At 41.5% G+C, this 286,585-nt stretch overlaps 6 protein-coding genes and 1 long non-coding RNA gene across 42 annotated transcripts; 4 read left to right on the top strand and 3 right to left on the bottom strand.

The window, feature by feature from the left end:
* Positions 1-3,185: 3,185 nt before the first annotated feature.
* Positions 3,186-30,915, bottom strand: SUGT1 (SGT1 homolog, MIS12 kinetochore complex assembly cochaperone). The gene is made up of 13 exons (XM_035553433.2): positions 30,787-30,915; positions 30,666-30,711; positions 27,621-27,711; positions 26,916-26,985; positions 26,460-26,530; positions 21,710-21,763; positions 20,106-20,122; positions 19,052-19,086; positions 18,391-18,487; positions 17,305-17,412; positions 5,324-5,414; positions 4,309-4,490; positions 3,186-3,722 (listed from the first exon to the last, which is right to left on the bottom strand). Exons 1-13 carry the CDS (start codon positions 30,843-30,845, stop codon positions 3,621-3,623), a joined length of 1,023 nt encoding a protein of 340 aa, XP_035409326.1. The 5' UTR covers positions 30,846-30,915; the 3' UTR covers positions 3,186-3,620.
* Positions 30,650-33,869, top strand: LOC126913141 (uncharacterized). Its single transcript, XR_007707720.1, has 3 exons — positions 30,650-30,732; positions 32,133-32,298; positions 33,722-33,869. It is a non-coding gene; the product is annotated as an uncharacterized LOC126913141 (long non-coding RNA).
* Positions 32,264-120,844, bottom strand: ELF1 (E74 like ETS transcription factor 1). Of its 25 annotated transcripts, none has more exons than XM_050708171.1 (11): positions 120,605-120,650; positions 72,805-73,347; positions 72,669-72,730; positions 71,545-71,854; positions 63,890-64,064; positions 56,274-56,381; positions 55,351-55,515; positions 50,456-50,539; positions 46,941-47,133; positions 45,348-45,815; positions 32,264-34,178 (listed from the first exon to the last, which is right to left on the bottom strand). In XM_050708171.1, the coding sequence occupies exons 4-11, from the start codon at positions 71,614-71,616 to the stop codon at positions 33,560-33,562; spliced, it is 1,884 nt and encodes a 627-aa protein (XP_050564128.1). In that variant the 5' UTR covers positions 71,617-71,854; positions 72,669-72,730; positions 72,805-73,347; positions 120,605-120,650; the 3' UTR covers positions 32,264-33,559. The 25 variants fall into 25 exon arrangements, with proteins under 25 accessions (XP_050564128.1, XP_050564139.1, XP_050564131.1 ...); XM_050708182.1 differs by lacking the exon at positions 120,605-120,650 and adding an exon at positions 98,234-98,263; XM_050708174.1 differs by lacking the exons at positions 72,669-72,730; positions 72,805-73,347; positions 120,605-120,650 and adding exons at positions 90,286-90,484; positions 92,095-92,295; positions 93,891-94,127.
* Positions 120,664-144,685, top strand: WBP4 (WW domain binding protein 4). 2 transcript variants are annotated; one of them, XM_050708189.1, is made up of 10 exons: positions 120,664-120,813; positions 126,396-126,468; positions 127,953-128,015; positions 128,113-128,236; positions 129,140-129,361; positions 130,280-130,335; positions 133,583-133,649; positions 135,623-135,789; positions 136,641-136,849; positions 140,983-144,201. In XM_050708189.1, coding segments are annotated over exons 1-10 (1,041 nt in total). In that variant the 5' UTR covers positions 120,664-120,811; the 3' UTR covers positions 141,041-144,201. The 2 variants fall into 2 exon arrangements, with proteins under 2 accessions (XP_050564146.1, XP_035409325.1); XM_035553432.2 differs by having other exon boundaries at positions 120,673-120,813; positions 139,196-144,685.
* A 3,898-nt stretch (positions 144,686-148,583) lies between these two features.
* Positions 148,584-166,461, bottom strand: MTRF1 (mitochondrial translation release factor 1). 7 transcript variants are annotated; one of them, XM_050711616.1, is made up of 11 exons: positions 166,370-166,461; positions 165,573-165,733; positions 158,705-159,163; positions 155,991-156,082; positions 155,172-155,253; positions 154,834-154,941; positions 154,568-154,740; positions 153,277-153,394; positions 151,972-152,108; positions 150,175-150,273; positions 149,735-149,917 (listed from the first exon to the last, which is right to left on the bottom strand). In XM_050711616.1, the coding sequence occupies exons 3-11, from the start codon at positions 159,138-159,140 to the stop codon at positions 149,750-149,752; spliced, it is 1,413 nt and encodes a 470-aa protein (XP_050567573.1). In that variant the 5' UTR covers positions 159,141-159,163; positions 165,573-165,733; positions 166,370-166,461; the 3' UTR covers positions 149,735-149,749. The 7 variants fall into 7 exon arrangements, with proteins under 7 accessions (XP_035409215.1, XP_050567573.1, XP_050567572.1 ...); XM_050711615.1 differs by lacking the exon at positions 166,370-166,461 and adding an exon at positions 166,006-166,076; XM_035553322.2 differs by lacking the exons at positions 149,735-149,917; positions 166,370-166,461 and adding an exon at positions 148,584-148,803 and having other exon boundaries at positions 165,573-165,919.
* NAA16 (N-alpha-acetyltransferase 16, NatA auxiliary subunit) lies at positions 166,094-230,957 on the top strand. Of its 5 annotated transcripts, none has more exons than XM_050711587.1 (20): positions 166,094-166,424; positions 177,668-177,752; positions 179,908-180,012; positions 184,220-184,377; positions 185,913-186,047; positions 192,174-192,327; positions 193,496-193,615; positions 195,732-195,827; positions 198,821-198,927; positions 219,458-219,530; positions 219,763-219,932; positions 220,311-220,463; positions 221,412-221,540; positions 222,084-222,297; positions 224,620-224,822; positions 225,519-225,627; positions 226,131-226,229; positions 227,225-227,368; positions 229,993-230,090; positions 230,349-230,957. In XM_050711587.1, the coding sequence occupies exons 1-20, from the start codon at positions 166,371-166,373 to the stop codon at positions 230,547-230,549; spliced, it is 2,607 nt and encodes an 868-aa protein (XP_050567544.1). In that variant the 5' UTR covers positions 166,094-166,370; the 3' UTR covers positions 230,550-230,957. The 5 variants fall into 5 exon arrangements, with proteins under 5 accessions (XP_050567544.1, XP_035409209.1, XP_050567548.1 ...); XM_035553316.2 differs by having other exon boundaries at positions 224,620-224,813; XM_050711594.1 differs by lacking the exon at positions 166,094-166,424 and adding an exon at positions 175,223-175,570.
* A 16,197-nt stretch (positions 230,958-247,154) lies between these two features.
* RGCC (regulator of cell cycle) lies at positions 247,155-260,863 on the top strand. Its single transcript, XM_035553336.2, has 5 exons — positions 247,155-247,569; positions 247,665-247,853; positions 257,356-257,463; positions 258,922-258,984; positions 260,500-260,863. Exons 1-5 carry the CDS (start codon positions 247,155-247,157, stop codon positions 260,505-260,507), a joined length of 783 nt encoding a protein of 260 aa, XP_035409229.2. The 3' UTR covers positions 260,508-260,863.
* Positions 260,864-286,585: the final 25,722 nt, after the last annotated feature.

Genomic DNA, 286,585 nt, shown 5'->3' on the forward strand with positions numbered 1-286,585 from the left:
TACACAGCCATTTGCTTACTTGTTCAATACAGCTCAAAAAAGATGCAGAGAAGCATAAAACTACAGTTGGCAAAGACTGGATTGTTGATTTGCACGTCAGGGTGGACCGAACCTCTGCTCACACAAGGCAAAAGTTGGACTGAACCAGTGACACCACCACCGAGAGGCTCACCCCATCGTTTACCAGCACTGCACATATACCAAAGACAAGAAAGGCAGCCTGAAGCTACAACAGTCAGGCATTTTGGATGATCCCCGAAACAGCAGCACAGAGTAATCCCACCTGTGGTGAGGCTACTCTTACCTCTTGCTGTCCTGTTCCCATAGTATTTAGGACAGAACTCTGATTTGCAGTCAGAGTTCTGAGGTGAGCTCACCAGGTCTTCTAAAAAGTATATCTACAGTTGACCAAAAAGCTTGGGAAATATTTCAAAAAGAAGTCTGAACAAGTAAAACATCACCTGAAACAAATCAATAAAAAAAAACATGAACACTGACAGTGAGTTGGCTGCAGTGCTGAAACAGCTGCCTCATCCTGTCCGGTTCCAATGGAAATTCCCTTTGTCCCCAGTACCTTCAGCATCTCTACTCAACCTCCAAGCTCCCCGCCATCCTTCCGTTCACCAACAGCTTCTGGAACCCTTCTGTGCGTTTCTGTGCTTTGTCACTGTCCACAAAGCTCAAAGCACCTTCCTCATCCCCAACTGTACAAGAAACTTCTACCTATTCCTTTAACACATACACCCCCCCAGCCCTCCCCCAAAAAACAACTGCCCGTAACACAACAAAAGCTGCCACTACGGGTTCACCTGAGTTTTAAAGGAGGAACACACACATGCACAATATCTGTGTTCAGAAACATACCAGTTATTATGTTTAGACCTGCAAACTTGGCTCGCAGGATTGAGATGGACAGGGAGGTCTAGCACTTGATTGCTACAAGTTTTAGCCTGAAGCTAAAGCATTATATTTGCATTACATATGCCTCAAGAGTACATAAGTACCAATGCATTTCATTTTACTTTTTGCCTTAAGCTAAGCGAATTGAATGCCAAAGCAGTGAAACAGTACCCACTTAATACAATAATATAGTGTGCTTATCTGACAAAGTATTCCCATGGACTTCCTGCAAGTGAAAGTAGACAGAGGAACCCCCTGCTGTGTTCTCTACAGTAAGTAAAAACAACTTGATTGGCAGAAAACATCCTCAAATTACATTTTCCTTTCTATTTAAGAGATTTTTATCTAAGTTTTTCCCATAGCAAGTCTTTACTAAGCACTGTTAAGTGCTCTGAATGACATATATTAAGCACGGCTGGCCAGAAGACAAGAACCCAATTTTATGACAAAGTAAAGCTCAGACATTTGTCTTCCTTCTACATTAAGGAGGGAAGAGAGGCTTTCCAGAGCATAGCTAAAAAGTAGCAAGGCACTCATCTAGGAGAACCGGGTCCAAGCCTGTTCCAAACCAAGTCAATTTGAATGTTAGCACCATGTATAGACAGCAAATGCTCTAGATATTGGGCAACCAGTTACTCAGAATTCCCTGAGGGGCAAGCATCTCCCCACTGAAGCTAAAAATTCTTCACTGAAATATGCCACACACATGCCCTTTGAAAAACCCTTCCAAGACACAGATATTACCTAGTGAGTCAGGGGTAAGGCACACACAAAAGCCTTCCCAAATTCAATCCATCTCCCTTCTTCACATTCAAAGGATAACGTTCAGTTCTAAAGGTCATCAAATTCAAGCTTTGGAAAATATGATTCAATTCTTTGCTAAAAGTAGTTGGAAAAAAGTCACCGTCCAGCTTGCACTACAGGAGAAGCATGATCTGAGTGCATCAAGAAACTGCAGTTACGTCAAGGCTGTAGTCATAATCTACAGCTACCAGTTACAGCACTCTGAAGTTCTTAGCTATGGTATACATAGAAAACCAACCCCTCTTTGATGATTTGTGAGATTTTAAAATCTTGGTGCTATCCCCAAGGGCACAAGAGCAGTACTATAAAACAAAGCCACTACGCTTTCACAGAATCAATGCAAAAATCAAAATGCCTAGTTCTCAGGGAAAACAGAACACATCCTTTCTTCCTCCTACAACCTAAGTCAGTTGTGGATAAACTTTTACATACATTTATAACAGCTGTAGACTTAACTCATCCTATTAAAACAGCTGTTCTAATATCCCTTACATTTTAACAGGCTTATCCAATTCTCACAGCAGCAAAAGAACATACCAAATAAGGAAACAAGAAAAAGTAACAACCTAGAAAAGCCTATGTAATTAGGAATGCAAGAAAAAGAGCAGTGAATTTAAAAACAGCTTCAATGATTAGGAAGGAATGAAGTGGCTTTCAGGTGGCTGCCAGTATTTGCAAGTAGTCACAGCTTTTTCTAGAATCTTGCAATGTTCGGGCACTCCTGAATTCCCAGGAGACATCAGCACATAGAACACCTCAACCTTGCAAGTCCGTATCCCCTCACAGAATGACAGAAGGGCTAGGGTTGGACAGGACCTCTGGAGGTCACCTTGTCCAACCCCCTGTGCTCAGGCAGGGCCACCTAGAGCCAGCTGTCCAGGACCACGACCAGATGGCTTCCGAGTATCTCCAAGTCTGGTGACTGTGGGCCCTTGCAGATCTGTACCCAAGAGGTACAGGCATGGGAATTATTTAAGTTTCTCAGCATTTTTTTTGGAAACGTTATTTAAAATTTGTCCATGATGAAAAAGCTGCACTGATAAAAACAATGAAGAATGCACATGCTCCTCTCTAAAATATGAGGAGTTTCCAATATTTGGAAATAACAGGATTTAAAGCAACTGCATGCTATCTTCAACTTCAGGCAATTTACAATAGATCTGTCTTTTTTGAATACAGAAGGCAGACAGAGGATTTGTTCCCCTGTAGAAATTTCCAGCCATGACCGACTTTCATCACATACAGCTGCAGTTCAACCTATCACCAAGGTGGGAGGAATCCCTAAGTGGATTATTTTTTTTTCTATCTGCATCAATAGGGGCAATCTCACTCTTTGCAAAATGCAAGTTTTTCTCCTGTACAAGCCATCTCTTTTTTTAAGCAGTGTATTTACTACTTCAGCTGTATGCTTCAAGTAATTCCGCTCTATCAAAACCCAATAGTACTAAAAATGAAATGAAGAAACTTCTGTATAGAAAAAGTTATATTTACAATTTTATTTAGCAGAGTTAAAGAGCGAAGAATTTTAACACTGTTGTTGAAAAGTGTTTTTACCCAAAGTTGTCAAGATCTAATAAGTTATTGAACAGAAATAGCAGGCGTAAGGCAATGAACCTGAACAGCCCATTAGAGATTACCCCATCCCCAAAGAGCAGAGCTGATAAAGGTGGTAGAAAATTTAGACTGTTTGATTCAATCTCCAAAATTTAGACAAAGATGATGAAAACAGGGTTCCACTCCTGAATACATCTTTAACATCTGCAGGTGAAGGAATTTCTAAAGCACGCAAAATGTAAAGACAATTCCTGTTTCCAGGGGAGCATTCAGTGCTTTGAATCCAAGAACGCTATGTCCATACACAGTGGTCAGTACATGACTTATGGCAACACATAGATGGTAAGAGATTAAAAACAGGATTAGAATTTTTTCCATTCCATGTCATCAGGAGGATTTACTTCTACCTTCCTTTTACCAACATCTGACCAGTTGGTGCTCAGAACTGTGCCTCCAGACTCCATCTGCAATATAAGAAAAAGCTTGTTTAGTTTCCTAGAAGAATTATAGTAAATACAGCTAGTAATATAGAAGTCACATTTCTTACAACAGATTAATGAATTCTGGAAAACCTGACGAATTTAAACTTCACATAGAAGCAATTTACACAGGAATTTCGTGCATATGTTGAATAAAATTTGAAAAAGCCATCATTCCATGATCTTCAGCCTAGCAGTACTTGTTTTCCATACTGGACACTATGAGATGCTGATAACAAGAAGCTTTTAGAGGCTCAGTCATGTTGTTGCAAAGGAACTATACATAAAGTGTTAAGAGGAATTTGATCCTGTCATCCTGGGCAACAATTCCAAGCCTTATAGGAAGCAAAAACCGTATTCCCTTTGATAACACTAACTGAAACAAAGAAACCAGCAAAGCACAATCTTTCAACGAGACCTGTTATACCAACAACTCCCACTGAACAACTGCCATTTATCTGAGGCCCAAGATTTTGGTGGGTAGAAGCCTCCTGAGTTACACAAAGCTTAGTATAATGTGTCACTGTGCCAAAGCGACACCCGTCTTTAGAGACAAAGAGTAAAGACTTACGAACGATTTGTTCATGGCACGTTTCACTTCATCTGTACCATCTGAATAGATTTGCTGAAAGAGTTTATTTAAAGCAGCATCTCCTTCTAACTTTTCGTTCTTCTCCTCTTCTTTGATTTCAACTACCAGTTTGTCCCAGTTCCTTGTGTAGTGAGAGGAGGATGGATATAAGTGCTGGGTGTCTGAAAATGGAGATGTTAGTTAGCTAAGCATTTCCTCATGACTTTTAAAGCTGCAGTTTCCAGAACAGACATGTATGTATTTAATGAATCTGAAATAATGGAATATGAAACTGAAAATGTAAATGGATTCCTCCTTGCAGATATAAGCATCGCAATAAAAAAAAATATAAAGGGAACAGGGAAATGCTAGAGACCACATTGAGCAGCTGCAAAGTTTACTTTCAGGTAAATAATTACATAATTTAGCTACCCAACAAAGAAATTCTGGACAACAACAACAAAAATAATTGAAGTCAAAACGAGGCAGGAGATATTGGCTGACAGGAAGGAAAAACACCAAGAGCCTACAGCCATAGGAAAATTTGAGTTACACTGCAAAAATATCTGAAATTAGTAGATCAGGATGTCCACATTTTTCAAAGATGCCTTGTTAATCTGTCTTGAAACACTGCAAAAGCATTATTTTTCAAGAGGTGAAATACTTAATGATACTTAATTCTTTAAGTAACAATATACCCACAACAACGCAAAGAATTGCAAAACAGTGATTGAAATAAACAGCTGAACAGATAAAAGCCTAAAGGAATTAATGACAAGCATATATCCTCAACAGTTCATCAGATTAATAGAAGTTATGCCTAGCCTTACTAACTGAATTTTAGTAATGCCCTGCAGACCATTTCTGTCATTTTCTGGTATTAAAAAAGAGTAAGTCTTTTTATTGTAAATACAACACTGATTTTATTAACAGCTTTTAACATACCAATTATTATTAATATCTGCAAGTACTTTGCTAAAAATAAAGCACTTAACGCTTCCTTCAGATAACAAACCTGGTGTAAATTGCTTTAGCTTAGGAGAATCTCCCTGTCCCTCTAGCTTCTCCCATCTTACAGCTTCTGGCTTCTTCATTTTTATTTCAACCTACAAAACACAACACAAAGAACAAATTAATCCAGATGGCAAACAGTTCTGAGAAATAGGTTCAAATTAGTTGGATTCTGTAGCAGTAAGAAAATAATTAGGTTGGTTTTAGAGACTCTGTCTAACATGAAGCCTGCATTAGAACAAAATATACCTACCTTACACTATGAAGTTATAGTACTTAATGACACGTCAACTAAACTCTTATGTGGCTGCTCAGCTCTTGCATCAGTTTCATCCTTTTGTTTTAGTACCGCTTCCTTGTGCTTACTATTCACTTTCTGCAAATCATGGCATCCCAGAAGTAACAATCAGCTGCGAAGTCTACACTGTCAGGCACCAAGGTGCATCTTAAGCATCTGTTTCTTGTCAGTCAGCTCTAATAATTAAATAGTACCTCCGAATGACTGCAAAATCCAAGTGCTAGCTTTACATCCCATCCAACAAAACCTAACCTGTTTGATGTGTGCTATGTACAAACCAGAGTAGCATCCATGGACAGTGCTCATCTTCCCACTGGAGAAATTCAGAAGCTGTATTCACTTGGTTCAACGAACACACACTGCTACAGAGAAAACTGCCTAGTACTCATTGACAAAACTGGCAATTAAAAGGGGATATGGTTGCAATTATCATAGGAGAAACGAAATTGAGTTAGGCATGTCATGGCCCTATTCACAACTACCCGTAATCCCTTTAGACAGCCATACCGAAGTAGTTTTTCATAATTAACCTTATTCTTGGTCAGAGGATTACGAAGTTGCAAAACAAAGACTGCAAAACAAGGAGTGTCTAGTGTCACTTCTAGACGACAAACTCACTTCAGGAAGCATCACAAAATTCCTACGATGCTATCAATTGACTTAAACCTCTGCTTGCTAAACTTCAGCAGTTCCTTACTTGTGCACAGCTTCGCATAAGGGAGTTCTTAGTTCTACCTAAAGCCACTACGACCTTGGGATCCCTGCAGACCCGAGAACAAAGGCACCTCTGTAAAGCTAACCCCAGAGATCCCAGCAGCACGCTCCTTGCACAGCATCACGTTGATCTGAAATTTGAACTTTATTTATTCGATTCTTCAAATCTGTCACTGGTGAGTAACAGCCCAAGATGCCTTATAAAAATAAAGAAATGAGCTCATTTAAGTTTCAAAGCTGCCGTATTTGGAATCATGCTGCATTTTAAGAAACAGAATATTTAATTACCACTGCTCCATTTTTTCTTTCCTGGGGAAACTACCACTTCCCTTGACAAGTTTAAATATACATTTTCTACCACTAACTTGTACTGAGAACAACAAGTTTAAGACACGAGGCACAGAATGAATGCCCTTCAAGGCAGGATAGAGCTTCAGTCTTAATAAGCACAACAACTACATGGAGATGACTTCCCCACTTCCTATGTCTGCTGAATTTCCAATGTTTTTAGCACCCTTACAAGTCCCAAAGTGAGCATCATAGTATCAATTTTTCAAAATGTGGAAAGGTATCAGTCACAGAACAAAAATAGTCAAAGAAAAATAAAATACTGTATTATTCTAGTTGCTCAACCTACTGCCCCTAAAAAAATCCCTCATTCGAGTTTAATATTTTAATCTCTACGAACACAAATTTGTTTTAACTGTGCAGAAGCAGCATTCAAACTGTGCCAACGGTTATTACTCTTCAGCAACACTAGAGGAACCAGCAAGTCTTCCCTCACTGGACTCTTTTAAAATAGCTGCTGAAATTACAGGCACAAAGTTCATTTTATGAACGCTACACTCACAAATTGAATGTTTTGTGATGAGCATAAAGAAACTAAAATATTTTTACACAGCTACATATACAATAAATAAGTAGTTTCATGAGTGCCAGAACTGGCAGGTTGTTCTTTTTGTTTGTTTTGGTTTGTAGTTTTGTTTGAATGGATTTGGATCTCACAAGTCAAACATTTAAGTTAATTAGCCACTAACAAAGGCACTAATTAGCTAGAAGTAAAACACTGAGTCTTGATTTAAAACAACCTGTCTCTCCTTCACTTCCTACAGAACTCTTCTCAAGTTGTGGCAACTGTATTATCAACTCCAGTGTGTGTTTAAATCGAGGAGGCCTTAATTTCAAAATTTTTAATACTCTAATTAACAATGCATCCCCACCAAACAGCCTTAACAAAAAAAAACAAAAAACAGCAAATTCACAATGCTGAGATTGCTCAAATCTATACAACTTCAATCTTGTTTGTTTCTCCCTTTGCTATCTCCTCTTGCCCTCCTGCTCCAGATTTCCACCAATATCTTTAAGAATCTCACCCACAGACTTTCATCTGTACTGAAAAGAATGATCTCTAATGCAACATAACGTTTAATGTGAACTACCAAACACGGATGTTTTCTTCGCAGAATACAACCCTCCTCAAAGATCCCTTTGGCTGTTCAGACTGCTCTGCCCACACATTTAAGAAAAATCTTTCTACTTCTGCTGCTCCAATAATCCCCCTCTCCTTTTTTCCTCTGCTAGCTCTTACACTTTCCTCTGCAACTGGCCCTAAGCCGGTGCCGTATGACAAACATCCCCAAGGAAGAGGAAATGCTACAAACTAATTCCCAGCGTAAGATGCAGATTCCTTAAGTCTAAACATTTCAAACCAGAAGTATATACAGCTGAGGAATTGAGATAGAACACGTTTATGACATGATTAATCCTTTAGCCCATCTACTCCATCCACTTCAATTCAACTCACTCATTAGGCAAAGTTGCAGGCAGGAGCAAATCGAGCAAAATCATTAGCTGTGCACCATTATACAAGCACATCTCCAAAATATAAAGCTGTAAAATTCTGCTTGTGAAGACGCGTATTTCTTCAGCTTGAGAGCTTTATTTGATCTGAGAAACAACTCTGAGTCCCAATTATGTGCACAAATGGCAATAAACGCATTTTACATTACCTTGAACATTTTAAAGCAGACACGGATGGCTATCACACAGACAAGTGACACATCATTGATGTCACACCTAACACACAAGTACTGTTAGCTTTTTCCTCTCCTTGGAAAAAAATTCAGTACCCAAGCAAGAGAAATACATCTCAATGTTTTGCCAACTACTTTAATATAACATTTGTATTTCATTAAACGTATGCCTCATGCCAACTTTAGAATAAGACAGGAAAAATGATTGTAAATTAAATGCTTTGCATGCCAGTTTAAGAAGCTGCCTCTGGTCGTTATCCATTTAATCACATGCTACTTCAAGAACTTTGTTCTGTAACAAAATACTGCTAAAAAAAAAAAGGTTCAAAACCTTCAGGCACATGAAGCTTAAGTAAAAGGTAGATCCTGGTTATTCTACAAATTCACGTTCACTGTGTATTAACACTACAGTGCACTGTTGTACTGAGCCTGTGTCCCATTTCCACAGTTACTCCTTTCTGAAACAGCTAGTTACAGAATGCAACAAAAACAAAGAAGCACTGACACTGGCATTCATCACGAATAAGAAGTGAAGGACAGTAAGATTCCCAGAGGAATGCTGTTTTACACCCATGTGGTACCCACCGTCTCACTCCCTGTCACCATGTACCTCTGCGAAGAGCCTGGCTGGCTCCACCACCTCCTTTATCCCATCCCATTAGGTAGCTGCACACAAGTATGAAGATTTTTCCTCTTCAATAAAGATTTTCCTCTTCTAAAGGTTGAAGCAGCCCAATTCCTCAGCCTCTCCTTGCAGCTCATGCCCTCCAGCCTCCTGCCCATCTCGGTAGCCCTCCACTACACTGGTGTCTTCCTTGCACTGGGAAGCCCGAAATAGGACACAACGCTCCAGATTTGTAAAAAGTTCAAGTGCAGAAATAATCCACCTATTGTTATATTCTCCTGTTTTAAGTTCCCCAGATTTGGGGTTCAAAGTGAGTAAAGTAAAAAGGAAAAGACACATGGAAATTTGGCAGAGTAATTCAGGCAATACTTGTTTGAAATTCTGAGAAACCCACCCTGCTGAGATGAGTGTTAAATTGAGGAATCATCATCGAGAAGAGAACACATGAGCAGGGAAAGGATACAGGAGTTTCTACTCATAAAAGTAACATTCTTTAAAAAAAAAACACAACAGATTAAGACAAATTTGTTTGCATCTAAATCCAAGTGCTATGTATGGGAAAGATGCCAGAAAAGACCTCAGAAGCAATCTTAAATGTTTCATTGGTAGTACAAAGGCACCAAAAAAAAAAAAATCTTACTTCAAGAAGAGTGGAATAGAAGAGCATATAACCTAATTTTAAGAAAGAATTTATCCCCTTAGAGATAAATACAACACTAAGCTATCAACATTAAGATTCTAGGTAGAAGCCTACTGCTAAAAAAAAAACAACACCCAAACTTCTGACAAACTAGGTTCTGCGCGAACTCATGCTCTAAGACAGATCTCACCAGTTTGGCTGAGAAATATTTAAAGAATGTTGGTGGTCGTCTTTGAAAGAAAATCTGGTATACACTGACAAGTTATGAGAAAATTCTTTTAACTCCTAGTATATTTTATATTTCACAATTCACGCTAAGGGAAAGTTTACTTGACAAATTTGTGTTGAGCTCTCATCAAATAGATGAAGGGAATCGAAACTGGCAGAGCTTGAGCAGCAGCTCAGCCACTGATTTTAGGACGTGAAAAAAATACCCTTTAAAATTTGGATGTTTTGCTGTATTAAACACATGGAAACGTGAAATCAGGATTTCCAATCATCTCCTTAGTTATTTTACTGAATTGTTGACTATTACTGAACTGTTGACAGTTTTGTCCGAGGTGTAAATTCAAAATGTTGTTATTTTGTAATCACGGCATTTTTTTTAAACTAACTCTAAGGTGATGACCCATTATCACCATCTTCTAAAAAGGTATGACCTATTCAAACTTCTATCTAAAATCATATGCACACACAGTTTTGGTATCCCAGTTATTCAAAGATCTCTTATAAATTGCTTGTATTCTGAATTCCAGAATCTTTTGTCCATAACTTGAAACAAATTATACTGAGATTAGGATAACTTTCCAGTGTAACCACAAATTATTGATAATTAAAAAAAATGTTCTGTAGAGAAGGTGTCCTAATAGGAGGGATTTAGCATGCACCTTCCAATTTCTTTGCCAGCTACATACCATGGATAACAGTGTACAATGATCAAAGTTTCCACCTCGCTAACATTATATATCAACCACTTGTTAGAATTTGAGATTTTTTTTTTTTTTACAGAAGGAGCTAGCAATACAGACCAATTTGGTAGCCTAAAGCTCTTTGCCACCACATCCTTCCTGTAAAGCCAATTGTTCTCATATCCACCTTCTCTCAAGACAGAGAGAAAAACTCTTACAGTCTTCCTTTATAGTGTTACATAAAGCATGGGCATTGATTCACATGCTTATTTAAAATATATTTCTCAATATTAACAAGTTTAAATCTGCCCCATACCCACCTGCACTCACAAGGAACAAAAAAATTAAACTTATTCTGAGCCAAGTAATATCACACCAATCATCAGGAAGGTTTCTTTAAGGTCTCGCCAGGAAATTGTTCCATCTAGCCCTGCCTAAGAGATGCAAGAAAATTCAGAAAAGCATCCAACTCCTATCTTAAATATCGGTTTATAGTTTACAGAAAACACCCAGAAAGTTTAGGGAGATATGAATCTGCATGAAAGCCTCAAAGAGAAAAGAACTACAAGCGAGCAGGGAAGACTGCATTCAAGCCACTGCAAACAACTGGCTAAAAATAACCGAAATGAGAAAGTCTCTTCTAAGGGTATGATTGCGAGAACCGATTTCAGTTGAAATAAATCCATACCCTCTGTTCATCTATCTGTGTACACCTACCTCTGAGTAAAGACTCACACTTTTGAAACTATTTCAGTCTCAACCTTTCCCTTTACATTTAGCGACAGGCATCAGTGTGCTTTTCCAGTAAAGTTGCTCTGGGTGTTTCAGCGTTTGTAAAGCAAAATGTCGGTTTGAGGAGAAGAAACATTCCCCAGATGCACACCGACTACCATATTCTTGGCACGAAGCTGCTGGGAGTATGCTCCTACCTCAGATATCTCTATAACAAACGTCAACTGTGAAAAAACACTGAGGATTTCTAACACCTCCCTGTTCGCAGCACAACTTTGATATCTAATTCAAGGAAAGTTCCGGGGTCACAAAACTGCTCTTAGCCACTTTTTCAAATGGCTCTAAACCACCATTGTTTGCAAAAAGCCCAAACCACTACAAAAAGTGAAAACCCACAGTAATTGTCCCCAGACTATTTGCAGATGCAAGAGCAGAGTACAAGGAAAAGAGAAAGCACTAGGTCAGGTTTCCTTCAAGAGGATAAGGACACACAAAAAAGCTGATACTCATCCTCACTCTCCTCACCTAAGTCTAAGGAGAAATTCCTGAGCAGCATCACGAACATGAATGAAGACCCAGAGAAACTCTCACACAACACACGTTTCCGAGAGAACATAGCCAAATATTCCCCTGGAATCCCAACCGCACTGCTTGACAAATAGAACAGAAGAGGGAAAAGAAAGCGGGGCTGACTGTGCACTAAGAACTGTTTCAGAACATTAGAAATCCTTGCACTACTTGGCATTTCCATTCCCTGCTCTATCTGCTGGACAGAGCCAAGTCAGCTCCTCTGCCTTAAACGTATTTAGTCACTCATTTTAAGTTGGTATGCCTGTCATGGTTTTGGCTGAGATAGGAGTTAATTTTCTTCGTAGAGGTTTATATAATTGTGTTTTGGGTTTTTGATGAAGGTAGTGGTGATAAGACACTGTCTTTGGTTGTTGCAGAGGACTTTTCAGCCCCTTGTGCTGCCCTGCCAGTGAGCAGACTGGGGGTGCACCAGGAGCTGGGAGGGAACACAGCCCGTGAGAGCTGACCCCAAGTGGCCAAAGCGATGTCCCATGCCACGTGGTGTCATGCTCAGCAATAAGAGATGGGGGAAAGAAGAAGGAGGGGGGGATGTCTGGAGCGGTGGCATTTATATTCCCAAGAAACCACCATGTGTGCTGAGCCCTGCTGTCCTGGAAGTGCCTGAACACCTGCCTGCCGACGGGAAGCAGCAAATGGATTCCTTGTTTTGCTTTGCTGGAATGGTGGCTTTTGCTTTACCTGGTATCTGCCTTTCTCTCAACCGATGCATTCTCACACTTCTACCTTTCTGATTCTCTCCAAGTCCCACCTGGAGAGAGTGAGAGAGTGGCTGTGTGGGACTGAGCTGCCTGCCGGGGTTACACCACAGCAAGGCCTTTTTCCTGTTCTGATGGGAGCAGAAGGATAATTCCACACAGGCAACTTCCAAAGAGCGAACTCGTTCGAGCCTTTACATTTTGGCTCCCTCTGCTGGAAATAAATAAAAAAAACAAGTAGCACCACTAACAGGTACCTTCTGTTAACTGCTGAACACAACACGCAGTTTTCAGTGTGGTACACGTCTTCCCCACCCCACCCGACACCTGAACACAACTGGGGATGGCCACCAAAATACAACAAATCCTACCTACGTATGGTGTACAAAATGCCTTCTACTTTCAAAGACCAGACCAGCTTCTATTTATAAGACACAAATCTCTAGTTTATATGCAACTTTTGGAGCTGCTGCTACTTTTTGCTCTATCAGGTTAACATAGGAATGTTTTCTAAGCAGTCGGACACCTTTGACAGATTGGAAGTTAACCAACAATGTCAAAGAAACAACACCTAATGTATCAATTGCATTTTTTACTGTTGACATTCTCTGAAAGAACTAATGCCAGTCTTTAAGTTCTGTTTGCTGCTTGCAGTCACTTTAGAATCTGTAATTCTCCAAATAAAACTATGGCTATTTTCTCCTCCTGAATTTGCATCTTTACCTTTATTGTTTTGCATTTATCAAGTGACGCTGAATTTTAAGCAGTACTGAGAGATTCATCTCCAGCATCTCTTACTTACCAAAACATGCACAACTGCTTTATCATCTGCCAGTTCTCGTGTTTCAACCTCTATCCATTACATTTATTAGTTCTAAGAGGTTTATGTGAAACTCAAAGTCTATCCAGTGCAAAACCTGCCTTTCGTTGGAAAGAAAGACCAGATTGCTCACTGCCCAGTGAAGACTTACAATACGCTAATGGCAATGTGCCTCTCGTATTCAGTACAGCAATACGAAATAAAGCTGTGTGAACACACACAGGTGTCATCTGAAATGATTAATCCACAGGAAAACATCTGCTTCTACCCCATGGAAACACGGTTCCTTTAAAAGCTTCTAATCACTGGATGTAACTGGCATCTCACATGCTACAGACAAATCACAGGGCAAGACTTACTGTGGAGCAATCCTGCAACCCTTGTGCTGCAGAAATCCAGGCTGGGCTATCAGCTAAGCAGGAAGGAGCCACAGTCTACTCCAAGTGCACCGGATTCCTTCTGATGTAAAGCAGATCACAAAGGTACTCTGAGAAAGCTCTGGCAGGGTTAAGTTCATTGAAAAGGTGAAGCCAGCGACCACTGCGAGTCAGGGAACCATCCCAGCAGTCAGACCCTGGCTGGACCCAGTGGCTCCCAATAGTTCTGGGAGAACAAAAAAGCCACTGCTGGAAGCCAGCGAGCTCATCCCAGAGGCTGTGAACATGAGAATGATTTTTTCTAGCCATGTCCTAATCTCTTATCTGTACTTAACTTGCTAGCTCAAATACCCATATCTCAGGCACTGCTATCAGCAGCACTAAAAAAAAAACATCTCACCCTTCTCTAGTCCTTAGCTAAACAGCCTTCAAAAACCTTCCAACGCACAGCAAGATGAACAGACTTCACTAAGTTTGTCAGTGCCACAAAGACAAGGGTCCTCCCAAATTCAGCCTCCTGTCGCCACTCCTCTGAGTCTTTCAAATCCCATCTAGCTGTGATATGCACGTACACTCTGGGAACCTTTCCCCTCCCCTTGGCCCAGTCTGCAGACTGTTATCAGGGCTCTAGGTGGGTTTTTGTTTTGCTTTGGTGGTGGATTTTGCTTGTTTGTAATAAGGAAGAGAAGAGATGGGAGAGGTACTCCAAATAAACTGCCTGGCAGAGTATGGTTTTTGTTCCAACTGAGAACATGTTTTTGAAGCGAGTCTCCTTTCACATTGCATTCCTTTTTACTATCCTGGTTCACACTGGAAAACCATCTAAGAGCATGCGAACAGATTCCTCTCGGATGAAAGTAAACAAGACAATGCGTTCCAGGAGCACGCTTAACTTGCTCCCACTGCTAACAAGGCCTCAGACCACCAGACCAGACCAGAGCCTGTCTGAAGCTGAGGGATTCCTCAACTATACCCAAGGAAACGCATCAGTTGCTCATCTTCCCACACCAGGCTACGAATGAAGGCACGCATGGCCAAGGTGGCTGCAACAGATCCTATTGGATCTCAATACCTCTACTTGGAAGAATGAAGCACGTTTAAGAAGGAAGCACTTCAAACATCCACCTCAATTGCTGATAATTTTTCACGTCTAGCAAGCTTTCTTATCCCAACTGCTCAGAGGCTTGTCCAAATGCCAGGGACTCTGATGTCTCACAGGCCAACCTCCCATTCTCCATTGTAAAAGATTTAAAACTCTCAAGAACAGCGACAGCTTCAGATACACTAGTGACGCACAAGGACTCAAACATGCAAGATCAGCAACCTTCATGTATATTGGGGCTGTGGGGTCAACATCTCCAGTCTATTCACAACTTTGAGGAATAATATTCACTAACAAAGAACTTGATATAGTAAAATGTTTGTATAATTGGGAAGATGATAAAATTAAGTCTTCCTTTTCAAGTCCTTACAGAATAACTTCATGTAAATGACATTTCTTTGCAAAACATTTGAGAAGTAATAAGATGGTTTATTCAAAGTAATAACTATATATTTTCCATCTTGCTCGCATTTCTAGTATTCAAACACTGACACTACACCATGTCCTTTAAAGCGCTTAGTGTTTTTCAAAGTAAGATATTCTAAGTCTTTAAAGAACACTTTGCATGCTTAGCCATCCTTAATGCAGGCCTGCTATAAAATATTTTCTTCACTCAGACTCCATCTGCTGGTCAGTACTGGAATTAGCTGATGCATCATCCAAACTGTATTCCTTCACTGTGCTTTCACCAATGTCCCCCCTGTATTTCTCTTTCCTGCAAGAGGAAGTACGCACTGAAGTGCTGACTTCACCTGTTACAACTCCTCCTGTATTCTCTCTTATCCCGCCTTGCCTTAAAATTATTCTCTCAAAACTACATGGAAACTGTAATATTTGGAAATAAACGCAAAATACTTGCGCTTCACACACTGCTTGAACACAACTAAAGCTTTCGCACCACTTTAAGAATCTCAGCCTAAACCATGCTCCAGACTACTAGAGATCATTCAAATAATTAACCCAGGCTGCAGATGGTAGCATAGGAAGGCACAGGCATGATAATTTCGACAGTGCTGCAACACAGGCCTGATACTTCACAGAAGTATGGCAAATTTCAAGAGGTATGAGAAGTCTAACACTAGCTAGATAGGAATATAAAACAAACAGGACCTCACAGTTACTCATTTGGACAGGGCAGGGGTCCATTCTACTTCAGTTTATATATATAATAACAGAGTAGCAGACTTTGTACTTAATTCAAGCACTCTGTTCCATTACCACTTTGTAAGAACTATTTACCACGGAGTGTAGCGATACGACAAGGATGAATAGCTTTAAACTAAAAGAGGGTAGGTTTAGATTAGATAAAAGGAAGAAATTATTTACTGAGGGTGGTGAGGCTTTGGAACAGGCTTTCCAGAGAAGCTGTGGATGCCCCATCCCTGGAGGTGTTCAAGGCCAGGCTGGACGGGGCCTCGGGCAACCTGGTCTGGTGGGAGGTGTCCCTGCCTATGGCCGGGGGTTGGAATTAGATGATCTTTAAGGTCCCTTCCAGCCCAAGCATTCTATGATTCACGTGATTCTACCACAAAACCTGCCCAGTTTCCTTAGTGTGAGGAGTGGAAGAACAAGACCAACTTTGTGGAAATCTTCTCATGTCATCTTGAAGTTCCTTTTCCCTGAAAACATGCAGTAACTTCTATACGTACCTTTCTGAAGTTAACAGGTAAAGTGGAACATGAGATTTTTGTGGAACATGGAATTTTCAAAAGCTCTATAAAACCATTGTTGAAATAGAAGAATCAAAAACATTTACTCCTGCTTCAGAGGTAGGTTGTCCACAGAGCCAAGTCTGAACGTGTCTGTCTATGTATTATGCTACGATATGCTACACCAGACCACAGTCAGTTCCTTACTTTTCTGTACCTGTACTCTGGAAGACAAAATGTTGAGGTAAAAGCATTCTCTCTCATGCCACGCAACTTCCAAGTGTCTCCAAACAAGCATTATGAAAAGTCTTGTGAAAAGCCAAGAACAGGTAACTATGAGCAGCTTTTACCAGCAGGAAAAAGTCATGAAAGGGTCAAGAATTATTTCAACACTGAAATCCTACAGGTCTGACATTTATTTCTTAGGCACATAAAGATGACGATACTCCATGAGGCAGTATCGACTCCTAAAAGTCGAGTTAAAAAAAAATCATTCACGCTTTCCAAATACCCAAAATGGAAAAGTAAAGACCACAGTCATCTTTCAACAGCAACAGTTAAAAGCATCCTCAACGTAACTGTGATTTGCACTTCAGTAAGCAACGTATCACGTCACTATTTCTGAATTTTGCACAAGTTTAGAAAGCTTTCCACTGGCTGAAAGGTACCTTGAAGAAAGAAAAACATTTCTATATGAAAAGCAAGACATTATGACTGTGGTAATGAGACATGACAATAGAGCAGAAAAGTTTTCAACGTCAGAAACAGACAAAGAAATGATTTACACTAAGAAGATCTTACCTTTGTTGAAAGCACTTTAAATGTACTTTGCTCTGGCACTATAGAATGAAGAAGAACAAGCTTTAAGTTGTAGTCTTCACCTGATGGAAGTCTCACTGATGCACTCATCTGTTAACAGTCGAAAACACATCTCTGGTCATCTTTAAGAGAAGAAGTTTTCCATTTCCAAGTAAAGGATTGTCATTTGGCACCAAGATTAAGTGATTAAATTAACGAGCCTTCGCTAGGATACTTAAAACACCAGGCGTCAGAATTTCGGGTACCACCACTATGCTATTGCATTATTCAACAATTACAATACACTACAAAGATGAACAGGAGATTTCAATTCTTAGCCAGCATGCACTCAAAAAGCCTATTATCTTGTCAGCTTGATCTGCATTCTTTAGAGAAAAAATATGGCAAATGAAGTATCAACGCTTTTATAACGAACCATGAAAACAACTTGCAACTTCCCTTCTAATACATGCAAGCTATGTTCAACTCCTGTGAGCACTTGCCACAAGTTAAAGCATACAGTATCAGACACTTCTGCAGCTTGCCAAGTACCAACTTAGTTGAGGACCTACCTACTCAATATTCACCCTTAATTAAACGGTCGTCAGCACCGCGTATGGCATTACAACAGTGATTACAGTACTTCCTTGAAACACACCTTGTTGCCATTATCAATTGTAGTGAGACGAAAATCAAGATGAACTCACCCGTCGTTGTTTTTCCATAACTGTACTAAAGCAAGATATTACTTATTCATAACTATTTTGAGAGTACCTTGTTTCTGTCTGTTCACATTCCAGATGCATGCACACACAAACATTTTAACTTCAGATCACCTCCTCCCCCAACCCTCCAAACACCCAACCAGCTGAAGAGACAGCTGTTCCTTCTGCAGCATGCACAACATGCTTGTGTATAAATCCTACAGACCCTGCTGTGGCAATAGCTCCCTGTTCACTGTACATAAAGATGCTCAGGCAGAAGACCACTTCTGCCATTTTTTCCTGCTGTTCCAGCAAGCGGTGTTCACTTTTAATAACTGCACCTTCTGAAATCTAAGGATGCGTATCAATAACCAACATAAATCACCTCTTTCTCCAAGAATTGCACACGGACGTCATCCTTCTGCGCATTCTTGATCATTATAGTCACGATGACTTGAGATTCTGTTTGGTACCAGTCATACCTTCAGAAAAAGAAGCAGGAAAGTTATCTGCAAGGATATGTTTAAGAATAAAAAAAAACAAAACCCACAAAAGTTAGAACATTATTGTGTAGTTTAAGGGGAGGGATGGGAGAGATGTACAAAATTAGACTTCTTCCCCTTCCTTTAAGAACACAGTTGCAGACTTGACAAGTAGTTAAAGAACAGAGTATCTTTTTTTAAAAAATCAAGAAGTTTGTAAAAAGTGGGCCACATTCTTAACCAATTCATATTATTGTTTGACTTTCATAAATTAAATAGCTCGAAAAATTACCTATACCAGGCACTACGGGCAGGTCTTTGAATTAAGCTCAGCAAGAGGATCAGAAACAGAAGCTTGAATGCTCGCTCTCCCAGTGAAAGAGAATTACACCTTCAGTCTGAACAAAGACCATGACTCGGAGAAACATTTCACTTAGACTGCCACTTTCTTAAGTTTCTGCAGAATTTCTACAATCTTTATCTCGCATATCCAATCCCAAGTCAGCAAAGAACAGTTATATGCCAATTATTTTAATTCTCACAGCAAAACTGAAGTCAACTTACTTGATCTTTGATGACAGAGGTTGCTGTTGTGTATTCTAGTTGAAACACATTGCATTGGAAAGTCGTATCAGTAAGAGAAAATATAACAGACATATATAAGCATAAAGACACAAATCACTTCCATACTGATCACTTCTCTTTTCCTGACTTATGCACGTGCATTAACGTACAAAAGAAAGCTGAAACTCTTCACTCTTCTCCTAGCCATTTATGACAGACTTCAAACAATTTACCAATTTACAGACTGACAGTGCATATATTTAATGTATCTTACAATACAGGGGTCACACATTTGATAGATAGCAATTAAGTTCAGCTTCAACTCCTTTCCTTTCTGAATAAGAAGATCTGAAAGATGCATAGTGGCTGTGTTGCTCATCTTTAAGTCACAAAGAAAACTTGAAATAGGTCTGAGAACTTCAGGCACGATTTTCAAACATAAAAAATACTTTTAATGGTAAGATTTGTCTTTACATACACTCATCATTTCTGTACACTTTCCTCCTCTATCCTACTACTAAGGCATAAAAAATAGAAGTAACTATGAAAGAGGGAGCATAACACCCAGAGCAACTTCACATCTTGGTCTCCAAAAAAAATAACCAAACAAGAAGGGTCAGTTTTGATATTTCTTCTAATTTCCAATTAAAAAAAAGAGAAAGACTCTGCTGAATTACAAAACTAAACAAAGTCTGTAAAAAACGTGCAAGCTACTGGGGAAAGAGAAGCTATCTTCTAGCAATTACAAGTGAGTTGGCACTGATGAGATGAGCTGGTTAATTTGTTTAGAATTGGGCCGCAGACTGCAAGCAAGAAAGTTAAAAATGACTTCAATGATTACACAGTAATTTCCAGATTTGTTCACCACTCCTAAGTTTTCAGCATTCAAATTTTGCATCCCTGGTTGCAAAACAACGTGTTTAGATCCTTCAGAATTATATGCAACAGAAAAGATTATTTTAAAACATTTGGAAGTTTCAAGATGCCACAGAACTCTAAAAGCACATTAAAGACAAAATTCAAAGCAGTAAATATATTAAGGAAGACACCTTACCATTTCTGTCTGTGAGCCTGCAGGGAAAAAAAAAGTTGTACTTTCAGAAAAAAACATTTGACTTATATGACATCTACTCCATCTTTCTTCAGTTACTCTAGCCACTTTGCATTTATCCCATTCTCAACAGTTCAAAAGTTAAAGACACGACAATTCTACCTCTAGTCTTTTGCTTTAATGGGCCTTTACTTTTATTCAGGATTTCTTCATGCTACCCATTTCAATCACCAACTTCTGCAAAGAAACAACTAATACAAAACATGTTCTGATTAACAGAAGGAATAAGCTTCCAGTATTTTCCTTATCAGGAAACTACAGAAACCTTTTTTAATGAAATCAAAACCATGGCACAAAAAAAAAAATCACTTCCTACAAGTCTGTGCTAGGATGTCACGCATATATAGAAATAGGACCAAGTTCTCATCAAATTTGTATGTCATACTAGGCAACCACAGCTGGCGAGTGAGATAGAATCCTGACAGACAGTGTTTCAGATTAAATGTTTCAAAAGAAACCAACTTTTCCTTTGGTCCTTCATACTCTGTACTCCTAAAAAAGGTAAAAATAATGAAAAAATAATTTTAACTTGTAACGAAAAAAACTGTGTTTATTTTTGTTGTTGTTGTTGGAATACCAGAGAATTAAGAAAATAGCTCAAAAAAAGAAAAAGAGCCAAGATAAAATAGTGCAATTTCATTTCTCCAGACAAAACAAACTGGAAAAAGTAGTTATGACATTTGAGAAATGTGTATTACAAACTCTTTCTCTAAGAAGGCAGAGAAAGTTTTCACTCAAGATAACTCTCTGCAGGTAAGACAGTGCATGCCTATCACTTATATAGTTTCTTCAAACAAACCTAAACCTGGTAAAAAGTACCACCAGGCATAGATTTGTACATTCCTACGTAACACAAAAGGGTTCTCCTCTAATAATTTTTTAGTCAACAGGTTGACATGAGCTCTTGTATTGTTTCTACTGCCCCATTCTCCAATAAACACTGCAGGGGGCGGGGGGGGAGTTTAACAGGCAGAGGGAAAAAAAAGTCAGCTATTCTGATATACCTCATTAAAACCAGCAGGCAGTTTAAGCACTGTGGGTAAGTTCTTCCCTGGGGTATCAGGTTGTAGGAAGATACGAAAGGAAGCTGACTGCCACGGTAAGACACCAGAGCAGCAGTGAGTACCCAGCAAAGGCACCCTACTCTCCATGTAGAATAAAAGAGTAACGCCACCAAATTTCCACTGCTCTTTCCAACTTTATTTTCTGCAAGACTTGAGAACTTATTTTGATGTTGGTTTTAGACAGAAAGCTGACATGCTTCCACGCTTAAGATAGGCTTGAAAGCACATGAAAGAGCGTTGAAATGGTCTGAACTTGAAATAGGTACTCTTCTGTCACATATTATTATTAGATTAAAATCGTAATATTAAATTAACTCTGAGCTAAGGAAGAGTTCAGGACATATAATTGAGAGAAACAAGGGATAAGAAAGTGCAACTTTTTTAAAAACAAAAACTCCGTTTCAAGAAGCAAGCTATAAACAACACAGCTCCAAAGCACAGGTCACATCAAAACCTGCATCAAGTAAATGCTCTTTTTCTTACCGTTTAGTGTTTCCTCACATCTTTTAATCCAAATAGTAAAGGTATCATCTACATCTAGGAGAGATCAAACAGAGTAACATTAAGACACTTCAAGCACTACATGCATTGAATAAAGAACAATTCCATTCAACCACCAGCTGGAACAAATTCATCCGAATTTGCATCAATTTATTAAATTGTGATTATTATTTCCCAGTAACTTCTCGTATAACCTCTGCCATTTCCATTAAGCTTTAAACATTTTTATACAGCTCTACTATTTAACTCTGTTACGCTTAATTAACTGAAATTAATTTGTAGCACACAAATTTTTGTCTGAACTGACCCATTTATACTACTGCTTTCCAACCTGCTCAACCTTTATATGGCGGTTGGAAAGCAAGAAATACTGTTTCACACACTTCTCCATTATCCTTAAAATCCTTTTCCCAAACACTCAGACACATGCTGCCTCTCTAGAGAAGTATCAGAAAAAAAAAGTTTGTTCTGTGGACAATCCAAAGTGGTACAAGTTTTCACCAAGTATTTCCTTTTCTCCTGGTGGTTTCACACATACTTTACGTACACATCTACAGTTTCGGGTATGTTAGAGATATGTAGGTGCCAATTCCACTCTACAAATCAAAACCACAGAAAAACTTATTACGACATTTATAAGTCTAGGAAACAATCTCCACGAACAAATTCACTAGAAAACAGCTAAAAAGGTAGCGGTACAATGACAGAACAATCATCTCATTTCAGCAGAATTCCCAGAAAAACCCTTCACAGTCAGGAATGTTACAAAGAAAGCGGCAATATTACTGACCAACTACTAAGACTTGCTAAATTTATCTTTTTGCAGTAGCAGGAATTCACATTGAGGGAGTTCACACAGTAAAAATCCCCGCAGAGAGCTTGAGGAAGCTTAAAAAAGGAAAAACACCACACTGTTCCCAGCCAACATGCTCGTAACACTAAATGTGGCTCCACTGCAGTTCTGCAAAGTATTCACCTCGATCATTTCAGATAGGAAGTGTACACAAATGTTGAGGTGTGCCTTAAAATTGCTACCAGCTCCTCAGCACCATTTCTCTCTTTCCTTATCTTCTGCCATCCCCGCTAATCATCTTCAAAGTTGCTGAAATTTTAAGTTACATAACATTTATGTAACCTCTCAGATGCTGTTAGGAAAAACGCAAATAAGGATACGGCCGTCTTGACATTACAAGGTAATCGGTTTTTGATAAGTCTTTTTTATATTCCTAACAAATCCCGGAAATAAAATACCTGCTTTCAGATGGAAATCTCCAACATTAAGCAGAGGGTTCTGCTGGGGGACCAAAAGGCTGTGCTCAATTACCTACTGTATACCTAAGGCATACGGACAACTGACCTAGACCCTCCTCCAAGTACATAGGGAAAGGAAAGAGACCCAAGATGCAGCATATGAAGTTCTGATTAGATAAGGAAAATATTTTAATAAAAGGGCAGTACAACAGTAGAGCTGATTGCCTAAAGAGGCTGTGACATCTTCAGTCTCCGCTGTCAAAGAAGCTAAGCAAACACATGCAACTTCAAAGTTAATTTGGCCAGGGCATGGAGTTTCCTGAGCTCCAGAGCTTCCCTGAAACTTAAAATTATTCTGTAATTTTCAAAGCTTTACACCACAGCCCCCCAAAACAGCTCTCTGAATTTTTGCACCTGGGAACAAAGTTTATTAATTAAAACGGAAATGAAATGGAGTAGGTTCAAGGGCCTAAAGCAAAGGTAAACTGAGACAAGTCTATACTGATCCAACCTCAGATTTTCACCAGGAATTGATGAATTCTTTTTAACTACAGCCTATGACAAGATTGCCATGCAACACAAATTTTAATAGAAAGGTCCATTTTTTAGCCCTATTGCCCTAAAAGATCTCCTTGCCAACCACTGCCTCTTTTCCTGCACACCAGCACATCACAATTAGAGGCAAATTTCTTTATTACTCAGTAATTAAAGTATTCCCCCGCGGAACTTACCAACAACTCCTATTAATAACTTCCTAGTTCAGAAAGACTAACTGGGTCTTCACTTGCACCTACCAAGACATTTTCTTCACAAAGTTGGCAGAATTCACCTTTACTAAATCCATTAGGTGGTCACAGCAAAAAACAAGAACATTTCTCAATGTAATTGTCCTAAATCCCTGCGATGTACCGAAGAGTAGCAGATCACGCTGCTTTTTCAGTCTGAGGCAAATTAGTGAACTCCATATATTCACATGCGTCGTCACACGGCTGAGTGGAAGAAATCTTGCTTCATAAAGTTATGTTATAAAATAAAGAAACTCTGCACATTCAGTAATTCATCGTGCCAAGTCCTATTTAGCTATCGCTGTAGGTGGGTAATGGGAAGCTTGCTGTAGTTCCCTGGGCCTGTCAGCACTACCAGTAATGAGCACAAGCAGCAAGCCCATCTCCCTTAGCATTACAAAGATTTAAAACAGACCTTACACCAGCAAGGAACTTGTAACGGTGTACTTCTGCCCCCTTGCGTGGCAAAGAAAATAGCCTTGTCAGCAAAGAATTCCCTGCCACAGCAATTCCCTGTAAGGCAGCAACAGCTAACATCTCTTTATCACCTGCTTAGTGGTACATGGGTAATTTTCCCGTTGTGCTGTGTTCATTTTGCACTCGCTGTGCTTAACTGGAAGTTAACTGCTCTGCCAAAATGCTCGTGCTCACAATTATTTTCACTTGGGATCCAGCAAACATTCCACAGAACTGCAAATTCTGTCACTGGCATCAACTTGCCAGCAAGATGGGCAATATATTGAAGAGAATCACCTAAAAACCTGTGTATTTCAAGAAGCCTTCAGGAGACCCCTCATCTCACAACAGGCCATGGGATTTGTAATGACAAAGAACATTGGAAGCAAGCTTTGGATGAGAAGCAATCAGGAAGTACTGGGAACCTTCAGAAACATTTCAGCTGGGTCAACAGCAAAATTGACATATTAAAATCAAACAGGCAGAAGTCATGCAATACAGCACAGGAAAAGGTGATGCTGTAGTTCAGGGATTCTGAATTAAGAAGCATGCTGGTATTCACTGCCACAAAGGTATCTGCAGCTAAACGTGCTGCTCTACCCTACAACGTCAGTGGGATGCAAGGCTGAAGAGAATGAAAAAGTGATGCTCTGGCCTCAGAAGTTTTTGTGCATACCATGTATTTTGAACAACTCCAACTGACAAGAAAAGTGACAAAATCTATGCACACAGAAAGCTCAAATCGATAGCAATTACTTGCGGTGAAGATGAAAAAATATGGAGAATTTCTGGCCCTGTCAGCCACTAACACGAGATTAAAGTGACTACAGATTCAATTCAGGAGTTACTAGTTTTCAGAAATAAAACTTACCAACCAAGTAAGGAAAGCTACAGAAATCAGAAGAAGGAAGCACTCCCTTTCACAGGATGATCCAAGAAAACTTGTCTAGATTATGAAGACTCATCCATCCATCTTTCTAGCGCACCAAAAAGGGGAGACCACCCAGTTACCCAAGCTATCAAACCTGCAAGAACTTCAAGCAATTAAAGCTAATCCTTCAGCTCCTATTCCAGAGCACCCTGAACTGAAGATTACAGCTGCTGGAATTCCACCACATCACCTCACCACCATCACCATTTCAATTCTGCTGGATTCAGCACCCAGGCCCTTCAGAGGTCAGTTTCAACACATCAGTTCACAGGCATGTTTTTCTTTAAAAACAGCAGTTTTCTGCAGACTTAATGCATTGAAAGAAGAGGCTGAACAAGTGCAATAGTGGGAAGGGGCACAACCACTTGGCACAAAGAACTTTCATTAGCTTACACTCCCATCAAACCCACGTTTTAAATCAGAGGAACAGGTTACTTATTTGGGAACCACAAGCTAGAAACATTTTTAATAACGCTTCGGGCCCCTGCCATTGTTACAGATAACATACCGGGAAGATCTTAGATCACCACAACGCTTATCAGCTTAGAACACTTTGCTCTGTGTAACTTTTCAAGGTGCTTTTCTTACAATTTCTTCCTGCTGTTGAGAACAAGGTGAGTTGCATTTCAAATGGGGGATAGAAGAGAAAGGAGTTACAACCATCTTGCAATTACTTTGTCGTGTGCTTCCCGGCATCTTATACCGAAGCTTTCCTTTCCTGCTTCTAGAAGTTATTTTTAAAAGCTCTGATTCTCCCCAAAATAAAACATACACAGTTGGAGCTGGGAGGCCAACACTTTAAGAAAAAAAAAAGAATAAATATGCTTCTGTAATGAAGTGGTATCTAGCATGAGGTAAAAATCCACCATCAAGTTGCACGCTCTTTTTGAAGACCAGTCCACCAAATGGTTTAACAACTAAAAACCTCAGCTACATATAGGAAGCCTTTTCTGTGCAGAAACTTTTCTGTGACACTTACTGCCATATCAATACCACCATTTATCTGGAAGACCTCTGGGGAGCAGGGAAACACCCCCATTTCATAAGGCAAGAAAATCAGATTATTACTGGCTAACAGTTTTGATACACATTTTTACACAGTGTTATACTTTCAAGTAGGGATCGATCGAGCCTTCCCAAAAGCCAGATCCGTTCCAGATACCTCAAAAATCAGGCACCCAACTCATTGGCCTTTAAAAAAAAAAAAAAAACCAACAAACCACCAACTTGTTCTTCACTTTCTGCTAACACATCAGAGTATTTTGTTGACATTAGCGAAGGAGTGCCGTGCACACATTTTAATACTTACTGTCCAGCCTCTGTCCCTCTTTGAACGACTCTAAAGCAGATGCATAGTTTTTGATGTGATATTCTCCTAACCTGACGTGAACAAAGAAAAACACAAGGAAACAGTAATTACTTTTCAATCTAATCCACATCCTGAAGATAACAACATCCTTAGATCACACACGCTATCGGTTAAAAGTACACGTGTCAGAATTTAAATCGCGTACGAAATCTGTTTTTGAAACAGCTAAAATGTTAAGATAATCACCCCAAAAATCAAGGTCCATTTCTTAAAAAAAAAACATACTATTCCTTCTTATAATCACAGCTTTATTACAGATGGTTTAGAAGCACTGCGACATGGAATTTACTCATTCATGGGGTTGCAAAAAGCTTGTATGAAGTGATAATTCAAATGCTGCTATTGCCCTACAGATTAGCACAATTTTCTCGAAGCACAATATATGATGATACACACCCTTTCCTAAGAAGTGCTACAGCATTACTGGGGTTGAGTTCTAGGGACTTCTTTGCATCTGCAACTGCATCTGTTGAAAGTCAGTTTACAGGTGAAGAACATTATAACACGTTATGAAAAGCAGTGAACTTCAAGTCTTAGAGTACACCTTAAAAAATTCACTACTATTTTAGCTTTCTTAGCTTGCACATATCGCACTATTTAATTAAATTCAGGCAACTGCTATGGACAAAGCCTTCACTCAGCCACAGAGCTCCATGAAAGACAAAGCAGGACTTTTTTTTTTTAAATTAATTCCATTAATCTGTTTCCCAGGCATTATTCAGTTACCACCCTCCTACTACAACCATACTCAGCCCCTAACAAAGAAAAAAAAACACATAAGGATTGAAGGTGCTTAAAACACAAAGCTTAAAGCTTGCCCAAGAAGTATACTAAAAATAAAGCTGCCAAGATAGCAGTGTGCTAAAAACAAATGAAAAATTGGGCCCGCAGCCTACCCAATTCACTGGAAGCTTTGCAGGTACAAACCACTCAAAGATGAAGACAACTTTTAAAGTATGCCCTACTGTAGAAGTAGGGAACTAAGTTATCTATAAGGCTTTCTGTTATTATTAATTTGTCTGCACATTTATGACACCTGCTGTAAAGAATGTGTCATAATACACTTGTAAGAGGATTCTCAGTGTTGCCTGAAGATGTTACCAGCGTAATTCTGAAGAAGAATATGAGCATAAGCCCGCTGACAGTAACACTCGGCATCATCTGGATTCTTTTCCAAAGCTCTTGTCAGTTCCTGTAACGACACAGAAAAACATGAAATGGCACTTCAAAAGTCACCATGAAGATACAATACCAAGCTCTGTCAACTAAGATTTCGGGAAAAAAAATACCCTGAACTGGCATGAATGTTTACCTATTGATCAGTTTCCATCCAAAAAGCTCAAACATCAGAGCCTGAAACACAAGGAACCTGCCAATTATATCCAAGTCATGAAGTCTGTTTCTTACTGAGAAAACAAGACTTTCAAATGCCTCAAACATGAAGTCTAGCGCACAGGTGATCCCGTATGTTCCTATGATTCTCCTACAATTCTTGTATTTGTACACAGGTCTGCTGGATTTGAGGAAGCAGTGCTGTGTCACGAACTCAGAATGAATACACAAAGTGTCAAAATGCTTGTGGAGGAATAACAAGCTCAAAGCAGTGTAACACTGGCTGAAATTCTACCTTACATGATATTACTGAGCATGGGAGACTGTTCTGAAGCATGCTGAGCAAGAGAAGTAAGAGAACAAAAGACTCTGGCAGCACAGGGCTCACAGGAAACATTGCTGCACAATGGAAATAAGCATAAAGTAGTCCCTTGCTAGGGAAATCACTGAGTACACAGATCGCAATAACCGTGTTATACTCTGTGAGAAAAGATTATTATTTTTGCATAGCAATAAAATGGCAATGACTCAAAGCACACACCTGGAAAGAACATCTCCAACTCTCTCTTTATGAGGGAGAAAAGTTCTTGTCTTTGCTAGATGGCAAGTTTTCTGAAGCTAGTACAGTAGGTGACTACAGTACAGTAACTACGTCGCTAAGTTGACTGGATTTCCACTCACGCTTGCTTAATTCTGAAGGTGGCCAAGATACAGGCTTTAACTGGGCATAAATGCTAGTACAACAAAGCTGCCAGAACACAGTCCCATCAAGCCAGAGAAAAAAGGAAGAGCAGAAGGGCCTGCCTTAGTTTTAATTCAGATCAGTGCCCTCTTCTCTTTCACTGCTGTCACATGAACACTTATGCCAACTAGGAATGAAATGGCCGCAACAGCTATCAGCATAAGATAAACGAATGTATACATAAGCATGGTAAGTAAATCTAAAACCATGGAGGAATCTGAGGGAAAGGGATGCAGTAGACAGTCATAAAAAACCACTCGATCTCACTGTGTGGATGGCTTGTCAGCAAGTCATCACACCTCATTCAGCTACGCACGTGCACATCCCTCCCCAGAATGAATCCTATAGCACAGCTGCTTGAGAAGACAGCCAAGGGGCAGCTAGAAAATACCCGACTGCTACTACGAATTCCAGCTTATGGACATCAGCGACAGTTACTTAGAGCAAGCTTAGACCTTGCCCTCACAAGCACTCAAATGTACGCTTCCTGACTCGAAACTTCACTCCAGGCCCTCATCAGTGACCAAGCTGCAAATACATTTGCAGATTCACAGGGCTCTGACCACACTAAGTTTGTATGAATTAAAAATGCTTTCAGTCTTCCTGTCTCACCTGTGCCTGAATTTAAGGGAACACCAACCCTTCTTCCTCACTGGACAACACTTCAGCAAAACAATACGATGAGTGCTTGTTTCAAGTTACTTCTGACTCTCTCCTAAATCATCACCACTTACACTGCAAAACATTTTCTAAGGGAAAAGCAAATAGAAAACATCCTTATTCCACAGAGTGGACTACTTTTTCAACTTAAAATGACACAAGAAGCCATTAAAGACTTGGCAGCTTTATCATTCAGGCAGTATTTAAACACAGGGGACGACCTTCCAGTTGTATCAGATCCAGGTGGAGAAGCCAAAGCATGCGCTTCAGGAATTAAAGGAACCCAAAGTCCTGAGGACACAGTGCAGAAATGCCACTCTAAATCCTGTCAAGTGTGGAGACTCCACATGGCCCCATTTACAGCGCGTCACGTCCCAGATTACTAATATTAATTACATGAGCCAAAAAGCCACACCTAAGACCATGCAAGCACGGTACACCACGTGTAGATCCAAACTTCCAAGTCATCAAAACGCAACGCTGCACCATGGGACTTACCAGTTCAGAAATTACCAAGTACAATCTGCCTGCTCAAACCAGTACTTTTGGGTAAGTCCTGAAGTACACCAGTGACACGAGTATTACTGCAACATGTATTAAATAACAACTATATAATGTTAAACGAACACACAAAAAATTGAAATATGGACTAGACAAGTGAAGCACCTAGACTAATACAGAGAAAAACTGACACATTGTGATGGTACTCTTTAATACTTCCAAAGATCTTATGCTGTTTTTTGTTTTAAATTAATTTTTACTAGACCAAATATGTTTGGTTATTCCAAATCCCTTTTTATATGCCATTTATCTTCTGAAAAATTTTTGCAAGAAACAGAGCAAACTCCAGAGAAGTACAGGATTGAGCTGCACCTTTTCCTTAGGGAAAGGTAATTCCGTATTACCTTATGCTTCTACCACCTACTGTGCTTGAGCAGAACTGTGCATTTACATCCTCCTCCCTTCCAGGTATGTAAAGACCTACTGATCCGCCAGTTCTATCTTCCCTTTACCTCTGTTTTTTCAAGAAAAATAACCTTTGAGAACACATCAGCACGAGTTAAGAGGTAATACACAGAGAGAGGAGGAAAACAGAAGACAGGGAGATAAAAACTAATAAAGACTGAAAGCGTTTCTTCAGTAAGCTTCTTTTTCTAACTGTAGATAGCTTAGAAATTTGGACTACAGTCTAATTATATGGCACAGAAAGGGTTGTTTTTGCTTTTTTCCTGCATCCTCAGCTCATGCAGCACCAGGGCGCACCTCGGGGGGACCTGACGGGAAGGAGCCCTGCGGATCCCCAACTCGTCGAAAGGAGAAGGGAAGGGAGAAGGGAAAGCTGAGGGAAAGCCGGGGGAAAACCAGGGGAGAGCCACCTCACGCCCCCTTCCCCTCCTCTCCCCGCCTCTCACCCGCGCCGCTGCCGCCGGGTCGCGGTCGATGTCGCCGTCCGAGAACCTGCCGAGGAAACACAACGGCGTGAGAGGGCGAGGCGAGGCTGGGGAGGGCGGCGGGGGGCCGGGGGGCGCTCACCGCGGCGGCACAGGCAGCTGCGGCGCAGGGGGCCGAGCAGGAGGAGGCGCCGCCGCCATCTTGCCCCCAGGAAACTTCTCGAGAGGCCGCGGCCGCCGCGCCCCGAGGCCGCCCCACGCGCGAGGCCTGACGGGTAGCGCCCCCCCCCCCCCCCGCCCAGCAGGCTCCGCCTGCCCCGCCTGGCGCTTGGCAAGATGGCGGCGGCTTGGGCCCCGTTGACTTTCCCCCCACACCTTCCTTCTCCTCCTGCCACGCAGCCCCCTTGGTGCTTGCTCTCCCGCAGCCTCTGGTTTTAAATTTCTGAGCCGGTTTTGAGGCTGCATCTGTAGCCTGGCCGCTGCTGCGGCGCAGAGGAAGGCGGCTGCGGGAGGGGAGCTGCTCGAGCCCCCATTTTGTGGTCGGCTCCCGCTTCTGCCTTCCTTCCTCTCTTGGAGGTCTGGGGCACTGAGGAGACCCCAGGAGTATGGGTACACCAGGGTCACACACTGCAGCCTAAAGAATAAAAGCCTTCACTTACACATCAGAGGGCTGACAATAGATTCCTATTGTCTGTAGGAGGTTTCCTCCACTTCTCTATCTGACATAACTAAGCTGCCCATGTCATTTTTTTTCATGATAGTTACATCTATAGCAAGAGATACACACAAAGCTGTAACCTTGTGGTGTGGTTTTTCATTTATCTAGTAAACAGGTCAGCAAAACCACACTCTACTAAAAACACTGTAACGTCAGTTACCACCTCAGGTTTCCTAGTGTTAAGAAATATCCACCCTACAGGAGAAAGTCTTTATTCTGTAGTCTTAAGAGTAGCCTGCCTCTTCCAGAGTTTTGTCAATGTAAAACAGAAAGCCCTCAGGATGAGCTGTAGGAGATGTACTTCCACAATGCTCACAGTCCTAGTAATGCTGCCAGCAGTGCCCTGCCACACAAACCACCGCCACTTCGCTGGCGTCACTCGCTCTGGGTACGGCCAGCCTTCCTGAAAATGGGATCAGGGGTGCGGGTTTGTGGGTCGAACCCTAACTGCATGGGAGTCGGAGAGAAGAGAGCCACATGTTCAAGTGAACGAGGCAGTTTCAGCTGCCAAAGACCAGGGTAGCTCTGTCAGAGCACTGCTCGCTAGATAGTTTTATAATTCTATTTAACTAGAGCAAGAGATTCCTGTCAGTGTTCTTTCACCTTTAGTTTTTCTACTACTTGCATGTTTAAAATTAACCTTATGAATCAGTAAATCTATATAAATTTATAGAAAGACGTATTTCCTTGAATTTTTACATTCTACTCATCTCACTAGACATCATACTTATTTTTAATCCACCTCCTGTTGAAACATTGCAATTGGCTAGGTTGAGCCAACAGCCAGTAAGTACACAAGCCACAAGGACCTTTGTGATGGATGGCACGCCAAAATTACATGGAAAGTTTGGGGCTGTTTAGAACATATTGGGAAGCGACGGAAAAGACCACTTCTTGGACACAGCTCAACTTTCATTTGAGCTACAAAGCCATACAGTAAGTAGTGTTGTTTCACGGCATACCATGCCATCACATGCTCACAGTATGTAGGGTGTGTTCAAGTCTGTCCAGAAGCAATTAATCAATTTCTTATTTGCTCATGTCCCACCAGAGACCCACACTGATTAATCACGTTGTCCAGTGTGTTTTGGTTATTCACAGTGGTCGTCAAAACACTGTATTAATCTAAAAACGTTTCAGAGTAAATACAGAAAAATGTTTTTCCGCTTGATTTATTTTCATAATAAACCAATTAAAAATACAAAAGGCAAGGACCCAAGGTTCAGAGGGCTCCATCATTTAAAAATTTGTCTTTAAATACAAATTCACTCTGTAATATGAATACATATAACATTAGACCTCTAAACATAATGATCTTATTTGCATCTATCAAAAATTTGTATGGAAACAAATTAGCTGAAAAAACTTCCTTGTGACATTGAATGTACATTATTTACAATCAAAAAGAACTCTTAGAAGTATTAATCTCAGAACACCTGCATAAATTGTATATATTTCATTTCCCTCCCCCCTTACAAAACAATCTGAAGTAGAAAGCAAGATTGTTAAGCTTCATAGTCACAAAATGGCATGAAACATCTGCACCTGTAGTGATGCCGTTAGCTTCTGTAATTAAATATATCTGATGTTTTCGTATAAAATATAGACATGGCATTGTCCATTACTGGAATAAATGCTTTTTGTACTCTCAATAGGAGTGTATATTCAATTTTGCACACACAATAGCTTGTGCTGCAAAAAAAATGCAAGAGGATACCTGGTTATCAGAGCCTAAAACTGATGTAAATTCACTGATATGAAACAGATACTTGATCATAAAAATTCATACACATGGAATGAAAATGTCCCATTAAAAGTAACTGTTGCTTCAAAAGTTAAGTGATACATGTATAGATTAAACAGAAAAGGTTATAATAATGTTACTGCAATGTAAATCAGCAACAGGCTGAAAACGTACAGTAAGAAAGAAGTCTGAAACTTTTAGAAAGTCTTCATAGAAAAGCATGTTCCTTCATGCCTGTATTTTGAAACGAGTAATATATAATTTTATTTATATGATAACATTTAGCAATTAACAGAAAATCAAAATCCGTTCTAAAGCATGAATTCTAACAATTATCTGCAGAAATTAAGTAGCTTTATAACATCTTGCTTCTGAATCAAATCATATATACATAACTGAAAAGGTCCCATCACATTTATGAAAATAATCATCCACAGGGTCTTTTTTAAAAATTTATTGATATGAATTGGGTTCCAATGGCTCATCTTCTTGCTTCACTTGCACGTTAGATGGGAAACCATTTGAACTGGATACTACCATCACAAACGGTTGCTGCTGAAACCTCTGCTCCGACTGCTCAGTATCATCTAATTTGTCACTGTCTTCTTCTTTTAGCGCTCCTTGTACGCCGATCTGTTTCGTTTCTGGTGCTTTAATAACTGAGGTGATCACTGTGCCAGATGGATGAGCGACCACCTGTGAACTGCTGGGTGAAAAAGTTACCACTGGGGTAGTGGCAGTGAAGGAAGGAGATGAAGCCATGTTGACTGTTCCATTGCAAATTGTCTGCACACTGCTGGTGAGAACCTGCTGAACTTGTGCTGGGCTCAACACGATTGAGGAAGAAGGCGAGACTGGCTTCTGAGACTGTAGCATGACATTTTCTTTAAGAACTGTCATGGGCTGTGAAGTAGGAATGGCTTGTAAAATAAATTTTTGGGGTGTTGCTGATGAGGCTGGATCTGTGCTGGCTATCACCGTAGTAAGAGGCACCGTCTGGAGTGTTACAGTATGCAGCTGCTGATTTCCAGGAGAAACAACCACTGGAACTTGGGTTGGAGTCTGTAAAGTCCTATTAGGATTAGAAAAGATTACAGGGTCAGAACACTTCCATGCTGAGTATTTAAAAATAATTATAGATTTACTATTGAAAAATCACTTGGCGTCATGAACGTTTATCTAAAGACTGCAAAAGGGGAAGCAGTCACTTTCTTAACACAACAAAAACCGGGCCTGACCCCTGAATTCAGCAACACAGCTCCCAAGGTGAAGGTATTCTGTATGAGCAATACTACCATCGCCAAACTCAACAGCCTGCCTTTGGGACATTTGGTAGTTCATGAGAAAGCTTGGGAATTGCATCCGAGGCCTCCGTCTCAAGCATCAACAAACAGCATGAGCACGACCCGCTAGACCTCTGCCATCCATTTCACAAGGTCCCCAGCTCAAGTAAGTCACAAGCCAGCCCTCAGTTCTCCTAACATCCGTATGTCTTTACCTATATGCTAAAATATCTGCACTGTAACGGTGGATCGAGCCGGGACCTTCTCAGACAGCCAGGACACACAGCTCGCTGTCTGCCAGACTTGTACGCTCCTGGTAAGGCAGCTGAACAGAAATTGCTCCCAAAATGTAAGTTTAAATTAGGAATGATCCCATCAGTTTCAGGCTGGCAGACCTGGGTACCACATTACTTTCTGTATTTATGCTGAGGGCAAAGTTAGATGATGAACGGCCACATCACTGACGTATACAAACACAACAGTGGAAAATGGTGATTCAGAGATGTGGCTGAAACACACACAGCTCAGTCATGCAACATACCTCGGTTTAAAATATATATCTATCTAAAACCCACAACATGCTCACTGCAAAGCAAATGATTTCCATTGAAGGGAGGGAAAAAGGAAAGGAAGGGTTTAACTGCTTCAAAACCCTACCATAGCTTGTTCCAAACCAACACGCTGCCTCTAACAATCTTTTTCTTTCTTCTCATTTGTTCTGCAAAGTTCTCTCTAACATTCCTGCTTCTCTCCGATGTTTTCTCCTGCCCGTCCTCCTCCAATTTTCCAGTCTTAAGCTCTCACTTGTATTTTCTTGAACATATTTGATGCTGGATGGAAACAAAAATAACCATCTCCTCCTCCGCCTAGCTTATTTCTCTACCTCTGCTGAAATTACTTTAGACAGAAACCAACTTACCTTCCATATCTGTACTTTCAAGTCCACGCACGACATAACATGCTGTACGGATTGCATACATATATCTATCACAGAATGTCCTCCTTTCTGTAGTCCTTCTGCCCAGGTACTACCTCTTTTTCTACAGCTCTGTGAAATCCCTACTTTCCAGCGTTTGGCCACTGACCCGTCAGATCAGGCTCAGTGTATTCAAAACTTGAAGTAAGGGGGAAATGTGGCTGCAGATACTGCTGCTTGCTACTCCAACTACACAGGGAGCTGCACTCCCTCTTCCTTAGTGCAGCAGCAGAGACAAGTGAAGGAACATCTGCAGAGGATTTCCCAGCCCTCCCTCAGCTCAGTCCTCTGGGAAAGGCCTCCAGCTGAGCTCCACAGACTGCCCCAGCAAGAGCAACTCCAGAAACCCAGCTGGCACCAGGCTCGAAGCACTGAGCTCTTCCCTGAACAACCCCTAGCTGCCGGCCCCTGCTGCAGGCGAGCCTTTCCCCACCTCCCGGGTGGCTTGGTAGGAATAAAATCTGCATCTGTAGCTTTCGCTTTCTCTAGAAAGACAAGGAGGTCAGCGGTACCCAAGACTGATGCTGTAGCAAATCCAAATACTAGCCCATGAGGCTCCCATGCAGGTCTCATCACCCAGGCTATATAGCTGGGACACAAAATTTGATGCTACTGACACCAGAGTGCAGAGGGGCAGCTGCTAAGCTCAGTATTGAGCTCCTCTTTCATACAACTAGAGAGAGCCCAAGGAAGATGCTCATGGAAATGGGCTTGCAGGGAGACGAAGCACCAGCTGAAATGATCGCTTTGATCACTTCTTTTTTTTTTTTTTTTTTTTTCAAGTTCTGGAGAACTTTGTGCTGCACAAGTACACGCAATGGAGCTTAAAACACAAGGCTCAGAATGACACCACCAAGGTTCTCCAAGTCTGCTAAGGGTCACCAGTGCTAACTGCTTCTTTTCGAGTAATTCCCCTGGGAGCTTGACGGAACAATCACAAATATCCACGCCAGAACCAGTAACAGGAGGAGGGCATCCACTAGCTTTTTAAAAAACTATGTAAATTACCAACAGTTAAACAAACTTGCAGCAAAATCACAACGTCATGGAAATACAGCTCCATCCATCCAAGTCTACAGGAAGCAGCAACACAAGTGGAACAAGTAAGAAGGGAAGGACAACTGACACTTGCCATCAGAAAAACACTGAAAGTATCTGAGTAAGACAGTGGATACCAAGCCAGCTCCTCAATCCATGGTGCAACGTACTTGAGTCTGAAGGATTAAGATCAACTCGATAGTTTCAAGTTTGAAAAGCAGCAGCTGAAGCTGGTAGCCTGTGCTGGTATGCCATGCAAGTATGACTTGGAAGATACATTCTTGTTCTTTAGGTGTTTAGTTTTGAAATAAAATAGAAATAGAAGATTCTACCTGTTACATGGCTGCAAATGACGACCTCAAAACCTGCAAAATTCATCTACTCAATGCAGAGGGTATTCTGCAAAGTTCTAGGCGCTCTGAGGACTGAATCAAAGCATTTTTCTCAGCATACTGCAACTGTTTTTGTATTGATGTCAAGCCATTTTATATCTCATGAAAGTAGATCCCATGCCATAGCTAACAACTTATTCCAGACGCTCCATTTTCTCCAGTCAAGATACATATATTATATATACACACACATATATAAACGTGTATATGCACACACACACACACAAAGTGTGAACTTGCCAGAGGGAAGCACGTCCCAGATGTGCCTACAAGCTGAGGACTAAGCAGCACACTGCACCATAACTACTACGCCTTGTTATTTACAGTAAGGATGGCCAAGCCAAATTTTTGCCTTCAAAAATAGTACATAGTACAACTGTACCTGTTTACAAACCAAGATCTAGGTGCTCAGGCTATTTGCCTTGAACATCACTAGAAAAAAAATATATGTTTGGTTAAGCTTTTTGTCTGTTTTACCAAAAAAAAACCCAACCCACACTACTCAAGGTGATCCCTGGGCTATAAAACTTCGGGTGCTTTCAGCTGCGTTTTTTGCTATGTTGATGATGAATTTCACTGTCAACTTGCTAACACCCTTCCAACTCTAAGGTACAAATCTAGTGGGTCATTACTTTAAAAGTTCCTGCTGGGGTTACAGAAAGAACAAGAACATTGAGCAACAGTGATGAAAGGGAAATGTGGCCATAAAGCAGCCTGCTTTCTACTGAGAACAGAATGACAAAAATTCTGAAGCCATTCCAGCCTGGCAGAACGTGATAATGCACTCCTTGGTTCGTTTGGTGCTGTTAACAGTCTAGAATTGTGCAACATCACATTAGCTTACCAAGAAGTGAGGAGTGATAAAGCAAACACTAAGTGACAGGAAGGAGAAACAAGTTTATTCATGGCGATTCATGAAAAAATTAAGAAATAAGAGAAAGGAAGAACACACAAAACAGAACTGAAGCGACGAGCCAAGGTACATGAAGTATTTCACAGCACAACAACAACAAAGAAACAAGGCAATATGAAGAAATACACAGAGAGAAAGAAGTAAGAGAATTCCCTTCCAAGCATACACAACATTCAATCCACAGCTACTGGGGAAATAATGGCCTTGAGATGAACGGGCCAACTTCCAAGGACTTTCCCCGTTTGTTCAACTAGCTGGTTACAGACAGCTCATTCAATCAGCCTAGGAAGAGCGAGGGAGGCCAAGGGGTGGGGTGGGCTTGTCAGAACCACTTCAAATGCCTGAGTCAAGAGGCAATCTCCTCTGAGTGCATATAGCAAGGCCTGGCCAAACGCAACTCCACCATCAAATGCTTGGCCAAATGCTCTACCATCACTGCAAGCCCTTCCACAGCTGCAACCGTTGATATCATACTCTAAGAGTCATCAAAAGGCTTGTCAATACTTCATCCCCATGTACCCCAGACAGAGCCTGGCCTTCTTACAGTGCAAACCACACAGACGGGAGCTGCCAACCAGTCTGGGTGTAGATGTCCAAGAGATGTAGCACGGGACTTGATGCCTGAATGCAAAATCTTAACAGAACCTCCAACCAAGGGAGGGCAGAACTTGGCTGTTCTTCGTCTGGACAAGGTAATCTGTTATCATGAGGACAGAGGACTCAACTCTCAAGCCTAGTGTCCTTACAGCTCTCTTTTCAGAGCTTTTCAAAATCGCACACTCACCTGAATTAAAATTCAGGAACATTCCCACTAACAGAAACCCACAGAAACTCCACCTCTCTTGACAGCATCAAAAACATGTGAACTTGTATTCCTGCAGATAGCTTCCCACTGTGCAGAAGCAAAACGAATCTCTCCAGGTGACCTTAAAGTCCCTTCTGCCTTCAGCAGCCTTCTTCCTACCCTCCACAGAAACGGGCTTAAGAAAAACTCTTCTCAGCTGCAGAAATTCAACTCAAAATGGAAAGTTTTAACTGGAGGCTTTGCCTTGGCATAAGTTGGCCCTATCACAACAATGTTCTGAGAAACTCTAGCCTCTTGTGAGCTAAATGAGAGTTTCTTGTAGGCACTCAATCTAACTGCAAACAGGCAAAACGTGCTCTGATGCTGGCTGGTGAAAGAAAGGCCTCCCACACAATAGCCAGGAGATGTTTCTGAGCATCTAAGAGACCTCAGCAGGCATCCCATTCCCTCGGTCACGTTCCCATCCCAGAACCCCAGTGAGCTCTTTGCCAAGACTGCCACCTGTGACGGCTTTTATTCAGCAGATGGGCTACAACATCAGCTGACATTGGGTAAATTTGGATCACATTCTTATTCAGGGAAAAAGGACTGGATTTTGGAAAGCAGACGGTCAATGCAAAGTGTCAGTAGGACAGTGCCAGACTGTCTCTGTGTGTCTGTGTGGCCAGGCAAGCTCGAGCACAGCGACTGCAGACAGGGTGCAAAGTGCTTTTACAGAACACAACAGTGACGTTCGCTGCACAACTCACACAAGTTAACATCTCTACGTGACACACGATGAAGAAAATGTTTCCTTTGAAATAGCAGCTGTAATCACATTTTCAGTGTTCACAAATCCATGCTAAATGACCAGTCTGTGCATTTTTCAGCATCAGCATGGCTGCAGTCAGACCCCAAATAGCTAGTTTACAAATTAAGGAACAACAGCAGAAAGCCTATGTGTTTGCTTGGGGTAGACATGGCTTTCTAAGGTAATTCCCTCTGCTTGTCGGGACAATCCACCGTGCTGGCACATTGTTGGCTTTATCACCGTTCCTACACAGCATGCTCACAGCCAGAAAAAAACACGATTCACCTTCAGCTACTTTCTCCTCCTCTTGAATGAGGATCTCGCCACTGTGGTCCATATTGCGTCACCTCCAGGATGAATTCCTGCAACAGTTTCTACCCCAAAGGTTGCAAAAAGGCCAAGATGAAAGCTGTGGCTGAATCACGATGCAGTAGTTCTCCAATTCGGAAGTGAACACACAGAGCATATCCCACCGGTCCTCTGGGGTCTGTATTAGCTTTTCCCCAAGTTACAGAACAGAGTCTGGATACTCGTCTTCTAACATGCTCTGTCCAAGCTATCACAAAGACAACTTGAAAATACAGAGAAAAATAAATAAATAAAGAAATAAATAAACTGGATTTTTGAAGAAACGTTGTGTTTAGAGCCAGGAGCCTGCTCAAGCACTGCTCAGGATCTCTCTGCAGCCACCTAACTGGAGGTTTCTCGCTATATGGAGCTGTCAGCTAGAAAATTCAGCCATGTCCCACACAGTCAGTATGAAACAGTGACGCAACGTTTTAAATTAATCCAAATCCACAACCTCATCCTCTCTGAACTGCTAGTATTATGGGAGCCTCTCCTCACTACATAGAAGACATCCCATCTTGAACCACTGCTGCTCTTGATTACAGGTAAGTGGAAGTGCATCTCCCTGTGCCCGCAGCACTAGTCATTTGAGTGCAATCAGCTGCCCAAACCCAGGCACCTCAGAGCCCTGTAGGATATCCTAGGCTACCTAGACAAGGTAAGGCCTCAGCCTTACAGAAGAAATACACTTTACAGCAACAGGAGGGATACCCTTTACACTCAAAATGACCCAACGAACGTGGAGCTGAATCCCAAGACTACTTTAGTGCCTCCAAATTCCACAATTATTCCAATAAAACACCTGTGTAAACCAGATCACCTGCGTGAGTTACTCCGGTTTAAACTGAGTGATTTTACAAGTGCAAAATTCAAAGAGATTTTCCTTTAAAAAGCCAACTCACTGGGAAAATTTATAAATGGAATAGTCATCCAGAGAGGCATTTTATTTTTGTCTTATCACTGGAAACACGACGCCAAATTAAGCTCCCAGTCACACAACTGGAAATTTCAGCAGCTGCACTTGCAACCACCAAGCCAGAGCAGCAGCGGGTTTGCAATTCGGAGTATTCCCATCCAAGATGCTCAATGTTTTTCCTGGTCAGCAAAACCTGGTTTAAATGGCATGACCCTGCCCCATTTCCTAAGCTTGGCTTAGCACTACATCGTCGCCTTTCTGCTTAAGCTCTGGGACTGAAGAGCCATCTGCCCCGGGCCAGCAGTACTTCAGTCTCCTGCATACTGGAACTGGTATAAAAAGCTCCACAAAGCCACCTGTAAGACAAGAGCTTTCTTTAAACCACTCAGGCCTGTTTCTGCTTTGCTGTGAAGCATGACTATAGCAAAAACAGGCGACAGCAAGAACGAAGCTATAACTGAAGATAGGGTACATCTGCCCGGTGTTGCACGCTGCAGCACTTCGGAGTGGGTGTAGGACACTACCCTCCACACAAATTATTACACAAAACTCTGCAAGAGCTTCGGAACAGCTGTAAGCAAAGGCACTGCCTGTATCCTGCCAAGAGCCAGCCCCCACTTTTCACTGGCATTCCCATTTCTGTCAGAATCACAGAATCATTAGGGTTGAAAGAGACCTCCAAGATCACCTGGTCCAACCATCCCCCTACCACCAGTGTCACCCACTAAGCCATGTCCCTAAGCACCCTGTCCAGCCTTTCCTTGAACACCCCCAGGGACGGTGACACCACCACCTCCCTGGGCAACCCGGGGAACCAGTGCCCCACTCTCCCCGTGATGCTCTCAGGAGCGGACTTCACCAGGCAATGCCAGCCGGCACAGGGACAGGATGGCGACACAAACCCTGCGCAGCAGCCTTCAAATACGATTCTTTTAACAAGAGAAGATGCGTGTTCATGTCACTTACAGTTAAGTGTTAAGAAGCCAATTGTTTTAACCTCACCCTTCAGTATTTTCTCTGCAGTATGTGGTTAATCATTTTTTTTCTCCTCACAACACGACAGAAGCAAATAGCTGCAGAGAGAAGAACATTCATATGACGAAGAAAGAACACTCATATGAATAAAACTTTAGAAGCTACGTTACATGAGACAAATTATGTGGGTCCAAGATATTCATGCTTGAAGGCAGAGCCTGACCACTAGCCAGTATGTGCTGGAAAAACTTCTGGGGAACGCTCCCAAGCCCTGCTTGCTATTTCTCCCAAATGACCTCAATTAACCACATGCCTCAGCCTCCGAGCAGCAACTAGCAACGACTGGTGCTTTTTGTCCTCTTCCTTCCCTATAAAACTACTGAGAAGTGACTCCAAACGCAATCCTACAGGCTGTGCGTGCATCGCAAGGTTTGTCAGCCCCTGTCCTCGGCTGGCAATCACACATGCTGGGAATTTTTCAATTAGGTAGACCAGTCAGTTTGTCCCTCACGGTAGCTCCACTGAGGCACTTGGGAACACGTACACAACCACGTTCAACTGCTAGAGGTTTATGGCTGCTTGAACAAACAAAGCTAAAATCCAGTTGTTTTGTTTAAACGTTATTAAAAAACAAGACCTAACGCATATGCTCCAAAAGCGTTCACTAAGCCTTTCCTTCTCACCAAAAGGTTTGAAGTGTGCAGTTTGAAACTGAGCAAAAATTATGTCAAATTGTGTTTCTAGAGCCTGAAGCAATCAATGATTGCACAGAATTTGTCAGCACCTTGGCCCATCCTGTTTAAAAGCATGAAGACACATTTGCTTTTGTTTTTTTCCACTCTAACAGCTCAAACACCTTAGTACTTGCTTTCTTAATCAAGAATACTTCTACAACAGTCAGTAATTGAATTGCACTGGAAAGGTCCAACGCATTTTTTTCTTTTATTTTCATCTGAGATACTTGGTCATCATGGCTGGGAAACGTGCAATTGAAGTCTTCATGGAACATTGTTAAAGCTACACAGCAGAAAGGCAGAACTGAAGCAATACAGAATTGTGAGCTTTCTACAGCTTTTATTTCATCTGAACTTCACATGTGTATCAGCCCTACTACTTTCTCCCCAGCTTATTGCCCAAAGTCTAATTGTGAAATACCGTAATGCAATAGCAGGCCATAATGCCATTGTGCAGCTTTCCAAAGCTTAGGATGGACTGCTTGCCTTGCTGGGTCTAGCAGATACTCTCTTTGTTATTATCATTTTTATATCTGTCTGTATAACTAGATTTACGTATCTATACTGTTGATATTGGTCTTAATATATAATCTACTATAGATCTAGCCCACAGCTATTTAGTTCTGTAAATTGCTATACTCTCTCGCTATTTATGTTTAATGATATTTTTCTCCTGACTTAAATGGTACTGCACAGCTTCAGTTATGCCTGTACTCATTTCCTTTCACTATTATTAACCTAGTCACTTTTTTACAACTTGCAGGTAATTAAATCCTTCATCAAACCTGGAATTGTAGGACTGCACAGTACATACAGCTTCATTCCTAAAATACGAGCTTTAAAACCTTAAAAGACACATCAAACTGATACAGATTATTATTTTTCTAAATAAATTTCAAAACTAGTTCTTTTTTTTGTTTTGTCAAATTCCTCATAATCAGAGAATAACTTCTACATAAACTTCTGATGACATATAACCTTTCCCTCCCCTATGTACTTCTTGAGTTAATTCTAGTTCATTAGAATAATAAGCAAAACGATTTGATTTCAGCTTAGGCATTTACAATCGAAAGACGAATGAAAACAGGTATTCTCTGCTTAAAAATGGTAACTCCTTCCAGTTTGTTGTACAGCGCCTATCAGTAACCATGAAAAGGATTCTTGCTTTCTTGGCTCAATATATTTAATCCCTTGCAACCCTTATTAACCAGTGAGTTTCTCTTTTCAGTGTGATTTTCTTCACACTGCAACATGTATGAAAACCATTCCATCATTCTTATGGAAAAAAAACCAAACAGGATCCGAACTAGAAAGACCAGTGAAAATTTATTTTTTTTTATCCCAAAGAAAGAAGAGAGAATATATATATTTTGTTGATTGAAGCTGAAGTCTTGGTTTGTCATTTCCTTTATATAAATGGAAAATCTTCAGTTTCGTCAGCCACTTGGTTATCTCCTAAAATGTTTCATATTGATTCTATTATATCAGTCACTGAAAGCTGATATAGGCAGTTTTAGTTCTTCTCGCTGAACGAACTGTAATTACTATTCTGGATTTCCCTTAATCTATCTTCCTTTCATATATAAGTACAGTTTTAATAATTGACTGGCTTTTACAACAGCCCTCTAGTAGCAGAGGTGAGAGAGCAAAATTTATTCTTTAGAAACGAAGTAATTATTTGATCTCATTAATGCCATTACTTATTTCCATCTGACAACATTCCACCATTAACCTCAGATACTCAGTACCACTTCAGATCTACTGGTGGCTCTAGATGTAATTTTCCAAGGAGGGAACAGAGCAAGGGAGCAGGAAAAAACATTACTGACATTTTGCAGCATAACACAATAACCCTTCAAACAGTGACCTTAACAGAGCAAGTCCCAGGAAAAAAAAAAAAATGTTCCTGATTCATTAAGAATGTGCATCTCCTGAATTATACCACAGAATCACAGAATCATCTAGGTTGGAAGAGACCTCCAAGATCACCCAGTCCAACCTCTGACCTAACACTAACAAGTCCTCCACTAAACCATATCACTAAGCTCAACATCTAAACGTCTTTTAAAGACCTCCAGGGATGGTGACTCAACCACTTCCCTGGGCAGCCCATTCCAATGCCTAACAACCCTTTCGGTAAAGAAGTTCTTCCTAAAGCTTTTGTGAAACTGCTACGGTCCAGGTCCAGAATCACCATCTACAATTCTGACACTCCTGCGGAAGAGGGCCGAGATTATAAGAACATTTGTTTCAGGTCTTTTGCAGTCAGCGGAGATGAAGGAGCTCCCATCAGGGGACGCTTCAGGCTAAGGTAAAATAAGGCTTGAGTGATCGTTTCTAAAGCCTCTCCAATTTGGATGCTACTCACAATGTGCATGTAGGTGCAAAGGAGTGATGATGCTGAAATGCTGTGTACTATTAGCCAGTTTACTTACAAATGAAGCATGGAAGCATGACTTGTAACTGCAGACTACTTCAGGAGACAGACTCCCATGAGATTATTCTGTTAATTGTGTTCTAAAATCAAAGTAACATGCTCTTTTAACAGCAGCAAAATGCCTGAGTAGGTAACTGAGCTTTTCCCTGTTGTAACTGGGGACAATATAAGAGACGAAAGAGATGACAACTTTATAACAAAAAGAATTAAGCAAGAAGGTAAGTCTTTTTGATGGGATCTTCCAGACACACCATATATAATCCAAAAGCAAAGACACCAGTCTGTGAAAAAGCAGAGCCATGAAAATCCTGTCTCTGCTGCAGGACAGAACTGATGATACCAATTTTTTTTTAAAAAAGTAGTATATTCTTCCTTTCTAAAGGATTTGCATCAGGCCTAATCCTGCAGGAAAGATGTGCTTCCCTCCACCAAAACAGAGCATTTATGAGTGTGCATGTTGAAGTGTCCTGTAAAAAAAATAATTCCCAGGATCACCTGCACAGCATCTGTTTCACTTGAATCCAACTGCAAGACGAGTGATTTTTCTGAAGCGCAACAAACAAACTAGTCTACCTAGCCACCCTCCAGTGAATTTATTATTATTCATACGTTTGTGTTCTTGACATTTTCTTACCTTATATTCTGAACTGACGGATTTAACGTTTCATCTGCAACATTGCTGGTTACAGCCGCTTGTCCTTCTGTGATGGACTGCAATGGCTGCATTACATGAACTGTCCGAAAAAGCTGAGTGGGATGTACTGGCTGCGTAGACTGCATTGTCCTCAAAACTTCTGAAGTCAAGCCAGGTGTCTGCTGCTGTACAACTTCTACGTGCTCCTTAAGCTTAGCAGGCTTCGAATTTCCTGTTTTTAGAACTGTGGTGGATCCTCCCTTTGTTCCAGTGTTCGCAGACGCTCTAGATCTGCTCGACTGGTTTCTACTGGCCACAGGAGTTGAGAGCAAAGTTGAATCTGATGATTCAGTGCTAGGGCTTGCATCCTCATCATCTATATAGACGAGATCTTTTGGCATTTCTTTAAATTGATACACTAGGCGCTGACCTTCTACTTTGGCCAGTATTCCTCTTTGGTAATAATATCTGTTTAAAGCAAACATACATCAACAAGTTAGAGTGTTTTTGCAAAACCCCTAACTAAATAAAAAACACAGCAACAAAAAAGCAGTAAATAACACCAGCAGTAACAAGGAAGAAGGGGCTTAAGGTTTAATATTTTATCTGCCTGGTTTCTTGATTACAAAGGAGTGTCCAAATTAATAGCATATTTTTTCCTCAAATGACACTTTTTAATGGTATTTCTTGTAGCCTTTTAATTTCAACATCAGATAACACTGACGAGAAAGAAAAGAGCTCTGTGATTTGGCAGCTCTGCTATAAATGAATACTGCTTTAAAGTCCTATGAAACTTCTAATTCTCCTCAAGTCAGCCAATCCTTTAATTTACCTGAATTTGTGCTTACTCCCCAGTGAACACATACAGACATTTTAACTACAAGAAAGCAAAGACAACAGGACAGGAGAGTTCTACTTCAGTTATATTTGCAAATCAATATGACAATTTACAATCAGGCATACTGAGGTGAGGGATGAACGGAATTGAACAGAAATGTGGAGCTGTTCAGCCAATTATCAATCAGCAGATAAGACTGAAGCTTGCATCATCCACGTTCATGGGTGTCTGCTTATTTTGCAGTCTTTTTTGCACAAGACAAAAAAAAAACAACAATCCAATCTGCAAATGACATGATGTTTTAAAACTGCACACACAAGTCCATAGAAGTGCAAGCAAACCTGAATTATAAAACTGTTTTTTCCACTGGGAACTGGATCATTTGCCGTGGGGAGAAATCATTTCATTAACTCTAATATACCTAAATTTAGTTTTTTTTTTTGAGAGAGAGGAGATTAAAATTTTACATAAAAAGCTTGCCACACTCAGAATCTTCAGTCTGGTTTTGGGGCTGATTGTAAAGATGTATGCTTGTCAGCAGCACTGAAAATGTCCAAGCTGAAACTGCAGGTGACTGATTTGGGGTTTAGGTTAGTAAGGGTTACTTTTTGCTTATTTATTTTGCTGAAATAACTTCTTTATTTCCCGAGCTGACAGAACAGTAATTTATTATTGTTGTTACACAAATGAGATATGACATTCAATGCATGCAAACACTATGGCAACAAAGACAGTATTATTAAAAATGCACATACCTGAGAGCTCTACCCATTGTTTCGTAATTCATGTCAGGTTTGTTTTTGTGTTTTCCCCACAACCTGGAAACAGCCTTGGAATCGACTAGTTTGAAAATGCCCTTCTCTCTTTGAGTCCATTTGATATATTTAGGACATGTAGCTTTGTCCTGGAGCAGTGCTAGTAAAAACTCCCAGAGATAAATTGTATTTCCTAAAATAAAGGTATTTCAGGAAACAGAAAAAAATGTTAGCTGACCATATTTTATTAATGAGTTAAATATCCTAAAAATTAAGAAGCTGGTATGTTTATGAATGCACTGTAATAAATCATTAACACTAGGAAATAGTGACAGAGGGGCATGGGAAGAAATTCTTGTTAGTTATTTTAATCTGGGTGCCTGAACACCCTGCCTGTAACCTACAGAGCTGGGTGTCAGTCAAGCTAAGACATCCCATTCCAATCACAGAATCGTCTAGGTTGGAAGAGACCTCCAAGATCACCCAGTCCAACCTCTGACCTAACACTAACAAGTCCTCCACTAAACCACATCACTAAGCTCTACATCTAAACGTCTCTTAAAGACCTCCAGGGATGGTGACTCAACCACTTCCCTGGGCAGCCCATTCCAATGCCTAACAACCCTTTTTACACAGCATTCACCTCCCATTCATATGCTTCTCTCATGCCTAATCTAGATAGAAGCAGTCGCTAACTACTCTACCTGAACAGGAACATATTCAGGTCCATCCTCTGAAGCCTGAAAGTTAAGCCCCTGCTCAAAGACTTTGCTGAATTGAGGTGTCTGGCCTATAGAAGGCTGAACAAAAGCCTAGCAACTAGATTTATATGGAGGCAGTCAGTGGTATAAACCAAGGTAGCAAACCTTGGAAAATAAGGTTCAGAAAGGTTGCTGCTGTTTATTATTATTACTTATTTATTTATTTAACTTTCCTATAAACTCAACGAGAGCTTGCACTTTGTGGTAGGCAACATTCAAACTTCATTTTACAAAGGAGCAGGCGCAAACACTTACATGTGGAAATCCACCACACCTGTCCGGTGTTTACCATTTACAAAGAGACACAATTCAAAATCACAGATTGTGAATACTTAAAACTACTATAAAAATTGCATTTTTGTTCCAAAAGCACATTTAAAGAGCCTAAATTTGTATAACTAAGGCAATCCTTTTGCCTATTTTTTTTCTAAGGCTACTGGTGTTTGATGTCCCTTTGGACAGTTGAAGCTGTACAAAAGCTTTTTAGTGAGACATTGTTAATCTGAGAACAGAGAAAAACCTCGTGTGAAATTATCTCCTCACACAAGTACTATGCAAAAACACAGAAAGGACAGTCAGTATGTGCAGATTTCTGCAGTTTCACAAAAATGATGTGCAGTGGATGAGAACATGACAGGATCTCTTCTGTTAGCTTCGACTTCATTCTGCAGTCTTCTCAACCGGCATGGCCACGAGTCTGAACTTTGTATAAACTAGAGGCGTCCTACAAACTCTTCCAAGACTTCCAAACTTCTATATTATAATCGCTATAGCTACATTATTGCCCACATCAACGTTCTGGGTTGGTCAGTTAACCCAGCCAGCTCCCATTATAAGCGACTTGCAAATATTCAGCAACGCCATCAGCCCTGACAGTACAAAACCTTAACAGCTCCTGCAGAAGGTGGAAACTTTAAAAGTGAACATCTCTGGAGGGAAGAAAAAAAATATCTGGCTGGCTTTGCAACAAATGTCTTCCAGCTTACTTGAAAATGTCAGAAATGTCAGCCTGTTTGCCTTCGGACAGCCCAAAGGCAAAGGTTAAGACTGCTCAGGCAGGACGCCGTGTCAGTCAGGAACGAGAGCATTCCCAGCCACTTCCCATCTAATCCAGGGTGCTTTTGTTGTAGTCTAGACTAAAAATGCTTAGCTGCATGAAGGCAGACTGAAAATCTGTCACTGTTTAGCTGCTGAAAGTCACTGTGAAGAGGGACTGCCTGCGACAAAGCTGGCCGTTTTACTCACAGGCAGGATTTTTAACCTCCTGTGAGCCACAGCTGAAGAAGAAATATGTAGAAAACTCACAATTTGCTCCATGCACTGCATCAAATAATTAAATGGAGAAGTTGGTATTTTAACATACACATTCTCCTCAGGGGGACATTGTGGATACTGAGAGACACACAACTTTCTAGCTATTTCTGTACCATGGCCACTAACACCCCTTTTGCTTCAATTCTGTGTTCCTCAAAATGCTAAACAATTATGCTTTTGTGGAAGCTTTTTTTCGTGGTTTCAGGCAATACACTTTTTAATTCCTTCTGAATTAACAATTTTGTAACAATGGACAAATGTTATGGTGTATCCTTGCTATAAGCGACAAAACACTTGGACTCTTCTGCTGCTTAACTTTGTGGATGGCTGCTCTGATATTTTCCATTATTTCATTACAGCACTATTTTGAGGTTCCTCTGATTCTTTTATTTCATTTAAAAATCGGGTCTTACATAATAACAACAACAATGATAATAATAAAGCATTTTTTATTTTTAAATATTTATCACTTGTAAACATTTTTTCTGTTATTGTAGAAAATCCCTCTGCAAAAGCAAATACACTCCTTTGTCAACGTAGCTTTTTTTTTTTTTTTTTTTAATTTCAAGAGTGTGACACTCTCCTACCACCTCTTACGTGTTGCAGTGCTTATCTGCTGGTGAGTACTGCACCACATGCAAGCCGTTCAGGTGAGAAAAGCTCCTCAGTCCCTAGCCATGTGTGGTGACACTTGTGGTGACCCAGGAGAGGCTCATTTCCACCTCCTGCTGTGCACAGGACTTGGTGGCACGCAGCGTATCAAAGCTGCCATTCAAAACCCAGGTTGGGTCAGTGGGGGAACTGGAACAACAGCAAAGCAACCACCAGTTAGCTGACGAAATAGCCAGACACTGTTAAGAAATCTAATATGGAGGAAACAATTTATTGTACCAGTAATGTACTTTTTTTTGTTGTTTCCTTCTGAACACAGGAGGAATTAAAGAAGTGTCAAAAACCCAAGCTGTCTGCCCAAGTCTTCTAGCTGCTTTCTAACTTCCCTCAAAATTGAGGGCTTGGTACTTCCCACTGCCAGCTGGCAGCCTTGATTATCTCCTCATGCAGAATTAGACACACGCAGATGGAAAATGTTTTCAAAGATCATCTGTCAAAATAACCACATCCCAAGAAACCCTAATACAATGCAAAGAGTTCCCCAAGACTTCGCTTGAAACACAGCAGCCTCTGTGGGAGGCTGAGGATTTTCCAAGAACCCTTGCAACTGAAATGAGAAATAAATCATTCTCCCTAGGAACTGGGTACCTCACAAAAAAGTCTCTTCCACCATTTATTTATTTAGTTATTACTTAATTTACAATGAGATGTCTTTGAACACAAGACCTGTTTTTACATCACAGGGAAACTAGAGAACTGCTCCTTTTCACATGTCAGTCAGAAACAATACTCATTTTAAAAATTTTGGTGACAACTCTTTGAACTTACCCTTTCCATCTTTGTTTTTCTTTTTCACAGATATGTTCGGAGTTGTAGTAGGGGACTCAGGACGAGAGGGTTTTGGCTTCTTCCCTGAAATAAACCACCAGTGAATCAACTTCAGCTTAGGAAAACAATAAATAAATGAAAGAAAAAAAATAACAAGGAAGGACCTAAAAAAGAAAGATACTTGTTTTCTCAATTCAGAGAAGATTCAATTTTTAATCATTTAAGAATTCAGTTCTATTCTGAGTTTTTTCAATTTCTGCAATATGATTGATTCCCCTATGATTTTACTGTGCTTATAGTAAAAATTATGCTCGCTTTTCCAAAGTCCATGTGCCTTGGAAACTTACGTGGCTTTTTAGGTCCTCTTAACAGCATTTAACACAGAAGAGATGAGCAAAATAAGCTATTAACTGTGGTCAGAAGAGTTTCAATTGAAAAGGCTCAATTAAATACAGAGAACTATCTTGTTCAGCCATTGCCAAAATGGAATTTAGGGATAAAACAAAATTGTCTGCTTATTTGTCTGGAAGTCCCCACTGATAGAAGAAAACTGCACTGTCACGTGAAGGAAACACTTCTCAGTCCTGATCTTTCTTATTCCTTTCTCAATGCTGGCTACAGGTAAAGGAAAGAAAGTTGGTTGGTTTCTTAAGTCCAGCAGAACCAGTAAGTGGCTCTGAAAAACACTGCTTTTTAAAGCCATAAACACGGTTGCTCTGTCTAGTGTGATGACTGAAAGAAGTTAGTTACTGGTGATGACAGTAATTTGAAAATGTTGAGAAATCAACTATCTAAACATGAGTGGAATAAAAAAATTAAGTCATACTGAAGTATTTTTCACGATCAAACCTTGAACCTCTTCCTTCATTAGATCCCGTTCAATATCAGCTTTTACAGCTACTATAGTGAATCAGAAATCTTCAGAACGTATTTATGAAATGATAAATTCCTCTTACCAGCTTTTGCAGTGATCTTTAGTATGTTAACAATACCTAAATTATTCACATACTGTCTCTGCTCCTTTGAGGCACAACAGTCCTAGCAGACAGGACTCATAGAAACGCACTTCTAATCCAATTAACCTACTGTCACATATAAAGATCTAAAGAAAAGTATTTTTCTTTTTCTCTACTTAGTGCATTTCCAGAGGAGTTTACGTTCTACAGAGGTAAGACAAATAGGTCTGTGCAATCCCCATCACAACGACATTCCACTTTCAGTTTCGTTTTTAGAGGTTTCCTTAATACAAAAGACAAAACTGCAGAATAAGCACAGAATCACAGAATAAGGGTTAGGGAGCTTCACTAGCTCTCAACAAAAATGCTCAATGCCAGCCTGGGCTGTCTGCTTTGTTTTAGATTTCCGGGTATCCATTGAGAAGTCATAAGAAAGACTGGTTTGAGCACTCTCACCTTTTGTCATTCACAGTCTTGCTAAGTCTACCTTTGCACTTTTTCCTTTCTTTCTCCCTCCTTTTTTTTTCCCCCGAACGGGAAGGGGAGGAGGGATAGCTGGTTGACAGCTGCAGTGAGGGAAGACTAGGAATGCCTGGAGTCCTCACATTTTCTTGCTTCAATTCAGACAAGATTCATGACTGAGGATGGGACACAAAGCTCAGCTACCACCTTGGCCATTAACGCCTTCCTTGATTTGAATGACGACGGAGGGAAGAAATCGTACAATACTGGTTTTGTCATATGTGGTCATACGAAACAATTAAGAACTACTGGAGTACATTTTTAGAATCTTTATACCACTGACCATCACTGGTTGCAAAAAATGTCCTTTTCTCTTTTCCTTCCCTAGACATTTTAGTCTAGACGAAGTCATAGAATCACAGAATGGTTTCGGTTGGAAGGGACCTTAAAACCCATCTAGTTCTAACCCCCTGCCATGGGCAGGGACACCTCCCACCAGACCAGGTTGCTCAATAAGAGTCATTTTTCTATAGGCCACTCCTACAGTCTTTTATGGGTTCATCCAGAAGTCATTCTTCTGTAGGTCAGCTACTATGGCACTGGAAATCCCTCGGGGTAACTTTGGGTAAGTGTTTTTCTCCCATTACACGTTATGGGAAGGCTGTGTTCAGGGCTCATCTCGTTCCCACTCTTGCCCACATATAAATACAAGCAGTCAAGGAATAGGGAGTGTTCCTCTGATGTAATTAATTACCTGTGTCTGAATGAGAACGTGTTTTAAAGCAAATGAAGTGGATGAAGTCTCAATTAAGTCATGACTTAATTACTGCTGGTCAGCTTCAGGAAACATAAGTGCTGCTCACATATAGTGCACTTCTGATTACCTAGGCTACTAAATATAAAATCTGCTGCTGCAGCAATTCTAGGTTCTGTTACCTCAACCTAGACTACTTGAAGACATCCTATCTGGACAGTCCTCTACCACAAACCTATCCAAAATTAGAAATCAGTGAAGTATGTGAAACTTGTTTACAGAAGGGTATTGATTTTACTGCTCTGTAAGTGGACTAGAGATAACTGAAGATGATGTTTTTAGACGACACTGCGAGCTATAATCTTCATACACTGATACTATCAAAAACACAGTTAGCAGAGACACACAAGATATGTTTCCTTTGTTTAAAAGAAGATATTTACTGAAAGTACATTAAGCGTTAGCACACTTCCTCCTTTGGTTCAATAGAGCATGCATTTGTTATATTTCAGAGTACATTACTACATTCCTTTTTAGGAGAGAATTTTACAAAGAGGAAGGGTGAAGAATGTGCAAGAGGCTGAGAGGGGCTACCATAATTTTGTACAGATAATTGAATGTATGATTTTTATTTCCACTTTTCCATTTTCATGGTTGTAAAAACACTTCAAGTTAGACGTTCCTGTTACAAATGAACGTGATATTTAGAAAATGAGATGTTCATCCTGACAGAATATTTTTTATCAAACAAGAAAAAAGATTAATACGCTTCTTTGCACTAGCAAAACTGGAACTAAAGGAATTCATATAGCAAATATCCAAGTCTCTTTCTCTGACATCCCTCTGTTCTTCCAGCCCTTTTGATCCATAGTTCAACAGCTCAGTGCTCAGATATTCACGATTACAACCACCCTGCTGAGCATGGGTTTGGAGTTGAGCTGATGGGTGGATACAGCGCACATGCTGCAGCAGAATGGCTCACAAGGAAAATAGGTAAAAACACCCCGTCACTTCTGGAGAACATGTTCTTGGAGAAGTTCTACTTGGCAGTGCCATTCCACCTCAGTTAGCTAGCAGTGCTCTACACAGTGCAACCCTACAACTTCAGCTGTTGGGTTTTATATGCTTTAAGCCCGTAAGCAGATCATGGCTGGCATGCATATGGCAAAATGTCTGCAGTCCTTTGCTCTGCCACAAAATTGAACAAAGTAAGGGAAACAGATTGCACGTCTGAAAAACAAAACTAATAAAACCTGCATGTCATTAGAAATGCACTACAAACTAAGTAACATTTTGCAGCATTGTTGTAGGCCAATGCCTTATAAATCCCTGCACATTTTGAAATAACACTTCAGCATCACTCAGATCAGAACATCTATCTGAAGGAGTCCCAGTTTCATTGAAAACTGGCAGTTAATGAAACTTCAAGCTGATGTATCTTTTCTAGCATTTCTTCTACCCGATATAATGATTAAAAAAAACACTCAATGTGGAGCAACTGACTTTTTAACCTACAGCTAGCAAGGAGGAAGGAGTGGGAGTAAGCAGAAGTACAACAAGAAACAGGGTATGAAAGTGTCAAGCCAAAGAGGTTTAAAGTCTGGCAGACAGAGGCTCTTTGTTTTGACCCACATAGCAGCCAACATTAAGAAGAAGAAGAAGAAAAGAAAAAACAAAAAACAAAAACAACAGTTAAAGTCCTTTTACAGTTGGTTATCTCATGGTAGTTTCCCCAGCAGCACTCTCGGGCAGCTGCTGGTAAAGCTCCCCTCCACAGCAGTTTCAGTTCAGCTTTCTGACGGGAATCAGAGAGCTCCTGGCCCACACCCGTCCCTACCAGACCTTGTGACACACACGATGCTCAGGAAGCTCCCGCAGCATTTCCAGAGGCCCGTATGATGTCTTTCACGGATAACTACTCCCAACATTTGAAGGTATGGTAGTTGCATTAGCAGCAAAAATGTACTGTCATGCAGCAGAAGTGTAGCAGGGTAGCAGAAGCCCTGTTATGGATGACTTTTTTTTCCTGCAGGGGAATGTGTCAAAGTCCTAGTGCTCTGATTCAGCCCTAGGATTACATGTAGAAACATAACTCTTCTGTTTAATTCCAATTTTTGTTGTTGTTTGGTTTCACTAACACCACATAACTTCGTTACTCTTTGGCACAGCGCTGACTCCAGTGGACCATCATTCAACAGACGGGGCCTCGACCCACCATGCAAATGTTATCTACTGCAAATGGGACTGGCACTTACTATAGCGTGCAGCTATTTAGAAAGAAGAAAAAACAAAAAAGCACAGTTCATATTGAAGAAAGGTTAAAAAAAAGCCCTCATTCTGATCCCATATTCTGCACAGACCGAGCATTTTCAGTTGAAGCAAAATAAGCGCTAATTAAAATACTTCAGCATTCATGGCAATACACGCTCTGTAGCTTGTAATGCAATTTTCCTCTGAAGAAGAACCTATAAATAGGAACGAGCAGAGATCCACGTTTCCTGTCAGATAAGCAATCATTGCTACGTCTCCAACATCATCAGTATCTAAGCATCAGTATTTGTGCTTGGACTCCCAGTAAGAAAATACTTTCTCTGTATTTCCAGCTGAGGACCCCGAGTTATTCTGACTTGACATCCAGCATGGTTTGAAAGACTCACGAGGGGAGATAAGCATGCCACTGACTGCTCTCTACCCCACACTACTGTTCTGCAATAGCATCTTACCTTTTTTCTTCTTTGGTTGTTCAAATTCAGGAGTCTCTGGTGACTCAGCGTAAGGGTCTGGGGCTTGGTGAACTTCCACCACCTCAGGGATCCCATCAAGTGTGACTGACACATGCGTAATAGGAGCTACCATATCTTCATCTTCAGTTGCACCAAACACAGTTGCTTAAGGGAAAGGGACAAGAGGAATATTTTCACACAGCCACAAGGACTTTTAAACATAGAATGAAATAAAACTATGACACTTATTGCCTCCATGGGAGAGGAGAGCAGTTCATAATTGGATATATCCACCCACAATCAGAAGCAGTATTAAAACAGAACAGTTTAATGAAATAACCCGCTCCCCTAAAAAGCACTATTACAACACGCTCACGCATATTTATTCATCGGTAATGCAATCTAAACACATAAGTATATATTCTTCTGTCTTACCAACATAGAATCACAGAATGGTTTGGATTGGAAGGGACCTCAAAAATCATCTATAGTCCAACCCCCCTGCCATGGGCAGGGACACCTCCCACCAGACCAGGTTGCCCAAAGCCTCCAGCCTGGCCTTGAACACCTCCAGGGATGGGGCAGCCACAGCTTCTCTGGGCAAACATAAACAGATTCATCCTCTATCAGCCAAACAAAACAGAGCAGTCTAAACAACCTCCCTTTGTTCACACCTTCCCTCTAATTTTTGATTCTTCCTTACCCATCAATGTTCAACTCTGGCATCAACATGTTCTCAAAGCAGTGGAATTCCTCAGTGCCTACAACACTGGATTTCTGATATCCAAACTACATGTGTAAAGTCTACCTGGAAGCAAAATATTCCTACCCATTCCATGCAATCACACAATACCGAATCCCTCCTTGTTTCAAACAGGCAATCAAGGCAAACATAGACTGCTTTGCTTTCATAAAAAACTTACTTATTCTTTTTTCATCCAGCATTGGACCAGGGGAGTCCATATTGAGAAGTGCTTCGGCAGCCTCAATCGTTTCAATTGTTTCATCCCCATTATGACAAGATGCTTCAACTGAAAGCAAGAGAAAATTATTAATTGCAAACAAGCTGCAAATAGGACTTCAAGGTTCAGCATGATATTTATTCCTATAGAAAGAAAGTAGCAACCGGAGTCTTCTACTAGATGAACGGTAACAGGTTTTCTAGGGAAAAAATGTGCAATGCAATCATCTCATTTCTTTAATGCATTACACTCTTAATATTGTATGTATTAGAAAAACAACCTTTCATTTCTGTCCTGTCTTTCTAACCCTTCCACTTGCTGATCAAGTACATGCAGTAAAATACGATGCCTGTAAGACATGAAAAATGCTACTACCACCAGTGATATTCTAGACAGTATCCTTAAAAAACCTGCTGCTCTCCTCTTACAGTGGTCAGAGGATTTTTTTTTTTTTCAAAATAATTGTATCATGGCAAACAAGGTAAACATTAGTTCCACTATCAAGTAGCATAAACCTTTAGAACAGTTTAACACATTCTTTTATAAATTGTTTTGTTGGATGGAAATGCACATGCCAGCCTTCCTTATCCTTTGCCACGAATTTTAACCTATGTTAGGTATTTCGCTTGCATTTATCAAAGTGCTACAATGGTCTGTGCTAATATTCCCCTCCCTAGGATACAATTGAACCTTAGTTACTTTCTTAGTCCTGCAATGAGTCAGCTTCATACCCTCTCTTGTGTTTAACTCTGAGGAATTTTGGGTGGGGTAGTCACACACACAAAAAAAAAAAAAAAAGAAAGAAAGAACGAGACTGACTGAGTGATAGAGCAAACAAAAATGTACCATAAAACATAATGACCTCAGAAAGAACATTTCTTCTTCACATAAAAATAATAGGTTTATTACAGGAAGTAAAAGTTCTATACCATTTTTTTTAATCACAGTAAAAACAAAGCACCCAGCCCACTAGCAATAATCAATCCCATAATAAAAAAAAAACACCAACAACAACAAGAAAGACAATTTCACTCCAAATGCTCACATCTTCAGCAATTTTATCAGCAGGAAAGGACAAAGATTAATGCAGACACTCAGGCATCCACACATCAGCCCTACCTCCTCCCCCCTGCTGTGATTTACAGGCAGCTCATGGACTACGGCTGGCTCAGCAGAAGCCTCCTTACCTCCCAGATTTTTTTCTCGACCTTGGTACTACCATGCTCCAAGCCTCAGAAGCTCACACCCAAACACAATAAAGGAGACGTGGGTGTTGGGCACCTCTGCCCTGTAGTCATTGTGCCCGGCTTCACTGCCAGCTCTACGGCACCTGCTCCACCCAGTGTCTTGCACAGAAATTCAAGCAAGTCCAGGACCTGCACTGCTAGCTGATGTCTTGTGAGAAACGTGGAGCCGGGGAGGTTCCTTCCCATTGTGAAACGAGGCAAGGGGAGTCAATGAGCATGGACTAAAGTGCACACAGCGAGACAGGGCAGCAAACCGGTGGCAATTCTGTCATGCAGCCTGCAGGGTCAGGAGCAAAGCCGCAGAGCATCTCGGGCCCAGGCTGGCTGCCAGAGCCTGACAGCTTCCCCTGGCAGTGCCTGACAGCTGGGGGGGGCACTGGACGCAAGTGAAGCCTATTCCAGGTTGTAGGCAAGCTCACGCTTGGCCCGTCAGTGCTGCTGTAATTGCTCCTGGTTCTGTTTTGGAGTTTTATTTGACCAGAAGCTTTCCATATTACCTACCAGTGTAACAAAGGCCGCAACACCAATGTCACCCTCACTACAGGAACACAGCCCTGCCAGCTTCCAGCAGCCTTGCACTGTTAGAACCATGGAATCATTAGGGTTGGAAGAGACCTCCGAGATCATCTGGTCCAACCATCCCCCTACCACCAGTGTCACCCACTAAACCATGTCCCTAAGCACCACGTCCAACCTTTCCTTGAACACCCCCAGGGACGGTGACTCCACCACCTCCCTGGGCAACCCGTCCCAGTGCCTGACTGCTCTTTCAGAGAAGAAATGTCTCCTCATTTCCAACCTGAACCTCCCCTGGCACAACTTGAGGCCATCCCCTCTAGTCCTATCACTGGTTACCTGTGAGAAGAGGCCGACCCCCAGCTCCCCACACCTTCCTTTCAGGGAGTTGCGGAGAGCAATGAGGTCTCCCCTGAGCCTCCTCTTCTCCAGACACAACAACCCCAGTTCCCTCAGCCGCTCCTCACAGGACTTGTGCTCCGGGCCCTTCACCAGCTCCGTTGCCCTTCTCTGGGCACGCTCCAGGACCTCGATGCCCTTCTTGTAGTGAGGGGCCCAAAACTGAACACAGCACTCCAGGTGTGGCCTCACCGGAGCAGAGTTTGAGCGGACTCTGGCCGGGATAAGACTAGACGGCTTTTTACAGCCGACAGAGAAGAGGTAATTGCTTCCCTCAGCGCCTTCATGCCCCGCGCCCTGTCCCAGCTGCAAAGGCACCCTGCCGCCAGCCAGCTCAGCCCACGCAGGGCGACGGCCATCGCGGCACAGGGCCAGCGGGCTGAGCTGCCGGATGCCGCTACGCCCCGGTCCCAGCGTGGTGGAAGGGCAGGAGGGAGGAGAGGTTGCTTGTTCTGGCTCCCGGGACCACGGGGCAAGGAGCAAACCTTCACTCCTGCTTTCACGTGCGGAGGCAGCCGAGCAGAGCCCATCCTTTACTCTGAGTAATGGAGGCAAGGCAGAGGTTCCCTGCTTCACGTCGCTGCTACGAGATGTAGCCCAGCCACGTCGGAGACTGCTGAAAGCAACTTTTAATTATGATATTAGCAACAAGCTTAATATAATTTGATGCTCACAATAAACGTAAGGAGCAACAGCTACAGGTATCTGTCTATCCACAGACACAGAATGCCAAAAATAAGTTTCTTAACCGCATTAATCCCCTTACTAACACCCTTTAAGTCTCTTCTTAGAAGATGACTTCACAGGACGGTTTGAGCCAAATTAATCATTCTCCGTTGCTGAAAAAACAGGGATGTGGTTCTGCCTTCCATCTCTACCCCTGGTTCACGATCCAAACTCCTCTCACTTAACACAAGCCAGGCTTCGCACTTTTTTTGATCACGTAGTGAGGCAATTTAGTCCCATAAAATGGCTGGAAATAATTTTTTTTGGGGGGGGAGGGTTGCTGCGTTAGTGAGTTGGATTACAAGCACTCAAGAGCTAACACAAACAAGCTGCAGCGTACCGCACGCAGCAGGTCAATCACAACCTCTCCATCCTACTAGCGGCGTCACTCGAGACGGTCCTCAGAGATCACCAGCTCGGCTAACAGGGCAGGCTGCTGTCTGTTATTGTAGTCTTCCCCCTAAAGGTTGCCAATACATATTCCAATCACTGGAAATTACAATACCGTCCCAGATTTAAGAAGAAATGGGGTTAAATAGCTTATTTGTTACGCTTTGGTGAAGTCACAGTTGGCAAAATGGCGTGGGTTTTTCATTTCAGAGAAGCATCACGTTTCAAATGCTATCTTAAATAGGTAGAAACTTCCAAAAGAAAAGAAAAAAAAGCTAAAGAAAACAAAACCACACCCATAAGTAACTTTTTTTTTTTTTTTCCCAGGGTACTCAGGCCCTTGTTTATCTGAGCAAGCCACAAATTTAAGCCTGTGTACCTGTCTGCCAATTACAACCCAATTACTGCGAACGCATGCTTGCGATGAGTCAGAGCCCAAAGCCAGCACAAGGCCTGCCCAAACACGGCTTTCTGCTCTTCTCACCTGGTGGGGAAAGAAAGGAGATACCCAACTGGAAGTTCCCTCCCTCAGCCCAAATTCCTGCTGTCTGCAGCCCTGCCCGATGTGCTTTTGAAAACTTTAACACCTCTCTACGTGAGCAGGATCCTAACGCGGTGGCCCCCAACTTGTCCAAAAGGCTCGGTGATCCCATCCCACCACTTCCAGCGATCCCACCCCTCTCCACCTCTCCCGTGCCTCTCCTGGCGATCAGCTCCAAAGGGCAGACAAAGAGAGCCCTTGTCCTAGAGAGCCCTAGATAAGGGCCGTGCTAGTCCAGCTGTATTTAAAGGCAGTGCTGATTTTACTAAAGACAAAAAAAGGGGACCACGGAATCTCAGAGTAATGTTGGAAGAGATCTAAAACTGCTACAAGGAGGGAGAGATCCATCAAATACAGCCGGAGACCTCTTTTTCAGAATGACTGGCTGTTAAATTTAAGCGATTGCTTTTTAATGTAAGTTCTGCATGATTGTTAGCCGACACTGGAAAACCAAGTGCTGCTTTAAGAACGTATATATTTCAGGAGGCCTATATATCACACTTCGTTTTCTTTCTTAAACAAGGCTTTAACATTTAAAAATTTTTAAAAAGCAAAATTATCTCATCGGGGAGCTATATGGAAAAACACTCATCGTTTTTAACCAGATGGTATAAGCAGCACTGAATAACTTCTCTGCAAAGTAACTGAGACCATATCCTTTTTTTTTTTTTTTACAACTGGCATGTTGTCAACTAAAAATCCTCATGGATTAAGGCTGTGAAATCCTGCTTCCAACTAAATAGTCCTTCGGATTTCTTTGCAGCATTATAAATGATTACTGAAAATGCTGGGGTTGTGCTGGATAACAGCCCCTAGCAACTCTTTCCCTTCATTCTCTTATTGAACAGTTTGGCTTATGCCATCAGTGCTAGAGGTTCACCACATGGACAAGCCAAATCCTACCTACCTTGGAAAGACTGTACCAAAACTTCCGAGTTGGTTGTCAAGCTTCATTATTCTTCCATGAGAACCCGTATTTCTGTGCTTGGGACTCAGACTAGGGCACGGTGAACCTAAGTGCAAATTTTCTGTCCCTCACACGTCCAAACTTTGTCAGCAAGGACCCCTCACTGATCCCATCCTAACAAAGCCAGCACAGGTGAACCACAAAATGGCACACAGTTTAATTAACTGGTATTTTTTTTTACATTAAAACTGCCAGTGCTGAGAAAAGAAAAAAAAAACACTTCAGCAAGTTGCATAATCCAATTAGTTCCTCCTTCCTATGCATCTACTAACCCTAATTAGTTACATTAATGAGGTAAATAAAGTGTAGCGAGCCATACCATCTGACGAGATGACCTGAAATTTATGGTACAGAAAACCTTATCCCCTGTATTTTTCAGGGAGAAAACAAAATAAATCAACATTCTCTTCAGTGGTAAAACTTTAAGTTTCTTCTAAGATAAGCTGGTTGTTGGCCATCTTTCTGGAGGGTTTCAAGTAAAACATACTGTTCTTATAGCTGTCATGTTCCGCAGGTCATAATTTATGCTACAGATAAGTAATCATGGGTGTGTAATAGCTGTGGTTTTTAATGGCTTACGCTATATCCTATTGACAGAAAAACCTACCAGAGTCTGCATTTCTGCAGATACAACACTAAAAGCAGACCTACCTCTAATTTCTGGTAGTTTAGGGGAAAAGAGAAGCTTAATGTATGACAGATATAGTACTGAAAAACTTGTAGCTTCAAAAAAGATTCATGCATATTAAGCATTTCTGATGAATGTTTACTCATAAATGATGGCATTTTCGGTTTCATTTCGCTGGGAACTTCAGTCTTCTGAATATTTTAAACTGGAATTAGTGCAGTCTTAAAAGGTCTGATTCTCTCTCAATGGCATAATGTGAAAGTGACTGAAAAGATTTGTACTGACTTCAAAGAGCAAAACAATGCATTTCGCTGTTGAGAGCAAACACAATTAAAATCAAGATGGGAGCTTCAAAGAGAGGAAAAAAGCAAGCGAGAGAACAGAGTAGGTGGGAAATTTTAGTTACAATTAGCCCCATCCCGCAAGCAAGCCACTGCAAAACGTGCCTGCACATGGACTGGCAGTTTGGTCTGTGCACCCGCAGCCCGAAGCTGGGGCAGAGAGGTGGTGGAGGGCTCCTTGCTCCTTCTCTACGCCCTCTCCCCACTCCCATGGGGAGTCCTGGCACCCCGTAACCCTGCTTGAGGCTGGCAGGATGGCTCCCTGATAGAAACCCAGCGCTGAGCCACCTTCCCTGGGGAGCTTTCAGCCGGTCACTACAATAATCTCTACAAAGTCGCAGCTCTGGTCTTCTAAGGACTCGGCCTTTAAAGAAAAACAGATTGCTTGAACTACAATGGATGATGTTAACAATACAGCGCTTGTCTGCCTCCAAAGTATCCCTTGGACACCACCAGTTACAAGGATTACATATTTTCAGTCTCTGGCAGCAATTTGCAAACCCTTCTCATGTGATCATTTATGTTAGCAACAAAATATGTTAACAAGAGGAGTCGCAAAAGTGGCGTTTCGCAATTACTCATGCTAATGTAAATTCACACACAATGTATTGTAGTGAATATGGACTCATAAAAACTATGACATGCATCAACTATGAAACGTTCACACAGCCGCATTAAGTGGTGCTTAAGTAACACACTGAGGAAATGCCAGTTACAGTGTGAATAATTAATATGAATAGCAAGTGAATAGTTGGCAAGAGGTCTCCACATGAAATAATGTTTAAGCACGTAAAACCCTGAATAATCAGCTAACTTATTTGTACAGTCACAGTCTGTTCACAGATAATTCACAGCTTAAAAAAAGGGAGGGGGGGGACATATTATCAGATTTACTGGGAACAGTTCATGTCAATTTACTCTGTGGACTGTACCTCATGTCAAGTTTTGGTGAGGTTCTGTTTTGCTTTTGGTGGTAAAAGATTGTATCAGAGCATGCCTTGGGAAGTAATGTCAAAACCATGACTGAAAGCAGCAAGCTGTCTCCAGCCCCGGAGACAGTTCAGGTGGGGAACCTAGTTGCTGAAAGATGACACTGAGACAGATCTCAGCTCTGTAAAGCATCTACCCCACCTCTCAGACTTAGCAAAAATGCTTCAAACACATACTTTCAGCAATTTTTTGTTTGCTGTGAGGTCTTTCTGTTGTTTTGTTTGGTTTTTAAATTTGACTTATCTTCAAGCTTTCCAGGAGAATTGTTTTCTCTTTTGGGCTACCTTTTTTAAGAGAATTCATGCAGAACATCTGTATTTTAGACATCAATCATTATCAGAAATCCAAAGTGAATACTATGCTGAGTGCACTTAGAATCATAAAGGTTGGAAAAGACCTCCAAGATCATGCTTACACGTACATTTTATTGCTGGCTGCTTGTATACCCTCAGGAAGTGAAAAGCAATACATCTACAGATGCTGTGTACTACTGCTCCTTGGTATGTATGCTTACTTAGGTATGTACCAACCGTTAAACAACAGCAAAAATATCCCATGAAGAGCAATTAAAACTCTTTTTGATACTCTGAGCAGGACTCTGTCTTAATCTCTGTTGATGGATGAAACTCTTCACCGTACCAGCTGTACAGCTGGGATTGCAAGCCACCTGGTAATGACATTAATGCCATTTTCTCTGTCTTGTACAGAATTAACAGCATTCAACTCTATTATAACTTTGTTTCCTATTGCTTTTTGTCACTGAACTTTTCTGACCCATAGCCACAGCCATCTTGTCGCAAAAGCACGGCAGAGAAGTGTTTTTACTGCAAACCTGTGAGGGTGATATCATCGTCTTCTATGATTTGCTCCTCTGCGACATCCAGAGAGCTCTCAGTGATCATGTCACTGGGTTCGTCCACGCAGGTTAAGCCGGAGTAGTTGTGTAGGAGGTCTGCGCTAGGGACGTGTTCCACGATGACAGCAGGGAAAATGGATGGATCACCAAGCTGCAGGGAAAAAAATAAAAGGAAAATTAGAGTAATGGTAGTCAGACTGTGCCCGACCTAACCACTTGCAGATGAGCATTTCAGCAGTCCTGAATATTTCTACATCACCTCGATGGTAGATGGTCAGGAGGGAGCACTGAAGAACGGGATGATTTTTAGCACACCAAATAAAACAGCAGCAGTGTCCTGCTATGGGTCAGAGGCTGAATATCACTGTAGTATCTAATATAGTGACTTTACTCCAGTAGGTTAATACGAGACTCCCACAACTGCATTTTCCAGCTTAAAAGCTGACGTGACAGAGGAGAGGAGTGGCGCAGTAAATGCCAAACTTTGCTGGCAACGATAGCAGGCAAGCAACTTGCTGCACGCACCGTTTGCTCTTCCTGCCAAGCTGGAGGTGGAGGGGTGGTGAGGCTGCAAGGACCACAGGAAGGTCTCATGGGCATCAGGTCTTCCACAAGGCACTAGCTGGCAACCACAATCAGGGGACACTTACTCCCAGAGCAACAGGGAGTGCTTGATACATGTCCCATACTACTTTCCCTCTCTAATTCTTATGGCCTCCTTGACTTGCTCCCCCTCTTTTCTTCCCAAGACCGCTTTCAGTCATTCTCCTTCTCTCAACCATTATTTTCCGTAAGATACAGAAGAAAAGGGGCGGCTGGAAAAGCAGAAGGCAAGCTGGCCAGTAATAAGAAGAAGATGCACGTTCTCTGAAAAGACAACCATTCAACAGGAAGAGGTTTTCAGAAAATGCCATCTACTACAGAGACAGTATTTTCCAAAGCGATTCTTTCAAAATGTCATTTGCAGGAAGAAAGTCAGAGCTGATGATAGCACAGCGGGCTCAAAGAAAGCCTAGTGTAACTCAGAGGCTCTCTCACTACAAAAACAAATTGCATTATGAATGTGGCAAGCTTAACAACAAAAAAAAAGTTGCTCAATGTGCTGCTGTGAGAAAACCGGTGTGTAGACGTTTGGTCTCACTCTCCACAGAAGAACAAAGATACACACAGATCAAGCAGATTTTATTTAACCATGCAAGAAAAAAAACAACAACATTTGGTTATGAGTTCACTTAGGCGTTGCTCACGTCTCACAATCTCGCCACTACACAGGCCACCACCGGTGGAAAATGGTCTCAGAGCTACTGGCTCCATACAGACAACGGCAATGGGAGGCAGTGTCTCCCAGGGAAGAGACTGGAATATATGTTCTGAAAGCAGAAAGTGCAATTACAAGTTTTACACAGCAGTAATTACTATTTTATGTTGCTCTGTATTTTGTAAAACGTGCCTCAGCAACAACTGTTGTAAAGGGCAACCAAGAAAAAAGGAAGAATCCAGAAACAAAACTAGTATTTCTATGGGCTTCTATTATAAACACTCTGCTGAACTAAAACAAAAAATAAAAAATAATAAAAAAACAAAACGCCACAAAATCAACAAAACCCAAAGGAAAAAAAAAATCCACAGCTAACCTACCAAACTCTACGGAACATAAGCTTCAAAGAACGTAACGTGGTAGGAGAGCAATAAACACCAGCAAAAGGCAGAGCAGTTAAAGGCAGACCAGACTCGTAGATTTGGTTACATGAAAGCAAAATGAGTAAAAAAGATAAAGCACCACGAAGAGAGAAGAAAAATAAAATACTGCATGAATTAGAAAGGTTTTATTTTCAACAGCTCCATGAACTAGAAGGACGACAGTCCATCACAGCCTCACTACTGAGATAAAATTCATGCTACAAAAATAGCTTGAGCACCCCAATTTCAGAAATGTACCACAGTTTATACGTTTTGTGGTGGAAACCACATATACTGTACATGCATCTACATAACCACATTAAAAAAATTAAGAAGAAAAGAGTTTACATACTACACTTCACTCAGGCTCCTGTCACCTGCAAGCAAAAAAAAGAGGCCATTTTGCAAGCATCTGTTCTCTCTGTTCATCTGTTACTGAGCTGGTAAAACGATGGATTTTAGGTTGGGGAAACACAAATATGCTTTAGTATTCTCATCCTACTTGAGCTCATAGACACTGGGGGTGAAGTTCACCTCAAGTAACTTCAAACAACCGTGGTGCAAGCACTCACAGAATCATCTAGGTTGGAAGAGACCTCCAAGATCACCGAGTCCAACCTCTGACCTAACACTAACGAGTCCTCCACTAAACCATATCACTAAGCTCTACATCTAAACGTCTTTTAAAGACCTCCAGGGATGGTGACTAGACTTAAGCTAATAACCCCAGGTTTCCTTCAGAGTCAACAGGTAGAAATGGGTATTTTTAGAGTATGTTTCCTTATCCAGTTTTAGGCTCCTGTGCTACAACGGGTATCATCCCCTAAAAACACCCAGTTCTCACCATTGACCATAAAGGGGCAGAGGTGTTGGGGTGTCTCTTCCTGATGTAGATCTTGTACACATCTATCTGCAACGTCTTCGAAGTGAGCCGGTCCGTCCTTCCTTTTGGCTTCTGCGGTTGCACATGCATGGCCTGCAAAGTCTGTAGGACATACAGGCTCTCCAGGGATTGTACGGAGTTGCCTGTGCCTTGTGTTAGCTCCTTCTGGATAAAAAATGACTCTGGCTCAGCACCGTCCTTCTCTAACGACTGCAGCTCATGTCACTAACTTTGTCTCTGAGAGACAAAAATATCTCCACTGTTACTCTTCAGTCATAAAACAACTGTTGTCGAATAACAAGGGAAACACAGATAAACCCAACTGATTCTTAGACATTTTTATCTGAGTTTCTCAAAGCCCTATTTATATTCCACCCCACCAGTTGGGAAACCTAATTACAACAGCCCCATCGGCCATTCATTAAGGAACCATGCTTCGCCAACAGCTGCTTCCCATGTTCCTGAATTAGGCTGCTGTCACGAGTTTCAGTAGGATCAGTATGACCAAACGCGATCTGTTCTGTAAGGATAAACTGTCTGTCTGCACCAGGGGGATACCTGGGGGCTGTCTGTCTCTCGCAGGGCAATACGTGGTCGTGTGACTATAAGCTGGACAATTGGAGGAGCCCGCTGACACACTGCTCTTCCAACAGGTGTAAGATGAAGAGCGAAGCCACTTGAAGAGTCATGCAGAAGAGCATTTGTTCATACTAAGACACATTAAATGGGATTTTCTTTAAATTAATAACAGCTTTAAACTGGAGTCAGAGTAAATATCACTCCTTGTGGCCTCTTATATTTTATACCATTATTACACCTGCTTCCAATTTATTTATTACTGCTGTACAAAGTATGGGTTTTCTGTCTTGCCAGTGTTGTGAAAAAGGAAGGCTGGAACAGATATAAAAAACGCATTCAGGAAGAAAAGCACAAATGCAACTGCAAGTAAATCTAATGTGAAATACGTTTTTGCAAAAACTATCACCGCTATTTCGTACAATATTTGCAATTGGTTATGATTTCATTGCAGCTTTTTAGTACTTACAGGGGGCTTATAAGAAAGATGGCGAGTAACTCTTTGCTCAATCAGGTAATGACAGGACAAAGGGGAATGGTTTTAAACTAAAAGAGGGGAGATTTAGATTAGATGTTAGGAGGAAATTCTTCACTCAGAGGGTGGTGAGGCACTGGCACAGGCTGCCCAGGGAAGCTGTGGCTGCCCCATCCCTGGAAGTGTTCAAGGCCAGGCTGGATGGGGCTTTGGGCAACCTGCTCTGGTGGGAGGTGTCCCTGCCCAGGGCAGGGGGTTGGAATTAAGATGATCTCTAAGGTCCCTTCCAACCCAAACCATTCTGTGATTCTATGACTTCATTAACAAAACAGCTTATTTAGTCTCAAAAGCTACTTCTCCATGATGGGAAAAACTGAACCCTACCCTCCTCAGGGGAATGCTAATGGCAGCAATCTTCCTTCGTGCTCTCAAATTCTTCTTTATCTTTAGCGTTTGACATTCTTGAGAGGTATTTCTTTTTCTTCCTCTAAAAATTTTCGCAAAATACCAAACTGGTTGTGCAAATGGAAAATAAGGGGATTTCTTCTGCTCTGGAAGTAGTGTCTTCTTAGATGACAATTCAGATCCCATCCAAGGGACAATCCAGATCTTTTCCAGAAAATGTGTTGTCCCAAGAACACAGTGACTAGCAGCTAATTGGTTTGGAAGACATTTTATGCAAGTGAGTGATCGGTGCTAAGAAAAACATGCAATAGGGAAAAGCAGAGGAAAGCTACACTGGGAGAAAGAAAGAAAAAAAAAACACGTTGGTGCAAAAACTGGCTTTGTAAAAAAGCAACAGAATTCAGACTTGAGATGTAATTGGCCATTTATTTTGAAACAAACAAAAATCCCCCCACTAATGGAAAGCAGGCAAAGTGATCTCGGTGACTAGAAAATGGCCTTCGGTTTTCTCTCCCTGGAGCTCCTGTGCCAACAGCTGAAGCAGCCTCTTGACTTGCCGGGCGTTCCCACGGCCAGGATCTGAGACATTACCAAGCTTCACAGCGGGGTTTTGGAAGCAGATTAATGCTGCTTGCTTTCTCGGGGAGACAACCTCAGCACGGATCTCACAACCACTGCCTGAGAGCCTCCATAAAGCTGCAAGCTGATAAGTGGGGACTTCCTGCAGAAGCTGGAAAGAGCCAGAAATTTAGAGCTTGGCCTTGGCAGTGGCTTTCGACTCTGGCACCACCAGGTTTTTCTGGGGTGACTTTATATTCCAGAACATCGGAGAACGTGGAGGAGTAAACCAAGGCATGACATGTTTCAGAAGCCCAACCTAAGGAGCAGACTTCAGAACCACATGGAAAAGTGCTTGATGGCACAGAGCAGTCGTGCTGGGAACCAGGCTAACAATTTAACAGGTGAGATGATGTGGTGTGTCCCTGGCATCGTTTAAAACTTACTAGCATGGATCCAGCCTCCGTGGTTGCTTTAATTCAGCTTTTTAAATCCACAATGTCTTGATCAAGTATCACGGTTACTGTCAGATAACAAAGGGCTAAATGAAAAGGCACTGAGAGAAGAAGCTGCAGAAGGGGAGCAAAGCAGTTCCAGGCCAGTTCCCGACGCAGCCAAAGCCTGGAGGAGCTCCTGCACAGTTTTATATGTGTGGTATCTCTTAAAACAAAACAAAAATCCACAAAACCTCTTTTTAAACATGATCTTTGACACGTAGCAGCAGCCAGTCGGCTTATCAGGAGCATTAGGACAAGCCACTTGTTCCCTTCTCAAAGTTATGAAGACATTTTCACCCCACTTCTTTCCCACCATATAAGCACAATGCTATAAATGAGGCCTCCAAGAAAAAAAAAATCCTTATTTTCTAAAGTGAAAGGGATGAAGCTGATAAAAGAGAGCCTTTCCCGTTCACATGGGGCCATGCGACCAAGTCCCTCCCACTGGCATCTGCCGGTGGCTGAATGCTTACATTTGCAAATGGGCTGTTCCTAATTTATGGCTGTTTAACCAAGACTTTAAAAAAATAAATAGACGGCCACGAATTTATGACTTCCCCGAAACACTGAGTGTAGCTGCCATCTAGACCCTGAACCTCTCCCCACAGCTGTTCTGTGTCCTGACAGTTCTTGGCACAACAGGGCTCCAGGCAGAGCTTCGACGAGGAGGAAAGCATCACAGTTCTTTCAACTCCAGCAACCCAAAGATCAGTTAATGGACACATATGTATAAAGATGGCACATTTTGCATCCCAACAAAGCTCAGAAGAATGCTTCTGATCAACACAGAGCACTTCCAGAGCTCAAATTCCTAAGCACCCACATTGGGGTATGCATCCCTAAATGCAATCTATCTGTCCAGAGCCGAAACCTCCAGCAGTACCTGTACTGACAGCTCCCATGGTGCAAGAAGTAGATGAACCAGGTACACGCATAATCTTTTTGTGTTAATGTCCTATTACATATCTTTACCTGAGTTAAACCTTGCTCCAGCTTCCCAGATCTTTCCCTGCTGCAGGATCCTTTTCCAGCACTGGTGTTTAATACCTACCTTCATGCAGCCATCTGGCTGGCCACCCGAATCTTTGAGAGCTGACCTAAGTCAACCTACTGATTTAAACAGCTTGCCGCGAGGGGCGTTCTGTTATGGCCTTCCACACCTTTGATTTTATCTCCTGTAGAGTATGCTCCAGGATGCCTTTTTTCCTTAGGCTTAATTTTGAGTAGGATTTATTAGGTTTAGGAGACACATGCCAAGGTTAAGTTTGGACTGGGGCTGGAGAAAGCTCCATTTAGGGGGGGTTTACTGTTGAGTGCTCTAGGTATTTCAGTTCTTCAGGTGAACATCTGAAGAAACTGAAAGATACATAATGCATAGCTAAAATGAACAAAGCCACGTATGCTTACACTGCACCTTCCAGAAATCACAGTGAAGTAGCCCTCCCCTTCGCAGTTCTCCCCTCTCCCACTGGCTTGTAAAGAAAAACCAGCAACAAACACACACCAGAGGTAATAAATACAGCCCGTTTTCTGCTATGTTTGTGCAATTCCCATATCTAAATCCCCAAGCTCTGGAAAAATACAGGGAAGGAAGTTACATTACCAGTTCCACCCAAAACTGAGTTAGCACTTTAGAGAGACAACGCTCAGTTCATTGAAATGATCCTATGACTCTGACAGCAGAAACGGGCCACCGAACCAGCCAAATATTAGGGCACAGAGAAAACCCAGGGACAGGGTTATGAAGCCAACAGTATTTTTGAAACAAAGAAGAACAAACACTTTCCACATTCACAAAAAGAGGAACAGTTTGCGACAGCACTTCTCAGCTGTCTCTCCATAAGACTAAGATGTCTTATGATCTCTAAGACTAACAACTGTCTCTCCATACAACTAAGAAACGTATTGTTAACAAATGCAAAACCCTACCATTAACCACCACTTATAGAAGAGCTGCCTGACTTTTACAGTAGGAATCCTTTGCTGAAGCCTCAGGACTCACGGGATGTGGTACAGATCATGTAAAGCTACCTGAGAGTCTCACGAGATAGAAATAGTTATTTTCCCTTCAGTGTGAAAGAAACCAATTTAAATTATTTTGAAGCTTAGTTCTGAATAGCTGACATACACGTAGCAACGCAATTTAGGAACCAATCTGTAAAAAGTAGAGAGCTGACATCTACTGCTCCTTCTAGTCACCTGCAGTGTCACACTTACTTTTTCCAGATTTTATCCTAGCACACTAGAAAAGTGAAAGCGACAGCCAAATATCAGAATTTTAGGAAATGTGCATCACAAATGGATTCTACCGGTACAAATCAGTGACACGAGGAAAACATTTTCAGAGGAGGTCTCTGCAATACTGCAGAAATTGCAACATTTCAACCCATTTCTGCTCGGCTCGTGCAAGTTACAGGAAGCAACAGGAAGCTTTTGAAACTGCACAAAGATCTGCTGCAACGCTAATGATCTCAGCGTTGGCTTTCTTGTGTTTTACGTGGCATTTTTTCCTCATGTTTTCCCTTGCACGAATGTGATTTCTTACGCGGTCCCGTACCTGCTGCTCATCCTCCATGACGTTGCTGGCGAATTCAAACACGAGCTCATTCTGCTGTACAACTGCTGCCATAATAACGCATTCCCAGGTCTCAGCTCCACATAAGAAGAAAAACGTTCCCAAATGTCAAAGGATGGCGAGCGTCACCAAGGTCCAGCGGGGCAGAAAGGCAGGATGGCGAAACGAACCAAGCGTCAGTTTTAGTATTTCTTAATCATCAGCATTCCCGGGTCCTTCTCTTCTCAAAGGGAAACAAACCAAGGGAAATCCTTTCCTGAGGTGGTTTTCCCACGTGGGCAGCCTTTTATCTCTGAGGAGAGAAAGAGAGAAAAAAGAAGTTATAATTAAGAAATGATTGCTACATGAAAGAGCAGCAGCCACAGGAAAGGCTCGTCCTCACATTTATCTAGCCCTGGGGAAGTCAGACACCTTTGTATCTCCAGAGGTATTACTTCCACTAATCAACACATGCAAATCTTCATTCCCATAAAAAGTAGGACTGTTTCAGGAAGCAGAGGGACACTGTTTCAGGAAGTAAGACACCAGTTTCAAAGCGCTTCATATTAAAAGTATCAGGCTAGCACCAAGGCGACAAAGTCACGAAAGTTACCAAAAAGAAACTCCATCTTTTTGCCTGATTAATACATGCGGCTTCTGCATTCGTTAATAACTCTGGTCTTTAAGGTACACTCAGAGCAAAAACACAAAGCCCAGACTGACCTACTCAGCTGCAGGATACCTCACGTACATCACCTTTCTGCCCTACACACAGTTCCAGTTTTGCAGGGCTGTTACTCTGCAAGTGAAGTGCTCTTGATCTTGATTCCCAGTGTGCAACAGATAAAGAGTCAATAAATTCCTCGTACGATACAGAGAGTTCCTGAGCTGTACACGAGGCAGATCTTCAGCTTCTTTTTTAAAAACACACTGTAAGCGTAGCCTTATCTCTACCGCAGGCTTGCGAGCAGCCGGAAGGAAACAGCACTGACCACGTCATGGCAAATTAGAGCAGGCAAAGGAACGGCGCAGCACAATAGCAAAGAAAAAAGAAGACTCCCAAAGCAGGGAATGTAAACAGCTCCGCTGGAGGGACGCGTGCTCACAGCTCCCACATTTTCACTCACTTATCAGCGTTAGAGGCAATCATGGTTAACTTGTGCTTGGATGGAGATGCACTGTACTGCTTCTGAAATAAAAGTGAGTGCTAAACGTAACCTTTTTATACAGCTAAGATGATCAACGTGTCAATAAAAACCCTACCTTTTCAAGGGAATAACAGCATGCCTGCAAGTAGGATCCTACCTACGGGAGTATGCTGGTGCCTACAAATTTAAAGCCGCACGTCTCGAAGGAAGCAGACGGGCGGTGACTTGCGTTTTGACTGAAGTTCTTGTAACTGGCTTCGATGCAGGGCTGCTGCGACAGGAGGACACGTGGCAGAGGTCTAGCACGTCCCCATCCTCGAGAGACACGCTCGGAGACCGACCGAGACCCAGAGGAAAGCCTCTGGCGACTTCAGCCCTGGAGCGAGGCGGCCGTCTGTGGCGTGTCACAGCCGCCTGCGTACAAGAGGTTAACCTCACCTTGTTTTTGCAGCAGTCTGAAAGTCAAGAAATGAAGGGCATCTTCCTCCCCTGCTGCCAGGCAGTTAAATTAGGGAGGGCCGAGTCACGTGCCCGTACTCCCTCGCTCTAGGAAACGCAGCAGCTGTTTTTCCCATATAGATTGTGGTATTCCCAAATTCCTAAGCCGTGATGACAGCGCATTCAAGGAGTCTCGTTTAAGTCACTGGATCCAACCCTTCTAAGAAATCAGGAAAACCAAAGTTATGCAGACAGGAGAACTTCCCCTTCCAAGGCTTGCTTTAATTAGCTGCTAAACTGTTTAAGTAGCCACAACCCTAACTAGAGAGTACTTGTGTTAATGAGAGCTAGAGGCTTGAGGAGAAAGGCTATGCTTTGGAAATCACGACTGGTCAACCTCAGCCCTTTGCACTTCGCAGGCTGACGTGAACAGTTCTCTGTACATCAGCAGGGCTGTGGCAGTGAAAGCACCACACGCAACCCTACGATCTGGGGTTAACTCCCCTACAATTACTTGGCCTCACCTTTTAGGAAGACAGAAGTGCCACTGGAAGGTTGCACACCCATCAGCACAAAGGGATCGGCTTGTCCCATCCCATACTCTTATCAGCCTGTGTGCTAGCCTAAAAACAAACTATACGGCCATGTGCTATGTAGCTTAACATTTCCTACACGCAGCGATTGAAATGGATGAGTTTATGTCAGTAGGGACATACCAACTCCTCCAGAAGAGAGGACAGGAATGGAAATTTACTCAAGTGCAATTTCTGTTTTAGCTACTGCTGAGAAACGAATTACATATATCCTCTCCGACAGGATGAAGCAGCAGTATCTGAAGTCACTCTCAATAATCAGTGAAGAGGGCTTTCGCTCCGGAGGACCACCAGGCAAATAGGAAAATCTCCTCAGCTTCCCAACAGAGGCTTATTTCAAAATGAGAGTTAAGCTAATTGTCCTGGGAGAACGAGAATTTGGGAAGGGCTTCCAACCATCTCCATTACACGCCTGTAAACCACAGGTCTGAACAGAGAGTACAAGTGCTTGAAGCCCAGTGACTTTCTAAGCTCAACAACAGTTAACAGCACCAATATAAAATCAGGATGAACGCCCTGTCAGAGATGCAGGCTGTCTAGGAAGGCATAAGGAAAACTGGAGGTACAACCACCACAAGACAGGTATTAGAAGTTCCCTGTGTTTGCTGGAAAGTGGCGCATTCTTCCATTAGCACCAGATCATGATTCTGTAAAACAATAACATCTCACAGTAGATACTGCGATGCCACACTGCACAGCAAAGACATGATTCAAAAGCTGTGGCGGCAGAGATACTAAAAGCTACAAGGAGATCTCCCCACACTTGTTATTTAAAAACTAACAAACAAACAAACAAACCTCAACATGAAATCAAGCGCCATCATTTGACATCATTTTAAGAGACTGTGGCAGGGCAATGCACGTGATCCCTGTAGGATCCACGCAAGCGCTGCTTAAAACTGTTACACCTCACGGTAGTGAGAAGCTCCTAATGATCCGATACCCTTGTAGGAACAGATATTTAAATGCTATTTTATGAATTTTCCCCACTGTGATCCCGTGCAGTAAGATGCTGGTGCAGAGTGCTCATAGCCCACGACCACCCCAAGGCAAAAAGCACCACGGCACCTACGAGCAGAGCCAAATGGCGCCTCTGTCCTTACAAGGGAAGAGCCACGTAACCCCAACATTAGGACCACAGTGAAAGACAACGGTGTGAACAGGCTTTAGTGGGCTTTAATATCTAACCTTACGGCTATATAGCGGCACTCAACCTATTATTGTCTATGGGAAACGTCCAAGTGCGTCTTCAGTGGCAAATAAGTAGTAACAACCGAGCTACTGGGAAATACCAGCAGGGCAACATAATGCAGAGAACTTCCCCGTATCCCATATCGCTTTCTCCGGCACATACAAAACAACAGCAGCTTTTCACAGAAGGCAGCACCGTTCTAAACCAGCTATATTTTCCTCCACATCTATTTTTATAAACTGTGCTTCCATTATTCCAAGTATCACAGGATCCTGATGCCTATAGGCTAACACAAACACGGCAATTGTTTTGGCCATATAATACCACTGACCTCCCTGTCTGATGTGACGTACATCTGTGAACAGCAAGTAAGTTATTTGCACACAGCACAAAATGTATAAATTGTATTCGCGCGCACAACAAGCTCGACTACATACAATTAGTCCTGGGAGAAAGGGGACCCAGTATACATTACCATAACATTTGCATCAAATTTTCAGAACCTCAGAACAAATGTTTGCTTTTACTAACTTTTTGTCGCAGGAACTTATTATATTAAAGCAATATTAAGACACGGAGATATCAATAAACACCTTAAATCAATAAACGCCTCTTCCTTAATCCTTAAAACTGAGCCCATGAATAAATGATGTCAATCCCTCTGAAAATTCCCCTCCTCGAAGTATTACAACATCTCGAAACCACCCCCTCGATCAGGCTGTCCAAAAGCACGTTGAGATGCTTTAACCCTTACATTCCTTCTCCGATATCCCAGAAGATGCCCTGTAGGACTTTTGGGCTAGATATCACAAGCGCTTTCCCAACCACTCCTCCCTACACGTACCCTTCACTTCACCCGATCGCTCTTTGGCCAATTCAGCCAAGCTGGTAGGAAATGCCTCCCAAAAACAAGCATTTTTGGTCCCTAAGTTGCCCTGCTGCTAAAGGCAGCGCTCCCTAGCCTGCAGCTAGGCTCTGACGTGGAGATAACAAATCTGCATTTTCTCCTTCAACTCCTGACAACATCAGCAGGCACAACCCCTGCTGCCTTAGCACTCGAGTACAACGCAGAGCGCTCAAGTAAGACGGCGGCACACTGGAGAGGTAGAGGCATCAAAGTGCCAGGAACAAACCCAAACATTTGCACAAGAAGCTCAGATATAAAACCAGAAGGCTCACGTCTTGGTACTAAGGGCTCCTCCAGCAAGCTGCTGGCTGGATCCAGTCCCACCTAGGGTTACCAAAGACAACAGTAATCATCCTGCACTGCCCTTTTAGTGCAATGAGGCACATCGGTCAAACACTGGAATTAAGAACAAGCTTAGCTGCTTGATCAAATGCGGATTTGAATCCTGACTTACTGCTCAAACAGCTCTACTTGTTCAGCACAGGGTCAAACGCCTTATGACCGAAACTCCCCAATGAATTTCAGTCCTCAGCATCAGCTCTAGCCCAGAAGTGTCACCGCTGGGACTTCCCAGAAGTGCAAAGCTGGAGCCCTTCCTCAACAACACGTTGGGTGCAGGAGGAAGACAGGAGTCAATGAAGGGGAAGAATAAAGGTATCGCACCTGGAGATTTTGGTATGAACACGCTCGGGGGGAGGTCAGGCAAGCACCTGGCTGCTCCCTGTGCTAACTCCTTTCTGCCAGTGGAGGTTAAGGACAGATCAAGCCAGAGCCCGTCCTCTCCTTGTAGGATTGCACCTTCTTAAGATACTACACAAGCAATAGATCACGAAGTCTGGTTTTCATAAAAAGGAAAGCAAGCCAAATGATTTCGCAATCTTCATAACACAAGTCCCAACCCCCCGATGGCCTTCTTTATCCACGCCGAGCACAACTGCTAGCAACACCATCCCCTGGGGCAGCCTTCACAGGTTGGCTATCCCGGGGCAGCAGCACCACCAACAAATCGCACAGAACTGGAGCTTTGAATCCTGCTCTTAGACCCCGAGCATCTGTAGCCAGCAAAACGACCAGGAGGGAGAACACGTTAAGATCTGTTACTCGGCATGAGACGTTTCAGACGGCACAATACTTCGAGTGCTGACACAAACCGAAGAAGATAGGAAAACAACATGGTGAGGCTATCAGGGAGGAAGGAAAGCAACAACTTAAGGAACATTCTGAGATCTTCCGAAAGCACCCACACTGCCTAGGGGAAGCTGTGCAAAAAGCAGCTGACATAATCAAAGCCAGCAGGGTGACCTTTGCTGAGCCTGGACAAAGGAATCTCCGCTATCAATAAACGCCTGTTGTGCAGCCGGGCTGGAAAGCAGCCTATGTCACCACGGGCTCTCGGTACACATACAGGAGGGAGGACACGGAGTAAGAGGGTTCGTCTGTTAAACATAATAAATCATAGAAATAGAAAAAAAAAATTGGCGCACAATTCAGTCAACGTAGGGGAAGCGAAACGAACCCCCCTTCCCTAAACGTCAAATAAAAGCCTACATTTACCCCACAGAGGGCAGAAAGCACAAATGCAATTACCAAGTTCTTCTATGCTGTCACAAACTCACCACATTTTCAATGAGCATCTTTTTTTTTTTTTTTTTTTTTCCATTTCTTTTTCTCTGGCAACAACCTCTGTTAGGCTGACCATTTAACACAAGGCGAGATTCCTTTCCGGACTGTTAACAATAACGACTTCAGCACTCCCCCACCCCTGAAAACCTTCCTTTTCCTATAACCCGTGTTCCCTGATACTTGTAACATCGAGTCCCGTTTATTTAGCACCTTTATGTAACACAGCTGCTGTACAGCAGCCCTCCACACAAGCACCATAGCGGAACAGTGCTGGGAAGTTTTAAGGAAGTTGTGCTTCATCTGGATCCTCATGCTCCAGGTGAAAAGGTAACCCCAAATCTGCGCAGGTGTGCGGACACAGAGCACTGTGGAAATAATCCATGTATGCTGCAGCCAGCAAAATCAATCTGCTTTAGAGGGTTTGATCCCAAACAGCAAGTTATAAGATATTGAGGTGGGGAAGGCTCTCCCCAGCTCCGCTGCTGCAGCTCTCGAGCTCGGACTAAAGCATCTGAACACCTGCTAAGATAAAGGCTGAGCCTCCCGAGTCTGATCGGGCAACCAGGCTGGGGCTTTGTCGCTTCTCCACAAAAAGTTTGCTTTTAAAAAGCAGAACAGGACTCAACAGGAAAAGTCAGCTGTAAGTCACCCTAAGGCAAGGGAGCTCAGGCATCCCGGGGGGGGGGAGCAAGGGTCCAAACCCTCTCTCTTTCCCCTTCCTTATCCTCCTGGTAAGAAAATAACCGAATCTCAGTTTTCCATAGGCCTGGTGCATGATGCAATGAGAAGCTTAGGGAGAAGAGACGTCACAGAGCCAGCCTCCCTTCCTCCCCAAATGATGGGGTGAAAAAAATGAAAGCCCCCAGACCTTCCTGTTGGTGCAAAGAAGCACCAACAGGTCACTCTTGCACAGGCTTATATCTGCGCGTAATTACTGCCACGAAGGGGAGAAGAATATGCGCACGTCAGGCCTTCAGCACTTGAAAAACGCTGGCCACAAACGTGCTGTGGCACCGCGCTTCCTGGCCACTGCCGGTACGACTGCCGATCTTTCTAAGAACTTCTCTGCAAGGGGCTATCTCACGGTCTCTTATCCTACCAACCATCAGATGCTTGTGCTACGACGAACGCTTTCAGAAGCGTGACGCTGTAATGTGGACCCAAGAGCCAGCTTAAGACAGTCATGCTCATAGCAAAGGTCTGCTTCTCTTTTGGCTGATGCGCAACCCGCGTGGTAATCTCCAGTAAACGCAGAGGCTGGGGACCAAAACACTTGGGCATCGCTTGGATTCTGCCTTTGTAGCCAATTCATCACTACTGGTAAAGAGAAGGAAAAAAATAAGGTGCTGGTATTTCCCACTTGATAAAATGAGAACAAGGAGACACGCAGTTAAGTCGGGAAGGAACGGGCTTTGAACAGATGAAAGGAAAGCAATAAAAAAATGTATCAGTCTAGGTGTACGTGGTCAAACTTCTTCCTACAGCTATGACAGAAATCAAAAGCTTAGTAAAATTATAAAAACAGATCGACTTAATTAGAACAGATCAGTTGCATTACATAAGGATTTCTTTTTAAACCAAACGAAAAAGACCTGTCACAAGACGAGGCAAACTTCCAGTAATGCAGATTTCCACCACACATCTCCTCAAGCAGTATTTTTTTTTGCATTGTAACCGGTCACTTCCGGATTCACATATTCTCCATGAGGAGAAATAAAATAAAAATCAAACGCTCCAAAACCAGAATAGATGGACTGCAAGTCTGAGATGACACCGCAAGTGTCTGCACAGTGCAGCTCATCGAGAGGTAAGTGATACTAACCATGTAGACAAAGGAAAACAAAAGATCTCTAATTACTTCCTCGCCTGTAACATCCAAATAACACGGGTTATTTTATCCGATAGAAAATCTGCAGAGACAGGACTGTTTCTGTGTGTTGTCATACCATAACCAATTTACCAATATTAATAAATAACATTAGAAGATTTCTTACCAGTTTTCGCATTGCACAAAATCTCAAAAAGGGGTTTAAAAAGGATAGAGAAAAGTTGTAAAATGATAAAACCCCAAATCTGGATCAGAAATTCCCGTAAACCAAGAGAATTATTCCAGTGACGCCGAACAAACGTTTGCAAAGGCACTCTCAGGCGGTTTCTGGCATTTAATAGCACCTCTTAAGGAGAATTAAGACCACGATCCTGAAGCAACCGTAATGAGAGCTTCAGACAAGTGAAATCTCACTGATTTTAAAAGGGAAAGCGTCTTGGTATAGAGACAGCCGAAGGGCTGAGCTCCAAGACAGCTAAACCAGGATATGAGACAAACTTGTCAAAGGGGGTGTAGGAGGGAAAGGCTGCTTGACCCCACGAGATCGTGCTGCTTTGATTAACACAGGCACACAGGAGAATAAAGAGGTGGCGGTGGGAGGAAGAAAGATCAGGGGAAACTAAAGCTAATTGCTTTGGCTGGATGCCGAGCTTCACAAATTACCAGTTGCCAGTCCGGACCAAATACTGACATAAAGCTGTCAGCCAGCCTCTGAAAATTACTTTCTCCACAAATTAGTAATGCAGTCGTTGTTTTTAGATCACCTGGAGGAAAGAGTCCAGTTTACTAAAAAAAAAAAACCTCCCTCTTTTTTCAGCTAGCCACAGATGTGGACTTTTTTTTTTAAAAAAAAAAAAAAAAAAAAGAAATATAAGTGCACACAAAATGTATATATATTAAAGGGGGGAAAAACTGACCAAAGGACAGCAGAGATGAGTTGCAAGTCAGAAGTTTCTTACTGCAGATGGCCTTTTGCAGTCAAGCACTGGTAACTGTAGATCCATCACTGAAACCCTCACTGGGCTTCTTCGGTGTCCTGCAGAAGATGCCACAGGACCAGGCTTGGGGACCATCTCTGTTCTAACTTTTCCAACAGAGATTTTTCGCATTCTGTGGCTTTTGTTTCTTCCAGTTTGTTTATTTTTAACTATTCCAACGTGGACAGTCAGGCACAACAAACAAAATATTTAAATAATCCCAAAATGCCATAGAAAAGCTCTGTGATTCACCTCGGTATGTTTTAAGCACTGGGGAAAACTCCTTCAGAATCTATTTCAGATATCTAAATTTGATTTAATTGATTGAAACCAACGAACAAGGGGCACAAACTAACCCAAGCAGAACTCGCTGAAGCGTCCCCTTCCCCGAGCACTTCCAAGCCGCAGCGTGGCATCTCACTCGTGTCAGTGCTGGGTCTGGTCACGGCTGCATCCAGCAGACCTGCCCAGGTTCAGAAAGGTAAATATTCTTACCTCTGCAGCGCCTCTAAAGAACCTGTCTGAATACAGGGCACATTAGGCAATATTTCTGCCGTTTGCTTCTCGCTCACTGTCAGCTGTCAGCAGTATCAACAGTCAAAACCCCTCTGGAGCGGGCTGTTATTAGTCAGCTAGACTTGAATTTCCAGTTCTCTTACATTGCTCTCTATTTTCCTCCATTAAGCTCGCCTGTCCTACCCTGCTATCAGATTACACGGAGCCAACATTTACAGCACCTTGCAAAACAGTCAAACATATCACATACCTAAGTCTGCCTGTACCTGCTGCCCTCGGTGGTTAACCCCTGCTGCCAAATAGAGCAGCCTTTATTCTCAAACAGATCGTGTAAAACAATATTTGCATCAGAGGAGTCATTTTTCCGTCTTACCTGACAGCTAGGGGACGGCGTTAGATTTTGCTTTATGGACTTTATGAAACAGGCAGGCTGCTCTGAGAGCGGAGGCTCTGAAAAGCCTGCAAGAACAAGCTCAGAAAGCAAGCAGCAAAGAGATTTATGCCCCCTCAACCAAGAGCCAGGGCCCGCACGCACTCACTACTTACTTTAATAGTTCCCACCACCTCAGGAAACATCCCTCGCAGAAACCCCAAATGACTTGTTCTGGGCTCGAGATAATCTAATTACACTAATTCCTCCTCTGCCTGCAGCCCCTGCTGCTGGAGCAGGAGGCAGGCGAACGCTTTGCCAGCACGTGACGGGCAGGGTGCTGGCAGAAGGCGCTGCCAGCCCGCAGCTCTTCCACCACTGCGGGCTTCCCGCTGCCCCACGAGGACGTGGTGCTGCTCTGGGCTCGGCTCCTGCACCTTCTCCGTGAGGACTTCCAGCCCATCTTCCCTTTCTGGAGCACGTGCTGCTAATCCCATTGCCACGGTGTAGGGTCTGCAGTCTAGACGCTCAAGGCAGCGAGTTAAAACCACACGATGTGGGAAAAAAGCAGCAGCAATTTCTCCACTGCACAGCTCAGCATTCACGCAAGATGCTTGGCCATCCCTGCGAGCATCAGCGGCGGTGTTGAGGCTTCAGAGGGCTGTGCAAGGTGTTAGTTTTGTTTTGTTTAATGTATTCTTGCATGACAGGTACCTTTGCTTTTGTATATGAACACCACACAGCTTCCATGCTGGGACACGCGGTCCGTTTCACTAAAGCAAACAATATAGGGTAACCTCCTGCCACCTACACTACACAAGCGAGAGTGAATGAAATGCTCGAGCAGAGCATTATTTGCTCGTTTGTTTAACCTAAATCTTTACTTAAGCAACTTTTTAACCCTTCAGACAAGATTCACAGACCTGATCAGAAGCAAAACAAAGCAAAAGTCTACCAGAGCTCGTGCTGATAGACGGCAGAGCACAGATCCCAAAGCAGCACGACTAACACTTGCCATAAGCTCCTTTCTTAGCAAGTTGTTAAACGAGTGTTTCAGTCTTTGGGAGATTCTGGCTCCAGATTTAGAAGAGCACTTACACTCACGTTTCAGTGAGCATTGTGGTTAACTATGACATGTGGGTAAAATATAGATAGAAACATCTGATTTTAGAACTTATCCGTTAAAACACACTGTTGCAAACTGTGTTTGAAGCTTTTTAATCTATTTGTCACACAGATCCTCACCTAACTTTACTAAACAATACACAAAGCACTCCGACATGCATTTACAGTGATTATATCACAGGAATTCACGGGTGAAGTTCCCTGCACAAAGCAAGAGGTGATCTGCTTTCTCCAGGCTGCAGTCAGGTACAGCAGAGCTTCTCTGTATACCCCTGTAAGTCCGTGTTGTCACCCCTTCAGCCACAACCACGGGCATTAATTCGTCATATAAGATCTTTCCGAAAGAGTTTGATGAGTGACATGACACAAGTAGTACCATGACAGTTTCATTTGTAAGGGTTTGGAGAATCCAGCGCTGTTATTAGCATGGAGTTATGAGGCTGGGACAAGAAAAACACATCTCAGTCAACAAATCTCTCAGAAAAATTAGCCAAATATCCTACTTTGCCAAAATCACAAAGCTGGTGTTTGCACCAAGCTTCCATACAAATTCAAAATAAATAAATAAAAGCAAACCAAACCAAAAAAAAAAGAAACCAACACCCAAGAGTGCGTGTCAACACCTCCTACCATTCCACAAGCAGAAATACTTGATTCAAAAAAGCCTGTAGAAACAGGAATGAAAAGTAGCATAAGAAGAGGTGCAAAGTACTAAACCATACCTACAGTCAGGTAAATTGATAAGAGACAGCTGTAAACAGGGAAGTAAGAGATTTCAGTCAGACTCCATGAATACCCTCCCAGCAACCTCCAGGTCAGGCAAGCATGTTCCCCCTCCCCGCATTTTTTTTTCCTCCAGTTTGTCTTTTCTAATGTAACTTCTTTTTTGAGCATGAGTGCATTCAGCTTCATTTTTGCTTAATCATGTACTTTTACTCATTAAGCATTCATTAAGAAGAGTTCTTTTAAGCCATGACTGTTACGTTCTTCCAAACAGGACACCAAAACAACCCAGCTGTTTCACGCTTGTCTCCTAAATCAAGGCATCGGGCCCGTTACTGGTTTTTAAGGTTAACTCTTCCACCTGATTTCTCATTTGTCATATTCTAGGATCACCATAGCCGCAACTCGTATCAGCAACAAATCTAAAAAAGTATTTAAAAGGAGTGAAAAAGATAAAATGGGGGAGCTGAGCTTTTAAACTCACAGGCTGAAGGGCTCAGAGGCATTTGGGTTAGAAGGCTGAAACTGCACGTTTTCCCTGAGCACAATGAGTCACGGCCCTGACTCGTACGTGCTTTCTGCATGGGTAACCTGTACTTGTGTTCCTGGCCACAGCTCACCACAGAAGAAGGCAAGAAGTAAGAAAATACTCCAGATATGCTCAAGTAAACACAATTAGTAAACTCTCCCGGAGTATGCAGGAAAGGGAGCAAAGTCACCTGCCAAGCAGTTTGCTCTGAACTCCAAGAATGCTCTCAAAACGTTAGTTTAAAACTGAACCTGAAATTGGAAACGGCTATGAAAAAGCACACTGAAAATGAGGGAGAGACACGGCCTTGGTTAGAAAGAGTGAGCGTTACATAGCCAGAGGGACTTCAAAAACAAACCAAAAACCCCAGGCTCTCGCTGTAACTTGTTTGGTACACAAACCACCTTGTGGACAGCCAGCTACGTACAGGTGTGGAGCCGCATGGCACGCACGAAGCGCTCTGTGTGCAGGTTAGCCAGATAATCCCATCCAGCTGAGCCACACCGAATACACCTTTCACTACTGTACCCAGAAAAAGGACCAGAATTACCCTGCCTAAAACTTCCTGAGACTTCCTCCCGATTCCTACCGAGACTGTAGGTTTGGCTTTTATCTCCTCCACTCGAGCTTCATTGTAATCCTTCCTCCTTTCCCCTGTTAGCATCTTCAACATTAGCTCTCTTGATATACTTTGTTAAGAAGGCTGTTCTGAGAGGAAAACACTCCTATGCTTCTCTCGTTTCCCACTCCTATGCGTTTGTCTCCTTTCAGCCACTTTTTAACAAGGTAATCAACTGTGTCCAGCTTCCAGGTGCTTGCTATGCCGGACGTTCACCCAACACCTGTGCTGTTTTCCAAGATAACCTACTTGTTCAGCATCGCTGTTTCCCAAAAGCTGCTGCTGGGTTAGATCAACCGGGCTGTCTGAATTGGAGCAGAGGGAGAAGGAGCATTAACAAGACAAAGAACACGGGCATTTCTGAACATCTAGCCAGGACACAACACGTGGCAGATCTGATTCACTGAAATGTCTGCAGAAAAACTTTAGGTAAAGCACCAAATGCAGAATACTCCACCTAAAAATCACACCTTTAAAACCTATGCAAGGCACGAGAGTGCTTACACAGTTATAGCAGGGAAGAACACCCACTCAGCCCATAATTATATCAAATAGTACTTTTCAAACTGCCGATTTTAATTTACTCTAAAATGCCCTGTATCCACTCGTATTACTCTGAAAACTCACGCGCTTCACGATGCTTACAGTAAATAAAAAATACATTAGCTACGCAACTATGTAGGATAAGAGAGAAACTAATACTCTCATGCCATTTGAGAAGTTTTCTTCTTATAGCGTAGCTTACATTTTATGTTCTAAAGTATTTGGATAGGGTGGGATTAGGAAGGGAGACTATTTGTCTGGGGAATTTCAAAGCGGTGAACTTGGCTATTAAGAGAATATAAATTCTCTCCTGGCTTGTTGCTAGACTAACAATTCCCACTGTGGGGTTTTAAACAGCGACAAAACGTGAGTCAAAGTCCAACAAGATTAATATAATAAAAGCAGAAAGATTTCTCCTAAGAGTTATGTGGAAAAGGAGCGGGGTCTGCAAAGGTCCCTCCACGGAAGGCCGCGTCTGGACAGGTCAGTATTTCCTAACCTCTGGGGAAATGTTTGCTCTGAAGCCCAAGTCACTCGCGTATGAGCACACACCTGCTCCGAGGAGACACGGGAATTCAGTGCTAATGAACTAGACGGAGAAATTTACGAGCGTGGCATGAAAAGACCTACAAAACCTGGCTATTTCGGAAAGTTTCAGAGCCCCCGCAAAGCAGGTGGAAAGAAATTCAAGCCTCACCTCTTCCTCATTTCATCACTCAAGTTCCTGAGTCTTTTGCAGAACTAAATAGGGAACGGCTGCTGCGTGTGTCCCCGCGCTGCGTGCATCCCCGTGCTGCGCAGCCGTGGCTCCTCCCGTGGGACCCCACAATGCCCCAGCTGCAGGGGGAAGGTGGGCAGCAGGGCCAGGGGGAACCAAACCACCTGGGGAAAGCAGGGGATCGCCCCGTCACCCTGGGCTGGGCTGCGCGTCCAACTCGGTCTCGTCCTGCAGCTGAAAGCTGTGCAACCTCGCCGCAGCCTCCAGCTCATGAAGGGTTCCTGGAGCTCTCTTTCCACCTCCCCTCAGCTCTGGAGAACGAGTAAAACAGATATTACGGCGCACAGGCTCATCAAGATTTTGCTACGCAGCTTGTAGGACCAGCAGGTGACCGCTCTTCTTGTAAGGGCTTACAAGGCATATTCCTCACCCTTACTCACGCAAGCATGCGCATGTGTACACACGCAGGGTTCTCCTCCCCTGACCTCAAATCTTCTCCATTCACATGACTTCCAAGAAACTCAAGTACCTCCTTAAGAAAGGACCTCGGTTGCTCTGAGTTTCCTCTGTAGACAACGGGACAGAAGGTGGGCTGCATCTCCTGGAGAGCTCAGTTTTCTCCACTGGTTATGGGCCAGCAACACAGGCTTGTTATTAAGGTCCAGACCTCAGCTCTGACATGAAAACTTGCAAATTATCATAGAAACCAGAGATGGAAAAAAGCCTTTTACCTACCACTTCTACCCTACCCCTTCCTTTCCCAGCACGACATCGAACCTGTACAGAGTTAGGGGCGGAACAAACAAACAAACAAAACAAAAAAAAAAAAAAAAAGAAGGGAAAGCTGAAGTTAAAGTGGAAGATCAACTGGTACCATAAACAAGGTAATACAGGAGGAGGTTGCTTTACATATTTTCTAATCCATCCCTTCACTTGTCCCCCAGCCTCCTTTATTTTTCTTTTTTTCCTCACCTAACATTTGATCTAATTATGATTATGAAGGCTGATTTGTCTGATTGCAAAGTCTCAGTTTCCAACCAGCCGTGGTTTGCTGTGATCAGAGATGCAATGAATTAATTTCAGAATTGTGGCTGGGAAGATAAACACACACACCACCACCATGCCTTCTGTCAAGGTACCATAAGCTTCAGGCAGAGGTTCTTGGAGGCTTTCCTACATGTGCCCTCCAGGGCTGCATACCCCATTTGCATCTTTCCTCTCCAACACCACAGTCCGAAGAAAAGTAGTGCTCAAAACTAACCGAAAGAGAGATCAGCACAAGCATCTTGTTGCTGAGTAAGGCTTCCAGCACAACTATGTTAGGAACGCGAGAGCTGGTGCCTTTCACAGAGGCAAAAACTTGGATTTTTAGAATTGTCGTCCTGGCTCCTGGTCCTGCAGAAACTCAAGGGACCAGACGCTGCATCCCTGGGGTCAAGACACCATTGTGAGCTACAAGCGGTCCCTATTGATTCATAACCCAAGGGAAGGCAGGGAAGAAAAAGCAAAGGAAAAAAAAAAGTCCTTATCTATCTCACCTTACCACCCCTACAACCTTCCTCTCTGCCATCCAGAAGATGAACCTCTCAGACTAAAAGCCTCTAATTCAAAGAGCAGGTAACACAGAAACATTTCATCGTGCAGCAAAGAAACCTCTACTCATTGCTGGCTAATCAACATATAAACAGTTGAAAAAATAAAAACACAAACATTCTGGGAGTTAGACCATCACATGCGGAAGAAAAGAGCATCAAATCAGTCAAAATGGCTGAAACTAACCTGCCCGGTTTCAGTTCTAATATAATTTTGACATGTGGAGTACTCAGTTCTCTAAAATCTGATGCAGAGGAAGATATTTTTAGGGCTCTAGCGTGAATAAAGTAACTACATTGTAATAATACACTTATCTTTAGTAATCATGAGATGCAGATAAAAATATTATATCTATTAAAATACACTTTTGAATGTGTTTTTTCTGTTGTTGTTTTTTTTTTTTTTTTTTTAATTTCAGAATACACATGTAACAACTTAACTGGAAGCCAGAAATTCCTCAGAAATGGACCCTCAAGTTGAGTTAGAATGAATATATATATATATATATTTATATATATATATATATATATATATATATATAGAATATATATATATATATTCTAAAGATTACTGGATCTTACAATAAAAACTCACCAAGCTGAGAAAGATGGCAATTATCTGCCCAGAAAGACATTCATGAAATCATGTGATTTCACGTTCAATCCTTCTGTTTCTCAAACACATTTCAAAACTCCTACAGTGGTGGTAGTGGAAAAAGAAATACTGGACCCCAGCTCTCCCTGCTCAACTGTAGCTCCCCTAGTTACTATTTTACAGTTTACACCTCAAGAGTTCAAGCCCTGCTTTCTCCCGAACCAATTAAATCCTGATCTTTACTCTCAGGTATCTAAATAAGGGTCTCGCACAGGCAATTATAATCATGAGCGCGCGCGGCCCTGAGTACGTTCTCGAGGAGCCGGTTTGCTTGCACAATGGCCGTCCAGGCCAGAAAGCGGAGTCATCTCTGGGAGCATCTGCCCCCCGGCTCGTGGTTTAACTGACAGGAAGCACAGACGGCGATACCCGGGCTGAGCGACAAGCGTTTCCTCAGCGCGCCTCCGGCTCCAGCTCCCCCGGCCGGGCCCGGCCTCCTGACGGGGCTCCGCTGCCTCACACGGGGAGGAGGAACTCGGAGACTCCTTCCAGAAAACTAAAAAGTGGAATAAGAGGTGCCCGCGCCTCAAGGAGTGAAAAGTGAAATACGTAGAGTTGGTCAGCTGGAGGGAGGGGAAAGTAATGAGGCTGTGCTTGTCACAACATGGCCGCTGTAGGGCTCCAACGCACGGTGTAAAAGGCTGGCTACAAGTTCTTGTCCACCACAGCCCAGGACATCTCACAACCATGCCTGTACCCTTTGGCGTTTGGCCTTCCTCAAGCACTCTTTTAAGCCATCAAGAAACCAAGTTGCTGGGTTTAGGTGAACAAGCAAACAAGCAGAAACCTTCAGAGATGAACCACAGCCAAGGGCAGACAGCACGCTGCCAAACACGGCACCAGCAGGTCTCCCTCACGGGACTGTCCTGTCCTACAAAAGGGGACACGCTGGGTGATCTGCAGGGCTTTCCTACCATTACCACCTCTACCTTCCATAAAACTGAAATGCTGAGGAACCACTGAGTACCAACAGGATAAGCACAAGAGTTAACACGGCCTAAGGAAGCAAAGAATCAACTGCTAGACACCGCAAAGTTTCAGCAAAAAGCAGAAACTCCTGAACAGTGCAGGATCTGGTTTTGGCGGTATTTATGAGAGAAGCAACATCCTATGTTCAGCCTCTCTCTAAAGCAGTCTTCTGCTCTGCCCCAGATAGCCCCATAACGTAGTCTGTCAGAAAACATCTCCTTAGCCAGCCCAAAAAACTATCCCTCCAGGTACGGTGAGAAACTATCAAGATGGCCTCATATCCTTCCTTCATGAGCGGTCATCTTTTTTGTCACAGTGGTAGCAAAACCAGTTTTGAGCTCAGTTTTCACATCTCTGCAGGGTCGCCCACTAACGCAGTAGAAAACATATCACTTGTGTGTTCAGTTGAGGCTTAAAGTAGCTGGTGGATATCTAGGAGAGTTAACTACCACCTACTGATATGGTCTAAGAGCATTTTCTGTGTAAATTCAGAAGCAGCTAAAACAAACAAACCAAAAAAGTCTTAACTGGACTTCTTGGAGCTTCTGGCATTTTACCCTTTATGGAACCAAGGTTTTCCACCCCAAGGTGCTCTCCATCCCCATCTCAGAACAGTTCCTGAATAAAACTGCATTCAGATGGTGACTGGCACTTTTAGAAGAGCAGCCATCTCAAAGTCAGTGCTTTGCTATTTCTTAAAGGCAACCAGGCTCCAAGACCTCCTGATTTTTAACTAGAACGCTGTTCTGTAACTAGGTTCCTTTGACAGAGCCTGCTTTGTCCCCAGCTTTCATGTGTCTCCATCTAAGCTCTGTGACCAAGGCAAGACTACATCCCTCCATGTCGTGGGCCCTGATCCATTCATGTCCTTGAAAGTCAGTAGAAGCCCTAGACAGGGCCCATCAGAAACTAAGAGAAAGCCTAAGGAAAAACACATAGCAGAAGCTTGCTTCTGAAGCATTTAAGTCCACTTCTGACACAAGTCCCACCCTTGTCAAATACTCAAGTAACCCTGAACAGCCAACAAAGTAAAAACCGCACAAAGTAATGGTTGCTCAAAAGCCTTTCTGAACAAAAAGAAAGCCTTGCAGCATGATCTGAACCTTACTAAATTTTGCTGGATTGGCAAAAGGACTTAGAAGAGGACTGAAAAAAAAAAAAAAAGAAGTATTTTCCATCTCAGATTCCAACAATACTATGTAGCCAACAGCATTTTATAGATTTGCTTCTTAGTTTGTAAGTCACGTTGGTCATATCTTGCAACATGTACTGGCAGGATTCAGTGTTTTCCTAACAAAACTGGGGTGGCAGATGTTGACACTGATCCAGCAATGGTTTACTCTCAAGCTGGATATTCTTTTTAACCCTGAAAGTTCATCTGCGCCCTGCTAACGAACCACAGATATTACAGCAAACATTTAAAGAGTTTCGTATGTCGTTATTTTCATGGTATACTGTACTCGCATAACACAAGCATGTAACTAAGCATAACGCAAAGTATATTGCTTATACACTATTAAATTAACCAAAATTTAACGTAACACAAGTATAGAGCTAGAATAACGGTAAGAGTGTTCTTTTATGAGTCATTTTCATTTTGGGGCAACTAAAGACAGTCTAAATTTTCAAGGTTTGTGTGTTTTAACAAAAAACAGGAAGGACAATGTTGTGGTACCTACATTTGTAAAAATCGAGGAAGCAAAGCAGAAATCAGGATTCCTTAATTCCTACAAAGTTGAAAACGCATTCCTTGAAGCAGCTGCTGCGTGCCAGCAGCAAGGCACCACCACGATGCTCCAAACAGCCTGCTTAGACATTTCTTCAGCTATCTCGGTTACAGCTAAGAAGTGAGGAGTGGTCTCCACAGAACTGCTTTTCCTGCAAAACAGCTCTGAGTCAACTTGTTTTGTGCCTCCAAAAGTACTAAGCTGACTGCCTTGCTCCCGCTGTGTTTTTCCGGGTAGGTAGGAGGAATCGCGCCTCAGCGAAGCACCACGTAGAGAGAGGAGCAAAAGCGAAACCAAGCAAGGCAACATCCACTGACCAGCCTTCCCCAGGCAACAAGAAACCAACTGCATTCATGGATTTCTCTTTCCCCCTTCAACAGAAGGAAACATGACTTTTAATCCTACGGTGTCCCTTTGATAAACATCCCAAAGAAGACATTTTCCAGATAACCAAGGAATTTTTTACAGTGTTGACTTACCGAGCAGAGCACAGTAACCAGCTTATAACTGTTTGCACTACGAGGCAGTACAGTGCAATGAGTTAATAATTTATCGCAGCATTGCTCTTGGCAACTGACCATAATCAACTTTTCAAATTCTTCCCAGTTTTCATAGTCCTTGCAAGAATATAGCATCTTTGGAGCTTCAGAACTATCTTCACGTTTTCTAGCCGAGGTAAAAGCTTTGATCTTCCCCAACACCTGCTTTTCTCTCAGACTGTTTCAGGCTCAGAGCAAAGGTCATCATTTCATTTCAATAACCCAATTTAGCAGACAGGAATAACTAGAATATTTTTAACAAAGCAAGATGTTAACAACATTCTTTCAGAAAGCTGCAGCAGCGCAGTTCTCAACCCCGTCTTTCCTTCCCCCTCTTCTCCCAGAAAGAAAAGGAACAAAAAAGACCAGCTTCACTCTCCACCCAAAATGTTTCAGACTTTTATTTACACGTTCCCCAACTAACACGCAAAAAACTTTTCTTCCCAGTTTATATTACCAAGACTTACCCCACTACATAATTTTTCAGCAAAACCTAATTTATCAGTGAACAAACTCCTCTCAACCAGAAGGATCTAGATGTAGGGTTCAGACAATTCATCAGGAAAACAAGCTTTTAATGGTTTAAAAATGGGGTACACAGGGATTTCTTCACAAAATGATCTCTTCACTGAAGCTTTTGCTGCAGACAATTGCCCTGTCCCAAAGAAAATTGTGCTAGCTCCTCCTCCCCCTTATTTTTCAGCCCCATCTTACAAAAAATCCCACAAAATGCCTGGCTCCACCGCTCCTAAATCAGTCCCAGCCTGCTTCAGCCAACGAGCCAAGCAACTTTGCATGGCACGAACTCTCATTTGCTAACGTGGCTGGTTTTAGCCGAACCAGATAAGGTATTGCTCACCCGAACAGTTCAGAGCGTGGATGGGAGGGGAGGGCAATAAAACACGGGGTAAAACCTATGGTATCACAGAGGGAAAAAAGAAGGTGGTACACCCAAGCAGCAAGGAGGCAGCTGCAAGGGTAGTCCCACAGCCTCAACCTAGGCACAGCCATGCCCACCTCTAACAGCTACCTAAAGCTAAGTTTGAAACAAATTAAACTGGTGCAAGTTTGCATGCACACAAAAACACACGTCTAGAGTTTAAATCCCAACTTTAGCTCAACCTGCTGTTGAGTCAAGAAGCTAAAGGCCGCAGCAAACGCCACCTTGCTGAAGGGGAGGTGTAAGGGTTTACAGCCCATCACCTCCAGGACAGGTCGTTACCTGAGTAAAACTCGCTCTGTCCAAGGCTCCCTTCTGCGCTTCAGGGCACATCCACTTGAAGCACCGCTGCGTGGGTTTAACGGGCCGTGCTGAGAAGCGACCGGGGTGGTTACGCGCGTAACCTTCAGTTATGAGTAAAAACGAGCAGCTGGGGTCAGGTCCAAGCACATTTGACGTGCACGTAAGCCTGGTAAACACAAGCTGTGAAGACACCAGAGACAGCAGCGAGCACTAGCATCACTTCCCCAGCCAGGCTGCAGGCACCGAGCTCGTTCACGACAGACAGCACAACAAGAGGTTCTCCAAACGCAGCCTCTGCCAGCCTTCACTTAAACGAGCTGCTTTCCCCACACAGTCTTCTTTTTTCCTGATTTCACCTCACCTAGAGGTTCTCATTTAAAGCAGCACAAATGAACGCACAAAACCTTCCCGCTGATTTTTATTTTTTTTTAATTTTTTTAAACAGGCATGCAAGGGGACACAGGAGAAACCCGTCGGTTCACACCCACGCACCACAGAGAGAGAGATCAGGATCGGTGGCCTTGGGTCTCTCCTCACAAGGCAGCAGTTATTTTACCCAGCTAGCTCCTTGCAGCTAGCTACTGCTACTGTCTTTGTCCTCAAATGCACAAGCTTTAAATCCCAGTATATCAATATAATGGTGTCACAGCTCCTTTCAGGCGTTTACAAAGTCTGGCAGCACAAGCTAATAAAATGTTTCCTAAGTTCATCTGAAGACAGGGCATGTGTAAGAGAAGCTTTAAACGTTGCTAACACCAGAATCAATACACAAAATACATCCTTTCTACTACATGGCTTAGAAACTATTGCATCTTTTCTGTAACTATCCCTGTTATTTTTAACATGGAGTCCTTGCTTTGCAGCTTGGCAAAGGTTTTCTGACATTTGTTACTGTTGAGAATTATTTCTAGTCCATTGCCATTGAAGCACCATTTAATACAGCTCGTTTGAGGGTTCATATTAAAAGACAATTAGCTTTTTAGAAAAACAAATGGTTGAATATTATATTACCTAAAACATATATAATTACCAGAAGTGCACATTTAGGACATTTTTCTACCAATGGTAATTATCTTCTCAGTTTTCCTCAGGACACCCCCTCCTCCCCAGTCCATTTTTATACGGTCTGAATTACTGGCTCTCTACATTGCAGCTCCACCAGACAAAATTTTACTTCTCTTAGTTGCTTCAAAAGCAACTTTTTCAATGTTGCCTTTAGCTGATAGTGGAAGAAATACACTTTTCAATTTGAAAAGGTTTGGTATTTTTTTAAAAAGCTACAAGCTCTACCTAGTTTCAAGTTTGCCTGACTGCTGTTTCTCAACACAGAAAGTTTCATTTTCATTCATATGTCTAAACCACCTTTTGGAAAGAAAAAAAGTCCCCAAACAGAGACTTCCTCTCCACAGTTCCTTCTTTTCTCTTTTTGAAATAAACAGAAGTATTTAAAACAAAAAAAGGCAGGATTCCACTCTCTGAATACCAAAACCAGGGAAAGCATCTGGAGAGCCCTGCTGAGCTTACAGTTCTCCACGAGCTGGTTTAGAGGTGCCTGTGGCCAGCAAACCAAATTCTTGCAATTTGTGTAGGTTTGCCACACTCTCTGCTCCACAACATGTAAATGTTTAAATTATTTTCTTGATAGCTAATACCCTCGTTCAGCTCCCATGCTTATTTTACAGGCATCGTTACAATTTTTGAATAGCTACGGAGAGCAAATAGCTTACAGAGGCTCTGGAGAGGGGAAAAATAACAGCACGAAACAGCAAACCTACCCAGAGAAAGGGAGTGGATAACGTTAACAACCACCTCCCAGGAATATGTCAGGCCAGATTCTGCCTTCAGCAGGCAACGTGCAGGTCCTGGTGCCTTCAAGACACAGTTTTCAAGAAAGCTGTTCCTCAGAGGGTCTTCTTCTGGTTGGAGAGACAACGCCCACTAAAAACAAACCGTGCCACGGCAGTCTTGGGAAACTGCTCTCTCGCTCCAAAACTATCTAGCAGGGCACACGGGGCACGCACACAGAGGAGAAAACTAACAGTATCCTTTGTCAACTTGCTTTTAACTTGAAATTGAGTCTCGGTGGAAGACCAAGTTAAACATTAATTCCCTGACAGTGGTCAGCCCTAGGTATCACAAGTCGTAACCGTAGTTTCACAATCGCATTTTGCCGTTTCTTTCCCTGGCTGCAATATAAAACTGAACAAACACTGAGATAACTTGGAACTGGAGAACAGCAGAAGTGACTTGATACAAAGCTTGTAAAAGCAAAGTAGCTTTCTCCCAACCTGTCAGCTTCATTAAGTGTCAAAATACCCCATGAGAAACATAAGTAATTCTGGAAAAACATACAGAATGCTGAAACAATATGTGCAGCCACAATATACATTCATATGCTCTTTTTCTTTCAGGAGCTGACGCAATTTGAATGCAGCTCACCCCCTTTCTTCCATTCTGAAAAAGTCTTGTATGGCAAAACATTTATACTGAGCTCACTTCAGAAGTCAAACCACCACCACGCAAGAAGACAAATTAGGTAAACGTGAAAGAAGCTCCCAAATGAAGTCAGGAGACAGTACGTTAACAGTAACCACTCAAGAAGTGCAAAACATTCCCTTCAAAATAAAAAAATATATATATATCCGGTATATTCACACAGAAATGTTGATGATTAGCTAAATATAGGGTGTTCTAGAAATAGTCTAAAACATCTAATTATAGAAGCAGACAGTGACATTCAATCCATCTAAAAACAACTCTTTCCCACAGTTTCCAACCTATGTATTTGCTATCCTCATTCCTAGCAAATGAGCTGAGCTGTAAAAAATTTCTCCAAGATACATGAAAAAAAGGTTGTACATCCAGGTTTGAGGACTGAAGGTTGTTCAGAGGCTAACAAAATGCCATCGTTTTCACATTCAAATCTTAACCCAACCAAAAGTCACCTGTGACCCAAGGTGACTGATCTCTTTAAGGACAGATAAAGGCCTGCACAATTCATCACTAAAGATAGCTGTTAGGTATTTAAGGCCTAAAACACATCAAGGTAAGCATGCACAAACTTCAGTCCCTATCTAATGGGATCCCGTTAGCACACAGACTGACACAGCTGGGGGCTTTGCCTGAAGCCAGACCTATATTGAAGAATAAATCATTTGTACCTCTCCAGAGATCAGCCCCTTCATGTCAGGAGAGGGAGAAAGTCCAGAGCATTTCACATTGCTGCTGCAGACTTTTGATAAGCAAAAGACCTCAAATTTCAGTACGTGTAGTCTCTCAAACGCTTTATCCGGGAAGGAACATTTAAATAAGATTTAAGAAAGCAAATAATCTCTAAAGCACATCAGTGGCATTAAAAGGATAAGGACGGTAAATCACTGGTGTATCGTAGCTAAGTTTCGGCGCTCACGGAGCAGGGCATAACCACGGCTGGAAACATGAACTCCACCTCCTGCCACTCCTCTACAGAATCACTCCAGAGGAGGAAAGTTCTTGCTGCTCTTCGCACACCCAACAAAACTCAAGAGAGTTACCAAAACTGTCAGTGAAAACAACAAAATCTGCCAGGGAAATCGAGAAACTTTTACTAACCCTTGCAAGAAGTGAAAGCTGTTTTGGAGATCAAAGCTTCTTATCTGATATAAAGGTAAATCCTGAATTTATGTTACGAAGTCTTTACTAGCAGCTCACCTAGTACAGGTCAACTGTAGTCCCCACCCTTGAACGCAGCTCTGCTGAAATGAAAGAAAAAGGTATACATACACCTTTTGCATTTTTCTTAAGCACACAAGTGTCCAAAGAGGAAAGCACACCACCGAAGCATGAGTTTGTAGCAATACTGAAACATCAGGCTATACCAGGCCAGCAACATTCTTAAAATCTGTGCTTTTTTTTTTTTTTTTTCTCCTCTTGTTTGAGTGCCAAGATCATGGACTTGGCAATTCTATTAGTCAATAGATTAAAAAAAAAAAAGAGCACATTAGAAAACAGGCATTTCTGTAAAAGCATGGGCCTGGAAATAATGTCCAAGCTAATTGGCATCTAATGATACCACTCCCATGGCTCATCTCTCATCAACCACAAATTCAATCCAAATAGAAAGATCCCTGCCTTAGGAAGGGGGGAGTAGGGGAGAAAATAGGTGTTGTTTTTTGTTCCTGAGACAGAAACAAATGTAGGCTTCAGCTATAAAAATCAACAAAAGCTAATGCCATTTCTTGTTCACTTCTAACCTGCTTATCTGCCTGCCAGAAGGAGACCTGTTCAAGCTGATATCTGTCAGGCTCAGAGGAATTTCAAATCGCTCTTCCTAACTCCACCACTGCACCCCAAATGCTTCTGTAGTTCTGGTGTAGCCCTCGCATGGCAGCAAGACGGCCTGAACATGGCAGCTTTGCCTTCAAAGAGGAACTGCTCCTCCACGAAGCCCTGCTCAAGAGAAAGCAGCGGCAGCTACTCACCCTTTAGCACAGAAAAAACGTTCTGCCCAAGATAAGCAGCTGCGACTTGGGAGCCGACTTAGGACAGGATAGCTGAAATGTTGAGGCTGGCTGTCTTGATGGGGTCCGGTACACAAAAAAAGAAGAAGTGGAGGAAAGAGGTAAGGAAAGGGAGGCTCACGCTCTGTCGGCTGCGAGCGCGGCAGACAATCGTTACCTCGGTCCTAAGGTCCGAAAATAAAACTCATGACAAAAAAAAACACGGACGATGCAAATCTCTTAAAGAATTCTTCAGTAAGAAACTTCTACCATCTACTGAAAACATTTTTTTTCCAAGTGGTTCCACTGTAGCTTTATTGTTTCCTCCATGGATGTTTCAGAGTGAAACAATACACCAAGCAAATTCCCGAAGCCCTCGCAAAAAAAATGTTGCTTTAAGACAGAAAAAATGCAAAACGTAAAATCAAAAGACAGTAAAAACACACCATACCGTAAGGTGCAGAAGGAAGATACAGGCAGTAGCTGGAAAGGACTGAAGATAAGAGACCGTCTCACCCCAAACATGACCACTTATTTAATGGTTGCCTCTCTCCCTCCCTCCCCTGTAACCAATTACAACATTAAGCAAGACTCCATTATGCTGTCAGATACAGGCTTCAGACAGCAAACGAAACTGGGAAGTATCCCCCCCTGCGTAAGAGTTTGAGCTCCCTGTCACTGCATTTTCAGAAGACGTTTGGCTCTGTTTCTCAACTGAGAGGCTGACATACGGGGTCCAAAGTTATCTGCTCAAACCAAATTTCTAAAGATATTAGCGTACATTTCTGCTCAGCTGCGAACAAGGTGGGAACACTCATTCGTCCACAAGAGTCCAGAAGTATATAATTAAGAGTATCAAGGTATTTTTCCTCCACTGAAAGCTGAAAAGTAATTCGACACAGCACAACCACCTCGGGGATTTTCCCGGTCCACTTCAACCACCGCTAACCCCATTTTTATAAGCGCTCGGTCCCTCTGCCACACGCGCGATCCCCATTATTATCATTTCCTAGTAATCCCCAGGGGAAGAGCGAGCACCTGCCCATTTTTCGGGGCGACGGGATTTAACCTCCCGTATTTTAGTAGCACGCAGAGGTTGCCTGGGCAGAAGGAGACCTGCAGCCGGGCGTCAAGAGCGACCCACCTTCGGCCCCTCCGAGCCTGCCATTTTGGGGCAGCTCGGGATGACACCGGGAAGGTGTCGGCACAGCAAAGGTGCTCAAAGCCACGGTGCTGGTATCCAAAACCTCGCCCGAACCACCTGGGACCCCGCTTGCCCAGCGGGTCCGCCTTGACGTGCAGCGCGCTTCCAAACGCGAGGATCGCGCATACCGCACGGCCAGCGCCCAGACCCTGACACGTCCCAAAGGCGACAGACAGCACGCCTAACACGCATTAAAAATCACAAACGCTTCCAAAACTGTCATATTCTGGAAAGCACCGAAACAGCCAGAGGGACACGCAGAACTACGGCCGCGCCACAGTGCTCCCCTCCCGAGCGCTGCTTTCATCCGCAGCTCCGTCTCTCCCCCCCCCAGCCCGCCCTGTCAGCGGGGAGCTCTCCTTCCCCCCCCCCCCGGCCCCGCTCGGAGGAGCTGGCAGCGCTCCCCCCGCCCGCCCCAGCCCAGCCCAGCACGTACCGCCGGGCCGCCCCGCAGCTCCATGCACTTAAAATGGCTCCTGACGAAAGGGGGGGAAGTGGTGCCCGGGCCCCGGCCGGTGACTCACCGCGGGGCCGGGCGGCGCGGCTGGGCTCGGCAGGGCTCGGCACGCCCCGGGCGGCGGCCGCCTCTCGGCCGGGCTCGGCCCGCAGGTGGCGGCGACGACCCGGGCTTCGGTGCCTTGTGTGCCCCGCCGGGCAGGTGCGGCCTTCGCGCCCCGCTTGGTCCCCGCATGTGTCCTGTCCCCAGGGCAGAAGGCCCTTTTCGCCCCCCCAGCTCCCCCTTCCTTGCCCCCAAAGCCGTGTCCTTGCCCCACGTCCTGCCCCGGCCACCCTCGTGACAAAGAAGTGGCTGTGGGACATCCCATAGTTGGTAGCCGCCACAGTGCTCGTGATGAACCCCAGAAAAATATAACCTGAGGAGGACCCCAAATCAGCTAGGGGAACACAGTCCCCGTACCGTTTTTCATCAAGTCAGCGAGAGCAGTGGCGTCCATGTCACTCAGGCTTTTGAGAGTATCTTGGTGAATTTCTTACATGCTCCTCACCCATGTAGCACCTCAACACCTGGGGACTGAGAATATCTCAGTGAATTTCCAACATGTTCCTCATCTTCCTAACTCACTGTGGTGCGAAATAAGGACCCAATCAACACACCCATGCTCCCAGCCACCCAACATGCAGAGGAAGGCAACGCGAGGGCTGTGGACGGGGCTTATGAATACAATCAGCACACGGAAAGGCCTGGCAGAAAGTCACCCTGTAAATTACTGCATGGAGGGTCAGGACAGGCTTCTTTCCATCTTGCGTTGGTGGGAAGGGTAAGCACAAGCAGGGTTTGCAGGCTGGCAAGCGCATTCATCTTCCGCTATACACCTGATTTCCAGAAGGACAGAGTCCAATGTGCCGCTTCAGAACCATGAAACATAGGGATGGCATGGCACAGACCCCAAACCATGCAGACAGGAGGGGGTAACCAGAAGGCGAGAAGCTGGGTTGGGAAGCAGGGGAGGAAAGAAGGCAACAGAGATGACTTTGCACACTTGTACAAAGACAGGTGAAAAGCCTTAAGCTGCCTCTAGCAAACAAATGGAAAAAACTCCCAATATGAGTAAGTGCTGCTGTAATTAAACACCCCCTAGTAATAAATGTTAGTCCAACAGGTGATTCACTGAGCAAAACTCGTTGTCTTAGGGACATTAATATCTCCGACTACTGGCCGTGTTCAGTAACTGAGAAGAAAATTCCAGTTTTACTTGCAGTTAATTCAGTCCCTACGATATCTTCATGGCACTCAAAGGCAAAAGTGGCTTCCAGCTTACTGTTTAAGGAACAGATATGCAGGTATTATTTTATTAAATGTATTGTATCCCATTATTTTGCAGTCTACTTTAAAGGCAGATATGAAGAAAACAACAGCAAGCAGAGCAGCAGCAGATTTTGTTTTTTTCTTCTATGATTTACCAAGTAGTTATCACTTAAGTCACTACTCACGTAGCTTCACTACAGCTCTTTATCAAAATGTGTCTTCATTTGTATTTCTCGGGTGAAAAAAGAAACCACATGGAGGAAACACCACAACGTTATTTTAGTCACTGTATATTTTCCACCACTTGTGACAGATGTATTTTTCCCTCTCTCCAGCAACTTCATTCTAATATAATCTTACTTCTGAAAGTATTTGTTTCTAGCACTGCAAAACCCTTTAGAAATCATGGGGCTCTGAGGGGAGAAATCTGACCAGCTGCTCAGCAGTTACAAGGACACTAACACAGACACAGGGAGAGCACCATTTTAATTATTAAAGAAAGTCTAATAGTTATGTTTTACAGGGGGGAAAAAAAAAAGTAAGAGTCTTATCCAGGCAATCAACCAAATTGAAAAATCATTCGTAGTGATGTATGACCACAAACTATGCAAACATTTTGCTGTTTCTAGGTTAAATCTGGAAGCAATATATATATTTTTAAAAGCTCATACAAAAAGCAAAAATATTTAGCAAGAGATAATGCAGGTGGATGTTCATCCCTACTACTGTATCAGATCTTTATGATTCTGGCTTAGAGAAGTGACCTTGCCCATTGCTGCGATGAGTATCTCTATGAAATTCAGACCATCACTTGCCCAAAAGACACAGCTAGACACTGACCAACAGCGTGGCCAAAGCCAATTCAAACAGCTTTTACCCTCCATCCCGGCCGCATATTGCTCACACCGAGCTACTCCCCCCACTATTTCCCAGCGCAAATATTTGCGTAGCCGCACAGCGAAGCAGGCGGTGGAACCAACCAGCAGAAAAAGTTAACGCTGCACAAATAAATAAATAACGCGTGATCAAATTTTCAAGCTTTCGTTGGCCCTGGCTCCCACAGCCACACGTGCTGAAGGGGAGCGGTGTGGTCGAGCGGGCAGCGCGGACCTGGATGTGGCTTCCATTTCTGCCGGCCTCATGTGTGGCCCCTGAAGGAGCTTCTCACAGCTTCTCACCCCCAGCTGGGTAAGTGCTGTCCCTCCTTCTTCTCCGGCCTTGAAAGCTACATGTGTGCAAAAGGGAGACTGTTAAGTTCTCGGCTACAACTGCCCCAGGTGTGACGGCAGGCCCGAGAGGCGCTCTGGAGGCATGCTGACCCACCTGAAACACAGAGACATTTCAGTCTCAAAGGGGCCTACTGCAAGAGAGGTTTGTGCCTCTTTTCAGCTTTCTTTTTTGGATGGGGGTTGGGGAAGGAGAAAATATTATTCAGACAAAGAAGGGGACAGAGGCTCTTGATTTAAAAACTGTTTTCCATTTTGCTTCTGTTACACACCAGGCCACCACAGGGAAGCCTAGAGAGTCCCCTGTGACATGGGACGCACGGTGCCATTCCTAAAGCTGCTGGAGATGCTGTAACTCCTCACCAAGGCTACAAGGGAGACTACATCCCTGCCCTCAGCACACACAGGCTTGGGTCTTCTTCAGGCTGAAGGGAAGACTCTGGCTCACAACTGGATAAAAATCAGATTTAACGAACTCCCCTTTCCCCTTTGGTTCCGTAGGATCTGAGTATCTCAAGCTTTGCAACATATTTAACCTCAGGTGTCTCTGGAGGAAGGAAATATTAATAATCCCATTCACAAACATGGCATGAACACCCCAGCCATATGCCCAAAATCAACTGCATGTGTACAAAAGGTGACACTTGAACCAACCTTCATCCAAATCTGAAGCTAGCACCTCAACTCTTGCACCCTTCTTTCTCCTTATCTACACCAAGAAACTGTACTGGTACTGCTACAGCATTTTAGTACTGTGGTCTCTCTGTCCCGGTAGTTGGGACTTGTGGACTGGCACCTCCCTCTGCAGCAGGTGCCACAAAAAACACAGAAACCCACAGCAGTTTCAGTCTAACGCTGCCAAATGCACAATGACCTAAATGTTTACAGATGGAGAAATTGCATCAAGAGATTGCAAGGTAACTTGTTCCTATCCACAGAGGAAGTCTACGCTACGAGACATCAGATATATAAAAGTTCACTATTCAACAATTTAATCACAAATCAAAAGGAGAAATTCAGAACCCAGAATTTTTGGATACCTAGAGTGCAGTCCTCACAGCTACCAGCTCTTAATGTGCACTTTAAAGGTACGGTTCAGTGATGTTCTGGTGCATGCTGAGTACAGGCTGAGCACAGAGCACAATGAATTTGAGAGAAAACACTCCACTGATTCACTGTAATGGTCACCTGAACTTTAGCTGAATTGTAGGAAATGAGAAGTGGCAGTGAATAAAGCTTATATTGGACAGGCCAGTATTCTCAAAGGCTGGGAGAGAAAGTAACCTGGTCACCCTACGTCTGATCAGAATCCTTCAGATAATAAATGTTGTCATCTTTCAAAATACACAAGAGTCTTTTGCAACTTTGTGGTCAGGAAACTCCAAGCCTCCTGAAATTAAACCCAAGTAGCAGAAGTGGTGAGAGAAGTGCTTCAAAAGCAATGGAGTCACAACCAAGCACTGGAGAGCTTTAACCTCATCCATTTTATACCTCCAGGTTTGCATCCAGTGTTTCCTACTGAATTTGGCAAGACAGCTGCCTTTGCCAGCAGAACAGCAACATCCCACACAGCTACAAACCCCTGACCTTGCACAGCTTTGCACAAACTCTTCTTGGATCACCACTAAGGTATTCCTAGGTCACATCTCAGAGATGACAAGCCTCAAGGAAAACCTACTTGCATAGTCACTTTTCCTTGCTCTTTTAAGTTCCTGCTTTCCTCCTGTTGTTACATTTGCTTCTGGTAAGAAACATTACTTTTCAGTATTTCTAAGAATGTTTTTAAGACCTGGCTATACCCTCCTTTCTACTGATAAACAGACTTAGGAGTGAAAGAATTGCAAAAATCCAGGCAGTAAACACAGCTCTGACTCGAGATAGCTTCTGATCCAATCTCAGCCGCAAGTTCCACGCTAGAGCTTCTCTCCGACACTTCTCTACCGACCCCAACCACACTTTTCTCTCCCCCCATCCTCTCCCTGCTCTGGTTCTGGTCCACGTGGTACCCGTTAAACCTTCCAGTGACCTGCTTTAACACATGAACGTGGCAGAAAGCTGACCGAGGTGGGTGGGGAGCATCAGCAGCTCTCTGTGCGGTTACCGAGTTGAATCAGCTCAGAAAAGGCTGTGATGAGCGAGCACTGCCAGCAAAAGACAGAGGACCTCCCTTTTGTGGGTGGTAGCGAAGCACCCTGCTAGGCTGGCTGAGCAATAGGGTTTTTCACCCTAAGAATCACAGGATTGCACGTTAGCTGAAAAAAACTGGGGGCGTGTTATCCAGGGGATGATCCAGGGAGGGAGGAGGGACAATCACGCCACTTAAACCTGTGACTCTCAGACCGATCCAACTCTGTCTCACCATCCCTCCTCACGCTATTTGTACATTAGTTTTGGAAAGTGCACTGAAAGTCATTTACCATCCTATAAATACACCTGCCAATGGATTTGATGGAAGTTACACGTTTAGACCCACAGATAAGACAATAAAACAAGGACATCAAAACAAAGAGAGGACAAATTTACAACCCGTACTACAACTCTGAGTAGAATTCAGATCCCCAAAAATCATGAAACAAAGAATGAAATCATGATCTGCAAATGCAGCCAGGAGTAATCACTGTGCCTCATCTACTGTTCTCACGAACCCCAGTCAGACAGACAAACAAAACAGTTGCATCCTGAAACACAACTCACTTCTAATTCACTACTTCCCAATCCTTCACGTGGGGACACTAAAGTGATCCAGAAAGACCAATACCCTTTTATCTTTAAATACTGTCTCTACACCCTGTCCCATCATGGCCCATACAACAAAGAAGCCAATTGATGGAAAGACTTGAGAAATAAATGGGCAGAGAAATGAATTTTATGAAAATAGCTGGGTAATTCCATCTGAATTTATTTTTTTTTAAATCTAGAAGAGCTTACTCCTTGAAAAAACAGACTGGAACCGCAGTTTCAGTCTACAGGTGGAAACACGGTGGAAGACTCAAGGTGGTGTAGTTCTACTCAACACTCAAATGTAGTTATAGACCATAACAGTAATGCCATTTAATATACAGAACATCTCACTAAGACTCCTCAATGCTAAATATTTGAAATAAACAAAGCCAAAAGGACCTCATTTTTGCACGGTAATAATTACTGGCTGTCCCAAGAGGACCGCAAGGGCACAGAAGTACTATGCTTTTATGCTGAATTCGCAGACAGTATGCGTAAAAGCTCTGGAAAATCTTGCAAAATTTACTTCAGTATTATACAAAGCTATACAATCCTGACTGCAGTAAGATCATGCTAGATTCATGGCATTCAAAAGGAAATGATCACCTGTGTATACAGCTGGCTTGAAAGACAAGTATTATAGGTCACCTACCTATTTTTATGGGTTTGTACTTAACTTGCTTTCAAGCAAACATGGGTTTCCTCCTATTGTGCAAGAAGGACAGAGAGGTGAGGGGATACTGAGCATGAAATGAGACTGGTAAAATTCAAAAACATACAAAAGAAAGAAAAAGTTCAATTTTCAAAAAAACAAGAAGCAATATTTCCTGAAAGACAATACTGATTCTTGAAATAGATCAGTAGATCATCCCACAAGTTGAGCTTCTGATCCCCCACTACTGTTCTCCTTCAGAGATCAATTTCCTTAACGGGATTGTTCTGTTTGTTCAGGAGTCCTTGCAAGGATAATTTTTAAGAATACAAACCTCTTATCTACAACTATTTACAACTTTATTGTTACAACTATTACAACTGCAAGAGATGTTACTATGCTGGTAACAGTAAACTTAGCCTTTGTTTTTTTCCTTTCTTACACCAAAATAAATAATAATACCAAAAAAAATATTTGCAAACATATGGTTCTAGACTGGATGAGCAAGGACTGCATGAGTTTGATATAATCAAACTGTGGCCTCTTATCTGGGACACTCCATAGCCCACTGAGGAATCCTCATTAAAAAGCTGTAACTATATTTTTCCTCTTCTCGTACTGTGAGTCACTCATTACATTTTTGGATGTTGCAACACATTCATGAATAATAAACACACGCTAGGAAGAAAAAAATCCAGCGTGAACACTGGATTTTTTTCATGTCTATATTTATCAGTATAAAAAGCAAATCAAGAATGAAGCTTAGAGCTGAGAAAAGTTTCTATGCAAGGAATGTTGTTATTCACAGACAAAATATTCGGTGTAGCCTGAGACAAGCACACAGATAGGCACAGAAGTTAGAGCACGACAACGTTAGCATTACTATTATTGTTTGGCCTTTATACAGCAAGAAAGGACAGGGGGAGGGATCGTCATGTTCCCCACCAAACTCTCTCCTAAGGGAGAACAGCCAGACACCGCCCTTTCGCTGGACAATTCTGGGCCCAATGCTGTGCTTTTGCAGCTGCCTTTTTTTTTTTTCCTCCTTTCTTTCTTTTTTTAAAGGCTAGGGAGTTAGGCTGCGGAGATGGCACAGCCCCAGAAAGTCAGCCGTGCCGCAGGAAATTAATGTTGATACCTCGAACGAGCACCATGGAATTATTTATGCACATTTGTGTTTCAGACAATAACAAACGGCATCTAGCACATGCAAATGTAGGGGACAACATTTTCCACGGCTCCAGTCAGACGAAAAACTGTTGGCTTCCCTTCCAATTTTCGTTGTCCTTTCGGCTCTGCAGCCCCAGGCCGGCCATGCTGCCTACCTCACGCGCTTGGGCGGGCTCCCGGTACAGATGTAGGCCTCATTTACAGAATTAAAGGAAATCTAGATACACGTTAATCTTCAGAAGAATGCCGAGCTCCATAAATATGCTCGGATGAGAGCACAAGAGAATATTTTGGCACCGCTCAGGATACAAACACAAAGGAAAGGAAAGTGTGTTTATTACTGCTCTTCCAGCTGCTCTAATTAGTGGAAAAAGATAAGAGTGCTAACTTGGAGAGGCAGGAGGAAAAAAAAAAAAACCACCGTAAGCAAAAAAATAATAAGCTCGTTTAAATAAATATATTTTCCATTGCAACTCATTCGGATAGAGGGCTGGCTATTAAAGACCAGTTAGCTAGAAACATGAGCCGCTCACCTACTTGTTCAGGAAGTGATCGATACTTTTAGTGGCAGGCCTACCTGTCCAAATACATGGTACATTAGTCAATTGATGAATACATAAATCATGGAGAAGAACCAAGGGAAAAAAAATATGGAGATTACAGGAAAGAAAAAGGAGGGGTATCAGGGAGCTTGGGCTACAGATACGGGGAACTGACAGCTGGAAGGACAACACTGTGATCTCTCAGCTAAATTTCAAACTGCTTGCACAAACAAAAGCCGTGTGTCTCCATGCTGATCTTTGTCCTGGTGAGCTGTCCTAAAGGAAATCACAGATTATAGTTCTGTGGATCTCTCTAAGACACCAAATTTTCACCTCTTATGGTCGTTTGCCCATAAAAATGAGGTACGGCAAGCAGACATATCGTAGAAGACACTATTGCATGCATACGTATAGGCCTAGTTTCAAAGAAAATTGCTGCTCCCATTAAGTGTTTTCCAAAAGCCTCACAGGAATCATCTGTCTTTACCCTGTGGTTCAGGGGGCCATGAAAACAACATCAGGCACCAGAGGCTAAGAGAAAGAGAGGATATTACAGCAGGCATGATTTCATACATGGGATTTTTCCCCTGCTTTCCACTAACAGAGGTCATTTACTTAATGGAGGGAGCTCAGCAGTCTCCTTGAGCAGTCTGTCATTTCCCCAAGACTTATAAAACACTTAGTATCCTCACTGCTCCATCCAAAGCACTATGCAATCACTATGTATACATTAGTGATTATTATTTTAGTCCAATACTGGAAATTTAGCATCTCAGTGTACACATTTAACCTTAGAACCCATTTTGTCCTTCACTTACTGAGGGCTCGCCAACCTTAAAGAAAAAACTACAGCTAGCCTGAGTGGAATGATTTTAACTCCCTCTACCATCAACAGACAGGTGAGACCTACATTAGACAGCAGAGCACTCAGATCCTAGGCTGGTAGCCAAATGCAGAGTTTCATCCGTTGCTTTTCTGTGACCGACTTTATTTCTTGAATTCTCACTCCCAATGTTCCCCCTTTTTAGCATGACACTTTAGAAATGTTTTCCAGCTTTGAAGATCAGACAAAAAGACACTAATTGTGACTATGGTCACAGAAACCTTCCCATATTTCAACCACTAGTGAAGAGTAGCATCAGCCTAATTTAATTTTAATATTCAAAATAATTAAAAGAGCTTTTCTTAAGACAGTGGTTGATGATCTCACTCAGGAAAGAGAAAGGGTAAAGGAAATTACTTTTTCTGTATTATTTTTGTTTTAGATTAATTGCATATCCTCGGGCCTGTTGAACGTTTGCTGCTTTGTACGAGCTAGGAGCAGCTTTCTCTCTGCTACGCTGTTCTACAAGAAAACCAACTGCCCTAAACAAGCCCTAGACGAATATTCTTTAATTCTTTTATTGCTAATCCTTAATTGCTTGCAGCAGACTGATGCTTTCCCAAATGAAAATCCCAAATGAAGAAAGCAGATCCCAAATACCCTACATCTAAAAGAGATTGACCCCAGGGTTTGACTCTACTTTCTGAAAATACAGTGATTTCCAACCATTCTAGTCAAGAACCATTATTCAGCAAGTGTTTGTTTTCAAAGCTACATGTGTATATCGTATGTGCACATTTTGGCAGAAGTCAGATCTGGAGGGACAGGAATTACGAAACAAAATTATACAACACATTGGAAAATTCACTTGTACCATTAAATGTCAACTAGCAAACAGGAAAAACACCACCAGGCCCAATGCCTCCTACTGCAAAACCACCAGTATCATCAAACGATGCACACTTACATTTTTTCAGGTGAAATTGTAGCTGGATGCCTGCAGGTGTTGTGATGGGATGCCACTGGGCAAGGAGGGGCTGGGGCCCTTATAGAGAAGCCCTATGAAGGGGGAGGCAGGGAGGAAGAAGCACCACACACTGGATGTAAATCCACAGGAAACCTGCCTCTCTGCTTATAATGCCCAGGGAGCGTTCACATTTAAGGCAGAGAAGAGCAAAGATCTGCAGGGCAAACAGAGCAAAGACCTTTTAATCTAAATAGACAAAACAAAATAGAAGAAGGGGGAAAAACTACATACTATCACGGAGTAGTTGTCCTGGCTCAAGGACTGTTTTCTTCCACACTTCTCTGTTCTGCAATGTGTCTGTGTGTGTGCGTGGGGGGTGTTGATAACATAACGTGTAACTATATTGCCTTTTCCTTGCTAGTTCCACTTAACTACAGAAAATTATAACCAGGCTCTCACCGTTTCACACATCAGCTTTCCACCTGGCAGAACATCATTGTTTGCACAACCACACAAGATTTAAAAAAAAGGCAATGACACTTACTAATCCAAGGCCATTCCCCTTACCCTTATATCCAAAATAGCATAGTCAGAAAATGCCGTGAAGTCAGTTTTCCTCCTTGGTTTTTGGGTGTCAGTATTTGTGAATGAGAAGACTTATGGTAGGTGAGGTTTATTCCATGAATGGAGAAGAGGGTCCCACTCGTGACTTCATTAGATGCTGCATTCAAAATATCCCCTAAGTCAAGTTACTAAATTTTATAGAAAAGGTCAAAATACAAGATGAAATCCTTTCTTTTCTCTCCCAAGATGGACTTGTAAAGGTTTGGTTTTATGCAAATGTAGCCAACTCTCAGTCCAAGAGAGACTTGAGAGAATAAAGCCAAAACTAAACCATACCTGAAAAATAACACACTTAAGATAATGTAGATACGCTATTACAAAGCAAACAGAGAAATAAGCAAAACATAGCTATGGTAGAAGTAAATATACCACTACAAACTGATTAACATACTGAACCCTCAGCATCAAGAATTTTTTCCAGCTTATTAAATAAACAGATTGTACACATCTATACCATATACATACACACATACAGTATATGGTTGTATATAACCCAGGGTACGGGGAAGCCATATTCAGAAAGAAAACACTGCAAAGGAATTATAGGGAGGTCTGACGAACATCCCTCAGTTAATCTGAAATACCACAGTTGGCCACTTTTAGCTTCTCTATTTTACTCTCTCTACATTTTGGTGCGCTCAGTCTTGGTCTTGTCACAAAGCTCCTTTCTGAGACGTCATCCAACATCACCCACACCATCTCTGTTTGGCTCTGAGCAGAGCCGAAACACACTTTTGCAAGGTGTGCTTGGACAAGCCCCCAACAGGTATCTTCTGATGATCCATTACTTTCATTTTTTGTTTAACACCGAAGGTATGAAGATTTAGAAACCTCTGGGAAAAAAAAAATGTATATCCCATCACTAATCAGATAAAACGGAGCTGGTGGCAGGTTACTTATTTAATTTCCTCTCCCACAGCCCTCGTGACTGAAAACGATACCTGCACTGAACAGCCTTTCTCGCAGCCCCAGCTAAGGCAACAAACAGGTCACTTCATGTGTGTTGAGGGGAACTTGTTGCCCCAGTTTCCCCACTGTCTTCCCCTTGGGTCTGATCACTGGCACTGGACCCCAAGCTAACAACCACAGCTGGCTCCCGCAGCATCGGTCAGGTTTTTCTGTACCTTCCTCCCCATCTGGAAAAGACAGTAAAGCGAGCCCTGTGGACCGACTAAAAGGACTTAAGAGATCTTGAACTTCAGCTCTTGGTCATACCTAACTGGAACGCTCTAGTGCTTCACTGATTGCAATCCCTGACTTAGAAAATCTAACTATTCACCTACTTGGTGAAAAAACTGCCTATCCATGCTTAATGTGTCCTCAAAACAACACCATGCTAAGATAATACTTAGGGGGGAAGAGAGGAGAGGAAAAGAAATCTACCTACGTATGACTATTCTTCAATGTTATTTGGTAGCAGCATTCAGATTTGAGTTTTCCTCATATTTAATAAAAGCTAACATTTTGTTTTTGAGAAGGACCCTCCCCCCAAAATCCTTACAGTATGGGTAATGAAGTCCATTCAGCCCTCTTCTGCACACAGTGACCTAGCTCCCAGCTATCCTGTAGCAGTTCAAATTATCTCAGTTTCATCAGCAGGGCTATTCACAGTTTCTTCTGTATCTCATTTCCCTGGCTCACATCCTGCCAGTTAGAAGGAGAAAACTAGTCTGGATCTAGCTTAATCTACTTCCTTCCCTTCCTAAGTTGTTTTACCCAGTTTTCTTTCATTCCCAGCTCTGTTCACTATTCCTCGTGCATCTGAACATTCAAGATACATTTTGGAATAAAGAAGATGGAAGTGCAGTAGTGGCTCCACACAGCAAAAGCATGGAGACGCCTGATTTCAAGCTGCCCAAGCTGTGATGACATTCCAGCCAGAAACCACATAGAGCTGTAATCTACTTATCTGCGTATCTGGAACTGGTAAGCAGTGCCTTTTTCTAGCAGATAAAACAAGCAATCCCAATAAAGGGCATTCCCCAGAATGACCAAAAAAAAAAAACCAACCAACTTTCAGGTTTTTTACTTCTACATGTCTTCAATTTACTAACAAAAAAAAAAAAAGTGGAATATGGTTTAGAAACCTGACTGGACAAGAAAGAAGGAGCACACATACAGTTACAGTGTTCAGAAAGCCACCTTTTCCTAGCAGTCCCCCAGTTTCTTTAACACAGTCTGCAGATTCAGTATTGTTTCTAATACTTCCCTTTTAGAATAGCTTCCTTTGCTAAAACAGTCTTTCTGCAAGTGCAAATGCAGTGCAATACAAAAGAACCAGAACTACGTACCTTCACCCTCAAACCACACCTGCACAAACACTTGCGGCTGTTGAAACACCCGTACCACTACTGCTCAGTTTGATAATAAAATATGCAGAATAGAAACTTAAATCTGAACATACGTGACAGATCCTTTCCCACCTCAAAAACAAACAAACAAAGAGTTTTGATATGCCTGTCCACCACATAATTCATAAACAAAAAGCTCTAAAGAACTAAGCAGTCTCTAACAATATTTAATGTTGATAAATGTCAACAACACGGAGAAAAGAGAAGGGAGAATACATAAACCCTACAGGATTAGAGAATTCAGAAAAGTAATATGCTCAACAGGTGCTGAGGCAAATACACAGGACCTGGAACCTAGTTTGAGTCTTAAAACATACGAAGCATATATCACTATATATCCATAAAGGCAATTCCTTGTGTAGGTACCTTTTTTTTTCCCCTCAGGAAAACATTAAACAAGTAGTTTATAGCTAATGCATAGATTTAGGGAAAGAAAACAAGCAAACAAACACACCCACTTAAAGAAAGATGAGGGGGCTAATACAATAACAGCCTATTGTACTATTTGACCTTCCAGCTGCTAGTCATACAGTAATGACAGAAGTGACAGACTACAAACTTGCATTTCTGATGAAGCTTTTATTTCAGAGGGAGAAAACACAACACCTACAAAAGTTAATGTTTTCTCAAAAATAAAAGAAAATAAAATAGGAAGACCTCTTAAGCAAACAACACTCCCAAAAACATGCTGTGCAGTAATTTACCTAGGACATGGTACATAATATGATGCAACCATAGCCACTCAGAAAGAAAAATCAATGATAAAAGGATATCAGTGAATTTGATCGCCAGAAATAAGAAACATTTCACATCAGTAGAAGTGTCCTGGATAATTTTCACAAATGGTCATTTGCCAAGAACAAAAAACATACAGTTCTGGCTCTCAACATCTTGCCTGCAGTATATTTATGGTCAGAAGCCAGATCATTCCTTCATTAAAATACTACCTCTGTAACAGCAGCAAAGTTTCACTACCATGTAATATTAATATTCGAAAACTGAATTTTAAAAAGTCTTAGTAATTGTTTTTTTTCTACTACTTCCACTAATACACCACCAACTTCCTCAGCCCACCCCCCAGCAGCATCTCAGTGTATTTACCAGAACCTACGTCAGCTTTGCCACCTAAGCTCGCCAGCCCACTGCAACTGACACAAACTAACTGTTTAAACCGTGTAGGTAAAACAGATTGCTTTGGCAGAAATGGGAGGATCCCCACAGTGATCTGGCCAGTCTGGCACAGGTGACCAACGGAGGACAGCAGTGGTGCCTGCAGCTATGTCAGTGCTGGGTCACCACAGTAAAGGGCATTGCAACCACAAGTCCCATACTTCTTATTTAGGCCTCAGCCCTGTTCCCCCTCGGGATTCCTGTGCAAACCCTCAGCAAGAGTGATGGTGGCCGGGGTGAAGAAGTTAGTGCCTTTTCCTGCCCAACATCTACTTAGAAGACAACTGTCTCCAGCTGAAACCCGTATCAACTAAATGTCAGCCATTTTGTTTGGTGGTGCTGTCCGACTTCACGATGTTTCTTTCCTGCAGGGGAAGAGCAAGCAGAAGAGCTTGTAGAACTGACTGAAAGCCAATTTGCAACAACGTCATATTTCTGAGGCAACATTTCTGTCTGGAGAAGGTACTGCTAGAAGTGTCTACACGCTGGATTTTCTTCTGGAGCTCAGTAGCAGATTCGCTTCTGTTGCGCTCATCTACCAGCGCCGATCATGTTCCTTAGGCCACACTTTATTATCATGCTGTTAGATCAGTGCTCCTACAGTGGTATATGAATGCTTAGTACTGTCTCTATCAATTTTCTGACAAGTTTTGCTGTCCTTTTACCCACAGTATCCCTTCCCCTGTCATATATCTTTAAAAAAAACAACGCAGCAAATCCTATGCCAAAGGGCAGCATAACCTTCTCGCCTCTTCAGTCATTTAAACTGTTGACAAAGTGGGCTCTTTTGGTTTCCTGCAAAACAGATGTATCTGCTGTCATCCTCTTGATCAACATTGAAAGACCTTGCCATTGCTCACTGAATTTCCACACTTACACAGTATCTCTTAACAAAAAATAAAGAACAAAGAACAGATGCCTGGATGCTATCCAACCCCCCTTGCCAAAAACTGTCTCCGAAGACCTGCAGCAGGGTACAGAATCTTACAACTTTCCCACCAGCTCTTCTACTTCTCAAGGCAGAAAACCAAGCTTGTTGTGACTACCTCCAAAGACCCCAAGCATGCCCCCAAAACAACCAGTACATGATTAATGCATGAGCTTCTTAAAATGACAAAGCAGCAGCTTCTCTCAGAGCAGCAACAGATGTTCAAAGGGAAGCTGCAGCAGCAGCTACCATGTGAGCAACTTTCAACCAGGACTTGGCATGTTGAGTTTCCTACCTGAATACATTAGGCATAAATGAGTTGCAGAACAAGGTCAAGCAAATTGAAACACCTCATTAAATTTCATCGATGCCTGTATGACCAGGTACTTGAGATACTAACTGCTTAATGTCACTATTATATTAATGGAGGAAAGAGACAAGAATATCACAGTGCACAGAGTACACAGGTGAATCTGAAATAGTCGGTTTTAAGAACAACAAAAAAACAAAACAAAACAAAACAAAACAAAACGTGTAAAAACAAAACAAGGAAATCAAACTAATCCTATGGAGCAGGCAGAATTGTCTTCACTGGCCCCAGATGTGCCAGATGACAGACTGAGCTGGAAGTCCACACACGTGACAGATACAGAATAATACATTTAATAAAAACACCTAACTCTTGACTATCCTGATTACAGTTACATTCAGCACTGATGAAGGAAGGAAAAAACAAACCTTGCAAAGAACTCTGTCCTACTACTATTCCTTTTTTAATTTGGTTATCTGGGTGCATAATTATCCTACATGCACACGATTTGTGCTGTTAGGTGTACGAATTATATAGTCAGTTATGCAGCTTGGCTTTTTAGAAGTTTTATATTCAGATTTGATATGTCCTTCAGATGAACATAAGTCACTTAATTCTGTAAACTTCAATTTCAGAGTAAAACACTGCTTCGTTTTATAACTAGCAAGGGAATAAAACTCACTAAGTATTACAAAACACAATAAAATGTCAAGAGATAGCAAACTATAATCCGTGACTGCACTTTCAAAACAGGCACCATGTGGTGATATTCGTTATCATCTCCATAATGACCCAATTTATAACAAACTACTGGAATAATAAAGTAGGATTCAAAATTTACTTTTGATTCTTTGATAGTCATTTTCCAAGAAGAAATTTATTAAATAACCTAATTAGAACTCTTAACTGAAAACTTCCAACCTTATTTGCACTTTATTAGTGAATTAGATTCTGTATACGCTCAAAGTCAATAAAGCATTATCATTAACTTCAATGAACGTAACAATAGGCACAAGAGCCAAACCCTAGAAGACTCTATTCATATTCTTTTCCCAAACACACACATCTCAATACAGCAGCTGAGGAAAATGTTTTTAGAAATCACATTTGAGACAAGTACTTTGGTACTTAAGTATATCCAAATAAGCGGAAATACTCGTATGCATGTTTTTGACAAGTCTAGAGATAATGATTTACAAGAACTTAGGCTTCTCAAGTTTCAGTTCTTCTCAATAGTAAACCTTCCAGTGATGTCATTCTGTACAGAAAGTGCAATTAGTACCTTAAAATTTTCAGAGGATGTTTGAAAGTGTGAATGAAAAAGACCAAATTAAGACCATCGTGTGAAATATGGAACGTCAAATCCTGGCATGCTTTTATGTACCATTTACCCTATAGTAGGCATAATAAAATAAATTTTCTAAGGAAAGAAATACTTTAAGTATTGAAGTATATTTACTTTGGTTCAGCTGCCAGAGGGAAAAAAAAAATGTGTTTGTTATATTAAAAAGAACGAGCTATGGAATTATAAAACATCATCTCATAACTATCTAGGCTCAAGTGCAGTTCCCAGGCCAAATTAAACCTTTAGCTTTAGCATGAAGCTGTCTGAAAAGAAACTTGGTAAGTAATACTTCGACTTGATTTGAGCAGCCCAACGTGTGTTTCAGGTTACGAAATTAATTCACCACCATAACTTCTGTTGTTTTAGCAACTGCTGGTCCTGCTAGCTTGCCAAGCCACATGCACACATGCCCACGTCCTCGTCTCCAGCGCGCCCGTCTGCTTGCAGCAGGAGATCTGGCAGCAGGAGAGGCTTGTCCGAAGGACAGCAAGGTGCTTAAGGGCAGGGTGGGCTTCAGGATACTGCAAGCCCTCAGCAGGTCAGTTGTAAATGGTGAACAATGCCTTGTCTGCTACGTGGCAGGGGAAATTTCTCCATCCCTAAATACAGCAATCTTTTTTGATTGCTGAGCGAACAAAGGAGGTACACCAACCTGCAAATACAAGACAATTCTCTGTACTGACAGAGCAGTAAGGGAGGAAGGTGAGTACCCAAAATCCTGTCTCCAGCTGCAACCAGATGTTAATGCTCTTGAGGAAAGCAAAAAGTATACAGTCATTCATCATAATCCCAGAAGTGAAATTAGGCATGAAGAAAGAAAGAAAAAGGTTCTCCTGAACCAAAAGAAAACTGGCCAACTTCTGGAGCATGCCATTTAACTGTGATGTCCAATGTAGCAACAGGTGCTACAATACACTGACAGCACTGCAAATAATCTTGTATTCTTGATCTGGTGAAGAGCACAGGTGAACAGAGCACAGTCCTTTCCCTCTCTACATGCACTAACAAAGTGCCCCATAAAACCAACCCAAAGCACTTCTTTGAGAAGTGAACGTTATCTCATTTTAAATACTCCCAGCAACATTAAACTCATTAAAATGTTTAATTACCCTCATTGCTACTTAATATTTCATTATACAACACACCTAACTTCAGCTCCTAGACATGTTGGATGTCTCAACAGGGTCATACAATTTCCTTATACATGTGTAAGACACATACAGGCATCATTTCACCTCTCAGTTTCCTCTGAACTGATAAACTGCATTATAAAGCTTCTTTTTTAAACCCTGGAACACTTTTGTTGCTGTGCTCCTACTAATATTTCACATCCTTCCTCATGTGAACAGCGACACCGGACGCAGACTCAGAATTCCAGTGATCTTACTAATGCCGTGTCCTTTCCCATTCCTATGCGCTATTTTTATTGCTGTATAGCCAAAGATCACACTTTGTTGACAGGATTACAGTGAAAACTCCCGTTGAGATGATTATCCACACAAATTCTTAAACCTTCTTTCAAATTACCAGTTTGAAGACAGTCTCCTATCCTGCTGGTGTAACTGCATTCCTCATTCCTTAGTAGCTGGCTGCATGAACTACGCATTCTGCTGGATGGGAACCAGCTAAAACCGTGATTTGGAGTACACCACACTAATAACCTGTACCACACACAAACCTGTATATCATCTATTGGTAAAGATGAGATATCATTGCAAACACTGTGAATAGAATGGTATTCAACAGCGTTGCACCAAGACCCAGTCCCTGGGGGACCCCACAAGAAACAGCTGCACTCACACAGAAGAAAGACACGCCTAAGTTCCTCTCTAAACTAAGATTTATGAAGCAACTTTGCCAATGTTTGTGGTATTTATTCCACAGTGACTCCATGGCACAATTGTTTTCAACTCACACTTCACTGCAAAGTTAATAGATATATCAGGGACACAATATAGGGTGAGTCTGCTACAATTGAACAGTTGATGAATAGCTTAGGAATTTGGGAGATGTGGTTTTCTACAATTCAAAACTCTGGGAAGCAATTTGCTCCAGTTCTACTGTAAATTGGTCTTTAACAATTGTTAAGTCATTCTGAAAGATTCAGAACTAGTAAGCCACAGCTTGTTATTTATTTCAGAGGTTCCATTTTAAAGTTTGCAATTTTTCAGCCAGGAAAACAACAATGAATAATATGAGTAAGTAAAAGCATTTGTACAATTGACTGAAAAGTTTTAGGCTCTCTATTAAAAAAAAAGACAAAATACCCTACCAAACTCAAATCAACCGGGTGCCAATTAGTCAACTGGGTAAGCTATTAATTAATATTACAGTTGAGCAGTGTATTTAAAAGCACATAAACATACACTGGTATTGGTGAAGCTTGTAGCACTGCCTATGAGGCGGTTGCTGAAGACTTCTAATGCAAGATGCTGCTTTCAGCTGCTTGTAACTTGGCCAGACTTGGACTGTTTGGGTTGAAATTTTCCAAGTTGAATGTCTGCCTCAGGCTAAGTTTTGTTCCATGTGTTGTAAAGGTTGCCTCTGAGGGAGGGGTGTGAAAAGAACTGGGTAGACAGAGATTAGAAAACCTCAGCCAAAATACTTCAGCTGTTTTTCAGAACAAGACTGGGGAAAACACTGTCTTTCAGTATTAACAAAAATGCTGGCAAACTTGTTAGAAGGTTATAGTGCCCTTTCAGCTTCGGGTAACAGATTTGAAATTTGACATGAGGGCTGGAGCTGCTATACTGAAGGTACGCCTTTTGCTGCCTCCATGAAAAATCCGCACACATTTGGTCAAACTGCTGACGACACATTATACATTATGCATTTTCAGTAGATGCTCACTAGGCCACATCCCCATTCTTCACAACTCCTCATGCCCATCAGACTACATAGGCCATCCCCTCAAGCACTCAGCAACTTTTCTCCCAGCTCCTACCCAGGAAAGGACTGCAGCTCAGATAACCATCTTCAATTGCATGTAATAATGGGAGCAGGCTCCAGACTGTCCATGTAGTGGCCAGTTGACGGCAAGAAGGTGCCAGGCACTTGGGATGAGAGCTGGAGCCCTGCTTCTCCTGCCCTTTCACTGCCCTGTCCCGTGGGTCTTCACAGCAACACGAGGCTGTAGAGCACCACAGAGAAGGACCAAGGAAGATGCTTAATGCAAGAACCACAGAGAGCAAGGAACGACATGAGAGGGTGGCAGAAAAACTGAGGAGTAAGGCTCCCTCCACAGCAAAAACAACAAGAAGGTGAGGGAGAAAAAACGGGCACAAGAATGACTTGAGACTAGGAAGAAAGAAAAAAAAAAACACAAGGGGCTGGAAAAGGAATGCAACTCTCTGTGCAAGGAGACTGGGAACAGGGAGATGGGAAGTACAGAAGCAAAGGAGGAGGAGAAAAGGAAGGCAGATACAAGGAGACAGCGTGAGAACGAGTCAAAGGACTGAGACAAGCAATGGCACATGAGGGGCGCAGACAGAGCAGGAAAATGCAAGATCCCAATGGCACGCTCTCCTCCAGAGTCTGGGACACAGCCCAGGATTTCTGAGCCTGGCCATTCCCTCCCTGCCTGCAGACAGCTGCGAAACAAACTGGCAGAGCATAACAGATCCTCTCCTGCTGGCCTACACGCAGCCAGGACCGACCACTGTCGGTCGTGCTCAATGGAGAGCTCAGGCAAGTCTCGTGTGTTACATCAGTAACCCAGCTGAGGAAGGACGGGAACACACATGCATTGCTCCAGGCTGCCTAGCTGCTTATCTTATCTTTTCCTAAGGGGAAGAAAAGTTAGGAAATGACACAGTAAAAGCAGTTTAAAAAAAAATGTGATTAGCACTGTAGAATTGAGGACCTATTAGAACTGAGTAATGGTAATTAAAACTGTCTCCCAGTGCTCATATGCATGGAGGTCAGCCTGTAATTGTGACTGACCTGGTCACATTTTCTTCCTGACAGAAGCTTTGTTATAATTAAAGCGCAAATTCTCTTTTTGCCCTTGTCCTTCAGAGCATATCTGCACCATCGAACCAGAGAACGAATGAATTCTTTTCTCCCAGGTTCTTCAGTGGTTCTTATCACTGCAGTAATCCATAAAATAAAGGACACTGATCCACAATTTTCTGAAGACAGGAAACTAAGATATGAAAAAAATCAAGTAAAAAGCTGCAGACACTGAGCGAGCAATTCTGACGATCGAGACTTGCATTTCTACCATGCTTAGTCCTACTAAACATTTTCTGCATGTTGAGAACAAACAGTCATTGACTTTTGTTCCACATCGGTGAGTTCAGCACGACTGCAAATCAGACTCAAGACTCAAGTCAGGCACCCAGAAAAACAAATGGCCTGCGTGAGAAAATGGGAAGTTTAGGTAGAAATCCTACGGGAACAGCAGGGGCCGCAGAACCCTGTTCTCCAGCTATCTCAAGCACGACAATGCCTCTCCCTCTTTATGTAATCACCTGCCTCATCCACCATGCCACGTCTCCTGACTTCTGCCCGGCTGGGGGGTCCCTGCGTGCCGCTGCCATCAGCCTATACGCCCCTGGCTCAGCACCAGAGCTGGGTGGGAAGCGCAGTGGTGGGTCACCTCACGTCAAATGGCATCCTGTTGTGCAGGCCCGGCGCAGCCAGACGAGCACGGCACCTGATAGCTTCTGAGCACCTCACTTTGCAAACTTGCAGAGGAGAGGAAGTAAATGTATAGAATATAGAGCGTACACAGATCAGCTACATCCACTGGGTGGCAGGCACGTTTCGCAGGATCAGGATACATAGGTACAGAGGTATACAAACGAAGCCTCTTAAATACCGTGCTCATTCTCTGTTTCGGAAGCAGCAACTGAACAGACAGTAAAAATTAAAAAATATAAAAAAATCCCACAGAGCTTTGGTAGCAAAGTTACCATATTCTGCTTTTATTTTAACACTGGCGCCTTGTCCACAGCTTTGGGGCTTTCAAAGCGCTGGTACAACTCAGCAGGCTGCCCAAGCTCTGCGGGTACGTGGTGCCCCGCGACTCCTCTGAAGGTGGGCACCTCATGATGCCCCTATGGCCTCCGTTAAGAGGCTTCATCAAGCCTCTCTCGAAATAGTTAAGACACTAACAGCGATCCCAAAGCGTGCAGAGGCCGAGCTTTTAAACCCTTCTCTCACTTAGCATACTTAGCAGGAAAAAAATAAAAAATAAAACACAAACCAAGTTTGGGCTAACAGCTGTAAATGCATCTACGTGCGTGAGCAGCGAAGTTTTAGAGTTCAGCGAAACACAAAATCCAGTATTTTCTACGGATTTCCACTTCACATCTAAGCAGAATCGTCTCAAAGTTTGCTTAAAAGATGTTTCTGGAGAAGAGGCCGTTGACCAAGTTTCAACCCAGTGCATATTTTTATAACCAAGTTGTAAACTACATAAAAAGTACACTTATAATGGAAATGCTGACAAACGCATAACTCCTGCAGTTAGCTATGACAGCCTGACCGCAAGCCCTCCCCTTCAGGAAAAAAAGCAAAATTACTTCCCCCCTCCTCTTACGACAGCAAGCTGGGGGCAGGGAAGAACGCGCTGGTACCCCCATTTAATCATTTTTATTAGGAATTTAGTCACTTTTTTTTCCCCCCCCGTTTATTATCCACATGTTGAATTCGCCACCCCCATTTTTTGCAATAAACAAGCAGAGGGCCTTTTAAATTCATGACTCACTGCCCAGGCTTCCCCTCCACCCTCAGCAGCAAACAGATTGCCAGCTGCAGTCGATGAATTAAGATTATTATTATTTTTTTATTTTTATTTTTTTTTGGTCTTGCAGCAGTTGCAGTTGGGCAACACTTCACACAGTACCGAGGGGGCAGGAGGCAAAAGCGGGACGACTTTTCTCGGAGGGAAAGAAAGCAGCGGCCGAGGGGGGCACCCAACAGACGAGCCCCAAGGCGGCGGGGCGAGGCTGCCAGCAGGGAGGGAAGGGCGGCGGCGGGGCGAGGAGGACGACGACGAAGAGGAGGAGGAGGAGGAGGGGGAAGAAGAGAAGGGAGGAGAAGCCAGCACCCGCCCTCTCCCGCACCCCCAACTCCGCCAAAAGTTGCCAGGGGGTCGCCGGCCCCTTCTCCGTGACCCCCTCCCCTCACCCCCTCCCCTCACAGCCGCGGTGGGGCTCGAACCCGGGGCCTCCGGGTGCCGACCCCCCCTCCATGCCCTCCACTCACCGGCAGCGGCTCCCTGAGCGTGCGGCTCCCCGCGGAGCGCTGCCTTCGGCCGGGGGCCGAGGAGGAGGAGGAGCAGGAGGAGGAGGTGATGAAGGGCGGGTGGAGCAGAGCTCGGCTTGAGCCCTCCCGGCTCCCATCGCTGCGCTCCGCCCCGCTCCGCCCCAGCGGCACCGGCGGAGGGCAGCGGCGGAGGAGGCGGCGGCGGCCATGTGAGTGCTGGCGGCCGGGACCTCGGGGGACGGGGATGGAGGCGGGTGGGCAGGGCTGGGGCTGGCCCTCGGGGGCTGGGGGTGCCCACACAGCTCCGGGAAGACCTCGGGCTGCAGCCTTACCGTCCCGTTATTGGCCCCCCGGCCCCCCGGTTGTTTGTTTGCGCTGCCTTTTCCCCCCTTATCTCCGCCCTTATCTCGGCCCGGCAGCTCCGCGGGGAGCTCTCCCCCCGTCGGGACTCCTCGCTACCTCCAGCTCCGGGTGCAGTTTGTGGAAGGAAAGCCCCCTTTCTTCCTTTTTGCTGCCTCTTTTAACCACTTAAAATATTTAGAAAACATCTACTGATGCGTGAGCGTGTCTGGGAGGGGGTGCAAAACGCGGGGGTTGCTCTATATGAACTGAGAAAGTCAGATGACATCTGCTCGCTTCTTTTACTTTTCAAAATATCATTTTTTCCCCTTAAAATCATACGAAATGGATCCAAAATTTGAGATCTTGTAGGGAAGTATTTGGTAGTTCAGCTGTTTGAGCCTGCCTTGCAGACTCACAGTACATGCAGCAGTGTTCGTAATTTTAGTTCCTGCTAAATTTATACCCGAACAGCTTCTTGACCCAAATTGTCACTTTTTTTTTTTTCCCTACTCTCTCTCTTCTAATTCTTATCATATTCTCCCTGACGTGGCCCATATCCTTCTTCATCTGCAGCAGCAGACCTCTGCTCTTGGTAGATATTCCTGACTTTGGATATTTAATGCTGAAGGTTGGCTCGGGCTGTTTGCTTTAGGCTCCCTGTGTAAGGCAGGAACACACACCTGTGCGGTTCGGTTTGCCTCACAGATGCCAATTTTAGGGTGGGAAGAGTGCCCCTTTGGAGGTGGCCGTCCCCATTTATTAGCATGAAAGAACTTAAACACAGGGATAACTCGCTTTTTAGACCGCTGCCGTTAGCTGAGGTGATTTCCATGGGAGCTCCGTACATGCAAAACCTGCCTGCTCTGATATTCTTGAGTATTCTTGTATATTGTTACAAATGTTCGTGGTGTTACCTTTCAGGTAAGCACAGATAAATGACCTGGCTAAGCAGATAGACGCAAATGTTCTTCAGCACCAATACAAAGTCAGGTCAAGCAGCTTGGGCAGGTTCTGCTGTCTGCTCAGATTGTCCTGCGGGATTATGATCTATGTGTGTTTTCTATTGGGGGCTATTACAGTAGTAAAAAGAAGCAGCCCCTTGAGTTATAAATTGGAATTTACTGAAGGATTGCCAAAAATGAAATTGAGTTGAAGGCTAGAGATGTGCGCCCTGTTTCATGCAGGTGAAATTTCCACCTGTGACTGCTCTGTAGGAGCTCACGTATACAAGTGTATTCTGGGGCAGAGCAGAAAGCCAACAAGTAGGTGCACCAGAGATGCCATTTTCTTAAAACCTTATTTTTACATATCTTTTTCTTTTTTAATAAAAATTAAGGATATGTGTCAAAGAAGAGTTTTAGGTAGTATCAGTGCCCTATAAATTGCTCTGAATTCTTTGGGAATGCAGGTCGTTAAGGCTATTACACTGGGACCTAGCTCACAGTACAAGAAGACTCTTTCCTTTTTAGCCTCGATCCCTAATGATTTTAGCTTTATGTTCTGAGAGCTGAGGTATATATGCTGATATGTTGCGTTAAGAGTCTGATGTTATCACCAACCATAGGGCTTGTCGACCCCCATGGCCACACTCCCACACTGATATATATGAATAAAATGAGATACTTTCATTAGAGTTAGGTCTTCTGGAATGGCTTCCCTTGCAGAAGCTCTGCTGTGAGATGTGTGGATTTTTTCATTTTTTTTCTACTTTGTTGCATTATAGAAGTATTATTTTGCTTTAGGAGTGCACAATATTCCTCACGAGCATTTATTAGTATTTCTGAAAACTGTGTCCTGTTGAGTGGCTGTTACAGACCATCAATGATAGGTAGTCTGAATTCTCGTATCTTTGTGTAGTCAGGAGCTAGGATTCCTAGTATTGAAGTATTTCTCACTTCGCACACGAAGATGTGTTCAAGAAGATGATGCATGCCCAGCCTGTTCAGTGCTCAAACCTGTAGAAAGCTGGAAGGTATTAACTGTGTGTGAAATCTTCGGAGTTTGCAGATATTAAAACCAAAGAAGACTGCTGAGCATGCGTATGATGTTTTTCCCCCTAAAGGCTTATAATTTGGACAGATATATCCCTAATACACATCCCCCTGCATCCCTGCCAGATTTCAAGTCTGGTGTTTTAGAACAAAGCTATTCAAAGCAAATACTTCCAGATTTTGTTTGCATGGCCAAATTACTTTTTTTATTGTTTTCAGATACTTTTTTTCTTGTATTCAGAACCACCTGACATAGTTAGTTCTTATTCCCTGCCCTCCCTTTTTTATTTTTCTTCTTCCAGCCAGCATGCGGTAGGAACCAAAACCTCCATCCCAGTCTCACAATAAAGTTTGTCAAAACTTTCTTGACTGAAGATAGCGTCTCTATTAGGGTTTCTTAATGCTTCCCAATATAAGTGCTGCTTGCACTGTCTGTTAAAGCCTTAATAGTTTGCCTAAGCTGTTAGGAGAAGGTCGTGTATTGACAGGGGGCTCTGACTTGAGAACTCAGGGCCTTGGACTCCGGCACTGCTGGAGTCACTCCTCGGGTTGCTTTCTCCATGTTGTCAACAGAACCTGGTCCTTTTGTGGTCTCCCAAACACTCAGTTCATGTGCAGGAGGAGTGCACAAGCCAATTATTTTAGCACAGGCTGTGTGATTCTAACGTCTCACGGAATTAATTACGCCAAGGAGAAATACCTGAGTTGCAGAGCTACGGATGGTGAATGCAGCGGGTGCTGTTAGTGCAGAGTTGAAACCTTCTTCTCTGTGTTCTTACTCACCCTGAAATCCTAAATGAACTTAAAAAATCTGAAAATGTTTTTAACATTGACACGATTTGCACTCTGCAGCTGTTTGGGGCAAAGAGTCACTTCGTTCAAGTTCATAGAAAACAGTTTTACGTTCGCTCCCCTCTTTCTGCCTTTTCTGCCGGGGCTTTCTAAAATAAAACGGTTTCCTTGATTTTTGCACAAGTATTCAAGTATAAAGGACCTTTGTATTTTAACAGCATCTACTCTCAAGGCTGTATTTGGTAGATTACTGAAAAAAAAAAGTCACATATTTGACCGTTGTCGTCAAGCAGGATTGGCTTCCAGGCTGGTGAGCAGAGCCTGTGAAGCACTGGCAGAACCCCGCTGAGGGGGGACCTCGCTGCAGCCCTGCTGGTGCTTCGCAGGCTCCCTCCCCGTTACAGTGGCAGATGGGATTCAGGGGATAGTTCAGATGAGCTTGCTCTTTTTTTTTTTTTTTTTTTTTTTTTGAGTGGTGTGAACTCGAGTGGAAAATCTCCGCGTATAATACTCAGGAGACTCCTAAGTTGCAGAACTGGGACTGTAATTTACACAATTAACTTTGTTGAGCATAAAATAACAGGACTTAAGGTTCCCATGATATCAGGTCTACTGTATGGCATTGTATTTACCAGAGCCAGCTCTGATCTTTAGCAACATCAACAGGAGATGAAGACAAAGAAAAAGCTTTCCTTGACAAGGCCTCGAGTTTTGTATTTAGGTCCCAGGTGTGCCCTCAGATTCTCCAGCACGATCACTGTGTAGCTACAGGGTCTTGTGACAGATGTGGTGACCAGAAGTCTTCAGGAAAGAAAATGTTGGAAAAAATAGCTGTGAAAATGCCTCTCATGCCTTGACTTTTGGTGAGGGCAGCTGCCCAGCCTTAATATTAGCACTCACACTGATGCTTTCGAAGTCAAAACACGCATCCCATTAGGTTAAACTTGGAAACCCACAGATGTTCTTGCACCTTCGAAGCATATAGTGAGGCTGTTCCACTGTGTGTGCTCTCTGTCAGAACCGGATCATTGCCTTAGGAAAGTTAACGCAGCTTTTAGCAGGAAATTCACCTTGGGTGACTTGTCCCTGCTTAGGGACAGTTCAGGAGCCATAGCTCAAAGAGGAAAAAGGGCCTAGAGGTATTTCTGAGCTCCGAACATCTCCCTCCCACTCAGCTGGTTTTCAAGCCACTTTTAGATTTCCCAGGCTTTGGCCCTAGTGGGTTTTTGCAGTATGGATCTCGAAAGCCTTTTAATTAAATGTGTGACTAAGTAATCGCCCTGGTTGAAAGTGCACTGTGTAGAGGTGAGAGGATTTCTGTGTAAATCAGGGGAAGCCCAGCTGCTTTCTGGCTTCCCAGAAAATTGCTTGAAAAGCTGCGTGCTGCTAACACACTTGCTTACAGGTTGAAATATTTTTGTAGAGTGTATTCATCATACTTACGACTTTAAATAACCACAGCCTCTTGGTAATCGTGTTTTTACATTAAGCACTAATGGGGAGGCATATTTTGATCTCTGCTTCAATTTTAAGAGTGAAGTCAGGTCTATTTCTGTTATGAAAGATATGCCTGCACATAAAAGGTTCGGGGGTACTATTTTTATGTGTGGAAGAAGTTTTGTTTTTATTGAATAAAAATGTCAGGAAGTACCTTCCTTGAATTGTGTGTGTTGATCTTGAGGTGGAAGGCAGAGATCCATTTTTTTGGACTAATCTTGAATATTCTCAGTGTCACCTTGATTTTTTTATTATTTTTTCTCCTCATTCCTTTTATTTTAATTGAAAAGCATAAAAGTCTGGTGCTGGAATGTTTTCTGTTGAACCGAGGCATTGCATATGTTTCTGCAAGCCAACAAGAAATGGAATTATTTCTGCAAAACCCTCATCTGGCATTAGAAAGCAGTTGTTGATGAAGAAATAGCCTTTATCTAATCGTAGGAGGGCTTGTTTGTTTTACTGGTAAATACTTTTACGTACCAACATTTGAGCTCTGTAGAGTTTTCCCCCTGTTTTCTCACACACAGGCAACTTCTTATCTAAATGGCCTGGTTCAGAAATGCTCGCGTTGTTGCATAGGAACACCCAAACCACTTGCTGTTTTGTCTGTGACCCCACAGGTCCCATTCTGCCCCGGGATTCCTCGCGTTAGCTCACCTCGTCCAGAACCACACCGCTGTGTTGCTAAGCTCTCTGCGGACAGTACCCAAAATGGGCTTTGACTCTAAATCAAAGTTTTACCCCTAGCAGCATTTTTGTATGCGTTTTTTAATGAAAAATAGCACGAGTTGCACATTTCTGACAGTTCTGTGATGAGTAAGGGTATCTGGTGCTGCTTGTTTAGCTTTGGCTTGTGTTGTCTTATATTTCTGGTTCTTACAGCATTATCTCTGTAGGAAAAAAAATATTGCGGTCTTCAAGGATCAGTTGGGTAAATCTCGCTACTGAGCAGTGCTTTATGAACCACTGTAGTCAATACAGCTATTCTTGCTTGCTTGCCTTAGCTTAAAAAAAAAAAGCTCAAAAACAACAACACCAAAAAAAATCCTCGTAGCACTCAATCACCCAAAGACAGCGACTCGGTTTAGTTTCTGAGGCTGCATATTTTACAACCTGTGGCTTTGATTATTGTTTCAGATTGCACATCTTTTCTTTTTCCTTCTCCCCAGGGCCGATTACTGGAAATCTCAGCCAAAAAAGTTCTGCGATTACTGCAAGTGCTGGATAGCAGACAACAGACCTGTACGATCATCTTCTCTGCTAAGTCAATGATTCTGAAATACTAGGAATTTGAATTATGGCCTATAAAATCACTTTAATATTTATTAATACATGAAATGTGTTGTTTAAAAATGCTTTTGTAATAATTGTGATATTTAAAACATGTTCCGTGAGAGCCACGTACCTGCATCCAAGATGGTGTGTGCTGTTTTTACTTGGCAGTGCAAGATAAGACGTGAAATATTTGATCCTGCTTTTTCTTCAGGATCTGTAACAACATTTGATCTGTCTTGAAACTTTGTCCACGCCTGTTCCTAGCCTTAGTATGCAAATGGCAAGCAAAACCTGGTATACATGCTGTTTGTATATGGCAGGCCTGGTACAGCCAGTGCTCTAAGCACTTAAAGGAAATTTCTTCCATTTCACACAGCCCACAGAAATGTTACTGGGTTAAAGAAAGGTGTTTCTGACTTGCAGACACCTTTTGCAAGACTCCTTTTTTAGACCCATTGGTTTCTCACTTTAAAAATAAGTTCTGCCCTCCTGACTCAATGCCAAAGGTACTCCTGGAGCTGAGCTTCATCTGGTTTACAATTAGATACCTGTAATTCAGAAGCACAAATGTGAGCTGATTGGTTTAGGTTTCTTTTATATAGTCAGCAAAGAGAAATATGCATTAAGGAGGGTACTTAGGTAACCTATAAGCCTGCCTTCAGAAGACGTGAATCATCATCTGGATGTGCATCCTCTGCACATCTGTTTGCCCAAAGAAATTTGGGGTTACTAGGTCAGCTTCAGGCACCTAACTTTTGAACACCTAAGTGAGATCAGATGTGTTTTCTGTGGACCACATGAGGGTTTCAGCTGTCACCTGTACAGCTTCTGAACTCCTTCCAGTTTCTACTGGCTTTGCTTTTTTCTGGCAGCTTTTTGGCTTGCAGACTGTTGTGTTGTCCTCACTTACCCAACTCGCCCATCTTGCCTTTTCTCTCTCTCAGATTTGTGGGCCTGGAGACTGGTTTAAGTTCATAGGATTTTTGTACAGTGGGGAATTATCTAATTAAGGACTATAGCTAATGTTTGGAATGCTAAATAGACCACAACGTTTTTAAAAGTTTGCAGGAAAACCAGCAAAGCGGGTAAAAAAAAGGTATGCTACTTAGAAGGATAGCATAGAGAGGGAACCCAAATTCCTTGTTACTCATCTCTAATATATGTGCTGAATATTATTATTTCTGAAGTTTTAAATCTCTTAAATACAGAAGACGAACATTTATACTAACATTTTTGAGCGTTACTGTTTTTTCATAAGTTTTATGTTGTGTTTTGCAGCGTTCCTGAATTTATTATGAGGAAATATTTTACAGCTGTAGAGTTAGCTGTAAATATTTTCAAAGCGGGTTACATTTCAGCTTATTGAACGAAGTTTAGTCTAATTAATTTTAACTAGCTGAAATAAATTACAATTGTATGCATTATTTTTCCTGTTTTTTCTTGTTTTTTAGAGCATAGAGTTTCATGAAAGAGGAAAGAATCATAAAGAAAATGTGGCAAAAAGAATTAGTGAGGTAACTCAATTATCTTACTTTCACAAATACATACATTTAATCACTTTTATTATCAGACTTGTTTAATTTATTCTCCTGGGCTTTTGTTTTGTTTTAGATTAAAAAGAAAAGCTTGGAAAAAGCAAAAGAAGAAGAAAACATGTCAAAAGAATTTGCAGCAATGGAGGAGGCTGCAATGAAAGCATATCAAGAGGATTTGAAAAGGCTTGGAATCAAGCCAGGTAGTTCATATAGTTGCCAAAGGATTAAAGACAAAATTGAAAGAATATTGAATAGGAATGTTTTTTTTTCTTAAATTAGGTTTTAGGAATATGAGACTAGGCCTCCAGGACTGTTTGCTTGTGTTTTTTTTTGTTTTGTTTTGTTTTGTCTGCTTGTTTGTTTTGTTTTTTATTTATTTTTATTCTTTATTTTTTTAAATAAAGGAAAAAGAAAGAAATGTGAGCCTGGAAATTGCCAGTAGTAGAAGTTGCAGTACAGATTGTTTTTAGCTATGGTGTTCTCAGGTGCATGGAACAATCCAGTTTGGAATAGAACATTTAAACAATGTGAAAGAAAAAAAAAAAAGTAGTTAGTACTTTGAATCGGCAGTGCAGCTTCCCTTAGTTAATTTTATGTTTCACTTTTACCACTTGGAGACAAAAGTTCCTATCAAGTAGGAGAGCTTGGACTCCCACTGGTATCAAGTAGTAGAGATTAAAATCTCCTACTCAGCTTGCAGTTCAGCAAGTACCTTTGTTCAGTCAATGCAAAGACATATTATCCATTCTAAAAAGTTGTGGTTTAAAGCTCCTGTAGTACTTCTTTTTCAGAACTCTTTTAGTTTCTTTGGGTTTGGTCAGAGCTCGTCGGTCCGTATAGTTTTTGTGTTATTCATCTTTTGATATTTGGGTATCAAATATCAAGAGTTATTATAAGAAAGACATTATCTTATAACACTATCATATTGCTAAAATGAAAGAATATTTGAATGTAATCTTTTCAGTTTGGCTACTACAACTGTAATACTGATGACTAAAAATACTCCTAATAACAAAGTTTCCTATTTGCTGTTACACGAGTGACTGATATTTAAGCTCAGATTGAAACTTTTTTTTTTTAACTGAGTATTATTTTTCTTTAAGATGAGGTAGGTCCCAGTTCAGCGCTGAGTAAAACACAGAGTAGCACAACAGAAGATAAAGGAAAGAAAGAAAAGAAGGAAAAGAAAGAAAAGAAGGAAAAGAAGGAAAAGAAAAAAAAGACATCTCCGGGCACCTCAGAGCCACCGAAAGTTGAAACGAAGGAGTGGGTGCAAGGACTTTCTCCCGAAGGCTACACTTACTACTACAATACAAAAACAGGAGGTAAAAATTAGTGAGGAGCAAATGCAGATGTCTATATAGCATACAAATGACTGAAGACAACCTGCATTTCTTTACCCTTCCGTTATCTCAGTAGGAAGCTGATTATTAAAATCGGAACAATTAGATGGAGTTTTTGATACTTAATAATCAAGATTTAGGCATCCGAAACTTGAGACTGTATTTGCTTTTCCTTAATAATAATGGGATAACAGAGTAATTCTACTGTTTCTGGAAAATGTTAGCCTCTCAGAGGTTAAATATACAAAAGATAGCTGTGCTTTTTCTAAAAATGCTTTATCAGGAATGAGAAGTGAACTGAACGATTATTTGGGCATTGGTCACACCCAAGTAAATGAGGGCAGTTATGAATTGTTGTCTGATTGTTTCTTTCCACATTTACAGGATTTATCTAACTGACTGACTTCTGTTGAGGAGCAATGTGTTATGATCTACTTTAGAGCATAAAAGCAACCCTCTTTTATGATTAATGAGAACATAGCAAACTGTTTCTTATAAATGTAGAAATGACTTTAGTATTTACTTTAGTCTTTCCTTCTACAAGGTAACTTGCAAAAGGTAAAAATCTTGTGTGTGCAGTTTCTTCTGACCTATGCTACCATTAAAAAAATGCCCTTTTTTAACCAAACTTCCAGTATCTGTGTGTCAGCCAGAATTTAATAGTCTGGCAGATTAGTCCTGATAAAGCCAACTGTAATTATGACACTTTGGTTTATTGTTCATACTATAGTTTGACCAAGGATAATTTATATTCTGATGGATGTATCTATGCTACACTTTGGATGGGTGCACATATCAGTATCATGCCAGTTAGATCTTTTTTTTCCTAAACGTGATTAAACATGAACAGGACTGAGTAATGGGTGAATTTTTTTTGTTTGTTTTTGTTTTTTTTTTAAGAATCACAGTGGGAAAAACCTAAAGGATTCCAAGGCAACTCTAAAAATTCGCAAACGGTAATCAAACACTGTTATTTGTACTTTTCTTTGCCCTTGTAAACACTTACCAGAAATGAGCTGAGCAATTTGCAAGTCTCTTCTGATTGCAGACGATAAATCGTTTGCTCTTAGTAAACTTAGGAAACATAACATAATGTAAATATATAGGATCATTTATGACATACATGATGAAAGTTGAAATTCTACTGTACATGTATTTTTGGATAATTAGTATCAAGGGAAGATAAGAGAGAACAATAATAGAATATGCTTTTTTTAATGCATTAGCCCATGGAATTGAAAGCTTTTAGAAAACGGAATAAATTCTGTTCAGCTTTTTGTAGCTCTCCTCTCTTTTTACAGTAAGATGGAATATAAGCATTGAAGAGACATCACATCTAAACAATAGCTTGTGAGTTTCTTCTACCACAGTGATGTAGAAATTTTTAACACTTAAAAGAAAAAATGAATTCTTCCTTTTTGACGACTGCTCAGTGAGAAATAGTTGTTTGTTATGTGCATGAAGAAACGCATGTGTGTTTGTGTGTTCTGTTTTATAATGACCACCAAGCACTGCGTGGAAAACACAGAGACTGCATTGTCCAGTAGTAAAGAAAAAAAATCTTTGTGTTTGCTTTAGGATACATTCATTTGATATTTTTTTTGTAGGTTTTAGAGTCACGGTTGCCATCTGCAAGCAACCTTTTAGCGTTTTACTGTATTTTCCTGATTTAAAGGACAGGCACACCTACTGAATAGTCCAAAGATGGAAACATTTATCATCATCATCAGTGGACTTTCCCCTGATATTTTTCACTCCAGGAACTTAGTGATTCATAACATTAAAAGCACTATTTGTACAACATTCCCATGAAGTGATGTTAAGTTTTTCCCATTTTCAAGATAAGTGTAATGGTACGGTACGATTTAAAGTCATTGTTGTCTTCCAATATTGGATTTTCTGTTGGAGAGCAAAAAATCCTGTCTTTTTCAGAATGCTTGACATTCTTTCATTCTATAGCGTTGTATCTTAGAAGGTAGCCTTTGTTTGGTACTGGGTACTTACAGACAGAGGAGAAACTGGTTATAATGGCGTATATTTTTAGGCAATTGAATCAATTAACAAAATGTCACATTCTTTGTCTTTATTCTGTCTATGTTAAGAGAGGGTTTTCTTTCAGAAACGCAGATTTTTTTTTTTTTCATCCAGTGTTTATTCCTAAGTGTTTATTCATGTCAGAGCTGCCCAACACGTGGTACTCTGGCTTTCTGATTCCTTTCCCCTGCAGTTTTGCCCAACTTGTTAACCAGGTCTTCAACTTTATCATTTCTGTCAAGGCATAGCTTTGCAGTATTTGTAAGGCAGTCTTACTCTTGCCTTCCACTGAAAGAGGTGGTCCAGTGACTGATCGTGTATGGTCCTTGGTGTGTGTTTGTCCTGACAGTGAACTCATCCAGGGAGTGGAAACCTCGGAGTTCAGGTTACTGCTTGTTTCTTTGAATCAGCCTTCTGGGTAGTCAGAATTGCCAGTTCAGGAAGACCAGATGGAGGAGGGAAGGAGCTGCCTTCTTGGCAACAGTCTGAAGTTAGCTCGTCTCAGCTGTATCATAAAACACACACCTTCAGCCTCAGCTATCTCTTGTGCCACATGGCTGTATTTTGCCATTCCTCCCTTGCCCTGATCTGTGACTTTGTGGTGTCTTTAGTTACTTCAGCTCCCGCTAAAAACGAGCGTTTAATTGCTGCCTTATTTAGTCTGAGCTAAAGATACTGGGAATGTTCCAGATCTCTAGCCAAGGACTCACGTTTCCCACAAATTAAAGGGCATGTTTGCAATTTGTCGTGCAAGTGAAATTCACGGTCCCTCTTTGTTTTATAGCAGGTTAGCTTGCTGCTCAGGCTTTGCAAGAGGTGCAGAGAACAGAGCAATGAAAGACTTGGTGAAGGCTACCTACAGCTTCACTTAGATTGATGTCGTGCTTGTTAGCGTTTATGTAGTAGGATGCTCAGTGTGCCAAAGATCGAATATCTGCTGAAAACCTAAACCTTCTCAGGATCTAACTGTAACAAAAAGGATAGGTTGCACATAAGAACAGTCTTTTGTCCTCTTTCTACTTTCATAAGATACATTTTCCCTTTTTTTTTCCTTTTCTTGAAACTATCACATTGAAGCTTTTGAGAGCAAAAACTTGAGGAAACTTGATCACTGAAGGCTTTCTTGCTTTTGCCTGCTCTGAACATACTGGCATAATTTTTTGTTCCTTACGTAGTTTTCTACAGAGCAGATGAGAGCCTCTGATTTTGTTGTTTTAAAAAGAAAAACAAGGTTTTAATGGAGTATTAAGCAGATGGATAGGAGTGTGTGTGCAAAAATCTATATATCTGTGTGTGTATATATACACAGAAACTTTTATTAATGCAAAAGTAATGTATGATGAAGCTACATAGAAGTCCTGCCCAGTACAGGGGAGTAGGTAATATTAGTACTTAAGGAGCAGTGAAAAAAGTTCTATGTGTAAGTGTTGCTAAAGTCAGGTTCTTAAGGAAGATCTTAACTCGTGTAATATATGATTATTTATTCTGCAAGTAATTTTTATTTTAATTACACATCCACAAAGACATACCAGCAGCAAATTCAGCCACGTTTCTCCTGAGTTTGTTAATCAGTATGGAAAATCAATGTTTTGTTGAAATTGGTGTGTTTCCAAGTAAATTCATTGGCATGCATTCCTGCAAAGATTAATTCTTCAATTATTTTTGGTGAATGTGTATTTTGGAATAAATTTTAGAAGGCTGTTTTGTTTGCTTGTGTTTATTCGGTGATAGTATTTCTTCATACTGGTTTTCTATAGCCCTGACGAAACTCGCAAGTCTTCCAGAGAGGTATTTCACAGTCTCTACTTAAGACAAGGAACAAAATGGGAAATGACAAGTTTTTGATTTTCCAAAGCCTTCACATCTTAACATGTAAAATAATGGACTGTATCATAATCTGAACTGTATGGCATACTAATTATCCACTATTTGAAAAAAAAAATAATTATATGGATTTGTGGTTCTTTAAGATAAGCAATTCAATCTCATTTGAGTCAAAGGGAGTAATTTATAAGAGTTTCAGGGGTTCAAGCTTCAGACAGGTTTTGAAACAGTAAAATTATCATGAGCAAAAATATTCAGGGGATCAAGTCTTACGTTTTGTAAGTGATTCTTTGGCTGATCCTTAATAGTCTTTGTTTTTAATTAGCTTCTCTATCTTTTTCTCAGGGAGCAGTGTGGGTAGAAGGTGTCACTGAAGATGGTCATGCCTATTACTATAACACACAAACAGGAGGTAAGGAGTTAAGCTCTGTTTCAGAACAGAGGGTTTTCAGAGCAGCATTTTATTTTGCAAATAGCTGTGTTTTAAGGCCATTGTCAAGTTTTATATTTTTTAAGCTGTTGCCTTAGTTGGAATAGACTTGTTGCTTAGCTCAGTGCTGACTTTATAAATGTATTATGAGATCGTATACATTTGTGCTTTGTAGGTTTGTTTTTTTTGGTTTTTTTTTTTAGACCTTTAACTTACAACTCTAAGATATGGGTTCTTCGTTTCTATGTATGCATTAAAGTTTTAGTTTGGAAACCCAAAGGGATAGGATTTTGTTTTACCAGGTGTATGGAGCTGAAGTTTAGGATCTCCTAAACTTTTCCTCTTGTTGACATAGGACTGACATGAGAGTCCAAAATCAGAGCCCCTAGTTCTTTTCCCCTTTTTTTTTTTTCCCCCTGCATGGGGAACTTTGTGGTAACTCCCCCAGAACAGGCATTTGTTTTCTAAATCTGTTCAAATCATGTATGGTCAACAGTGCCTCTCTGGAGAGCAAGTGATTTTATGCCAGCTATGAGTTTTCCTTCTGCTGTTGGGTATGAAGTGGAATTCCTAATGATGCCAAGAATAGGAAAGAAAAAACAAAACACTTTTAGTTTTTCAGCATGCCCCTTCTCAAATGATTTGTGGTTTCTCTTCTGAAAGGGAAGTGAGTTGCTGGTTATTTTTAAACATTGCCTTCTAAGTTCAGATATATTTTATGCCTTCGGTTGTAATGGTTTTTAAGTTCTTCACAGACACATTGCACTTAAGAAGAATGTCTTTATAATCAGTATATTCGGTAAAAATTCAGATTGTGAGATTTCAAAGTGATCCCTTATTTTTATCTAGTTGTAGGTATTTTGCAAATGCTTGAAATACTTGTCGGCTCTGCTAATGCTAATCCTGTTTTCTGAAGAAAAGACAAATTGTTAGCCAAGGGGAATGTTCATAGTGTCTCATCTCAGGCATGTAATTTAGGAGGCCAGTATCTCTCGGCTTAGCTCCTGCAATGAATTGTGCTTCAGAAGGCTGCACCTTAATCCACTGACAATATGTGATACCTAAAAAAGTGAACTTTCTCAGTTACTGGTCTAAAGCTAGATGACAGTAATACCCTTAAGAGACTGTTTTGTTAGGTGTAAGCCACCCACTGTCAGTTTTCTACACCTTTACTTCCTCAAGATACATTTAGAAGCATACTTCTTAAGTGTTGTTTTCAGCTAGGGGTTACTTTGGAAATAAAGTAATTGGGAAAATAGTAGTTCTGTTACATTTGAAAGCTTATATAACATTATATATAAAAAGTTGGTATACTTTTACCTTATTGCTACTAAAACTTTTACATTATTGCTACTAAAACCAGCTTTAAGACCACTGATTCAATTTTTGTTTAAATACCTTCTATCAATATGTTTGCTGGAATACTACCTTCTAATTGAAAATCAGATCATTGCCTACAGATGCTTTTGCCTTTTCAAATTTATGTTTGTATTCCCTTGTTTACTTGATAGCTATTTAATTAGAGACCTAACCTTACTGAGATGAGTAGCAGAGGGGAAGGTTTTATCTGCCCTGAAAGCTAAGAAGCTCACAATTAGCATTCCTTACCTCATCCTTTCTTTGGCATCAATGGATAACTCAAATCAAATAGGTACCTCCAAAGGTGTTCTGTCCTGTTTTAGGGTGAGAGGGACCAGAGTCTTTTGGACCACGGTTTGCTATGCGTGATGTTTTTCTTAAGCACTAATTAAAACAAGTTTTATCAACAGTGAACTCAGTTGTCATGATGGTATCTTTGCTGAGAAAAATATACTGAACAAAGGCAGAGGCCTTGTGCTAAATTATTTGCTGTATATCTGCGTAAGGCAGTACTGCTTCTGAAAGGTGGTGCTGTCAAAGCAATAACAGATTAGTTAGATGTATAAATAATGCGATTATTCAAATATCTTGGACAGTATCCACGTGGGAAAAACCTGATGGTTTTGTTTCATCTTCAAATGAGAACAGTCAACGCGGCAAGCATTCTGAAGAGCGTGCAGAAGCAGGTTCCAAAGCATCTGAATCGGACTCCGATCAGGAAGACAGTGAAAGTGAAGCACAAAGTCCAGGAAAAAATTCCAAGGTAAATTCTCTCTTTAGATTCATTTTACATATAGTGTTCACTTTCTAGCATAAAATGACTTATCTTTCATCTCTTGTGATAGGCTATACTCATTGTGATGAGGTTAAACCTTATGACTGAAAGTAGGAGTTTGCACTGTTACGAATAGTGAAATGAATCTTTATTTGAAGTTATTTGGCACATTAGTGGCACTGTTCCAGAATGCAGAGCATGAACTTTCTTTCAGCCAACCTGAAGAAGAATTCTGCAACAAGTGTGATGTACTCTGAGAAGGTAGACTGTCTTATCCCTGAAATAATCCAAAAAGTTAATTGGCATTGGCAGCCCACAGTAAAAAATCAATTATGTATATTTGTCTTCAGTTTTGAAACTTCACATAAAAGGTGTGATTATGGCTCTGGTTGGGTCAGGTGGATTTCTGAAACTGGTAGTTCAGAACCAGCAGAGATGGCTTAAATATAAATTGTATTAATTAAACAGGTGTTAATTCTAAAATACATATTTATGTATCGCTGTGCATCATTATAAACTACCATGTGTTAGGTACAAGTTGTGTATGCGCATGCACTGAAAGTTGCATGTGATTTTTTGGCCTCTTATTTTTAAGTAAGCTATTATTGGCTAATCCTTGTTAACTTCAGCCATGATAGTTTTAGTGTTTTTTTCAGCTGTGTGAGATGAAAGCTCAAGGAGAAAAACGTGAAGATTTTTATTACAGTAAGATTTTATTGTTTCAAATTAGTCTTCGTTGAAAATTACGAATAGTAGATGATAAATAAAAGATGTAGAATAAAGCTACGTTATGTTTTTATTTAGGCATTTTTGCTTAAGGTGGGTTTTTTCCTCTTTAGAGGAAAGGAGGTCATGATGAAGAATCAGAGGAAGAGAAGTCTCCCAAGGCTAAAAAGTTAAGCCCTTATGGGAAATGGCGGGAAGTTAATCTGGAAGAAGAGAGTACATCAGCTTCCAAAGGTAATTCCAGTGACACATCTAAGACCAACCCTTACGGAAAATGGGAAGCAATTAAAAATGAAGAAGAAGAAGAAGAAGAAGAATCAGGGTGAGTATCTTTTTACCACAGCAATTTGCGTAATGTTTGTTTCCAGAATCTGTTTTCAAGAGCTGAATCTTTTTCTTCTTGACTTCTGGCAGTTACCACAGCTTTTATTGGGAATGTAGCATAAAGTACAACTCTTTTCTTGGAGATTATTTAAAGTAATACCTCTCCATTGAGGATAGCAGTGGCATTTTGTTTTAGTGTAGAATTTCACCCAAAGTACAAAGTAAACTGAGGAGATTTTAAGGATAGTTGTCATCCATCGTTTTCTTCAGAGGCTGAGTATCAACTTTTTAAACTTAGCTACTCTAACGTTATGTTCCTTATACATTGTCTCCTTCAAAAATCTGGTTCAGGGGACTCCAGCTCTTGTAAACTGTTTTTTCAACTTCTTCCAGCCTTGGAGCAGCATAGGCAGCTTGCTCAATGCCTCTAGCTTCCAGACTAAACTCTGTTTCTTTCTGATGAATGATTAGTTGGGCTAACTCTGCCTGGAGTTCAAGATCTAGGGTCCTCGGCAGCCTGATCTTGATCATATGGCTTTGAATCTCTTCCGTCGGATCAGTAGTTGCTGATATGAGTAAACTTTTTTGAAGACTCCAAGTGAATTCTACCTGATGTGGGCTGAGTTGCTTCCACAAGCAGTGAATTATTCCTCAGTTCATGATGCTCTACTGATTCTGACCCTTCATTTGAAGGGGACAGCCCTCTGTAACAGAAATTTTTTGTCTTACTTTAACCCAGCGTTGTAGTGAAAGAGCTCTGTTTGAGCTCTCATTTTTCTTGCTCCCTAACTTCAAAATCAAGTTAAGCCAAAACAAAACAAAATGCACTAAAACTTTTTCTGCTGTCACTACGGATAAGTACTGGATGCTGTCGTAATGTGTTGGTAGACACTTTCTGTAATGATTTAAGTAAGGAGTTGAAAGACAAAACATGTAATCTGGTTATACCAATATTAAATTGGAAGCTGTCTCTCTCTCTCACATGTCCTGCTGATGCACTGCAGATGTTTTCATGACTTGCATCTGATCAGGATTTGTGTGTGTGTCTATTTTTTTTTTTGGTTGGCTGGTTTGGTTTGTTTTACTGCACGATGCCTGAGGTTGCTCATTTTCTTCTGAAGCCTACTGTCTTTTATGATGAGTTTCCTGTTACAGTGCCCTCTAGGAGTCTGGAAAAATAGTTTTGGGAGAAGGAAATGAATTTTTCCTTTCATTCTTACCCCATTGCACAGCATTTTAGTTTTAAATTATTCAGCAAGTACAGTTCTGTCACTGTTTGATTAAGTTAAGCACAGATACACTTCCTTGGAGATAATAATGTTGCTTGATAAGTTCCCATAACACCTCCTGTATTGGGTCAGCTCACCACTCCTTGACTCCAGAGCTGGTAAGTTTTTTCAATGTTTTTAGAAAGCACTGCCCAATAAAAAGTGCCTTCAGCTACTGAACCTTATATATATCAGTCTGTACTTTAACACACGTGTAACCAAGACAAATGCAGCTGTTCATTAGTTGCTTGCAGTTGAGACTAGACAGTGCTGGCTACTTTCTGGAAATTTGCATTTTAGGGTTACTGCAACAGTCACATTTTCTGCACTTGCAGTCATGCCCATGGCTCTTGCTCAGGTGCTCGAGCTGATCCTTGAAGCACAGGAGCCCACACTGGGTGTAGTACACGAGCTGACAGTAAACTAACACTCAGCAGTGCTGAAAGATGTCTGTATTCCTGGCCAATTCATACAAAAGTGCCCCCTAAGTGTGTCTCTTCACAGTAGTGTTATGCTGCTGTGATTCTGATTGTCTTGTGATCTGGATCATTTTCTGCCAACTGTTCAGCCGCTCTCCATTTTATGTTCATGCCTCCGGTTATTCTGCTAGAACACAGTGTTTGCCACCGACCCCCTAAAACTGGTAGTTTTTAGACAATGTCCTTGATTATTAGCTGTGATCCTGTGCTATGAAGCTGCTTCTCCCAGCCTTGGGTCGTTGGCTCATTTGGCAGGCCTGTCTTATGTTCTGTTATGCAGAGTCTTGAGGATGGACACCTGAGGAAAACTACTCAGTAGCATTTTATCAGCGAACCATTGCTAATTACCCACTGTCCACCATCTTCCAACATTCTTTATTTTTATATTTCTTTCTATTTTCAATTTTTTTATGCCACCTCACACAGAAGAAACAAAGAATGTCTTTCTTGATCCCTGTCATGATGATGATCTTGGCTAAAAGGCTTCGCATCTACCTCAAAGCTGCTTTGATTAAATATGGGTATTGCTGCCTGTACTACACAATGTTCTTTTCCCCATGCAGATTTACTCTTTTATGTTTCCCTCTCTTCCCCCAGTGAAAAAGTGGACCTGGAGCTTCCTAGTACAGAGAGTGACAATATACCAGCTCCAGTGCTAGAGGTTCCAGAAGATGCCCAGGTGATATTTACAGAGAAGACAGTTACCTCCCTTGGAGACCTGACAGAAGGGGTGCCAACATTTAAAAAGAGGAAATTTGAAAATGGAAAATCCAGAAACTTAAGACAAAGACTAAGTGATCAGTAACAGATCATTTTAGAATCCGTTTAGGCTTGAGAGAATCAGAAGTTTAATATTCTAAACAGGCTTTTATAAAGAAAATGTTGGATAGAAAATAAGGATTTATAGGTATTAAAACATATGTGAGTTGTACTATTTTTTTATTTTATTTTGATGTGAGTGCATTTGGAATGGAAGTTTGTGTTATATTACTTATGCAGTATTGTAAATAGTTTTAACTTTTGTTTTAACCATGCCGTCTAAGTTCAATTTGCTCAGTGTATGCTGTTTTAAATACATTTTGTCAGTTTTTTTATCCCTTTTCTAAGTATGGGACAATGTGCTAATGCTTAATCTAAAAAAAATGATACAGACCTTTTATTTTTACACAAGAACTGGATCAGTGGCATGTACTAGAGAGTAAAATCATCCCCCAAGATAATCTATGTGGAGTAGTTTCCTAACTAATGAGTAAAAGTACTGTGCTTACTAACCTTTAATTAATTGCTTGCAAAATACTAGGTGATGAGAGTTCCAACATTTCAAGTAGATAAACTGAAAGCTGTTTTTAGGGGAGTTAGTCACACCGGTGCTGCTCATTTCTAATGGTATTGAAAATAAATTAATTGTGTACATGCATGATAAATTTGTTAGAGCTCTGCAGAAGATTTAAACCTGATGAATCTGATTTTTAATAACAGCTCTGGAGCCACCTCTGTCAAAGTAGATTTTTCTGTGCTTTCTTCCCAATGTATTTTGCTTTATTGTTGTTTCTTCTAGAATTTTTTCTTCTTACACATCAGGTTTTCTTTTTTTTTGGTGTTGTTTCCTTTTTGTCTCTTTCCTCATAAAAGGCAATTACATGATATTGTCATGAAAAAATATTCCAAAGATCTAGCCCTGCTACAGCATACAGCATCCTTTTTGAGGCTGGTGGTTTTCCTCTGTTGGTAAGAGGAACGCGTTGAGTAGTTGCAGACAGTGTCACGTAGGCTGGGAGGGGCTAAGCATATCGAAGCTTCATCATTCCCGGTGCTACAGGAAAGTAAAAGATGAGTGGGGCTGATGGCTGAACTGTCCGAGCTGGCTGCTCGGGCTATTAGAAGTTGGCAATATAAATGCTTAGGCATTTTTTTTAAGGATTTTAAGTCTGACTTCTCAATCTGATGGGTTTTGTCTCCATTTAGCATCATCAAGACTCAGTGGTTGCATTAGAAGGCAGCTTTACTTCCTGCTTCTCTAGGTGTCAAAAAGAGAGCCATAAAGTCTGAAATCATGAAACCATTGAAAAACACGTCTCCATTTCTAAAGCCCACAGTGTTTTGCTCAGGAGAGTCTCAGTCAGAGAGTGGAGTTAAGGCAGTTGTTGGAGTCCACCTACAGCAAAATACAGCTGGTAACTGCTGAGCTTGAACTTCTGTGAGGAAAGACCTATCTGTCAGACCAGCTGGCAAAGGAGTGGGAATCTGGTCTATCACGTATTACAAGGGAGGCTGAGGTCCTTTTTTTTTTTTCTTTCTCTCTATTGTGTGACATTTTTTGTGTGTGTAGAAGAGTTTTGGAGTATCAATTTTAATTATTTTAATTGTATGTGCTTGTTTGTCAGGGTTGTGTTTCTTCTGATGTTTGTTTTGAGACGTTTGAACACTTTCTGTCATACCTAGCTCTGCATATTCATTGGAAGATATAGGTGACTACTGGATGCTCTCGGAGTCCAGGAGATGCAGGAATATGTACGTTTGCTCCACATGAAAGACCTCATATGCAAGGCCAGGACAGAAGTTCCCCTTCTACCATGGAGAGGTTGACAGGTTTCTTTTTCATAATCACATGAAGCACTTTCTTAAAAACCGTGCTTTACCAGCAATTCTCTTCCTCCATTCCAGTCTGAGGTTGCCTAAACTGTATGTTAAGGCAGATTAATACCATGTGTGATGCTACTAATACTTCCTTACCATATTGTAAATAATCCGTGGTACATCCCTAAGCCACATTTGCCTTTCACATGACTGCATCGTGCTGTCTGCTGCAGGTGCCCTGTGCCTTGCCAGTACAACCAGCTCTTTCTGCTCCTCGGCTAATACCAGCTGCTGAGTTAGCAGCTGATCATTCCCTTCTTTCAAGAAACTGTTTTCTTATGATTTCGTTTTGCCCTGCTGTACTCATCCTCCTTCTGTTCTGTACTCATCCTCCTGCCTGAAGTATACTTATTTCTTTCTGATGTATCTGCGAAATGACTTTATTACTTACTAGTGCTCTTTTTCTGTGGGCTTCACTTTTAATATGCTCTGAAGAGGATGTCTTCCCCTGCTTAGCGAAGTTCCCGAAACATTGTCATTTTCTCTTTAAAATGTTTTGTCATATTGAAATCCTCATAGGCAGTGATTCAAGATACCTGTAACTAAATTGCTTAAGCAGATGTTTAAAAACATCTGAAAACAGAAGTGTTCCAGGCTTGTTTCCTTGAGGAGCTGCTGTTAGTAGTAATGTGAACCAAAGGTCTTTGCAAAGTACTGAGTTTCATAGACAAACCAAAGCAAGTGTTTACCTTAGGGGAGAGAATTAAACATTTTCTTTGTTCGCCACGAGTCAAGTTGGGTTAAATAACATACTCTTGCTTTTGCTGATGTGACTTTTCAAGCCCAGATTTCACCAGAAGTGCAGCTCTCCTCTCCCCACTGCCTCTGCGGATCAGTTTGAAGAGACCAGTTTGTTGCTGGCCCTCAAGTGTAATAAGAGCCAGTTGAAACAAACGTGATACTTAGAGAGTCGCTGTTTAATTTTGCACTGTGCTGTCATTTGATATCCTTATTGCGTGTCTAAACCAAACGTTTTCTCTTGTGTACAAAAATGCGGTCTATGAGAATTAAGGCAGACCCTGGTGTTCCAGGACATCTGTTCTGCAGAGATAGCTCTCCCTTCTGCCCTATCTCCGTGCAAAATCTTCTGCTTTGGAATTTGCCATAGGAATCCTCTAGGTATTATCATAGTTATGCTCCTCATCTGCTAATCCTTCCTTGGGCTGCACTGACTCTTTACCAAGGAATGTTCCTCTCGCTGTTTCAGAAAAGCGGTGTTTTGTTTTCTCACTAATCCATTTTCTATCATGCAGCTTGTTTTTATCTGCTCGCATGGTTTTTTTTGCAAGCACCTTGAGTTAGGACTACATCCTTGGCTTTACCGCTGTCGCAGGCATTATTAGCAGTAGGAGAAAGGTGGGGGAGAGTAGGAGGTAGTGGGGGAGTCATTGCAATTTCTGATGGTGATTTTTGTCTGTGTCAATTTGAGCAAGTCACTTCACTGCACTGTCTTTTTCTTGCCTCACCTTTCACCTGTCTTGTCTGTTTGGAAGGAGAGCTTCGCAGCCTGTCTTCAGTGTGTGCATTTTGACAGTAGGGCCTGCCTGAAGCTGACGATGCTTTTAGAAGCAGGTACGTTGCATAGATTAAAAGGGAATGTAGTTGGCGTGTAATTCAGTGTGACAGGAGCTGTGCAGGGAGCACCTGCTCGGTTCAACCCAGGTTATAGAGTAATCTGTTCCAATTTAGGCCAAGCCAAATTTTAACCCTGCACCTGGGAATATGCAGAATGAAATGCAGACTTTCCCAGTAGAGTAAATGTTTGCTGTTGTTTGACCCGCGTAGACTCAGTCTGTGCTGCAGCACCATTCAAACAACAAATGCTCAGATTGAGAGGATGGGAGGACTAGTCCTGGCAGGGCTCTGAGTTAAATTCATTACCTGTGCATCTATAAAAGTGTTTCTCCTTCCCCTCTCTGAAAATAATGTAATTCCAGTGCATATTTTGGCACCTCAGAAGGGGAGTAAAAAACCATTTAATGCTGCCTGGCTTCCTTAATTTGCTTTTTTGAGTTGCGCCTTCCCCTCCTCGTACTTTTTTATCATTACCGGTGTCTTCCGCAAGCCGTCTTCCTCCAGTATCCCTATATATGCAAATCTCCGTCTCACCGCTGTGCCGTGCTGTTAGCATACACCTTCCCCTCGTCCCTGCTGAGCTCTCCAGAAGGTTTGGTGTTCTCCTGTGTAGGCCGCCGTGTCTCCACCTCCCAGCTTCAGCAGGGTGCTGCCTCCGCCTGCTCGCCTCATGCCCTGGAGAAGCACAGCCGCAGCTATTTTGACTGTTTGTGCTCTTTTGGTTTTCTGGAGAGTTTATTTTCCTGAAACAGATTTCATTCCGTTCCTCACAGGGCGCTCGCGGCCCTTAACTCCTTGCACTTGCTGCTTCAAAAGCCGTCCGTGTCCCTTCGGCTGTCTGCTGCTGCAGTCCTTCGGTTGTTGTGTCAGCCCCATCTTTTCGGTCTCTTGTATCTACCTCTCGGGTCCTCTTACCTTCTACCTGCTCCTTAACATAGGGATTGTGTTAGCCATTTGTGTGGTTAACGAGTCTGGCTTTGTGAAATGTTTTGGGATATAGCTCGAATAAAAGTTTCCATACAAAAAATAATAAAAAAAAAAACGTCGCAAATAATCTGAAAGAGGCTGAATTTGCCCAAGAGGATTCCTGGAGAACGTCAACGAACACAGGTTCAATTTTACGTGTGCATGTAGAAACAGACTGCGTTAAAAACCAGCAGGCAGCGTTATGCAGAGCCCGTGCTAAAGACTGGATTTTGGTCACTTGCTTTACCAAAGGTGCAGTGTGGAAGGAACCGTGGAGTTGTTCGAAAGCATTTGTTTTACTTTGTAAGTGTTGTCTGCAAAATCAAACAGCTGTTTTCTCAAACAACTTCTCAGTCGCAAAGACAGAATATGGCAAGCTCTTGCAGTGGAGTTTATATGAAAATACCAAATAAAGCTTTCATTTGAATGATCTCCGTTGCTGCTGTTCATGTTTTCAAGGGGTTTCGGGCAACCTGAGAGAATTATGGGTGCAGATGGTGTTAAAAGTGGGAGCTGGGGTAAATATAAACCCAAATAGGTATGTTAATATGGAAGTGCTTGTTAAAGGAAGTATTTCTTTAGTTTGTGGTCACCCATGTAGTGCCTGGGTGCTTTCCAGTAGGGTGTTAAATTGTTTCTGGAAATTGCTTTTTTCAGTGCATCAATTATAAGTAACAAATGACCTGGGTTAAAATTGTTAATTTTTAAATTCCTAACAGAATACAGCCCGGGTTTGCTGTGGTTACTGTTTAGCAACATTCGGGCTCTATCTGAATAGGTAAACTTCTGATGGTAACAGATTGTTACTCAGTAGCCTTCCTATTTGTTGGTCTTAAGAACGAGAAGCAATTAAAGACCCGCACTTTTGAAAGGTGGGAAATGAGTGTAAATTATTCGGTAACACTTCTTTTACTGAAAAAAAAATATATAATCTTACCGTCAATGTGATCATTTGGCAACTTGTTTATTATTACAGAAAGTGAAAAAAACTACTCAGCTTTACAAAGCAGCTAGAATAAAGTAAGGTAAGATCTGGGCAAACAGTTCTGCCAGACTATGAAATACCTTTTATTGCTAACAGTGTTCGGTTGTTTCTTCCTTTTAACTAAATGATAACAAGCAGCCCTCTACGTCAAAGGAATAAATTCATTTATAGTGCCAGGATTTCTGAGGCATTCCCTTGTGCATTCCACTGATGATTAATTGAAAGTAATCAAGATAAGATACCAGTGCTGTTCTGCTTAAATAGAGGGTAAAAATCCATCTTTCCACTATGATAAAAGTGTATGTGTTTCTTTCTATGATGTTTTATTTATTGTACAAATATGATTAATAGCATATATATATATTTAGACAGCATTACGTTTTAATAGCCCTGCCTTTCATCTGGTTTAGAAACATGCTACAAAGGAAGAGTTGTTCTAGTACCAAGAGGCAAGTCATAAAGATAGGTAGTAGGGTACCAGGAAGGGGCAGGATCGGAGCAATAAAATAGATGTTTTACTAACACACAGCCCGTGAGTATGACCTCTTTGGTTAAAGGCAGCATTTCTGGCTGATCCATCTCCCTACAAGCCTCCCGTCGGGTCCCCCAGCCCCAGCAGCGGACACGCTCCACTTGCCAGCTCTGCTCGTGTGAAATAACGTGCGTTTCGTGGCCACAGCAAAAAGGTGATGCTATTGATGTAGCTGGTGCTGGAGGTCTCAGGGGCCTGAATTGCAGCTGGTTTTGGAAAACGATGTCTGAAACAGAACTCCAGGCATGGGGTAGTAATGGCAACTATTATCATTTCCATTTGGAAACTTCTACTTTTTCTCCTTGCCATTTTGACAGCTGTGTTAAAGACGTTTTCCAAATATCCAAGTGGAACCTACATTAGAAATGCCAAATAAAGCTCAATAGGTAAAAAGCAAAACAAACACAAACAGTTCTTCAGCTGCTGCCGTTTATTTGTGAATTGTTTGTATCCATCTGCCAGGAAGTGTTTCAAAGCAGCAGTCAATTCTTACAGCTCCTGATTTAAAATAAAGCTGTAGGAAAAGGTGGTAAAGCCTGACGTATAAAACCACGCTTAGGGATTTGGGGAACCAGAAAGAATGCCTTTGCTGCTTTGACATTGCCCCTTAGTGTTTTGTCTAACGTTACAGACAGGTGAATTGTGCAAGAGCCTGAGTGGAAACAACCATGTTTCTTAACCTAATGAGAATATATAATCATATAACAAATAGTTATGTTAGCACAGCTGCTGTTTCCTTGCGGTGTTATTTTTGGGAGTAAAACTGAAATACTTCTTGCTCGAGAGAAGGTAATTTGTTTATATTACGCTAGCATTCAAAAAGAAAAAGGCGTAAAAATGACACCCTTGCCTTAAAAAAATCTTACGCTGAAAAATGCCAAAACAACAGCAAAAATAGCACCTAGGCTGCAGAGGGGAGGATAACCTTCAGAGAGGAACAGTCCTATGGGATAGAGCCTACAGAGCCTATGTGACTTATGCTTCCTTGTAGGTGAGGGGTGGATCAAGGCATATGTACGTGGTTCAGTACAGCTCACAAACTTGTAAGTGCAGAAATACCTTATTAATTGCTCGTCTTCAGATGCACGAGTAATGCAGGGGAGGTACTTCTGCCATTTATCTCAGCAGCTTTTACATCCTACAGAAAAGACCGGGGTGCAAGAACTAGTAGAGTACCGTATGGTTTCAGATATCCTGTAAGCTAGGGGGAAACATAGCTTGAAATAATACTTTGTCAATGAGGAAGAGCAAACCGATCTGGTTTTAGTAGGACAGAACAGTGCACCAGTGACCTCCAGGAGAAGTGGGTCTGCTCTGTGTGAGTGTCTCTGTCGGGACTGAGCTTTAGGGCATTTTGGGTACAGGTGTGAGCAATTGAGGGATGCCCTTAATAAGAAAAAGATCCTTCAGGATACACTGGAACAGCCTGGAAGAAAGGGTTTAGGTACTGAATTTCAATGCCTGCACTGGGGGCATCAAAAAATGTGGTTTCGGAGGGGAGCTCTCTTCTGCTTTCCCCTTTCCCTGAGCACAAAACCACCAGCACCACCAAAGACAGGCTGCGGAAAATGAGGGACCTTGGTCGCAAATACCCCTAAGGTCCCACAGTCAGAACATCACTCTCTTTCTTTCGGTTACTTAAGTGAGGCTTTATTTATTTATTTTAGTGTTTCAATAGTATTTTTCATAGTAAAGAGCTTCATAACCATCACCTAATTCTGGAATTAGAATCTGATTATTTAAAATGCTTAGTTTATAAGAAGTTTCTAAGATCGTTCAACGTATATAATAAAATAAATTGGTGTGCACCATGAAAGTGAGCTAAAGGAGCACGTTAATTGGCTAAACACGTAAACTCTCCTACTGCAGCTAATCCCATCAGTTAGTACCAGTCTGTCAGCACTGCATAGGTGCAAGCTGAGCTGCCTGCCTTCCTGGAGGTATTTTTCACTCAGCTGCTTACCGCAATGCCAAAGTTCAAATGTGCAAATGACTCTAAGTCACATGATAGTAGGTTTATTGATTGATTTACAGAACTATAAATTAAAAAATAAAAACTAAAAACGTTTGTAATTAAAAGTGGTGGAAGCAATTCAAAAAATTCTCAAGTGAGACTTGCTGATAAGAATGTGCAAAACCCCGAGAATTGAAGAATAGTTCCATAACTGAGAAACCGAGTACTTTCCCTGCTTTCTGTCTGAATAAAGTTTAATCTACATATTTTAGTATATATATATTTATATAGTTTCTACTCTGTCTGAATAGTGTAAATTGTTGTTTAACGACACAGGTTAGAATTCAGTATTGAAATTTCTTTTCTCAAAACAACTTCTATTTTCTCAGTCCTGTATCATTTATGATTAGGAAATAAATGTGCAGACGTAAACCAACCACGACGTGCAGTTTAAATCATGACAATTAATGGACTCTTCACATTCACAAGACAGTGCAGAGCAGTTCCATAGCACGGTTTGGGAAGAGCGGGATAAAAAGCAAACGCATTGATCTAGCAAGTCAGCCCAGCTCAGCAGTGCACTTGTATATTTCTATGTAACGTTAAACATCTGAGTGTTCCTCAGTCTCTGCGTCTGACTACTGACTGCCTACGCACAAGTGCGTGTAAGTATATTGCACAATATGGGCTTAGGGGAAAACATGAATGCAAGTCCTGTTAAAGCTGTGCTCTACAGCTATCTGGCTTGCCCTCAGAGACAGGCACACATTCCCAAAGAAGACATCAAGGCAGAAACTGAATTCCAGACCTACCTCGTCTGCTAAAATACATCTACACTGTCAGCTCATTTTCTGTCAAGGAGGAGGATGCTGCCTGTTATCATTGCTAAACTCCTTCCAGAACCTTGTCAACTCAACGTGAAACTGGAACAAGTACTTTTACGCTCCGCCACAGCATGTGGTCCAGACCCACCCTCAGCTGAACCAAGAAGGCTGACAGGTACAGCTCTCAGGATGCTGGCCTCTCGTCCAAGATTGCTTCCTTTGCTTTTCTACAAAAGTAGTATATCATAATACAGAGTTATTTAGAAAGGGCTACATTTAGGAAGTTCCCTCTGTCAGAGGATAAAACTGATAAAAATAAGTATTACTCATGAGGCCAGATTCTAGACCAAGAGAGGGGAGCTTCAGATCTTTCACCTAGACAGGAACATCTCCCGTCCCCAGAACAAGCAGTGCTCAAAGCCTGTTCTTTTCTGCTAGGGGAGCTGTAGTAAATTCAACCCGTTAAGTTCATTTGTGCCAATATATATATAAAAAAAGAGTAATAGCACACATTGAAAAAGAGGCGTAGATTTTAATCAGTCATCTAACAAATGTGTCCATTTTATTTTGCTACCGAACGCATTTCTGCTTTAAGTCTATACAATGTCTTCAGCAGCCTCCTCCTTCCACAGACTGCAAATTTTCTAGATATTCGGTGAGAGCTTCCATCTCTGCGAACTCCAGTAGCCTGTTTATTAGCTTATCCAGTTCTTCTTTCCCGCTTAGAATTTCCTATGAAAAAACAACAACAGACAAAAGCATTACTGAGCATACATCAGTGTTATTCTGAAATGGTGACTACTAGAAGAGGAGCTCTGGGAATGCCCTCTGCCTGGTGTCTTATCGTAGCACTTCCACTTGCCCAACTTCATGAATCCCCTGTGCGAGAGCACCGTGGCACAGTGCACAGCAGTGGGACTTTGTGTGAAGGCACACTGACCCTGGCAACAACAGAAGAGGTATCGGTGCCTTCTTGCTGTGCTTTCTTGTAACCTAAGCATTTACATAAAAAGTCATCCAGCAAGAACAATTAGGAGTAGAAGGACACAATTTAAATATTCGTTTCATGCGAAGAATGACTTTTTTTTTTTTTTTTTTACACAAACAAAGCTTAACTAACTTTTGTTAGACAGGTTATAGTTCCAATTTTACTCAGAAAAAGTAATAAGTTCCCCAAACTATGTGAAAAGCTAGACTAACAAAACTAGTATTTATACAGTTGTGGAACTTCTTACCATTCTCTTCCAACCTGATACCTCTATAGCTCTTCCCCACCCCATTAAATATGAACCATTCCTTATTCAGTATGCCCTGTGTTCTCTGAAGTAACCCTGGACATCTGTGGGTACAGTTTAAAAGTGTGGCTTTTTATGCAACAGCAGTTAAAGTAAACTGGATGCCTAAGACAAAATAATAAAGGGTCATCCTAAATTTCGTCCTGAAGTTCAAAGCATTGCCCATAAATTTATTAGACAAAAATGCACTATTAGGTATTTGTTTAAATACCTGTTAACAAAGCAATAAATATGAATCAAACTATATGGAGATATTTATTCAGAAATATCAGGTAATCTTACAGTAGAAGTATTCCGTTTCAGTTGCTTTTAACTGTGGCTTGCAAGGCAAACATAAAGAAAAGGTGTTTTTGTTTGTTTGTTTGTTTATTTTTTCCCTTTATTCACTCTAGCATTAGGAGGAGGATTAAGCTAATAGATTGACAACTAAAAAAAGTCTGTCTTGTCAGGTTTTTCTTTTGGCTACAGTAAGCTTCAAGAATCTCAAGTTTTACTTGCCCAGTTTGGCGAAGGGACTCACCAAGTTCGCTAAGGAGGAATCCATGCTTGATCTTTTTTTGTTCATATAGTAGGAGAAAAAGACACAGAGAACTAGGTCAGCTAGCTATTTCCTGTGCAAGTCATCTTTAACACTACCCTACATCACCGAGGCAGAAGAGTGTGAACTTCTTGAATCTATCACGTTCTGTCAGAGAACAACTGGCCATGTGACTTCCTCATATATTTCAAATTGTTTTCACAAGGTTACATTTTTCCTCACAAGATACAGGTAAGTCTCAGTTTTAAAACTCCGATAAGCAACCGTCACCTTGATATTGCGTGCATCATGCGAGATCCTGTGGTCGGTCACTCTGTCCTGGGTGAAGTTGTAAGTACGAATTCTCTCTGACTGGGCTCTCGTTCCCAACTGTAGCAATAAAAAAAAATAATAAAAAAAAATATATATATATATATTGTTTTTTAAAAATCTAAAACCACTCTACATCAGCATAGCTAGAATAAACTTAAATTGATTAGCCTGTTACACCTACAAACCTAGTAGTCACTGATTTAGGATATATATGTGTATATATATATATATTTTTTAAATGGATATATATATTTTTAATACAGTTTAGTAATTCCACAATGTTTTATTTGCTATTCTGTACCAGACCAAGTTTTAACATCCTGCAGTATACCATTTCTGTCCTAGCTCTGTAACTGTGGAAATGACACCAGTCTCAAAAGTCACGTAAGGCAAAAGGTGTCTACACATGGCATTAGTCCAAAAATGTAACACGGTATTTTTGATTTTGAGGGGGGTTGTATTCCCACAAAAGATAACGATTAGGCACCATTAATAAGTCAACGTTTACTACACAGAAGGGTGGCAAAGCAGTTCCACTAACATCTGGCTGTCAGAAATCAACACCCAAAGAGTAAATTAATACGGAGAGGAGTCCTCTAGTGGTGACGTGCAGGAGCGCAAACAATTCTAAAAGCTTTAAAACTGAACTCAACATAGCTTTGTTGTGTGGTTAAATGCTTTATTGAAATGGAGAATTACACGACAAAAACTGCTCAGAGAGATCAGTATCTGCTTAGATTTTGTTTGTTTTTTTTGTTTGGAAAATTCTACCCGCACCCACATTTATATTTCAAAACAAGGATTTTTTTTGATCTATTCTGAACTATTAGGAAAGGTAATTTACTTTTGCCTGATTTTCTATAGTATGTAAATATATAATAAATGTAAATCTAAAGTCCTTTATACAGCTTTGAAAACTCTCAAGCTGAAGTTATTAACAAAAGATAAATGGCTCACTGATTACAACGACTGAGTTAATAATCTGCAGGAACAATACATTTAAATGCAATCTGAAATTAGTGATTAAATAGCTGGAAACTTCGGAGCACTGAAGAATTCTGTTATTGTGAAGTATTTTTATTCTTTTTGATCACTGTTGAAGTTTGCACCGCAAACAGCAAAATACTCAAGGAATGGGAAAAGAATGTTAGCACACTTAAGAGAAAAGTACACTTTGCAGCATAACTTGAGGTAACTCTTTTATGAAAATCATTTCTTCTTTTAAGGGCTACCTAAAAAATTGCAAATAAACTTTTATGTAACTGTGAATTGGCGGGCTTGTTTACATACTTGTTACTCTCAAAAGCTCTGTATGATCTCGTCAAATATTGTGTTTTAGGAACAGGTTAAAATACAACTCCAAGAACTTTCGATCCCCATTTTCACTGAGAATAACTCCGTACTACTGCTCTGATTGTGTAACTGCAGCCTTAAGAGGGGGATTCAGTTCACAATGTTGAGTGAGTTCAGATCATTCAGATAATTCCAGCTGCAGTCTTACGATTTGTTTCTTTCCAGCTATAGTCTATGGCTCTTTTTCATTACCTGAGAAGTCTACATTAGGGTTGAACTAGGAGAAGTGAAAATCAGAGTTCCAGTTTTAAAGCACTTCCCACTTTAACACACAAGATTCTCCTTTGTAAGCACACCCGGCCAGACACACACTCACGTGCTCTGTCACTGCCACTCAAAGAGATCGGAAACAAATCTACAACACAGCACCTTCTCCAAGTTCCATCAATCACATTTCCTCACCTGCAGTTTTCTGGCACTCTGCTCTTGACTTAGTTGTTTTTCAATGATCTGCTGGTACAATTTAGCTCTCAGCATTTGCAGAGCTATTTCCTTGTTCTTCAGCTGTGATCGCTCCTGCTGGCACTCTACTACTAGTCCTTTACAGAAGAATTCAAGAGAGCACAGATCAAAAGCCTATTATAACAAAGAACAAGCGAGCTAAATTAATTTTAACACATTTGGCAACTGAAACCTTCTACAGTGCTGGTTTGTAGGGCCTTTCAACTGTAGGGTAAAAAGTCATTTTAGCACACTGCCCAAAACCATATGTAACTTTTTTAATTCTTCACAACTGCACCAGGAGCTTCTTTGTTTGGGTGCTACAGAAAGGGTAGGGATATTGTAAACTTTCATGAAGCAAACAAGTTTCTGACATTGCCTCCAGAAAACAGATTTTCTCCAGCTAGCTATCGCATGTTAAAAATGTAATTTGTAGAGTCTACAGAAGCACGCTGAGAAAAAATGAAATGCAGGATTTGAAAGTCTTAGTCTACATAAGCTCACAGAGACTGGAAAGTTCGTTATTCGAGCAGAAAAGGGTGTCAAAGTCACACTGGAGAGTCATAAACTGAATTAGGAATAACAAATAAAGATCTTCACAAGAAAACTAGTATTTGTTTTTATTTCACATTAGATTTCTGAAGTAAAAAGGCATACACAGAACAGCTGTTTTCAGGTTGCTACTGGAATTTCTTGTGCATTAAGAGATTCCGTATCTGGATGAACACAAACCCACTGAATTTCAATACAAACAAATCCTAACAAAGACAGAGTGGTTCACCATATACAGTAACTTCCCATCAGTACAAGCTTTCTTTCCTATTCCACATCTAACAGCATTAACAAGTACTCAATGAAAATCTTCAACTCTCCTTTTTTTCTCAGTCTCGTAATTACACAGGTCGCAGCGAGGCTGCCAATGACTATTACTCCTGAAGCAGTCAGCAGAAATTATTTACATCTCCCATCCCATCCCTGTCACCCTCCATTTATTCTTTCATCCTTCACAGACAGCGTATTCATTAAGCAACCCATCTGAAGACAAAACTGGCAGAACAGCAACACGGTGACCGTTGTTCCACTAGTACATATTCTTCTTCTCACGTTTCCTTGCTAGAAGATGGGCAGACCAAGAAGGGGCTACTGCCTTTTTTGATATAAGGCCCAACCCGGCAAACTCACTGTAAGAGGTAATTTGCAGCATCGAAAGCTTTCAATTCAGGATAAAGATTTAGGGTGATTAGAAGGAAATGCAGCCAGACTTGCCTGTGGGAAGGTGTACGATTCTCACAGCGCTGTCAGTTTTGTTAACGTGCTGCCCCCCTGCTCCTTTGGCCCTGAATGTGTCTACACGCAAATCTCTGGGATCTACTTTAACGTCAACCTAGAATCAAAGAAAATTACTACTTTCTGCTCCTCCTAAAATATTTTGAACATCTTTTACAATGATACATGGTGTAAAAAAAAGAATCACTTCTCAAAAACCTGTTCTTTTATAACTGTTCCTAAGTAAGAGCTATAATTATTATACTTAAAAAACCCTAACAGCAAGTATCTCTGCAAAGCAACTCTTTAAGTACTCCACTTATTTTTTCCATCTCTTACTCCAGGTCCTTCCGAAAACAAGGTATGTCTGTGTGGGAAACAAACTAAAATCAGCAACTTTTCGTTAAACCACCAGGTTTGGCAGGGAGACCGAGAACTAAGCAAATCATCAAAATTACTTCTAAGTAGCAGCTCAAGGATCTTGTTCAGTGAGTCAAGCCTGAATGATTTTTGCAATGGTGTTTAAAAACATCTAACTGAGGAAAAGGTGGGTGTACCCAGATCCAGGCAAGGACTGCAGCACTGCAAGTATGAGCCCACGACCTGGACCAAGCTTGAGCTCAGTGGACAGGAAAGGAACTTTCAGATCTGATCAATGTTGCGAGGAAAGCATTACAGGGAAGCAGGAGAACTTGCAGGGAAAGCCTTCAAGATTTGTTTTTGATTATCTTCAGCGTAAATTGCTGCTTTAAGCGAGAACAGCTGGTATCAGTGAAAACTCGAAGACTAACCAACACGCTCATTCAAATTCAGAGCATACTGCCCCTGATTTAACAGAGAACGACACAAATAATTTAAATGAACCAAAAAAGAATTAAAAGACTTGCTGAAACTTATTACTATGCAACACTGAATATTTTCTTGGACATATTCCCCGTCTCAATATAAGACATAATTTAAAATTGGCTTACTGCTAACTAGTGAGATTTGTGAGCGCCGAGGCCGGAACAGTCACTGAACTGATCAGTGATCTACTTGCCACTTCAGGCAATAGCAAGTATCTGGGAAGTTGCTTCTGGTGAGCCGTTCAAACACGTAAGGTACAGAAGCAAGGATTGAACCTTCCAGAGTCACAGAATTGTGGTTCATTTCCTGGGATGCACACAAAGCACTTGGGTATCAATAAAATCCCAAACCACTAACAGTAACGTGGTTTTAAACAGCACCTACTCCGATGCCTACGTGGATGAGCAGGGATACACCTTGCTGCCCTGATTAGCAGTTACTTTACCTCCTCTGGCTGCGGGAGGACAATGACCGACATCGTCCCGGTATGAATGCGCTGCATTCTCGACGACAGGCCCGTCTCGGGGATTCGCTGGACCCGATGAGTCCCTCCTTCGTATTTCAGATGCCTGTAGACATCATCTCCTGAAATATGAGCGGCCGCGTGATGCAGCCCACCTATAGAGGCAAATAACGTGTGACAAACAGAGCAGAGAAACCCAGCTTTTAACTTCGTTGTCTTGATGGAGTGTCTGAAGAGTACTACTGTACCTATCTCAGCTGGAGCGTAGTTCAGAACATCAAAGGTCCAACATTTATAGTCTGCATAGTTCTGGTACATCTCAAACATCTCCTTGGTGAACTGCTGGCAGATGTCACCTAAAAATATAAAGGCGCTACAACATAAATAGCAGTTCGTAATACGGCAGCCACCAGTTTTTAGATTTAGCTGCAACCATAACAGTGGTCATTAGACAGATTAACGCTCTTCTTTAGAAAGTGTTACTTTATACCATTGAAGTATAAAAGTGCATTCAGAATAACCCATAAGAGCCTTAACAATTTGGACGGAGCTTTGGAGTAATCTTTACTGCGGAGATTTTGCTGACCTCCAGTTGTTCTGCCAGCTGTCACTTCTAATATAACATGACTTTTATCATATTTTTCCTTTGGCACTAGAAGCTGGAAAAGCTGAAAAGAGAAAAAAAAAGAAAAAAGAAAAAAGAATGTCACTGTCTCTTTCATGACTCTGTATCTCCTTTTAATCCAGCTTACAGACAGCCTTCACAAACACCATGGCTTGAGCCCACCTAACAGGAAAGCTAGCTGATCCCAAAGAGTCAGGTGCCAGGTCACCCGTCCCAGCCCCAGCTACCCATGAACACAAGTTACTAGCTATAACTCAGCTGCTTTTTACACAAACATTGACCTTATTTTTCAGAAGGCCCCATTTCCCATTATCTCAATGTGAACATAGAAATGAGACCACACACAGAACCTTCCACTGAATCTGTTCAGCCTCTCTGCTTATAATTAACGTCCCCGCTGACAGGCTGCTGTCAGCTGAAGAGGAAACGAAAGACTGAAAGTTCCAATCAGAAACCTTTTCAGGAATGTATGCTCCGCTGTCACAAACAGTTACGAGGATGTCACGTCATGTCTCAATAGCACAGCCAGAGCTTTATGTCCCCTTCAGCACCTCCAGACAGACAGACAAGCAAGCAAGCAAAACTGACTAAAATAATAAGCTTCTAAGATGCGTTTGCCAGAAGCTTACTAATTAATGTTGCCACGTCTTTTCAGGGAAAAGAGAGAAGCTGGACTTCCGTTTCATTAAATGCAAGTGTCATAGTCGATGGGTAAGATCACAAGGAAGATTTTTTGGATATCTTTATTTACAAAGCTGTATAATTTTACCTCAGGCTCACCTTTCTGCACAGCGTGTTGATTTTTTTATCAAGGGTTTCCTTCTCTTCTAAGGCAAGCTCCAGAAGTTGTTTCTCATCTCTGCTGTCTAGCTCTAAATTCCAACAACAGGAACAGATATTAGCCAATTTCACTTACCTTAGAGCAAACTGCAGTACAGCTGACAAAAGACACACATTACAGCACATCAAATCTTGCAGTGCAAGCAGTTCCATTTTGCCAGCATGAAATATCAAAGACGGGCAGCCCAACCCAGGATGCATATTGCTAACTAAATGGTCATATTTTTCAGGGGTGTCGGAAGGAGTAACAGATATATTACCTCTGAATCTCTAGGTTATGGCTCAAAGTCTGCATCAAACAGATGCTAGTCCCAGCTGACGCATATGTGGCACAGACTGACAGTCCAGGGGTAAATTCTTGAACAGATTTGACAAAATATATCAAAAGCATGCCTGGAGACAAAAAGTGCCTCAGTTTCCCATATTATAATTTCTCATGCAGCAAAAATGTCGGCTTCTAGACTTGGCCAGAAACAGATGTATATTCAATGATTTGCAGACAACTCGTTAAGGTGAGCATTAAAGTAAGATGATAATAAGAGGCTTCTAACCCTCTGTCTCCTGCTAATCAAGTGATCGGTGAGATGTGAGAGTTACGGATTCAGACCATGAGGATGTGGATGACCCCGCTTCATCCGCATTCCTGGCTTTGCTTAAGGAGATTCCCTTCCCCTCTGCTCAGCAAGTGTGAGTCAAGAGAAAAAAATGACAATGCCAAAACAGGGAGCACCCTCTCCTTTTCCTTTTAATTCCCTCTATTCTACCAACTGAGAAGTGGCTCTGGCAGCTCATCAGAAGGAAAACCTATAGGTTTTATCAGTAGGTTATATAGGTTTACACACCTCAAGAAAAGAATAGACAGATGTAGGACTCGGGGCTCTTCCTCTCTGCATGTCTAGAGCCTTGTTCCTGTTCTCCTGTCCACAGCAGCAGCCTTAAGAACTAAATGGGCTGGGACGTTGGGCCAGCTGGACAAGGACAGCAGCAGCTCCTCCATATCATGGTTTCTAATTTACATTCCATGTGGGTATTTTTCCTTAAATAAACGATGGCAGATCAACGGTTGAGCTTGACATCCTTGGCACTTAAGGCGAGAACTATGTAAATTTCCTTACCGGTATATTACAACTCCAACCAAAAGATAGTCCTGAATGAAAGGCTTCTAGCTGGCTCAAAAACCATCCTTGTTGACTAGTTAGATAACAGGATCAGACTGAATATTGTCAGCAGAGATGGAAGCATGGTCTAGGGGTAACCTACCAGCTTGAGGTTGAAAAGACTGGCATCCCATACCTACCTCCCTGCAAACCTGACCTTTACAAAGTCACTTCATCTGCCCTCTGAAGTGAGTCACCAGGGAAAGACTGGGAAATCATATTTTCCTGCTTCATTGAGTGTTGCAAAGATACAATCCCACAGCAGTTGTGAGGAATTTAGGTATGACAGAGAGGAGGATCAGTTATGGAGCTAAAAACAACACAAAGAACAGTCAGCTGAAGGGGCCATCTGTGTTTTAGCTCAGCCACACGACACAGACTGCGTACAGTATAATTGGGCTCCATTTAAGTAACTTCTTGGCTGTAATTTTCTTTCATTCACTTGCTTTTTCTTTCTTTCAACTCTAACTCACTCCATTCATCCATATCATAATTTATGGAATTAGCAAAATTCTTCATTACATTTATTTGATGCAAAAATAGCCTTGCTAAGTTGGAGTTTTCCACTTTTTAAAATACTTTCTCATTCTTCCAAGAATATTTTTTTTTTCAGGTATCAATTTTTGTCCCTCATCTTCACTCCTTTTCCTCTTTATCCACTGAAGAGGAGCAAAAGGGGTGGGGATTAAAATACTGTCTCTAATCTTAGTATCTGTTGGGGTAGCAGAATGGTCCACGTTTTTCTTTTCTACTGAACACACTGCCTCACATTTCCAACATTTTTTTTTCTTTGTCAAAATTTGTACCACTGCTTATTTTGTAAATTCTCCCCATACTTTCTTTTTCCTGAATGGTATCAAAAGCAGTGTCAATATTTTTTTTCCCCTGTTTTTACCCCAATCTTTACTGTAGAATAGTTTTGAAAAGCAGCAGCTTCTTAGATAACCATAACCATCATTTTTTATTCCTTGTAGGACTCCTCAAGTATCTTCAAAGACATTAACTCCTGCTGCTTATATTGGAAGCTGAATTCAGGGCCTGAAGATGAAAGTTCACATAATTTGCTTAATAAACATCAATGAACTGGCTAATTGGAATCCCATTTTAAATGACACAGATGAAGTCTGCATCTACCAAATATGCTTGGCTTGAAGGTGTCTTTTTTCCTTCAGTTCATATTGCTCTTTGATCTATCAAAAAAAAAAAACTTAAACCAAACATTTCCAAGCTATTTCTGCTAGACAAAGCCCTGCGAGTTCAGATGGTTCCTACTTTCCCAAGTTGGCTGTATTAAGACCTCAGATCAAAGAGAGATGAGGTAAAAATAAAAGGAAACGGCTCGATCTAGGAAGCCCTAGAAGCAAGAAAGCTCCCAGGAATGGACATGACCGGGCCTGGCTAAACTTATTTAAAAGCTTTCCTTGAAGGCCAGGCAATTAAGTTCATCACAAGCAAAGCCATTCTTTTGAAATGAGTAAGTGGATGTGTTCTCCTTACCTCTGCACATGGTTTCTAACTCCTGGACTTCTCTTTCAGCCTCTTTGATTTCGTGAAACGCAGTTGCAACGCGGGATAGATCAGCACGTCTTCTCCTCAGGGTTCTTTGCTCAAAGTCGTTTTTTGAGTCAGCATCGAGCAGACGACTGACCTCCTGGTATTCTTTGCTTAGAGTCTCCAGATACTTCTGCACAGCCTCGTGCTTCCACAGTGCTCGCGAATCCTGATGCTTTTTCCTAAACCAACCATTACATGACAGAGTCAATCTAGCTGTGTCCAACAAAGATTTTGGCCTCCAAAATCCACAGCTGCGCAGTCCCATCACATATCCTATCTTCTTTGCAACAGAAAGAAGAGGAGAACTGTGAAGCTGACCATGACAGTAGCAACTGGAAAGCAAGCTCTTGAAAAGCCAGACACTTTGGAGAGGTTTCATCTTGTTCCTTATTCTTCCACCACCTGAAATGAGAAGTAGACAACATATGGACCTTTATTATCTAGAAAGTGTTTTCTTAAAAAATACAAAATAAAATTAAAATCCAACCTGTATCAGGCCCAAATCCTGTTCTTGATTACACCAACGCAAATTTAGTCATCATGGACAAAACTATTCCTGTTTCAATCCCAGTTTAAGCTAGAAAGTCTTACCTTGCAAAAGGTCAGTCAGTAGGACTAAAATATATGCTCATGAAATTATTCATCTGTGTATGTATTATGTCAGATACGGGAGCAGTGCTATATGATCCCTGTGTACTCCTTCCCATGACACATATAAGTGGCACATATCTTCTATCAAAAAAATGAGTAGGAAGCTGGTACTCTGAAATCCAATCCCTATTTTTCTCATAGACTTGGCGTTGTTTTGCAGGACACAGGATCAGTGCTGCTCCAGGAAAGATCTTTTTTTCTTCATTGTACATCATCAACATCAGAAACCATGCTATGAATTATTACCGTGTTCTATAAATTGGCATACAAGGGTCTACCAAGAGGACTAAATTTAAATCTTTATTATTCTAGGGCTACACACGCAGAAAAGGTTTAACAAATACAGAAACACTCCTTAATATTTCTGCCGTGACCACAGTCCTCTACGCCTACCAACTTCTACAAAAAAGTTGATTCTGAGAATACGAGCATGTGAAACTTGTACCATAGGATCTCCTTGAAAGAGCACACTGCAGTTTCCCAATACAATGAGTTTTTACTTATTGCTGACAAGAGCTTCTGTACGCCTTCAGGTGTTTTATTAACAAATTACCACAACATTAAGTACTCAACTCACCACTTTTCCTTACCTACTTAGCTGTTTGTCCTGTAACAAAGGAATAGTAAAACACAGTAAAAACAGAGGTATTGTTTTTACAATAAAAAACCCAGATGTCTGTTTTATTGCCTACGGGAACTGGAAGAGCTGGAGAGGGAGGGAAGAACTTTTATTCTACTTCTGCACCTTCCCCAGGCTGGCAGGTACCACCAAACTCACTGCAGCTATTTTAAGGACTGCTTTAATTTACAGAAAGCCAACAATAACCCTTGTGGATTGTTTCAGTGACTAAAAACAGCCGTAGCAGAAGCATCATACTTCCTTCACCAGGAACAAGGCAGAAGACCCAAGTTGGACTCATCGTCTGCACTCCTGGACTTAGTTCCTTGAGGGCATGTGCTAGAATTAATTCCTAAAGACCTGATTTTGCTGATATCAGTGGAGTTGTTCCTACTTATTCCAAGTCAGCGTGGCCCATCATCACCCAGTCAGGTGGTAAACATCATTAATAGAATTAACTGGTGAAGTTAAAAATCAATACATTCAAATAACTAATTCAAAGTATAGCTCTGTCTGAGCTCTCAGAAGCAAAATACTTGTTTTTAAATGCCTAAACACCTAAACCTAAAAAATTGCATGACAACAACCTTTGAGAAAGAAATTTCAGAATAATTTTGTTTTGTTATTAAAAAAAAAAAAAACTATTTCCTCTTCAGAGAGATGTAGTCACACTGCATTTGTGCAGAAATAAGCCCACATAAAACTTTTACATAGTTGCATACAGTACCTATTAACCGCTTTTCAAACTGGTTTTAATAACTTTTTTAATGTGACAAAATTATCCTGTGGGCAGCACAAACACATCACAAATCAGAACCAGTATGCAAAAATGATAACTGTAATTGTCTCATTAAAAGAACAAAAAGACCAGCTCAGCCCCAGTCAAGCGGCAGCTATCAACACAACTGTTTTAGGAGCTTTAAGAAACCACTTTTAATAATCAAAGTGCTATCAGCTCCATGCAAGTGCATTTGTAGAGCTGCATATGAATATTTACGGGTACGGCAGCAGCACGTATTTCAGTAAGAGCCTCAGAGACATGCTTTCAAGGCCCCAGGGGCCCACAGCCACGCTGAGGAGCCCTCTGCCCCCCAAAAGCCAGGCACAAGCCCCCCTTACCCAGCGCAGGATTTATGCGCTCGCAAACTCACCATCTGCAAAGACGGACGCCGGACGGACCCGGCCTCAAAACACGAGGGCATTGCGGACGGGAAGGAAAGCGGAAAAAACTCTCGCTCCCAGCATGCCTGCTCGAAAACACAACTCCCAGCATGCTGGCAGCGGCAGCCTGGCTTGGCCGCCTCTCCTCCAGCCCGCAGCCAGGGGCATCGCGGGATTTGGGAGCGCAGATTTGCCAGCATCGCTTTAACAACTCGGCGAGGGCAGGCAGGCTTCGCTTTGCCTCGTGAAATACCAGCCCCCAAATTAAAAAAAAAAAAAAAATAAATCTTAAAAATACCTCTGTATTTTCATTTTCAGTATCTTCTTCACAGTTGCATGGTAACACGCTCTGACTTGAGCAAACGCTGGCTGAAACGGCAAGCACACCAAGAAATGGGGACGGCTCTGCTTCCCCAGCTCTGAGCCGTTACATAAGTGGGCTTTTCCGTGCCTTTTCCCAAAACACGGCCTGAAAACACAGGCGGCTTCAAATCTGGTTATTCAGAGACCGATTTCAGAAAATTTTGCATAAAACAACATGGAGTCCCACTTTATGTCGGAGCTTGCTATTAATTATACTTAAAATGAATTATTGCTGCACTACAGAAGACAAACATCAGTTCTAAAATATTAATAAACAGAACCACTCCAATTATTGTCCAGCTAATAGGCTGCAGCTTCCTAATAAGGTAAGTTTCAAAACACAGCATGTATATGCACATTTTAATAGCTGCATAATCTGTTTAATATTATCTATATCCCTAATTACATTCACATGTTAAAAAGTGTTTACATAACCTATTTTTTTATACCTATAATCACCCAAAAGGCCAATTTACTTACTCAAAGCTACGCACGGTACAGGAGAAAAACGTACTCAAGCCTCAGATGAAGAATTCTGCTGCCTGACACTTTTATGTTTTCCTTAGGTGTAGAGCTTGCACTGAAAAGTTTGCTTTTTCAGTAACTTCCCCCATCTTTTTTACATTTCAGCAAATCTAGCTCTGCTGTAAACACTTTAAAGAACGCTATGTTCTAAGTTTCTTTCTTCCCAGCTACTGTCATTCAACAGGATTAAAAAAAAAAATTTAAATCTGGTATTTGGCACATATAACATCAACAAGGTTTGGCAAGGTGAGTACTCCAAAAGACTGAAGATGAGCCGATGGGGGATTTGGATCAAATCTCATCAGCACATGAATGACAACTAACCTCCTGTTTAGGTCTGAGGGCTGCTTCTGGCTCTGCTCGATCCCCTGGGACTGGAGGCAAAGCAGACACTAAAAGGCTGCCTCAGAAAACAGGAGCCATCCCAAGCTGACTGAATTCACAAAAGAGCCTCAGCAAACAGCACCCTGCAATCTCCAAGGAGCTCCCCCAGGCCTGAGAGACGCAGTACGGTCTCTGTTCCCACCAAGCCTCACTCTTCAACTATACCTTAGGCCTCAGTGAAGATAAATAATAAAATTATCCTTACGTTGGGACTCCAAATATACAATCTAATGCTTAAAAACCTTGGAAAAGTAGTCTATGGGAGAGCAACCAAGAAGCTAATAAGAACATGAAAGTTATAAGCAGACCACGCACTCAGAATTACAAAACAGGTTTAAAAAGGAGAGGATAGGCCAAGAAAAATCACATCAGCTTCTACTGCAGCCAGGAATGGCTATGACATTAAACCCTCTGATTAAAAGCGATCACGATTCAGTTTTTATTGCACTTGCTGGGCAGTTCCTTAACTCTGAGTGTGAAAGTACAGACTAACAAAGTCTCAGCACCCCCACCAGCCAGCAGCTAAGACACAGGTTGGACTCAGCCCTGTCAGTACAGTTGCCAAACATACCATCAACTACAGGACCTACTCTACGCATCTCATTTGAAAAGTGTATAGAATACACTCTTTCCCTATATTTCCTATGTTTTTGAAATGGAATATGGGAATTGAGTATAAAGAATGGGAAATCCCATTGCTGTCACTTCCCTTACGGTTTGCTTGGATGCCTCAAAGCCTGCATGGCCACAGCAGCTGCCTACAGAGCTGGTGAGGACCATGGCTTGTGGGGTGGAGGGTGCTTGGGGCAGGGCACTGCTGCCCTCCTCAGATACCATGGCAGAAGGGTGGAGTGACAGCAGTAGGGCTTCATGGAATAGGACATTGGGGTCCTGTACTTTTAAATGTAAAATCTGGCAACCCCAAGCTGCCAATTGCTTTAGAAACAAGAGGCAAAGAAATGGTTCATCAAACAAAACATGCTCCAGGCCTTACAACGTGCTTGGCTTGAAGGCAGGTCTATGTCCATGCGGAGGCCCTTTTTTGCTCGGGGGCCCTAACTGGGTTTAGCAATCTGCCAGCATTGTGCCACGACTTCTACAGACACCATGCCACAGAGTAGAGAGAGAAATGCAGAAAAATCACAAGCTTGCTATAATGTATATATCGCTTTAATATTGCTCCCCCCTTTTGACCCAAATAATTTGTTGACAGACTTCTGAATTCTTTCTGTTTGTAGGAAAAACTGGTGACAGAATCATACGCGTCTTGAATACAGTCCTGTTTATTAACAAAGCCTGTAGAAAGAGCTTTGTTTGGCCCAGCACAGTAGGATTAAATGACAAGAAGTTTTCTTGACTGCACTCCCAAACCTCACTTTCAACCAGCACTGTGCCCCCCCCAAAAGCTCATTTCTGTGTTTATTCTCTCTCAGCTAGTCTACAAAAGGTTTCTTTTACTGCCTGTTTGCTTTTCTTTTCTTGCTGCTTTTAACACAGATTTTTAATACAGACACATGTCTAAATGCAAATCAAACCCCTGCCTCTTATTTGCAGTTTGTCTGTTTGCACACAGCATTCTTTCTAGTTCTTGGACTAGCAGGAAACAGAGACATTTAGCAACTAAGAAAGACCTTAATGCTTCAGACCAAAGGATCACCCAGCCCAGTATTTGCCTGACCATCTCAGAGATGTATCTGTTTATCACTGAACCCAACAGAAGGCGTAACATACCTTTTGGTAAGACAGGAAACCAGAGGTCATAAAGTCAAGGCTAGCATTAACAAGTGCTAACTACGTGCTTCTGAAAATGATGCAGAAGTGCTGACCTTGTCAACAGTACTAATGTTTTGGAAAAAAAATAAAAACAGATACTGAGTAACAGCAGTACTACATCATATACCAAAAAGAACAGTGAATCCAGTACAGCATGTGGAAAATACTACATAGTTGCATACATTGGTTACCATTGATCCAGGTGACTGACATCATTAGAAACATGTCAGAACGAAACCAGTGAGAAATAAACACAGTAAAGATATCCTTTCGACAAATAAACTTAACTACAGACCGCACAACAGATAACCAAAACAAAGCCTACAACAACCACCATCCACAAAAAGTGGCCATAAATTGATGCTCAACAGTAAGTACGAAAGCATACGCTGTATGCTGTATGTCTCTAATACCTCCTCTCATTTGCTATCTTCTCAGGAAACTACCTGAGCCTTTAGATATGTATATATATATCTTTTTTCTATCTAGTAGTCTACAAGTTAGATTGCCTTCCAGGTTACTCTCTTTCAAGAAGTCGTTCGCTTCCCTGTTGCCTCCTTTAGCCTGAAAGGAAGGCAGCTATCATGTCCATCAACTTCAGCAAGGCCTGTGGCAGGTCAAAGACACATTGGGTATTTTCTGTCACAGTCAGTTACCCACTTTACGTGTAACCAAAGAAAACTTGTCCAGTATACAGCTTTTCTAATTGCTTTTAATTGTTTTTTCCACACACGTGCTTTACTGTGCCTATCTACTATGCTCACCACCTGGGACAGTAGGTGGATAACCATAACACTACAGAATTAATATCCTTTTATAACATACCTTTTAAAATATAACTACTGCTTTTAAAGAGTAATTACACAAACAGAGATGCTAATTGAAGCTGCCTAATTTTCCCCCTCATAAAATGCTCTTTTTAATTGGTTGCAACTTTTGACAGTTTAACCAGTCTTCCTTCTAAGTAAATACCCTACGCCATGTGGCCTCATAGTTGCCAGTTTGTTTTCCATTTCTGCAAAGATCCATTTAAGAACTATTTCTGGGAATACTAAGGAGGAGAATTTATTTTCAAAAGATCTTAAAACCTCCCCTCAGCAAAGGAGCCAAGCCATGAATAAACACTTACTGCTCTAAGCATGCACAATGGTGCATGGGGAAACTTTACATAATCAACTGCTGAAAAAAAACCACACGAATTAATGCAGGAGATGACATCCCTGCTCGCCCGGAGCCTGGCTGCCAGCTTGCTGTTGTTTCCCTAAATACCAGCCAGAGCCCAGCGAGCGCTCGGCCCCTCGCAGCTCTGCTCTTACAGATACTTTCCAGCAATACCTCCCAAGCTTTCGGGCAGCGTGGCTCACAAGTATCGGTTTAAACTGGTTCTCCAGAGAGCGGCCACTGAAAGTGGGTTATTAGGGCCTGAGAGGCAGGGGAGGGAGGCGCGGCGAGCAGACAAAGGAGGTTTTTCTGCCTTATCTCCGCACGGCCAAACGCTGAAAGAAAAAAATAATAAATAAAAGAAAGGCAGAATTAAAAATCAACCAAGTTTCGACAGCCCCCGGCTTGGAAATAGCCATGACTCAGGACTTGGGCCAGCCGGAGTTATTTTTACACCCCCGGAGGGCGGCAGCCCCCTTCCCCCTCCTCCCCTCGGGGCGGTTCCGAGGAGCTCCTCGCCTCAGGTAGCTCCCCTCGGGGCGAAGCTCCGAGCAAACACCCCCCTCCCCTCCTCAAGACGGAGAAAAGGGGAGAAAAAACCCCATACTCCCTCCCCAAGCCCCAAGCACGTCGAGGATAGGAGCAGGGGGGCATCCAGCGGGGGGCCCCTCGGCCGCCTCCCCCGCTGCGGGGCGCGCAGGCGCGGCGGGGCGGCCGGCCGCCATTTTGCAGCGTCAGGCAGCTGCGCACGGGGGACGCGCTCCGCGCCCGAGGGGAGCCGGCGGGGCGGGCGGTGCAAGGCCAATGAGTTGAGGAGCAGCCGCCGGTGCTGCTCGGGCCGGGGCCGCGCCGAGTTGGGGCTCTCCTCCTGACAGACAGACAGACAGGGTTCCCTCCCTGGTAGCGACAGCCGCCCGGCCGCCTCCCCCCCCCTGCCGCGCCGAGCCGAGCCGAGCCGTGCCCGCCCGCACCATGCCGTCCGTGCCGCTGCCGCCCAAGGAGAGCAACCTCTTCAAGCGCATCCTGGTGAGCCCTCCGTCCTCGCTGCCTCCTCCTCCTCCTCCTCCTCGTCCCCGCTTCCTTCCTTTGTCTGGGGCCCGCCGAGCCCCTGCGGGAAGGGAAGGGGGGGGATGAAGGAGGGAGGGAGCCCCGGGGGGCTTCGTGCCCCCGCCGTCTGCGGCCACCCCCTGCGGGAGGCTCGGGGGGGAACCCCCCCCGGGTGCTCCCTCGGCCCTGAGGGCGCCTTTGGGATCCTCGGGGCTGCCTCGGAGCGATGGCAGTGGAAAATCTGGGGTGTAGCTGGAGGCGGCTGGTGGTTTAAAGCATCCTGGCTCGTCCTTTGGAAGAGCCCGAACTTTTACGTGCGGTGGTTAGCGCAGGCTGCTCCAGCGCCTCGGGGCTCGGTGGTGCAGAGGACGCTCGGTCTTTAGGAGGCAACCTTAAAGAAATAACTCGTTTTAACCCTAACTTTCTCCCCAGTTACTCTGTGTTCTCTCACGCCTTGTGGAAGAGGGGAGCAAGAAGCCCGATCCCTTGCTCGTGAGCTTTTCGGTGTGGTAGCGAGAGACTTCCAGCCTCGACAAAGTTGGGGATTTAGTGCCACTTGGCCTGTCTGCAGGCAGAAATCTATGCACCACAGTTGTAACCTGCTGGCAGCCACAAATTTCTTGGGCTATAGCACAATTTGTTAGGCTAGTTTCAATAATTTGGCAGGTAAGAGGCGAACGCTTTATCCCCAGGAAGCTGGGCTCAAAGCAAACAGCGTGTGTAAGCCTCTGTGTGCAGCCAGCGCCTTTCGGCAGGTATTTCCTAGCTGTTTTTTTCCCCTGCTTTGGGGGGTAGTATGTGATTTTTTTAAAAAGACTTAATGGTTCTTAATGGTGATTTGTTGCTTACTGCATGCTTATGGTATGCATCTTAGTAAGTCATTCTAGCACTCCTCTCTGCTAAAAATAAATGACTAATATTAGAACAGTTAAGTGATTATTCTTACTAGTAGCAAACAAGTTCACGGTAGCAGTCACTTCTAAACTTTTTAAAATGAAATAAAAAAAAGCTCTTTGGTAACTTGTTTTTTTGTGTATTAAACAGCATACAAAACATGGGTTCTCAGGCAAGGAAATCATGAACTTTCACTTGTTAACTTATCAGTTCATATATTGACACTTCTTGAAACTTAATTTCTTACTGTTTTTTGTAGGTAGCTTTGACTTTTTCTCTGTGCTCTCATCCTGGAGTAGTAATGCCTATGTAATCGAAGTTGAACCTTTTGGTTGCTTGACACATTCCAGACTATTTTAGTATAGTTATACTACAGCTTTCAGTGCTAAATGCTCTTCTCTAATTGAAGTAGCTTTTGCCTACTTCAGCACTGCTAGAGTTCTTGAAATTACTAGGGCTGCTGTGGACATCTTAGAAATCAAAAAGATTTATATATTGTTGTTGTGGGAGGCTGTATAATAAGACCATACAAACGTGTTGTAATTTAACCACTTGGAACAGATTAGAGGTAACTGTAGTCATACATTAAGACTAATTTTACAAACACTACAGAGAATTATCAGTTATGAAATGGGAAACTCATCTGGAGAGCCTGATAACTACTTAAGAGTCAGTCACTTTGTGTATGTAACGTGTGAGACAGGTTATCAACAATGTGAACAAGGTGCCCATAAGAGCAAACCCAGCTTACACAGAGCTGCCCAAACTAGCGTGACCTCACGGGAGTTCAGTGTAAGGTGTGAAATCTACTCAAGAAGCTGAGTAAGTAGTCTTTAAGGCACATCGCTTTGTATGCCAGCGTGCTTGATGGTACTTGAACAAGCTCACTTTTAAAACTAGATGTGATGTGATAACGCAAGTAATAGCAATTGCAGCATAGGTAAAATTCTAGCGTATAGGTAATTGTTCTAATTTCTCGGTGTTACTGTAAGAGGTGGTGCTAGAGTTCATTTCTCCTGCTGTCCTGACTTTCAGGTCTGCTTGGTTTCTTAAGCCTTGCTTCTGCTCTTCTACAGAGGCTTTTCCTCAGACTCTGTCCGCTGGAAGCCACACTCGTGCTTACAGGTGTGACATTGCTTGGGAGGGAGGGGCTGCATGACTGGAAGCTCCTCAGGCTGGCTTCTCAGCCTCACAGAAGGCATGGAGAACACGTTCAAAAGCTTCCTGGCTCTCCCTTTTATGGGAAGAGAGAGGCGTCCATAAAGAAGAATTAATACAGGAGTGCTGGTGTGTTTCTTGCCACTTAAAAATCAGTCTTCAGCTCCTGTGACATGTAAAGTAAATAGGGCAGATGCGATCTAAAATAAACACGTATGTGTGGTAACTTAAAAGCACTTCTTGTTAACATCGCAGTTTAGTCATGTGCATTTGAAGTTTACTTCTAGTAAGCTTAGGAAACTTTTGTTTCATCTATTTAAAACCAAGTTTTAAGCTTACTTTCAAAGTATTTTAGTGTAAGCAACTTTGAGTCCCACACCCCAACGCACAACTTAGTACTAGATTATAAACTAAATCTGAAAATTAGGGTTAAGTTTTGCCTTTATGAGATTGAATCAGCCCTGTCTGGACGGAGTGTGTGGCACTGGTCCTTAGCGGTAGTTTAGAGGAAAGCAGAGGGATTGTTGTGGTACCTTCATGGCTTACTTGCTAAACTGGTAAGTGTCCCGTAATAACTATTGGTGTCCGCCTGTGCTGGACAGTATAAGATATTGCCTGCTGTTTGTCTCATTCCTCATCTAACTGTGGAAAGTGTCATGTATTTAAGTAATCCTTTGATTTCCTATTGAGTGCAACATATTGTTGCATGAAATAAGGCTTGGTGCTTTAATTGCAAATATGTTTCCTTTGAAGAAGGGCTAGCCTGTTAATATCTCATCCTGTAAGGATGGGGCTAACCCTCTTACTAAGAACAGTTTAGTCACCTACTTGTCTGATTTCAAGTAATTAAACACAAGAAGTTTAACTTTGTAGCAGCGACTTGTTACTGCTTAGTTCATTCCCGTAAGCATCTTCCTTTCTCCTTTTTTGTGAACAAATCTTGGAAATTATCTAACGCACCAGCGTCTGAGGAATTGCTCAACTATGAATTGTCTTCTGTTCCCTGAACTCTGCAGTGGTCTTAGGACATTCCTTCTATGATAAAAGATAAATATGCAAGTGTTTGTAGGTGTTAAATTTTTATTCATTAAATTCTAAAATTTTGTCTTGGTGTTTGTGTAGTAGTAATGGATTATAGACATGCAAATAGTCAGTTTCTTAGTAGCGATGCGGGGGAGTTACCACAAACTATTCAATTCAATAATTAGGAGGCTATGATGGTATGCTAATTAATGCCTCCTAAATTGGCTGACAACATAGCTGAGGTGGCCGTTGTCATCCCCTTGTGGAGCAGTGGATGCTTGGAGTGGCTGCTGGAGGCTGGTTCCTTGGATCCTTTACAGAGGAGAGCACGGAGCTGCCAGTAAAAGCCCTCTGGTGTGACTGGGATGCTTGGCTTGTGGTGCGGGTGTCACTTGTGCTGCTCTGGGGGGCAGTGTAGGAAGAAGTCTGCTCCCTTGCTATTAACTTTCCGGAGTGGTGGTGAGGATCCCTGGTCAACTGCAGGCTGCTGAAATGATAGGATTGCAGGGGACGGGTGGTGCTCTGCTGGTAAGTGTCAGTGGGGCTTCTGTAAGGGAAAACCATGCTTCACGCTCGTTAGTGACTCGAGGCGGAATAAATCAGAGAAGCCTGGATCCCAAATGCATATTCCTGTTTTAATTTTCCGAAGGAGTTTATGAATGCTGTCGTGATAAGGCTCATAAACCAGGCTTCTGTGGAACGATGCTGGTTGTTTCTTCACAGTGGGATGTCTTGAGGGGTTCCTGTATGGATAAATAAGCGTTCAGAGTCAAGTCCCGCTGTGTTTTGCGCTGCAACTTCCTTAACTGTTCTTCACTGTGTTGAGCAGAGCAGTTGATGAACAGTGACATCAGTTGTACTAAGCTACACCTGGCAGAAAACCTGAAGGATGTCTGAAAGCACGCAGGAGTAAATCGCGTCATAGCAGGTAAAACTGCTTGTGTGGCTGAATGTGTTACGCTTGGAAACCCTAATTTAACGTGGACATAGTACTGGCTGTGAGCTGGCTTACCCGAAGAGCTGAGATTTTTAGGGATTTGCGGGTTCTGTTAAAAACAGTTTCCTTGTCCAGCAATAGGAAGCCAGTGAATCCTGAGTCGTGCCTTCCGCTCTGGGCTGAATGCAGATTGTGTTATCCCACTGCTGAGGGCTACGTTTTCAACACTGCTGTCGGCCTTCTCCGAAGGAAGCAGGTATTAAAGCAGAGCCTTACCTCTTTTCAGGCTCTTCTGTCGAGTTCACATTTTGGTAGAAATGGCAGCTACAAAGTAGCAGTTGCCAAACACAAAGTTCCTAGCAAAGAAGTAGTTCAGCTGCGGAGCTCTTTGCTGCAAAGATGTAGGAGCTGCTGGAGGTTTTGAGGCACCGGGTAGGTTCATGGGGAGCAAGTCCTTTACATAAGTTTTTATTTTTTAAAGCCTGAAATTTGTGTGCGCATCGGGTCCCACAAAACACTGCTGATGGTTTCAGTTGCTTACCTGCTCACAGAGGCAGTTCCCCTAGCTTGTGGAGCACCTGCTCAGTCCGGGCTCTTGCTAACCTCCCTGCGGTTTCATCCCAGGAGATGTGGCAGACTGGTCTCCTCAGAACTTCTGCCCAAAGTGCAGGTGAAAAACGAGTATAAAACGTGTGGCAGGGCTGTCACTTGTCTAATTCCTAGCATGCAGTTGTGGTTCCTGTTCTGCAGAGGCATACCCGTGCTCATAAACTAAAGAAGCTCTAGCAACTCAAATTGTGGTGAGGTTACAGGTGCTAAGTGCCTCTAAAGAAGAGCTCTTCCTACTGAATGTTCTCTTGTTTCTGCTCTTTTTTTTTTTTTATTGAAGCAAAGGATATCCCAGTGACTCACGTTGTACTGAGCATTTGTGCACAGCACTGACTTTGAGTTGATCTTAATTTAGGGCGAATTTTTTAATCTGTGTTTTGTTTTTTTTTTGCCATCTGTAGATCTGAGCTCCAAGTGGGAAAAGATGGTTTAAGGACAAAATGCTGTTGCTTGAGGAGAATCATGGTAGTGAAAGCTTAAATATTACTGTGACACGAGTACCTTGGTGTTAGTGCTCTACCTGATGCTGGCCGCTCGTTTCACTGGGGCCTGACTCAGCTTCTGCACTGCCAAGCCCCAGTGATGGTCAGAGATGACCTGCGCCCCTCGTCCTTCTCATCTCAGCTGTCAAACCGTGCTGGATGCAGGTTGTCTTCCTCCTCTCTTCATTTCAGCTCGGGGTTAGCTGATCTTACTGGCAGAAAGCTGGAATGGCCCTGCATATGGTGTAACAGTAGGAGAGGGCAGAAGTGTTGGTGCCACAGGAGGCTGTCCTGGGACTATGAGTGTAGGAGGCTGTGAGGACGGGAATTGTGATGAACTCTCACCTTGGCCTCCATGGGTTGAAGCCTCCTCATGTGCATCCCCACTTTCCCCAGTTCGATTTTCTGTTTTCTCAAACAGCAGTGAACTGGAATCAGTGTAGAGGGAGGGTTGCTGGCTGCAGAATCTTCTGCAGAGATCCCTAGCCTGCATCTGAAATGTAATAGTACCACGATAGTCTTTCTTCCCTTGTCAGTATTGCAAAGGAGCCAAACTTCGCATGATACAAGTATTTCCAACTCAAATGCTGAACTCCTTCACAACTTAGCTGGGTATTATTCAAAAAAGGTAGCATCAGACCTTGCTATCAAACTGGTCAATAACTTAGTAGTTGCTTGGTAGCAGAGGAGCAGTGTGTATGCTGAGTTCTGCCCCAAATCCTAGAAAGGTGCTTAGGTGATTCCATCAACTGCAGTGGGAAGCATTAGATGGCCTGTCGGATGCTGAAGACACTTACAGAGGTACGATAAAACAGTGAAGACTTTAAAAGGTCCAAGTATTAAATGTTATGTCAGTTAAGAAGAGTACTGACAGCGTGCTGATCTTGCTGCATTTGATTGTACCTGGTTTGGGTCAGAAATGGGTATCGACAATTTGAGCAGCCACTAAATACCTGTCAGCTCCCCACAAAGGATGCTGCTCGGAATCAGTCAGTGATAACTTTGTGTTTTCTATCGCTGAATTCAGTTCCCATTGTGGCATGGCCAGATTTCCAGTGCAACTGGCCTCCAGCATCCTTTCCATAGATTCTGATGTCCAAGCCTTGTCCTTTTCTCTTGCCTCTGCTGTTGCACGTTTAGCTCTTGGGTTCCTTCCTTCTGCATTCCTCCCCCGTCAGTGTTACACAGCAGGCTTGTACTGTTTAAAAAGTAGGGGATGTGGACATCGAAGCACTAAGTATATAAGATTCAAATGTTGTTCGAGTGAATCCTCGAGTTTTGTAGCAAAATCTTAGCAACAAGGGAAGATTCTGCCTGGCAAGAAGAAGGCTGAAACTTTTTTCAGATTGTGAAGGGGTTTGCAAGTGGGATGTACGGATTTGTTGGAGAGCACTTCATCAGTACTAGGGAAGACTAATTAACTTAAAAGGTGCTCTTAAAAGTGTGAGGCTGTCCGGATTCAGCTACTTACAAAGAGCTAAACCGTGCTTAAAGAAAACTTCAAATGCTTACCAGGGGACTGGTTCATTTGGGTTGAACTTAAACTGGCAGCTTGATTTACAGCCACAGACCATCTTAAACAACCTCAGACTTAAAACATTTATATTGACTAAAGAGGTATGTTTGCTGTGCTTAACACTGCTGTTTGGTTTGATGTGACACTTGTCCTGATTCTTTGAATGTGGTGCTATGCTTTCACATCATACAATCACAGAATGGCTTGGGTTGGAAGGAACCTCAAAGCCCACCCAGTTCCACCCCCTGCCCTGGGCAGGGACACCTCCCACCAGACCAGGTTGCCCAAAGCCCCATCCAGCCTGGCCTTGAGCACCTCCAGGGATGGGGCAGCCACAGCTTCTCTGGGCAGCCTGTGCCAGGGCCTCACCACCCTCACAGTGAAGAATTTCCTCCTAACAGCTGATCTAAATCTCCCTTCTTGTAGTTTAAAACCATTCCCCCTTGTCCTAACATTATCTGCCTGAGTAAAAAGATGCTCTGCATCTTTTTTACAAGCCCCCTTGAAATACTGAAAGGCCACCACGAGGTCTCCCCATGGCCTTCTCTTCTCCAGGCTGAATGTCCCCAGCTCTCTCAGCCTGTCTTCACAGGAGAGGTGCTCCAGCCCCCTGACCACCCTCATGGCCCTCCTCTGGCCCCGCTCTCACAGCCCCACACCCTCCTTGTGCTGGGCCCAGCCCTGGACGCAGCACTCCAGGTGGGGCCTCACGAGGGCAGAGCAGAGGGGCACAATCCCCTCCCTCCCCTGCTGCCCACCCCTCTGGCGGTGCAGCCCAGGACGCAGTTGGCCTGCTGGGCTGCAGGCACACACTGCTGGCTCCTGTCCAGCTTTTTGTCCACCAGAACCCCAAGTCCCTCTCTGCAGGGCTGCTCTCAGTGAGCTCTTCTCCCAGTCTGTGCTCATGGCTGGGATTGCCCCAGCCCAGGTGTAGCACCTTGCACTTGGCCTTGTTGAACCTCATCAGGTTCACGTGGGCCCACTTCTCAGGTTTGTCCAGGTTCCTCTGGATGGCATCCCTTCCTGCTGGTGTATCAGCTGCGCCTTTCAGCTTGGTGTCATCTGCAAACTTGCTGAGGGTGCACTCGATCCCACTGTCTGTGTCACTGATAAAGATATTAAACACCTCCGGTCCCAAGGCAGACCCCAGAGGGACACCACTTGTCACCCGCCTCCACCTGGACACGGAGCCATTGGCCACCACTCTCTGGGTGCAGCCTTCAAGCCAATTCCTTATCCACTGAATGGTCCACCATCATATCCATCTCTCTCCAATTTGGAGACCAGGATGTCATGTGGGACCATGTCAAAGGCCTTACAGAAGTCCAGGTAGATGACATCAGTCGGTCTTCCCTCGTCAACTGATGCAGCCACTCCATCACAGACGGCCACCAGGGTGGTCAGGCACGATTCATCCTTTGTGATATTTTGCCCTTTATTTGGTCGTCACTTGAAAATGGCTTCTGAAATAATATCACATCTCTTCGGGATGTTTGGGCCCTTGGGACACGGAGTAAGGAAGGGAATCAGTTATGGCAACCGCAGTCTCTCTTTGATTATCCAGCTGAGGTTTTATTTTTGATAGATGGCTCTCAGGAGCATGTGCTAATGTCTGAGGAGCAGAACGAGATGTTCTTCAGCTGTGAAATTGCTGATCTGTGTATTAAACTCCAGTGTGTTAAAAACAGATTCTTGTATTGGGAAAATGAAGAAAAAAAAACAATTTGTTGTTTTTATTTCTTTTATTGTGGTTACCTCCTGGGTGCTGTGCCATTTGACCTGCAGTCAGAGGCACTCGTACATAGTTGGAAGCACGTGGACTGATGTCTGGTCTAGCTGTGTGTCAAACCCTGCAAGTGGATTATATCTCCGAGTTAGTGTTGAAGAAGAGAATAATCCAGGATGAGATGTTCTTGGAAGGATGTTACCTTCTCTGGCAAACATCTGGTAGCAGAAGCTCTGGATAGTGTTTTGGCCTTGCCAGAACCTCCCTTTGAGGTTTCAGGCGTGTAGACATTTGTGATCTGGCTTTAGTTTTTAGCAGGAAATAGTGGCTGTGGAAGGGTGATGGGAAGCCTCACGTTAAGCACAGCAGATCAGGCTCTTTCTAAAAACAAGTTAAAAAACCAAACCCACAGCATATTAACTTGAGCTTTTGATGTACTGAAAGACTTAATTCAGTGAGAGAGATCCTGATGAACACAGCTATATTTGTCCTGACAAGCACAGAACTTGAATCCACATGGAGGCATGAGGTTTCTCAGCTATGGATCCCACCTGTACTGCCAAGTGAGACGGCATCGACCCCTGCTCCTGCCTCCTGTAAGCGAGCTGCAGGTGGAGCCCACGGAGTTTCGCTCGTGCTGCGAGAGGAGGGAGTTCAAAAGCTGTCCGTCGTGGTGCTGGGGTGCTGCAAAGCCCTGGGCTTGTCAACATGACGAAGTCTGCGAGCGTTCCAGTACCTCTGTAGACATTGATGATGAGTGTTAATAACCTGCGTTGCTGAGTAAGGTCCTTTCTCTTATTGGCGTAAACATATACATATCAATCTGTTGGCATCGATTCGTGACTTATTTACAAACACATACGTATATTTATTTAGGGGTGGGGCTGCTGGGAAGTCACCTTTTGGCTAACTAGCACGGCCCAAACCATAAGCAGGCTGGGATTATCTAGCTTCAGTTCTTGTTCTAGATCCAAGACTGAACTCGAAAAGAAAACATCAGAACAAGGATAGTCGATATGATTTCTTCAGGCAGTTGATCTGTCTTAAGTGAATCCTTGACTCAAATGTGTGTTGGTCAAGCATTACGGTATATTTGAAGTTTTACTCAGTGTTGTAAGAGTTGTAGAATCGTGGATGAACACTTGCTGTTCTGTTACTTTTTCAGGAACACATGAATAAACCTAGAAAGCATACTTAAAGCGTTGTTGGTGTTTTCTTAGGGCTCTTTAAAAATGATACTAAACATATTGTGTTGAGAAAGGAAAAAACAGATTAATGGGAGAATTCCCCAGTCCTTGAGAGGGGACTCCAAGGCTTGCTGCAACCTGGATTGTTTCAGATAAGGATGTGGAAACTAGTTCTTAGTTGAGAAAATTCTCAAAGCCTTTTTGCTCTTGGTGTTTAAATGTTAATTGCCCCAGTATAATTACTTGCCCCTGGTGGAACCCCCTGGCCATCCTGCTAGAAGTCAGCCAGGCGGAGCAACCTGATCTAATGTCAAGGTTGGCCCTTTTTGTCTTGAGGGGTGATTTAGGTGACCTCCAAAGGTTCCTACCAACTAAAATTATTCTGTGATTTAGTCTCCAGTTAATCATGGTTAACTACAAATGTCCTGAGTTTCAGACAAGTAACTAAAAGCTGTCTGCAGCTAAGCCTTTTCCTGTGGGCTGGGGCAGGACTTGGGCTTTGCCACCGTAGCTAATAACCCAAAAGTGAGCACAGGCATGTTTCTGTGTTGCCTGTGCCCTGAGAAGCAATATGGATGCATTATAGCCGCAAAGGAGTTGCCACACACTGCGTTTACTTAATGTAGATTTTTACCTCTGTCCTGGAAGATTGATGGAGTGGAAGAGATCTATTACAGACAGTTAAAGATCAAAGTATGTAACCGAAACTGCATCATTTCTCCTTGAAATAACCATCTAAAATGGAGCAGGACAACACACCTTATTAACTGAATGGTGCCAAGTTAAGCTGGTTTTTTAATTAAAAAAAAAAAACAACAAAAAAAAACGTATTTAGCTGACCATAAATCATTTTCATGCTTAGAGATACAGGCATGCCTTAACTGGCTTATATAAGCTTGTTTTAAAGTGATCAGCTTTAGTGGTCTAAATGACTAAAATCTAACTGGCTTATGAGCACGAGCTAATGTGTTGCAAAGAAGAGGGAATAAGGTTCACTTGTACTTTTTTTCTAACTTTTCCCCAATGGAGCAGCATTATTTGTTGATTTATATAACCATTAGGTAAATGATAGCCAAAATAAATTTAAAAGTAGCTTTTTAGCTGTACTATTCCAACTACTACTTAACTTTTTAATGCCCAGGTAAATTATCTGTGTATGTATTTCTTTTGAGGCCACAACAGGTTTATTCTACTTCAAGGTTTCTCTTGTTCTCCCCAAAGCCTACATCAGTGACAACCGAAGTCTTCTCTCCGAGTTGTTAATGTGGAGGCCACTAGGGGAAATGGGATGTCGAATGGAGCGCTTGGTTTCTTTGACAGTGACTCTTCTCAGAAGTTCTGTGGAGTCAAGTTATCTAACTTGGCTCGTCATTTTTACACTTCAATGCAAAAATTCTTAAAACACTATCTGCCTTTCCTATTTCTGTGGAAAAGGAGCAGCAAGCTTGGTCCCAACAGTTCAGTTTCAGTGGAGACCATGAGGCAAAGCACCGACTGTGTATGAATGAAGGCAGATATTGTGCTGAATGCTGGAAAAAAGACAATGTAATACAAATAGTCATATTCAGCTAGAGCTTGTTAGTGACCTGATTACCTGACTGAAATTACTACTGCATTTTTACTAGCATGTTAAGATACTGTTTTAAAATGCATTTTGGTAATTGTAATTCTTACAATTTTTTTTCCCCAGAAATGCTATGAACAAAAACAGTACAAAAATGGACTCAAGTTCTGCAAGATGATACTCTCTAACCCAAAATTTGCTGAACATGGAGGTAACCGCGGAGCTCAAAAGTTTCTTTTTTCCTTTTGTCATGTGTTTAAATGGATAGTCAGTCTATTTGATACTATTGGGAAAGAATGGAGCCTGTCAGTGAGAATAATTCTGTCCTTGTGGCCGAATAATACTCTGCATCTTTAGTCATAGTGCATTCACACCGAATGTCCCCACTAGCTCATAGTCAGAAACCCTTTGTGGTGGGAAGATCAAAAGGTGTAGTAGATGCACGCTTCATTGAAGTTTCCAATTAAGTTTCCTTTCTAGGTTTCCAGGTCAAAATGGTAGCGTGGTTTTTAATAGAAAGCCATCCCTTGTTTTGAACGTTACATGAAGGTGTTCTGCCAAAGAATTAAAAATCTTACCTTTTTTGTCAAATGTATATTTTGTACTGCCAATCACATTGCTACTTGATGCTTGGACTGGCCTGTTCTGATAAATATTGCAGGAAACTGAACAGGAAAATATTGATTTTATTTACGCCTCTTAGAACTGAATCATCAATAAGATACCCTAGTCCTACTGCATTATGGGATTTCTGTTGCACGGTTCAGGGAATACTTCTTTTGATACAGTGAATTTTTGTTTGTGTGCTCTTCAGGCAGTCTAACATTCTAAGCGTGCATGTACTGTGTCAAAACTACTTTGCTTTCTGACTTCATCAAATCTTGGCAAAATGTTTGACTAATCTTTCTTTCACCAGAGCCTGCTCTTTCTTGGTTGTCTTCATTACTTCCCTAGAGCTAGAGGTACAGGTTTTTTTTAGTTGCTTCAAAACTATGGAGTGGCCTCTCTAGCTCTGTGCCCTAATCACTTACCTCTACTAACACGTGTTTTTTTATAACCTCTCACTACACAGTTCTATGTCTTTTCTGCTCCTGCTGTCTTAAACTTTTCCAGGACAGCTAGCTGCCTTGGCAGTCCACATACTACTTGGGCTCTGAGCCACTAGTGGCTTTGAAGCTTGGGAGCAAAGCCTGGAATGAACAGCTGAAGCAGAACTAAGCCAGTGAAATGATCTGATGGGAAGCTGCACTGTTGTCACAGTTAGCTTCAGAGATAAGGAATTATAAAAATTTGGTGAGAAGGTGATAAACAGATGGATTGCTATGGCTGGACGGTTATCTGCCTGGTGTGGGAAGGTAGGAGTAGCTTGCCCTCCTTCACAGAGTGGGGATATTCTTTTTAAAGCTTCCTGGTGTGCTGTGAGGGTATCATTCTGGCTTTGTGTTCCCACGGTGTGTATGTAGGATGGTTTAAAAACAAAACAAAAGGGCTTATTTTGGGTTGTCATTCACTTTAGGTGTACTCTTAAAGAAAACTGTTAAGAGACAGGTCTACCAATTAAAGTTCAAGCAGGCATTATAACTGACCTTGAGATCATGGGCCCTTTCCATTAACGCAGGGGAAAAGGTTGCAGTTAGAGGAAAAACTGAATATGATGTTGAAAATGAGACTAATAATCTTCTGGCAGTGGGTAAAAATAAACGGTCTCTTATTCAGCAGGAAAAACAACAACAAAAAAGAACCCACCCATGAATCTGGATGAGCTTTCAGGCAGAGCGCATGCTTACATGCGGCTTGTTTCCCACAGTGTTACTTGAATGTGGGAAGAAGAAAAGCAATAGTCATGCAAACATATTATTTGGAATCTTCTGCCTCTCAAAATCCTACTACTTTGAGAAGGTCTTTTACCCCCAAAGTACTGTAGCAGGAAATAAGGTCCTCTTAACTAATGTTTTGAAAGCAACCTGCAATAAACTGGTTGTGACAGATTTTTTTTTCTTACTGTGTGACACAACCTAATAAATTTCTTTCATGTTCTGCCTACCTGGAACCTTAATACATAAAGCCGAGCCCTCTAAAATTGTTTCAGCTTATTGCTAACTCACAAATGAAAAAATAGATTTAACCAAAGCTTGTGTTGTCCACGTTCATCACATCTGTATGATGCTTTACAAAGGTCTTTTAAGACCAGCTTCAAGAAAGGAAATGCCTCCATATAACAACCTTCAGCTGTGTAAGGCAGCTATTCTGATCTAAATTTATCATTTAATGGGGAACTTTACTGTGTAACAACTTCAAAGGCTATCTGCATTGTGAAAAGTGGCATATGGGAAGTGAGAAACATAAGTATATGATATTTCTTACAGAAACGCTCGCTATGAAAGGACTGACCTTGAACTGTTTAGGGAAGAAGGAAGAAGCATATGAGTTTGTTCGTAAAGGACTTCGTAATGATGTAAAGAGTCACGTCTGTATCCTTTGTAATATAAAACCTGATCTTTTTTTGATGTGTTCTCACTTGTGTATCATCTTATTGCTGCATCAACCCATACTTTTGAAATACATAATATGGTCTGTATATAGAAATCTGAAATGAAGTGCGTATAATGAATACTAATTTGTAATCAAATACTTGAAAAAATACATTTTCTTTACTTTCTACAATTTTACAGAATCTTTAAGAAAAATAAAATGCCTTTCACATTTAAGTGTCTTACAAAAAGACCATTTGTGATGCTTACTTTCTGTAGAAAATAAGTACAGCGTGTGAAATCTGGCCCTTTTCTAAAGTTTTCTTTTTTCTTAGTTGGGTATAAGAAATGCTGTCTAGAGGTGCTATGAAAATATCTATTTTGCTACTAAATTTTAAACAGTGGTTTAGATCATTTGGCTTGATGACTACCATTGTCTTCTAAGCTTGTCTTCCAAAAGTCTGTATGTATGAAATATGTCAGCTACCCAAGAACTTTGGCAGTAGCTGTCTTTTGTTTGTTGTGCCACAGGTAGGAGCCTACTTTAAATTTGCCTTATGTATTCTATATGCATGTCAAGTCTATTTAGGGGCAAGTTTTCCATTAAATCTTGTTTGATTTTATTTTTTTACCATCCCCCCCAAAAAAAAAATCTTCCAGGGTATCACGGTTGAAAGAAACACTTTTTGATTGCTGTCTGGCTAACACAAAGGGATTTCTGTTTATGCCTATGTTAAACCTCCAGGGAGCTTGTGGTTGCAGATCAAAAAACATCTCCCCCAATGAAAAAAAAAAGACAACAAACAAAAGACTCTAAGCATATGGAGGACATTAGAGTTTCTAGAGAGATAGTGTAGAAGAATCAAATATAACTTGCTCCTTCCTGATCTAAGGGCTAAATAGGTAAGGAATACCAGAGCAATTTTAATTTGTGTAAGAAGTCTTGCAGCTTAAATAGAGGAGCAAAAGAATCTGGGCAAGTTTGGAGAAACAATCTCTACCCTTAAATCCCACTCTGGAATTATTTATCAGCAACCCTAATTCTTGTTTGTGGGACTCTTAAAATTGTCTAGAATCCTTCCTTTCCAATGCTGGAGGGCTCACTGGAAGAATTGATATTTTTTTTGAGTCTAGTTTGGGTGTATGGGGTGGTCAAAGAGGTACTTCCCAGATAAATTTAAAAAAATGTTTGTTTTTTGTAGTGAATTTTAGTGGATTTCTCACTGTCTCACTGACTCTTAAAACTCATCTTACTGTAAGATGACTACAAGGATTTTTTTTTTTGTGTTCTGAATTCAGAGAAAGTATGAACTCACCTGAGTCCTCCTAGGCATAAGCGTCCTTTCCTTTTTTTTAGCTGCATCCCTAAAACCAGCACTGACAAAGCAAGAAGTTGCCACTTGCATTCAAGTGTATTGTTGTAGCTCTCAGTAAGCTCATAAGCCTCGAGCAAGTCATCTGCTTGCAGAATTACTTTTCTACTGAGCAGAGGTTTGCTGCATAATGAATTCAGAGCAGGCATCAAAGGTTGGTCACGGTATTTCGGTTGTCATCTTTTGATGTTCTTAAGAAATAGCTAACATCTTTTTATTACCATGCTGTGAGAGCAGCTCATGATCACAATGCCACTGCCCAAATAGCTGATGCTCCTGCTGGTGGGGCTCTGGTGTGTGTGGGGAGAGTCAGGAGGAGAAGATATATTCTTGCCCTTGAGGAACTTGGGTCTGAGGCTGAGCTTCTTAATAAAGGTTTCTTTTACCCAGGGAAGTGGTTGAGTCACCATCCCTGGAGGTCTTTAAGAGACGTTTAGATGTAGAGCTTAGTGATATGGTTTAGTGGAGGACTTGTTAGTGTTAGGTCGGAGTTTGGACTAGGTGGTCTTTGGAGGTCTCTTCCAATGTAGGTGATTCTGTGATTCTCTCAGAGAATTTACAGGGGCTTGTGATTAGCCCTAAAGTTGAAAAGGTGTTGATCTTCAGTATTACCTAAGCAGAGCTTGGGAAGTTCTCAAAAATAGTCTTTCCGTTTCCTCCACGTGAGTTTAAGGACTGTTAATTGGATTAAAGGGAGAGAGGCCGGGGGTAGCCACTGAAGGCACCTTCTTCTGGTAGATGGTTTCAAGGAGTTGAAATATGTCAGTGTATTGTTTTGTTGCAGTAAGGGGTGCTTTTGGTGTATTGTCATCTGTGCTTTTTAAATAGTATGTCGTAGAGGATGATTAAAGTACAGCTGGTCACCTTAATGTCCTGGTTTGTTTAAGGATGAAGAAAACTTTGATTCTTCTGCAGGTTCAAGTAGTTTCCCCCATTGAGGTTTGGGAGAAAATGGCAGCTGTAAATCTACGCAGAAATGCTGACATTTGCTTGTCGAAGTACAAATGAGTTCTGACCCTTTTAAAATGTAATTTGAATCAAGGCTCTGCACTTATTTCAGTATGCAGTGTTTTAGTAGGTGGCATGTTAGGCTTTCAGGACACTTCAGGAACACATTCAAGACCGGCCAGAGCTGTCTGATATATAATGAAGTGGTAGAGTTGTGCTTTATTGGCTTGTACCAGCTGTCATACTTCGTTTGGTGTCTGCCGTTGTACGGACTTTGGTTCCCAAGGAGTTATGCCTTGCTTTCCATGATTGCTTGATGAAGAACATGATTTATGAGGGATTAAAACAGATTACCAGGTGGATCTGGGAACAGTAACGATGCACAATAAATTGCTTGAAGCATCATATCTTCGTCCAAGTAAGAACAAATTTTGTTGGACTGAATAGTCTTGCTGTAGGCAAGGATCTAAATTATCAGCGGTTCATGAGGCTACAATTTGAAGGTGCTGCATTTAACTCTGATTCATGTCCTCAGTGCTTGAACACAAATAGGCAAAGCAGGATTTATAGAAAGCAGCAGCCAAGTCACCGACTTCAGGAACTGTTTCCAAATCCCATCCCCCTCCGTGGAGTCTGACATCCTTATGGCAGCAGCAGCAGCTCTGCTAGCAGTCTCAAAGCGGTATAGGAAGTTCTTGTACCATTCATCTGAAGTGACTGGTGTTCCAGAAGAAACATAAACCAGGGGCTCTTGTGTAATCGAAGCTTCCCTCAGACTCTGAATTCTTACCATACTTTTATTTCAGTTGAAGTCTTACCCTTTATTCTTCCAACCTGCTTTTTGTCTTAATGTCTAGAACTCACTCTAGCACTTGAGTCTTCCTAAGAAAGGAGGAACTTATCTTTCAGTTTCTTTGATTAATTTGAGCAGGTTAAAGCACTTTTTTTTTTTCTTCTATGCCTTCTCCATTTACTGGTTTCAAAATGCTTGTAACTTTGGAGGGAACAGTTGCTTCTGTTTCAATTCAGAAGAATAAGAACTGATAAATTTTCTTGGCTGTTGGCACAAATAGCGCACAAGGCTGAAACTGCAAGCGGGTGAAGGATGGATATACCTTTTCCCAGGATTTGCAGGGCTTAGCTACTTCAGAGGCACATGGGAGAGCCTCAGGAGAGAACTCTTGAGTCACCTTTGATTTGAAAATCAAGTAGTGCAGAATTACTGCTGCAGAAGATACTGCCGCAGTGAGCTACTAGTAACCTGAAGTAGCAAATAGTATATCATGTCAAGTAATATTTCTTTTAATACAGCTCTAGGAGACAGATGTAAACACACGGTGTAATGTGTTGCTATGACACGTGTTGGTTTTATGCTTTGAATTCAAAATCTTTTCACAGTTTAGAAAAAAAAGATGCTTGGCAGAGAAGTCTATTGAAATGTGAAAAGACACACCATGATGGAAGTCTGAGATGCTGAGAATCTGACAAAGACATTTAGTGCCCAGAAGTGTTAAGATTTCCTTTTATCGATAAATGAAAGGTAGCTCTATTTGTCCCTTACTGTAAAATCTGGAGACTACTTGAGGTTGCAGATAGGCAGGTGGGGTGAAGTAGAACTTGTACACCAATTGTAGTTTTTAGAATGAGTCACTTCTAGGGATTAAAAAATCCTATTGTAGTCACAGTAGTATACTTTAAGCAATGCATCTCTAGGAATAACTGTGTTATTTAGTCTTTGAATCGTTTATTTTTTAAAGTTTTTAGTTTATAAAGGGTGACAATCTTCAAGGAAGCCATCGAGTTATTTGGTCTGTAACATGAATGCCCTGTAACACAAAAAATTACTTTGTGAAAATTGTGGATGTGTCTTCCTTAACTTGTATTAGGTTGGCACGTCTATGGTCTTTTGCAGCGTTCTGATAAGAAGTATGATGAAGCCATCAAGTGTTACCGGAATGCGCTCAAGCTAGATAAGGATAATCTACAGATCTTGAGAGATCTTTCTCTGTTGCAGATCCAGATGAGGGATTTAGAAGGATATAGAGTAAGTATTCTATTTAAGCTCCTATTTAATGCTGTTAGTATTCTCTTGTTATGTTCCGTTATTCCTTTATTGGTAGTAATTTAGTTACTACTTGGTTTTGATATTTCAAACTAGAAAGTGTTCTAGACCGTTGTTTTGGAAAGTATGAAAATGAAGTGCAGCAGAGCTCCATATAATATTGGGAGCAGATCCCAGAAGTAAAATTATTCTATTAAAATTTGACTAGTGAATCACCTTTTTAAAATTCTAGCTGTGAACGGATTTTTCATTAAAATACTGAATACAAAAAGGATAAGGCTTAAAGCTTAACAAGTGAGAGTTACTTGTGTTATTGTGTAGTATTGCAAACAAAGTTTTTGTTGCATGTACTGAGGGCGTTCTTTGTTAGAAATACATTCTCACGAAACTGAACTTTTGTTAGATGGTGTCATAAAAGTGAGCGAAGAAACAAAATAGCTCTTATGGTTTTGTGAGGAATTTTTTCTTTGTTATGACTTGCAGGGTTTTATTAGGGCTTATTGGATTATATCCAATAGGGCTTATAGGATGCCTATCCTATAAGAAGTGCTTTTGCAAACAACAGAAAAAATGCAGGTTTCTCTGAAAGTCTATAGAAATTAGTACTACTTACATTGTTTCAAGAACAATTTCAAATATGGATAATGGTGTGTTATATGAAATTTTTTTATGGAATGTTGTGAGATGTGTCACTTTGCTGAAAGTGCTTTGAATGTATCCTGAGGGCTTTATTAAATAGTGATTGCTCCCTCCACCAAAAGAAACAAAAAACAACAAACACAACCAACCAAAAAAAAAAAAAAAACAAACCAAAACCCAAAACATCTCCACACCCTAGGTTTTATTGAGGATATGGGAAACGTTTGCCCCATGCAAATTGCTTTCGTGAATCCCAATACAGATTTTATCACAAATAAAAACTTTGTGTAAGAACTGAGTCAGTGGTTTCAAAATAGCTGAACTGATTTGGCTGCCAAAAGGAAAAGTGTTGCTTTTTCTTGTCCTCTTCCATATGATGTAAGAGGGCTGGATTGTGGGTTTCCACATTAGTTGATCTACTTGACTGAGTGTGTTGAATTTGCTAAGGGAAGAGAAACAGATAACCGAGATGTGGTTTGGCTGAGGAAGGGAGGTCTGAGACGCACTGCAGCAGTGTAAGTAGCCGGACCTTGTGTCTGGGCATGAGTGGAATAGGACTGCTCTGAGCAGCAGTGGGCTTGTGCTTTTTAGCGGAACCCACTGAGACTTCAAAGCTCTGTCTTTGGAAATAAGAGGACCGTAAGAGGTACTTCTGACAATGATGCTTTTTGTATACCAATAAATAGATTTTTATGCATTGTGCCATAACTCCTATATTTAGACTCTAAACTTTTATGACAGAAACATGCTTCTTTTGCATATTCTGTTAGAATTTCAAAAGCAGTCTAGGGCTTTTCAAATATCTTTTAAATTGTTAGCCGTAGTGGTGATAGACCGTGGTAATGATTTTTTTTTAAATGGCTTTTCTTTTACTCAAGGAGACAAGATACCAGCTACTTCAGCTGCGCCCCACACAACGGGCTTCCTGGATTGGATATGCAATTGCATACCATTTACTTAAAGATTATGATATGGCCTTAAAACTACTTGAAGAGTTTAGAAAAACCCAACAGGTAAGACATCCTATTCTAAAAAAAACAAACAAACAAAAAAAACCCACTTTGGGTATAAGAGACAATCTGAAGAATTAGTTCTTCATAATTAGGAAGAACTAATGAGGAAGACATTTCTTTTATTTGTGGAGTTTTCTTCTATGAACATTTAGCTCCTGGAAATCTCTTCCAGGAGCTAGCAGCTGATGCGAATTATACAGGCTCACTTGTTCCCTAGCAATAAGCTGTTAGGGTTGAAGAAGTAAGGGTAGATTGATGTGGAATAACTGAGTAACTTGAAGTCTGTGAGACTTGTAGCTAAAGAAAACTGGTGATGATACTGTCCCTTTACAGTAGGTAAAACTTCAGAAAATCCTGTTTAATATTGGATCTGTGCATGGATGCCCTCTTACTTTCTCCTACCATAATATGGGTATTGTTACACCTCTACAAAGAACATGAAAATAAACTTCTTCATTTTGTATGCATCTATGCATTATTCACTTAAAATCAGTGCTTGGTGTCAGAGCTGCATGAAAGCAGAGTTAGAAATTCTTACGTTTGAGAAGATCTGGTGTTACTGAAACTTGTTAGAATAAATCAAATGATACAATACTAAAATCACCACGTATAACATTTTTTTTAAAGAGATACCATTCACTTCTGTTATTGGTAACTTGGAGTTATAAAGTCTGAATTAACGTAACAGTGGATGCGTTCAATATTCTGTAACATAGAAAGAAAAAACATGTTTATAGAGGTCTTCAACTTGGGAGATGTGCTGGAAATATCATGCACAGGTACTAAAATATTACCTGATCTATAGATTGTGATTATTGCTGTGTTTTTTTTGAACAAAAATGTTGCATCTTGTCTAAGATAATTGCATTTGAGATCCTTTCATGCTGCCAGAAGTGGAATAACTTGGGAAAAGCAAGTTAGTAGTTGCTAAGAGTGTTTGTGTCTTGATCGTGTATCATGTGGTCAAATATAAGACATTGTAAGCCAGGGATGTGTAGCTTGATAGCCAAAAACAATAAACTGGGCCATCTCTTATGAGTGTTTGATAACCAAATTCATAGTTCTTGCATGAATCGGCAGGGCCCTATCTGAGTTTGATGTTGTAATTAGAAATAATATATAATAGATGGGAAACTGCAAATGATGGACTGTAAGAAAGTGAGGCTTTCTTAAGGACCAGGAGGGCTTAACAGTTGCATTGGTTCATTGGAGAGAACGGAAGTGATACTGCTAATGTTGTTGCCTTTTCTAAAAGATTGTGTGTGAATATGCTTGTCTGGGGACAGTCATGATGATACACTCTTCAGTCTAGTAAGCCAGATTCAAATACCATCTGCCGTAGATAAAAATGGTAAATCAGTTGAGTCTGTTGAAGTTATCACAATCTTGAAAAATAAATAAATAAATTCTGAGTAGTTCTCTAGCTCTGATGCCATTTTTTAGTAAGACTGGAAATATTTGGGAAATTTCTGTAAGACAAGGGTTTGTACTTGAATAATACAAACAACATGAACTGTTCAACTGTTGCTCAGCATAATACTGATCACAAGGAAACAACAGAAAAGCTGTTTGAGTATTTGAGAAGAGAAATATGCCATGAGTGTTGGACAGCATGAAAGTGTAGAAAATCAGTTAGGTCAAGCCTTTTTTCTTTTCTGAAATCGGTAGATGAAGTTATGTAAGGTATTGTGCTTTTTCCCCAAAAACATTAAAAATAAAAATGACCACGTTATTTGGAAGAGAAATGGAAACTAAAGTTCTGTGCCTTGTGCTTTTGTGCTTTGCTGTATGAGCTCACTGAGATATGCAGGCTCACACAGAGTGCAACTGCTGGAAGTAAAAATCGTTTTGGGTCCAGAGCAGTCAGGATAGCACAAGGAAAATCACAGTTCAATTTTGCCACATTTTGCCTTCTCCACACCAGTTCCCAAATGTGCTGATTGTGCAGTCTCTGGGTATTTAACAGTCTTGTGCTTAAAATGGTTGAGCTCAGTATATTCCTGAATCTGTGGAGGTGCACTTCTTGCTTGCTTTACTTGTCAAATCTCCCTTCTTGCCCTGTAGTCTGTATTCACTCAAACTGAACAGATGAACTTTTATGACTTGATGGGATATTGCACGTCACTTTGATAAAAATGGTGGTGGTACTCACTATTTAAAGGGAAGGGTTGAAAACCTGAAGGGCTTCCAAGTCACTAGTAAATGGGAGTCCTGAGCAAGCTGATGCTTTGGGGGAATTTTATGGTAATTTGTATTAGACTTCATACTGTTTACCATTTTTGATTAATGAACAAAGAAGCATAAAATGTTATGTAAAATGCTGCTGCCGTAATGAATGGCAAATAATGGCATGGTAGGGTGATCATTATTATTTACTTGGATTACTCAAGGAGCTCTGTCCATTCAGATGTGAATTAACACAGCCAAAACCAAGCAGTAAAACTAAGAAAAAGATCAAGGAACTGACATTTTAGTGATTGTAGGTGAGTATGTTAAGGTGCAGTATTACAAAATAACTGAGCTGACCCAACTACGAGCTGTTGCCAAAAGCAGCAATGTGACGTCCTGTGTGCTCCCACTGCTTCCTTGGGCAGCACTGTTTGACTCCCGGAGGGCTGGCTCAGGAAGCCAAAGTGACAGAAATATAATCACTGTTTTGAAGGATTGATTGGCTCAACTGAACAACTGTGAGGTGAGAGGGGAAAGGAAAGGGAATAATAGAAGGAAGTGAGCTGCCTCTGTTGATCCAGGCTGCGGTTAGATTGGCTTAGCTTACTGTAAAATTGTCCCTCGGGGCAGGCTTTTGGGTGAAAAGCAGAAAAGACCCCTATTTCCGAGAAGAAATGGGAATTTTCTCTATGGAGTACTGATTACTGAGAGAGCAAGATTTTCTGATGATCCTGTTCTTAAAAAAAAAAAAAATATAGAAAAAACAACATGGAAAGATAGAGGACTGGAGAAAATACTGTTTAGTGAAAGGTGGAGATTCCATTTGTTTCCTGCAAGCAGAAAAAAAGGGGATTTTAGTACAGTTTAGATACTGATTTTTTGGGAAGAATGATAGCTAAGAAGATTGCTTAGAAAGGAGAAACAAGGACAAGTAATAGCTGGAAACAGAACAACAAATTGAAATGATACATCACTTTTTGCCACTGACAGTTTTATTCTAATGGTTAAGTTATCGTTGGGAATGGTGAATTTTCTGTCTCCTAGTCTTTCAAGATCTAGATCAATGCTGCCTGCCATCTGGAAGCTGTAAATTAGCCAGATGCACAATATTTCAGTCAAAAACAGGTTATGAGGTTGAATGCAGAAATCACTGCAGGAAATATGACAGCCTGTGCTGTACAAATTAAATCAGATGACTTAAGAGTCAGCTCAGAATCTGAGTTTTAGGAACCGAGGTGTAAAACAATTATGCAATTTGTTTTACTGTTGTATGTCCCATTTTTCCTTTCTTCTTTTCCAGAGCAAAATTTTTATTCTTAATTTTTATTTTATTCCTAATTTCTGCATCAGGCCCACAATTACAGATATGGACAGAAAACCTCTGGAGTTTTGGGGTTCTGCTCTTAGGTATGTTTTGGCTGCATCTTGTCACATTCTTTCAGTGACAGTTATGCTAGGGCATCTACAGTTGTAAAATTGATTACTTTTCTGGTCCAGGAGAAGAAATTTCTTCTGAAACAGCTGAATTGAGTTCAAGACCAAGTTGAACATCTTGTGTGCAAGACGTAAAAGCTCTTCTGGGGGGGGGAGGGAGGAGTAAAGATGTGTTGTGCAGCAATTACAATGGTGTGTGTGTGGGGGGGCTTTTTATGGAATCTGTTATTCTTTAAGACAATCTAATTATTCAGATCAGGTTCTGTTTGAACACAAACTGTTTGTCTTCTGATGAATTGCATGCGTAAGTGATAATTAACCTGATTAGGTTTCCAAATTCTCTCTAAAAAGGAGCTTTTCCGAAAGTACTTTTAAAAAAGCTCTGAGAATGACAGTAAGCACAGCATCTTACTGTTGGATTTGCCCTATCTACAAGAGGGAGTTCATTTGACTCTTTGGCATTTCACCATTTCTTTTGTTAGTCCTGCCAAGCCAGAACAGCTAAGAGAAGGTGAACTGACGTCTGCTTCTTGTCCTTGATTATTTTTTAAGGTGATTGGGGTAATTTCTTTCTATTTTTAAGGCCTACAAATAATTAATGAAATGTCGAAAAGCTGTCCTACTTGAGAAACTTAAGCATAAGTGCATTGTATAGAAAGGGACAATACTAATACAAAGAAAATGAAGGAAAAAGAAGAATTGAAATGGTGCTCAGCAGCTTCGGTTCTGTGGTGTTGCAGTAATGCTAAGCAGGAAGGCATGCTTGAGTGCTTAACTCCCGTTGCATGTGTCAGGTCTGTGAAGCAGTTAATGCTTTCCAGGGAACAACGTTTTTGTTAGCAATTTCCGATGTTTTATGGATAAAAATTGAGCCAAGGTAGAAACAGAAATGGAAATGCAGATGGAGGAAATACCCTACTCTTTTCTTAATCAAGTATATCTTGCTAGCTGCTGACTCGAGGATGTACATGGTCTAATCTTGTTTGTTCTCTTAGCCATCATTTGCTGCTTCAACAATTAAAAAAGAAAACAAAAATAAACAGCATTTAAGTGCTGTTACTCTCAGCCCCCAAACTGATGTTTGTTGTCAAATATACACTTCTTTACATTTTATTTACTTATAATGTGTTTCAGAGTATGTCTTTCAACAAGGAAATCTTCCTTCTTAAAAATACAGAGTACTGTAAAAGCTGCCTCTGAAAATTCAAGGAGTATGTAAACAGTAATGTTAAATCTCAAAATGGATCTGTACTTAGAGAAGAGCTGGACGTAGTAATTTAGGACAATATTCTTTTAATATGAATGTTAATTTTAACCAGTTAAATGTCTTTGTTATTGTTTATTAAATGACTTGGTTGTTTAAAGAAGACAGTGGAAAAGCTTTACTCAGGGAGCAGAAAAGGAATCGTAAACCATTTGGTGACCCGTGTGACTTACAAGCGTTGCTTGCTCAGGAAGAAACAGAGTATGTAGTGTCATAGGAAAGAAAATCAGTAATAATTTATCAAGCTCATCTGCCTCTTACCTATTTTTATTACAGAAAACAAAACAAAACACACATTTAGATTGTAACTGTCTTGTCTTCTATAATTTCATTATCGTAAACTGTTGTATAGATCTGCTGGGCCTTGTCCATAGCTCCTGTATTTGGTCTCTGAAAATTTTGCAATTTATTTGTAATTCAAGTGGCCTCTGTGTATAGTAGGGAAGCGCACTTACAATGAAATGATCGTGATGACTCTGGGAAGACTTTTCACTGCCTGAGTACACTTGAAGGAGTTTTCCCTAGAAGGGAACGCGTTTCAATATGTCATCCTGTTTCAGTGGCTGATGTATCAGTGGAAAGTTGGATGGCATACTAGTTTTACCTTAGTCTGTTGATAAATTTCCATGCAGCTGGCAGCAGACCTCAAAAGAATTATCTGTTGTTTGAAAACACTCTTTGCATTGCGTGTGCACTGTACTTTCAAGGGGATTGGAGTCTAGTACAGAGACTATTTGGTTAGAGAGAAATAGTGCAGATTTCCTGTCTGGAAAAATCCCAGTTGTCAAGCTATGGCCAGTGTTTGGGCGGTTTGTTGCTCTTTGGAGAAAGAGTTTGATCCAGAATTTTTGGTATATTGAAATGCAGTATTGTGATATCCCAGCAACCTGCTACAGAACTTAGGTCAAAATTATTGAGGAGTACCTGAGACCTTCAGAAGGAATGAGATCACTGACATCTCTGCAAACCTAATTGAATTGTATGAGGGAAGGCAAGGATTCTGTTTTTAATTACCTGGCCACAGTGATAGAGAAAAGTGAAATACAGGAATTTCCGAAACTATTCTCTAACATTGGATATCCTGAGTGAATTTAATTTGATTGTGAATATTGGGAGCTTTACATTTTTGAATGCTTGGGTGGGTATGTGAATAGACTTGCTACATTCCATTTACTCAATCTTGTGTTCTATAATATTGCATACAGTTGAAGTACAGGTAGATGGCATAAATTAACTAATCTATTGCTTTTTTCCCCCAGATTCCTCCAAATAAAATAGATTATGAATATAGTGAACTGATTTTATATCAAAATCAAGTGATGAGAGAGGCAGATCTATTTCAAGAGTCTTTAGAACATATAGAAACATATGAAAAGCAAATATGTGATAAATTAATAGTAGAAGAAATCAAAGGTAAGTCATTCTTCTTCCCTCAGCCAATTTTGTTCTAAACTTTTGCTACAGGCTTTCAGATGTGGTAAAGTGTTAAAAGAAGCAATGTGAAATCTTTAAATGATTTGAGACAACTAATATAGGGGAACTGGTAACACAGGGTTTACAATTTTGTGCTCAATAACTTGTGCTATCAAAGCGGATAGTGGATGTGGGTAGCTTAACTTGGGTTGACAAGAGGAACAGAGGAGATCTCAGAGGTCATTATATTAGTGTATACAACATTAGCTTTTCATAAATAAAAACTAATATAACCCAGTTTTAATCTAATGAAGAACATTGTGTTTGTAGTACAAACACTGATTTGTAGGACTGAAGTATCAAATTGTTGTTTCCTTCTTAAGCTTTTTAGTGCATTTATCTGTATTACCTGCCTTCAGCGAATACTAAAGTTGACTTTTTTGATTAAAAACAACCCACAGTTGTTCTCTGGGTTTGAAGGACTGAGTTCTGAATACACGCAGTCACGTAGTGTAATATAGCATGTATTCTTCAGCTGCTCTTTGCTTGTGCAATTGCTCTGGGTTGACCCTGCTCAGCAGCTCAGTACCACACAGCTGCTCATTCAGCCCCTTGCCTTGCAGCCCCCCATATCAGGCAGGAGAGAATATAGGTAGAGAAAAAGTTAAAAAAAAAAAAAAAAAAAAAAAAAAAAAAAAACCAAACTTGTGGGTTATAAAGACAACTTAAGGGAAGAGGAAGAATAAACGGTAGTACAAAGGCAATCACTCCCTGCTTCCCAGAAACAGGCTGATACCCAGCAAGTCTCCAAGCAATGACCATCTGCCCCCAAAACCTTCCCCATAATTTTTATTGCTGAGCACGATATTACACAGCTCTGGAAGGAAGAGTTCTTTGTTTCTTTGCAATAATCCCAATAGCTAGTTTAAATATGCATGTGAAGACATACAAATAATACTGTTTTTCCCAGGTGCCGAATGCTCCAAATTGTGCTGCACTATGGTAATTTCAAGTAGCAATTGTAATATACAGTAAATGCCATTGTAAAAAGCCTCTTTTTCAGTATCTACGTATGACTGAACCCGATTTTATGTATCTATTTTGTAAACTTCACTGCCAAGTTGTGTTTTCTCATATAATTCATAGTTCTCTATTGCATTGTTTTTAGGAGAAATGTTGTTGAAGTTGGGAAGACTAAAAGAAGCTGGTGAAGTATACAAAGAGTTAATTGAGCGCAATGCAGAAAACTGGTATTATTATGAAGGCCTGGAAAAGTCCCTACAACCTAGTAAGTTAAGATATGCATTGCAAATAAGTATGATATAGGATATGCTTAAAATTACTGTTTGGTATATTACAGTTTTAGATGAAAAAGTTTATTTAGCATAAAATTATGTACTGTCCAATCTTGAATGCGATATACTTGTGTTTATCCATTTTTACATTGTCCACTGAAAAACTTGTATGCATGAAACATCAGCAGCAAATGTTTTTCTTCTTGGAGCTAAAGCTGGTATTTGTTGGTGTGTGTGCTTGCTTGAAGAACCTTTCCTTGCAATGCATGAACTTGGAAGCCAAATTGCAATTTGTTCCTATCAACCTGATCATCAGAGTAGTATTATACACCAGAAAATAGAATTGTCGTTCTGAAACTTGTTTAGGCGGCACCTTGTTCCATGGTCGTGTAGGGAAATGAACGTCTAATTCAGATGTACACTTAAAGATATGTAACTTTTTTTAGAAGCTGACTGTTCTTTAGAAGAAAGGCTGATAAATGTGATGGAACCTTTGTTTTTTTCCAATGCTAGTTCACGTTACTGCTGTTCTATCTTTCCAGAAAAATACCTAAATTGGATTAAAAAAAAAACAAACCAAACAAAACAAAAAAACAACAAACAACCCTATGATATTGCAACCATGTATACTATACTAAATGCTTTGCAATGGCAACTTCACTAAGCGTCTACTTGAACACTGGAATACGTTCCTTGTATTTCACAGTTCACTAATTAGTGGAAGCTTTATTGGAGTAATTCTGATGACATCATAAATCATAAGCCCACCAGGATGTTATTTGTAGATATAGATCTGCATTATATTTCTCAACCAGCTTCTAGAAAGTTTAGCAGTTTGGGTTATATGTCTGGAAATATGCCTTGTGATTGGGGAATTAAGATGATTCCATTTGTTGCATTTATACAGAGACTAACGTTGCCCTTTGAATGTTTTTCCTAGTATACCCGTAGAGTTCAAGATCATGATTAGTATCTCAAAATAAATCATCCAAGATTTTGATTATTCTGCTTGATAGAATGTGTTCATATAAATGTATAGTTCTTAACAAAGAACCAATACAGTAGATTATTTGACATATTAAAATTCTATGAAGATAAAACTGTACTAATTTATAAAACTAATAATGCTACTTTATTTTTTAGGTGTTCTTAGGACTATTTCCTCCCCCATGGTAAGTTCTGGAGCTCCAACTTGTGACTTCAATTAGGCTTTTTATGTGCTTTAGTTCCAATTCAAACATTACTTTAGTGTAACTATTAGAACTGCACATCTCTTGGAGCCACTGGGTAACATTTCCCCCCCCTTCCCCAATATCAGAGCTCAGAGACAAGATAAATTATTTTTCGTAGAAAGGAAACTAGAAATATTTATTGAATATATGTTGTGCCGTAGTCTTGATCTGTTCATTCAGTTTTATTTAAATTGCTTGATCAATTTGAAAGTACATGAGCAAAATCGATCCTAGTTAACGTGAAAATGGCATTTCAAAAAAACAGATTACTTTTATTTAAATTCTAACCACATTGGAGCTCCAAAGCATATTATGGGGGAAAGGGGAGGAGTGGGAAGAAAATCTTTAACAAAAATAAAGCTATTTAAATGTTAAGGTATCAACAACTCTCGTGCCACTGGCAGCGTTATGCCCTAAGTTTGCTGTCACCAAAGGACTTAAAATAAAGACATACTTGTGTAGTTTGCCATTTGTATACCTACAATTTAGAAATATATTTCTCTGATTTATGTATGTCTAAAACAGATGCATAGCAAAAACAGTTATTTGAAGCTATCAGAGTCAAACTGCTGTATGAATGGGTCTGCACAGTATTCAATTGAAAGAAAACAAATGCTAGTGCTGTTTGATTGAACTTGAAAGATAACTTTCTTTTAGCAGTTCACTTTTACAGTAATTAATATTGGTACTTACATCTTAGTGCTTTCGATACACTGTTTCACAATATTTTTGATGAATTGGAAAAAAATAGCTTGAAATGTTAAAATTGTTCCAAGTCCAAACTGTATAAGAAATTTAACAATTCTCAACATTTAAAAACCTTTAGAAGAATAGATTTTTATCTGTTTCTCATATCTATTATATTTACTGATAATAGGCACTTTAGAAGAGAGGCTTCAGATTTATGAAGAAGTTAGTAAAAGGCATCCCAGAGCAGTTTCACCTAGAAGATTACCTTTAAACTTTGTTTCAGGTAACAAGTTGCATATCTGTTCCATAATAGTTTTTTTCTCAATTTTTTATCAGGCTGCTAAATGTGCATTTAATAGCTATTTGTACATGTACACAAATTAGACAAATGTATTTTTCCTGGAATAGACAAATTTATTTATGTTTGAGGATTTGATAGACAAGTTCATGCACTCTAATATGGTGGTACCAACTGTATAATGGTGTCTTCATTGATAAAACTACACCGCAGAATGGTGTCCAGATTTGGGGGGAAATTATTGTCCATATTTTTTGTCATCATGCTGCTTAAAGGTCATCAGTTACAAGGGAGGGAATATAGTACACTGAAGGCAGCCGGGGTATGTGTCCATGTATACATGCATATATATGTATAGCTATCCTATACTCTAATTTATAACCACTGAAACCGTTTCTAAAAGATGCTTATAATAATCGGATAGCATAGGGCCGATGAATTTCCTAACAGTTTGTATACTGGTGATGTGTCAGAAAACACTATTTTTTTTGTGAATCTGTTTATAAACTGATATGCAGCATTTTTATCTAGAATTGTTATAGCCAAAATCTATGGATTTAGTGCTGATAATTTAATAAGAATGGAAACAAAAAGCAGGTGTGCAGCGTGAGTTGTTTTATTTCTAATTTTATGGCTAAGTTCTTTCCAGTGACTCTGTCCTTTTACAAGTCGTACTGAAGTACAGTGCACAAACATCCTCAGATATGGAGGGAATATACATTTTTTTTTAAAAACAGAAAACTGTGCTTTTCCAAAATATAAGAGAGGAACCTAAACAAAATAGTAAAAGCCCTAAAAATGTACACTTGGAATATAGCTGTTTAAGTGCTATAACTCCAGTAGAAAAATCTGGGGAGGATGATAAACTACACAACTTAGGTTTTGGCTGACATGATATTTCTAAATTCAGCTGCAAATAACCATGGTATCTGCTGATGTTTTCAATTTCTTAAGGTTAGCTTTTAGTTTGGTTCATTTGCTGAGCGTTGCATATGGCATACCTTTAAATACTACAGAGCATGACTAGTACACTTGTCTGTTGTTGTTGCTCAGGAGTCTGAATGTGCATACATACACCTCTGTGTACCATCACAAGACTAACGACTTCATAAGAAATTTAGCCTTGAAATTAACATTTGTGCCTTACTTAATCCCAGATATTTCCATTTTTTTGATGATACAGTGACAAATTTTTAAGGCTGTTAAACTAGGTTTAAAAAGCTATGTGACAAGTAATTGTTTTTCTTCTGTTATAAAGTAAAAGTGCTTATGCTAATACATAGCAAACAAGTACCCTGCAAAATGATTTTGCATATCTTTATCAATAGTGTTCGGTTGTTGACTTTTTTTTCATTGTATGTTTTGCTCTGGGTTATCTTCTCATCTGACAGTGTAGTCTTACAGCCAATGTTCATTTAAATAGAAATACGTTTGGTAATAAGGATTAGTTATTCCTGCGATAGCAAAACTTTAAATGAAAGCAAAATAATTCATTTTTAAATCAGTTAAGTGAAATCTCCCAGTAAGTTACCTTCTGCAGGTTTCATAAATAAGAATTTCCCTGATTTAAAACTTGTGTTTCTGTTAATCCAGTAAGCTTGTATCAGTCAGGATGAATAAGACATCCTGTGGAAAATCATTCGGTTTCCCAAAATGACTCGTGTTTATAAATTGAGCAGGTGAGAAATCTCGTTGGCTAAAGTTAATGATGAGAATGTTAAGATGTAGGAACAAACTGTTGTAGAATTATATTTGCAAATTTCAAGAGGGTATAATTTTTGGTTAAATGAGGCTGCTGTCCCTGTGTGGCCACTGACCAGTTGCTTGCAGCCAGCACTGGTTCATCCAGAATTGGCGTGGAGTGCTCAGAACTGCAGGCTTGTATAAAACAGACAGTTTTATTCTAGACAGCGCCATGCATTCCATCTCAGTAACCCTTTAATTGATACAGACTAGGTCCTTCATCCTCCTGGAAACCACCTTTTTGGAGGCTGAGTATGATAGTTAATTTTCAGACTGATCAGGGAATACAGTCTGACAGTCCAGTTTTAGATTTGTTGACGTTGCTATAGATTCACTGCTCATGTGGCCAAGTCTATTCTGTGCACTGGTTAGAGAGCAGACCCTGAGATTGGCTTTGTCATAGCTGGGTGCCTCATTGTTTTGTATGTTTTTTAAGGCTTTTTCAAAGCTGTTCCACTTTCTGTAAAGAAACACATACTTAATGGAAATTGAACCTTCATTGCTGAAGCTTTAAGTTACAATTGTTCCATCCAGAATATAAATTAGAATAGTGCAACAGAAGAAACTGAGAAACTGAGATTTTTTTGTCAGACGGCAGTTTCCTGTAGTGTGAGAAAACAATTTTTAATTAATTCACCTGTAATAAAGCATGTGCTTCTAGTCAACTTGTGGACCCCTCGTACACAGGTAGTAGAAGTTGCTGTACGGAGACTAAAAAAAGACGACAAGAGAGGTAGAGGGTTCATTTAATCCATCCTTCTTCCTCAAAGCATGGATAACTTTTATCTATGCTATTCCTGACACGCATTTATCTAACTAAATCATAAAAACTTCCAGTGATGGAGCTTTTAAAAAATCTCCAGGGTAATCTGTTCTGGTGCTTGGTTACTCTTACCAGTATAATTTTCTCCAGTGCTTGTTTAAATAACCCTTGCTACTCCTGGGTAGCCACCAGATAATCCTTTCCTTCTTTAGAAGCTTTTGCAGGTTTGAAGACTGTTACCATGTCTTCTAGACAGCAGTCTCCTAACACTAGCAAGTCAAGTATTTTATTTTCTGATCTTTTTTTAATCCAGGGCATATTTGCAACTTATTCGTAAATAACAGGAAAGATGAAAACCCTTAACTGCAGTTTTTCAGTTACTCTGCTATCCAGAATTGTACACCAATTAGTGCTTATATTTATATAACACTTGCAATCACTGACATATAACCAAATACACTTTTGTTTCTAGGTGAAAAATTTAGAGAACTAATGGATAAGTTCCTGAGGGTTAACTTCAGTAAAGGCTGCCCACCCTTGTTTACCACTTTGAAATCTTTATATTACAATCCAGAAAAGGTAAAATTTAGTACTTGTTTGGTTTGAATGAAATCTTCTGTATTGAATTTTTAAAAGATTACCTAAATGTTTGTTTATAGACTTCACTGTAACTTTCAAATAACTGTTGTAGAACGTTTTTCTTTGGTGTGCTATTTTTTCATATGCGTATCACTATTTGATGATAATTAATCTGTGAAATGAAACTTCTGTAGACAGTTGACATCAAAATGCTTGAAATCTGATTGATGCAGGATGCACTGATTTTTTTGGAAAAATCAGAGATAACCAGCAAATGTATTTGTGTACTCTGAATGCAAGTGTGTCAAGATTCTTTCAACTTATGGTTTATGATGTCACCAGAAGTCATAATTTTAAAGTATCACACACCTGGCTATTTTACATTTATTTCTGAATTGCATCAACACGTTAGTATTTGCCATGAAGGCTTGTTTCCTGCTTCAGTGTCTGGATAATCTTAGTGTTGAATTTTTGCTCTTCCAAGTTCTCTCGGTTTTGGCAAAATTGTATCATACTATAACAATACTTTCAGTTTTAGTTCATTGTCCCAAGCTCTCGTAACGTACAGCAAAATACTAATCTTCACACTAAAGCAAGCTAATAAACTGTGCAGCATATGAAAATAAAGGTCAGTCTATTCAGATGTTCCATTTTCACTACAAGCAATACAAACACTTGGTATTCTAATCAGTTCATGACTGGTGAAGAGCAGCTTTTGTAGCTGGAAGAAAAACCCTAATACATGATTCAGCTTTTCAACCAGCAGTGGCTATTCCTTTAATTGAACTTAAATTCATGAGATGATCAGGGTGAATAATAATTTTTCAAAACACTTTTGGGAATTGTAATCTGTACTGTCTGTCTCTCCTTGGTTGACATAATTCTAATAAATTCTGATACCATGTACAGTACAAGTCTTCCTACAGTGCATACTGCTAATGCATATTTTTCCATGTAAACTTCTGAAACTGCAACGAGATTTTTTTAAATAAAAAGCACTGAATATCTAGACAGACGGAGAAAGATTGCTGCAAAAGTTTTCTCTCTGATATTTGAAGTATAAAAATCTAGAAGTAAAAGATACAAATCAACTCATTTGGCTTGGAAGAATATTTTAGCACGTGTTTTAGACATGATGAGTAAAAAGATTACTAAGATGTTTTGGGACAGATTTATCAGGAAAGGCGCCTTGCTACTAGTCATCTTCAGTGTATCAAGTCGGTACCTCTCAGAACTAGTAGCTTGATTCTAAAAGCTAACTAATAAGCAAAATCAAAAGCCTCAGTTGCCAAATATATTTGGATTTGTGTGCAGTGCTGACTTCTGCAAAAGAGTTTTCTCTACTTTCTCTTCCTTCTCTTCCCTGAAAGGGGTCTGTTTGCATTTCACTTAGTTCATGTAACCATGACACAATAGGAATCTCTTTTTTGTCTAATTGACTTATTTTTGTCTCTGACAGTTTTAGCAGTTCTGAAGTTTAGGGACTAGGGGAAAGAAAAGTGTGACAAGTAATGCAGGCTGCACCTTTTAGGAAAACTTACCTTGGTATCTGGCTTCTCTAAGTTGGTGCTTAATGCTAGCTTCTAACATAAGTTACTATTATATTTTGACTGAAAACCAAAAGAATAGTAGTCTGGATCGTGTTGTGCTTGTTAGAAAATATCTAGGAAATGAATACATTTTCTAGAAGTATTGGGGATGATCAGTTCCCCTTTCTGACTTTTGGAAGCAGTTTTAATTTAGTGTAGTCAACTGCAGTTGCATTCTGAAATGGTATGGATAGGAGGATTTTCTCAAAGAGTTGGTATTTAAGCCTAGAAAGTTTTTTTTGTTTTTTTTTTTCTAGCACTCCAGGGATGTCCAGGATCTTTCATAAAACATGGTTTCAGGAAAAAAGTAAAATAAGCAGTATTTTATACTAATATAAGCTTTTTATTTGTGTATACTTAGGATAAAGTGCCATAATGCTATATGTGAGAAAGGGAAATGTAAATTACTTAATTCAGTGCCTGCAAGAATATAGAGGAATAATGGGGAAAAATGTAACTTCATTTGCTCAACCAAGATGAGGATTAGATTTCTCAATAAGTATCTTAACATTTTGGTGTTAAGAACACCTTTTATACCTGTGTGAGGAGACTAAAATGTAAAGTATAGTCAGTTCTAGAGGAAAAATACTGATGTCTGTGCCCTTCTGTTTGGAGGGGGGTAGAGGAAAAAAGTCATTATGTGGAAAGTAAATGTTTGCTAACCTGTTGAGAAAACTGTTTGGTATCTAATTGCTCTAAGCTGGTACTTCACACCAGTTTTACATAAAAACTACTGGTATATTTTGATTTCAAAACACTATATTCTGCTAGCTCTGGTTGGTAGTTTAGAGTGAGACATTAGCTTCAGTTTGGGGTGAAATCTACCTTCAGCTACACTGAGCTGCAAATCTCTAGGATTTGTCAGTCTCAACGTGAAGCCTAATCAGGGGGGTTTTAGAAACTATTCAGTACTTACCCAGCTTGGACTCCAAATAGTGATGTTACGGGTTGGAAGATATGCTTTAGATTCCAATAGAGACGACATGGTTGTGATAGAGATCTGAGACAGATTTGCTGTACTTGGGGCAGTTGTTGAAAGAACCACAGAAATAAGGTGGGGAAAATTTGTTTTTTATTCTATTTAGAGAACTGAAGTTTATCTGTTCTTTTATGATGATTTTCTGATCAGCTAGCAATGTTTTGGTATGTTAGCACTGACTCGATCAAAGATCCTCTAAGTAATTAAAGAGCTAAAGGTAAATTGCTCAACAAATGTGTAATAAAATTCACTAGAGTAATTTGTAATTTATTCACCAAGTTCACCAAACACTAGAGACTAGAAGTGTGTCCAGTTCGAGGATGCTCGCTCTGTTGGAAGAGTGGTTAGTATGAGGTTAAGAACTAGGTCTTGGGTCAGCATTCAGCAGAGCTCAAAGCACAGGTGCTAAATGCTGCAGTTTTTTGAGCTGTAACAATTTAAGGGATGTAATGTGGAGGACAGCCTGGAGGATGCAGATTAAAATGCGTAGAAAGCTAGGCTTTATTCATTCAGTTATTTACAGAGCAATTTCTTTAAAAGAAGGAAAAATTGTATATCTTTTTTGGTTTTGTTTTGTTTTCTTTCTTAGGGATCTAGGTGGGGTGGGCCATCATGACACTTTATTCCAACATAGAAACTTGCAGCAAATTTGGCACACATCAAAAATGTGTCCCAGTTCACATGCTTCAGCTAAGTAAAATCTTGGTCTCCGTGTGCAGTACAGGCTTCTTGACTTCATTTGCCAGTCATCTTAAAATTAAAAATTACAAATATAATACTATAAGATGTTAAAGATGGAAGAAGCATAGCCAAGCTGCCTTTTCCTTCTGAAATAATTGTACCTTGTATACCTTCATGGTTGTTAACAACCATATCTGAATAATAAACATCATTTTACAGCTGCTTGCTAGACTTCCCCTGCTGTCATATGATTTCTCTTCTTTTACCTCAACACAAACTCTCATACAGCTGCTCGCTGAGCTGCTTTAGGGTTAATCCATCTGCAATCAAATCCCTCCCATCAGTCTTCAGCTGGATCATTTTTCTGGATCTTATCATTAGCTTCATGGAATACTGTGAATACTACAAGTGAGCACACAAATAGCGTGCCAGAGATGTTGAATCAAGATGGAGGGATCACAGCAACTCAGACTTGAACTGGTTTAAGTTGACAAAGCTGTATATGCTTAATGTCAGCTAAGATAACCATACTACCATTTATACCTCATCTGACCAGGAAGGTGAGGAGGCAGCTCAGGTTACTGCCAATTGTATAGTCATAGTCATTGCAATGGTATAGGTCACCCTATTTCAAAGATTTGGTGTAAGAGAAGTACATGAGACCTATGTAGAAAACTTAGGCTGAGATATTTTTTATCTCAAGGGGTGGCAAGTTGCTTCCTTTGATTTTTCCTTCCCAATTCTTAGGGACTTTGAAAGCTGCTTCTTGATGACACTGGAATCTTGACCATATAACTCAATTAAAAAAAATAAAAATCAATAGGGTAAGTGTGTACATGGCTTAAGAGTATTTTAGGATCATGCTTTACGTGTCTAAATCAAGATCCTTTGATTTGCATACTAAGATTTAGAAACATTAATTTTCATACTTACACTTGTAAATTGTCCAAAGATCAGTTACAGAAGATCTATAGAGGTAACTTTATAGCTTTCAGTGGACAGTATATAATAGTACTGTGTGATTGGATGAAATTGGCAAAGCTAACTAATAATTTTAAGTTTTCCTTTTTCTCCAGTTGTAGCTTTCTCAGCTTGCTGACACTGAGGTTTTTTTGTATTATCGTATTACAAGGTTTTGTTCTCTTTTTGAGCAGACTGTGACAATGGTGGGGATTTAGCTTTAAGTTCTTTGCTGTGGTGGAAATTGGAGATGCAGTCAAATTTCAGTCTAACTAAACAAAATAGTTTGGGCTTTTCTTTTCATGTAGTTCCTGGCTTCTCACTGACTGTCTGATGTTGACTTAATCTCTCTGTGGAGATGAATGAAATGCTTTCTAATGCACTTGAGTCAATAAATGCAAATACTTTAAAAATGTTCCGCTATCACAGGGTGGCAATAAGAAATATATGGATTTTTTTTTTGGTTTTGCTATTCAGTTGTCTTTTCAGGAAGACTGATAAGGATGCAGTGCTTATGTCTATGTTCAACTTAGGTAGGGTAATGCTGCATAGTTTTGTCCTCATTCAGATATATAATTTAATTTCTTGTTTGAACTGTTGTTGGAAATGCTACAGTCTGACTGGGGATCAACAAGCTTCATCTAAACAAAAGATCCTGGAGGCGCAGAGTTAAATGTTACTATTTTTGCAACTTTAACGTTTCCAGGAATACAAAAACAAACAAACAACCCCCCCACACACACACAAAAAACAAATTATCTTTGCACAGGTTATAGTAAAAGATATATTGCATTCCTGTATTCAGGTAATATTTTTCTAAGTATTTGATTAAATCAAAGTATAGTTCTCGTATGCTTGTCATGCAATAAAAATAAGTGACATTGTTTTTCACAGCTCTTTCCTTGTCCCTTCCCACCTGCCCACACTGGTGAATTGTTTTTAGGCAAGTGTGGTTGTGAATGTTCACGCTTTTAAAACTTCCAGTTTGTGGTTGGTCTTTGTCTTCCAAATTCTATGCAGTTTTAACAGTCAAGGAATGAAATTATGTTCTGGATTCAGGCATTTGATTTTCGGTCAGTGTATACAGAATTGTTCAGCTCCACTTGAAAGGGTTTCCACATAGGATCACTGGAACAGCCGTCTAGATACCTGGAAGAAGTGGCTGATGTTCTAGAGGTTTGTGCTGCCATTCATTCAGAGGGCTGGAGAAATGTGCAGAAGGGAATCTTGTGAAGTTGAACAAAGGGAAACGCCAGGTCCTGTACCTGAGGAGAAATAACTCCATGTGCCAATATGGGCCAGGGGCTGACCAGCTGGAAAGCAGCTGTTGGGGTTTCTGATAGACAGCAAAAGGAGCATGAGCCATCAGTATGCCCTTGTGACAAAGAAAGCCAAAGAAGGCCTTAGGTAGCACGTTGGGCTATCTGAGGAAAAGTCCCACCGGGAGGTGAAGGGAGGCCATCTTCTCTCCTTGGCCACCTGTTGGGACACATCTGGGGTGCTGGCTCTAGTTCTGGGCTCACCAGTATGTGGCACTTGTCAAAGGTGGGAACAGGTTGAGAGAGGTGGCAGATACCTTCCTCATCCTTGGAGACGGTCAGAACATGACCGGACGTGGCCCTGAGCAACCTGCTTCAGCTGATCTGCTTCTGTAAAGGGAGGGCTTGGACTCAGCAGGCTGCAGAGATCCCTTCTAGCCTTAATGGTTCTGTGGCGGTACTTTCTTACCCAGTCGCACCTTCAAGTTAAGGCTCATAGCCATTGACTTGCTGGCCAGCGAGCTGGTCTGTAAACAGTGTTTTAGTACTGGGATGAGTGCATTTTGCACAAGTCTGGTAACACTAAGATCCTATATTAAACAATACAAAAGGGTACAGTAGAAATGGGCATGTCTCGAGCACATATAGACAGGAGCATTGAGGTAACTAATCAAGGTACTGTGGTTTGGGATTTTCATGGTTTTGTCTTTTTGCTAGCAAAGCCCCCAGTCAGTTCCTATAATTTCTTGCTTCTCCCTTCTCAGACCGTTCACAAAGGGAAAGATAGGTACTTGCCCCAGAACCTGCTTTGTAGAAATGGATGCACCTCAAACAGAGGTGAATAGCTGCAGATTTGCATTCGTATTAGGTTAAATGTGAGGACATCATGGTTCACCACTTCAAGTTGAGCATCTGTAATTGCTGCTTCAGGGTAGACACTTTCCAAAAGAGCAGGTTGTTTATTCAAGAGTGTAATGGGGTTAGGCTGAGGATGCTGTCTGTAGATAGAGAGGGATCTAATCATTGTTTACATACAGTCCTCTACCCATCAGGCTGGATTTTGGAGCCCTCAAAGTGGAGTATATGGCAACCTTCTTTATTTTTGTGGTGTTCCAAAGTGCCAATTCTAACAGATAATGTAACAGTTGTGCATTTGGTGTTTTGTCAGTGATGATCTGCTTGTTCTTTCTAGTAAAGAGAGAGCTATATCAAGATTTTATTGTGCTTCTTAAAAATCAGTAGTCACTTAGCCGAGCTGTTGATGTCGATGTTCACTGATACTGAATTTGCCCTCATTGTGTTGGTGAAGGAAAAGTGGGAGGAGAGATGTCAATAAAATTCTAGCAAAGCCAGAACTGTCTGGGTTTATTTTGCGGGTCAGATAGCTCATGCTCACCTTGAATTGCGTGCAGATGGATACAATTTGGTCTGGCAGACCTGTTGTTTATAATGTTATACAGCAGGGATGATTGTCACAATTCTATGGTGGGATCAGTGTATGCTGTGCTACTATTGGCTTCATGTGTTAATGCACAACAACTGTTGAGGTGCTCAGTGGAGCAACTTTCTTTAATGCTTGACAATCCCAATATGCTAGGCTTTCAGCAGTTAAAGGAGGCGCTGTGTTACGGAAATTAGTACACTTAGAATACACATACACTTAGAATATGTAATATTTTACAATACAGTATGCAAAGGCGTACACTTAAAAAGAAAATAGCAATTTATTCTAAAACAGCCTGTTGTTTCAGAGGTGGTAACACGAATCCCATGGTCTGACATCTTAATTTTGGAGCTCTAATTTATATCAAATCTACAACAAAAGATCACAGTCTCTGTATACTCTGTATGCTGATGGTGAAAATTACAAGCGCAGAATTGGTATGACTCTAGCAGATGATGCTACTGAGGGATTTGATTCATGAGTACATCAAGCAGTTCAAAATGCATTGTGTAAGGGCCTGGACTCACGGACAGAGTTGTCCATACTACCCTTGTCCTTCCGTTGCTACTTTTGCTGAAGGAACAGCTCAGATGTTTTAAGTACCAGCAACAGCTTTCAATTTGCACTCATTTTTGGTTTTGTTAATGCGTTGTTCTATTCAGCTATAAGCATCTGTGCAACAGAATTGGTTCTGCAGTGGCAGTCTCTAATAGATGGTTGGATTGAAGATGTGAAAATAAACATTAGCTATCCCCATTTGAAACATCCTACTACGCACTTAAATAAAATTTACATATTATGAGGGAGGCGCTTCTGTAAAGTGGGGCCAGTGTTGTTAGCGTATTTTGAAGAACTGTAGTTATTATTAGAAAAAATACTTCTACTTCAGAAGAATATCATTGCAAAGATGTGCTTTTGGAGATTGCCTATTCACTTGGTTTTCTTGGAGGTTGCCACAAAATGCTAAATTTCTGCATCATCAATTCATAAATATGTTGTAGAGGTAATTTGCATTTCCAAGTGAATTTGTCTTTAATATTTAGTCCATGGTTAAAAGTGAAGAGAAATTGTAGGTGAATAACTAAAAAAAAAAGTCAGTTTTAAGCATGGCAGACAGAAGGCTGTAATGAAAAAGTAGCTTCATCCTCCATAATGAAACTTGTGGTTTTGTTTTTTTCCTCTAACAAGGTATTCCGTTTTCCACTGCAACTTTGAAATGTATAAACAAAACATGGCTTTAAACATGAGCATCATGGAATTTTTACCTATGGCTCATGTTTCTAAAATGGCATCAAGTTTCATTTCCATGATTTATGGAGCCTTTTAGAATAACCATTTAAAGCACTGCTATGTGAGTGAGACGTTTTGAAGTGAATGCTTTATATGCACAGAGCATTTACTAGGAAAATGTTTCAATACAATAGTAAGTGTATATACAAAATCATTTGATATAGATGTCTTGTCCTTTTCTCTGGTATAGCACGTTTAATGTCAAATTACTAGGCTCTTTGTTTTATGCTAAAAGCAGTTTTATTTTTTTTCTTTTTGTCTGTTGCTTTAGTTTCTGCAGTTTATTAAAAAGAAATTATCAGCACAGTGGCCAATTTTCAAGTTTTCTAAAACATTAGGTCTCTAATCTCATAAGCCTTTTATGTAGTGTGGAATCTTATTCAACTTTCTTCTATCAGGCTTTTGGGTTTTAAACGACAAATATATTTGGCTACTTCAAGTACACGTATAATGTTGATATCTGAGTACCTGAGTAAAACATGTACAGTCGGCACAGCATGTGTGTTCTGTCAAGGAAAAAGCTCTGGTTTCTCATTGGCACGCTTGAGAAGCAAAAATTTGTGTTTAGGAGTGCTACTGCATAATTACGAGTTCTGCTGTTCGTAGAAGGTTACTGTTCATGGTGAATGTAGCTGTGGCTTTTGACAGAATGGTTCTGCTGGAAACTAATAACCCTATGTATGTGCAAATCCTGGGATGTAGCAACTTTCACATTCTGTAAATTGCTGTCTGGACGGATCACAAATAACTGAACAGCCTTATTTGTTACTATTCCTCACAAGAGATTTTGAAATGCTAACACCCACTGTCCCCACAACAATCATTCTCTTTGTACTGGAGCAATATTCAGAAATACTCTTTGGTTCCCCATACATGTTGATTTCTATATCCATGAGATAAAAGTCCAAAGAGTGAAGATCTTCAATTAGTCAACATCAAGGTTTGCATCGATTGTGTTGCAGGTGCGTTGATTCCATTGAAGGTCGACATTAGTGCACATGTGCCCTTTTTCTGGGTAACTTTAAACATGGAGACTGTGAGGAAATACTGGATGAGAGAAAATGCTTCTCTGGAAGAAACATCAGAAACAACAGTCTCAAAAAATAAGTGTAAGACACTCTACAAAGGAAGGTAGGCTGTCTCCAGTGAAGACCTTTCTTTACAACCCTTGCAAGACAGATGGCATTTTCCCTCCTTGATATAAAAAGCTACAGGAATTTAAAGCAAATTAAAACCGTTTTCAAAGTTAGATGCCCTCCGTGATTTAATGGTGGTTTATTTAACGAAGTGAAAATTGTTTCATCTTAAAATGTAGAGAGATTCAAAGTGGTACTAACAACTCTGCAAGATCAGCCATGGGATACAGTCTTTTATGTATGCTGACTCTGTCAGTTTAGTTAAGAGAAATTAGCGTCTCTGAGTTAAAACTCTAGGAGAGGAAATCTGGTAACTGGACTTGCTCAGGATCTGGTTAACATCTGATACGTTCATAGCAAAAGACAGTGTTTCTGCTATATAAGTATATGTTAAATAAGAACATGTTAGAGTAAGTGGAGGAAGGAGAAAAATAACCTGCTTCAGGTACTGCTAGGATAGAATACTTCCACTCAGTAGCAAGCATGAGTGTAGTGCCAAATGTGCTGGTGTTTGATAATTTGGGTCCCAGAGTTGATACCTTATCTAAGAATTGACAAGTGTAGCAGCTGATAGATATATCAACTACTCTATCACTGAGTTTCTTTTAGAGTGATCTACATTGTGAATAACTGCCCCAAATACCTACTTAAAGGTCCACAAGAAGTACACACAACATCTTTGCTCACAGTTGCTGCTGCTGGTGCTCTGCTCTTATGAAATTGTTTGCTCTTTTGTTTATTGAGTCCCCAAACTTGTCCAAAAGCTTTCAAAAAGCAGTTGCTGATGAATTGAGTTGTGCACTGACTATATTGACATTTTAAAGCACTGGTTTGTTCTAAGGTTATATTTCTGAGTGTCTTAAAATTTTCAGTGCAAACTTGTAATGCTGTTGTTTGTTAAATTCCATTATCTAAACAGTTTTATCACTATAATTCAAAGAATATTAGTAAAATTAGGAAGTCAAGTGCTACATGGACCTAAGAAAACTAATTTTCTGACTGTTTTCATATACTGTGGTATCGTCCAGATCTTCTGGCAGTTTTCTCACATGTTGTAGCTTATCTCACATCTCCCAAGTTGTTAATCTTCACACAGCGCAATAAAGAGGGGAAGTATTATTCCCATTTTGCACATCTAAAACAGTAAAATGTCAGGGCTAACTTTTGCGGGCATGGATCCAGGAGGTAAGGTTCCAGAGACGTTTATCTACAGAAGCGTTCATTGATCTCAATTGATGTGAAATGCTCGGCACATTAGAAAATCTGGTTCTAGGCAATATGAAAATGCACATAAATACCTGTTTTGTGCATGCCAGTACCTTCATACAACATTATCCCACCTGGTGGGATATTATTCACTCCCTGGTGTACATTAAATGAGGCAAATGCTTTTCAGGAGGAATGCGCAACTAAATACATCATGGTACTTGATAGCTGTATTTCTGTCACTTTAGATCAGCTCCTTGATACCTTACAACCTGTTGCCTCTGGTGTAATTCAGACAAGTAGCTACTGTTAGGGCAATAACTCTGAGCCAGCCAGTCATCTCTGGCTTATGGTGTTGGTTTTTATTCCTTACTGCTCTCATTATATCAAGAAAATATGGCAGTCGTTTTAACTTACTAGATATTTGTGGTTTGTTCTTAAGTGTAGATTAATTTGGAGTGAGGTGGAGTAAATTAAAAAGATGGTTAAACTTCAGCTCCTCAGTCTTCCATGTGAAGTGCAAAGCTTTCCAGTTTATGATTGTATAACTGTATGAGTCTGTTTGATAAGTTTCTTTCACATCTGTAACTGTATGTCTGGGGAAAAATAATATTCTGTTTATAGTATACTTTTCCTTTTGGACTAATTCCTAGATGAAGCATGTCTAATACATTTGAGTAATGTGGGTTTTTAGGAACTCTGTTTAGTACTTGGAAGTAGCCGATGAATGGACAGGCCTCTCTAAATTACATGTAGATTTCAGTATTGGACTGGCATGTTACAGTTGTGTAGCTTTGGAAAATGATAGAATAAATCATAGAATCATACAGTGGTTTGGGTTGGAAGGGACCTCAAAGGTCTAGTTCCAACCTCCCTGCATAACCAGGGAAAATGCAATGAAAGATCAGTGTTCGGAAGCATCGAATCAGAAAAAACCCTCAAGAATCAATATTTTAATAGCCTTTTGTGCAGTCCCTGAGTTTCTGTTTTAATTTTGTGAGTCTGTATGTGTGTTGTACGTTTTACAGCTCGACCACTGTGGAGGAATCTTTCTTGGGATAGTAATCCTGTTCTGACTGTGGTATTACTGTCCTGCTGAGCTCTGGGTTCCTGCACTGAAGTTTTCTATATTGTGTAACTTACTGACAGCTTTATCAATTGCTAAATGTGGTTGCTTTCAATTTGAGAAAAATGATAGCCTGTGCAGAGAGCTGATACCAAAATCAGTCAAATTAATGTTCAAGATAGTACAGCTAAAAACTTATGTTCATACTTTGAAGTGTTCTGTAGATTTAGTATAGGCAGTATATTTGTTGAAGCTATTGCCAATCTACGTTTTCTTTGAAGTTGCCTTCGGTTTTCGAGGCAAGATAAAACTGTTTAGTATACTGATAATATCTAGATCTGTGGTTAGATCTGGTTTCCTACAGGAAAGCTGGGGAGGGAATCTTTGTCAGGGAGTGTAGGGATGTGACAAGGGGGGGATGGTTTTAAGCTAAAAGAGGAGAGATTTAGATTAAATGTTAGGAGGAAATTCTTCCCTCAGAGGGTGGTGAGGCCCTGGCACAAGCTGCCCAGAGAAGCTGTGGATGCCCCATCCCTGGAGGTGTTCAAGGCCAGGCTGGATGGGGCTTTGGGCAACCTGCTCTGGTGGGAGGTGTCCCTGCCCGTGGCAGGGGGTTGGAACTGGGTGGTCTTTAAGGTCCCTTCCAACCCAAACCATTCTATAATTTAATATTTACTTTCTTACATTTTAAGCACTTAAAATTTATGGCTCACTGTTGTATTCATAGTCATATCACTGCATTTTTCTTTAATGTGAGACTGACTGATCTTGTACTTCTAGCAGTTGTTCCACAGCTCCAAAGGAGCTTGTGCAGTTGTATTTGCAATGTGTAAACATACAGATGCTAGACCTTTGCAAAGCAGCAGTAAATTCTTCCATGAGTAGTGTTCTTCCTCTGACTTGTTTGCCATTCTGCTTGAGTAGTGTGCTCTCTACAAAGCTGGTGTACCGAGCAGCTTTCCTGTAGCTTAGAGTTCTCTCCTGCAGGGCTAACTCTTAAGTGCAAAACCTGTTGCATATGGTGTAGTGTTTCCAGTGCAGGCCTTCAAGACTAGATAAAAAAAAAAAAAAAGCTGGTTAATGCTCTTAGATGACTAGAAATGTTGCGTGATTCAGTCAAAATTGCAAAGCAATTGCAATGTTTATGGAGTATTAATTATACTATAAATCTTCCAATTTATTTTGCTTGTAAGTGGCATGCCCTATAAAAGAAATAATGCTGTTTCAGCAGAGCAGGTGTGCAAAACGCACGTGGACCACCATGTTACAAGTTACACTTTTATCTAAATGAGCTCTAGTTTGTAATTGTCAGTGGAGGAAACTTTCTTCTGTAACTTTCTTCAAATCAACTGTATTTACAATGGTGGTATTGATACTAGAAAAAAATAGCTCGTGTTTTCTTGGTTTTGTTTTTTTGTTTCAGGACTAGCTGATATCAGCGCTAGCTGCAGTGGACAGCAAGAGAAGTCTTTGCTTATGCAACAAGCTAACAGTTTTTTCAGAAGTTGTGCAGAATAGGATTTGAGGGTATCAAGCCATGTGTGCAAACGTTATTCTTGAACATACTGCACTTCTAGCTGCTTAGGAACATGTCATGCAGTGTCCCAGCCATGATACCCATTATAAGGCACAGCTCCAACCCTAATCTGGGGCAAATAGGAGCTCTCACTATGCTTTATTTTCAGCAAACTTGAAATTCTCGATGTATCTGACACTACTGGGTATGTTTTATATTTGGAGGTGATCATAAGTTATTAATGGAGAATTTTGGTTGTAAGGAACTAAGAAAAATCTAAAAGCTAATAAAGCTCTTCTCTCTATATATATTTTTTTCCATGAAAATATCAAAAAAGTTCGTAAACTTTCTTACAGTGTAGATGAGCTCTAAACAAATATGGAAGACTGCTTCTCTACCACTTACAAAATAAGTAACTGATTTCTTACATGGATAGGGAACAAGGAACATTTAATTTTCCAGGGCTTCAGGGTGTGTTGTTTCTTCTGTTTTGTTTTGACTTTGCTTGCTTTGTTGTCTTTGTTGCTTTAAAAGGAGTACTGCAGAGTTAATGCTGTGTGGCTGGCTAGTCCTAATAAACTGGTGAAATACCCGAATATGGTGTCTGCTTATCCACCCCACAGTGAGAAATGCTTAAGTTAGTGACTAAACATGACACTTTGGGATTCACTTTCTAGAAAGGTAAACAATGAATTTTTATAGAAGCTGGGTCACGATGTCCATTTGCAAGCTGACTGGAAAGGTGTATGCACAGTTTACGTGATGATGGCTGGAGAGTAGGTAAGTTTCCATTTAAAGCAGCGTGCAAGGTTTTGTGTAGCTGATGTCAAGGAAAATTAAGAAGCAGATCTGAATGAAAACTTTTTTTTTCCTTGTCCGTTAACACTTAAGTTGACTTAAAATAAGTGTGGAACTTCCCTTGTAGATGCATGTTTTAGTGCCAGTTACAGATATTTTTTTCCTGTCCTCTGTGTGCATGAACATACACTTTTTTAACAATGCTTTCCCTAGGGAAGCAGAAGGGAGTATTGATGGCTTGGCTGATTCAGTTTACACAATCAAGATACATTTACATTTAAACTGCTGTTAGTTTAAAAGCAATGTTTTCGTTGGGTTTTATACAAAACAGTAAAGCTGTTTACAGAAACAAACTTTGAATTAGTATAGGTCGAAGATAAATACAGAATTTAAAGAGATTTGCGGTAAATAGTGCGATAGATTTGTGTTGACTGATTTTCCTGGTTTTTACTTTCATGGCATGAAGTGGTGAAATAATTTTTAATTTGTGATTCTTATTGCCTTCAAATGTTAATCATGCACTAAAATGTAACGTATGGAGGTCCTACACGTGAGAGGCTGAAAAGCCTTTTATAATTGGAGTAATTTCTTTAAATACCCTCTGCTTATGGACTTACTCTGTGGTTCATGCCTCATTTGGTAGGGTAGAATCAGTCTTATAATAAGGTGTGGAACAGAAACTTTCCAAGTGAGAGTGTAAAGAAGTTTGTTGTAAGTTAGTGTATAGGCACCTTGATAAAAATTGGAAATCCTTGTTTGTTTGCATACTCTGTGCCTTTCTGTTTAGAATGATAAACCTGGGGTGTCGAAATTTTTTATAATCTTTTAAAGAAATAAAACCAACCAGTGTGAGCTGTACTGAGGAGGTTTTTTGGTTCTGTAAACTATGAGCTTATAAATGTTGCCATCCTTGATACTCTTTTAGTTAAATGTAAAGTATAAAGCCGTAGGAAATGGAATTTCTTATTCAGGTGGCTACCTAAATACACCTTCCTGTGTGGATATGCCGGAAGAGCCTGAACTCAGACCTTTTGTACAGTGCAAGTGTGCCAGCTGGCTCGTGTCTGGCATGCTCTGTTCTTCACTGCCTCAATGAAAAGCACATCTCAGTTCATGCCAGTCACTTCTTGGCTATGGATGAAGATTCTTCTTGTCTTTGTTAGCCTTCAGTAAAACCCTTTCTCTGGTGTGTAGCTGGCTTTTTTTTTTTCTTCCTGGTCTGGTTAATTGAATTTGTGAGCTTTTTTTCCTTTTAGAGTTGGTTGGTAGCTTCTTTATTTGAAACTTCCTCAGTGTGTCCATCCAGAAAGCTATGTTCAGAGTCCCTTGGATTGAAATACATTGCTCACGCAACAGGGCTGTGCTAGGTACATTAGATCATCAGAGGGGTGCCTCTGTTACCTTGAAATATTTCTATTCTTAAAAGTTTTGGGGGCCTGAATGTTCAGATCTAAGTCTCTGCATTTGTAGAGATGGGACTCCACGTTGCAAACTTAACTCCTGGGCAGAGCCCTTACTGTCTCTGGACCCAGGAGCCTTCAGAGCTCTTTCTGACAAAGGTTCTGTTTAGAATGCTATGGATAGCATAGCATCTCAAAAGATAGAAACCAGTCTTTATAGTGTTCCCCATCACTGTTTTGTTCAGCTCCCCAGCTTTCAGCTCTTAGTTTTGTGTGCATGTGTAAATAATTACCACCATCTCAAAGATGGACTGACAATGGAGATAGCTCAAGAAAGGGGTGGTTTAGTACTGGTTTTATTTGTGGGCTACCACAAGGCCTGTTCAAAGTGTCGTCGTCAAAAGCATTCTCCAGAAACATGGGCCAGTAACTGGTTTCTGCTCTTCTGTCTTAAGGTCTTTGGTACTAAGTTCTGAAATATTTTTCAGGGTCTGCTGGCATATTGTGAATGCTTTCGTGTCTGTCCCTTAGATAACATCTTGCTGTAGTGAAGACTACAAGCTTTGATATAGTACTCCTACAGACTGTTTTTATTGTTTCTCCATTTCCCACAAGGAATTTAGAGTATTGGTTTCAGGGTACATACTGGATACTTGTTTCTTTCTTGTGGAAGATGATGCTAATAATTTGGCCACATGTTCTTTATCTATTGATGTCAACATGGTTTTCCTCTGGGCCATGGAAAATGCCTTGCCAGGGCTATGGTTGTAAGGAGAATTTGCTATTTGGTCTTTAGGTATCCCATCTTTTCTAGGTGGTGAGGTCTGTTTTGAATTCTTGCACTATAGTAGTTTCCCTCGGGTACTCAGTGGTTAAACAAGTTGCAAATGGTTTCTAGATGCTTTTAAAGAGTGCTACTATTTTTCAGTTTCTCAGGTAGATACCAGGATTCATACCAAGTCTAGTGGACACCTCTTCATCTCTGCTGAAAAAGTGGTGTGACAAACTCAACCATGCTCTATCCTCCTGAATAGGAAATACTATTCTTACTCAGAAAACTTTTAAAGTGCTACTAGTGCTGGTAATGGGAAACCCCTTGAAAATTCACCTGTACTTAGAGGTGAAAACAAGGGATTTTCTTTACTCACCTTTGAGGCATACTTCTGCTATTAAGATCGAGTTTTGACATCTGTAGGAGTTGTTTTGTTGAATAAGTAGCTATCTGATTCAAGAGAAGTTTGCTCTGTTGATTGCCAAGTCCTGTGGAGGTTCAGGATCAGTTTCTGTTACTTGCAGGACCACTATTGTCACCATGTTACCTGCAAGAAACAAGTTTTCTTCAGGTAATAGAAAATGTTGTGGAGACCGTTTGTATTAAGATGCAAGGTTGTTCAATTCCAAGTTTCCAGGACAGATAACAGTCTGTCTTTAATAGAACGTGAACACGTGCTCTTTCTTTCTTGTATGCATCCTCTCACCTTAAAAGCAAATGCAGGATGCAGAAATACTGCCTTTGCAGGTTGAAGCAGTGTCCTCCCCCTGCAGATCTTCAAAACCAGCTGAGAAAAGCAACCTTCCCGGTGGGGAAGACCACCCATGTTGAGGTTTTGAGTCATAAGACAATGCCACTGGTTGATACGTGAGCCAGATTGTGAGGTTCCAGAATTAAGAACATCTGTCTTTGCAAACAGCCGAGTTCATTTCAGGCATAGAAGACCATTCTGTGGATGATGAACAATTCCACAGCTGGGCATTCAATGCGTGTCTACTTTCTCTTTTCCCTCTTTCGCAGGCCATCCTGCAGTAGACATATTTTTGCTAACGCAGAAATGCCTTATCGGTATTGGGGAACTTTCTATGAAATTAATCCCATATTTTAAGGGGGAGAGAAGTTTGGCAGCAACCCATCCCCTTCCTCAGGAGGGCCTGCAGTTGACTTAAGTTGTGAACTATGTAACAACTGCATCTATAATGAAGGAAAGTGGCTTTGGAACTATGATGCTTGTGCAGGTATACAGTTAGTGTTTGACCTTTCAGGCTGCTAACTATTTGAAAAATGCTCAGTAATACCAAGATGGTTCTGATTCCTGGATGTTACAAATCTTTTTCTTGCTACCAGAGTTTTTTTTGTACTACTTCTGGGTTGGGCATCTCAGATGCATGCTTGTTTGTGTAGACAAGGAAGGAGAAGCACACACACCTCTAGTTCTTTCTTTCCACTCTTAAGTACTGATACGAGATGGATTTGGAACAGAGGATGATTTCATCTCTTACAGTGTAATATGAGCTTCAGATGCTTCGGTTTGATTTTTTTTTTAGAAGTTTTAGCATAATGTTTATGAAGAATGATGTTTTGCTTAGAAATAGTGAAATACTAACGCCTTTAAGATGACAATGGTGGCTCTAGCATAACGATAATTGATAGTAAATCCAAGAGACGTGTTTTACTACTTAATTTGCTGTTAATATGGACGTACAAATTGTGGTTCATATTTCTAGACAATTTGTTTCACGAAGTGGCACATGAACGAGAAATTGTTACCCTAAATTGCTAGCGAGAGACTGAAGTAAAACAGCATAAGCATAAAAAAGGAAGAAAAGGATTCTGTGAGTGGGTCATGAAAAGCAAAGATAATTTCTGTTCTTGTCAAGAATATCTGCAATGTTCTAATCACCTGTTTTGCATTTTTGTAGTTGTTACTTCTACTGACTGCTTGCAGTATTTTCCAAATGTATTGTTCAAGCTAGTTTTCCAAATGACAATCCCAGCATACTATCTTGGACTGTAGAAACCAAAACTCCTAGCAGAGTTCTCAGTTTGGAAGAACTTAACATCTTTTAAGTCATGGTGCAGGTTGGTGTTGTCAGTCGCCTCAGGGTTAGAGGGTTTGGTTTCACTTTTGCTGAAAACTGATTGGAGGCCTTTGTGCTAGCTACCAGAGGATTTCTCACTCGCTCACTGCCCTAGGTCCTGCCCACAGACAGTTTCCCCTTGATAATGGAGCTAGCAAGTGGGCATCCCTACTCTGAGTCGAAGCTGCTGGCACTGACCCAAAACAGAGCCCAGGCATGTGTGCCTTGGGAGGTGGTGGTGCTCTTCTTTTTGGTTGGGAAAAATGGTCCTTGTGCAGTTGTGAAGCTGTACTCCCAGTGTCCTTGCAGTAGTGGAAAACTTGATGCTTAGAGCTCGGCAGTCTGGGTTCTCTTTTATGGAAAAGGGATCTTCTCCCTTTACGCACAGTTCACCTGCAATCTAGCAAAGCTGGCTGATCTAAGAGGAGTTTGAGTTTATTAACAGCCAAATGAGCCTAAGTCTGGGAAAACTTTGAAGTTGTAGTGAAAAATATCAGGGAAATAACACTTTCTGTTGCACGTACACTGCCAGCCTGCTACCTGAATCAGATGCTTGCTTCAGCATTTAAATTCATTTTAGAGAAAGCAATCTTCAAAGATTTTCTGAGGGTGCTGAAGGTTTCTTTAAGCAAATAGATGTCTGAGACCAGAGAACGATTTAATGCATTTATTTGCCTTTGTTCATTTGTGACTTCCTAGCATTCCTTTATCATTTTGTAATTATTTGAAGTCCAGTAATGTTTTGACATTTGATGAAATTTTTGCTACTAGAAATTTTCTCATGAGATTTGCCCAGAGCTTTTCAAAATGTGCATATCTGTTTATACATTTTATTACATTTTTGAGGCATTTACACTGACTGCATGTGACTTGAGTGTGTCACCTTCTCTGCTCTTTGAAACGCTTGCCATTTCTTACCAATTGCACTGACTTAGTAGTACCCTTCAAATTGAAAACTTTTGTTTTTCTAGAACTGTATTGGGTTTACGTGGCAAGGTTTTGGTAGCTAGGGGCTGCAGGGGTGGCCTCTGTGAGCAGGGCCCAGCAGCTGCCCCACGTCAGATCAGAGCCAGCTCCAGCCAGCTCACCCACCGCTGGCCAGAGCTGAGCCAGGGAGCAATGTTGGTTGGGCCTCTGGGAGAGCAGATTGAAGAAAGGGGGGGAAAAAAACTGCTGTGCAACAGCAGCTGGGGGAGAGAGGAGTGAGAAGCAGCCCTGCAGCCCCCGAGGTCAGTGGGGCAGGAGGTGCTCCAGGCACACAGCAGCAGTTCCCCTGGGGCCTGTGGAGAGGCCCCTGGTGGAGCAGGCTGTCCCCCTGCAGCCCATGGGTCCCACATGGAGCAGATCTCCACGCTGCAGCCCGTGGAGGAGCCCCCAGTGGAGCAGGTGGATGTGGCCTGGAGGAGGTTTTTATAATCTACAGATTTTACCTGATTGGCTAACATAGCTATTATTCTGTTATGCTTACAGTCAGACGATCTCATCTTTCAGGTCCATTTAGCATTTTGGGTATATATACATGGGTCATATTTCTCTCTAGTACTATTTCTGTTTTCATAAGAGGCTGATTCTTTGTTAGATATGGCAGGCACGTTTACAATGTAACTACAAAAACAGGTTGAAAGTTTCATAAAATGCTTTGAGAAATACTTTATGACACTTGCAAGACATGAACCTGATATTGAAATAGTTCATTGTCATGAAAAGCACATGTACTAACATTTGTATGTATTGTAAATGTCAAACTTCAGTAGCGTAAGCCCAGAACTGTACGAATGAATTTTGAGTCTTCACCCATGGAGGGGGCAATGATACAGTTGACAAGTCATGAATTCAGAAAGTGTTAGCCTTAATCAATGTATAGATTGTATATAAAAGGATGTACTCTGTGTTCTAGTCAGCAATGCCTTCTTAACAACAAAATAAGTAAATAAATTATTTAGTAGTAGAAAACAGAAAAAGTCTCCTCTATCTTCATTGTCTTCATCATGCCCAGTCTTTCCCAAAGCAACTTGTTTCAGTTGTCTCAATTTGGATACTTGAAAACTAATACCTTAATTAAAAAAAATTAATCAAAAATATAAGTTGTGAAGGATAGTAATCAAATATACTTGATTACTTTCCGCTGTAAGCTGCTGAAGATTACACCTGCATCCTGTAGTATCACCAGTTATAACCGATGATCAAAGGTAGCCTTGGAAAGGTGAAGTAAGCCATGTGATGATACCTACAATATTTTTCCAATTAATTATTTTAGTACAGCTTCTCAAATTTTGCCCAAGTAATTTTCAGGTTGTTAATTTATTTATCCACAACAGTTAAACAAAATTTAAGTTGATGTTTTTGTATGCAGGTTTCTACAATCCAAGAACTTGTTACTGGTTATGAAGCCTCTTTGAAAACGTGTGACCTTTTTGGTCCATGTGGTAAGTTTCTATGGATTTGTGTCAATTATGGTGTAATTACTAATACTATTTATGGCAGTTATGAAGAACTGCCAAACTTTTATTTGCAAGAAAATAGTTGTAGTAACTTTTAGTAAATGAAAGGATTATAGAAAATACTTGATGAGTCTTTTGTGCTTTGTTTTTTGTGTTTATTTTTCAAGTGCAGTGTTCAGTCTTACCGGTTACCGTAGCTCTTTCTGTTTTGTTCCAGAAAATGGAGAGAGAGAGCCCCCAACGACGCTACTTTGGGTTCGGTATTTCCTGGCACAGCACTTTGACAAACTTGGCCAATGTTCTTTGGCCTTGGATTACATCAATGCTGCAATTGCAAGCACTCCAACATTAATAGAACTGTTCTATTTAAAAGCAAAAATTTACAAGGTAAAGAGTGAATTTGTACGTGTGGAGAACATAGGTCAAAAACAAAAAGCCCCGTGAAACTGTTGTGAATGCGTGGCTAGTATTGCAGTTTTTAATATTAATGGGTGTTGATTTTCATGCATTTTTCTTTTTGTGCGCTGTTCTGTCAGTAAGAAAATCAAAACCCTTTTATTCTGTTTATTTTTTTGAAGCAAGTCACAACTTAAAGCAAATTGTTCTAAAAAAATACAGTGTGAAGGGTGAGGGGAGCCAAACAATAACAGTTTTTTTTATTTCTGAGGGAGAAATACCTGTAATTATAGATTTTAAGAGTTGGTCAAAATCAAGTTTATACTGAAAGTTGATTTGATTTCTCCTTAACTACTTTCTCCCTAACAGCATGTAGGTAACCTGAAGGAAGCTGCAAAATGGATGGATGAAGCACAATCTTTGGATACTGCAGACAGATTTATCAATTCTAAGTGTGCTAAATACATGCTGCGAGCAAATATGGTGAAAGATGCAGAGGAGATGTGTTCTAAGTTTACACGGGTAAGTGTATTGCTATAATAAAGAGAGGTTTTGTTGGCCTCTGGCTTTGAGTTTCACTGTTTCTTAAACAGTTTGTGACCAAAATCAGAAGTTTATCTTGAAATTGTCCATTTTTAAGATAATGCTCAAAATAACTTACATTTGGTGATAAATAACTATGTAAATGCTAAAAATTTACCTGGTAAATACTGAAAAAACACTCGGTCCAAGATACATGTCCAAAGATACTTGTAGTTTTGTAGTGACATACTTCTGAGTAGCTCTCTGAAAACGCACCTGATAGATAACTTGTTTGCAAAACCTGCCATTTGTCAGTAATGTGATCTGAGCTAATTGCACAGGAATATGCAAGCTGCTATATTATTATGATTTAGCATCATCATAAGTGTAACTTGGACTTAAGCATTTCATTCCTTTAAGCTAGTACTACAGACGAAAATTTTATAAAGCCAGTCCCATCCCTAAAAGGCGTGGTAAGCACTACAAATTGTTATCTTTTTAATATTGGTCTAGAGTATTGAAATTGTTGAGAATAAATCCTATGGTTCTTTTTTCTTGAAAAGATATGAAATCTGAATCCAATTTCCTTTTATTTTAGATTAACTAGTTCTAAAATAAATAAAAATATTATTCATTATACATGATAAAGCAGTAAGTATATGGCCGGAATTTTGTAGGTGCTGTGTATATAAGCATAAGTTAATTTTAAAGATATGTTGAGACACTAACCTTTTTCAGATAATTATTTTTAAAACATCATTTAAATTTATCCTTTTATATCTCGGGAAGTATTACGGTATTACAAGTAGTACTATCAGTTGCTGTGAGGTTATATCAATTTATATGGCATTCCAAGTAGTTTCCTACTGACAGGATGAAACTAGTAGCCATATTTGAAAAAAGCTGGGAAACTATAATGGCAAAAAGTGATAATGACACTTATTTCAGGAAGGGACTTCTGCTATGGAAAACCTAAATGAGATGCAGTGTATGTGGTTCCAGACTGAATGTGCTGCAGCTTATCAAAGGCTAGGGAAGTATGGTGATGCCTTGAAAAAATGTCACGAAGTAGAAAGGGTAAGTACGTACAAACAGTCAACTTCTTTCCTGAAGTTTCTTATACACTAATGAAAGATATTCGCTGATGTAAACAGCGTGACTTTGTTTGCATAGAAAGCTTCTAATTTTTTTAAAATGGGTTAATTCTTGAAGATTTATTGTAATAGCTAGAGATGACGTTAGTTATCTATTATGTGCAAAACTGTTATTTGAAGTGAAAATGATTCAATATAATATTTCATGTCTCTTATCTACAGCTATTTCTACATTACCTTTATGATGACTTTGGTGAATTGTTTTTAATAAAAGCCATCACATTTCAGTTGGCTTTTAAAGAGTGCCTAAACCTTTGAATAATATCATTGTTTTTCGCAAACAAAATGAGATTTTCATGGGTGTGTTTTTCCTACAGACAGGTACTCTTGAACAATCAGTATGGGAAAAATAGCTATATGCTTGCTGAATATTGCCTGTAAATAATATCAGTTATAAGTTATCTCTGTTTATTTTAAAAAGGGTAAATCAAGCAAATGCCTAAGACTATTTTTTCCCTCCTTGAAGCATTTTTTTGAGATAACAGATGATCAATTTGACTTCCACACATACTGCATGAGAAAGATGACTCTTCGTGCCTATGTAGACCTTTTGAGATTAGAAGATGTGCTCAGGAAACATGCCTTCTACTTCAAGGCTGCTCGATCAGCAATTGAAATCTACTTGAAGCTTCATGATAATCCTCTTACCAATGAAAGCAAAGAACAAGAAGTGAATTCAGGTATCTAGACCATAATGGAGGCTCATGTGTATGACAAGTAAAAGTTTTTAAGCTAAGTAATCTATGTACTATAGAATTAATGATTTGTGACATACATACATTCTGTTTTTGTTTATAATTTGATCAGTAACTGAAAAGAGATAATAGATAACATACTATAGATTTCCCTCTCTGTTCTTCCTGCATCATATTTTAAAACCAGTATGTGAATGAACCTAGTTATAGTTGGAGTACTTGAGGAGGAGCTGTATTTCAGAATCATAAGAGGAAAAATCAAATTGAATTCAGCCATTTTTCCATTTAAACAAGTTAAGATGTTGTTTTTTTTCTTAAGAAAATAGTTGCTTCTCCTTTTGTGGAATCACAGCTACTGTCAGTGCTTCGGTGATTGTTGACAAAAGGATGAAATTAATGCCTGGCTTTTTGCAAAGGGAAAGATATTTGACATTGTCCTGGTTTCAGTTAGGACGGAGTTAATTTTCCTCCTAGTAGCTGGCAGGGTGCTATGTTTTGGATTAGAATGAGAAGAGCGCTGATAACATGCTGATGTTTTAATTGTTGTAGAGCAGTGCTTACACCAAGCCAAGGACTTTTCAGCCTCTCTCTGTCCTGCTAGCGAGCAGGCTGGGGGTGCAGCAGGAGCTGGGAGGGGACAGACCCAGGACAGCTGACCCAAACTGGCCAAAGGGGTATTCCATACCATCTGACGTCATGCTGAACAATATATAGGGGTGGCTAGCCGGGGTGGAGGGGGGGGGGGCTGGCTGCTCGGGGATAGGCTGGGCATCGGTCAACGGGTGGTGAGCAATTGCATTGTGCATCACTTATTTCGTACATATTATTATTATTATTATTATTATTATTATTGTTATTCTTTTCCCTGTCTTAATAAACTGTCTTTATCTCAACTCACAGACTTCACTTTCCCGTTTCTCTCCCCCATCCCGGAGAGGGAGGGGGGAGGGTGAACGAATGTCTGTGTGGTGTTTGACTGCCAGCTGGGCTAAACCACAACAGACATGGAGGAAAAAAGTTGAACTAAACCAAAAATGCCACTTCATGTTGCTAATACCATCTTACCTTTTATTGAGGTGAATGAGGTTTTCCCCCCATCTGTTTGTTTATGATGCACATACAAAAAGGGGCACGTTTCACAGCATAGTTCAGCTTGCATCCTTTTTCTCTCCAATTTTATTTTGTTCTTGTATGTAATGTAAAACAGGTGTGTGACAGAGGACCTTGACAGAAATATGTAACAGAAATTAAAATGAGGAAGACTAAGTCATGTAGCTCATTAGTCTGCTGTGAATGTGAGTTCAGTAGGCTTATCCACATGGCAAGACAGTATCGCATGAATGAGGGGAAAAGAACATTTGTTTTTCCTTGCCTCCCAGTCTCAACTCTGGCTGTAGAGCCCTGGTAGAGGTTGTGATAGCCACAAAAAAAGATGTGTTAGTCCCTCAGAAGCTTATTTTTCTGTTTTTTGACACTTTATTTGCACAAATCCTGTTTTCTGTGAAACATGACTGAAGACCAGGTGGAAATTACAGTATATTCCCAGCTAAAGCAGGAAAGAAAAAAAAGAGGAGCGAACGGGGCAGGCTGGAGGCTTCTCACTTCCATATGGACCTGTAGAAAACCATGTTTTATGTGTATTCTGCTTTTCATGCAGCTGTTAAGTTTTCTTGGTTTATCTAAAAGTTAATGCAGTCTACAAATCTGAACACAGCCAGCAGAATGAAGTCTCATAAGATGGTATTGTTAATACATACTGGAATATTTCACCTCCCAACCCCAAACAATACCAGTTTTTGCTTGCATCCGTTTAACTTGGCATTTGTAGAAAATCAAGGATATTATCTTGACTGTACGTGGGTCAGACACTTCAATGAATGATAATAGGCTTGTTTTAAGTTGGAGTATAAATCAGTCAGGATGTTTCTAGTATTAGAAGATGAACTGCAGTCAACACATAGGCTTAGTGTTACCCTTGAAAATCCATTTTTCTAAGGCAAAATCTGTCACATGGATTTAACAACTTAATGTAGTTAACGTTTCAAGTAGCTGAGGTTTCTGTAACAGCTATGAAAGAGTAAATATGCAAGAATGAGTGTTGTGCTGTAATCCAGTAGTAAAAATGGACTTATATCACTATATACGGTGATAATATTTTGGCAAGAACTGGTATTTCTGGAAGTTACTGTAAAAGTACGTCACTTCAACGTGGTTGGAAGAGCATAGTGGAGTGCCTCAGTGTTGTTTGAGACAAACAGGTTTTCTAGTTAAAAAGTTAAAATAAGTTACCTGTTACTTAATCTATAGAAAATCTCTCAGCCAAAGAATTGAAGAAAATGCTTAGCAAGCAGAGAAGAGCACAGAAGAAAGCAAAACTTGAAGAGGAAAGAAAACATGCAGAAAGAGAGCGACAACAAAAGAATCAAAAGAAAAAGCGAGATGAAGAGGAGGAAGAAACTAGTGGACCCAGGGAAGAACTAGTTCCTGAAAAACTGGAAAGGGTTAGCATGGTCTCTACGTTAAATTCATGTCATTGTCATAAAAGTCTCATAATATGGGATTATTATGAGGTTCTTCTAAAATAATCCATCAGTTTATATAAAACCATTTTTGCATGCAAAGATACCTTTTTTGTAGTCTACCTCTACTCATGCTGAAGAGGTCATATTTTTTTACTCTAATAATTTGAAGTTCTATATTAATATTCATAATTTATTTAAATTTTGGTTGTTCCAATGGTAGGCCATCTTTCATTAGGATAGATACTGAACAAAAAGATGGTTCTCGCCCAAAGTACTGTGTTGATCTTCATACAGTGAATAGAGAAAAATTAACAGAAATATGATTGCTGTCCACAAAATATAAAGACAGAGACAGTATTTCTCTAAGCACAAAGAACTTCCCCTTATCAGAGTAACTTCAGAAGTTGTCTAAAGTGATCATATTTACTTTTTAAATGCTAACTTACAAGGTGACTATGCTACATGAGCAGTGCCACAGTTAGCAGTGATGTTGCCTTTGTCAATATGAAATCATGAGAACACACTTTTAAACCTTACAGTTCAAATAACAATGTTACAGTTCAGTTTAATTCACATAGTTCACCGTTGCCCTCTGATAATTTAAATGCTGTGAATAACAATTATTAGTGGGTTTTATCAGATGTTTATTTCAAGTTTTAACTTTCATTGTGTGTTTATTAACAGGTAGAAAATCCATTAGAAGAAGCCATTAAGTTCCTAATACCACTTAAGAATCTTATTGGAGATAATATAGACACACATTTGTTAGCATTTGAAATATACTTTAGAAAAGGTAAAGTATGGTTTAGTTTTATTTTTGCTTTACAAACTTTTAATTCTTCACTGTGGCCTATGTTATTTGTAGTCAAAAATTGTCTGAAATATCTATTCAATTGACTAAAGCAGGAACTTGATATCAAGAAATTATAGGACAAATACAATTTTTGTTCAGCCACTCATTAAAAATAAAGCTAAGAGCAGAATAAGCTTTAGCATACACTAATTAATGCTGTAGAAAAATATTTATAGTGTGATTGATAATTACCTAGGGTAACACAAATCCAGACAGTGAAATTATCTATGCCTTTTTGTCAGTTTGAGCTGCAGGCATTCCTATATTCTGAAGTAATTTGGGTGTGAAAAGTAAATCTCATTTTGAATTCTCTGTAGGCCTTGACGTTTCTAACATTTGTACTAGATTTGCAACATAAGCAACATAAAACAGTATTTGATACAGAACTCTTTCTAATTTTTAGTATTCCTAATCTCAATGTTTTTGTTTTTCTCTTCCCACAGGAAAATTTCTGTTAATGTTACAGTCTGTCAAAAGAGCTTTTGCTATCAACAGTAATAACCCATGGCTACATGAGTGCTTGATTAAATTCTCTAAAGCTGGTACGTGTGTAGGAAGTACGTACGTATGCATGTATAAGGATACAGGAAGTAATGTGGACAAATATGTTTTTGTAATGTTTAAATATACTCCTGAAACACAAACTTTAATAAAGACAAAAAAGTGGTTCGTTTTTTCTAGGTAATACCTAGGAAAGCACAGGTTGTGCTATGTAAGGCAGCATGTACGTATTACGTACTCCTTCCTCCATTAATCCAGCAGGTGGACCCTTTAAGTCTGTTTTAAGAAAACAAGTGGCAAATATGGGAGAAAGATTCTGACCGAAGCCAAGTATGCATTATGAACTTGTGTTAGGCAGCAGCAAATAGACATGGCAGAGAGCCCTTATGAATGATTCATCTAGAAATGTATCTATAATGCTTTTATAGAGCTGAAAATGAATTTGAATAAATGTTTCTGCATTTTAAGTGCAACTAAGTTGACTTTTTAAGCTTTTTTTAACGTCATTTATTAACAGACTTTTAAGAGTAGAAACTGAACAAAGACACAGGAGCTTATAATGACTTACATGTATATCCTGTTTGCTCTGAAGAAGTTCTACCAAATCCGGTGTTTTATTTTGTCATATGAATCTGTTTTTCAGCTTAAATATGAAGTCTTAAATTTCTTAGGCTGATAGCAGAAATTATGCATAAGATAGTGTTAAAAGGAGCTGATTGTGTATTTCTTGTTGGCTTCATTCCCAATTAGGTAGTTTAAATTAAAGTAACTGCAAAAAACATATTCTACTAGTCAATGTGTATGTGTTTGCAAAATGAACATTTTTCAAAATATAATCAGAATCTGACAGATTTGTTTTGTGAATACTAAAGCTTGTGCTTGCTTGTAATACTGTTGAACTAGAATTTGTTTCTGTGCACAAATTTGCAAAGAAAAAAACAAACAGGAATTTTAACAGTGATGTTTGTTTTCACATTGTTTTCTGCAGTTATTTAAAAGCTGTCTTTTTTTTCCATCTTACCCTTTCTCTTTCCAGTATCTGACCATAGTAACCTCCCAGAAATTGTGAGCAAGGTCCTAAATCAAGAAATGCAGAAAATCTTTGTTAATAAAAATTTGGAAAGTTTTAATGAAGAGTTTCTCAAACACAATGCTACCTCCATTCAGCACCAACTGTCAGGTTTGTTTAACTTCTTAAAGTTTTCGAAAATAAGTTGATTTCAGTGATTGAAATCAAGAATATCTTTCTGCATTAAACGTAAATTGGAATGAGATAGAAACCCACTGTATGTTTTCTTTTTTCCTCTGCTGCCTTTGACCATTTAAAACAAACAAAAAAAACACACCAACTCATTCACTTTATTAGATGCATGATGAACCTGCTCCTTACCTCTAGAAAGTGTAGTTAAACTACCAAACCACCGTAGGTATTCAAGTGTGGAAGCACTGTCATCCCTCCTGTTTCAGCTTCTAGTGTTGAAATAAACGCTATTGTTTTATATTTTCTAATTATCCCATGTAATAATAATCAATCCTATACATTAGAAAGTGTTTCTTCCCCTCCGGTTTCTAATTAGCTGGGATGTATCTCACACATTCTCACAGCTTTGTCAAGTAGCAACAGCATGAATAAAAATACAATGACAGCCTTGTTCCTTTTGTTTTTCTGCTCTGTAGGCAACAATGAAAATGTGCACATATGTCACTTTCATACTATTTGCGTAGAAAAAGTATGAGTAGCTGCTGGAGCTAAGTGGAAGGAGGTCGAAATTGAAATTTTTCACTTCTCCTGAGTCCAGAAAGTTGTGGAATAAAAATCAATCAGGCACTTAAAGTACTTAGAGCAGTACTAATCTCACTTAGTAAAAATCTCACTGTAAGAATTAGCCAGGCTCTGTCAGGAATCCCTAGAGAAAGTTAGCTCCAGAGGATTGGTCATCTTGCTCAAAGGAAGGTTAGGCAGGTTACCCCAAACTTGGACCCTGTTACAGAGCCCTGTTACAGGACAGTGTCTTGAAAGAAATACTTGCACCCCTTCCATTCCTGTGAGCAGGTTCAAGATTTGGGAAGTCAAGTTACAGGTATTTCAGCAGGTGTTTGCTACAGGTTCTCACGGATGTGTTCTTGTGCTTTTGTTACCTTGTTAGCCATCCAACTGGATATTTTCCAGGTTCTGCTTTCTTGTCCTCCATTATTATGGGAATACAGTCACTTTGTCCTAGTAATTGTACAAGCTAAGACTATAACACCCATGAATTTGGCTTCTTGTCTGTAGTATTTGACAAGAAGGCAAACTAGATCATTGGTGGTGGTGGCAACCATGTTAGAGAGATGTCAGGGACCCCTTTGAAGAAGGTGAGTCTATAGATATTTAGTAGAGGTGAGGGACTCAATAGTGTAAAAGCCCCTTTATATCCTTAGAGTCCATTGACCACTGCGATTCAACAGTGTATCAGTTTACAGGCAGCAGCAACAAATGTGGGACTAGGATTTAAAGTGAACTCTGGAATGAAATAACATGTCCTTAGTAGCTTTAGGACTTTGTGTCGATTGTGTCAATCTTCTGTTTATGCTGAAAAAAGTTTAAAATGGTTGATTCATCTACTGCATAACTTAAAACTTCGTAAACTGGCATCTCTAATCCAAGTTTGAAAATACAAAGTTCCGAAGTCTGAGTTTCCAAATGAGTTTTCTTAGCTTAAAGTAGTTTCTAGTAAAAATATCATAGACAGAATTTTAAAAGCTTTTCAACTCCTAAACCATAACATAACCTCCCTGACTTGAAACAAATGTAACCAGGTTAAATTTAATGTTTCTTGACAGTGTTAACTCAAACCCAAATATATTTGGTGTGGTAATTTCTTTTCTGAAATGTTCTGGATAAAGAAAGCTGTTAAGAACTATGAAACTTCTTTTAATTAGGAAAGCACATTTAATGATTGGGAAATAAGTTGAAAAAGAAGAGGCAATACACTTAGAATGTGGGTTTTTAACTTTTCTATTAAAGTGATTTCTTAAGACTTTTGTTCCTTGTAGTAGATTAGATGTGAGGTATGTCTGTACTCTGCATTTTGAGAAAGAAAAGTCTGTGGAATGCCCACATGTTCATCAAACCAAGATTTTATATTATGCCGGTAAAGAGCAACATGGTATCTTGCAGAGATGCCCAGACCGGTTTTGTTAAACTGTTTGTGGTCCAATAAACTGCATGGTTACATCAATACAGCGTGCTTCTCACCAAGGTTATCTAGCCCAAGCAAAGTACTAAACATGTGTTATGCTTTTCTTATACCTAACCTAGGGTGAGTGAAATAGCTAAGCAGCTCTACTTGGGATTACTCTCTGCCATACAAACATGGATTTTTATGGTGTTCTTCTGGAATGTGTTCCAAAATTGTTCAGTAACTGGATTGTTCTGTTAATTCACTTACCTCCAGTACTTTTTCAAAAAGTACTAAATCATTCAAAAAAATATTAAATCAGAACATCTCTGAGAAAACATCTCTTACTCACTGCTATGTTTATAGTATGGGTTTCATTTAGCCTGCTGATTTGAAGAACTTAGTCATGATCATTAATGCATTTCATTTTTGCAGAAGCAATCTGTGTTGCTCAGTCCCTATGTTCTTAATGAACTTCAAAATAGCCTTAGTTTCATTGGTTTTAAGTTATTTATAATGGAGGAAAATATAGCTTAAAATTAAGAAACCCTAATTCACATTAAATTTTTTGGATCCTGTGTGTCTGCCTGTGCAGTATTGCATTTAGGAATATTATCTAAATGTGTTTTTTTCTTGTGCTAAGGTGCAAAGATGATGTATTTCCTGGACAAATCAAGGCAAGAAAAAGCTATTGCTGTGGCTACTAGGTTGGATAAAAACATGAGAGACAAAAATGTGAAGGTAAAAGATACAGTACTTAGAGACAAAAATATATGGGATCTTAAATAATGTATACTTAGCATGTATGTTATCCTACAGTTTTATATTTCTTGATAAATATTTAAAAAAATGTTGTTTTTAAACTTGTTTCTAAGTAATTATATTTGAATACCAACAGAGCACCTGTTTGTTCAGAGTAGTATTGTTAACAGCACATCCTTTGATAGTAATAAAACATCTGTAAATCACGCTTACTAACTGTTAATTTTCTTTCTGTAGACATTAACAAAGGTTTTCGAGGCACTGCTTGATGGCAGTTTCGGAAGCTGCCACACTCAATGTGAAGAATATCAAGCAGCATGTCATAAACTGTTCCCTTTTACATCTGCCTTTATGCCTGCCACAAATGAGGATGATAGCAGCATTGCATCTGTGAATCATACAGCCATTAATCATGATTTACTCTCTAATGAAATATGAAGTAGCGTGTGCAAGCCCATGTGTGTGTCTACCTACCTACACACACACAAAACTCTGACTGTCATTACATGCTGGCTGGATATGGATCAGGGTTACTTTTCCAGGTTGTATTTTAATATCTTTAACAGGTATAAAATGAAATATTTGGATAGTTAAATGAAATGGATTATACTATTAGTTATTTTTTTCTCCCAACAAAAACTGCCAATATTTATGTAAACATTATCCTTAATCACCATTTTTCATGTTTATACTTGTACAGTTTTAAGTCTTTTAATAATCCATCAGCCTTCCCTCACAAAAAATTATGGATGTTGAAGACTGCTTTCACATAAGTGTCATTACATATGCATATAAATGTGATCATATCTTGTTAATAAATTCTTTTGAGCATTTTTAGCAGATTAAGACAGAAGTGCTGCTTGAATTACCCTCCTTATCTTTTACTGTTGTTCTTCGGGTTTTTTTTTTTTTTTTTAAATTATCTTTGGTCATCTTGATTTCTTTTGAAGCACAGTGAACATTGGCGGTTTGCATGTTTTTGTAAGGTGTGTGTCTTATGGAACCAGTGTTGATGGATTTGAAGATTAGGTTTGTGTAAAAACTAAGGGTTTTTTTTTTTTGAAAACTGTGTTCTATCTACCTTGTGTTCCATAAATATTTTCTTAAGTTTATGGTCGGTTTCATGTGTTATGTTCCAGTATTCTCAAGCAATTCCCTGAAAATACAATGAATCTGATACTGTTGTCTGTCCTTTGTTCCATTTTACTCTTCTTTCTCTCTTCTGGTTTCTCTCCCAATCTGTTCACTTACTGTCACTTAAGTTTAAAAAAAATGCTGCTCCAAATTTGGGCAAATCTATAAGGTACAGGAATGGAGGATACAGTTCTTCTCTACATCATTAAATTCACTGCTAAGTTTACTGTGTTACCTCCATTAAAAGTCTTAGTTGTGGACTTACGGCCAATACTCCAGTACTTCTCATGCCTAAATACTATTGCTTTAGGAGCTGCAAAGCAAATAGTATCCGAGGATTGTGTTTTATATTTTAAAACTATTTAAGGGAGCACAAAGAGGAAGACTACAAATCACAATGAACCTTTTTCTTACTCTGTATTCTGGTGCGTTAACTATTAAATATACACCACATGAAAATGGAAGTTTGACTCTAATATACCTATTTAAAGCATAATGCTGGACAAAATGGCTACATATGACAGCTTTACATTCTATAAGAACTGCTATCAAAACATAACTATACTGTGGCTTGTACAGAAAATCCATTTTCTGGAAAACTGTAATGGAATCATTCAATCGGTTTTGTTTTTATTTCACTGCAATGTAAATAATTTCAGTAATATTAACTAGCCCCTCTAAGGCAAATATAAGTTCATGAAGAGGGGATTTTATTAAGACAAATAAACCGTTCTAATTAAAATTCTCCTTTGTGTGTCATCTGTTTAGATTCAAAATTGTTGAATGGAAAACTCACTGTAAAATATTGCCAACATATGTTATGCTGTAATAAATTATTTTGTACACACTTGCCTTTGGTTTGGAATTTTTGTGTTTATAGACATCAAACTTAAGTCCATTCCATGTTCATTAGGTTCTTCAACTCACTCGCAGTAGTTAAAAATAATCACTGTCTTTAGCACATTAAGATATGTTTCTTTATAGTAATATATTACTCTTAGAAATGTGGCAAGACATTTTTATCTCAGGTACTCACCATGCTGTTTGCTGTTGAACAGCTTGCTCAGAGGTGTCTCAGGTAGGGAAGGGTAACTGATCATAATGGAATTGTTCTGGTTCAGTTGTGCCCTAGAAGTACTTTATTAGCCTGCATAAGGTGAAGAAGTTAATTGGTACAGTCTTTTTGTGTCTTTTAGCAATGACACTTAAGGTGCTGGAGATTTAATCCAGATCTTTAAAAGAAGGCTGCAGCACTATTGATGGAAAGGTAAGACTGTTACTCCAGTCCTCTGGTATTTGGTTAGCTTTATGCTTCAAATCAGACTGGAGCAAAAATACCTGGGGTATCTTTTCAGCCTTCTGTTACTTGAGGAAGTAGATTAATAGTTTTGACTTCTGGACTTCTAGAATTGTAGGAGCACTTTTGAGAACTCTGAAAATAGAGATACTGATTCTTCCGTCACCCAACGTGTGGTTTATTTTTCCCTTGGAAACGGTAGGGGCATAAGCTGCTGAGTTTTCTTCAGGGCTGCCATCACAGATGTAAGCTGCTTGGGATAACAGATGTTTGGCAATCCTATAAACCATTGCAAGGAAAGGGTAAGGTAGTATGGGAAAAATAACACATAAGGGTGAACAACAGGTGCCAAGGAAAGGGGTTTTTCTTTTAAATATTGTGAAAAGATTTGCTGTCTCTTCAGTAGATATGAATTGGAAAAAGCACCAAGCTTAACAAGCCTGTTAAGTCTTCCAGGAGGAAATGTGCTGTAGTATATAAATGTTAATAGTGTCTACATGTCAAGTCAGTGCTTCACATTACAACTTAATGAACTTTAAAATACATTCAGCTGGCCTAGCTCAATTCTTTGCTCAACTCTATCATTGTCGTGTTTTTCATCATTTTTTTTTCCTCCCTGCCATTTGACCTCATTTGTCATCTCAAAAGTCACTTAATCCACTTTGAAAGTCAGTAGTAATCATTCTTGTTGCATTCCCCCATCCCTAACCTGCTCTCCTCCTCTAGCAAATGTGACATCCAAAGAGGTAGCTGCTTTTTTCTTACTAGTCCATTGGCATCAAAGTAATTGCCTGGCTCCATCAAGAATTTGTGGACAATCTAGATCCTGTCAGCTTGCAGAAGTAACTTGTGAGAACAGCCTTGGATCTCCTTTACATCAGAGGAATCTCACCCTATATCTGATCTTATCAGATCTGAGACTGGTTATTTGTCCTAAAATGAGGCAAGTCAAGAGAATACCAAGGGCTGAGACATAGGATATTTCTAACTTTCAGCACTATCTGTTCCCGTGACCAACAGAGAGGTGGAAGGAGTGTCAAACACAGCACATAGGCTTTCCCCTTGACCTGCATTATGCTACAGCTTTCTTCTGCATCTCTGGCCTGGCATCAATTGATGCATAAAGAGCAAGGTAGCTTAAAGTCATTGTGGCTGCCCACAGGCAGTCCTGTGTAAACTAAGCTATTCATATATTGCGTACTTTAATTGGAGGTGTTCTTTGTGGTGAGGACTGGTCAAGTTTTCTTTGATCAAAGAAGTTTACATGTTGTATGTTTGATGCTCCTTGGTAAGGAGAAGTGACTAGTGTGGGCAGGGAACAAAGCACTGATTATCTACAAATGTTATATTTAGATCTTGGAAACTCATTCCTGATTCAAGCTTGAGAAGTCTAGAAGAATTGTTGAAGACCAAAACAAATTCTACATCTGGTAATGGGGTAAAATAAATATTGTTATGGTGGGTTTTTTGTTGTGGTGGTAGTTTGTTCAAAACAAAACAAACAAAACAAGCCTTTAACTAATCAAGAAAATCATACGGTTCTCCTCTGGCAGATTGACATTTCTATATAGGCAAGATCTGGTAGATTAACAAGCAACATTTTTAATGTCATCATTGTTATAGTAATAGCATTATATATATAGCAATAAAAAACCATGCATATTATCAATAGCATATGCAAGCACTTTACAGTCTTAAAATTTTGAGGTGTGTCCTCACAATGTCCTTCAACTTTCATGTGTCAGAGGTGGGCATGGTGCGATGTGTGCCTCAACAACCCGGAGCTACCTAAAGATGGGATTTGCTGTCCAGGCAGAAGGAAAACATGCAAATGCAGTGAAAGCATAGGGAAAGGCTGGCTGCAGAATGCAGAACCTTGCTTATTTGGGCAGGCTGTGCAATATTAGTTCAGGGGGTTGTTTAGTGAGGATTTAATAACGCAGCTTGCTGAACTAAAAAACATTTCAATTTGATTTTGGTTGGTTCAGTTTCTGGTGGTTAATGAGATAAATGAGATTCCCAAAGAACCGGATGATCACTAGAACTAGCACAGGGGGAAGCAGTAGGAGATGGAGCCATGGGGACCAGTCAGCTCCTCTTAAATTGCACTGGGAGCGTGTCACTGGGGAGCACACAGGCCTCTTCTTGGGCTTCACTGCAGCACATTGAACTATGAGCCACTACTGCTCGTTATTTATCAACACTGGCTAGCTGGGTGTCAGAAATGCTTTACCTCCTTCACTGGCACAAAGTTTCCTGCAGTGCTGGGAATCTTAGTCCAGACCTGTTTGCTCCTTTTTGAGGCGTGTAACAGCTTTAGGAGGAGCTGAAAAAAAAATGTGGTAGCAGCAGTGCTTCTGAAGCCATACAAATACCTAGAGTATTTAACCAACAAGGAGACATGGGCACAGCTGAGACTTGAACTTGGGTTAGGTCTGCTTCCTGCTATCCCCTTTGCTCTCATATATTTTGATTATGTTACATTATGATTAAGTTTTCTGCTGTATTGTTTAGGTATATAAATACCTAAATATATATATATATATATATATAAACGAGGCCCAGCTGTATATCTAGGTTAGTTGGGCTTCACTTGCTCATTACTGATCTTTGTAAAATCTTCAAAGTGCCTTACATAGCCTCTTACATGAAATTGCTAATGGATTAATTTTGGTTGCTCTAAATTATAGTAAAAGTTTATGTACTTTTCTTGTTCTGTGGATTTTTGAAAATCTGTTGTTTTGAGCTGCTTTACTGTGGACTTCTTTCATAAATCCCTGCCACTTACCCCTGCACAAACCAACTCCCTCTGTCAAACAACGTAAATGTCCTGAGGACTGACTGAGCCAGCATCCAGGCTCATGCAGGGACCTGCAGTAGTACTGCTGTCTCACCCCAGTACCCCCCTCTTTTCTTCTTACTCCAACACACAGGCAGAGGGATGTACCCCAAAGCTGGCAAACTCTTCATCAGAGGAGATAAGCCCGTTCTGAAAGCCCAGACCCTAAAAAAGAAAAATTAAATCTGTATATTCATGTCATGTGGATAACAGCAGTTAGTCCAGAATTAGCAAGAACAGTGTTTTTTTGTTTGTTTTAAATAGTGACAAATAATTTGGTCTAAAGATAAATAATAAATGAAAATGGAACATTTATTATTTCACCAGCATCATTATATGTACTTTGGACACTTGTTTTTCATGTCTGAACAGCAAGTTTTAATAAAAAGTGGCCACTTCATGGATTTTCCACTAGAGGGAAGTCTTACACCCAGAATATGGTAATGAAAGGCTAGAGCCATCTGTTTATTTTCAGGTGTTTCCTGATATTGTAGTAGGACAACACAGGAAAATGTCTATTGTCTTTTATTCTTTGAGGTGCTGGAGAGGTCGTTGGTGCTTTGTGTGTACTTAAATGACTGAATCAGACTCGTATTTGCATAGCACAGACATCTGTGGGCATTAATGTGGAGTTTTGAAGTTGAGAGCGGGGCTGGTGGAGAACAGAGACAGTGAAATGATGTTTGAGCCCCCAGATGGCCAGAATCACCTTTTGGGTGATTTTTATATGCAGAAAGCATCAGTCAACCAAGTTCCTGTCTCACTCCCCTTAGGCCTCTGAGGAGAGGCAGATTAACGTTTGCTCCAATTAATTTATCACGGACTAGATAACGTTGTCTGTTCACCACTCAGACTTTATTGCTTAAGCATATTTCAAGTCTAGACAAAGCCTTTGAGAGCGCGCTGTCAAAGTTTAAGAGGAGGTTCGTGTTTTGAGAGGTTCACAGAAGTGCTTTAGGTATGCAGTGAGGCAGCAGAAGGAAACACATGGCATTTCCAGGATGGACGGCATACAATAAATGCCCAAACTTAATGCAGGCCAGGAAGTGGGGATCAGAGCAGGCACTGCCTTCCTCTTCTCCTTACAGGAGAACAGAGCGTCCTAGTTCAAGGGTTTACACCACAAGTAATAAACTGCCGTAAAACCCATCCGTAACCACAAGCAAACTGTAACTGCACGAGACCTGGCTCTGCAAACTGTAGCGCAAAAGATAGAAAAGGATCCACAGAAGGACCAAAGGAGTCTGCTAACTGTTGCTGGAGATATTCAATTAAATTTTAGTTAATCCATATGCGATCATAATTCAAACAAGCCCAGAGTGTACCTGAAGTTCAAGAAACTTTTATTTCTATTAATTATGTCCCCTGCATGTCTAAGCATCTTTGTAAGGATATTAAAACAAATGGACTGAGGCAGATTTGTCATGGATAAATTTATCATTTTTGAGACCATGTTTCATTAGCTCAGGGGTTAGAGAACTAAGCTGGGTGGAGAGGACACGTACGGATGGTCAGCTTGGGCATCAGGCAGCTGAGTGGGCTGCAGAGCACCCAGACGTGAACCAGCTTGGACTGGAGGCAGTTCACCTGTAACCCTTCCCATGTGCACATACAGATACATCAGTAGGTACCTCACTGCTATCGCCCTGTACAGGACTGCAGCACTCTAGATGCAGGATCTGCTTCTCTGGGACAGCAAGGTAGCTAAAACCAGGCAGACCTGTAGTGACATCAATAAGTGCGAATCTTCTGGGGAGCCTACAACTTGCTGCGTTCTTTCTTTTTTAGTAATGAGGCAGTTTTTCACAAGTCAAAAGGCTGGACAACTCTGCTATCAGAGAACTTCTATGCTCATTTCAAAACTGTGGGCACTTCAGGATGCCAAACATTTAAAACCAGGTACTGCGATAGTGAGATCTGCAAGGCTGGTGTCCCTTTTGCATGTGATGTGCCACCTCTGTAACGTGCTGTGCTGAAAGATGCAGATCCACAGGGCTTCTTGAGACTCTCTGACAGTCCCTTGCTAAAAGGGGACCAGCATTTCGTCTTCTCTCTGCTGTGCTCTTCCTCCAGTCTCTCTCCCTGCCTTAGGCTCTGGCACTTGCTGTTCACTTCTGTGAATGGAGCCGAATCAACAGCTTGTCAGGGACCTAATCCAGCAAATGTGGGCTGGTTGTCTAGCAATAACGTGTAGATAGACAGTGGAAAGATGGTGATGTCTAATCAAATATTTGAGGAGCAGCCCACACAGAGGTGAACCAGGATATGAATGTTTTCTTCTTCCATTCAGGGAAGGTGCGAATTCCTCTCCCTCACCTCCAAACATAGAAAGTATGTTTTTCTGAAGGAAACCATGCTCTTCCTGGGATCATTCAGACAGAGCCCTGGCTGTGGCTCTTCCTGATGAAGAACCATTCCATCAGGAAGAAGAAGTTCATTCCATCAGGAAGAACCTCTTCATGGTTCTTCCTGATGGACAATATCACAATGTTCCCGTCTCTGAGGGGCAGGAGGTACTGGGGAAATGGCAGCAACAAAGAACTGATCAACCAAACTGATCAAAGAACTGATCAACAAACTGATCAAACTCTGCATACATCTGTTTATTATTAGACAACACCTCATCAGCATTGTCCATCTTGACAGAAACCCTGGTCTTACTGTAGAATGAGGACCCCAGTGGCTAGTGGCCTTACTGGCTATGACCCACCATGACACAAGTTGGCTGAGGAGACCTGGCTACCTTTTTTCTCCTTCTTTTTCCCTCTGTTGTTTCTTCATATATGCTGACAGTTACAAACTTGCTCTACACAACAAGAAATTCATGTCTGTGTCAAGTCCTAAGCCAAATACAATGCTATGGAAATTGTAGTATGTACTCGAGTTTGTATGTGCTCTTGGAGGTGTGCTTTAAGGAAGACTCATGGCCTAAGTAATGTAATGCATCCAAGGCACACAGTTTTCAATAGCATAGTGGGATAAACCTGGATGCACAGAGCTGGGTTTTTAAGTGTCTACAGTGCCAAAGCCTGTGTTTTGCAGTGGCATTTTATTTCTATTATTTCTTGGTGTCCGTTTTTGTGAATGCTCCAACTTTAGTTGTGATGCAAATCCTCCGCTGTAGAAATAAAACTAATAAATGGGTGCTGGGCAGCATGGAGTGGGCAGTTTTGAAAGCCTGTTATTTATGAAATAAAAGTTGAAAATAGAAAATGAGCATATGGAAGAAGTTGCTGTCACAGATCATCCCCCCGGCTGAGAGAATTAGAGTATGGTTTACTTAACTTTCATTTGTGAGGAAGACAGGATGCTGCTATAGCTTGTCAGAAAAATTATTTGAGGCTGAGAAAAATGGAAAGAACCCAAGGCATTTAAGAATTATTCTTAAACTGAATGCAGTTGTCTCAGGGGAAAGAGCTGGATGTGGTAGTGGTCACTGCCTGTAACACCGATCCTTTTCTTCCCATCTACACGACCCCCTGTGCACTCCTAACAAGAGAGGCTCCAGTGTACTAAAGCATGGTTATTTCCCAACTATAAATATGCAAATCCCTATCCCTTAAAGGGGGGTGATTTACTGGTTAACCAAAGCGCCAGGATTACTGCTTTTGTTCCACATTTGTATGGTGACTGACTCAATGGGGTCCCGGCCCATGACTGACACTACAGCAAGACAAATAAATGAAGAGCCGCGCTTCTGTTCTAACATATGCAACCACATGCCTTCAGCAAACAAGTGGTCTTGGCTTCTCCTTCCACCTCCCACTGCCTTAATGCCAGCAGAGCATGGAAGGGGGGTAAAACTTGATTTTTCTCAGCCTGCGTCAGTAGGATAGATGGGAACAACAGCCTACATCCCCTGTTGTTCCTGTTTTCCCCAGTTCTTATGACCATACTGGTCTGAGTTACCTTGAGACTGGTTCAGTACAGGAGAAAGATGCTCCTGGGCAAGGGCAAGTAAGATAGACAAAATAGAAACCCATGTAAATGTGAAAAACAAAACATAACAAAAACCAATTAAGCACCCAGAGGATATTCATTGCCCCTAGTAAAATCTAAGAAGAATTCTTCTTGGGTAAGGAACATTTTTCTTTCTTTGCATATGGCTAGTATCTTTTTGGCCAGGCATTTGACCACAAGTAATTTCATTAATTTATTAATCAATTCAATTTCTAATCTTTGTTTCTTGGACAGGTTTAAAGCTCCAGAAACACACGGTCCCCAGACTGTTGGATGTGAAGTATGAGATGAACGAGCTAAACAGGCTACATGGATGTGGCTGTGTGAAATACCCTAATAGGAAATGTACAATATGCGTAATTTTTGGTCAGAGCAAATGGCACTGCCTTTTGTTTTACTTACGGAAGAGATGAATTAGGAGAGATGTCTTATATGAGCTCCCATATATGTTTCAATTCACAAGACTTAAAATTTGTTTCCAAAGTGGTTTGTGTTAGACATTTTTCATGCAATACAAGACTTAAAGCTTAAATTCCAATTTGCTTCTTGCATGTAACTATCTGCTGTTGAGTCAACATTCCTTCTTCTCTAGACAAAGCCACTTTTTTTTTTTTGAAGTAGCACAGCATTCACCAATCTGAACTCCTCAATTTCTCAACACTTCAGAGCAAAACCACATGGAAAACAATACATTCATATTTGAAATTCATATTTGAAATGGTACAAATGCCTTGATGGAGTGATAGTCATGAAAGCTTTTGAAGCAAAACTGGCAGAAAGGTAAAGGACTCAGCTTCTCCATCCAGTTCATGGCCCGGTGCATTAACTTACACAAACCTCTTTCTTTCACTCAGTCTTGTGCACAATTTTGTGTGTAATCTGCCCATGGTGAGGACACACACACACAGCCTTGCTTTTCTGAAAATAGGAAGAGTCAAAGGGAGGCAATTCATAGAATCACAGAATGGTTTAGATAGGAAAAGACCTCTGGAGATCATCAATTTCTTCACTTTCAGTTGTTTTCTTGTTTTTTTGACCACCTTTCTCAGTTTGGTCAGTGGTTGCTCCTTTGAACTGGCAGGGAAAAATCTACCAGACAGCATCCATCCCCCTGCATCAAGATTCAGCAACACTAGCACAGCTTACAAGTGGTTTGGTTTGGTTCGTGCTATCAGAACCTATCTAAACTCTTATATCTCTCTGCTGCCACCATAGCATTACCTACTGTCTAGATACTTTGTGGTCTATTTGCAGGATATTGCCTTTTTTTTTTTTTTTGTAGTAACAAAAGAAACACAAGCGTCATTGGAAAAACCTGGCAACTGATGAGGAAAAGAAGAAAAAAGCGTGCCATTCAGTTTAATTTTGGAAGTGTTTCTGCAAGTATAACCAGGAATTAGGTTGTCAACTGTTGCCTCTTTTGACCCAAACAGATAAAACCTATTTTAAGCTACATCCATTTGAAAAAGGTGGTGCTAGGAAGCTCCAACAGTTCTGTAACATGAACATGCAGAGACCACTTTCCTGAGCACAGAAGAATAGGGTGGTGATCGGCAGCGCAGAGTCTGGCTGGAGACCTGTGACTAGCAGCTTTCCCCAGGGGTCGGTGCTGGGTCCGCTCTTGTCCAACATCTTCATTGACGACCTTGATGAGGGCATAGTGTCTGCCCTCAGCAAGTATGCCGATGACACAAAGCTTTGAGGAGCGGCCGACACGCCAGAAGGCTGTGCTGCCATTCAGCAAGACTTGGACCGGCTGGAGAGATGGGCAGGAAGAAACCAAATGAGGTTTAATAAGAGCAAGTGTAGAGTCCTGCACCTGGGAAGGAACAACCGGACATATCAGTACAGGCTGGGGGACGACCTGCTGGAGTGGAGCTCTGAGGAGAAGGACCTGGGGGTCCTGGTGGACGACTCGTTGACCATGAGCCAGCAGTGTGCCCTCGTGGCCAAGAGGGCCAATGGGATCCTGGCACACATTAAAAGAAGCATGGCCAGCAGGTCAAGGGAGGTGATCCTCCCCCTCTACTCTGCCCTGGTCAGGCCTCACCTGGAGTACTGTGTCCAGTTCTGGGCTCCCCGGTACAAAAAAGACAGGGATCTCCTGGAAAGAGTCCAGCAGAGGGCAACAAAGATGATACGGGGCCTGGAGCATCTTCCCTGTGAAGAGAGGCTGAGAGACCTGGGTCTGTTCAGCCTGAAGAAAAGAAGACTGAGAGGGGATCTCATCAATGTTTATAAATACCTGAGGTGTGGGAGACACAGGGATTTGGCCAGCCTCTTTTCAGTGCTTTGTGGGGACAGGACAAGGGGCAATGGCCACAAGATAGAGCACAGTAAGTTCCGCACCAACATGCGAAAGAACTTCTTCACGGTGAGGGTGACGGAGCACTGGAACAGGCTGCCCAGGGAGGTTGTGGAGTCTCCTTCTCTGGAGATATTCAAGGCCTGTCTGGACGCCTACCTGGGCAGCCTGCTCTAAGGAACCTGCTTTGGCAGGGGGGTTGGACCTGATGGTCTTTCAAGGTCCCTTCCAAGCCCTTCAATTCTGTGATTCTGTGGTTCTGTGAATTAAACAAGTAAAAAACATTTCCCACTTTCCAGGTCCAAGCTTTTGGTTGTGACCTATATGTCTCCTGTAGAGTCGGAGTACCTTTGCGCCAGTCTTCTGGTTAAGTTTCCTCTGAAAGAGAAATTTCATGCACAAGAAAAATGTTTAGAAACTGAAATCACAAGAAGGCAATTGAAGGCAATAACAGATCTGCATCAAAATTACTATTGCCCCAAGTGGGATTGGTAATAAGAATATATTTCATTAAGTGACTCTATTCCTTTCATCTTCTCTCAGAAAGGCAGCAAACTGAATCTGGTCAAGCTATGAAAGTTTCTCGTCTCTTGTTTACTCACTGCCATCCCTCTCCTTACCTGAACTCTTCTCCCTTTCCCATGCAACACTCAGCCAAAGTCCCTTGACCCAGAACTTTCAAATTCTTGAGCAGTTTCACATATTTCTTTGCTGCAGACAGAAGCTTACACTGAACTGTTGCTTCCAGTGATTTCAATATCATTTGCAATCACACCAATCGGTTTCAGTGACTTTTAACCCAACTAGAACAATGGTGACTGCTTAAATGGTTACACTTAAACTGCCATAAATGTGTTTCAGAGTAAATAACTTATTTAAATATGTCCATTCAAAACTTGTAGAGCTACTGTCTCAAGTTACTGAAAGGCAGAGGAAGAGAAAACTGGTTATACTGTGTTCCTATTTAGGAGGTTAATTTCACAAGCAGAACGTTTAGAAGCATAATGGGTTGGAGAAAGTAAGTTTAGGTTTTGGCAAAATTTAGCAGCTTTGGTCATGGGTGTCAGTGAGGTGGTCCATGAGTTTGCATCCACTGTGCATTAATCTGAGCAAGAGAGAAAGTGGTAAGGAGTTGTGTCAGTTTGTGGTCCAGGTTCAGGTGTAAAGCCTACAGAAATGGTCAGAAGAGGAAATCCTTCATGAAATCGCTGGCAAAAGATTTTTTTTTTTCAGTTTCTCAAGATTATTTATATTGCCATGAGTCACACACTTTCTTCTGATGTTGTGGATTGAGCTACAGGTCACAGGCTTGTGTTTAGCCCAGCTGGTGGCAAATGTAGATTGTTGTGCCTCTGATGGCAGTTAGACAGCCTATGTAAAATGCAAGGATGATCTCAGCCAAGTTTTAATTAGGCAGCTGTCCTAATTATGGAACAAGTTTAGCCATTTGCTATAATAGGCAATTCCAGTTGCAGCATGAAGGATAAAATAGACTGGTGTGTTAACTACTGGCTCACCCTACAAAAGAGCACCCCATGGGCAGGGCTGTGATGCATGGGCTGGGGGACAAGTTGTACTGATGATGCTCGGGTCTATTCCTGCTGTGTGGCCCAAGGAGTTAGGTTTCCCCGAGCGCTGGACCGGCTGGCAAATAAGCTTCTTGTCCTGTGACAGTTTTCACTTTTCTCCTCCACAACTGCCTAATTTTGGGTTCCCTACCTTTTCTTCAGATACAGTTTTGGCACTGATGAGCTTCTGTTTGCCTTTCCTAGGTTTTAAACACAGTATCTACTTTAACCACTTAGTAACATTACTTTTTTGAAGAACTATTATTTCAACAGGCTAAAACATATTAGAAGACTCCTGGATATTACATGTTAAAAGCTACAGATTGCTTCCCTGGGCAAGGATCTGACACTAGCTTTTAAGACAAAAGAATTCCTGAGAATGCAGAATGAAATTTCACAAAACATCTGCTTTTAATTGTGAACGCGTGGTACTTACTCAACAGGATCGATATTTTGGAGTACTCCTGATCTTTGAGGTGGTGAAAGGAAATGATTGATTAGACCAGAAGTCTTCATTTCTGACTTGCAAATCTCCCCCTTCTACAGCTCCAGTTACCAATGGGGCTGCATATGTCCTGTGAATTTTATCCTACTTGAAGTAAATATGCCTCTCTTTCTTTCCTGTCTTACATGAATGCCTCAGAAGTTATTCATGGGTGTGTAGGTATCTCTGGGCTATGGTTTGAAAACCATGAGATTACTCAATCTGCAGCACCCATGCCCATGTAAATCAGTCCTAGGATGCTCTTCTGCACAGCAAGACAAGGTTTCGTGTCCCAAATCAGTCCATATTTCACTTAGAAGACTAGTGCCTTGTAAGCCTTGCAGCCTGGCAGCACCAGAGTACCTGCCAATGTTTTAAAAGTCTTTCCATGAAGAATATTTACAGAATGAGTTAATTGGTTTAAATAGCTGTGTGGCCCACAAGTTTTTCAGGTTAAAAATGCAATAGGAAACCACCGTCGACACTGCACCACCAGCTGAGGAGGATCTGGAGACACTCCGTCGAACGGTCAAGAAGAAATTCACTTTAAATACACCTTGGACTGCTGCCTAGAAGAAGGGAGGGATCCAGTAGCTGGGGTTTACATTACAAGCTCTATTTCTACCAATAAACCAGAGTGGACAGACGTGTCCATCTGCACTGTTTCAGGGCACTGCACTTAAAAGTGACTTTTTCCTTTTGCTAGATGTTGGCTGCTCCTCTTGGCATCAGTGGCAAAAATGCATCTAATTCAGCTGGAGTGTGCTGGGACCCTTGGAGAATACTTATGGCGATGCATGGATGTATGGTCTGTAATAGAATTGAAAGGCACAAAAATCAGTCTTTATTTCCTCATGTATAAGCTAATGGTTCATGTGGAAGATTAAAATCCACCCACTAAATCTCAGCTGCAGTCAGTGGAATCACAAGTTGCTGAGGAGAAAGAAGGAGCTGCAGGATGAAACATAAATATTTTGCAGAAGAAATGACACAACACTCGTCTATGGATTGGTAAACATGACCAACAATTTTTAAGCTCAGGATTTCTTAAGGAAAGAAGATTTCCAAACATATGACTGTAAAGAAGGGAATTTTAGGGAACCAGTTCTTCAGCATGCCTAGAAATTATGATTAAAACAGTAATTCTGACCATAAAGCAGTCATTTAAAGAGAAGTCCGGGGATAAACTCTTGTATCTCTACAGGGAAGCAGTTCTCTCTTCAACCCACATCCCCATGTGCACAACTCTGTGCTTTTATCAGCTCTGGAGCTCACCTGACTCAGCTGAGACAATTCAACTCAGTCCAGTAAAAAAATATTCACTTTCTGGCTGGATTTCTTTCTGGTGTTCTAATGTGTTGAATTGGATCAGCATAAGGGCTGAACAGTAATATGGGTAGGTTCTTGGAAAAGAGAGAGTTGACATTAGCTATGGGACCAGGTCATTGTATTTTGGGGCTGTGAGTTCTACCTAGTCACAGCCAACAATTCTCCTTTCTCCCTTATGTCTATTGTCTTTCATCCCCCTCATGCTCTTGGCATCATGCCCTTATAACTTGTTCTCTACCTTTTAGCCTCGCTTTCCCTCTATGTCACTATGGTCTTCAAAAAGGATTGTTTGTCACCACTTTTATTAGCAGAAAGAAAAACAGAGGAAGACCACAAGAATGGAGGAAACCACAGAATAAATATCAATTGAACTTCACCATGAGAACTCCTTTTGATCCACAGCAGAAGTAAATAAATGCTTCCATATCAGCTGGTAAGGAGAGGTGAACAATTCTGCTAAGTGCTGATGATCTATTGTCTAGAACATTGTTCTTTTCATTTTATGTCTTGCAGAAGCAATGACAACATGTCTGAAAATGTCATTACTACTAAACATTAAAGAAGATTCAGAGAGAATTTTTCTTCCTTTTTGCTGTCCTCAACTCTTCTATTTTAATTGTAGATATTCTCATCAACATGCAAATATAATCATAGCTCCTGACACATATATGTGGACTAGCACCTGATGTCTGTTTTCAGTATTACTGGTTGTAACTAAATGTGACAGAGCCTTGCCCAATGGGTATTTTACAGAACTGATATTTTAGCTGCTCAGCCAGCTTTTGTTTAAAAGGACTGAGAGGCAGTGCAAAATCAACATTTGGTAGCTATGGTATGTATAAACATCATGTTAACCTGACTTCAGGACAAGTGTTAATTTCTTTCTCCTAAGATTAAGGAAACCTCTCCACTGGAGAACACCCTGGCCGGCGCAGATTGGGCTGCGACTCCGCATGTTTGAGCAGTTCCCTGCATCTCCCCCACCATCTGCTCCTGTCCTCAGATCACCCTCTTTGACGTACTGGCCCAGCTGCCCTGTGGCTGCGTTCACAGCTCACTAATTGATCTAGCTGAGAAATAACCATGGGACAGCACAGACAGATGCCAGCACAGCGCAGGGCGGCGGGCAGGAAGTGCAGCGATGGGGAACGGGCTCCTGATGGTGGCTGAAGTGAAGCCACGGGCTCACAGCATGCTGCACAGCAAGTGTAAATCAAGCAAAACACAGTATGCTGCCTCTTTATCTTGCTTGGCAGAGGACTAGCAGCCCTGGGACCAGGTTGTCGGCTGGGTGAGGATGATCCAGACTCGGTTTTATTTGTGAGATTTCCTCCTCTCTTTGCAGCTGGCTCTGATGCCCGTTGTGTCCTCCATCAGCAGCCCAGCAGAGCACCAGTGCAGGCATCTTCCCCTCCTGAATCACAAACAGCTTGGATTAGCAAAATGAATCAGCACGGCTGGTCAAGCTGTTGGGGTGGTGACCACGGGAGGAGGGGCGATACTTGCCATTTGTGGCAGCAGTGAAATCTGCATGGACTGTAAAGCTTTCCTGAAACCCCACACTCAGACCAGGCACCCTGGGTAGCTTGCAGGCAGGTGGTAAAGCCCTTCTGAAATCATCATGTCTGTGCTACATGATGTCCATGCTAAGATGATGAGAGGACTGGAGCACCTGTCTTACGAGGATAGGCTGAAAGAACCTGGCCTGTTTAGCCTGGAAAAGAGGAGACTGAGGGGAGACCTCATCAATGTGTATCTGAGGGGACGGTGTTGAGAGGATGGGGCCGATCTCTTCTCAGTTGTGCCCAGCTACAGGATGAGAAGCAATGGGCACAAACTGAAGCACAGGATGTTTTGGCTCAACGTGAGGGGGTACTTCTTTACTGTGAGTGTGGCAGAGCACTGGAGCAGGTTGCCCAGAGAGGTTGTGGAGTCTCCTTCTCTGGAGATATTCAAAACCCGCCAGGATGCCATCCTGTGCAATGTGCTCTAGGTGAACCTGCTCACCAGGGGGGTTGGACTGGATGATCTTCAGAAGTTCCTTCCAACCTCGGCCATCCTGTGATTCTGTGATTCTGTGTTGGACTTGTCCTTGAAGCTCTAGGAATATAAAATATCTTTAGTGCCATGCAAGTAGGAAGCTCTGTTCTCTCTCAGTGCACTCCTACAGCATCACCTGCTGGGAACCCCACAAAAACCTGTGCTAACATACCCCCAAAAAAGCCCCCAAACCCGGCGGGGCAGGCAGGGCTTCATCCCTCCTCCCACTCAGCCTGGGGTGAGACTCCTCCTGTGCCAGCAGGCTCCGAGGAGCACCTCCACACCGAGAAAAGGAACAAGCTCCCCGCCACCCGGCGCTGCGCACCTGCACCGCCCGCCTCGCCCCCTCAGCGGGCAGGGCCGGGCCGCGGCCGCCGCCTCCCTCCCGCCCCCTCAGCCCCCAGCCCCGGCGGCCATAAGAGGCGGCGGCGGCGAGCCCGGGCCGGCAGTGGCGGGACGGCCGCCATGAAGTCGCCTCAGGCGCAGCGTCCGGCGAGCCACGGTGGGTGGCGGGGGGCCGCCAGGTCTACCCTCGCAGTGCGGGGGCGCTCGGCGGCTCTTTCAACCGCTTCTTTCTTTCTCCCTCCCTCCCTTCAGGCTCCGGCCGTCGCCCCGCGGAGCTGCCGGAGGAGGCGGGCGGCTTGGCGGAGGCGCTGGGTGAGTTCGAGGCGGTGCTGGAGGACTTCGCCTGCCCCGCCGGCCGGCGCCGCTTCCATTACGGCGAGCACCTGGAGCGCATGAAGCGGAGGAGCAGTGCCAGCACCAGCGACCTAAGCGACTCGGAGAGTGAGTGGCGGGGACGGGGAGCCCCCGAGGTGGGCTGCCTGACCCTGCCCGGGCACTGCCACTTTTGGGGGGCCCGGGGGTTTATCTCTTGTGGCTTATTTTAGGGGAGAAGCGCAGGGTGTTGGTGAGCCCCGGGTTGGCTCCCCCAGTGTTGCAGGGAGTGGTTTGTTGTGTGTCAGGAGCAAGGTAAAGGAAAAAAAACTGGCTCTAGAGGCAATAAGGCTGGAAAACTTGGTGTGAAGGGAGGTCAAGCTGCCAGCTGGTAAAACATTGAGGTATTTTATAGACTTACAAGAAAAAAAAAGGCGTCCCTAAATAAAACAGGAATCAGTGGGGCTGTTCAGTCTGAATATCAGTGGGATGAGCAGCAACTGAAGTACACTTTCCAGAAGAGACTGAAACTAACCAAGGCTCCTGGCTTGGCGAGCAGAGCTGTTCTCACTCTTCTGGAGGTGATGATAATCTCAGGCAACTTGCATCTGAGCATACTTGGCATGCACAAACGGTGTGCAGAGAGCTTGGGACAGAAAAGGTGGGAAGAGGATATCAACCGGTATCCTGCTTTGAGCAAAAAAATCTACAGTGGGAATTAAGTTTTTTTCCTAGCAAACTAGAAAAGTCTTACCCCTCTTAAATTCACTAGTCAGGGAGAGAATATCTTCCCTGTTCTCCTTGGCAGTGAGAGAATCAAGCGCTGCTTTGTCAGAGGTAAGTTCTGTTTAAAAACAAGCTATACCCAGGTTTTTTTAGTTCCTAAACTAAATGTTTTCTTTATGGTTATCTTCATCAAACTTCCTTTGTTTTTCAGTTACTTGCAATAAAATTGCTCCTTTCTGCTGTGCATCTTTTCAGTGTGCACAGTGGTTTTGGTGCACACTTTTCAGTGTGCACAGACTTCCTAGTGGTTAAACTGTGACAGCACAGCTTCTCAAACTTATCAGAGCTGTTTATTTCATCAAAGTGTAGGATTAATTTCATTTCAGTCACAGGTAGCTGTGCTGCCCTGAACTTGGATTCCTTGCCTAGCCATGTCTTTGGATTTTGTCCGTAGTCAGTGGGGATGTGTGGATCAGGATGTTAATCCATTGCTGCTTCATAGTGGAGTGGGTGAATAGTTCTTTGCAAGTAAGCCTCCCCCTCTCCTGCTGAAGGAGACTTAGGAACGTATGTCTGATCTAGGTTGAACACCATCCTTTTACGTGGCTGAGGGTGCATAAGCTGAGGCCTGCCTTCATTGAATCCGAACTGGAGTATGGGAGCAGTTCTGTAAATCCGGGTCTGTTATTAACAGCAATGGTACAGCCCTAGCGTTACAATTTCTTGTGCAGTCTTTCAGTGTTGTAACTTGTTATCCTCTTGCATACCCTTACGGAAAATAAGAGGCACTTCAATCAACAGTGATTATCCAGTAAAATATTCTACTGTTGGGAAAGTGAAGAAAGAAAACAAAACAGTATCAAGAATGTAAGCTTTATCCATGCAAGAAGGGTGCTTGTAGTTGCTTGGCATATCTGCTGTGGTTCTGTAAACTTGCATCTTGAACAGTGCTTAAAATTGCTGTTAGGATTGGAAGGAAGGGCATTTTAGGGAAGGTATTCTTCTGACAGGGCAGAAGACCTAGTGAGAGACCACATACTTAGCCAAATTGGCAGACTAGGTCTTCAGGAAGGTCTGGAAAATAAATTTCTGTATCACAAAACTTAACTGATTTAGACTCAGTACGATTATAGGATAGCTTGATAGACAAGGGTTGAGGACTTGGTACAGAGCCATCAGGGATCTTGAGCTAGGAACGTGTCAAGCTTCCCAATGCCAGCCTGTGCTGGGGCTAGGGTTCCTCTTTACTGATGTGTGATGTGGAGGGTGGCTCTGGACAAATTGGAAGTCCTAGACTTCTAAGTGCTAGCATACACCAGGCCAGGAGGTGCACTAAGACTTGTTGGGATCCAGCTGTCTCAAGCATATGAGGATACGTTAGAGGAAACAGAAAACCAGCCAGCTTTCTTCTTCTCTCAGAAAAGGCCCAGTAAGACACTTTTTCCTGAAGTCATCGTTCCATGCAGACAGCTTGTTTTGGAGCTGTAGTAGGATTGTAGAGGGATTGCAGACTTATAAAAGGAGCTCTTCATAAAACAGGCTCCAGTGTCTGATGTAATCCAGCTACACTCCCTATGTCCATTTTAAGAATAGGTGTAGGGAGTTTTCTATTTAGCCAGGCTCTTTCTGTTCAAACTCAAGTTTTTTTTTCTTTAGGGTCACCTTTCCTTTGGTCTCCATCCTTTAGGGCAAGTAGTGCTGAATAGCTGACCTCACTATTCCTGTGGTAACACTTGAGTTAAATTTCACTACAGGATCAAGGAGAAACTGGGCTAAAAGAGCAAGCTGTTGCAACACAAATCTGCAACAACACAGAAGAAATGCCAACAATATTCTCTGTAGATAGGCTGAGTTATGATCTTGTTCATGAAGGCTGTTTTGATCTTTGCAAAATTTTCTTATCTGACACTGAAAACTATTCCAGGTATACTTAGTAATGTATTTACAGAACAGTTCAGACTGGTGTATTTTAGTACTATACCTTGTTGGTAGCGTAATCTAATCATCTTAACTGATGTGAAGTGGCTGAATGTTAGGCATACATATCTTTCTGCCACTCCTGCAGTGATACCTTTGATTCTAGGGTGGGACTGTAAGGGGAGGCAATGTTTTAACTCTCTATTTCAGGGCATCTGAATCAATCTTAAATTTAACTTTCCTAGAAGCTAGTGACTGATATAAAACAGCATTATGACCATTTGATATAAGGGTAAGGAAAGCCTTTCCTGAGACCTACGCTGTGAGGATGAGTCTATTTGATTTAAACAGAAGTATTTACAAAAGGTCTTTATCACTACAGCTAAGCTCGCAGATATTATGTGGTTTTTGTGCTTTTTGTTAGAACCTTATGTTCTTCCTGAGGAAGCTGGCACCAAAACCACTAATTGAAATTCTTATATTACGTATTTCAGCATCTTAAGGGGAGAGGAAAAAAAATTGAAGACTACTTCGGAAAACGGACATGATAGGACATGATGTGGGAGAGCCAAGCACTGTTACTTGACTGAATGATCTTTGGATGAGGTCTGCCTTGGCTGTGGTTAAGTATTGTACATAACACAACAGACTGTAGATCTTACAGTAATAAGTGTTAGCATGTGCAGATGTTCATGATCTTAGTGCTTGGCCCACAAGTGCTACATTAACCACAACAGCTGATGGGGTCAGTGCTGGAAATCATGATGCAATTGGGGATTCAGTCCAACACTCATTCTTGAGTGAATACCATTTCTGTTTCAACTTGATGTATTCAGCTGAATCGAAGTGTAACAGCTTCATGCTTTGGGTTATTGATTATGCTGAAACTTCTGAGCTAAGGAATACCTCTTGCTATTTACTGCTTATGTTGGTTGTGATAAAATAGGATTTGTATTAGAGAGTGCTGTCTTGTCAAAAACGCACTATTGTAAATGCAGCAATGCTGTCAAACTTTACAGATAGAATTTGCCACTTGTGTGTTGGAATAAGCTTAGGACCCAGGAGAATGGCATGAAGCTGCTTCCTGGGAGGGTCAGGTTGGGTGTTAGGAGAAGGTTTTTCACTGAGAGGATGGTCAGGCACTGGGACAGTCTCCCCAGGGCAGTGGTCACAGCACCAAGCTGCTGGAGTTCAAGAAGTGTTTGGACAATGCTCTCAGACACGTGGTCTGACTTTTATTTTTTGGGGGGTGGCCCTGTATATGGAGCCAGGGGTTGTACTCCCCAATCCTTTTGGGTCCCTTCGTGGTTCTGTGATTCAAGAACAGTGGAGGCATGCCTGTGTGAACTGCATGTCTACTCAATTTATTTTGCTTAACAAAACATGGCAATGCCAGGACACTCTTCACGTTTAGGCTTAGGATAACGAACCAAAAGTGAGACTTGATGAGAGGCTGAGAAGGGAAGCACTCTAGGATTTCTTGTGCCAAAGCTATAATAACACCTAGAGGCTAAACCATAATTTGGTGTTGTACTCTCTGAAACGTTTTGATTTTTAGCTACAGATGCATCTTCCTGAAACAGGTTCAGTTTCCAGTCTGCCTATTAAGAAGCATCACAAAATAAAATGCATCAATTTAGTTCTGGTGCTGATAAAGCCTGCAGTGCATCTTCATAGTCACTTGTAGGGGCATGCAAAGGCTTTCTGGCAAACACCTACTGTCTTTTAAACACAACAGAAGACTGCGAGGGCATCTGCAACTGTGTGGTGGAGCAATGACTCAGCTATCTAGAGCTGAAGCATCAGCCGCTGTTAATGCTGCAGCACTCATCCTCAAAAGCCAGTTTACATGTGTGATATCTGTGCCTTCTCTACATATTGTAATATAAAGACAGCAGAAATGACTAAAGAGATGAAATAGTTTCCAAATGACTAACTAGACTGAAGTGTCAGCCCAGAGATGACTTGACTTGGGTGGGGACAAGCTTGTCTTCCAGAACACCATGAGTGACAGTAGGAAAGTGGCTGCTACCTTGCCCAGTCTGGGAAAAAAAAAAATCAAACCAGCAAGCTTCATATAAAAGCTCTTTCTTTGCATGGTGTATAGTTAAACTATAAACTATATACCTTTAAGGTATCATGGATGTTAAAAACTTACATGCTCAAAATAACTAGATAAATACATGGGACTGGGGAGGTACATCCTCAAGGGACTATTTTATGGTAAGAAGCTACTGGCAACTTAGAAAGTATGTTGATTTGTGCATTGTTAAGACCTGGTGGAGTTACTTTAAATTATCTGCTTGCACATGCACCACTCCTAAACTCTTGTAGGCATCTGCTGTGAGAGACAGGATGCGGAGTAGATGAGCCTTTCGTCTTGGTGACAAGTCCCAATCTTGCACAATCAAGAGGAGAACATTTTAAGGAGGTGGATTGCCTGTGCAGATTTCTAATGGCCTGTCTCCAAGATGAATGTGATACAATATTTACAAAGGAAAGAAAGAAGGAAGACTTCATTTTATGAGAACTCTTTATTAATTCATCTGGAAAAAATACTGTTTTAGTAAATTACCAAGGCATTTAAGGGGAAGAAAACCCAGGGGTTTCAGGTATGTAGGCTTCTTTAATTTAATGAGAAGTGCGCTTTTTGGTAAGATTTTCATTCTTACCTCTCCAGCATACTTATTGCTCTACTGCCTCATGAGTAGTAAGCATGATTGGCGAGTGGGATGGTAAGCTTTGTGTGTAGTGAAGTTGTACTTGCACATCTGAATTTGTCTTCCTAGATTGCTTCCTTGTAACTTGTAAATATGTGGCTTGAAGTCTTTTAAGTCATGAAGCCTAGACATGTAAATAGTAAGTATGAGATTTTTGGGTCACCTTTGGAATGGATGGCTAGGCAAAAGACAGTAAATAATGCAGTGGAACGTGAGCATGATTATGATCAAAATAAACCCAGTCCTTGAGGGCTGCAGCATATTCACCACAGAGCTCATTTCGCAATGCATGTTCCTCACTCCAGCTAGTGGCATTAGAAATTCCAGACTTTATTTTTATTTTCTTAGCAATTAGCCTATGTTCTGCCTGGCCATGAATCATGCACTCTGTTTGTCAAATGCTGAATATCATTACACAGTGAACTCATGATTTGTAAAGACCTAAGTGGAGTTGTAATGCTCCTCTGAAAACTTGAGGAGAGTTTTCTTAAACTTTCCTTAGCGAAAATTACAGCAAAAATCTTACTGACTTGGTGTTTCTTAAAACTGTCCTGAACTATGGAACTAGAAAGAACATAATACTAGGTCAGACAGCTGAACTTTTCCGTTGTCTGTTTTAAAATGAAAAGTTTGAGGTTTTCCTCCTTTGGTTAACTGCTGTCCAGAGCCTTTCAATTGTTCACTTCATGTAAATATAGCATGTTCCCATGGTATTGCAGTGGGTTTTTTTTGTGGTTTATCTATATATTGGAACAGCAAAGGGCAATACTAACTACAGATTGCATTGCCAAAGTAAAATATACCCGTATTTATTTCAAACCCGTAATTTTGCAGCTATTGGCTCAGTTGAACTCGTGTAAATCAACCCAGTAGCTTAGCTATAAGATTTTAAGGTCTCTTCATAAAGAGACAGTGTTATAGTACTGATTTTTTTTCTTAAAAACTGCCCCTTTAGCTTTTTTATATGCACACAGGAATGAGAACCAAAATACAAAGGAAAAGAAGCAATGACTGCAAGAAACTCGCATCGCAGTGGGAGAGCAGGGGCTGGATGAGGAAGGACAGCAGTAAGAGATCCTTGGCATCAGCTTCCAGCTATTAGGTTGCAGGGGAGGTTGTATCTGCGTGGCAGTGGAAATCTTCCAAAACCCGTTTTTTGAAGGCAAATGAGCAAGCCTTGGCTGTGGCAGCTGGTAGAGAGCAAGGACTGAGATGTCCTTTTCCCAGAGCTTTCTGCCCTGGAGCCACACTTGTCAGACCTGGTATTTTTGTGCAGTGGATACTGTAAGAACTCTTTAACAGGGCATTGCTTTCAGGTTTTTATTATAAATTTCGTAGTTGGGCTGTATTCCTCTAATCACCAAAATTTCTGCTGCTTGTTGGCAAGTGTAAGCTGAAGTCAGTACATAAAATCTTTGGTTTTTGAGAGATATAGGGATTTTTTTTTTTCTTGAAACAACAGTTAATATTACAACCCATCAAAAGGTAGCTCTGTCTTGGGAAAACCTTTCACCTCTTGTAATTTTTCCAGCACTGGAAGGAAAACACTTAAGTATTTAAAGCAGTGCTTCTGTCTTCTTTACAATGGGGCAAAGAGAAAATATTTCCCAGGCGTGTGGAAACAAGCGTGAAATAACGTTTCCTGGTTTGATGTGTTGTGAGGTGGTTGGTCAGTACTTACAAGTGTTTATAGAAGGGCTGTGGAGAAAGCTACAAAAAGAATCAAGGGTGACTGCTAATTCAGGTGTGTGAGCGGATGTGAATAAGACTTCTATCATAGAATCATCTAGGTTGGAAGAGACCTCCAAGATCACCCAGTCCAACCTCTGACCTAACACTAACAAGTCCTCCACTAAACCATATCACTAAGCTCAACATCTAAACGTCTCTTAAAGACCTCCAGGGATGGTGACTCAACCACTTCCCTGGGCAGCCCATTCCAATGCCTAACAACCCTTTCGGTAAAGAAGTTTTTCCTAATATCCAACCTAAACCTCCTGTGGCGCAACTTTAAGTGGCTGATTAACCTTCTGTAAGGTGAGTTGCCTTCAAGTATTCACGAAATGAACACTTTTATTCCAGCTATATAGAAGAGCAACTGGAGCTTTGGATGGCATGCATGAGGTTTGTAATACAGATTCCCAGCATCACTACATCTGGTGTCTGGATGCTAGCAGCACAGACTGCACATTAAAAGCATGCTCAGCTTTATAGCCAGTGTTCTCTGGATTATTTCTTATTAATTCACGTAACTCTAAAACTTTTAAAATACTAAATTATTTGAAAGCTCATGCTTTTCCCAACTGTGCTACCTCAGACATATGCTTCAACTTCTGTCTGTTCTTTCAGTGTAGTGTGCTCTTGGCTGCTGCCCCGTTTATGTGAGGTGTTGAGTTATTTGGCTTTTTCATAGTGGTAGGGGTTTTGTCCTGATCAGTTAAAACTTTCCATTCTGAGTCCCTTGTTTGCTAGGGTTTGCATCTTGGCTACAAACATGTGGTTTTAGTTGAAAGCTGCTCCATGAGCTGAGTTCAGGAAGAAATTTGTCATACCTCTAACTATTACTTTAAGACCACTAATGTGCTAGGGTTCATGTTCATTGTATGGTGCTGGTCAGATAATGTTGCGGAGCAGTGTTGGCTCTCCTCTTCCCCTTAGATATGTTGGGTTTTTGATCTTTTTAGGAGCTGCTTCTAAAAGATATTTCTTTAAATTCTTGTGTTTTGAAACTTTCTTGTAGTCCTGCTTTGTATTCCCCAAATCTGTCTGAAATTTCTGAGTAGGTTGGTTTTGATCTGCTCAGGTTTAGAGGGGCCAACAAACACTTAAGAGTGAAGATAAGTCACAATGAAAACCTAGTGTGAAGAAGCACCCGGCTTGTTCTGAACAAGAAATACCAGCCGACAGCTGATCTGGCCACGTAGAGTTCCCAGGCATCAGTGTCACCTCACCACTCAGTTTGCACAGTGCATGTTGCACGTGTGTAGCATTTTCTGGAGCAGGAGCTGAGCTGATTGCAGAGAAACTGTGCAAGATCTGGTACTGCGATGGGTCAGTGTACATGAAAGAGGGAAATCTCCCAGGGTGAAGCTTCTCGCAGGCCTTGGCAAGGAGAACTGTGGTCCTGCTGTGTCCTCCCAACTCAGCAGGGCTGCCTTCACTTAACCAGGGCAGTCATCTCCTGGCATAGCAAATGGGACAGATGTCCAAAAAACGTGACAATTTTCACTTGGATGGCCCTGATGGTGCAGTGTAACGGCCTCTTGGCCAGGCTTCTGAAGACAAGTGCTACAAGCGCTGCAGGTAGGCAAATCGCTGGCTTCAGTGGCAGTCATCACCATGTATAATGACATAAATTTATATGCTGGGAAATGTGTCAAATAGCGACCATTGCCTCAGTTGCATCACAACAATTTTCTCTTTTTGTAGAGCTACAACTTTCAGATCAATTTTCAGCTCAAAACTGCAGGAACTACCAATTCTGGTCTCTAACACAATGGCAATTCCTCCTTCCAGTGAAAACATGACAAATACTTTGTGTGTGCTGCACACATCAAAAGAGGGAAGATAGCAATTGGTATTTGTGAAGCTTAAGGCCTGCCCTAAAATCCAGGAACATCAGAATGATACAGGAACCTTTCCCATTGCTTTCCATGGCATGTAAAGCTTCATTTAAAAGACCATCTAAAATAGGATTTCAGAACATTTTGTGTACATGTTTACTGCTTCATGAACTCGAGAGTTGAGCAGGAAGGCGTTTCTGTTCTCAACTAGGCACTGTTTTTTGCTGTATGCCATTGCCACAGCAATGGCGAACTGTGTAATTATGCTTTATGTAACAGTACTTCTGAGGGACTCTTCTTGTCCTAGAGCTCTTAACTTAGATTTTCAAATAATTTTTGGAAACTTCAAGTAACTGAAATCTCCCAGAACATTGTAAATCCTACAGGCCATACTGGGTTTAACTTGGTGGATGTGGGGTAACTACAGTTCCTGTAATATTTCCCAGCTGATGCTGACTGCAGGGAAAGCTGACACTTTATTATGGGAGGTGAGATTGGGCCTAGGACTACGAGCTGTTTAACAGTAGGTGTGGGAACAAAAACTTTCAAACAATACATAATTGGTTTGTCTCTGTTTTTAAAGTCTATAAACTTGAGTTCTACAGACTCTGGAGCCTGTATCAGAAATATCCCATTTCTGCCTCTAATCCTATTGCAAAATTTAAGAAGGTGGTATTCTTAACTTGCATTGTCACTTTTTAACAGGTGCAGACTCACTCTACAGGAACAGTCTCAGCCTCAGCGATGAAAAGCTTAACTCTCCAACTGCGTCTACTCCAAGTTTACCATCTCCATCAGTAACTCCATGTAAAGGTAAACGTAATTCTAATTGTTGACACTTTTGAATTCTCAGCCTAGATAAGCTTCTTCATTTGGGCAAGGATTTGCACAAATGCATGGACTCTTGTTTTTGAATGACCACAAAACTAAGGATTATGGTTAAGCACACTCCGGGTGCAAGAATTATTGCTGCTTTTGATCATCACTGCATCCACGCTTCACGTGTTATCCAGCAACTTGTCTGGTTTTGAATGACCAAGCTAAAGAAAGATAGTTCTTTTGGTTGATCAGAATCTGTGGTACTATTCAAATACTCACTTCAGAATTAACTGAAGTCTGACTTAAGCAACTAAGTAGCCTAAATGTTCCAGCTATGTAGAGGAATACTTAGCCTGAATGGAGGGGTGCAGTGTGTGACTTGAAGCTTTTCAAGTTAAAATGATTATTCAGATCCATGTAGACCTTGCAACTGCTGATTCAACCCAAGCACTAATAATTCCTTCCTCCTTTGTAGCTGTAGAGTTTCAGGGCAGTTTGTCTTGCAGCTGATCAAACTCACCAGAAGGTTTTTCATACAGGTAACTTAGATTAAGCTTGGACTAGAAATACCAATAAATGCAACAAACATGCATGCGCTAAATGGTGCTGTTTTAACTGGTGTTCTCGTGCATGCTCAAGAGTTTTTCACTTTCATGTGTTTTACGTGTTGACCAGTCACAGATAAAATGTTCTCTTACTGATTACTGTGATACCAGGGAAAAATGAGTCATAGTTAATAAGAAGCAGGGGGTTAAATGTCTCAGTTAAACTGGTACTATTAAGTTAATGCTTGGCCAAGAGTTGCACTAAATGTCAAGATCTTCCTGATGAGAAGATACAAATAGGTAGAACCAGCTTGGAATAGACCACAGAAGTGAGATACGGAAGCCACTTGACATAAGAAGTAGATTGGATGGAGCCAGTGGCATTCTCAGGAGTGGAAACTTTAAGTGCCTGTTTGAACTTAAATTTATAACATGCAGATCAAGATTAAAGGATCTAACACCTCAGCCACTGATACTGATGTGACTTAAGAGGTTTAGATTTGGGCAGGGCTGGGAGCTAGTTGGGTAGGATTTGGCTATGGCCATGAAGGCATTATCTGAGTATATACAGTAAGGAAGAATGGAAGAATCCTACAGTAGCGAGGACATGGCTGAGTTGACCTACAACTTTTTTTCCCACTTCAACTTCTCCTTTTAAAGTAAGCTAAAACTTTGTATCTATATATCTGGCAAAAGCGAAGCAAACCCCTGTTTAGCCATCTCCCCTGTTTTCTAAGAATGCATCTGGACTGCAGCAACCCTGTTGAACTTACCTGAAAATAATCCGGAGCAGGTTTAATACTGCTGAAAACTATTTGGGGAGTTGTGCGGTTCCACTGGCTTATTTTTGGTCAGACAAAAGGGTCATCTCTCTGAGTATCACCCACTGTCTCTTCATAATTTGCAGCAAAGCTTGGAGACACAAAGGAACTGGAAGAATTCATTGCGGATCTTGACAGGACACTAGCAAGTGAGTAGATTTCAAAGACTGCTTCTTGCTTGCTGCTGTTGCAGAGTGATGAAAACCAATGTATTGGGGGGTGGGGGGACGGACTAGAAATAGTTTTATATAATGTAGCTTTGTTTTAGTTTGCATCATTGTGGTTAAGAAGGTAAAATAGACAGAACTCTGGTCTCTGCCTAAATGTTCAAGGCATGCAGTTTAGCTCACGTGACAAAGGCTGCACTCCCGTGTATCTCTGTCCCCATCTGAGGCAGCTGCAATTCATTTCTTCTTGTAAGATACTTCTTTAAATTCTTAAAACTGCTAAGATAGGAGTTTGTGCTTCTTAGTTAGAAGGCTAAGTGACTGGAGGAATATCTGTAGGTGAAGGATACTTCTCATATCATACCTTGCTTTGTGGAAAAGTTGATATCCATATTTATTGCCTTAGATTAAATGTTAAGCTCCTGTTTGATCTTACTTTTACCAGGAATGGAATTTAACAATCATTTCCTCTGTCACTGTCTAGAAGTTGTATTTTCCAGTTATTCTACTGGGTTCTCTGTTATGATTTGGGGTGGAGAACAAAACCCCCAACACCTTTTCCCCTGCTATATTCTGCCTATTCTACTTCCTGCCCTATTTGTCTGGGGCATGATGATGTTTTTTTGTGTGTGTGTGGAACCAGACTATAGAACCCCAAACAACAACACTTCATAGGACTAGACTGAAACAGCAGTATGTTCAAAAAAAAAAAACAACAAACACAACAAACCTATGAACTGAGTTTCTTCTATTCATTAGGTAATTTCCCTTCCCTGTAATTCTTGAAGCCTTGGCCATCTGCCTTGGATTTAACTCAAGACAGCTGCCCTTCTGAGCTTCCTACTTCCCTGTTTTCTTACTTGTATCTTGAATAAGAGAAGTGAAACCAGGATTAAGATATTTCTGGTTTCCTGACTTCTGTCCTGGATGCATGCTTGAGCTAACTGTCCTTACCACTTAAACTTAATTGACTGATTGCTTTTCTGAAAAACTTGAGTTTGAAAACTTACTTGCTGGTTTCTTTGTTCTATGTACTTACTTTGTACCTCACACAGCTGTGGTGCAACAAGTCTTAAGGGGCTGCTTGTAGTATATTGGCTTCATTGTCCCCTTGCAAGGCACACCCAAAGTGAGGGCAAGTTTTGCTACCTGCTATATTTTTTACCAGCTAATCAAACCTTTGGTTAACTTGGCAGAGCCTCATTTATAGTGACACTTGTTTTAATGATACACTATCATATGCTGAAGTTCTGGGAAAAGTCTGATTTCCATCTGCTATTTAATGTCACATTTTTGAGTAGTTATTCTATTTAGATGCTCGAGGTTGCACAGACCTTTGTGCAGATGCCTTTAGAAGAATAATAAAATTGTCTTAAATGGCTGTATGTTAACCTTTTAGCTCATGTTTTTTAAAAAAAAAAAGCATAGTTGCTGCCTGTTGGGCAGCTAGCAATCTTATTAAATACAGAATTTACAGCTCTCGTTTTGTATTTCCAGGTATGTGAAATGAATCTCTGGCATTGTTTGCCTATGAATGTCATCTGAAGGATAAGTGACATCAGTCACTGAAAACTGCTGCCCTTGTCTGATAAATTTCTTACCCAAGATACTCATTGTCTGAACATAACCTCTGTAAACCCGTACAAGTATTTAACTGGCAAGCATCAGTGTTGTTACTTTGCAGCAGGTGGAATCATATAACTTAAATGTTACAGCTATATTTTGCTTTAAAATATAGCTTAAATTTTAATTTAAAGTTGCTTTTATGAAAATATATTTGTAATTTTATATAGTTGAGAACTTTTAATGCTTTTTTCCATTTATAATATATTTTTGTAAACAAATAAACCCTAAACTGGAATCCAGATGTCTGAAACTTTCCTGTGAACTATGAAATGGGAGCACAAATTAAGCGCTTACTGAAAACAACATCAAGCTTGAAAATATCTGAGGCTGTATTTCTTGTTAGGCAAAATGTATTTAAGTGGTCTTTGTAGGGGACTTTGTGGTGTTCTCTTCAAATTGCTTGAGTGAGAGTATTTTGTACTATGTAAAAATTAATAGTCTGGAAAACAAAATCAGTCAAATGTATATTAAAGTAAATCTGAAATAACACTGACTTAGTACAGATTGGAACAATAGCACCTATTTGAAATGCTGTCTGAAAGCTATCTTTAAAATCACACGTCATTTCATAGTAGGTACTAATGGGGAGGTTAGGTATTTAAGCCCAAAAGCTTATGGAGATGCTGTAGCATCGAGAAAATACTTAAATCTCTGGATATCTTTGAAACCAGACCCTTGGGTCCAAAACAGTCTTCATCCCTTTAAGAGGACTGTCCGGCCATCAATGTGCTGGAGGAGTGGAAGGTAAAGCTGTGTGGTTTTTTTTGTGAGGAACCTGATTCTTTCCATAGGTATTAAGTGCCGGAGATGTCATTGTGAGCTCTCCCCCAGCTGCTCCAGGCATTATGTGCAGCTCTGCTGTCTAAGCTGCTCATGCGATTGCCCTCTAATCCATTCAGGCAAAGTGAGCTAGACTTGTTTGAGCTGCAGGTCTTATTTTGACCGAAGCAGGTTAGCGAGCGGTCACAGAAGTGGTTCAAAGATTGCGCTTGTTGGAGCTGTGATCTTTAAGTGTGGCTGTGCCTGGAGAAGGATGTGTCTGCACCAGAGGCACTGTGACCAGCCCATTGCTCAGGAACCTGAGAAGATGGATTTGGACTTTTCTTCTGCAGCACGGAGAAAGCATAATCTACTGTATACTTGAAAATTGGAGCATCATGAGCAGATTCATCTCTGCTTTGTTTTCAAAAACAAATAATCAGACTTGGATTATGTTAAATGCTGTATGCGTTTTCCAGTTTTCACTGATAAATAAGCAAATGAAATTCTGAACTGGGTGCAAATCAGTCTGAAACAAGCTTAAGGTGGTTGTTTGTGCTTTTCCTTCTGTCAGACAGCAGGGCCATGTAAGATGATGTAGTATCTTCCTGAAGAAGAGAAGCTTCCTTCGTGTTTCCTATAGCAGATTCAGGTGATAAATTCTCCCTTGGAATAAAAAGGGAGTGAAATTAGTTTCTGTTGAAGACTAGGAAGCGTCAAATGGCAGTTGAGAGTATAAATACAGAAAGCTGATGATCTATTTAAAAAAAAAAAAAGAGTTAAGCATCTTGTTCTAGAAGAACTGTAAAATGTGGGATGCTCTGAGATGGTGATGAGCTTCTGAATGCCCGAGACTTACTCAGAAGCTCCTGCATGGTAGGAAAACCACACTGAGATAGGAAAACCACACTGAGCAGCTAGATAGGCTTGCACTGGCAAATGGAGAGCACTGTGGGCATACAGTGCTACTGCACTATAAACACAGAGCAGCAAATCCTCCCTTTGGCTGCCTCTTTGAAACTGAGAGGGGAATCTGGCCCTTTTTGCTGGTCCCAGATGTAAAGGGATGTTTTGCTGTGCAAAGCCAGGGAGGGGGATTCCATGGGCTGCTGTGGGGCTTCCAGAGACTTGGGGAGGGAGAGGCACTGTGCCTTCAAATGAGGGAATGCCTGGGAGGGGAGACAAGCTCATGCTTTTCAGAAATAATATTAGTATAAGGCATGTTTTTTAAAGCGACTTGAGTAGCAGCGGAGGTTTCTCTTTCTCCATTTTTACATTGCTTGGTAGGGTGAGAGCTGGAGTGGTTGTGAATTGTGGATGTTACTGTTCTGGAGGCAGGATACCCAAAGTAAGCGTGTGTAGGTAAGCACCGTGTTTCAGAGGATGCCAGCTCAAATGATTGTGGGGTGTGGGAGGGAGATGACAGCTGTTTTTCTTCATTCCTCAAATCAGATTGTTTGAGGTATTGGGGCACGTGTGTTCAGCTTTCCCTGTGCACATTCAGGTGTTGCTTGATGCAGCTGAATGCCTGGCCTGTAGTCAGTATTGGAAGTTGGATGTTTCACCTTTTATAAAGTGATATTACTGAGCTAGCATAGCACTTTGGAGCAGCACTAATTCATCCTTGTAGATGCAGACACTCAATTTTGAAGATGTTTCCTGTGTAAGCAAAGGTTTAAAGCAAGGTGTGTTCCCCATCTTGTGTAACGTGAAGTCATTTGGGGATGGAGTTGAGGATTAAGTCACCATCTGCTTATTTTTCTAATCTTATTTATGCATACACAGGTAGAGACTCCTGCTTGCTTGTACGGCAGCTCTGGAGGTCATCAGCTACGAAATCTGGGAGTGTCTTCTGATAAGCTGTTGATTTGAGTTCCCTGCAGCTTATGATGTTCTGTTTTGAATGCCTTTGTGTCAAAAAGAAGGCAGTAATGTAGATTGGAGTAAACATATGATTTAAGTTCATCATCTAATTACATATATCACTGAAAAATGCGTTGTTGAGAAGTTCTTGTGGTACTCTATCCCTAGTGAGTATTGCTGGAGGCCATCCTGTCCACATGGGCCAGCCTGACTTTAATCCTTGTTTTGAAAATTCTTGAACTGTGATGCTCAGTTTGGACTCGGGAAAAGACTCTCTCAGCCCTGTCGTGCCAACACCACTCTTCTGAAATTGAACTGAGGGCAGGGTGGGCACCCTGCCAGAGCTTAACATGTGTAAGGTGAGGTGCAACAACTATTTGCACGTATGCTGTTTACCTGCTGCAAATTCAAGGTTAAAAGGATTAGTTTAAACCCCCGTCACTGAGGCTTGAGCTAATGTGCCCTATCTTGAGTTTGCTATTGTGTCCTCCGTGCAGTCACCCAGGCTCAGCTGATACGCGGTAACTCATTAAGCTTGGTGCTCCTTTTCCTGAGCCCTTAATGGGGGGAGAGAAGAGCCAAAGGAGGGATTTTTTTTTCCCAATGGCCTTTAACCATTGATGCACCCACAGCCAGGTGAGTTTTTGTGAGGGAGGAGGACAGCTATGTTGGCGGTGACTAGAAGGAAAAGCAGGCTTTGCCTCACAGGGTTTGCTTGTAGGGGAAGGGCTCAACCTCTGCCGGTTCCTAGAGCCTGTTGTACCACTGCCTTCTCCTCACGTACTAAGCGGATCTCAGTGGTGGAGTACGCACTGGGTGTAGGACTGATTTTCAGCAGGGCTGCCTGATATGAAGGGTCAGAGGGAATGAGAAGCCATGTTCACGGATTCAGCTTTATTTAAGCCACTTTTCAGCAGCGGATGTTTGCAGCAAGAACACAAAGCTTCTTTCTTCCTGCTGGGAAACATCCATGTCCGCAAACACAGGCTTTCTTAGCTCTCAGTAATTCCCGCTTTTAGACCATTGTCCAGCTGCCTCAGGCTCTGAAGTGAAAAAGCCACCTTGCGTGGGTCTCTGTAGATGGGCTCAGCCTCTGTCAGCTCACGGGCACCTGGCTTACTGTCCGGGCGTTGCTCATTCCTCACCGGAGCCTGTCTTGTGCGAGAAGGTGCGTGAATGTGCTAGGCATCACATCTGCCGGGCTGTTGGAGAGAAACTCCCAGTCTCACAGCTCGCCGAGTTTGGAAGCAAAACGAAAATCTTACAGCCAATGTGACAGCAACAACTCCTGAACCCAGTCCAGCTCTGCAAGCTAGCAGCGCAAACTCTATATCCTCAGTGGGGAAAACTCCTGTTTTCTGTGTTACTTTTACAGGCTTTCTACGTTACTGACTTCATTGCAGCTTGGCCAGCAGTTCTGGCTGTCTAAATAATTTTGCATTAATGTAAGAGGATCCTGACTGCTATCGCTCACTGGTTTAGAGTTGTAAAACAGATCTTGTCAAGGCCTTTTTCTTACAGATTCTGAGTTATCAGTTAAATGCTTTGGGGATTAAAGCGGGCCACTTGGTACAAAGGGCTTCTAGTGCTTCAGTTGGGTTTGCTCTTACGTTGATGTTTTGGGAACTAAAGTATTGATCGGTTTCTCTTAAACTGATCAAACTCCTCTGTTTTTCAACAGCATGCAGAGCTTGCTGGCTCCTCGGGGCGGATTGGGGATGCTTGAAGTGGGTTGACATTAATTCATGATTAAGCTTAAAGTGAACGTTACCTTCTCCATAGCACGTGGCTGCAATACGGAGTGCCTTCCTCCAGTTCTGTTTATCATGAATTTCACATCATAATAAAGAACCTCACCCTTGTCTCAAAAAAAATAAAAAATAAAAAAATAAATTGGTCTTTTGGTGTGCGTGCAGCCTTGACATTTCTGAAAAATAAATTTTGCTGGTATGTAAAATCGGGTCAGGACTTAGGCACTTACTGATCAAAGTGTATCACCCCAGAAGTAGCACGATGGCTTGCTTCATGACCTGGGGCATCTGTCCCCTTGGCTGTGCTAGGCAGGAGAACACCTGCTCTTGCAGCACCATGGGGCAGCCACGGTGGATAAGTCCTGGGGCTGTGGTGTGGGAGCAAAGTCCCCATGAGATGCCGCAGGATAAACCCACAGGTGTGCGTACCCGGGATATGATTTGGCACATTCAGGCTCTGAATCTTCTGGGCTCTCCTGCAGCATCAAGCACCGATCTTGGCAATCCATGCTCATAGATGGATCATAGATGGCTCCTTAATGCTGTGTATATTTTAATAGCTGTATGCACTTGGAAAACTGATGTATGAGCAGTAGCTTTGTTTGCCTATGATTTTATTATGTGAAACAGAATGCACGTTTTTTCTTACGGGCTCAGCTCTCAATCTCTACATAGCCTCCCAGCTCGTTTATTTTGCTGGCAGCTGGTACAACACACTGCTAATACAGGAACATTAGGCATTAGCAGCTACGCATCAGCTGTCTCAAAGCTCTTTGGCATGCTATATTAAATACCACTTCTAGCACAAAGCAAGCTTTCCCAGTATGCCTCAGCTCAAACCTAGAGGAAGACGGTGAGAGTTTGGCCCTGGTCCTGTCCAAAGGGAACCAGTGGTGTTGGGCTGAGTTAACACTGACGTCGGGATTAAGGACACCGAGACCTCATCTCAGAGCTGTCTGCGTGTGTTGCTCACAGCGCTTCTGCACCTCAGATAACCCCAAAGGAAAGGCCTTGACCTGGCAAGTGTCCCCGGTACTCCCAAGCCTTCAGCAAACAAAATTAGAAGAGCCTGCAAGGTACCTTGTAACACAAAACGCTTCCTATGTGCTCTTCTCTAGCCTCTGCTTTACTTCGTAGGCAGCTGATAATCTTTCCTCCAGTGTCCCCTTCTCAAATCAAACCAAACTGAGCATCACAACAGTGGTCGGTGCCTCTGCAGAAAGGCAGGAGAAAAGGAGCAAGAGTCAAAGGCTGCAGACTTCCCCTCCACCTCCTTCAGCTCCTTGTCAGCATCAACATCCAGAGTAAGAGCAGTGACTCCTACATGTTTCCTGAGTGTACATAACAAGCCTTTAAACTCCTGTTTCCTGGACTCCAGCCTTCCCCAGCAATCAGATGCACCAGAGCAGCATCAGCCACTGAAAAACAATAAAATAAGATAGGGGCTCTGTGTGTAAGGGTTTTCTCAGATCCGATTTCATTTTTTTCTCTTCCAGCTCATGCAGTCTCCTGTTTTCCCTCTCCCTCTTTGTTCGGCGGGGTGCAGGATTTTCAATTAATGCTCTTCCATGCTGGTGGGGAAAGGTTTAGTTTTACAGTTGGCTCTCGTGTTAGAGGGAGGAAGTCCTGGCATGTCCCGTCGTGCACGCTTTGTTTAAGGCACGTGACAGAAACATAAGGTTTTGCTGTCACATAACTTTGTGCTGCAGGAATGGACATCCTGGGGCCAATGCGACATAAGTATTTTTAAGTGGTTTTTTTTTTTTTTTTTTTGGTCTTAGAGAAATGATGGCACAAGTTGTCCTTTCCCAATTGCACCCCAAAGCAGAGCTGCAGGCTGGCTGCTGATGAGGACTTGGCTCAGCTCCAGCAAAGAACAACTTCATCCACTCACTGGAGCTACTAGAAGAGGATGAGACCAGCAAATTTTGCTTAAAAAAAAAAAATCTCAGTGCCCTCACACATTTCACTTCTGCGTGAGTGCGATTGTCCTTGTCTTACTAGAACATCTTACAAGAACTTTTCTAAAATAAGAGCTAAATCCAAAAAAAAAAAAAAAAGCTCACTGTTGACAGAAATAACGCCACCTGCTCTCTGTTTTCTGGGGTGAGGTGTAACGTCATCTCTGTTCAACACCAGCATGTTTCAGTGCTGTTTTGCACCCAGGTGAAATGCATTGCTCGAGCACCATAAAACCCCATTTTCCCACCCACCTCAGACTGGATATCTTTGTGAAATGCTAGCGTGGAAATGCTGCCACCTCTCCAGCCTGAAGATGAAAATCAAAGCATTGCCCATGGTCTGAGAGGGGATTGGATGTGTAGGAGCTGTTTTTTTTTAACCTGCCATGAGCAGCACAGACCACTCTGAGTATCTTACGATCTCTTCTGGACTTCACCTCTGCGTCTTTTTCCTCTCCTTGCTGAAATTCCCAGAAACACATCCAAAAGAACTCCGTGGTAGGGAAAGCCCATACTTTTCTCCCCAGATCACGTCTCTCCTACTGGGAGACACAGTCACCTTAAATATGCACCTAAAGACAGCTGGATGGCAGCATTTACCCTTATTGGCCTCTTTGTTTTCTTTATCTTTTGGGGAAAAAAAAAAAAATCAAAACAACCTCCAGCAGTGTCTGCATCTCAGTCTGCATCTTTGAGAGTCTTTTCTCCCACACAGATTTCCACAATTGATGGCATTGACACCAAGTTATTGGAATTTGCTCTCTGTTACTTCTTTCCTTTGTGATTAAATGGCTCAGATGTACAGGATAGGTCCCACATGTACGGGCTGCTTTATTTATCCCTCTGGGGATGGGGACAAACAAGTTGGGAACATGCACCAAAAAAGTGGGCAATCTCAACTGGAAAAAATCTTTAAAATGTCAGCTCCATTTTAGTACTTAATATGTTGTATCCACAGTCTTTCACATTTCATTTCTGGAGTCCATTTCTGGGCTTGTGTTTAAGGCTAAAAGAAGCTTTTCTGCCAGTGACAGCTGGGCCATCTGCCTTTCTTCCTTAGTCCTCATGGCTGGGTGGCTAAATAAGAAGGAGCTGTTCAGCTAACCTCAGCATCTGCCAATTGTGCTTTTTTTTCTCTTGGCCTTTCCAAAAATGGCATTCTTTTTGCCTAAAAATAAAATTTACGCTTCCAAGCCAAAGAGGCAGACCCCCCTAGGCATTTTGAATAACATCTTTGTTTTGAAATGTCTCTTGGATTTCATGTAGTGAAAGCCTGACTTTAAAAAAGGTGTTTTAATTTGGTACTAATATTGGCTGATACTCCAAATACAATAGGACAGTAGAGCCCCTGTTCTATCTTGTGACATGCTGTCATTAGCACCCCATGAAGTGAGTCTGGGTAGGGCAGCAATAAAAAACACTCAAACATTTCTTGAAAATTTCCTTTAGCTAGCTATTTATGCAGGGATTTTCACTTTCAGTGCACCTCTGTGTCAGACCATTTCATTGTAACTACACATTCAGCTTTTGATGAAAAAAAATCATATGACTATTAATTCTTAGGCTTCTTCTCTCTTTCCACCCAGGAGCAAGCAACTGGTGTGGGGATGGTGGCAATCAAAATGGGAAACAGACTCTGAATGGATCCAGTTCCCAAGGAAAGCCTTGCCTTGTGAGGTCTGGCATGCGTGTATGTGCATGTATGTATACATATAAAAGCTTGGCCTGAAGGTTTGGCACCATGACAATGACAGCCCTTAAAACCAGAGCTGGTAGCAAAGGCAAAGCTACAGAAGCAGGGAAATGTTGGGTGGGATTTCAAGGCTGCGACAGTTTGCTTTCTCATCTCCTGCCATGCCGCAGAGTTCGGTGAAGACATCCCAGGGCTATCCGAGATGGTGTGTCTTTGCATGCTGTGCCCTGCTTCAAGACTGGAAGCTGGGGAGCCAAAAGCACCATGGACGTGTGAGGGTGTGCATCTCAGTGGGGTGGTGAATGTGAATTGGGATGCCAGATCTGCTCCACGCTGGTGGCAGCACGGGGACATCTGTGCCTGCTCCATGATGTGCCTGGCACAGGCGTTTCCTCACCAGCTCCACTCTCCCCTGAGCACTGCACAACTAATTAATGCTTTATATGTAAAAGTATAAATATGTTTGCAATACGTGTCTGCTGGATCACCGACATTATTTCAGATGGTTTCCTCTACAGTTTGTGGACCATTTCCCAAAGTCAAGCTGGCCCCATTGTATCTTTTGCTTCTCGTAACGAATACTTCCAAGATAAATATTAATTTCTCTTGGCTTTTGTGAGCACCAAGCAGCAAGGGAACAGACCTGTCAGTCTTGCAAATGTAGACTTTTTATCAAGAAGGAACCCTACTAGGTGGTAGAAATAAGAGGTTGCAAGCTGACCGTGCTAAAGGGAGCAGGCAGGAAAACCAAGCTGTCCCAGCTTTGCTCAGACAAGGGCTATTTGTTGGAGTTTCTCCAACTGCTGTGTTGTCTAACTTTTATTTCCCCCATAATCAGGGTGATATCATAGGGATTTGCTTGGAAGCTGATGCCCTCAGCTCATCTCAGTGCCAGAATTCCAACAGTCTCTTGTTCCTAATGGAAAAAAGATGTAAAACCTCCAGACATCCCCAGTTCTCGTGGTGTGGGATCAGTTAGCTGACACGCAGAGCCCGGTTTGATGCCTTTATCTAATTTCATGAAAGTGGAGAAGTGGAAAAAAAGTACATATTTATATGGTATGTGCATGTATACGTGTTCATCGGGTCAGTGTTTGCTGCTTCTGAGTGCAGTCCCTGTGGGACCTTGTTTCTGCCACCTGGGTGATCCCATCCCCTTTGGGGCTCTGCGACAAAGAGCCCCCAGGATGATCAGTTATCCCTAAAGGGAGCAAAGATGCCTTTGTTTTGGGAACCTGCAGCTATTTGCTGCCCTGTCAAGCTCCCTGCGGGGTCAAGCAAGCATCTCTGAGTTCTCATTAAGCTGTCAGATAAATTGTCCAGACCTCCTGGGAGTCAGCTTCTTGGGTGAAGGAAGTTTGACCCCAAAATAAACTCTACCAGCTGAAGTAAAATGTCCCTACTCCTTCAGCAGTAGGAAAAGGGAGGTTCAGGAATGAACGAACCCCCCCTTAAAATTCTCGTGCCCTTTGGTATGGGCACCCTCATTTAGACCCCTCAGGGGAAGTATGGGTCCTGGATCACATTAAGATTTGCTGTTTTATGCGCAGCACTGCAGAGAAAAGGTGCAAACAAATAGTGTTAATAACACTGTCACAAACCCAGAGGAAAAACTGAGGGATACACACTGAGCCTCTTGGACCTTCTGGCACATTTAGCTCCTGGCCAAATTTTTGGGAAAAACACACTGCCTTTAACAAGAGGCTTTCCAAAACAACACCTGAACGCTGGCAGGAAGCTGTTGCTGCATGGCAAGTGTGAATCTGCCTGGCATGTCTGCTCGCCCCTTTGGCAAACAAGCACCAACCCAGGCTGTGAGCAGCTCACAATGTGACGGTGCTGCCTGATGGATGCACTTTGGGGCGGCTGAGGCACTGCGCACGCTGCTACAGGCACATGCGCCGGCCAGCTGGAACAATAAACATCAAGACCTACTTTAGTGGTGCAGTATGTGTCAGCCACAGCCATTTCAGCTTTTAAAGGCTTGGATGCAGACCACGTTTTCCCCTTTAGCTCACTGCCTGCTTTAACCAGAGCTGAGCAAGCTGTTGACTCTGTGCTGCGAAACCTCAGCGAGCCCAGCAAGGAGCTGGAGTGATGCAGGAAGCCAGACCAAGGAGGCTGCTCCCCAGCCAGCGTTTCACTTATCTGTCATACAGTGATGTTCAAAAGACCAGGAGCTCCTATGTGTGACCCCACGTCTCTTCTAGTGGCCTGATCTGCAAGTGAAATCAACCTGTCCCTGGTAGTTTTGGTGAAATGGTGGCAGCTTGAAACACCAGGCTGCAAATGGGTCCTTTCCCTGTGCAAGTGAGCGTGAGTGGATGGTTTTTTCTCCTACATACATGCAGGTCTGTTTTTGTGATAAAACATAAGAAACAGTGACAGAATCACAGATGGATGAGGTTGGAAGGCACCTCCAGAGGTCACCTGGTCCAACCCTTCTTTTTGTGCAGGGCTAGACAGCAGGGTGCCCAGGACCACGTCCAGAGGGCTTTTGAACATCTCCAAGGAGGGAGGCTCCACAGCCTCTCTGGGCAGCCCGGGCCAGTGCTATTTCTCAGATTTCCTTCCTTCCTTTCTTCCTTCCTTCCTTCCTTTGACCTCAGTGCCAGGGAAGCTCATGGAGCAGATTATCTTGAGTGTCATCACACGGCACTTACAGGGCAAGCAGGCGATCAGGCCCAGTCAGCATGGGTTTATGAAAGGCAGGTCCTGCTTGACGAACCTGATCTCCTTCTATGACATTGGTGATGTACTCAGTAGATGAGGGAAAGTCTGTGGATGTGGTCTACCTTGCCTCAGTAAGGCTTTTGATACCGTTTCCCACAACATTCTCCTCAAGAAACTGGCTGCTCGTGGCTTGGACTGGCATACGCTTCATTGGGTTAAAAACTGGCTGGATAGCCGGGCCCAGAGAGTTGTGGTGAATGGAGTCAAATCCAGTTGGAGGCCGGTCACTAGTGGAGTCCCCCAGGGCTCAGTACTGGGGCCGGTCCTCTTTAATATCTTTATCGATGATCTGGATGAGGGGATTGAGTGCACCCTCAGTAAGTTTGCAGATGACACTAAGTTAGGTGCATGTGTCAATCTGCTCAAGGGAAGGAAGGCTCTGCAGGAGGATCTGGATAGGCTGGACCGATGGGCTGAGGCCAACTGTATGAAGTTCAACAAGGCCAAGTGCCGGGTCCTGCACCTGGGGCGCAACAACCCCAAGCAGCGCTACAGGCTGGGAGATGAGTGGTTGGAAAGCTGTCTGGCAGAGAAGGACCTGGGAGTACTGGTTGATAGGCAGCTGAATATGAGCCAGCAGTGTGCTCAGGTGGCCAAGAAGGCCAACAGCATCCTGGCTTGTATAAGAAGCAGCGTGGCCAGCAGGTCTAGGGAAGTGATTGTCCCCCTGTACTCGGCTCTGGTGAGGCCGCAGCTCGAGTACTGTGTTCAGTTTTGGGCCCCTCGCTACAAGAATGACATGGAGGTGCTTGAGAGAGTCCAGAGAAGGGCAACGAAGCTGGTGTGGGGTCTGTAGAACAAGTCTTACGAGGAGCGGCTGAGGGAGCTGGGCTTGTTCAGCCTGCAGAAGAGGAGGCTCAGGGGAGACCTCATCGCCCTCTATAGGTACCTTAAAGGAGGCTGTAGCGAGGTGGGGGTTGGTCTATTCTCCCACATGCCTGGTGACAGGACGAGGGGGAATGGGCTAAAGTTGCACCAGGGGAGGTTTAGGTTGGATATTAGGAAAAACTTCTTTACCGAAAGGGTTGTTAGGCATTGGAATGGGCTGCCCAGGGAAGTGGTTGAGTCACCATCCCTGGAGATCTTTAAGAGACGTTTAGATGTAGAGCTTAGTGATATGGTTTAGTGGAGGACTTGTTAGTGTTAGGTCAGAGGTTGGACTGGGTGATCTTGGAGGTCTCTTCCAACCTAGATGATTCTGTGATTCTGTGATTCTGTGATTCCTTTCTCTCTTCTTTCCTTTCTCTCTTCCTTTCTCTCTTTCTTTCTTGTAAGCTTGCACTCGGGAGATCTAGGAGTTGCTTCAGGGAGAGAACAGAGATTCCCAAGGTGTGTGAGGGGAGGAATCCTGCCCTTTCCTTGCTGATGATAAAATTGCCCAGTATCTGGAGATTTTCAGCTGTTTCGCAGGAAGGTTTGTCTCTGCATGGGGCAGGAGAAGGGGCGGTAGGTGCATGTGGCTGCTGCAGCTCTCTCCCTGCCTCTGTCCAGGGAGCATCACCCACCTGGGGACTCCCATGCAGGCACCAAGACCCCCCTGCACTCATCAGCCAGGCACAGCAAAAGGGTCTTTTCATGTTAAACAATTAGGGATAGAAAACTAGGATTTATTTATGTAGCACACATAGGTTTCTACTGTCTGGCTGTCTCAGGACACAGGTTCTCCTGTTCTTTCTCTACCCTTCCACCCATCTTCTCATCTCCTCCTCTCTGTCCTGCCCTGTCACTCCCCATGAAAAATTACTCTCCCTAGCAGGAATCAGGTCTGGCAGGCTCTCCCTTGGCCAGCAGGACTGTCCTTGGCAGCTGCGAGCCAGCCTGGGTGGTGCCACTTGAGTGTCCTCCAGCACCCCGACTCACTGCGAGGTGACTGCATCCCTCCTGGGGCCACTCTCTGGGATGACAGCAGAGCTCAGCTGCTCCATCGTGCTTCGTCCAACAACGACGTGAGCTCCAGACCCATTTCTGCTTCCTTCCCCTCCGCTTTTGGCTTTCAGGCTTTGGAGATGGGCGCGGGCCCTCCAAAAGGGATATTAGATGGATGCTGTCACGCCCGGCACGGCACTTGCCACCCGCCCTGCTTGGAAAAGGCTGGAGGAATGTTTTTCTCCACCCATCTAGTGTTGCTTCTGCATGACTCAGGAGTGACTGACCTTGCCTGACATACGGACGCCTTGCAGGCAAGTGTTCCCCTTCCAGAAGTCAGCAGCCACTGCAGGAGATGTGCTGCCTCCCACTGGGTGCAGGCCCTGTCATCCCCCCCGGCACCTGCCTCAGCTCCTGGAGGAGCATCAGGCACTGGGAGCAGGTTCTGAGAGGTACACGGTGTTTTTCCTCCCCTTTCACTCCAAAACACTCCTTTTAAAAGCAGATTAAGGCCTCTTGGGCCAAAAGCTGTTACCATGGGTTATATGTGAGTCAAGTCTCTCCTCGGTCCCTTGCAGGCCGCATTCAAATTCTTCATTTTGGGTTGAGTCTATTTGTCAGATGAAGTTTAAAAGGCACTGCTGTGAAAGTTCACCCCAATTTTCTTCTCATAATGTACACCCTAGGTTTTCCTTCTCTATGTCTGCTCACAGCCCTTGCTGGAGGTCAAGCATCTAAACCCAGCCCTGTTTCTGAGCACATAGGACGTAGTGGGAGGAAGGAAAGATTTCACCTCCCTCCTGAATCTGGTGCAAGTGTGAGTTGCAGCCCAAAGGGTGGCTCCCCCCTCTCCATCCTTCACATCTCCCCTCCGGGCCCTTGGGTCAGCCAGCCACTCCATGGGCATGTGGTGCCTCAGGCCTTGTTGTGGTGGGCTGTTTTTCTCCTTTGCTTGCCAATTTCTTCAACAGGCCTGGGAACCCTGTGGAGGTCCTAGGTTGGTCTTACAAGGGGAAAAGCAGACATATGGGGCTGCTCCTCACCTCTTGCTTGCTTGCCAGTGACCCACGGGTACATCCCATCAGTGCCAGGTGAATGTAGGCCCATGCTAGGGGTATTTTTCTCTCCCTTTAAAAAAATTTATTTTAAATAACCCCATCTGAAACTATGGTGAAGTAAGAGCTAACCGCACTGTGAACCATTTAAATTACAAATATTTAAACATCTGAAGCTGTTTCTAAGTGAAGTGAAACCACAGGAGCAACAGAAATCACAGGCTGTGACTTTACGACCCGAAACACAAAATGAGATCAGGCAGAGCAGAGTTTTCACAGGGAAGAGAAAATTTCCCCTTCTCCAGCACCACAAGCTCACATGGAGCTTTATCCTTGACTAGGACACAAATGCAGACACTGAAGAAGATGAAGAACTCGATTTCTTCTTCTTCAGTCTGTGGAGGGAGAGGATGGATCATGAGGCTGATCTCCACCACTACTGAAGCCGTGAGGAGCCAAGCAAGTGCTACCAGGTTGATCCAGTTCGTTGCTCACTCATTTACATATGTGGCTTAGGCTTAAATACATGAACATTTTGATACTATCAATCAGGTGGAAAACAAACAAAAAAAGTAGCATAGTTACTGCAGCTTCATGCATGCTTCTTTTTAGCTGTTGTTTTTAAAAAACATGGTCTGAAATTTGTATGCCTTGGACTCTGAAGCATCATGAAGAGGGAAAAAAGCTTTCCAGACCTTTCCAGAACCCCAGCTTTTAAATGCCCCAGCTGGAACCAGTTACTGATTTTGCGAGATTTTTGCAAAACTTAGAAACCAGAGGTCCAACACCTGCCCTTCAGTTGTAATGACACTCAAACAAGTAGGTTCTTCAAGGTCTTCAGGGTCTTTGAGGACATGCTGAACCAAGCAGAAACAAACGCTCATGGTGAATAATATGAACTCTGGACTGAATTTTAAAGGAATGATACTACAATATCTTAAAATGATGAAGTTGCTCAAAAAGTGCCTGGGAAATAGCTCCCGTTCCTACCAGTGAAGTGCTTTTGGGTAAGAAAGGTCAAAAGGCAAAGCACTGAGGAGACACACATTTTGGTTAAGACCAAACACCATGCCAGCTTTCAGGACAGAGACCCTGATTCACCCAGGTCAAACAGTCACCTATTTTTTTCCTTTGCCTTCCCTAGATGTGATATTTTTAAGAAGACAGCTACAGCTATGGGAAGTATTCAAAATACATCAGTAAGACACCAAACTTTCTCAAAGCTGATTTCAGAGAAGACATCACACACAATTATTCTCTTCTTTGCCTTATGGCATTTTAATCCTTATCTTGACTTGTGTTAGATTTTTTAAAACTTATCCTGCAACCAGAAGGGCCAGAAACTTCCCTTATAAAAGGGGAAATTTCACCTAATGCGGTCTCCAAATGGACTTTCATGATCTATGAATGAAAGCTGGCATTTGGGAGCTGGCCACCGAATGAAAGGAAGCAAACCAACCTTGTGACAACACAGCTCCAAACCCGACAACCTGGAGCTCAGGAGGGACAAAATGGAAAGGCACTCCTTCTCCTGCTGTGATCAGGACTGAGCACAGTGGTTATGGCTGCAAAGCAGAGCACTGGCGAGCTGGGACAAGCAAAGAGTAGAACAAGCTGTGCCGGGCTCAGCTTGAAAACCCCAACCCCAGCTGCTGACAAGACTTCACAGCTCTTTCCAGGACTGGAAATGCAAAATGAACTTCCACAAGACCTGCCCCATGCATTTCTTTCTAATATGACCATGACATAACCCATCAGCCTCAAGGAATTACTTTACCAGAGGAAAGATACCCGTCCACCTGCAAATATAGAGTCTCAAAAATCTCCTTGATGGGAGAGATCTGTGCTGGGGAATGGGGAAAGCTGGACTGCTGATGGAAGACTCAGTGGTAAAATTATTGTTTTTTACTTTTTTTTTTTTAATTTTTATTTTTTTTACAGGCTGTCCTACAGAGCAGCTGACAAATCTGCCCCGTCTGTGATTTTTGTGTGGTGCTACAAAATTAGAAAGTTGTTATTCAATGAACATGAAATTACTGAAGAACAGAAACTAAAGTGCCGTGAATAGCTCTGTGCTTTCTGACACCACAAAGAGGAGGCTGTTCTGCTGGGAGGTGCCAGGCTGGGGAACACGGCTTTCCTTTGTTCGTGTATGGTTATGCTGCAGCTGGAGTACTTTGAGCACGACTTCCCGATTTGCTTGCGTTGCTAATTTGGGATGAAATGGAAATAGTGATGGGATGTGAGCAGGGACTGAGAGGGGGATGAGTCCTTCAACCTGCTGGGCTCAATGGGGTGATGCTCTTCTGGGGAGAGATGTGGTATGGTAAAGGCCAGGCCTGCAAATAAAGGTTGGGAGGTGGAAATTATGATCTCCTTGAAGAGTTATGTTGCTATATTGTCTCAGGAGGTTATAAAGAAATCCCAGTTCTTTCTCTCAAGAGGCACAGCTCAGTCTCCCACTATGCTTGTCACCAGTACCGGAGGGTTTTGCTTCAGTCACTGTGGCAGCTGATGTCCTCAGGCAGCCACGTGTTCATCGTCTACTGCTCTTGCAAACAGTGTTTTAGTGCCCTGTGGCAGTGTTTTAGTGCCCTGTTTGGGCCATCTGGCTCAAGATGCAGGTAAGGAAGCTGGTGGGTTAGTGCTGAGCCTGGCTGAGACCCCTCCATGGTTGTACCCCCAACATCAGGAAGGGCAAAGCACGAGCAACATTGCTGGATGTAACTTCCCAAAGGCATCACCTAAGAAATGATGGCCAAACAACCCAAACACACAGGGACCACCACTCAGCTCTCGTCCGTGTCTCCTCTCTCCTCCATGCCCCATCTGTCCATCTCCCCTCTTCCCAGCCACCCGTGTCCCCGTTTAAGCACGGAGGCCAAGCTCGGTGGGCCCTGATTGCACAGCACAAACCATCCCCATGCTTTGTGTGAGATGGCTGGGGGCTGACCTTCAAAAGAACCTCAGATTAACCCCCCCAAATGTTTTTAATAAGGGATTATGTGCTGGGCCTGCAGGCTTTTGTCTTGCATATCACAGTGCTGGATAACTGCACGAGAGCTGCCTGTAAACGGGAACCTGACTGAATTTACTGAAGGACTCATAAGAGCAGGGCTGCCCCTTTTGGTGTTATCATGGGAGAGCTGCTACAGTAAAACTTATTTTTTAAACCAGGCCACAGAGATCACGCTGAAATGCTTTCAGTGATTTTTATAAGATGGGCCTGGTTTTCCTAACTAATGAACACATGGTGATGTCAGTAATCTGTTTCAGGTGTCTGCTAGCCTCTGTGCAGCGTGCTCTTTAATTGCTCGCTAATTGACAGCATTTAGTCTATGAACAATACAAGAACACATGAGAAGCCACGCTTGTGGAGCTGAGCTTGAGGACAGATGACGACAACGCAAGAGGCTGGGGTGCTGTTTCTTCAAGGAATGATCTGAAACAAAGGAAAAATAAAAGCCCAAATCATCAGCTGAAGTCAGTAACTCAAGAAGGCGCTGGGCCAGTTTCCAACGGTGAGGTAAAGCCATTAACAGGATTTTTGGTTTTAAGATAATGAGAGATTGGGATTTCCTGGACTCACGGGGCTTAGGGAATGCGAGGAACATGGACATGGTGGGCTCTCCCGTATGTCCTGGAGGAAGACCCCGATTCCTGGAGGAAGACCCAGACTCCGTGTCCTTTGCCAAGTGCTCACACAATTTTAGGGATACAAAATTCCTGCTGAAGGAGGTAGCAGGTGGGGTGCACCCCCAGCAAAGGGAAAGAAGGACGTGGTCCTGGACATGGTGGCCCTTCTTGACCAGGGATGTTGGACCAGATGAGGTTGGACCCTTCCAACCTCAGCCATGCTGTGATTCTGTGAAGGAGGAATCATGGGGTGATGCCTGGCAGTCTGCACCAAGAGCCTGGGGCTGCTTCCAAGGCTAGGGGGCTCTGGGGTATTTTTGTTATATTCCAGTATTCTTTCAGTTATCTGAACAAAGGAGGGAGGGAAGGGGCTTGTCCTTTTCATGGAAAAACAAAACAAACCAAACTGAAAAAAGCACACACATGAACCAGACAGTGACTGTGGGAGCACAATGGGGCGTCTGCTCACAAACAGCAACTTATGGGTTTTTAATGCCCTACTGTGTATTTGGAGAGGCTGGAGAGAAATTTTTTGATTTTGAGTATTTTTCCCACAAAGTCATGCTATAAAAAGGTGAGGGAATGTATAAAAATGAGTCAGCCACTGATTGTGAGGGTCAAAATCCTGGAGTGTGCTGGCACTGTGCTGAACAGCCAGCAGGACCTTGGATGAGACAATATTCACCTTATTAAGTTTCTTATTTGTCTGTGTCCTTATTTGTCTGCATTTCTGCACATGGGGGCTGGTGTGAACACTCCCAGATCTGAGTGCTACAATCCAAATGCCAGGAGCCAACACATTCACTCTGCCCTCCAGGACAGGGAAGACAGCCCATCATAATTCTCTGACGACTATCTTGTTTGCTTGTTTTTTTTTAAATAAACATGCATAAATTACACATGGAATAAATTAACACAGCCCATCAGCCTAAATGCAGGGAGTCATCTTCAGGTGGGCATGCAGGATGGAGTTCCATCTTTCCTAGACGCTTGGTGCAGTCGGGTTGTGCTGGCATGTAGGTAGCATTGCATATGGCCACAGAAAGGTTCATGGGATGGTGGGATGTATCTTAGCTCGAAGTTCTCTCTGTAAGTAAATGCTCATTGGAAATCTCTTGGCGTGCTTTATGGTAATCACCAAGGGATTGAATAAAAAATTAATACCACCAATAAAATAGCTAAAGTCCCAGAAAAATAAGGTTAAAATGAACTCCCCGCTGGCTGTTTGTGATCCCTTGGTTTCACAGAAGGGGCCCCTGCCAGGGAAAAGAGAAGGGCTAGGGGCAAATTGCTTGTAGGGGAGCCATCGAATTTGGCCGCTGGTTAGGGACGCAGGTGATTCAGCACATTAGCTGGGCAGAAAGCTGGCAGCATCGATCATCGCTGCATAGAGGGAAGTGGAGCTCCAGCCCTGGAAATCGGGCCCTTCTCATGTGGGTCCAGGTCCACCCAAATCTCCAGCGGTCAACAAAAATTTATGGGCCAGGTGAATGACACTCATCTAGTTTCCGGTGGAAATGTTAGCATTTCAAAAGGGATTGATCTTTTTTTTTTTCCTTCTTTTTTTCAAGCCATCAGATCTTGGGTTCTAGTTTTGAGGAAAAAATGACTAAACTTTGACATTCACTGTTTTGCCAGAGAGAATTTCTCATATTCACACACATGCTTTTGGTAGAAGAAATTGTGCAGAGAAACAATGTGCCCTTTGTTCAGAGCAGCAGGTTAAGCTCAATAATGCTGCTTTCAGACTCCTCCACGGGGATGGAAAAAGCTTGGTGACCTTTTGTTTTGCTGTCTGCTGCCGGGCTTCATCTGCTTTTAGGTTGGGGTGGCAGATGGGATGCCCCTGAGCACTCTGTAGGGGTGAGTTTGATTTCTGTAGGATGTGCTGAGCAGGTTTATCCTACAACACTGCGAGATGTTATCCTAAAACTTGTGAGATGCTGCCTTGCAAGAGCCCTGGCCTGGAAGGCTGAGAGGCTGGGGAAGAGATGCTGGGTGGGACGTGGGGAGGCCAACAGCTTGTCCAGCCAGACACTGCCCAGAACCACCCTCCACAGCACTCGAGAGGACTACCCAGAGCAAGCAGGGAGCTCTTTTAGGCTCTCTTTCAACCTGCACTTGGCACGTGTACTCTTGACCACTTGCTTTTGCTGGCCTTGTCCTTGCCTTTGCATCATTCCCCGTCTCTTTCTAGCCAACCCTCTCTCATTGATTTTGGCTCTCACTTATTTTATCAAAAGCAGTTCTCCTCTCTTGCTTCCCCCCCCCCCCCCCCCCCAGAGAAGCACAGAATCACAGAATGGCTTGGGTTGGAAGGGACCTTAAAGACCACCCAGTTCCAAACCCCCTGCCCTGAGCACGGACACCTCCCACCAGACCAGGTTGCCCAAAGTCCCATCCAGCCTGGCCTTGAACACCTCCAGGGATGGGGCAGCCACAGCTTCTCTGGGCAGCCTGTGCCAGGGCCTCACCACCCTCACAGTGAAGAATTTCCTCCTAACATTTAATCTAAACCTTTCCTCTTTTAGCTTAAAACCGCAACTCCTTGCTGCAAACCGTAACTCCAGCTGCAAATTATTTATCTTGCGATTCTAAGTATTGGATCAACTACATTAAATGTCAGTTTTAAGTGGTATCTTGGCCATTGTCAGTACCTGGCTCTTCTCTAGCTGAATAATTTTGTCTAGTCATTTGTACATGGATGAAAGTTCACAGGTGAGCTCATAATGAAAACATGGAGGAGAAAGGACGGCTGTTTATGTTTTCATTTCCTTGTATGTTTCCTTACATTGTAAAACTGATTGAACAGAAGTGTCAGAGAAACGGGGCAGGCGGGGAGGACTGCAGCAGCTGCAGCTTTAGCGCCATTTGGCTCATCCTTGCACGTTACCCCCTTGTTGCTGAAGGAATGCAGCAAGGCCCTGGGGCCTGTCCCCTTGCTGTGACACCAAGTTTCAGCCTTCCCCTTTCCCCCTCACAGCAGCGGGAGGAACAGGGCAAGGGCTGCAGGCAGAGGGAGGGATTCACAGAGACATTTCAGATTAATTCTGCCTCCAAATATTTATTGGAACAGGACAGGCGCATTCCTCGCTGCAGGATGCTGCTCCGTACAGCACCGCACAGCTTCTGCAAAAACCGATATGTGTGCATCACTGCCCCTGCCCAATTGCGTTTCTTCAAAAAACAAAAGCTTATTTGTAACCCTCAGTTTGGAAACCTTAGTAGGTGACCTAAGGATGTAAAATCAAGCCGAGCTGAAATGCAGACGATGGTACAGGCTGCATGGAATGTAACTGAGTCACGATAACAGGAAAAATAGCCACGACACCACTCCTTGGATCATGCTCCCATATAACATTTTCCTAACCAAGTAAAGCTTTTCTTGGACTTTTCCCAAACCAGTGTCTGCATGTAATATTGTCATCTTGCTCAGAGAGCTCATCCGGAGAAGTCAACATAAAATACTCACTCATTTAATGATTTTGAATTGAAAAGGCTGTTGCCAAGAATGGGTTTTGTATTGAGACATGGTATATAAAAAGGACCATTTTATTTTATTTTATTTATTCATTATTTTATCTTTTGTATTTGTGCGTTACATTGCATTTATAAGTACTCAGTGAATGTTTCAGTAAGAGGATGCAGGGACTTCAAAATTTTGGCTTGCACTAGAAGGCACTAACTAACTTGTAAGCTTTCAAAAAGGGGGAAAATAATGGTATTCAGGGAACATGCTTCTTTTAGTCCAGTCCCCCACCACTGTTTGTCTGTCGATGTTAATAAGCCTCAATTCATCCTGAACACGTGCCTGGGGTAAGGGAGGAATTTATTTTCTGCCTTTTACTCATGAGGATGCTTAAGCCTTGCCTGGCTTTGCACTGCTCAGCCTATCCTAAGAAAAACTTCATGTAGTGGCTGGGGAATTTGGCATCAAAATTTGAGATGTTTTTTACATTTCCAATTATCACTGTACTTACTGTGATTATTTTTTTCTTGCATAGGATCTTCCACAGGTGTAGTGTGGACAACACAATTTTTCTGCACGAAGCCTGTGCCAGATGTTCAGAATAAAAATGATGCTCTGAATAAGGTGTTTTTTTTTTTTTTTAATATATTTACATATGCTTATTCATCTTGTCAAAAGTTGGAGAACAGAAGTCCTGACAAATAAATCATTCAAATTCTATGCTCTCCTGGCCTTTGAAAAAAACACCAACCCATCATCTACATCTCGAAGAATGCTGAATCTGTTCTTCAAATCTTCCCACACAGATTTCCCAGACAATGCACTGGACTTTAGAACGTTTTAGTCAGTGACGATGGTGTTCACGTTGTCACAACAATCTCAAGAGCAAGAAGACTTTATCTGAGTTAGGCAATTAGGTATTTATTTTGATGACACTGTAGACTCTATTTTTTTAACGTGTTTGAAGACTGAGCAGTGCTGATAACCCTTTAATGCTTGTAATATCGGAGTGTAACTTAGCTTCTCCTTTTTCTCAGACTTGCTGGTACAGGACAGATACTGCAGGCCAGGCTGCAGCAGTATGCATGCTGAGAAATCAGCCACTGCTAAAATTGCATTTATGCAGCAACTTTGCAACATGACCTTCTAAAACAGTCTGCTTCTGAACCAGTGCACAGCTGATGACAAAGGGAGACCTTTTCTGTTTTAAAGGTTAAAACGCCTGGTGTAAAGCCCAGGTCCTATGAATCGAAATCCTTCTCCCACTGAAAGGTTTGCTTTCAAAAAGCCTATTTTCTAGGGGAATCTGTTTACTACAAACTGCACATCACAAAGCTACATGGAGAGGTGGTTTGAACAACATTTCTTTAATAGAACAGTCCCCTAAGTTATTGGACATATTTTAGTTCAACCAATATGGGAGTGTCTTGCCTTCACCAAACTATTCCAAAACGCTCAAATACTTTTGCATTGACAGCTATCCTTCACTGACTGTAAGGTCCAGAGCATTGGTCCAGGGTTGAAGACTGGAACTTCCCTCGTGTGATGCTCAGGGACTGCTGGACACCCATTGCACTGGAGATGTCTTTGATATGTGTGAAGTGCTTCTGCACGTTGAGTGCCATCAACATACTTCACCCAGAGAATGACAGGGAGAAGTGTTTTCTAAAAGGTTCATTGCAAGGCTGGGAAAGCTCGTCTGCTCTCCCCAGATGCTGGCAAAAAGGACTGTAAATGATAACATGCACTTTTTTTTTTCTTTTTTTTAAAGTGCCTTAAAAAGCTGAGGTCAACATAGACATGCTTGCTCCAGAAGCAGGATTAGCAAAGAACTGAACAACTTCCATCATACATACAGCAGACAAACTGAAGAGCTTTACCTATTTACACTAAAACAGTTTTAAATGCACTAATTACACCCCCAGTCTTTTCTAATATAGGGCTTCTGTACAACAATCACACTTTGGAATCAGCTTTCCAGATTCGATACATGGTTAGGAATTTTATTTTTATTTTTCAATATCTTGTACATTCTCATTTTCTGTAGGAATGTTATTCATTAATAAATTATTAATGTGCAATAGCCAATGCAGCACAATTGCATGTTTTTTTTTTTTTTTTTTGGCTGTTATCCAAACAATTTCAATAATTGTTTTGTAATAATTAAAAAAATAAAATCTTAACATTTTAGGTGAAGAAAAATTGGCAGTCTTGCATCTCTTATCTGTACTCCCAGCTAGACATCTTTTTTTTTATTTTATATTATTTGTATATATATATATTTTAATCCAGTATCCATTGTATGTTTGTTTGCTTGAATATTGCATCTATTTGATCGGCAATTAGGACCTTTATTCTTAACTTTATCATGTTAATGTCTAAGCTCTATCATGGCATTCAGAATTGTGTTTGACGCCTGATGTCTGTAAGGAAAACCAGTGGGGAAAAAAAAAAAAAAGTGACTGCTGGAGTCCAAGGTTCCTAGTCCCTCCCCACACTTCTGCTAACACCATTTTCCCATGTAGGACCATCAGGCTGCATGTTCTTAAATGGTGAATGTGCTTTGCTCTGCCTGAAATAAACCTACCCGGGCTTTATATTATATATAAATATATATACATATGTTATTTTCTTTCACCTTCATTAAATAGTAATCCTAAATGGCTGTGTCCTGTTATCAAATTAATATTTAGTGAGAACATGTTAGGTATATAAACAGAACTAGACAAAAATTTGCATTAATAAGAGGTAGTTAAAATTGTTAATATGACTAGAGCTGCTCATGAAGGCATTAGTGATGGGTCGGGACCCACTCAGACTGACGGCTCTGGTCGTTTGCTCAGCCTCTTCACAGAATCAGATGAGTGCAGAAGTGCTGTAACAAACAGTGAGAGGGACAGAAAAACATCTTCATACGTTGGCAAAGGAAATGAGAGTGGTACACAACATGGGTGCCTGTACTGCCATGCAACGAGCATATTCACTAGTGCCATGCTGCTACTAAGTATTTTAGTAAAGAACAAATAAATGCACATTTAGTTTAATGGTTGAGTCACCACCCCTGGAGGCCTTCAAGAAACGTGTGGCTGTAGAACTAAGTAGCATGCTTTAGTGGTGGACTTTAGGACTAGGTTAAAGGTTGGACTAGACGGTCTTAGAGGTCTTTTCCAACCTGAATGATTCCATGATGCTATATTAAAAAGCTTTGCTAAGTTTCAGGGACATGAAAGAACAGTGTCGGCTGGATGTTTTTGTAAGCTGAGAGGTGAAATAATGCCGTCAGTCCTTGAGGGACAGCAAAAAGCCCAGGTGCTGGTGGGATTTCTGTGCACAGCCATGGGCACTGGAGCAGGTGAGAGATGCATGGTCCAGGGAAAACTTCCCAACGCTTTGGAACAATGCAGAGAGCTGCTGCCAGGTCAAACACGGCCTGCAAGGAAGTGTTAACCAGTCCATTCATCAAAATGTACCAGGAACAGCTCTCACACTGCCCCATCCACACTCCCTGCAGCGCCTGCCCTCCACGGCCGTACCCTGTGAAACATGAACTGAAACACAACAGATGTGTCCTGAAGCAGAGAATAAAGCCAAACGGTGCAGAGGAGTGGCTTGAAATAGCATGATGTTCAACGTGATTTACAGGGATGCCCAAACAAAGGGCTTAAAAATCAATTTAACTTACTGTAGAGCCTCTCTTAAAATAACACTGTTCTTTTATGATAATGATACCATTATCACAGGATATGTAAATCTGGAGTGAGAGATTTTATCCACTCGAGTAATCTAGAAGGTGTCCTGTACGTTCGCTAATTAACTGTCATCAAATGCTTCCTTTCTGAAGAACTGCTGGCAGGAAAAGCAGAGGTGCTGAAGAGATTTCCATTATAAATACATTTATTAACAGAAGTCCTAATATGCTAATTCCTTATTGCATGTAGCATCTCACGGTGTGTTTACAGGACCAGGATATTTCTCTTTTGAAGCATGCTTCACCAAGTAGCCATGCCTGTGTGTATGTGGGTCTGTTTATGTGCATGAGCATACATTTGTCCCAGACAGGGATAACACAGTGCTCCCCTCCCAGTCTCCTCCAAACAGGAATTGCATCTTTAACCTCTTTGTTTTCGTGTACACAGTCATCATAACAATCCCAGCAAACCTTTGAAAAACGCCTTCCATCCCCGTGTACCACGGAGAGGTTTGACGCCGGGCGGGCCATCAAAGCCAGGCGGTTATCTCGGCGGCCATCTGGGGACAGCTGCTCCATGGGATTTCGGCAGGACGTGCCATTACACCAGCTCAAAGCCTGCAGCTGTTTCAAAAAAGACATTGTGCCAACACCTGTGCCCCAGAAGCTCAAACAGATCCTAAAAGCAGGACATTTGGGGGGAACTTAAGGTAAAGGTTTTTGATGTCGCGATCCTGAACAACCCATCCTTGGTTTAACAGAGGCAGAGCCTCTGGAAATGAAGGTGCATCTTCTGCGACTGGAAATTATATAGTGCCTGCTGTGCTGAACTGCGCGTGGCATTCAGACTTGAGTGCAAATTAATCAGGTTACGTGGTTAGGCTGCTTGCTGCAGGACACGCGTGGTAGGGAATGGCCATTAGAAACTGGACCCTTCAAAACACCAATGGCTGTATTTAACACAATCAAAGTAATTTGCCTCTTCTTTTCCCAAAAATACTGTTCACAGAGCAGTTTCAGCATCTGTAAGATTAAGAGAAATATTAGAAATACTGAAACTCCTCCTTCATATTTTTTGAGCACTCTCCCTGACTTCATTCTAATCAGCTACCCTCAAATTAATATGAGCAGAGTACCAGAGGTGATGCACCCCCCCAGCTTAGTTTAATCATAAATTCAAGTATTCCTGTGTTCCCAGTGCACTGCAAGATATCTGTTCTTTAGTATATGAAGAGGGATTATTGCCTCATGGGACAAGCCAAACACCAGCCAACACTATTATGTCTTTATAAATATCCTGGATATTAAAGGACTATATTCCAACTTGTATGTCTTGATAAAATGAAAACAGATTTCTTTTTCCTTTATAAAAAATAACATATTTTCTCATGCCTAAATCTCTCCTCCACTTTCACCTTCAGCAGACCCAAACAACACAGATCACAAAGGAGCTCTAGCAAAGTGCTAGCAACTATTCTGTCTC

Source organism: Cygnus atratus, chromosome 1, assembly GCF_013377495.2.
Source record: "Cygnus atratus isolate AKBS03 ecotype Queensland, Australia chromosome 1, CAtr_DNAZoo_HiC_assembly, whole genome shotgun sequence".
NCBI lineage: Eukaryota > Metazoa > Chordata > Aves > Anseriformes > Anatidae > Cygnus > Cygnus atratus.

Coding starts and splice junctions, on each gene's coding strand:
- SUGT1 (XM_035553433.2), bottom strand. CDS start 30,845: ATGGCGGCGGCGCCTCCTCCTGCTCGGCCCCCTGCGCCGCAGCTGCCT. Junction 30,712..30,786: donor CAGCTGCCTGTGCCGCCGCG/GTGAGCGCCCCC, acceptor TTTCCTCGGCAG/GTTCTCGGACGGCGACATCG. Junction 26,986..27,620: donor TCTTCTTCAGAATTACGCTG/GTAACATCTTCA, acceptor GACTTTCAACAG/ATGCAGTTGCAGATGCAAAG.
- ELF1 (XM_050708185.1), bottom strand. CDS start 71,616: ATGGCAGCAGTTGTACAGCAGAATGAGCTCGTGTTTGAATTCGCCAGC. Junction 45,816..46,940: donor ACAATGGGTAGAGCTCTCAG/GTATGTGCATTT, acceptor TGCTTTAAACAG/ATATTATTACCAAAGAGGAA. Junction 34,179..45,347: donor CCGTCAGTTCAGAATATAAG/GTAAGAAAATGT, acceptor TAATCCTAATAG/GACTTTACAGACTCCAACCC.
- WBP4 (XM_035553432.2), top strand. Junction 128,016..128,112: donor TGGCAAAAAGAATTAGTGAG/GTAACTCAATTA, acceptor GTTTTGTTTTAG/ATTAAAAAGAAAAGCTTGGA. Junction 128,237..129,139: donor AAGGCTTGGAATCAAGCCAG/GTAGTTCATATA, acceptor TTTTTCTTTAAG/ATGAGGTAGGTCCCAGTTCA.
- MTRF1 (XM_050711616.1), bottom strand. CDS start 159,140: ATGAAACCTCTCCAAAGTGTCTGGCTTTTCAAGAGCTTGCTTTCCAGT. Junction 156,083..158,704: donor GTTAGAAACCATGTGCAGAG/GTAAGGAGAACA, acceptor GTTGGAATTTAG/AGCTAGACAGCAGAGATGAG. Junction 154,942..155,171: donor AGCTGGCAGAACAACTGGAG/GTCAGCAAAATC, acceptor TTATATTTTTAG/GTGACATCTGCCAGCAGTTC.
- NAA16 (XM_050711587.1), top strand. CDS start 166,371: ATGCCGTCCGTGCCGCTGCCGCCCAAGGAGAGCAACCTCTTCAAGCGC. Junction 166,425..177,667: donor ACCTCTTCAAGCGCATCCTG/GTGAGCCCTCCG, acceptor TTTTTTCCCCAG/AAATGCTATGAACAAAAACA. Junction 224,823..225,518: donor AACTGGAAAGGGTTAGCATG/GTCTCTACGTTA, acceptor GTTTATTAACAG/GTAGAAAATCCATTAGAAGA.
- RGCC (XM_035553336.2), top strand. CDS start 247,155: ATGCAAGTAGGAAGCTCTGTTCTCTCTCAGTGCACTCCTACAGCATCA. Junction 247,570..247,664: donor GCAGCGTCCGGCGAGCCACG/GTGGGTGGCGGG, acceptor CCCTCCCTTCAG/GCTCCGGCCGTCGCCCCGCG. Junction 247,854..257,355: donor CGACCTAAGCGACTCGGAGA/GTGAGTGGCGGG, acceptor ACTTTTTAACAG/GTGCAGACTCACTCTACAGG.